Genomic DNA, 288,358 nt, shown 5'->3' with positions numbered 1-288,358 from the left:
GCTGGACGAAACTTTAAGACATGCTGAAGAATCTATTTGCAGTAATGTTATGTCATGATTAATACATTTTATAGAAAATAAATCTCCATGTTGGTAGATGAGACATGGGCCAAACTTAAAAAGTCAAAGAACACATCAATACATTGTTCTCAAAGATGGTTTCTGTCATTTTAGGAAGTTCTTATCCCACTGATGTTTGTTCAAGTGTTCATTTTTCACCCATGCCATCACGACTCCATCCCCTGATCTCTACTGTGGAGACTTTGGGTCCAAATTGGCAAGATGCCAGCGTTCACGGACATTTTAGCTTTGTTTCTGAATAGTGAGAGGAAGTGGAGATCATTTCAGAGCGTATCGTGTTTCTATTTAAGTGTAAATCTGTTACTGTGAGGGTAAAAACTTTGTATTCAAAAAGAAGAGAGCAACAACACATTGATGTACACACTAGAGAAGATGAGATCCGGGACAAGAAGTCAACACACATCTCAGTCTTCTCTCTCTTTCCTCTCTGAAGACTTTTCTACAACAGCCACATTCTTTGCAGTGAAGTTAAGACCTGAGTTGTGTTTCCCGGCTTCCTCACCGAGTCAAATTACACCGCTTACCACGAACAGATCCTTGAACCGAATGTTCCATATCATCTTTTCAAAAATCTAATGTAATTATTCAGTTCAATAGAGTAATCACTGGCTTGCTGTGTGCATTAGCCCCTCCATTGAGGCTTATGACAGCCCTGTCAGCTCATTCACTGGCGTCTAACAGCTCCCTATGGGCCAGCCGCAGGAAACCTTCAACAGCCTCACACAGAGCCACCTTTGAAAGCTAATGAAAGCTTTATTATGATGTTATTATTTTCACTCTGGCTCTTAAAAATGGTGGCAGCCCTCTCCCCCTGGTATGCATGCATGTGTGCGTGCTCTGACAACCTTAAACGTGTGCTAAACCTGACCTGTGTTTCTAATGTGCTGCATGTATGAAAGGATATATGACCTGCACACTCACACACTCACACACTTACTTCCCTGTGACCCTCTCGGCTTCTTTTTCCTGAACGGCATATTAAAGGCTGCGTTCACAGCAGAGCTTTCTGCTCTTTGAAGTGTTCAAGAGCTGCAACAGATCCTCAAATATTGACTTTTAAGCCTTGTGGAGGTAACGGAGAGAAACAGACTGAGAGAGAGAGGATGGAGAGTGAAACAGAGATGGAGAGATAGACGGGAAGAAGGGGATTTTCTTTTGTTTTAGTTCAGCAGGGTTTTTGTGAGATTTATAAGAGCAGGGCTGGATTTGCTCTGGATAAATATGTGTTTTTCAACCAATAATATATGTATATGCAGGGAGGGGTGTGTTTATTGATGTGAGGCAGGAAGTACACTGAGATAAAGGCTGATGGGAAACTGAACCCGACTCCAGGCAAAACAGATTAACATGACTCATGGTCTTAATGGGCCTTTCCTTTCCTTTCCTTTGTGCTTTCCTTCATCCTTTCCTCATTTACTCTGCTTTTTCTTTTCCTTCATCCATTCCTGTCCCTTCATTTCCTTCATCCTGTCCGCTATCTTTTTTCTTTTCCCTTAATTCCTTTTGTCTATCTCAAACCCTCTATTCATCTGCTTATCCTCTTCCTCTTCATCTTCCTCCTTATCTCCTATCGTCTGTACCACTTTGGAGCGAGCGACTGTTTTCACTTTTTAAAACAATGCCTCCTTTATTGAAACTGAAGACAGAGGGGAAAAAGAAAATATCCAAAGGGCTTTTACACTTTTTCATAGGAAACTTTTCTTCTCAGAGTTGTCAGTCACCTTTCCCTCAATCCAGTTTAGGTTTGAACTCGTGTGGAGAATCATTTTGAAATGGGACAGTTTAACATGGTCTTTCCCTCTTCATATGAATCTCTTCCTGTCCTCATGCGAACAGGCTCGGACACGTTTAACACACGCAAACACACACGCATAAAAAGGCCCGGTCTTGCTCAGTGGTTTGTTTGTAGATCAGAGCAGGTACACTGGGCTCACTCATCCACTCTGAATAACACTTTGTGCTTCACCTCAATCTCCGGCTAAATCTGGACAGTCTGTCGGACGGCGTGTGCGTTTGTGTGACGCCACTGTCTTGATGCAAAGTATGATTAATTTGCCTTATCTGTCTTTTCTCTGTCTGTTCTCGTGTTCATTGCTGTCTGAGCAGTGGGCTCATGTAGATGTGGGATTCCTGGGCTCAAACCTGGAAGGCTGCTTGTTTGTGTGAACTCAACAGAGCTGCCTGCTGTCCCTCACCAACTTAACACGCTTGTGTGGAAATTGGTCATGCCAGAAAAGCCCAAATAAGTTTTTTTTAAAAACTCTTATCAAAACCCAGACAGTCCTGCATCCGCTGGATTTAGGTGAATAAGTGCTCTGATGTTGTACATGTGTTCTGCAGCCTCTTGCTGAGATTAGAGGCAGGTTTATTTTTGCATTGTGTATCCAGCAACTTGAGAGTCAGTGAGTTTGTTAGAGTAGCTCAGAACCAGACCAGTTTGGAGCCTCTGTGGAAGGTCACAAATTAAAGACAGACCTGGTTTGTTTTCAGGTAAATCAGAAGCAAATGTGGACACATTTTTGGAAACAGTGCTGTATATAGAGGCAAAGTGAATGTTGATTCTTGACGTTGCACCGAATAAAATGAAATCAAAGACATTTTATGAGCTGTGTCTCAGTTCTGGGGCTTCATCCGTTTGAGGCTGCATTTGAAGACTGACTGTATCACAGTGGCCCGACCAGGCTTTCCATTTCGAAGGCTGACAAATGTGACCTTCCATCCATGAGCAATGACGGGTGGATCCCTCTCCGTGCCATCTCCTCCCAGGATTCATTGCCCTTCGGTGACTGTTTTTCAGAGATATTGGCGCAGCAAGGGACAAAATCTAAATGTCGGATGCTTACACTTCTTTTTAAAGATATATTTTGGGCATTTTGACTTAGCCCCTGATGGCCCACTGTCCTTTTGTTAGAACAGTGCAAGTGTGAAACTGAGAGAGAATTGGGTCACAACCAAACCAAACCTGTGGCTGCTGGAGGAGGACTCGAGTCTCTGTATGGATACAACTTTCTTGTTGTATCCATCTGCTGCTCTGTTGCTAGGTGACAGCGGGTAGGGGCGGGACAAGCTGGTGACACAAATTCTCCAGAGACCAGACTTTCTCATTTCAGTTCAGCCTCTGTCATGGTGCACATTCTCCTAAAAGTCATAATCCGGGAAAAGTGTATGTTGTCTGTAATTTCAGATTTGTTTCCTAACATATCCATTTTTTAAACTAGTGCACATTTTTAGGGAAAATAGAAACAGTGATCAATTCATACTACTTCATATTCATACACAGCAGATCTGTGAAAATGTGTCGACAGACCAGCGCAGAATTTTTTATATATGAAGGAAAAGAAAATACACAAATGAATGAATAATAAATGAACATTTCCCTCGGTTTGGAGGGAGTCGTACAAAAGTCTTTCCGAAGAAAATCTTGCAATCATTTAGAATTGTTGTTTAAAACTTTGCTCTGTCAGTAGGAATAAAATAAAATAATCCTTTATTCCTCTAATAGTTGGGAAATTTACAATTTGAAAGAATAGAATTGACAGATTCTTTACTCTCTTTGAAGTTTTAAGCCCATCAGTGTCAGACCTGTTTCTCTTTTTAACACAAACAATGTCATCAAAACCGAGTCCTGGAACAACAAAGTGTGCGGCAGTTTTTTTCATCCTCTAATATACCACAATTAAGACATAGTTTTCTGTTGACTCCTCTAACTGTGCCTCCCTGTAAGTCATTGACTTTCATTGTGTGTCCTCTGCTCTGGGATGAGGTGAACCCACAGAGCCACTGACTCATCCTCTCTCCATGGAGAACGGCCTTTTCTGCAGCCTATCAGATGTCACTGTGCTCCTGTGGTGTGGTCGCGGCCATTCAGAGAGGATGAATCACATTATGAAGAGACATCTTGGTGTTGTTCAGCAGCTCAGCTGAGGTCAGCCGGCGGCATTTGATCGCTCGAAACCTGGAAGTATGGGAATCTTCAAACAGACCCACTGCTGCGATCTGCTAACGTATAACAGTGCACAGCAACCACGTCTCTCTCTATTCTGTGAGAGTGCGTGTGTGTACTCATTTAGTTGTCTAGCATAAACACTGACCTTGTCTGGACCAGCAGAACTCACAGTGAGCTCCTGTTTAAGGTCACTTGTTAGATGTGAATAGAGATTAAGTTAAAGGGATGGTTCACCTAAAAATGAAAATTCACTCATACTCACCACTATGAATAGGTTGAGTCCAAAAACACTTGGAGTCTCAGGGTTAAACAGTGTTGCAGTCAAAGTGACCCCTTCTTCAGACGTAATTAGACAAGAGAAAAAAACACAACATGCCTCTATACTGCTTGTGTGGTGTCATCCAAGTGTCCGGAGGCCGCAATATTTATATTTCACTGGAAACAGCGTAATTTACATGTGTTTTAAGCCTAAAAGTCCAATATGGGAAGTAAAGATTCTAGTGGACGTAGCAAAGCTAATGCATACACATGGGTGAGAGTGTGTGCTGTTTTCCGGTGTGTCCCTGAGAGCTAGCGGCGTTTCAAGGAGGATATCGGACAACATTTAGGTTTAAAACATGATGTAAATTACGCCATTTCGTCATTTACATCTTAAGAAGGGATCCGGTTTACTTCAATTGTTTTGGATTTGGCTAAAAACACTGTTTACCCCTGAGACTCCAAAAGTGTTTGTGGACTCAAACACTTCACCCACCCTTCCATCGGCATAGTGGTGAGTGGATAATGGGTGAATTTTCATTTTTCGGTGAACTATCCCTTTAAGGTTTGTATTAGGTACAAATTGGTCATGGTTAAGGTTAGGCATACGGTTTCAGGATTTGTGTGTGTGTGTCTGGGTGGTTGCATTCCCAGGAGCTTTGATCTGTTGTCAGTTTAGCGCTTCGATTACAAATCATCTTCTTCGTCATCCAGCTGACACACACACACACGCGAAGATGTCTACTGCAGCACAGACAGACGTTTGATGACCATGTTTCATTGTTTAAACTCTCATGAAAAGTCTGAGTTAGCAAAATTATTCCCACATTCAGCCTTAATAAAACAATTTTTTTGTTACGATGCTCTGTGGTTTGAATTACATTTTGCTGTTTATAGGTAAGGCAAGGCAAGCTGAGACACCAGGCGATTAAAAGTGCTGTACAAAGGCATGGAAATGGACTAAAAATAAAATATTAAAGACATAAATACGATTAGTCAAACGAAGGGGACATTAAAAGTACATTTAAAAGACAAGAAAACAAAGCAATTAAAAGTGCTTTACAGGCATAGAATAATTGGAAACACAAGAAGAACACATTAGAATTGCAATTTAAGGCAACAAAAACAAAAAGAGACAAGTTAAAGATCAGAAGAGCTTGAACGAGCTGAAGCAAACAATAGTGTTTTAAGCCCTGAATTGAATGAAGTTACAGTTTTCCCTGCTCCGGGAGCTTGTTCCTCAGGTTGGAAAAGATGCTGCACTCTGCCTGGTTTTTGATTCACTGAGTATTCAATTCGCAGATGACCCGAGGGGTCGTTACGCACCTAGACACACAAGTAAATCAGAGGTGTTGAGCTGTGGTTGACACCTTTTAATAGAACAAGGTGACAAACAGAGACGGTATTTCTTTACTCTGCCAAGGAGCTTATAGTTTCATCGTTGTTGGTTTGACTGTCAGCAGGATTGTATAAAACCCACTGAACTGATTTTCTTGAAACGTGGTGGAAGGATGGGATGATATGAGCCAAGGAACAGCTTTGATTAAAGTGGCAGATCCAGGATTCCTTTTTACCTTCTTATACATTACGAAATCAGGTGTGTGCAGACTGCTAATATATATGAACAGGTGCAATTGTATCAGATCTCTTTACATGTACATGCAATATTGTGGTTGGAGGTATGTGCTCTCTAGTTGGTCTGCCAAACCATCTTATCTTTTAGGCTGAGGTTGCTTTGTGCAGGTTTACTGAAGGTGCCATAGAATGAATGAATGAATGAATGAATCCAACCACGTTTTTTCTTTTATTGTACTTTTGATATTGGTTAACCCTTTACAATTTATGTCCGGGCTTTAACAGACGTTCGGTCAGGGTCTCCTCATCCTGCAGCATCACACTGGTCACATTTTCTACATGTTACAATTCAAAAATGTCTCCCTCTGGTGGTGAAAGCATCATCCAGCATTGTCTTACCACCTCACATCTCCTACTTGTTTAACCTTGTTAGTTTCTCTGCTGAGTAACACTTGTATCTCTGTCCTGACATCACTGTTCCCTCCTGAAGCAGAGAGAGAGAGAGAGAGAGAGAGAGAGAGAGAGAGAGAGAGAGAGAGAGAGAGAGAGAGAGAGAGAGAGAGAGAGAGAGAGAGAGAGAGAGAGAGAGAGAGAGAGAGAGAGAGAGAGAGAGAGAGAGAGAGAGAGAGAGAGAGAGAGAGAGAGAGAGAGAGAGAGAGAGAGAGAGAGAGAGAGAGAGAGAGAGAGAGAGAGAGAGAGAGAGAGAGAGAGAGAAATGGAGTGAAATAAAAAATTCCCCTTTTCCTTCCCCTTTAGTGCGAATTGCCACAAGGCCTGACCTTAAGTGCAACTCATCACTCGGTTAGCTACCCTGTCACAGTTAACCAGATCATCCTACATTAAAGGAAATGAGAAATGCAGCAATTACGGGAGAAAGGAGGAAAATGGGATCAAATTTAAAAGCCTTTTAGACATGGAGAAAAGCTCAGCTGCTGAGGAATTTAACTGAAAGAGCTTTATATAATAGCCAATACATCTGGATAATAGCCAGCGATTCCCGAGCTTTCAAGCATTAATTGTTCATATATATGAGAATTTATTTACCGTGCCGGCAGACGAGGGAGCAGGCCGATGGGTGGTACGCTGTAATGGCGTCTTTACTCTAATGGATCGAAATTACACATTCAGATTTTAATATTAATCACCGATGAATTCATCAAAAATAATGAATCCTTTCATTTATACTTGTCCTCCTCCCCTAATGTTTGGAGAATGTCTTGTCATGTTTTATCTCGTGTTGATGTTATTTTATTGCTCTTTGCTCGTTCTCACTGTGAGAGCTGGAAAACAGCTTTAAAGCAGAGTCAGGCCCCACAGCTGGTAATGGTTTTCACTGCTCCAAAAAACAAATATGTAAACATAATTGCAAAACACATCACGCAGTCCTGTTCTGCGTACGTGTTAAATATAGAAACTTAAAAAAATAAAATATATATATATACTTTTCCAACAACAAAACAAGATGTATAATATTTTGTTTGCACAGGGGACCGTTTGTCGTGTACAAATCCCAAACTTACTCACTTTTTACGTTGCTAGAAAATCAAGACACACATCTGATCTGGGATTGTGTATCTACCATCAAACACACACACAAACAAACACACGTATACCCACCAAGTTCCTTTAATCTGACAGGACGGTGTTTCCCGTCATGCTGTCTCTGTTCTCCTCTTATCAGCCGGGTCATTGACACGCAGAACACACACTCAGGCAAAACAAGTACACTGAGGCATTTCTAACATAAGGAATGAGAAATATATGAAATCAAGAACCTGTAGTGAACATGAACATGGAAGGATGGTTCAATCGTGCTGTCTTTAGTTTTTCAGCTTTAAATCGGCATCAGCTGCTGTTTTGACAACTCGGGTGCAGAAGAAATCAGCTAAAAAGACATTTAGATATTGTGTTACAAAGTTAACATAACAAGCTTATTAGCAAACAGATTGTAATTTATACATTCAGCAGACCTAGAATAACATTATCATTTATTTTTCAAGTCCAATATTTTCTCCCCTATTTGCTCTGTTGTGGTCTCCACCGACTCCCGAGGGAAATACCAGTATCTGTTGCTGTGAAGTCTCCCCAGTCAGCTAGTTGCTAACTTTATCTGTCATTTGGTGCCGAGCAGGTAGAATGCAGAGGCTTTATTGGGGCCATCTGCTGCTCCGGTGAGAGCTGTGAGAATAAATCAAACCAAAAAAAAGGTTGTAAAACTAAATCAATACACTAAAAGACACTAAAACGCTCAGTTAAACAGTAAGGGCGACAGGAATCAGGTGGCCAATTGAGTTGCAGTACATCACACTCATGTGATCGGTTATAATATTGATTACAGCAGCTTTAAAACATGTATTCATGTATATATTTCAAAATGCTGAGTTAAAGGATAAATATTTCTGTCCTTAAAAACACAAGATCCACTTTCTTCTCATCCTCCTGCTTATAGCTCTGCTGCATCCCTCTTTTTCTTTTTCCTTTCTTCCTCTCCTGGTGTTATTTCTGTCTGTAGGCGCACCCTGAGGCCTGGCCACTGGTCTGAGTCTCCAAGTGAGAGACACACAGCTTCACACTCCTCTTTAGTGCAAAATAAAGTCATTAACGCAGCGGGGTCACGCTCCGTGTTGAGGTTCTTGTCATGCAGCAGATTTGTTGAGACGGAAGAAACACATACCAGATTGTTATTTACGTCTTTATTAAGTTTCTCACTTTTAAAAAACTGGTGAGGAACTTGAACTGCCTGAGAAGCAGAGACGGACAGAAAAACAGAGACAAATCTGTTTACTGCACAGGTTTTCGTTGTGGGATTCATTAACCCCACAATCTAATGCGGTGAACCTCCCCTGAAGCACGTGCTGTAATCCCTGTGGGACTCCTCATAACTCTGCCGTCTCTGCCTCATGCTCCCCAGGGCTGCAGTAATTGTTAACTGTACTCCACGAGCACAATTTCCTTTCTCCCTGCATCTCTACCCGTCTGAACACCTTCCTTCTTTCCCTCTTTCATTGACACTTGCAGCTTCTTCACTGCATTTTCACATCTGTCCCACCTGTCGTCTGCATTCTTTACAAGCTTCCCTCTGTTTTCCCGTGCTGCTCTTTGACCAGAGGAGCTTCACTCGAGCACACATCTTATAGGTCTCAGATCTTGTTAGACCCATCACACTCGTGCAAGATCTCAGAAAACCTGCGATCAGATTCAGTTTCTGAAGCCTCAGTGTTTAATGCTGCCTGTGGGCATGTCAGACCCCTCTCTGCCCCCCCCCCCCCTCCCTCGCAAACTCCCTCTCCGGGGGGCGTTCGGTCAGTCTTTCCGTGTCGGTGCATATTGTACGGCACTTGACAGTGTAAGCCCTCATCGCACTGGTTACCTACGCCCCCCCCTCTCCCACCCGTCACAAGCCCAGCTCCTCAGACTCTCAGCCCCCCCGGGCGGCTCCAGGCCCTCACCCTGACCACTGCCTCTCACACCTCATGACGAGCACATGATGTGAGAATGGCCATGGCTCAGGTATTAGCGGAGACAAAAACTGGAAAAAAAGAAGTGAGACAAAGGGATAAAGACAAGCTCTCTGCGCTGGTGGAACATGTTCTGTTGGGCTGAGGTTTTTCCTTCATATCTGGAAAAGAAGCTTGTAGATTTTACTTATCATTTACTGGTGTCGTGTTTCAGGGAGCATCGGATGTGTGGTGTTATGATATTGTGTTTCTACCCTGTTGTCAAAAATGCAAAACCTGGAGCTGACACACTAGTTATTTGACATATCTTTAAAATGGCATGTCTTTCTTCTTGATGTGTTTGATAATTCCATTATTATTATGAATCTTCCAGAATTGAGCCTGACAGATACAAATATTTGGGTCCCGATGCACAATATAGGCCAATATAAAAAATATAGGTAATGATGTTTCTATGGAATAGTCCACTTATGATACTACATTTAAATTCACCAAATGACAATGTAGAAAAATAACCTGTCTTGCAATGTTAAAGAAAGTTAAATACATGCAAAGATTTCCACCAACATGTAAAATGTTACTTCCTCACCCAAACCACATCCTTCCACCTAGTTTCATGGTAACTTGTCCAGAAGGTTTTGCGTAATCCTGTTAACTGAAGACAGACAAACAGATGCAGGCGAAAACATAATTTCCATGACAGAGGTAATAAAGTGTGGTTAGAAGGATTTTTCGACACTGTAATGTTGCACAATCCAAACACTTCCCCAAACACACACACACAGAATGAAATGCATGCAATTGAAGCTACTGCAGATATTTCCGACAGCACTGTGCTCACCGCTGTGATGACGATGGTAAAGACATGTTAAAATGGACTCTTTCATGTATGCATGATTTTATAATGTGTGCTGTATGCAAATGAATGGACATTATAATAATTGCTTATTCCCACAGGAATTCATTTTTGAAGTTCTCATTATGCATCCTTAAAAGCTCTATTAACCTTTCTCCTCCCTCATTTCATTCTCTCAACCTCTGCCTTTCTTCATATTTCTCCTCCACCCTCCTCTGTGTGTCATCCACTTCACTTGTTCTCACTCCTTAGAACTCCCAAGACACGTCTCCTCTTATTTTCTATTTGTTTTTTTGAAAAACAAATTGCTTGACAGGAAACCGTGGCTTCTACTAGGACCTTCTCTCTTCTATTCTCTTCTCTCTGACTCTCAACACGCAGCAAGGACAATTAAAGCCAAATAAAGATGATGTGTAGAATTGAGCTTAAGTCCCTCTGTAATCTTTTGTCTTTCTTTCTGTGTCTCTCGTTCTCCCGCTGTTTCCCACAGAGACCTTTGAGCTTCTGATGAGGCACGCCGAGAATCACACCAACGCCGTCCTTCAGGGGTTACACCACAGCATGGCCGATCAGGCTGCGGGCCCTGTGCGAGAACTCTTCACCGACATCAGTCTCTTCCTGCTGGGGTCCGAGCCCAGCGTTGATGAGTTGGTGCAGAGGTTCTTCGACGCTCTCTTCCCGGTTGTCTACAGTCACCTCATCAGCCCAGGTCCTGGTGAAATATCCCCAGGCTACGCTGAGTGCGTGAGGTCGTCGAGACGCGACGTGAGACCGTTCGGTGGGGCGCCCGGCGTCCTGGCAGATCAGATCGCTCGCTCCGGGGTCTCCGGGAAGCTCCTTCTTCAGGCGCTGCACCTCGGCATCGAGGTCATCAACACCACAGACCACTTGCAGCTGAGCCGCGAGTGCAGACGGGCCCTGCTGAAGATGCACTACTGTCCTCACTGCCAGGTACGGGTGCTCGTCTCTGAGATGAGTTTATCTGAGTTTTGTCTTCCCCAGAATCACTGATCCCAATGTGATAATGTTCCACAGGGCTTAACCCAGTCCAAGCCCTGCATGGGTTACTGCCTCAACGTGATGCGGGGCTGTCTGGCGAGCATGGCCGAGATCGACGCCCACTGGAGGGAGTTCGTCCGCTCGCTGGAGGGCCTGTCGGCGCGAATGCAAGGCCCTCAGGACTTGGAGCAAGTGCTTCTGGGAGTTCACGCGCTGCTTCGTGACGCTGTCGGGCATGCTCAGAGAAGTGGACCTCGCCTCTCGGCACAGGTCAGATCATCTTTAACTTGAAACTGAAGTGGGATCAACCTTACGGATAAATAGAAGAATGAACGAGGGATGGCATTTCATTTAAGTCCTGGAGTAAAATTTGTATTGAACTATGCTGCTATTGATGTTTCTAGCTCCACGTCAGATATGTGGTGAGGACAGCGAAGATAAATAGCTTGAAATGGCAAACAGCACACACATCAGAGCAAGCTTTAACTCTCCATTAAGACATGCGTGTGGGGAACTCTGAAGCGGTCAGGAACTTAGTATTTAAACCTCCAGACAGAGCAGGATAAATCAACAGCTTATTCATCAGGCTTAGATGTTTACCCAAACCAGGACATACATATCCATCATCATCACCCTCCTTATAAGCTGAACCACAAAGTCTTTATTAGTCCGTGCTGATCTCATATTTGGTGAAATGAATACCTCAGGATTTGCACCTGAACTGCTCCAGCTTCATTGTACCTTTTGAGACACCACAGCTCTATCTAGTGGTCGCCTGGTGTGGCTGCGGCCTGAGAGGTTGCACATTCAGAAACAAGGGATGATGGGCACGGCTGCACTAATGGCCCTTTCATAGACATCTGTCGCTCCCTCAGCTAAATTAAGGCCCATTTGTCCCGCACCAGCACGGTTTAACGAGATTTGCAAAGTTCAAAATGCCTGTTTCCTCCTCGCAGGGTTCCGAGCTAAGTTTGTGTCTCTCTGGGTAATAGGTGCACAAACTGTGTGGGACGCCGAGCAGGAAGCCAACACAGTTAGTCAGCATCCAGCTCAGCAGCAGCAGCAGCAAAGACTCCATCCCTCTTAAAGCTCCGGTTAGACCGCTTGGAGACTCACTCGCTGTCAGGAGAAGGTAAGAAGAAGTGGAGGAAGTACTCAAAACATTTTACAAAAGCACAAATGAATAAACAAAATCGACCTCAGTTAAAGTACCACATTAACTTTTCAAAGTAAGAAAGTCCTAGATTTTATATGTACTTAAAGTATTGTTTGCTAAGTTAAACCTTTCTTTAATGCAGTGGTCTACTCCGTCATTATGGTTAAGCCTGGCGTTGCAGTTACTTCACCAGTGATGCTGCCACTGCAGTAGGCGTGGTCTAATGTTACCTTCTCTGATTGGATGAGTGGAGCAGTTCCACTCTTAAAAATATAATATAAATATAAAAAACATAGAGGAGTAGAAAGTACAGACTTAAAGTACAGATAAATAAAAAAATCTACCTCTATTTTAGTACAGTTATGAAGTAAATATTAAATTGGGTGAAAGGTGCCAAATGCCATTTTATTATTTTAAACCTACAATTAACATTAAGTTAAACAATACAAAATGTAAAGCACACAATAGGAAACAGTTAAAAGCAATTTACACATTAGAGCACAAATCCAAAACTGTTAAAAGCAACCATAAAAAAATAGATACAGATAATAATGAATGATCCATGTGGCTTTGTTTTCAGGGACTTCCTGAGCAGCATGCGTCACTATCGCACGTACTATGGCGGCCTGGCAGATCAGCTGTGTGTGAGTGAGCTGGTGTTTGGAGACGGGCAGTCCTGCTGGAATGGAACTGACATCGTAAAAAGGTTTGTTTTAACAAGTCAATAATACAGATGATTGATCAAGTGGGAAGACACTGGAGGAGTGAACAGCATCATCTCCTCATCTACTGTGTTGATTCTGGTCCTGGAGCCGAACACTGGTTCAAAATCGTCCATAAGTCCCTCTGCTGGTGCGGATTGATGTGTACGTGAAGTGTTTGTTTTCACACTCATCTCCTGAAGTGGACGTTTTTTCTGTGCTCACCTTGAATCCCAGTTTAACACTTACAGCGGGTACCAGCAGGATACAGTGATGTCACAACCAGACTGGAGGCCAGCTTTGGTTTTTATACTCCGCTTTTCACAAGTGTGGTGTGAGAAACCTGAAGCTTTACATGCACGTAGAGTGAGACATAAATGAGTCAGAGAAATATTTGTATATTCTGACTTGGATTTAATTTGAGGAATTCTTAACCAAGGAGTCGTTCTAAGGAAAAAAAACAAGGCTCACCACCAGATAACCGAAGAGGTTCTTAAATTTCATACATCCATTGTCTATACCTCTTATCATTTTAAGAGTCGTGGGGTAGCTGGAGCCAGGTAAACAAACAGCGTAAATAGCTAATAGAGTTGGAAACACCACATTGGCTGAACTAATATCTAAATATATCAGCTATCTAATAATACCAGAAATCTGTCTGTCTTTGGCTCACATAGTCAAGAACCATTCATCTTATCGGCGTCACACTCTTGATGGTTACTGTGCAGTGTGGAATCTGGTGCATTTTCACACGAAGCATGTTCGATATCAATAAACTTTGCTGCCGCTCAGTTACCAGAGGTAACTTTTACAGTTTCAGGAAGAAAACTGCAACCAGCATCACCAGGTTTAGAACAGAGACTGCACTAGTAATACTTCTACTATTACTATTACTGATAATACTACTACTAATAAACAGGTCTACCTACATCTCTTCACATGTGCAGTCCTTCCTGTGACATATTATTTAGCTCGAGGTCAAAATGGTTTTCAGCCGCTGTACCAACGTGTGATCATAGCTTCAGGAGGCTGCTTGTCCACCATCTGACCTCGGTCTAAGACACACACACACAAAGACACACACACACACACACCCTTCATATATACTGCCCCCGTGGACAAAGTGACACCAATGTAGAATTAATCTATTAGCTGCCCACAGACATAGATCTCGGATATGAATGGTTGTGAACTGGAGCAGACAAACTGGCCTCTTTCATGGTATCAGTCAGCAGCCTTGTCTCCATTACATCACCGCTCTAGATCTTACCCGTGCTGTCATCACTCAAGGACCCCCTCATATATCCTGTGTTTGTGGTTGTTCCTCTTAACTGTCATCTGCTGTCAGCGCTGCAGAAAACGGCAGTTGAGCCCATATTTCAAACCGCCGGCGAGGTTGGAGTTGCCGGTTCAGGTTTGACAGTCCATTGTAAAGGATGACAGCCTCGTTGAGATTGTTTCACAGCTGCGGCGCGTAGGTGAGGAAGAAGGCGGGCCAAAAGGAGAGGAAGGTCCTTCACAACCACCGTAGCAACCGCACAGCTTCGCCAGCTCGTCAAGAATGTGTGGTTGCGTGTTGCTCATCAAAAGTGACATAACTATGGAGACACACCATCAAGGTTAAGTTTCACTCTGACATTAGCAACTTACTCTTTTCATCTTTTCTTGTTTTCCCAACACCACACCTTGATTTACTGTTACAAAAGAGGCAGTGATCCCCGAGAAAAGACGTGTTTCTGCTGCAGGCTGTCCGTCACCTCTCCCAGCAGCCTCAGCTCTTTAACCCCACAATCCTCTCCTCATTCACACAAACACTTATTGATGGAGTCTCGTTCCCTTGCTGGCAGATTTTCATTTTGATTCGGTCATAACCAAAAAAATGATAGAATCGAGAGACGCTTAGAAAGACGAGGCTTTAAGGACACAATTGAACCAAGTCCCCGCGACTTAGCAGATCTACAGCCCGGTGTTGCTTCCTATTTGCCCAGAACCATAGATGAGTGGCTGGGAGTCAACACAAGCTGAGACCAAAGCAATAAATAACCTCTCGCATATGGGTCATAACCCGACATCCACTGAGAGAGAGAGAGGAATAAAACTGGCTGCTGGACGGCGGCTGATTTACAGAAGCTTATTGAGGCCTCAGAAACCTTAAACGATTGGTTCAGTTGCTCCGAGAGTGTTTCCGTGCGCGTGAAACCGTAGATTTTAGTCTATGCAGATGCTTTTCATAACAGCTCTTTGCATCTGCTGGCACAGATGGTCATATGGTCTTAAAGAAGCGATGAGTTGCACCAGAGATTTGCTTAATTTAATATAAAGATAAAGGCACGAGGACAAAAGAGAAAACATGACATGGGAGCCTCAGATTTAAGGGAGATTTTATGCACGTCCTGGTCTGGGTCCCTGGTAAACAAAAAGATAAAGAACAATCAGATAAGATCATAGAGGAAGAACACAAGCTGCTTTCATCTCAATGTCTATGTGATTATACATGATGGAGTCTCGCTTCAGGGGGGAATTGTTAACCACATTCTTCCTTCCTGTTTGTTTATCTCCGTCTCCTGATGTGTCCTTCGCTTATACACTCATATTGTATAGAGGAAAAAAAGATTGAATGTGATGTTTTCTGATTTGTATTCTGGTTTATTAAAACAGCTTCCTTTTCATTGTGATGTATAATTTCTACCTGAAATAATCCCTCAATAAGGAGGCTATTAAGGTGCTCGCAGCAAGAATGTTAAATAATGCGGAGAGAAAAATGAAAATTGTACCAAAACTTGTCATTGAAGGCCTCGTAACATTTATAGTCTAGTTCAATATTTAATTAATTGATTCTACGGATTTAATTTAATACCAATTTTCGAGTTTGGGGATATTAGAATGGGACTTTATTTCAGCAGTGGCCTTGTGTTTCTGCTTGTCAGAGACAACATTTTAGATTTGATAAGTTTAGTGGTGCTTTCTTTGTTAACCCTAAAACCAATTTCCAACAAACTTTATAAGGGGTGAGGCCTGGGGCTGAAAAGAAGAGGTAGAGAGACTAGTCAGGAGAGTCAGAATTAAGATTTTACCCATTTAAGGAAAGTATCTATAATTATGTGGTCATCAGTGTTGATACTGTGGCGGTGGTCACCAAAACAAAGAAGAGGAAAAATATGTTTGAATTGTAGTGAGACCGCAGCAGGTCAGAGGACGTCAGCTGAGTAGGATGGTCCTTCATATGGGCTCCAGGATGCATTAGCGTTCACTGTTAAAAGAATGTGGACACATGATCAAACCACCTCCTTTTCTATATTCCTACAAAAAGTAGAAAGTTTATTTTACCTCTGTTAATTGTCTTCAAACCCATGAGGAAAATAGCCGTCTCTTTAGCAGCTAATTGCTCGACTGTGTTCCCCAGCCTGTCCTGCAGCTGCGTGAGGCTGAGCTGCTTGTGAAAATCAGATTCTTAGAGATTGTTGTGTTGAAAACAGCTGCCTGCTGCGACATGGATTAAACCAGGATCGCTTCGTGCCATAACTCAAAGGAGCCAAAGACGCATAAAAAGTCTCTGTAGAACTGAGAAGAGAGGTGGAGGTTGGTGCTATTTCTCTGTATTTCTCTGTTTTACATAACAGAAGTCACATGATCCTTGTTAATGTAAAACGTATTGATTATAGCTGCTTTAAATTCCAAAGGGCATTGTTAAAAAAGGTTTTATGGGTATGAACTCAGGAGTAGAAGTGTTCTAGAATTGAAGAATGATTATCCAAACCCTGCCCCAGTATAAAGGTGTTAGGGGTTGTTACGCTCTTTTGTTTGTCACAGGGCAAGACTGATGAAAGAGTTCATGTGATTTATGTCCCTGGACAACAAAGAGTGAAACATCCCTCAAACTGTGGAGGTGACGCTGGTGTTCTCTTCACCGTCCTCGTCTGGGCAGAAAAGGTCAAAACATTCCCACATGCTTCCTTCATCCGTCATGGATACATGCACACTGAGGGAATGGCAGGTTGCCATGAGCTGCCCCCCCTCTCTATAAACACACACACACACACACACAAGCGCACACACACACACACAGACTTGGATAAAGCTGGAAAATCGCACTGGTTCCTGCTCTCACTTTGTCTTGGTGTCTCTGTCGTAACTGACTGACGAAGACTAAATAACATGTGATGACACCACAGGGATCCTAATCCTCCCGTTCCCATGTATTGCTAAACCGGTTTGACACCTGTTCTGAACGTGTGCAGGTACCAAATCTATTTCGGATGCACATTATGATATCTTTTTACACTCTCTCTGCCAATGGGAGAAAACAAGCAGGAGTTATAGCCGTGCTAAAAGCTACAGCCTCAACAAGTGTGAGTGTGATGTTTTATTCATGATCACCTCCTCCAGTGCGGACTCGCTTTAATTCATCCCCCACCTGCGCTCTGTCTCACGCCTGCCAACACACACCAGGTGTTTGGCGGTGTGTTTATATTTTCAAAGTGCCTTTTTCTAATTGAGTACAACAATTTTTTTTTTTATCTTTACGATAATAAGGCAACTGACCTTGCGTGCCGGCGGACTTGAACTGAGAGGGATGAGCGCTGCAGGATCACGCCGCAGTGTGTATCGAAAAAGATGCTCGAAGACAGGCGGGCAGATTCCAGTGTGGCCTTTCATTTAATAGGCCGCCCTTTTCGCCGGAGTGGGTGTCTGAGCACTGACCTTTGACCTTTCCCCTGTCTTTTGCTGCCCGATTAATCCCGAAGAGGTTAATCACATGGTAATAAGAGTCTCGCAGTCGTAGAGCAGACCTCTTCACAGTGTGTGGCCGGTTTCACGGTGGAAGGCGTTGATTCTGTAATAGCAGGTTTATCTTTCTCTGTTCCGTTCTGCTCCGTTCCTCGCACGAGCGCGCCGTCATTTGCCTTTTTTAGTCACTTATCTAATTTTTACTCCCATCCCCCCCCCCCCCCCACTAGACGAGAAACTCAGCCTTGGCTTAACTGAAATGACAGCGTTTAAGCTCTGCTAATAGGAATCCACTGAAGCTGCATCAAGAGCTTAGGTTAACCCGGCCCGCACCGGGAACATGCTTCGTCATTTGAGGGTTGTCTGCGCCTCACTGTGAAATCCGCACGCTGCTCCCACCGGGGGAGAGCGTGTGTTGAATAATAAAATATATCGCTCTGCCTCCTGACCTTTTCGGCTCCTGGCCTCTCATCACAGGTTGCATGTGTCTCCCACAGTTGTCAGCGCTTCGCAATCCTGGATGGATTTATGTGGAGTTTAAATTATTCAGTGATAGATGGTCATACGCTGGCACGCACAAATAAGATTAAAGAAAAGTCTTATAAAACCGTATTCATGTCACAGAAATTAATTTCTCTGCTCACATTTTGCTTTTAATCATCTCGTGACCGCTGAGATAAACCTTGCAACTCTTTGCAGGGGTCTCCACCCCCTGGTTGGTAATCAGAGCATGTATGTTAACCCTAATGTTCTGCCCTGGGCACTGGAGGCCCTGCTCCTCTTTGACGGATACAATAATTTCATATTCAACTTTGTCTCACCAGCTTGGTTTCACGATTTTCCCTACTTGGATAACAATTGTCCTTACCAAGGACCTTATGTTTTTCTGTGCATTTGTTTTAGAGTTTAATTATAAATACAAACCATTATGAGCATGGTGACTGTGAAACTGTGAATTTAAACAGGGTTTCATAAGGAGACTGTTGAGGATTGTTGCATGCGCCATTTTAATGAGAGTGTGTTACAGACGTCTGCCACATAAACTGAATCTATTACTTCAGAAAGTCTGTGTGCTACACGGCCAATGTACAGAGACAAACAACTGTTTAAACTCACATTCACACCTACTGTCATCTTAGAGTCTCCAATGAATCTGCAAGTCCTTGGACTGTGTGCTCCACCGTGCAGACCCACACATCCGGTCCATAACAAGTTAATAAGAGTTGTTTTTAATATATCATTGTGTTCATATAAGTCAAAGTTGGGGTCTTATCAACATTTTGTGACTTTTGTCAAACACGCAAAACCCAAAGGAAAGGTTATTATTTGAAGGTCTCTGAAAAATATGGTTTGTTATAATTTTGTTTGGAATACAGCAAAGGAATGATCATTGTGGTCCTGAATCCAAGTAGTCCTGCTGTTGGCTCTATGACCAGCAGGTGGAGCTCTTATCTTTGGGTTTTAGAAACACAACCACACACACACACAGACACACTAACACCAGATTGCTCCTCTGCATCAGTTTTGATGATCTATGCTGTGAAGCGGTGCTTCCTGTCCATGTCGCTCCTGACAGTGACAGACAGAAAACAAAATTCAAATGATAAACAGACACACGGAGGAACATCTCACCACCTCCTCCTGCGGTCGTTTGCAGTGATGAACTGACCTAATTTCAAATGGGAAGGAATAACCTTTTAAACATGCACTGTCAAATATATTATGCATAGCTGTCCTCTTAGTCACTCTCATGCGAGAAAGTAAAAGAGTTGTTTCCTTCCATCACATGCGAAAAAAGCAACTTGAAATGAATGTGGTGTAGAACCCCCTGCGATCTCCGAGGCAACAGTTCATAAAGTTGAATTCAAATTTAGCTGAGGTTTTTCTCTCTTTTTTTTCCCCTGTCTGGGAAACGACTGGGTAATTTAGTGTCTTGCCTGGGCTCCCGCCACGTAGCATAAAAGTTTTTTGTTTTGACTCATTCTAGGTTTTAATCTTTGGGGAAAAAACGCTCAAATCTAAAACAATAATTCACACATGCGAAAATGAGACGGACGGGAGGAGGTGAGGGGGAGAGCTGATTGGACCGCTCTGATTGGGGAAAGCGAGAGAGGGCAGAAAGATGAGAGGGAAGAGGAGAGGGGACGTTCTTGAAGAGCTCCTCTGTATTGCGACAGCTGGCTACTGCAGATAACCACAAAACCACTGGAGCACTTGAGGTCTGGGCGCTGCATGGCTAGAGTTCCACTCCAACATGACCTTATATCCTGCCTGGGTTTAGACGCAGGGGCTCGGTCAGAGTACCACATCCTGACCATTATCCCAAGTGACAGAATCAAGAAGTCTGTCTGCCTGACTAAATTGAGTTCATAAATCCCTCTTGTACGAGCACGTGTGTGTGTGTGTGTGTGTGTGTGTGCGTGTGTGCCAGTGTGTGCCCATTTCTGCTTTTGCCCCATCCCTCCCTGGTTTTTGAATTATGCAAGATCGCTCTGAACAGATACATTTTCAATCCGGCTCTGTGGGGAAAAAACAGAGATGTCGTTCATTTGTCTTCAGCTATTATCCCTGATGTTGCTACAGTAACTGCCATGTGCAGAGAGAGCAGTAAATTCACTGGTAGCTAGTTGTATAGGTGGTGCATCTTTGTGTGTGTGTTGTGTGTGTTGTGTGTATCTCGTCCCGTTCATCTCTCAGCGAGTCCACTCCCTTCTGCTTCTCGAGCACCGATCCCTCCTCTCTCTCTCTTGCTCTCTTTCCACCAAGAGTTGGACGCCTGCCTCCAGCATCTGGAGCAGATTGTGACCCGCGGTGTGCCAGGTAGCAGGACATTAACAGCCAAGGCCTTATTGTCAACTGTTGAGCTGTTGGACCACACACCCCTCGCCCCCGTGTGTGATATCAGCCGGCCTCCATCTACCGTGGAGCACACACACTCGGTCCCCGCGGAGCACTCTTCCACTTCAGCTCAAACATAAATCAGAGGGCTGGCCGGGAAAAAAACAAAGAGTTTGTGGGGGAAAAGTGAGGTTTATGCCCATAGAGGGCGAGCAGTGGAAGCACGTCGTCGGTGTGAAAACCCTTCCGTGTGAATGAGATCTATTTGTTTTGTCATAAAATACAAAATGTCCTGTTTTGCGATTCTATCACAAGGACACAGTAATATTGTTTTGACAACAAAAGCTGCTCCTCACGGTTCTTAGCAGCAACACTTGTGCACGAACAGTGGAGACTAATAGAGCAGTTTCAGTCGTAGACATCCACAATAAAACCACTGATATTTCTTTTCTTTGTTTTGTTTTTTTGTGTGGAGAGCTGCTGGTGCCTTCCGGTAACTCTTTTTTTTCTCTCTCCGTTATCTTTTATTTGAGATAATGATGACATTGGGATGAATACAGAATAAAAGCTCGGCGCCTGATGTTGAATTCAACGCCGTTGCTGTAGCTCTAAGCATCGACGTCTCCACATGAATTAGAGTTGCGTGTCGTCTTATCAAGGGCGGCTTATTTCATATCGACTTTATGACTACATGTGGACCACATCCATGTGGAGTTCTGCTCCAGAAGGGACTTAATTTCTCTCTTGCAGGTGTGTGGCTGCAAACAAAGCCTCGCATATCTTTGTATCATTGTGTTGCTTTATCTCACAGCTGCAGGCTTTTGACAGTGTGTGGTGCCTTCTGTTCCTTTTGATTTTCCACTCATTTGTTAACTAAACATGCTTCCCATTTACCGACACAAAGTGAAAAATGTAGTAGTCATTAAGTATTCATTACCTGTGCAATTTGTTTCTTCTTCATGCACTTTTAGCCCGGAGAATACTCTGCGTGCGTAGGTCGCCTGCATTTGGAATATTGACAGATTTCGAAAGCCACCCCTGTGCTGTTCGGTGTTGCAATATTTATGATGTCACAGAAATAGTGTCACAGTCCATCCGCTCCTCATCTTTAAAATATTCCTCTTGCATTTCATTATGCAGGATCATTTCATTATCACAGGATGCACAGCGCTCATTGGTCCTTTCTGTCTTTTATCAGGGAGTCGGCAGCCGCAGGAGACTCAGCACCTCTTTATAAGTGGAGACCTACCTCTTAACTCCTGACCTGAGCTGAAAGCGAGGTGTGAATATGCTCTCATTAATCTCACCTCTCACAGTAAAAGGTTCCGAGTCCCGAGGCTCCATGAGAATTCATCCAAACAGCTCGTTCATTTCTTTGACGTTAACACAAATGTCTCCAATAACAATGTGGCAAGCGGATGCCCCGGGTCCAGGGTTTGCTCTCTCATCAATGTCTCTGATATGTTGTCCTGCTGTTTCTATGGCGACCAAGTCGGCCTTATTAAAAAAAAGAAAAAAAAGTTTCACCTTCTGAGTCTGCCCTTTACCTGACAGCCAAGATAAACGAGCAGGGTCCTGGGAGGAAGGCAACACAAACATGCATCTCTGCTCAGTGGCCCGTGCTCATTGGCTCTCTGCTGGAATCCCTTATTTACCTTAATGCTGGGAGGTGGTGAGACCAGGGGGGGGGGGGCTGTTGAGGAGGAGTAGCCTCTGAGACTGAGTGTGTGCGTGTGTGAGTGAGAAGGGAAATTGTGATTACTCACAATACCTCCCATCAACAACCTTGAACCGTGCCGCAATAAAAAAAGAAGGAAAAAAAAAGGAGCAAACAACTCTTTCTGGCCCCGGTAATGCACGCGGGCCAGATGATGTCATATGTCACCTTCAGCTAATGAAGGTGATGATGACATGCATGAGCGCCGCATACGTTCACCATCTGCTCGGTTCCACCACGCTGGAGCCGCTCCCCCCCCCCCCCCCCCACCCCACAATGCTGCCGGGAGGAGTCGAGGCACGTCCCAACCCCGGTACGAATGTCCCCCGACGCGCGTGAAAGAACCGCCGCCTGCATCCAGATGACTCACCGCGACTTTTAATCATACCTTCGGCTTCACGAGCTGCTAAAGTGACTGGAGTCTCTGAGGCCACTTTCTTTCTATCACCAGAGCTCCCAGTACACCTCGGCTGATGCGAGAGAAAGATCACCGACTCGTAACTCATCCCAACACGTGCTAATGTTGATTTTAATAAATGACGTGGATTTATTTACATGTAGTTGTTGCAAGGGGACAAAATGCTTTCCTGGGAAGATGGGAGCATATTTTAAAGGGGACATATTATGCCCATTTCACCACAGTTGATATGGTTCCTTGGGGTCTTAATGAAATGTCTGTAACATTTTTTGGTCAAAATACCACAAGGATCATTTAAAACAGCAGCCTTTTTACCCTGTCTACAACAGCCCTCCTCAGATTGTCCTGTTTTGAGTGCCCCCCCCCCCCCCCCCGTCACTGCCCCGCCCCCACCTGTCACAGCCCCGCCCCCCCTGTCACACCATACACACTCCACAAGATCGCCGCCTCAGGGTAGAGGAACCACAACAAATCGCAGGAGTTTTTTTTTTCAAGAGAGTTTTTGGGACCGTAGACATGCCAGATACCCAAATTAACGTGTAGAAGCACTACAAAAGTGGAATTTTCATAATATGTCCCCTCTAAATTGTAAAGAGTAAAAAGATGCAATGAAGAGAAACGGGATACTAACGGCTCACCGGAAATCCCCGAAATGACAGATTTATGTTCTGTAACTTATCTTTGTCAATCTCCACCGGGGAAGTTGCTGTCAGAACCGATTTAACAGGAAGTGATGATAGTGATGTGTTAACGTCAAGTTGGTGATTATAATCAGAAAATGATTCTCCATCATGTTAGTGAGGAAGTCAGAAAATGATTGGTCCCGTGTATGTTACACATTTCCCCTTATTCTCTTATTAGATGATCTTTGACACAGGAAGGTTGATGTCAGATCCAAACTCCTCCAGGTGACGTTTGTCCTTTATTCCTTCTGTCGTTTCATTGCGTGCTTGTGTTAAGGTGAGTGAGGACTGTTTTCTTTAGATTGATCTTGTTGTGAAGCCAGAGCCACTTTGCTGTAGCTGCAGGTTATGAAAGTAGAAATTGACAGGTGCTTGACTTCAGCTGTTGAGCAGAGTGTAGAAAAGTGATCGTGGTGACTGGAGATGATCTTAAGATAACAGTAGATGACCTTTGAGAGCAGCTGAAACTATCAGTCTCTGCAGGGGCCACTCTCCCCCTCTTGTCATGTCTTGACACTTTTATTTCTCTCTCTCTCTCTCTTTCTCACTCTCTCTCGTTCTCTCTCTCTCTCTCTCTCTCTCTCTCTCTCTCTCCGTCTCTCCGTCTCTCCGTCTTTTCCATCTCCTCTCTCATTCTCTCTCGCTGTGTGTCTGGTGAGTGGAGTTTCTGTGAGTTGGCAGCCTGTATCTGATCCTGAGGTAATTTACTGGGAGCGATAAGGAAGTGGTGCACACAGTCTTTCGTTATAGTCCTTTCTGACAGGGCAATCTGAAGCCTATAGAGACTAAATTGGAGGAAAATTTTGACTCCAGATAGAAGGGAACCGGGCGAGGTTATTATAATACAAATTCGACAAACTGAGATTGAGTGGGGAAACAATCACCGGTGACTGCCGGTTTAATTTTTCACCGACGCGCCTTTCCCTTTGACTTAAGCGGCCGGGACTAATTGTGTAAGTGAAGGGTAGCCTGGTCTGTTTTATGGTTTGGTAATGAGCAGGTGGAGACCTTGGCCGTAGTTAGGAATTAGTGCTCATTTGTGCAATTTTGATTGTCTGCTTAATTCTGATTTATAATTGTGTTGTTGACCATATGGCACATTTTGTGTTTCTGAGGAAGACTAACACTCTTTTGCCTTCGCCAATACAAGCTCAAATCAGCCTACATGTGCGTACAATATGCAGTTCATGTGTTTACACGTGTGTGTGTATGTGTGTGTGTGTGTGTGTGTGTGTGTGTGTGTGTGTGTGTGTGTGTGTGTCGTGTCCAGTTTCGCCCAGCAGAGCTCTTTTTCCCCCCCTCGCAGGCCAGGGTCATTGCCTCGGGGCTGTCGTAGAGAAATGCGTCTCTGCTGTGGGTGAGAAGAAAAATGAAAGAGACCCTAAATCAAGACGCAGAGCCCCATGAATCATGTCGGCAGCCGGGCTGAAGAAGAGGGATGGGACCATCTGCAGCAGCATATGAATGGCTAGCTGACTCACAGCGCTGTTGACACAAGCTGAAGAAGTGTGAAGAGGTTGTGAAGATTAGCGCTGCTGCTCACTGCATCGCCTGCAAACCCGCTCCAGTCAAAAATGGGCAAAACCCAAATACGATGCACGGTCCATTCGTCAGTCTGACATTTACAGAATTGCACGGAGGGGGGAAATGTTTTTTTTTTTAGTGTTATAAAACAAGACGAATTCTCATTACAACACATCTGTAACACTTGAATTCATGCTGCATGAATTCTTCTTGAAACTTCAAAAAATTGTCTGCAGTTAAAGGTTTTTTATTCAGAGAGAGAGAAGCTCCGGACACATGAGATGCTGCACAGGATGATTTAGAAGGTCTGCTGGCTCATGGCTGTAAAACCTTTCAGTGACATGTGGCACTCGCTTCTTTTGTGATCCGGTTTGCAGTTTGGACAAAGGCTGTGTCTGAAATAACTCACTACTCACTTTATCGTTCCACTATAGACTTGAGTTCGCCATTCTGCCGTGCTGTCCAAATGTTTAGTAAGAATTATTATATATCGTATATCAGGCCGAGACACAGAGGAGGGGTCCAGAAGAGATTTCCATAAATCCAACTTTATTCAAAACCAATTAAAATAGCATGTTTCAGCCCTAATTGATACAAAAGACAAAAAATAAAGGTTCAATTTAAGATAAAAGCATGCAACTGAAAATATTTCCTCACCCTTGTGTTTTCCTTTGTCCCCACATGAACCTCCAGGTGATTATGACGGATTAGTGATGGCATCATTTGTAACAGGTTAATTTATAGCACCACAGGATCCATTACTACATGTGCACAAAGGAGGTTTTTTTGCGAACTAGCTCAAATTCATATCCTCTGGGATAATGCCTCATAAACAGTATTGTTCCACTGACGGTCACTAACAGAGCAACATTCCATCATGTTGCGTGCTTGACAGACCATAAGAGAACATAGGATACTGTGTGGAACCTGGAACTTGGAACTTGGAACATGGAACTCCGTGTATAAGTAGAAGGAGTCATACAGGGAGCGATTTTAAACCTGATCATAATATTTAAGTTTTTGTTTGGAGCCGAACCAATTACTCGATTTATTGATTGGTCCAACAACGAGAATCAAATGAATCATATATTTTTTTCAAGCAAAAAACCCAATTTCAAATCTTATTTTGGACAGTAAACTGAAAATCCTTGGTTTTAGATGGTACCTTACCTCTTTTACTCAGTAAAATGTGGACAGCTGATAAATCAATAATGATAATAGTGAAATAGTTGAACAAGTATTGGGTTTCACGATTCTAATAAAATTCAGTTGTGGTAATGTTTATGCAGGATGAGGATTAATTGTCACGGTGAAGCCAATGATTTTTCCCTCTAATAGGAAATAACAGCGACGGCGTTGTTTTGACATTTAAATTTCACTCACACTACGCTGTCGTAAAAGAACCTTGTGGCAGCGGTAAATTAGTCTCTTTGAGGAAGCACTGAATCTTAATCGCTGCGCCCGGCGCCGAGGGCATGTTGTTAAAGCGCAGTAACGGGACAGATGATAATCACAAAACTTCACGGCCGGCCCAGAGGGCTGGCGGTCTGAAAATTTCTCCAAGTAGATTAACACGTCGCAACGCTCGCGTTCAATCCCTGCACGCCGAGTACACAAAGTGGTATTCATGAAGGGGGGGCAGTTGTTCTCAAGCAGGTATTTGTTCATGTGATGATGTTGTGAAGCAGTGTAATTGTGAGTCCTCAGATAAATTATCATGATCTCCAGAGAGTGCAGAGCTCTATGGCCGACAGTGGAAGGAGAATGAGTCAACAAGGAAGCATGTGACGCTTTGTGTGAATAAGGATCAGTCTGATTCGTGCTCTTCAGTTGTCATGCAACTTAAATCCTTTACTTTCTGAATCCAAATCCAAAACAGCTTGGGCTCTTTGTTGAATGTGCTCATGCCGAATTAGTCAATATATCAACTTTTCTTCTTCGCAACTGGTTTGTTTGCTTATAGAGCACCCGGCGTCTCATCGCTATTCAACTGATGCATGTTTGTTTGTTTCGAGAAAAGAGAGAATGAATGCACCGCAGCTGTGAGCACAGCATCCTAAAAAAAAGCTGCTCTTTGTTGAACGTTTCCTTAATTACGAAAAGGGAAGCTAAACTGAGTCCGCTGCCTGAGGGGGAATCATATTGACAGATTTATTGTCCAACAGAGAGAGATGGAGGTGGACCTCAGCAGGAGCATTAAGAGCTGCAGTGAGAGGTAGAAGAGGTGTGGCTGTGCAGCTGGATTATTCTTCTGCGATTGAGCGTGCGGAGATGAGCTCGGGGAGATACTGCGTGGAAACATAAACACAGACAGATAAGGCCATCAGAGAACGGAGGTGGGGATGCTCTGTGATCAGTCAACTATAAAATTGATTTAGACTGAGCAGTTTCTCTGTCTCTGGAGAAAGATTGGTTCCAAGACACGGGGGGGGGAAATGTTAAACAATCTGTGTTTTATCTCTTTCATTCTCAGCTCTTTCAGTGGAGCCATACAAACACTAAATCTATCAGGTTCTAGTTTATTAGCTTCAGTTTGAGTTAATCCTGCCTTCATGGCTGTTATAATCTGTTATAAGGGGAAAGCGTATCTCAACCAAAAGGGTTTTTATTTTCCTGTACATCTGAATCTACACAAACAATCTGTGATCAAACACAGTCCCTGTGTTTTTTATCAGAACAGAGCAGTTAACATGACAGATGTGGAAGTCACGTATTGACAATATAAACTGTAAATACAAATGGACGACCTGAATGCTCCTAAAAAGTGAAGCCAAAGCATCTCGATCGTACAAGTCATTAATCCTGCCTCCATGTTATCGGATGGGACTGGGATCCAGCTATAACCTCCAAGTACACGTCAAATAGATTTATCCCAAAGATGGTTTCTGTCATTTCAGGTCGTTCTTATCTCACTGATAAATATTCAAGTATTCATATTTCCTGTGCAAGGCTCCATCCCTCGCTCGCTACTGCACAGACTCTGGCTCCCTATGTGCACGATGGCTGGGTTCCTATCTGAGATTTTTAAGCTTAATTTATGGATAGTGGAAAGGACTCAGAGACGCTTCAGCCTTCAACTAAATCTTGGACTTGCCCTGCGCTCACTTTCTTTCTTTTCTGTTTTCATGCATATTTTTCTTCTTGAATTTCATTTTAACATCTTCTTATGCTTTTTAAAATCTGTTCACTGCAATACAATTAAAGTAATTATTATTATTATCCCTCTTTTAATACGGTCTAAGATTAAAAGTTAAAGCTGCATCAGAGAAATTAATCAAATTAAACATTTTAAGAGGCATAACCGAACAGTACCAGTTACTTAGTAGCATTAACAACCCGTTAACACCATGATAGAATGATAATTAAAGACATATTGTATTTTTTTAAAAAGATATGCAGTATGTCAGTCATTGCATAGCAGGTCTCAGTTTGGTCTTCTCAGCTTCCTCCATCCCAGTTTGTGCCCTGAGCAACATTCAAGGTATCTGGATTCTGCCTCTGTGGTTTTTCCATCTCCTTCTTTAAATTCACGCTTGTATCAGCATCACCAGACTCCTGGGCTGCTTCTGACTCCGTCTCCTGCATTTTCCCTTTTTTTTCCTTTCTACCGCCTTCAGCTGTTTCTTGAGGTTTGTTTTAATTCCAGCGTAGCGTGAGTGGGTGGAGGTTTGATGGTTGCTCTGTGTTAATAGGTACACAGTTGTCTGTGCCCACACGGAGTTGCAGCGTTCAAGCAGAGAACAAATCAAGCAATCCTGGAATTTGCTGAAGCGGTGGTGACAGGAAACCCCATGTTAAAGCACTAACAGATGTAACGAGATGTGAAGTACTGTGTTAATATGCTCAGGAGGAGCCACTCACATGATATGTCAGATTGAGAAGTAGTTTAATAGCAGTAACATTTAATTCTAATGTTCAGATTGGTTGATTTGTCTATTAAGCTGATATTCTATTCTATACTAGACACATCTCCTGCTATCTTATAATATTTGTCTCGTATTGAACAGCAGAATATTTCCTCTCACACTTTCCATCGACTCTTGCCTCTGTGCACTTGTTTACCTCCGGGTTATAACTGTCTTCTTTTTTTTGAACTTGGGGACACACAGACGTCTTAATCCGACGAAGCCTTCGCCTCAGATCCCTCTGACTGGTGTTTTGCAGCCGTCGTTCACCTCAGAACCTTCAAGGCTCTTCTGGAAGTTTATGAGCTGCTCTAACATTAGCAGCAGCTTTCTCCCCCTTTCAGAGGGGGAAGACAAATGAGGGGGAGAGCAAATATCCACAAACGCATTTCACAGCGGTGATTAGCCTGTTGGTTTTTGGGTCCCTTTTGTCAATGTGCTGTTTACTGCTGTGGATCTCCAGCGTTCCCTCTGAGGTGCGGTGGCAGAGCGGCAGATCTCCGGTCGGTGGCGGGAGGAGCAGCAGATGCAGCCGCTTGTTCCTGCCAGCTTTGGCAAAACAATTAGAGGACAAGAGACTGAGCACATAGTGTAAATTAGAGCTTTACACTGGCCTCAGTAGTGTTTGTACGGGACTTTGAATTAGCGTTTGGCATCTCACACTGTGTACAAAGGAGTATGTATTTAATATATCATTATTGTCATTCTAATATTCATCCATCCATCAAACGTACCACTTTTCCTGCGGCTCACCTGTGTATCACAAGACAAGGACACAGAGACAGACAATCATTTACATTCACACCTTTTAGAGTCTCCAGTGGACCTAACTCCAGTTTACATGTCTCTGGACTGTAGAGGAAGTCAGAGCACTCAGAGAAAACCCACACGGACATGAGATGAACATGAAAACTCAACACGGAACGATCTCAGCCGGGCTGGGATTTAAACAGGAAACAGCGCTAACCCATCAGTCTGATATTCTCGAGTTTTATTTATCTCAGGGATCTTCCTTTGACCATGCTGCATGCTAAGCACCTGTATGTCTTTAAAGGCTACATTTACATTATTCAGGTTTATAACAATAACATACTTTGTAAAAGTCAGTTACCGTACCCCCCCCCCCCTCCTCTTTGTGTTTCTTTGCTGGGCTGTGGTGAAGGGATACTCCTATTAGTCCTATATGTACTTACACGTGCCAGGATAATGTAACTGCTAATCAATAGCCTGGCTTATTGGGATACTAGCTGCTGTTAATTAAACTAGTAAAGGATCTTGTCAGTATGGAGAGGAGGAAAAGTTAAGCACTGAACTCTTGCAACTTAAATGTACATGTTCAAATGGTGTAAAATACAGATGAAAACATCTGAAGTAAAGTGCTGGAGGGGATCCTTCTGTTGTTATCCCTCTCATGGTTCCCACGTTTCATGATTTTCATGTTTTTTCTCTCCATTATCACTTTTTTCTCTTTGCTTGCCGGAGGGCATCTCTGACTAACTTGACTGTAGCCAGAGCGACTGTGACTTAGCATTTCAGATGCACTTATGCCTGAAGAGAGGGAGTAACTGGAGCTCCACTGTGTGACGAAGGCTCAGATTCATTTGTTTTTGGCAACATCACTTGATGGATTTATTGAACATGATCAGACAAACATCTCCTGGCATGACAGTGCATCCTCCACTGTTCTCATGTTCATATTCTTTAATCTACCTTTGCAACACAGAGAAACGATGCGTATCTCCTGACACAGTGAACCGCATGGTCGATTGTATTGAGCTGAAGGTTTAACGTGTGGACGACTTTGTTAGATGTGCGTTGATGAAAAGGAGAAAACTACCGGTGCTTCCTTCAGCTTCGGCGAAATGTTGTCTTACAACCTTCCAACAGTGTTTTGCACAGGGATCTGCAGAAGCAAACACAAGCTGATCGCACTTCACCACAAGTTGTTCCGATGTGTTAGGTACGTTTTGAGAGAGTACCACAAAAGCTCTGCTGAAGATATGTCCAAGTGCAATAGCTGTGAACCTGTAGTTTAAATCGGTGTTGGCAAGTAATGGTTTATTAACTCAAGAACACGTTTTGAAGTTCTTTTGCTTCATATTAGTAGTTTTCAAATACTCTACTGTATTTAAGAGGTAGATATAATTCATTTTAATATGCTACATTTATTTATCAGCTATAGTCATTATTCTAATATTTTCTCTCTTTCGTCACTTTCGTATAGATTAGGAAAAAAAGTAACAATATTTAGTTTTTAGTCATTTTTATGTCAGGAAAATGACATGCCACTGCTAGTTTTACTCTTTGTGCTAAATTCTTCTATCATCACTGCAGACAGCTACAAAATGCCTGTAACTGTTTTAAAAACTGTTTTAAAGCCAATTGTCAGCTGCATTGGATCAAATGAGTGCAGATCTGTCTCTGTTCACCTTGATGTGTTTTAGAATCTGAAATTCTTTGCCTCGTTCTGCTCATACACACACGAGGACTTTTGAAAGCAAAGGACTGATCATTTACAGACAGAGAGAGTCGCAGCACTGCTGAGCATAGCACTGACAGATGACGTGTTAATACCCTGGCTTAAATATTTCTGCAGAAAAGTGCTGAAGCAGGCTTCTTCAAATCTGATCATAATCTATCTGGGCTCTCTTTGGCTCCGCCGCCGTGCTGGATGGGAAACAGTGGTATTGTGAGAGGAAGTCCAATCATTGCTCAAGTGTTTACTTTAAACCTGACATCCTCCCTGCTTTGACTGTTTGATAGCTCGGGAATGAGAGTGTTGCTCGAGGCTTGTTGATTTGTTTATGCGTGTTTACGGAGCGCCTCATAAATTCATAACCATCCTCCTCGGCGCATCTTCAAGAAGCAGGTCTGGAGGTTTGGACGAGTTCGGTCAGGGGATGAACGTAGCAAAGATGACTAAGCCTCTTACGTTGTGTGCCAGAGAGAAAAATCATCAGTGATTATTTTTCATAATCTGCACTGGACTGAGACAGAAAGAAAAAAAAGAAAAACAGTATGGAAAAAACTATACCGGATAGTTATCTGCGTTGCAATCAAATCAAACTTGGAATGGAAAAGATGCAGTATTTATGCAGGGTACAGGAATTACAGCCGAACGTTATTTTAGATGGGAGCATGTTGATCACAGATAAAAGATAAAAGCTCTGATGTGTCTTTTATCGTCAGCCCTGCTCTCGCCACATCTGTTTAATCCTGAACATTACTGCCCTTGTGGGGCATTAGCATCTTTTAAAATTCCCTCTTTCGGTGACCATCTGCTTTTATGAGGCCATTGTGGCTCCTGGATAGCCAACTTTTCCATTTGTCCTTATTACCCTCCATAAAACTCCAATATTTAAGAGACGTTATAAAAGTTCCAGTGCAATTTGGGGACCTCTGATATCTATTTAACATTAAGAGCATGCATGATGCAGTTGCTCACACACAGCCACTTATCCTCACTGGGAAATTATCGCTCCGTTATAATACACTCTTAACAACCCCGAATAATGGATTTCTGTGGATGTGAGGTAAGTGTTGTTTGGGCGTCGGTGTCGAGAGAAGTGCCAGGCCATATGCTGGCCCTTTTTTTTTATGTAAATGTGTCTAAAGTATTGGAAGAATGTGTTTTATAAAGACTTATAAATAGCTTTGTTGTGGCTGTCAGGGTGGAGAATGGTTCAGCGGGAGGTTACAGCCGCAAAAGCAGTGTCAGAGCTCAATAAACCTTAACACGCAGCAGTCAGCGCTCATTCTTTAGCTTTGTTTTCGACATGCAGCCACTATTTGAAGCGCAGGTGCGTAATTGAAATTTCCTCATTGACTTTGATATCGCCACCTGTTAACACCCGAGTGCACTGGCACCGTTCCGTTGTTAGCGAGAAAACTGGTGAATAAATAGATGCATGTATTGATTTCCCCCCTGTAGATTTAGAGAAGTGTCTGTCCTACAAGCTCGCGCCTCGCTCCTCTTGTGCGGGGATTTCGGGAGTCGTAAATTTCCCCAAGTAACAGGCGTTGTAACAAAACATGAGTGAATGAATAAACAACCACCCCCCCTCCGCCCCGCCACCAGCCAAGCTGTTTTGTCATTGTTAACGAGAACAAGGGAAGAAGCATACATTTCTGCATAAGATTCACTGGCAGCGTTTATCCCAATCCAGGAAGTTTCAGGATTATTTTGTCCCCATGGGTAATGTTTTCACCTCGGGAGTTCCAAACCAATACTCAGATAAATTACACAGATGTGAAACACTATTAGAACCGTTGACTGTATATAAAGATGGATGACGTGTCTCCACTTCTTCCAACTATCCACAAATGAAGCCAAAATGACATCATTTGCATTTGCATACGGTAACAATCTGTGGACAAAGCTGCGGTATCAAAGCCCCACTGGTACATGCGATCGACCAATCACGAGCCAGTCTCCACTGTCATTCATGACATTTCACCTTGTTTTTCTAGAATCAAATAACTAATCAAAACCAAACTTTCATGAAAAATTGTAATGGTTTCTTCCTAAAATAACAGAAACCATCGTTTAAAAAAAATCGAGATTATTTTTTTTTGTTCGGTCCATGACCATCCCCTAACATGGAGGTGGCAGGGTTCATGACATATACTGCTACCAGCCACCAGGGGGCAATCAAGACACTTTGGCTTCAGTTTTTATAAGCTGTCGTGTCGTCCATCTCGTAAACAGTCAATGATAATAACACATTACATTTAACACTGTGGTTTTGGTTAATATTGAACCCATTTTTTTTCCTTAAGTTATTATTTAGACCACGATGTTGATTCCCTCGACCTTAATCCAGTTCAGCATGTTAACTTAATTAAGCCATTGAAAACATTAATCATGCTTTAGCTATCATTAAAGGATTTAATAAATAAAATAGCTTTGCAAATATATTCAGTCAAAACATTCACTTTTTTTTAATCTTGATTTTAAACCAAATCTCACCAAAGCAGGACATACAGAAATATTTCACTGAGAGAGTTTTCCAGCAGTGAGATGGATTATTATATATATTATTGTGTTCATGTTGAACCACATTCCTCCCAGTAGATTCTGGGCCTTTAAAGCTATGCTTTGTAGGTGTTCACACATTTGCTCGTATTCTGGCAATTTATGGAGACTTGAGCCGGGTACCAGGATCAATCTAAGAGGAAAAGCCTTATCTTAACATAAACACAAGTAAATGAAATGTAAACTTTAAAAAAAAGGGTAGTTGTTAGCCATCAGAGTTAACTTATTCCTATTCTTCTCCTGCAGAGTTGCACAGTCCGGCTGTACTTGAATCTGCAGCGACTGTGTCTCTTCATAACAGCAAACCCACAACATCTCACTATAACAGTTCAGACTCCTGACACAAAAGGCCCATTACCACCCGACCAACCGCCACACCATATTAATTACCGCTGCCACCTTGTTCAAACAGCTCTGTTTGGCTAATTCCACCGTCTCTCACTGACACAAGTCAATACGACTTCAAGGATCAGGGCTTCCTGGTAATTGGAACAAACATGGCAGTAGTGATGTTTGGACCTAAATCTTTGCCAGAGGCAACGTTGAGTGCTGTTGTATTATCCTCTTTGTCACAGCTCCCGGTGAAGGTCCACAGCTCTAGATACACATATCGGCAAACATTGTAATCCTGATTATCATAATCCTTTATGAAAATACCTAATTACAACCTGTCTGCGAAAGTTTTGTCAATCAATTTATCAGATTTTTCATTTGTGCATTAAGATAAATACGACATCCCTCTAGATATATCTGAAACGTCTGGCCTCACTGTACTGTGGAGAATCACATTCCCTGCAGGAGGTGTGGAAATCTTGATGCATTATTTGATTACGGTGATGTGTCACCTTGTATTGTTTTCTTTATTGCCATATTAACTCTAGGTTATAGCACCAAACAGATGTGAGTTTGAAGCATGGCCCTCTTGTTGATTCGACACAATAAACTGCATATGTTCTTTTGTCTCGCCTCAAGTATTTTCTGTCCCTTTGAGTTGAAGTGAACAGGCTGCTTTGAAGTGCCACACTCTCCCAGATCCTCTCAGCGCCCAGCGATGAGCCAGAAGGTGCGTTTCCTCTGTGACAACTCGGTATTGCCTTCTAGCCTCCGAGCCTCAGGCCCGCTCTGTTTCTAACCCAGCCAGCCATGCACACGTGTGCACGGTCAACCTGCCTTATCTCACGAGCCACTGAACTCCTCCTTCCATAACATTTTGATGAAGGTGCTCTCGGGGGAAAAAAATTCTGCATTCACACAACCAATTTAAATTTTCACGGATCTTTGTGGAACGAATGTATAGGAAAATAACATGTTTCGCTTTCTGTTCAAAATCGTATTTGTCATCCCCAGTAATTATTTATGTGAAGTCGTAATTGAAATACAATGGGTTTAACTACCAGTAATTAACAGGCATTCTCAGTCGCGGCTCATTATTGATACAGCAAAGGCTGCAGAAGCACAGTTATGGATCTGAAACATGAGCTGCCCGTGAATTATGACGTCCTTCAGTTAACTGCTTCATTGATTAAATCCCAGCAGCTTTAAATACTGCATCTTAGTTTGTGTTACAGTCTGTAGACCTACGAGCAAATTTAGAAAAATGTATATGTATGAATAATGTAATCAAAACCAGTTTCTACTTTAAATTCCGCCAGGTAGTGAATTTGACTTAATACGATTAATGCAGATGCAAATAAGAAATAAAACGACACCACCAATGTGTCAACACATATCACATATAAAAAATACAGCAAAAATATGAAAAAAAAGGAATTTAAGATGTTATACATGTAATCTCTATTAACTTCAAATTATGAATACATAAAAAATCTAAATGTAATGACAATATGACAGTGTTAAAAGGGTCACCTGAAGAATACAGATCACTCTGCAGCTCCCCTCAGCTTTACGCACCTTTATTTTTACCTGGGCCGTAACTTTTTGACACCCCACTCTCGGTTTCAACCACAGCTGAGCTGATATTATACAGAGTCATTTGGCTGCTGGTTTCATGACTCTAAAAACCATCTGTATAATATCTGCTCAGCCCTGAATCGCTGCAAGAGATATGCAGATATTTCCCTGAGGAGTTTGTAGAAAGCGGCAACGGAGCTAAAAGGAGAGTGGGTACTGAACATGGCTCCAAATGACTATATGTTACTGCAGAGTTTATTTTGGTTTCAACTTTGTGATATTATTGCAAGTATCTGCTTTACAGCGAGTGCACAAGTGTATATGTATACAGCATATTCTTTATTAGACTAGATAAAAGCACTCAGTCACAACTATCGCAGCAACGTCGTTGTCTTAAGAGTTATTTTTCTGCTGTCACCTGGAAACTTGATTTTGTGTTTTCTGTGCAGCTCACAGTGTTTCTATATTTAGTTGAACTTGCACTGCGTTTTGTTGTGCTGAACTTTGTTTTGTCAGGTTGTTAAGAAAATTCTTCTGTAGCTGCATTCACTGCTCTTCATTTGATTTGCCTGCGTTGTGTTACAGTCAAATTCATGCCCGACTCTCCATCTTTCCCTGTCCTTAGCATCAGAAGTACACAGATACGATAATGTACCTGAGACAAAAATATCACAAACAGAAAACTATCCGATTCTGCACGGTAGCTTGCATCTGTGTTTTTTCACACACAACCACAGACCGAACAGAGCCGTGCTGCTCCTCCTGTGCTCTGATCAGCACGAATCTCCTTAGGAAGCAATCCTACTCTGTCCTGAAGTCAAGGAATGAGGCAAGGCAAGCCTCTTGATTTCTTTGTTCTCGACGTGAGGGTTTTGCACTTACAGATAAACATGGCTGAAGGAGACGGGGATGAGAGCCAAGAATAAAATGAAATTTTTAATCTAAGGGCTGAAACAGCAGTGTGAGCAGAGATGAGATGCAAACCAAGCGTCCCTTTGGGGAGAAGGTTATGGATTCTAGGATCCCGCTGCTGGTCCACAGGGACACGAGCAATCACTCTGCTGTTTGATATCCTCTTGTAGGCTTGATGCTACTGTGCTTTTTGCTCATCTGAAGAATATATGATGACTCTGATCAATGATTTTTATCTGTTGCACCTTTTAAGCTGCAGACCCTCATTTTCTGGTGTCGCAACCCCCGGAGAGTTTTTGTGTTGCATTGCCAGCCCTGCACCAGATTGTATGTGTTGCAGGTTATGGATCCCAGTAGCATAATGAAATACATTCTTTACTGGATGCAAGAGGAGCTGCCTGTGTGTGTGTGTTTGTGTGTGTGTGTGTGTGTGTGTGTGTGTGTGTGTGTGTGTGTGTGTGTGTGTGTGTGTGTGTGTGTTTGTGTTTGTGTTTGTGTGTGTGTGTGTGTGTGTGTGTGTGTGTGTGTGTGTGTGTGTGTGTGTGTGTGTGTGTGTGTGTGTGTGTGTGTGTGTGTACCAGTACCAATGTTAATGTTTTATACATGCTTCACATTTAACTGCATCTTAATTCATGCAGCGGTTCTCACATTATAAACACTTTTAGGTAATAACTTTTTACAGATGCGGGGCTGTGCACAGTTTCATTGTGTGTAACTGGGCACAGATGGCTCTGATGTAATCTCCTCAATCTGCTTTTAACCACACGGTACAGAGAGGAGGAAAACGACTGCAGCAAAGGTCATGAAGAGGTGCACCTTTGTGCTATTTGTCACATAGAACAGCTTCTCATGATAACTCTCAACTACATATGAGATTATCGAGGGCTATAAGTGCAGCACTTGAGCCCAGGAGACTTCCTTTGCTACTGATTGTTTTTCTTCTTTCTTTTTTTTTTTTAACAGGGTGAACCCTTAACAATTTATAGAAGTGCGAGACTCAACGAGGACTATGGTCTTTCCGGTTGTTACACGTACAATCTCAATCTCAGCAGGTGTGTCCGGGGATTAAACAGAGCTGGAGGCGGCTGAATCATAGCTGCATTATACATGGATCAGGTGCAGCTTAGTCCCGACACGTCAGCATCCAGCCACAGGCGCCTGCTGCAACCAGCTAACATGGGCCTTCACTTTCACTCTCACATTCTGATCGATCAATAGGTTTAGCTTGCGCTCGAGAAGTCCAGTTATTCAAAGGAATCGTGTCATGGCAGAAAATCGGAGAACTTTCTGTCGACAGGCAACGCAACAGGCCGGTTCCTCCGACCTGCAGCTGGTGATCATGTTTCCTCTTGCATCTAAAATCTCTTCAATGTGAGCAAACATTTCCCCTCATTACTCAGCTTTGGGTGAAGAAAGGTCCACACACCAACATCTTTTTGGTCAAATTAATTATTATGATTTTTTAATTAATTTGAAAGGAAATTAAAAGACACGTGGCACACTCAGTGGAGCAAGTCTGATCCAAATAGTAAATCAACTCTGTTTGTATAGCTTGTGTTCATATTGTTTAGATAGCGATCACCCAAAGCGCTTTACAAGAAAAGTAGCATCCATCCATTCACAAACACATTTATACACCTCTATATAAATTCTGCTTTTTTCCCCATCGGACCCCATTCATACCCTGTCAGCGAAGCCATCAATGGTAATTTGGGGTCCAGTATCTAACGACAATTTCCACAACAGACTAGAGGATGGGGTCAAACCTCCGACTTTTTGGTTTGTGGGCGACCCACTACCACCTGGGCCGCAGCTGCCAACAGTAAACCTCAGAAATATCTATCTTTGAATCAATAACCTCACATGTTGTGTCATATTTTTTTGTTTCAATCCACCAAACAAACTCCTTTTTATAAATGTTATCTTTGGTGATTTAAAGACCAGATGCTCAAAGCGCCGCCACTGCAGACACATTCTAAATGTTCGTGTTAATATTTTATTTGACGGCAGCCACAGCAGAGCTGACGAGGACAGAGGCCACAGAAAGACGAGGAGGAGCTAATAAGGGAAACAAATTATAATATCAGACTATCCACTGATAACAACTTACAAGACTCTGGATGTTTTTTCTCTCAACTAATCCCACTCAGATTTGCAGGAAATTAACATCAACATTACATCTCAAGGACCCAGACAAACTGAGTGAGTTTGAGTTCTGCCACCCACCTTCTCTTTTAAATAAATTAGACACACAAGCTTCCTGAACGTTATTTATTCATACTTTTTCTTCTCCTCTGACCTGATATTGCTTGAGAACATCCAATTTGTGTTAGCTGCTGCGGAATCACCCACCAGTCATTTAAGGCACTGATTGATTTTTTTTTTAATGTTTTATTTTTAAATCTCCGATCGTGATATAGCAAACACACACACTCAGCTGAACTTTCCGCCACGTGCGACTCTACCTTGATCCAGTAGTTTGATGAAATGATGTGGTGGTGATGGAGATGTGAGCTGCGTTCACTCATCTGCTTCTGTGGTCGGCGATTAAAGCTGAACGCCACTAAAACTAAATAATGACGAGTCCTTGAGATGAACTGAAGCCTTTTACCAAGTTATAAAAACAACTCTGTGCTTTAAAGCCAGGATTAATGCTGCATATTGAAACGTCAGGGCACAAATCATAGATGAATTTTGTCGAAGGTATAGTGGACTCACACTGTGGATTAATAGTTGTATATGGGGTTGGATGTATAGTTTTGATAATCCATTGAAATAATATACAGCCTCAGCGCTGCAGCAGAGACACACATTCACGTGCAGGTGAATCATGTTTCCTCCAACAACAACAACAACAGTTTCCCACTTTAACCTCAGAAGATGACTTCAAATGAATCACACCATCGCTTTTCTAAGTTCACTTTATTGATCATATTTTAATGCTGCTGCTGGAGAGAAGGAGAGATAATGGATTTGATTCTGTTCACAGGGACAGGGTTGAGTTTGCTTTTCTGACACATCACTGGTGAATTCCTCTGTAATGGAAGAAGTACTCCACTTCAGTAAAGTACTATTACTGTACTACAATGTAGAGTCCTACTGATAGATCGGTTGGCCTATGCTATCCACAGATATTACCCTTAAATAGAAATATCGGTGACCGCCTGTATATGAACATTTTGCACAGAAAAATTTGCATTTATGTTTCTGTCAATACTAATGTTAAAAGTTCTCTATATTTAGTTGTTATTTGAGTTTTCTTTCATTTTTTAAGTTCTTATATCTAATAAATATGACATGAAATATGAAGCCTCAACTAAATGTTTTGTCATTAAGGTTTAATTAACAACATTTGGGGGGGGGGATGTTGCTTTTAGCATGTAGTTTTATTTTCTAAAACTAATTTATGCCGTTGATTCCATGTATGTTTCTGCATCTGTTCTGTGCTTAACTCTGCTTGCTGTGTTTAAGTATATTGTTTTGTGTTATCCGTCTCTGCTTGTACTTATATATGGAACTTTTTCCCATCTTGATCCAGACTCCCTGGAAGAAGAGATAAAGTATATGAATGGGACTTTTCCTCGGTTAGATAAAGAATAGAGGATCTTATCTATGATATCATGATATTGTGCGTACTGACTCAATTATGTGTAAGCAGCATTTTATTGCGGCTCCAGGTGGAGTAAGTTTTAACTACATTACGTATAGTTGCCCTCTAAAGGCTCTTAAGATAAATTTGAGCTCTTGTGAGATAATTCATGGAGCAAGAACTAAGGAAAAGCCAATTCAAGCCAAAGAAGTCTGTCTTCATTTCTTCTACTTTTATGTAATTGTGCATTTATGTGTGAAATATTGCAGAGTTTTACCTTCGTGGGCCTCATGCATTTAAATAAACCATGTTTGGAGGGGAAATGTCTCTCTTAGGTAGAACTGCTAACAACTAAGAGACTAATAAAGCATGGCCAGGAGCTCCAACTAGAGTCTGCAACTGTGATATATACATTTAAAAGCTTATGATGTTTTATGTGTGACATATACATGTTTGGTTGGGTTCTTTCTGTGTGGAGTTTGCATTTTCTTCTTAAGACTTAAAATTGACCATAGGTGTGATTGCAAGTGTGAATGTTTGTTTGTCTGTGTTTGTTGACCCTGGGTTATGCTGGTGACCTGTCCAGGGTTTATTCCCATATACTGACTTACCTTGGACCACTTGTATTTCTCTTGTTTTTCGTTGGTGTTTCTGATGACAGGTGTATTAAGATGCTCACAGACTCTCTGTCTCCTCTGCTTTGTTCACAGCTACACCCTCCGTGTGGTCGGCAATGGGATAAAAGCTCAGAGTGGAAACCCCGAAGTCAAGGTGAAGGATGCCGACCCTGTGATAAATCAAATCATCGACAAACTCAAACACATCAATCAGGTGAGTCACGTCTTCTCTGTACATATTTACTGTGTGTTTATTATATCTCCTCTTTTCATTCAATTTTATATTTCCATCCCTCAGAGTAAATGTCTCCTTCTGCTAATCTGCTAATTCTCCTTTCTTCTGTTTGTTTGTGGGACATAAAGCCTCCTGTCAGCTCTTTGGCTCATTCCGTAAAATACACAGAACCTGGTATCTTGTGAAGAGATTAAAGGTTTCACGAAAACCTGAAGCCCTTTACACTTTTGCATAAAAAAAAAATCCTTGATGAAATAATTCTTTCATATCAACTTTCATATCACCGGCAAATTCCAGCTAATAGAAAACTACTCTCAAATGCAAAATAATATCCAGGCATTGAAAAACTAAATCAATCACGACGCATTTAGAAACCTATTTGGTCTCGATTGTGCGTCTTCGTATTTACAAAATTCCTCCTCTGCTCTTTGTCAAAATCAATGTAGCTTTTTTATCACTCAGTCCATTTTGATGCACATTTGTGCGACTGTGGCTCCTCTCAGTGCTGTTTATCTTTCAAGGATGATGAGATTAGGGCAGTTTACGGGAGCACTTTCTCCTCTGTAGTTTCAGTAACAGCTGCTGGAGCCGTCTCTGGCTTGTTTCACTGCCGCCGCAGCAGCAGCAGCAGATTTGTGAATCTGTTGCTTTGGTTTCCCGAGTGGCGGACCGAAGGCCAGGTCATCTCTCTTGAACTCGTGCTGGCACCCCCCTCTGACTAATTCACACCATCTGTGGGATGTCAGAACACATAAATCTGTATCATAACCATTCGAGAGCTCCTGATTTGCCTGGTTGTCATTCACTGGGTACATGTGTCTCTCTGTGTGCGATGTTACATCTTGAATTTGTTTCTTTGGACGCCCTTGAGGTTTTGAGTAAATGTTGGACTATCTTTTCCAAAAATAACTCCCATCATCCTTCTCTTTTTACCTTCAGTTGCCTCTGACAAGGCGCTTATTTTTTTGTCGGTGTTTGTTTGTTTTGTTAGCAGGATCAATGCAAAACCTACTCAACCGATTTCCTGTCAATTTTGTGGAGGGGTGGGACATGACCCCATGACTGTTCATTTCTCAGAGAATAATTAATTGTGTTGATGAACAAAATCAGACTGTTCAGAATGTTTATGGGACTGATAGTTATAAGTAAATCAACTGGTCTTGTGAATTTAAATGTGGTTTCATAAGGGAACAATACTCTACTGAGTGTCATTCCAGTTAATAGTAAAGTTTATGTAAAAACTATAAAATATCAAACATCAGTTATACCGACATCTTGGGAATAATTGATTTATATTGGCCCACATATCGCTATCAGAATGTTTTTACTGCTTTATATTAGTATTATCCTAATAATGTGTCTGAGGCAGTAACACAGTCAGTCCCTGTGGGGATAGAAGCTTTGTAAGTCATCAACTAAAGTTAAAACACTTGGGGCAACTTTAAAGGTAAAATTACAAGTTTAAATATCTCAACCCAGCTACAAAGGACTTTCAGTTTTTTGTGTCATTACCTTTTTACCTAGGGAAGTTTACAGCTTACCTCCGTGCCCTTTAAATGTATTCACTGGACTCAAACTGCTTTAATTATAGGAAAAATTGAAATAAATAGTGGGTGTTCTGCAGCTTTTGTTCTGCATTGTAGTTTATTGAAACATGAACAAAAAGCACTGGTTTGGTTTGAATGAAATAAAAAAAACAAATTCCAATATTGACTTCCTGGCTGTCAATTTCCCCTAAAAATCAGCCGTCTGTGAATTCACTGTAATGTAAATGCAATTTACTCGGTGAAGGCAGCATGAAATGAAAGACACAGTTTCAACTACACATGTGCTTTTTCATCCTATTAAATTGTTTTTTTTTTCTGTTATGATCACGCATTTAACTAAAGGCTATTTTTATATTATAGATATTTGTCAGATTGTTCTGTGTTAAGATATATAGCGCTTTGGCTCAGTCAAAGTGGCTGTCACAATACATTTAAAAAAAGTATTATAACAACATAACCATCATAAATTGTGAAAGTATCTGTATAAAATAACAGAAATTATCCAACCTGTATGCTGTTGGTCTGAGGTTATTACAAAAAATGATGCTCCTGGTTCCACGCACGTCTGACACTCGTCAAAAGTATATTAACCACAGTTAGAAATACATTCATTCCCACAATAGTGACACCAAACAAAAGATGGTGCCAATTAGTCCTGCACAAAATATTCTATTGAGAGTTACCAGATAAAATCTCAAGTGTATGTAAATGATAAATTCAGTGTTGTTCCTCAAAAACAAATAATCTAATGAAGCAGCACATGTAAGTGTGAAAATATGAGTAAATATCATGACCAACAAATTCTAAAAGACATTAAATTACTTTCATTTAATAAAATCTTAAATGATGACTTATGTGAATGCAACCTAAACTAAAGTCACATGTGACATTGTGAATGCGTAAAGCACAAATAAGGAGACTAAACAAACAAATAAACACTTAGGATATTGATCTCATATTGTGAAAGCAGAATGTTTTACATCTCTTGGTCGAGGAAGCTCTTTGTGAAAAATCCTTCAGTCAGGTAAATAAATTGCATTTGCAGTCTAGATTCAAGGTTTCGCTGCCTCTCTTTTCCCTTTACTTTGCTTGTTGAGTCTGAATGCATCCAATTTAAAGTCTCGTCCTCGAGTGATTGGGTGAAGTGTGATCGTTCCCTTCACTCGAGTCCAAAAATCTGTTTCTTAACAGGAACCCTGATAAAGGGTCCAGTCGTATAAACACAAATGTCTCTGCTGCCTGATGGATTGACTGATGTAGTCACAACATTTGTCAGCAGACAGCAGTTCTTTAGTGATGAACTATCACAGGTTGGTTGGCTGACTGGTGGATTGTGGTCATTTGGCTCTTTCAAAACAAATTCGCTCGAACATTTTGAATAGACTATATTTACACAGTGGCCATTATCCTCTATCATGCTGCTCAGGGTGGGAAGCTTGAATACTGTTGTGAAGAGATGAATGTTACTGCTGTGATCCAGGTTTATATAAACACACAGAATCGGACAAACTGTTTTCATTTCGCTGTTTCTTAACGGATCAGAAAGCGAAAAGAAAGTTAAAATGTGGAGGTTTTAAAGATCAACAACCTATTTGATAGATCATAAGCTACAGTACCATCAGACAACATCTAACATTTGCTTTCAACCACCAGATGTGCATTTATATAAAATAAAAGTCCTTGTGGCTAGAAAAGTGGGTGAATGCTAACATTAGCTGTCATCTAATGCGCTCTCAAATATGTTGTTTAACCTTTAAAGCAACTTAGCATCTTTGTTTCCGACCTTAAGCGACCTTATTTTTTAAAACGCCTTAAAATCGTTTCCATCGAAGAGAGTGTTAGACACCTCTCTATGGACACAATGATCTTACGTCCATATACTTGGTCATGTCCTAGTCTTGTTGTGAAAAATAAAAGTTTGATTTTGTAGTTAAAGTCTACTTGTGCTGAAAGTCAACATTTGCCCTTCTGAACAAGTGTTGTTTGCCAAATCCTCCTGTTGTGTGCCAGCGCTGCCTCCGGGCGGAATAAAAATAAAGATGCTGTGCCTATGCAGTGGAGTAAATGGTGCAACTTGTCTGTTTTGTTTATAGTCATGATGGTAACCGTCCAGATCTCTTGTTCGGTAAGCTGTTCCTAGGTCTGAGTTATTTCAGGGAATTTTGGGAATTCAAGTTGCAAAAAAACAGAAATGAATGTTCATCTAAAGTACACTTAATAAGTGTTTTGTTTCATAGCACACTGATTTACAAAATCATTTAGATTACATTCAGGGTCTGTTTTATCGGAGTCCCTAGAGTGAATTGGACACATAAATTATTTGAAAGTATTATCAAATTTGGCCTAATAAAGTTAGACCTGCCAGGTGGCTGATACGGAGGGAGCTGGGAGCAGAACCGCTGCTCCCTCACGTCGACTGGGGCCAGTTGAGTTGGTTCGGATGCCTCCTGAGGACGCCTCCGATTGGGATTTTACTGGGCATGCCCAGCTGTGAGGAGACCCAGAGGTAGACCCAGATTTTGCTTGAGGGACTACATATCCCATCTGGCTTGGGAGCTGGAAAGCGTGGCTGGGGAAATCACGCCGCTTAGGTGGCGGCCTCTGCGATCCAGACCTGCATGGATAAGTGGAAGAAAATGGATTGGTGTCATTTTGATTGGTGGATGTGGAGATTACTCGATTATTCAAGTAGACTACGGCCAAGTTCATACCAAATTGAGCTATGGCAACCTGCAAGCACACATTACTGACAGATGCTTTGTCACAGGAATGCTGTATTTCTGTTGTTCCATTGTTTGGTGCAAAATAAAATCACGTTAACTTTCCATAGATGTCAAATCCTGTCTCTGAGAATCCAAACTGCTCTGCTGTGTTTTGCCGTCTAATAACCCTTTAATTATTAATCTGTTACTCAAGCTGGAACCTCCTTGATCATATTTCATTCCCTCACTGGTAATTTAACCAACACATCCCCACCAACACTAACTGTCACTGTTTTAATGCAGAGCTCAAGGGGTTGTGTCTCTTGATGGTTGTGTGGATTGATACATGATCAGATAGAGCTGGTATCTGTTCATAAGACTGATGAAGACGGACTGAAAGAGACATGAACACGCTCGGTGAAAGGTCCCATTTCTCAGAGTTGTGAAGTCGTTGTTCCGACTTTGGTGTGTTCAGGTGCTTTGGAGTCAGAATGTGTAAAAAACCTAGATGCTGAAAACAAAATGTTGTATTTATGTGTTTGGAAGCGTTTAAACAACACCATGACACCTCTCTCCAGTATTTGCATAATATCAAAGAGCAAAGAAAAAGGCTGAGCTGCGACAGGCATATAAATAATTCAAAATGTGCATGTTAGTCATAAAAATAAAAAGTCTGGTGTTGGCTGCGTGTGAGATGGACATCCAGTTTGCAAGTGACAAAAGTCCAACACTCGACACGTTCACATGAGAAGCTAATATTTAAAGTTGCTTGTAAAATTGTGTTTATTTGTTGATAAGTTATGATGTCAGCAACTTGTGCCCCAAAATTTTCGACAACTCATTTCAAAATGTTGTTCCAACTCAAGGTGGCGTTCATGTACATTTTTCCAGTCGGGAATTAATTTATTCGTTGCTCTGATGTCACATGATTTGATTTGATTCCACACTGTTGAGTCCAGACTCTCTGAAGCAGAAAATGTTTAAGAAAGCTAATTAATCAACATGGTATCTAAAATGTAAAAAAAAAATCTAAAGTCTAATGTAAATAATATTGTTACATCAGAGGAATTGCTTTTCACACGAGAAGTCATCATTGAGGAAGGTGAAATCTTACCAGGGACTTTCTGTATTAGACATCTGGTGACTTTCATTTAACACCTTGTGTGCTCACAGTCCTTGAGTCTAGTTTTGATTAGCAACCAGATGGGACCTGATTAACAAATGGTTCTGTTTGGCATCTCATTAGCTGCTGAAGTGTTTATTTGACCTGAATTGGTGTATTATCGTATATTTTATCCGTCTGCAGGTTTTAAGGTGTTGAAAACACATGTTATGAGGAACAGCATGTCTGGAAGTCTTTTACTGTGCAGAGAACAACAGGAAGTCCCATGTAATTCCCTGATACTGTGACTGTTTGTAGATGTAAACAGGGGCTTGGAGTGGAAATGTGGGTCAAGTTGAGTACACTGTGATTTAAAATGTAGGCATTGTTAAGTGGCGGGTCTTCGAAATTTAAATATATTTATTATGTTTGATTGATAAAGTGGATTCAAGTGTGTGCAGGAGTGTGTGTTTTTGTGTGTGTGTGTGGAGGGTTAATGGCAGCTCGGTTTACAACCAGCAAAAACATCAATTACATATACGAGTGCACACACTGACTATTGTACACATGAGTGACTGTGTGCACATCTGGGTGTCCCTTACGCAGTATATTACGTCCATAAATCACCATAGTATTGGAGCACCTTATTAATATGATGGAACTTACCGTAAAGCACATGTGCACCTGTGCATGAATAGCAGGTTTCCTGTTTGAATGGCTGTGCACTGTAATATGTCTGAAAGTGAAACGCTACCACCTTTTAAAGGCAATTTTTAAAGGATAAGGAAAATGTGTCAAAGCAAAAGCTGATTTTCATCTCTACCATTTCCATTTATTTGACCTTGACTTACTGTGCGGGGGGGGGGGGGGGGGGGGGGGGGATAACACTCCCAGTTTCCTCAGGACCAAATGTAAATGTATCATTACTATTCAACAGCAGAGACTGCAGGAAAACAAAACAGCAATGCAGCTATTGACAAATTCATCATGCGATCTGAGCGTACAAACTCTAGATTTCATCATCTTGCTCATCAGCGGCCCTTTCCTATGAATTATTTGTTGGCTCCCTTCCTCCTTGCCTGTCCTCTCCTCTTGATGTGGTAAAACCCATCAAGAATCTATAAGTAGGTCCTGTCCCTGTGTCTCTCAATCAAAATCAGGGGCAAGCAGCTCCTCATCCAGTCCACGGCCTGAATTATTTACCAGTCATTGATGTACTGGTTGACCAGCAGTTTTGCTTGTGAATTATTCATGCGCTCTCTCCTCTTAGACCAAAGGATTAACACTGGTAATGTATTCACATTTTGTTGTGCTCCTAAATGTGCATAGCACATCATAACATTAGACTGTAATAGAAATCCAGTTCAGAAGCATTGGCAACCCTGGTTATAACCATCATTCTGATTTCTCAATTTATTTCACTCACCACAGCTTTTTATAAATTGAGTTTATTCGTCTTGGCATCCGATGAGGAATCTGTGAAGACAGATCCATCAGGACTGTGCAAGTAAGTCTTAAAATCAAAACCTACGATGTAATAATCAATTTTGTCATCTTTATACCCATTGATTAGGTGCATTAATTTAGATTATTCCACCGACTGCTATTCTGGAGTTAACAACCTTGTCTTAAATTATTTCATGTTCATATCCATGAATAAAATCCACTTTAAGCAACAGAAGGATAATCCTGTTTGTGTCATTGGTAATAAATTGCTACATTCAAGCTTCAACGTATTAAATAATGTGAGAAAATCACATTTAAATATATATCTACTTTTTAAAATTCAAACAACCTTTACATATAACATTTAAATGTTGCTACTTTGTGCCCAAGGAAAATTGTTTCGGGGGAAATGTAATGCCAATACAATTTATATCAAAACAAGAAAGGCACTTGGAGAGGACACATACCTTTGCCAAGGTTGATGTACACAGACGTTTTCAGCAAACTGCTTCACATTAAACAGGCATCTGGTCCGGATCCAGTAGTCTTTGCATAATCCTGCGACAGACAAACAAACAATAGATGGAGACGTCACCTTCTTGGCAGAGAGAAATATGAGAAAATTACATCAAAATAATATCTACTTTTAAAAATCAACAACAATTAACATACATCAATTTATTTTTGCCAAAACAACTGTTTCAGGATCAACATGATCACATTGGCGTCATGTTGATGCTGGATCGTGATCTTGCTGGCTGCTGACCAGAGACTATGATTGCAGCAGGACATATTGACATATAGTATTGAAGTTATCCTTCAAAAATGTTCACCCTCATCAATGCTGCTAACATCTTTATCCTGATGATGTTTTCCTACACTTGACATCTATTGCACTTCTGTCCGTCCTGGGAGAGGGATCCTCACGTGTGGCTCTCTCTGAGGTTTTTACATATTTTTACCCTGTTAAAAGGGTTTTTAGTAGTTTTTCCTTACTCTTGCTGAGGGTTTAGGACAGAGGATTTCACACCATGTTAAAGCCCTATGAGACGAATTGTTATTTGTGAATGTGGGCTATACAAATACAATTTGATTTATTGATTGATTTGATGTTCACAACCAGTATTTTTTAATGTCCCCAAATTAAGTTTGTAAGTAAAAATACTGATACCCTTTTTTGTGCATTTAAATCTTCACTGTTGTTTTTCTTTTTTCCCACCACACCCATTCGTAACACCAACAGCATGATGAAAATATGTTTGATTGTCTCTCAATGACACATTTTAATAGTTTTGGAAAACAAAGCAGGTCTGTTGTATAGACAGGAGACCTTTATCAGGCTTTAGTAAATAACGTCATTGTCAGTTTTGTTCCACGTGATTTGCCGGCAATCCGAAAAATCAATATCCTTGAAATTCACCATTGTTCGAGCCGCAGTACAGAGGATTATTTTGCACAATAATATTATTGTGAAAAAAAAGGAAATACATGATATTCTAATTTCCACTCCAGCCTCTCAGTCACTGACCTGCTGCCTCTCTGCTGCTGCTGCACTATGGGGGGGATAAACACCCTGTCAGTGCTGCGGCTGCAGTGAGGGCGATGGAATATGACAGAGTGTGTCGTGGGACCATGCTCACATCCTGACACTTCTCTCCTCCGACTGGCAAATATGATCATTGTAAGATCTCTCCCCCTCCTTCTATTTACAGATAGTAGGACACGTTCAAAGAGAATACTAATGAGCTTAAAAATCCACGCAGCGTGATTCAACGCTCGGAAGGTGTGATTCATTTTGCCACATGACAACCTGCACCTCTTTAGGAAATGTGCTCTATACATAATGTGCAATTTTAATCAACGGTAAATGTACTGTATGTTATTACCTGTCACTGGCGATCACTTTGAATTCCTTGCAGTGCGTGCTGGGTAATATAGGCTAAATGGTGGTGTAGGCAGGATTCATGCAGTCGTAACACGGCCATCACCTTGTTCCATTACCGGAGCTGCACCTCAAATACATACATGAATGGATTGAGGTCACAAATTGGAGTTGACGGCTGAGTGAAAAATTCAGGCATTGGACGATGGAACAATGAGATTTTCTCGCCGATGTATGTCATTGTTGTAGAAATATTGAAACGATGAGGTCAAACAAATGCATTTCTTTTAGTCAGACTTGTAATACCTGCGATCGTCTCCTTGGAAAACATACGCCAGTCAACAAGTTAATGTGCGTTAACATAGAAATACCACAATGTGTCATTCTCAACCTTGGAGAAGAAATTTAAAGTGCAATAATACACTGCACTATACACATAACTATATAGCTTGAATGTATATATTTAATGGGGATGAGTGCCCGTACTTCTTTCTTTCAATGTGTGTGTGTGTGTGTTTGTTTGTGTGCAATTCATTATTCTGACTACCTGTGGGAAGAAACTGTCTCTGAAACGGGTGGTGCGTGATTTAATGCTCCAGTAGCATTTTTCCAGATGGCAGCAGTGAGAATAGTGTGTGGGCTGGATGACTGGTGTCCTTGCTGATGCTTTGGGCTTTCTTTGTACGGCGGGTAATGAAGATATCATAGAGGCACAGTCGGTCCCTGCCAGTAAATTTTTGATGCCGCCTTTATGGTGATTTGCCGCAGTTTCCGGTCCTATGCATCCACAACTGCCAAGCCATAATGTGTGAGGCAGCCTCGGTCCCTCGTGCCCGATCTTTTGAGACGCTTCACGAACGAAGGCCCTTGTTGTGATTTTCTCAGGAAGCAGCTGGTGTTAGTAAAGAGTTTCCCAGTGAGTTTAGAAACCTATAGGTGAGTCAAGTGGCAAAGATAATATCGAGGGTGGGAGGTCGCAGGTTATCGAGGGCAGGGATTTATATATCGCTTCTCCCCAGAGGTACGCAGGAGGGGGTGGAGCTTATATTATTGGGCGAGAGGGGGGGTGCAGGCCGCCAGTCCATCACAGCCCAGACACACAGGGACAAATAACCATCCACGCGACAACAAATGTGTCCCAATCACAAATATATAATACTCCCATGGAGCAATGGGTGATTTCACAAACCATAAATCAAAGCAGGAGATTTATCATCTTAGTTCAGCTTGTTAACGTTCACTAATGAGCGCTGGAGACAAAGCACAGCTGAAGGCTCTGTTCTCTATTTATTTTGAAATTGAGATAAATTTAATTGCAAATTAATCATTTCCAGATATTTTATCTTTCCGGACCGTCCAATTGATCAATATTGTCATCCTCAGTGCCATCCTTCTTAATAAACCCATAATCTAATGGGTGAAATTACATAAAGAACATGTATTAAACGAGTTGTTCAAAAGAAACGTATCCGTTGTTTGTGTTGTTCAACCATTTTCCTAATTTCCATTACACTCTCACCTCCTGTGGCCAGTGCTGTTTTATCTTAATTATTGCTAAAGGCAAACAGCAGACTCTCAGCACTTTCCTCCTGATTGCGTCTCCTGCCGTTGATCAAACGGTGACTCCGGAGTACTGCTGATAACATGTTAACTGACTGGGGTCGTTGTTTCCATAGTTACCAATGTGGTGCATTTACTTTACTAATTCTCTTATTACTAAGTCGAGAGGTGGATCCGCTCTGGGATCTTTTAACTAACTTTCCCTTGAAAAACATTTTTAAATTGCTGCAAGCTTTTGGTCTCACAATTCCGCGAACACAGTGTAACGAATGGTTTCAGACGAAAAACGCACAACAATCATTTCCTACCTCGCCTTCCTCGTCCTCCGTGATGGAGGAGGAGAGTCGACGCCGGGAGTTCACAGATGCACAAAACAAACTCTTTCGACCTTCCCCCGCTGTTAAATTGATGCCACCTTAACCCCTCCTCAAAGGAAGACTCACCGGAGGCACTTTGTTGAGATCAGTGTATCAGTTGGGTGGTGAATCAGTCCAGTTCTCAACAGTCTCACTATTGCTCATAGTTGTTTCTCTCTGCTCAATGTCAACCTTATGCTTCGGCTGTGAAAGTCCTTGAATTATAATAATTCTTCCAATCAGCCGGTTTCATGAAAGAAATATCAGCGGAGGCAAAATCAAAGGTGCGTGAGTGCCAGAGGGACGACCACCACTGAATATGGAAATCAAGACATTAAAGAAGCGTCACGATTTCAGCAGATAAGTGACTGATTGAAACATGGATTTAATCACAACAATTAGCTCCTGTTGTTTTTGTTAAAACTGACAGATATGGAAGGTGTTTGAATTTGAATTACAAGCAGCAGCTGCGGTAAATTAATATGGCCGGGGGGGTGTTAGAATAGAACTACTAATAAAGAACAGTAAACAGTCTGGGTCCCGAAAATGTCCTACAAAGTGCAGAGTCGAGCAGTGCAGTTTATGAGCACGCGGACAGTTGTGTTAGTGGGGAGAGTAATTGGTATTGTTTGGGCTGTGCTGACTCTCCACACGCTGCAGTAACAGCCACAGGCGTGCCCAGGGGTGCCCGCTCGGGGCGGCTTCTGATCTGGAGCTGCACTGAATGAATCAGAGCACCTGTCTCACAGCCGGCGTTACACAAAACCCCCATGTCATCCGAGGAAGTGAGGCTAATAACACAGTTAGGCCATTCGCCTCTTTCTGTCACTTCATTGTGTGTCAGAAAGAGCAGCAGTCGTCCCTCCCCCGGCCCTGAAGAGTAAAAGAGCTGAGCAGTCGGCTGACAGACCTGGTCAAACATGACAAATGTTTCCTCGGCTTTGCAGCAAATGAGTTTGCTGTGAAAAACCATTAGCTAGCAACACCCGATGAATTATTCACCACTGTTTGATGCAAATTGCGTCATCGTTCGGCAACCGCACAAACCCCAAACACATGCCCGGGTCTTCTTCTAAATTTCTAAAAGAGATTTTTATAAATTATGAATTGTTTGTACTCCACCATTCAAAGCTGAACTTGTCAGATATTTACATTTCTCTTTCACCCCCTTATTTCTGTTAACACATTTTGTAAGCTGCTTTCAATTTAGTACATTTACTTTTCAAAAATGTTGAGGGATAATGCTTGTGATCTGATTTTTATATAGCGGGGGCACCACACATACTTGAGTCCTCCTGCAGCTGCTGCAGCTATAGGTGCAGTTCTGAACTGATTTCATGCTTGAACCATCCTTTCAATAATGGCATAGAATTCACCAAAGTACACCAAAGCTGAACCCAATTCAAAATAATACTTCAAACTTTAATTTAAAAAAAGACAACATTATCATTGTAATTAATTTGTTTGTTACCATTCAGTTCTTTTTTGAACAACAAAAAACAACGACAGAGGTATACACCACAGCGAAATTAGCTTTATTATGCTTTTGCTTGTAAGTAGCATTTATTTATGCTTGGTTTTAATTTAAATCTTTCTTTAGGTTTTGTTGACAGTCAACAATTTCTAGTTGGTTCCTGTTCCTTCAATGTGTGTGCATGACCAATTGTATATGTTGAATGTGTAGGGTTGAAGTGGGAATATAAAATATGCATTCGGTCGAGTCAATCTATCACAGTTCGAAAATCACAGGATCTGAGGTCAGGTCAACTCCCCTATGATTCTCCTCGTATATTAAAGTTTCTAGAGAACAATGTCAGGAATTGTGGCCTGACCTAAGGTCATGTGATTCATCTCTGCATGTGTGATTAGAAGCTGCAATTCTTCCTCTATCACACATACATGTGTCTCATTTATATACATCTGAAGCTTTCGCTCTCTTATATAAGTGGACCTTAAAGCTCAGGCTGCACACTGTCTCCCATATGGAGATTAATTACTGGACGATATTGTTTCCTTTGAAAATGAGTTCAGCGTTGTCAGTTTCTGAACTCCACACGCTGAGGCCTCTGTAAGCAGGTTATTACAACTAACGATAAGATAATCCTTTATTAGTGGCACAGTGGGGAAATATTACAATGTGACAGCAGCAAGAGGGCAGTCGAAAATAGACGTCAGTAGTATGCAATAGTTAGGAATGCAAGGAGAAAGAGGAAAAATATTAAAACAATAAATGGAATAAAAACGAATATGTACAGTGTGAACATAGGTACAGTGAATTGAATTTCACTTAAGCAGTTAAATGTCTGACAGGAATGAATATTGCAAAGTTAAAACGTGAAACCTGAGTTAATAGTTATATATCGACCAGCTTTAGGAATTATGATCAGGGTAAAGAAGGAAATAAGATGAGAGCAACAAAGTAGGCGTCGGATTGATGGATGGACAAAACACTTTCTCACAGGAGACTGCTGTCTGTTTCCCAAGTGTCAGAATAACAGCGCTGTTGTTGTTGTTTTAAGCAATGACGTCCCCCGGAGCATTTCAGGGGACTTTTGGAAAAAGAACAACAACCAAAAAACATCCTTCCAAATGGCGCTTTTATTATCAACTTCATAAATATTTATGTGCATAACATAGATGAGTACATAAGTACAAACGCGCACCACCATCCCAGACACATCATACACACATTTAGACGTTCTACTCTTCAACCAAACTTCCAAAATTATGAAGCTTCTGGCAGAAAGTTAGTGGCTTGGGGTCTTGTTAGTGGGTTTCATACCAGGGTTGTTGTTACAGTCTCCTGTACATATCCAAACTTAGAATTTAAGGAAGTTCTCACAAAAATGACTTTTGCTGTAGACTGATGCAATCAGCTGTTCTCAGGGGCCCCGGGTAAATGCCTGTTTTGTCTACCCTGTTGCACTCCTAGATGGCTCTATAACTGGATGACAGAAGGTCTGAAACGTCTTGTACTGGTTCACTCTTATGGGTCGTATCCAAGGGGAGCAACTAGTCTAAGTTGAAGGACTTTCCCTGACCAGTCCTCCACCTCCTGGACTTCAGTGAATCAATTCAGTCAAGCTCCCAAACCAGGCTAATCGCATGCACCCCAGAAACTCATTATTCCACATAATGTGTTCAAATTTTGGTCTGATTTCTGATGTAATTGGAAAGAAAATCATGGCAATTACACACATGGAGGGAGCGCTGAGATTACCCAAATCCTTGACGTTCTCCGTCTTCCGACCTGTCACCACTGAGGAGCGCAGACTCCAGACAGGCTAATTACCAGCACAGATATGTCCCAGCTCAGCCATAGTCGCAGCCCTGACACCGCAGCTCCCCTGCAATGAACCACAACAGCAACTCATTAGCATAGACACTACCTTTATGATCAACACAGAGCATTCTCTCTTGTTTCCAGTGACGTACCGTGAATTTAAATGAGCCAATTAGCGTATGCATTTCCCCTGGTGTCGAGTTCACAAGTCCTTTGATTGAGATTCTCCTCCACAGCGGTACAGCAGAAACTTTGGTTGACCTGCAGGTCACCGGAGCTGACTGGGGTGAACGTCATGTTACTCGTGCTGTTGATTCATTCAAGTGGAGCTTGTAGGTGCTGGCAATGAGGATAATTGTAGATGCTCAGTTTTGAGAAACATTAATCAGCCAGCCAGACTGTTTTAAATGTTTTTCTATTTAAAAGTTGCAATAAAAGGTCTGGATGGTGAAAAAAAATCCACTACAACAACAGAATTCCATTTGCAGAACAATTAGTTTTCTATTGCCTTCCTGTTTTTATATTGTATATTGTCCTTTAGAGCCCATTAGAGGACTTTTTGCACTGTCTCCTGCTGTGAATATTGAAAGTGACTGATTCATAGCAGCAGTACATTTTAAGTGTGGGCCACTAACCTAAAGTATGACTACTTTTAACCAATTTGCATTTATAAAACAATAGCAAGTTAATTTGATCCTTTTTCCCCCTAACCAGCTGTTGCAAGGAAAGTCCATTCCTAAACTGGGCTCACTGGACCAGATTGAAACAGGCAGTGGGGACATGGAGGGACGTTACAGCGGCGACTGTGATGATGAGGACGGTTGTGGAGGTTCGGGTGGTGGCGACGTTAAGAGGAAAGTCTCCAAAAGTAAGTCTTATTGTTTTTGTATAGAAATCAAAACAATTAACCAATGACCCTTCGCCGAAGTGATTGACCAAACCACCCATATTCTGAACTATGGGAATGGACAATAGAGGGTATAATTTAACTTTTATTTGTATAAATTGTATTAGTTGAAGTTGTGCTTGTGAAAACCTGAAGCTGGAAAGTGGAGCAAAGCCTCTATTCTGTCGATATGAAATAAATGCAATAAATTAATAAATTACACTAAATACAGTTTTCAAGAATATATACTCATTTGAGAATACAAGGAAGGTCATTCTTTAAGCACATCAGTTCAAAATAATTAAATGATGATAAGAAGTTAAACATGAAAAATCTTCCTTTTAATTTTCAGCGCCTGTGTTAAATTCTGCATTTCACCCGTCGGTCTTTACAGAAATGACTGAATTTAAAAATCAAAAGTACAGTTATACACCATCGACAGCCTTCAAAGGTGCGGTTGCATAATACTTTATTTTAATAAGACTTGCGCCAGTCTCCATTTTATGACGGTCATAATAATAGTCATTAAAGATAATAGTTGCTATGGGGACATTATTGCAATCAAGGCCTCTTACTTTATAAATTATTGAAATGATTGCTCCCCAGAGGATCGGTAACCCTCAATGAATTACAGCGGCAGAGCTTCCCTCTTCCCTTTGTTACCTTTCACACCCTCCTCTCGTCTCAGGGCGTGCATTCCTCCTCTCGCCTCCCTCGTCTATTCTCCATCAAACATGCTAACAACCTGATTAATCACCTATCTCGTTTTGCCTATGGCGACAGCGGGGAAGGGGGGTGGGGGTGTCATCCAAACAAGCCATTCTATCCGTGTAAATGTTTCCTCTGCTGCTTGTCAGTCTGTCTCGAGGCTTCCGCGGGCTCGGGCTCGGGAAGCTGCTTAACAATCACTCATCTGAGGCTGTAGGGAGACGCTGACATTTATCACCCATTACAGTAGAGACGCCCTCTCCATTGTCGTAGGCCAGATCAGCCTGTCTCCCATATTTATGTCCCGCTGTCTGTCGTGACCTCTGTCGAGCGCCTGTCCCCTGACGCCTGACCCTCACACACTGAGGTGTCAACCACCTGAACCACACCTCTGTTCAGTGCCTGTACGATTCTGCAGGTTTTTGCTTTTAAGGTTGGTATTTTTGGTGCATCCTCAATGAAATTTGTTAACTTTGAAGATGCAGAAGCTCTAAAAACTTTCACAATATGAAGCAGCTTGAAATTGCAGCATATACTCGCTATAACTACTAATCAATCATATTTTAGAACAGAAATAAAGATACATCATCAAATCACAGTGAAGGAAGTGCTGCTGTTTGATAGGAATCTTAATTGAACATCAGAAAAAACAAAATCAACCATCTCGATGCTGCTGGCACAATTTAAACATAACTATTTGTACAGGAGGTTTAATCCAAAACACCACTTCAGCCTTTTCAGCCTGTAGGAGTGAATCAAGTCCACAGATGAACAATGATCATCTAACACATGAGACACATGAGGTAATAGGTGTGAATAAATGTTGTGTCCTCATTTGACCGATGATAATAGAATGTCATTGATCAATAAACACTCAGGCCCTGACATTAACATGTGACTTGGGTGATACGATCACATATTGACACCTATAAATATGTCAGATCCCAACCCGACATTAGAATGGGTCCTCAGAGTAAGTGAATCAATGAGCTGTGCTATATCTGAAATAGCAAACGTGCTCTGAAGCAACTCAACAGTAATCCTGTTGCTTGTCTCGAAAACGGTAATAATTCCTTCAATAGGTGTTCTCTCCCTTTCTTCTGTTTTGTCTTTTTTCGACCACATGTGGAGAAACAGAACAGTTTGCTGTTTGGTGCTGAGCAGACGCTATTTCTTCACTAACATCTTCCTGCTGCAGCCGAAAGTCACAATTCGAGAGTGAATCAAAACAGTGAAGTTGTTACCTGTCAGCTGAACGATGAGCTGAGACTCATTATGAAGCTCTGTAAAGCTGAGAGGAGCTGCAGCTTCAGCTGATAATGCTCCGTTGGTTCATCACAACAAGCAAATCCTTTCACACTGACACATTGTTTTTCTATAACAAGAGAAGACCAAGTCAAAATCCTTGGTACTTATGTGCTTATAGCCAATGTGCAAAATCGAGGAAGTAGTTGAAAACACAACACGCTAATTAATGTATTTATCAAGATGTCGTTGCATCACATAAACATTCTAGTCTGACTAGTTTCAACTGGTTTATCTGTTGCACATCGGCTCAAACAGACATTACACTGACTGTACCAGGGAGGGTGCAGGATCAAGTCCACTTAATGTCCGCTTCATCTGATCCTGACGGTCGGGTTCACACATACAGCTCCTCCAGGTGACGTCTGGAAAAGTTCAGGGTTGCAGTGCATGTCTGAAAGCAGCTGTTGTCTGTCACATTGTGCAAAGCCTCTGTCTGCCGTGCCCCTCCACCTTTCTACCACCGAACACAGAAGTCGTGCCTCTCGCTCTCAGCACTGATGATTTTATAGAAAGTGGAGAGAGTTTGTCCACACGTCAGTAGATTTCTCACAATGTGCGTGTTTCAGGAAAAAACAGCTGATGACGTCAGATAAACAGTTTGCACTGATTCATAAAGGACTTCATTATAGAAACAGGTATTTATTGGCTCTGGCAGTGATTGAATTATGAAGCTGCACCTTTTCCTGTGCAAGGTTATTCCGTGCAATGTCTTTCACATGCTGAGGTTTTCGAACACTTTTGTGACGTTGAATATGACTCACCGGTGGTATAGAAAGAAAGTTCTAAGAGGCAAACTACTTTACTGGCAATCGGAAAGGAGTCCCCTTCTCTCAGCAGGTGTAACCACGTTTTAAAACCCCCACATATACCTGTTAATTTGGTCTATCACTCACTCACTCACTGTTAATTAAAGCACATTGACGTTGCCTGATGACATGATTTCACAAATATCACTCAGGCTGATTGGCTGCGGTGCTCGACACTTGTTCAGATCAGACAGGCGAGTTGTGCAAATCAGCTTGAGCTGTATTGAGCCGTCACCGAAAGCTGGAGAGTCAACACTTATACATTGAAAATGTAGGTGATGAAAATGTGTTTCATTACGCTTTATTCGTTGCTAAAAATACAGTTGAAACCTCATTACATCTCACTGCAGCAGCTGATAACAGCAGCTACAATGAGGCTAAATCACTGTGGAGATGCAGTATTAATGCACATTGCTAGGTTTTATTCCAGTCTGCATGCAAAACTTCAAAACAGAAACCTGAAGAGACAGAGATACAATATTAAATACGACTACAGACCCAGAAACAATGAGAGAACAATACATGAAGGTGAAATAGAAACTAACATGCTATTAACATCTCACAAAACATGAGCTGAGCAGGACTTTAAATAGCATAACTATAATTGTGGAGTGATTCACAAGTGGATATAATCACAGGGGTAGAAGGAGAGATGAATGTTAATAATGCCAGGTGAGCTGCTCTCCAAGAGAGTCGGAGTCTAACCTATTTTCTCCGTGTGGTACACAGCTAAATAGACAGTGAAAATTATCTTTCACTGCCGATCTCTCAAATATGAGATATACAAATTTAATATACTTCCTGTACCCGTTTCAAAGTTTAAAGCCATGAGATCGCAAAGCCTCTTTTTGGCCGTAACTCAATGAATCTTTTATTAATTTAGTATCAAAAAGACACTTAATATTTTTCTTTCAGTCTTATCTCGTGAGTCTGGATAGATGTGGATTTAAACTGAAACTTGACTTTGGAGGTACAAGCTACAAGGGGTAAATCTATTTAAACCTCAGACTATAGATTGTACAGGACTCTGATATATTTCAAGCTGCCATTTAATGGCAAGCATTGTGAAAAGCAAACAAGAGTAGAGTGATAGTATCATTTCAATGCCATAGATAGAGCTTAGACACCATGTATAATTTAATGTGATTTCTTTCTCTGCAATTATCTATAATCCCTCTCCTTTGTGTCTTTGATGTTTATCAGCCGAACACTCTGATGATAGATCAGCTCGATAAGGAAATAAAATGCTATCAGCTCAATACTGACAATACAAGGCTGATTTAAGGGATTATCCTCATTAGGCAGAATTACTGTTTTGAGAGAATGGTACGTATGTGACAAGAAGCCACAATGTGAGCAGCTCATCCTTCAGTATTGTCCTGCAGATCTGTGCATGTGTAGAAATTGCACCAGGAGAGAATTTATTGCATCGCTCTCCAGATTTCTGAGCCACCTGACTGAGTCACTGTTCTGTTCTTTTTTTTCTAAACGCAGGGAAATATTGAGAGCAGAAAAGCATTGACTCACGGCTCATTAGGTAAAATTGACTGATGAAAACTCAGTAATCCAAGAAGAGCGCACATCCACGAGCACCTCCACCTACATCAGTATCTATACCGTTGTCACACAACTGCCAACAAACACACACATCCGACTTTTGTTCTTTAATGAAATTAAATTATGATTTAACTCTAATGACAACTCTCACCTCAATGTCAGATCTATTTTAAGATCACAGTGATTTGTATTGCTGGATCTTAATTGCTAATTATAAAAGACATAACTGGAATACCTAAGAAAAGTGGTAATGTATCTCATGTCTGTGAAACGTGCAGCCTCTGGTGTGTGTTTCTCTAAGTGTCAAATGGTTTATGTATTTATTGCACAAAGTCTGATCTCAGTTTAATTAGACACCGTTACACTCCAAAACAACAGCGGCGAGAGAAAATTCCGCTTTGATATTCAGAGCTTGATTTCGGTAAATAAGGCAAAACTCAAGGTTGCCGAGTGAGGTTGAGGCGGTTCACTGCCGCAGACCTACTTTATGATTGAGCCTGACGAGACAATTATACACCTGGTTTAATCGCATAAAAACCTTGTCGGGCTCAGGTTTGAATGTAATAAATCCAGTTTTGGCATTTTAGCTATGGTGGTTTATTAATCTGCTGTGAGATATTAACAAAAAGAAAATCTACAGCCTTGCCAGAGGCTCTGTGAGGCTGTCCCTAATAATGTTAACGTCAACGTAGAAACATCATCACACAGAAAAATCAATCATGTTGATGTTTCAGTAGCTTTAATGTTCAGTTTAATGTCTGAAGTCATCAGTTTTTCTTCTAATATTTGGTGAAACGTGCCCTAAAAACCACAGATGTGAACCTGCTTGAGGCACCAGAGGAAAAGTCAGGATTCATCCTCTGGGAAACATTGACTATAATGAATTGTGAATCAATCCATCCAACAGGTTTTTGATATTCCACTGGATGCCTAAAAATAACTAATTCACCTGCGGCACTACGAATCGTCCCCTGGAGACTATGAATTTCCAAAAAATGTCCTAATCATCCACTCTACAGTTTTAGAGATATTTCAGTCTGGACTAGTTTGAGAACGACTGTGCCACCGACTTAAAATATGACACAAACTGGTCAACCTGTCCTGCCTGATCGCAGAATGTAAATACCAGAGGAGAAAAAAATATTTTCCTCAACTTGCCTTTGCCCAAAACTAAATCTTAGCTTTCCGTGACCTGTCCGCAGTGCCAGCAGTGGAAAAGAGTTTCTTTCATGACTCCAGCCCCAACAGGCAGCTCCGGGCCTCTTATCTGGCCGGGCACGGTTCCCGGGGCAGACACTGTGATTGCTTGCACCGTGAGCATTTTGCTGTAGAAAGATATCTGTCAGACACAGTGGCAGCACGAGAGACAGAAATCGATTTCTAGCAGGTAAGCACAATGAGGGGGAAGGAGAGAGGCTCCTTTAGCATGAGTCTTATTAATTAATAGTGTCTCGGCGGGAGAGTATTGGATGTTATCTGAGCTTCTCCCTCACAGGCCAGAAAGCGAGTGGTGAATGTAGCCGGCGCATGTAGAACTCCTTCACTATCTAACGCCAAGTGATAATGGGCACAGCAGCGTTCAGGCGAGATACAGGGCGCAGGGATCAGCACCCATTTAGTCAAACTTGTTTTCTGTCATAGTTTGCCGGGGTTGTTTAAGTTCCAGCTCTAAATTAAAAACCTGGGGTAACATCCTCTGCGTTGGACACACACACACACACACACACAGTAATGGCTGTTAAGCTGGGAGCCGGTTGGACTTGTTTCTCTTTTTATACAACCTCCATACTACCTTGGCAGCGCCTATTAGAAAGATCTTTATCCTCATTACAGTGTGAGATCAGATTAGGTCACCTGTTGTGACTTCTGCCCTCTTCTGTGCCAGCGATAATGGGATCAAAACATTTACAGCTGTGCAACTCCTAAGCTTTTGACCCGTGGGCTTCACAGGGTGGATGATTATTACTCCATTAAAGTAACCTGCCGAACTAATTAATAACCAAGGAATTCATCTGAGACTTGCTTGTCTCAGCAACACTGCATTAATATCCCTTTAGGAGAAGTCAAGTTTATATAGTCACCTGAAATACGGTATGTCCGAAATGTGAGTTTGACAATGAAGTACAAAGCTTTGCTAAATAAATCACCAGAACAATTGTTTTTATGTACATCAGCACTACAATTTACTACACTGTGGATTGTAGATCATTATTTTCAGGTTTCGATTTGCAAAATGTCAGAATTTACTGTGTAGGTTCTGTTAAAGTCAGTCTCTGACAGATGAACCGCTATATTACGTAGTTGCAGCTGTTGTTGAAACACGACATCGGTTTGAGTAAAGGAATAATCAAGAAACATAAATGCTCTGAGGCTCATTGACCCAAAACTCAACCATCGCAGTCTTCTCGAGCAGGAACCGCTCTCCATTAGCAAATCAAATGGCTCCTGAAATAATCAACACCCACTGGTTGATGAAACTAATCATGTCAGGCATTAATGCCAGGCAGCACAAATGAGCCATTAACAGACAGCAGGCTCCCTTCTCCCAGTGCCTCAACACGAGGCAGAACAATGCTGATCATTAAAGATCCCAACAAGGACATAGCATCATCCAACTAGTGTCCAACTCCTGTCAGACATCCACGTCTTCAAGCTGAAGAGACAAGCGTGTGAATACCCGAGCAGAATAAACAGGGGATTGTAAACGAGAGCAGAGCTGTCACTGTACGACTGCAAGATGAAACAGCAAGACCACCGAGCACGTTCCAACACTGGGTGGAGCAAAATGAGTCCCGGGAGTTTCAATTATTGTTTTGCCAGTGTCAAGAGTTTCTGATCAGTCACACCATTATAACACATAACTGTTTTTTAACATTGTGGCCGATGTCTTTTTGCCTGGGTCAAATCGAGGCAAAAATGAAAATGAAGAATGTGGATATGGAGATTGGACCTGAGTTCTGGGCTAACTAGAACTCAATCAAGCTGCACCAAATTGCACACTATCATAGGATTTATCTGTGGAATCATTTTGGAGGCTGTGGTGCAGTTGACCTGTCTTGTGTTATACTCACCCAGTTCAGATCGGTGAGGTTAGGCTAAGTAACAGAAACCTCTCCCTCCTAAATACAAAATTACACTTCAACAGTGCCACAGATTCATTCTGCTCAAATCTTCTTATTATTATGTTATTGATTTCCACCATATTCCTCAGCTGTGGTCTGGATGAACAACTGTGGGCAGCACTCACGGAGCCTTGGGACATCAGGCAGTGTCCAAGGTCAACAACACACTTAGAGACCCGATGGAATTGTGGAGGAAAAACACTAAAAACTGCTCTCAAACTCGACAAGTGACCATCAATTGCTGCTCTGCGCAACCTAATCTGCAACCTTAGTGCTATTCTGCGTTCAGTGTGATCACTGCAAAGACTGGATACAGGTTTATGGCGGGGGGGGCAGCCAGTCCCCGCGTCTACATGCAGCCCATCAAGCTGAATGACAAGAGGATCTACAGACACTGTAGAGCCATTTGGAGTGGGAGGATGTGACTGGGTGGAAGAACATGGAGGGAGAATGATTGGACCTGAAGGGCCGGAACTATCAAATGGCCAAATTACAGACTCGAGACTGGACAGCTGCAGGAACCTGGAGCCAGGTGGATTAACCACGAGTATGCACAAAAAACCACGCGCACACCTTGTGTTCCTCAGACTGGGCCCACGGGAAGCATCATCCAAGGTATACACTAGTATCTGAATGCAAACAGTACGCCCCAAAGGTTGTTAGACGTTCAGCTGTGAGCATGAAATGCAATTATTTGGAAACAAAATCCTCATGCTGTACAGAGGAGTGCGTCCCCCTCTGCACCTCTGCAGCTGGAGACAGTCGAGGTGAGCGTCAAGGACACTGTATGAAACACGAAGCATTCATGAAAGCATTAGTAAAATGGCTCCTGTCATCGCAGACAGATGAGGTGGCTCTTGGAGATTACGAGAGAAAAGACACCATCTGCCATTAGAAGGGGCCAGAACTTACAGAGCAAATGATTGGATAACGAGTATATAGTCTTATTTCAGCAGTTTTGAAATATTACTGTCGCATAGACAGTATTTCAATTACTTCTTTTTTCAAGTACAGTTAAAAAGGTGACTTTCCATTTGAAAAGGACCAATTTGTCTTATTGGTGATGTGTATTAATTAGAGTTATTGCATTAATGTGAAGTACATTTTTCTACTAATTCGAGTTTTTTTGTAAATTTACCACTTAAGTCTGAGAAAATACCTGTTTATTTTCCTATAAATTTGCGACTTTTATGTCAACAAAGCTGATTTAAATTATTTTCATACTGATCAAACCTTTACAGTGATGCATAACATGATTGGATGTTAACTGCTTAATTTTACCGTGCAGTGCACTTGTGTGGAATCATCTGCATTTATTCTGTTTCTGTAATTTGTCACCCGTCTGTAAGAGTCCGTTTCATTTTATTTATTACAGCCAAACAGTCTGGATTCTCAAAACTCCGGCGGCAGAAATAAATCCACCATATCCGGTGGATTCAGCTCGAGCTGAAAATCCTGAGGGTAAACATTTCATTCCAGACGTCACAGTTCAGGAGTTATTGGCCAAACATATGCACTATTTCTCATAACACCACTGGCTGCTTAAGAAGTGGTGGAGAGCTTTGAAAACTCCAAACCAAGACTTATTTCTGTAAGATCTGTCCCCTCTGTGGTAGATGGAGCTGGAGGTCACTCGGTAAGAAAGGGTGAATCTGAACACACACAGTAAAGTTTCAGTCTTCCAGGCTTCGACTTTTAATATGTAACGAAAACAACTAGCCCTACATATTCAGTTTAATTGTGTACGAGATAATCCCCAAAAAACACAGAGAGAAGTAACAGGATGTTTCATTTTGGTTGCTTTTTAATTGCTTCATAATCCTTATGGCCCATGGCTTTGCTCGTCTCTGCTATAACTTCCAGGACAAACAAGATATGATGAAGGAAAAACAGACAGATGCAAGTTAATTAGTCGGCTGTTTTTCTTGGTGGAACAGTGGTGGTGAAGACAACAACTCCCATGATCCCACGCTGCTTCACAATGTCATCAAACTGGGTCTTTTTTGTTTTAAAGCGGTACCAATAGCGGCCAAAGTGACACTTTTAGTACATTAAATTAAGATAATCTGGAAACGCAAATAAACAAAAGTCAAGTATACTCTGAAATTAATTTCTCATTCAATTTTAGACCCAATCTGTTACTCATAGCGATGAATGTGCCGGGGTGGTATGTCTCCATGGTTACTGTAGAGGTGACGCATTATGTGTCCCATGTTTGTCGCTATCTCAGAACCAATTGACAAAAACCTTCGATTACTAAACTGCCCTAGATTACTAAACAACCTCAAACTACATATTAACCCTGACGCCTCCTCCTCAGACACAGATTGTTTGAGGTTTTAGCTTCACCGAGGGATTAGTTTATGTAATCAGTCTCTTGTGACTCATCGAGAATTTGCCTCCCCCTGTATGCTGTGGGCTTATCTAACTCGTATATGGATAATCGTGCACCTTTCTCCGGCTTGAGGCACTTTCTGCTACTGGAAACCACAGATGTGAGTGACATATCAAAACTGTTGTTTAGATCAAACTAAAATTAGGGAGGTAACGTCAACAAAACAGAGGCACTGTCTGTGAAGCTGTGCACTCTGTTATTGTTAAACATTTTAAAATGGGAGGGGGGGGGGTCACCTTGTTGTATGTCCTTGTTCAAGAATTGTTTTTACATACAGTTAGTAAGCCGTAAAAAGCAGGCAGATGAAAGCATACAGATTAATATCTGCTTTGTATTAACATATGGTCACAGCTCAGATTGGATTCATGGAGCAGATGAAATACGCACCAATTGTCTGTGAACGTCAGTGCCGGCTCCGACTCCAAGCGTGCGTGGAGGAAGATGAAATGCAATTGCCTTTTGATTTGCCACAGTAAACATAATGACACTTTTATTGTAAGATAATAGAAACCTTGCATTTTCTTTATCGTTTCCCTCCCAGGTGTTTGTGTTTTTTTAAGCTAAGCCTTTTTAACCACAGCACGTCGTCATTATCTCCAACGGCACATTCCTGTTTTTCAATCATTTCCTCGTACCTTGCATGATTTAATGGAAGGCTTAATGAGCTGCGACTTGCGTGTGGAAGGCCATCTTATTGTGTTAATGAACCATGAAAAGGGCAAGCACATATCATCGTGTGAACTGTTTTAATAATCAGCTCGATGTCAGACACAGCCCGTCCACCAAAAATCTGCTCCATCAATCAGCACAGATGCTGCACATTTCATTAAGGCTGGTTTACCGCCGGAGCTTTATAGTCCAGCCAAATGCGACCCAGTTGGTTTTGGCCCTCGTTGCAATTTGTTTGGACGTGAACATGGTAACTGGACTGCAGACGAAAAGCAACCACAACCAGACCCCTTTAGAGGAGGTGGTCTCGGTCTGGTCCTCTTGCATGGTTTGCTTGTGGTTGGATCGTATCCAATCTCGACAACCCCCTTACCCAACTGCCAGGTGCACTCTGCAGGTTTGAGATAAACAGCTCCTTTAGCAGGGTGTGCTTTAAATCCAACCTCCTCCATGTTAATGAATTGGACAAATATATATTTATTTCCAACATGGTGTCTGTCATTCTAAGTAGTACACTACACACTACTTAGGTTTCATTCCTGGATTATGGGAGGAAAAGAAGATGCATCGTCCATCCTGATAAACAGTTTGTGCCCCCAGACACATCTGACTGGTGAACCCTGTAATGTTGTGAGTTATTTTGGTTTGCTATAGGATTTTTCTCAATGTGAAAGAAACCGAACTAAGGATACATGACGAGTTTACAAACCAACCAACTCAGACAAGTGCAAACAAACCAAAGGTGTGAAAATGCCCTGAGACAACTTAATGTCTGATGGACCAGCAACCAATCTACTCTGACCTTCGTCCCTCTGCCTCCTCTTCCTCTCCTGCTCTGACACCGTCTGTGTGCTGCTGAGCTTTCAAGGCTTGACTGGCCAAAGCTCCTCTGCTACAATATTTTATCAAATGTTTGTTGATATAACTTCCTCAAGTTTTGGCTTTATTTTCCAACATAGTCATGTTGGACAGTGAATAATGAGGTTGGTGGATGGTGTAAACAATTGGTAAAATAATGGAAATGTATTGTTGTTTCCCACAACAAAGTCTGTGTTGTTTTTGCAGAGTAAACTAAGATTTTCTCATTACCCCTTACAGTAAAGCTGAGTCTTTCTTTTTGCAGCTAATTGACCCACAGCATTTGTGGCACCAGCTTAAATGTCAGGATATCATTGAAACGTCTGTGGGCTCAATGTGTTTATCTAATTACTTGGTGACCCATTCTAGTACTAGAGAAAACCAAAAATGTGGACGTCCAGGGATTGTCAACGTTAGCAGGATTGATCCTCAGGGGACCATAAATGTAATTGCAAAATTATAATAATAAACAATCCAGCAAACCGAATGGTCCAAAGGACTTTGCCCTCTACTGAGGTGAAGATTTAGTGTAGCTTTAATGCTGTAGCCTCAGTAACTATATTCAAGTCTGCTACCATTCAGCACCATTTTATGTTTGAGAGAAGTAAAACTACACATACTTCATTTTCCATTCTATCCCAAAAATGTATCACCTGTTTTCAGACATGAACTCCAAGAGATGTCCGGAAAACTGGACCTTCAGTTTAAAAAAATTGAGGGGACATACAGGCGAATGGAGGCCCCTTGGTACAGCAGCAGAAATCAACTTTTTGTTTAGAGCAAATCAAAACCGGGTGTTCTGTCCCACAATGTATGTTATGTTGAGCTAAGCAACAGCGCCCCCTTGGAGCAGTTCAGGTGTGTGATATTGCCGGGGGTCAGAGTGTGATTCCCCCGGAAGTGACTCAAATTAGTTGCTGTGTTGTTTATAGATGGCATCTCTTAAGTTGTATCGCCCTCCTGCGGCTAACGCATTTCCTTTTTACAAGATTCATTAAAGTTCATGAAAATACCCACCGTGGACTTCTTTGAGTGTGTTTAAGCTGACTGGATAACTAGCCCCCGCGCTAGCGAGACCAGGACAGTAAAAAAGGAAGCATCACAGCCGGTCCGGGAAGGACGACATGCAGCTTCGAGAGCTACGCCGGGAGCTAAGTGGCTAACACGCTACGCGAGCACGCCATTGAGTCTCGGGAGCCACGCCACGAGCTAAGCGGCTAACTCGGAGACCAGGCCATCCAGCTGCGGGAGCTACGCCGGAAGTTACGCCGGGAGCTACGCCGGGAGCTACGCCGGGAGCTAAGCGGCTAACCCGGAGACCAGGCCATCCAGCTGCGGGAGCTACGCCGGGAGCTAAGCGGCTAACACGGAGCCAAACGGCTAACACGGAGCCAGACTTTCACCGACATGGAAAACCCGGGTAAAGTGAGCTCAGCGGCCAGCTCCGTCTGCACGCACGCTTCACGTGCATCATCCAGCTCCAAGGCAAGTTTAGCGGTAGCCATGGCCAGAGCAAAAGCTGACGGTGCACAAGCCAGAACAGCACACTCCAAGAGGGAAATCGAGCTGAAAGTTGAGCAAGCACGCATTCAAGCTACTCTGGAAGCATTAAATGAAGAAAAGGAAAGAGATGCTGCCATAGCTGAAGCTAACACGTTACAAGCTGGTTTATTAGAACTTGATGTTAATGTGCCCAGCAGAGGTTCTGGTCCAGTGTCTCAGGAAATAAAATACCAACGCACTGTTGATTATGTTGAATGGCAAGCTGGCACAAGCACAGGTGAATTACCTATGAAAATAAATGACATTGTTGCCCCTCATCAAAGCAAACCACAATTAAACAATGAAGATGATGATGTTAAGCCAACACTGCATTCCCCATACAAAGGTTTTTCCAGATCACAACCTGCTGCTCCTGCCTACACCACGCCTCATCAAACATCTCAGGCCCCTCAGGATCATGGATCACGACCACAACAGAACATCAATGATCATTCCCCACTTCCTGAGCAGAGAACCTCTTGCGGATCCAGTTATAATCAGCCCCAAACAACTATGGACCTGGCAAAATATCTTGCACGCAGCAACCTAGTAACCTCAGGCCTCACCACATTTGATGACCAACCAATGAACTATTGGGCGTGGAAAGCATCTTTTCTGACGGCTATTGCTGGTTTAGACCTATCTGCTGGTGAAGAACTCGACCTGCTATCCAAGTATCTGGGTAAAGAGTCAGCAGAACAGGTGAGAAGACTCAAAGCAGTTAACGTCAGAAACCCAAATGCTGGACTGTTAATGGCGTGGTAGAGACTTGAGGAAATCTACGGATCACCAGAAGCTATTGAACAAGCCCTCTTCAACAAGCTGGAAAGCTTTCCCAGGTTTACCACAAGAGAACCACAGAGACTCAGAGAACTGGCAGACCTGCTGTTAGAGCTGGAAGCAGCAAAGAGAGACGGCTCCCTCCCAGGCCTGCTGTACTTGGACACCTCCAGGGGGGTAAATCCAATCATTGAAAAACTCCCACACAACATTCAGGAAAAGTGGATGTCTTTTGGTTCAAAGTACAAACGAGATCATCACGTCAGTTTCCCACCTTCCGCTGTATTGGTAGACTTTGTTCGCACAGAAGCAAAAACTCGCACTGATCCCAGCTTTAATCTATTCACGCCAGTCTCCATGGAGAGAAAGAATAAATGGGACAGACCTGTGAAAATGCCTGTATATGTGCACAAGACACAAGTTTCACAATCAGATCTGAACAAATCAGAACAAGATCTGAATTCAGAAATGATAAGAAATCAGCAGACCCAAACAAATATTGTCCTCTGCATAAAAAACCACATCCTTTAAAGAAATGCAGAAGCTTTAGAGAGAAGAGTCTAGAGGAACGCAAACAGCTTTTAAAGGAAAAGTACGTATGCTTCCGCTGCTGCTCATCTACAGATCATCTCGCCAGAAACTGCTCAGCTGAAGTCCAATGTATGGAGTGTGGCAGCACAGGTCATGTGACAGCGCTCCACCCAGGACCACCTGCCTGGAAATCCAAGACGTCTCCTCCCTCTTCAGAGCATGGCGGGGAGGAAGACAAAGCGGACATCCAGCAGGTCACATCGAGGTGCACACAAGTGTGTGGTGAAGGAGTAAGCTCCAGAGCATGCTCCAAGATATGCCTCGTAAGCGTGTATCCAGCCGGACACAGAGGAGAGGCCAAGAAAATGTATGCAATGCTGGATGAGCAAAGCAACCGCTCCTTGGCACGCTCCAAGTTCTTTGACATTTTCAACATCTCAGGGTCCTCCTACCCGTACACATTGAAAACATGTGCTGGACAAAAAGAGACAACGGGCAGGAGAGCCTGTGGGTTCACCGTGGAGTCAGCAGATGAGAAACTTAGTTTTTCTCTACCCACACTTCTAGAGTGCAACCAAATTCCTAACAACCGCTCTGAGATACCTACCCCGACCGCAGCACGCCACCATACTCACCTCAAGCACATCGCCGACGTGATACCACCCCTCGATCCGGACGCCGACATTCTCCTCCTGCTGGGAAGAGACATTCTCAGGGTCCACAAGGTCCGTGAACAGATCAGTGGTCCAGGAAACGCTCCGTTCGCTCAAAGGCTGGACCTGGGATGGGTTGTCGTCGGTGACGTGTGCCTTGCAGGAGCCCACAGACCATCAGAGGTGAGCAGCTACAAGACGTCCATTTTGGATAATGGTCGGGCCAGCCATCTGCAGCCATGCAGCAGCCAAATCAGGGTAAAAGAGATCTTCAGTCAAGCACCTAAACATTCACATCATGCTGCACTGACCCCCTCGTTCTGCTCAACGACGCAGCGTGATGACAGCTTAGGACAAACGATCTTCACTCGAACTGCTGATGACCATAAACTCGCGCCATCAGTGGAAGACATGATGTTTCTCCAGATCATGGAAGCTGAGTTTCATCAAGACAGCACGAACAGCTGGGTTGGACCACTACCCTTCAGGTCACCAAGAAAGAGACTGCCTAATAATAAAACACAAGCGCACAACCGCCTTGTGTCACTGCGCCGCACACTTGAAAAACGGCCGCAGATGAAGGCACATTTCATCGAGTTCATGGGAAACATGCTCAGCAAAGGACACATAGAAGTTGCTCCACCTCTGAAACAAGGACAAGAGTGCTGGTATCTTCCCCTGTTCAGCGTATATCATCCCAAGAAACCAGACAAGATCAGAGTGGTTTTCGATTCAAGTGCAACATATGACGGAGTCTCACTCAACGAGGTCCTGCTCACAGGCCCTGACCTCAATAATAGCCTGCTAGGTGTACTAATGAGATTCAGGAGGGAGCAGGTGGCCATTACTGCTGACATAGAACACATGTTTCACTGCTTTGTCGTGAAGGAGGATCATAGAGACTTTCTCCGATTCCTGTGGTATAGAAACAATGATCTCACCTGCGACATAGTGGATTACAGGATGCGTGTCCACCTCTTTGGCAACAGCCCCTCTCCTGCTGTGGCCATCTATGGTCTAAGAAGAGCAGCCAAAGAAGCAGAGGCAGACTATGGCAGTGACGCAAGACGCCTTGTTGACCGTGAGTTTTACGTTGATGATGCTCTTAAGTCATTCGATACTGAGGAAAAGGCCATCAGTGTTCTCGGACGAGCACAGAAAATGCTCGCAGCTTCTAACCTCAGGTTGCACAAGATTGCATCAAATCGCCCCAGGGTCATCGATGCATTCCCACCTGAGGATCGTTCCAAAGATGTAGAGGGCCTAGACCTCTTTGCTGATGAGCTGCCCACTCAACGTAGCCTTGGGTTGTCTTGGAACATGCGCACAGATGCTTTCACATTCCAGATCGCAGATGATCAGAAGCCATTCACTCGCAGAGGAGTATTGTCTATGGTAAACAGTCTTTATGACCCCCTTGGATTCCTCGCACCAGTTTCAGTGCGTGGAAAGCTGATACTCAGAGACCTAACCATGCAAGCAGAAGACTGGGACACGCCCCTACCAAGAGATATGGAAATGGACTGGATCAAGTGGAGAGAGTCACTCCAAGATCTACAGGAGCTCCAGATACCACGCCCTTATGCATCTTTTTCTACTGCAGGTGCAAAATCAAAAGAACTTTGTGTCTTCGCAGATGCTTCAGTGAAAGCAATCGCAGCTGTGGCCTACATTAAGGTGACTAGCCATGCAGGACAAACTGAAGTTGGCTTCGTCTTTGGGAAAACAAAGTTGGCTCCCCAGCCTGGACTTACAATCCCAAGACTGGAACTATGTGCAGCTGTACTCGCAGTGGAGGTCCCCGAGCTGATAGTCGCTGAAATGGATGTAGCATTCGACAACATCACATACTACACGGATAGCAAGGTCGTGCTAGGATACATCCACAATCAGTCAAGAAGGTTTTATGTGTTTGTGCACAATAGGACCCAACGCATCCGAGAGTCACCATGTCCTGGTCAATGGAAGTACATCCATACGGAACTAAATCCAGCGGACGTCGGATCAAGATCCGTGACACCAGCCCTCTTAAAGAGTACGTCATGGCTCACAGGACCAGCCTTTCTTAAGAACGAGTCCTCATACCCATCTGAGTCTGAAGGGACCTACGACCTCATCGACCCTGCCTTCGACTCAGAGATACGACCCGAAGTGACAACAAGCCTCACACGTGTGACCAAGCACGTGGTGCACCCTCAACGTTTCATACGTTTCTCAAAGTATAACTTTCTCGTAACAGCAATGGCACACTTGATCCACATAGCTCGCTCCTTCTCCCACTCTGTCAACAACAAGTGTCATGGGTGGCACACCTGTCCCCCAACAGAGGAAGAACTGACAAAGGCCAAAGTGTGCATCGTGAGAAGCGTCCAAAACGAGTGTTATGAAGAGGAGCTGAAATGCATAACCTTAGGATCCAACATCCCAGCCTCAAGCAGTCTGTGGAAGCTGCACCCTGTCATGGGTAACGACGGACTTCTGAGAGTAGGAGGTCGCCTAAGTCTCTCAAATCTGGGCATAGACGAAACTCATCCCATCATCATCCCTGCCCGGCACCATCTGGCAACCCTGTTGGTCTATCACCATCACGAGGAAGTGAAACATCAGGGAAGGCATCTCACGGAAGGTGCTATAAGAGCTGCAGGATTCTGGTTAGTAGGAGCAAGACGCCGCATCAGCAGTCTACTCTTCAAATGCGTCACCTGCAGGAAGTTACGGGGAAAGACAGAGCATCAACAGATGTCAGACCTGCCAGCAGAACGATTGCAGGTAGCACCTCCCTTCACATACGTCGGTGTCGATGTCTTCGGACCATGGGAGGTCGTCTCACGACGCACAAGAGGCGGACATTCCAATTCTAAAAGATGGGCAGTAATGTTCTCATGCATGTGTTCAAGGGCAGTGCATATCGAAGTTATTGAGGCAATGAGTGCCAGCAGCTTCATCAATGCCTTAAGGAGATTCTTCGCAGTCAGGGGTCCAGCGAAACAAATACGGTCAGACTGTGGCACAAACTTTGTAGGCGCCTCTCGAGAGTTAGAGATGAACACTACAAATATGAGCTTCAAGAATGTGGAGAAGTACTTGAGTACACAGAGCTGCACCTGGGTGTTCAACCCGCCACATGCGTCCCACATGGGTGGCGTATGGGAAATGATGATTGGAATCGCCCGTCGCATTTTGGACTGCATGCTGCTGGAACACAAAAAGTCACGTCTGACTAGTGAAGTCCTGGTAACACTCATGGCCGAGGTGGCAGCAATCATGAACGCAAGACCACTCATTCCAGTATCATCGGATCCAGAATCACCTCTCATCCTCACCCCAGCAATGCTTCTGACCCTCAAACCAGTCTCTACACCACCCCCTCCAGGCGACTTTGAAGGAGCAGACCTCTTCAAAGAGCAGTGGAAGCAAGTTCAAAACCTGGCCGACACCTTCTGGAGTAGGTGGAGACGTGAATACCTGAAGACCCTGCAGTTTCGTCATAAGTGGCAGACGGAAAGGTCAAATCTTCAAGACGGGGACGTTGTTCTCTTGAAAGACAATCAGGCTCGGCGAAACGAATGGCCCCTGGCGATCATCACAAAGACCTTTCCAGGCACGGATGGACTAGTTCGGAGAGTCGAAGTCGAGGTCTTCAAGGACGGCACAAAAAAGACTTTTTCTCATCCCGTTACAGAAGTGGTCCTGCTTCTGTCTCCAAAAACGGACTCTAGCTAAATGATATGGGATCTTTAAAGACCCCAGACGGGGAGTGTTCTGTCCCACAATGTATGTTATGTTGAGCTAAGCAACAGCGCCCCCTTGGGGCAGTTCAGGTGTGTGATGTTGCCGGGGGTCAGAGTGTGATTCCCCCGGAAGTGACGCAAATTAGTTGCTGTGTTGTTTATAGATGGCATCTCTTAAGTTGTATCGCCCTCCTGCGGCTAACGCATTTCCTTTTTACAAGATTCATTAAAGTTCATGAAAATACCCATCGTGGACTTCTTTGAGTGTGTTTAAGCTGACTGGATAACTAGCCCCCGCGCTAGCGAGACCAGGACACCGGGTGTTTGCCCTCATGGTCTGTGCCTTCTGTCTGTTTGGCTCCTCTTTTTTACTCTTGAGATATTTGTATTCTTTTTGGGGGGTTTTCAGTTTTGTGTCTGTCGCCTGTGAGAAACAACATGTCCACTGGCTCACTGTGACATTTCCTCTTCTGTATTCTCACAAGGGCTTAAGTGCACATTTTCAGATATGAAAGTCTGGCAGGACAAGTTTCAGAAACTGTCAAGAGCAACTGACTTGGACATTTGCATTCTCACATACAGCCACTCAGGGCAAATTCAGGAAAATGTCTGGACTTCAGTACATTAGATTAGAAGATAAGACAACATAGTATTTCTCCGAAAAATGGATTTTGCAATAGTTAAGCAATGTAATCCACTGTAACGTTCCAACTCAGCCATATTTCCCTACCGAGTTTCATATTTCAGCCTGTGGCAAAATAGAAGTATAGACTTTGTCGGACCCACACCACTTGTCAGCATGGTGACATGCGACAAACAGGTTTCGTCTCCTTCTTCTCCACGTCCTCTGAAAAATTCACTCAGCTTTCATCCTCAGACCTCCAAGGTCATCCTTAGATGTGCATCAGCAGCCCTGGCAGACCCACGCGCTGCTCTCCCATCATCCCTCCTCTCTGTCTGCCTGACCTCCCAGGCAGACAAAAAACAACCTATCTACTGTATGTCTGCTGCAAAACCCCTTAGCTCACACTCTCTCAATAGTATGCACACCCACACATTTATACAGAAGAAGTGACACACACACACGCACACACACACTCATCTACACTCGCTGGCACAAACACATCAGGTGAACCGATGACAATACGAGTCGCCCAACAGGAACAAGGTGTCTGGTTCTACTCAGGCTGATGTTTTGTGTTGACCTTCAGTGAAAATGGATGAGAAATGATGGAAAAATGTGATTTCCTGACAGGAAACATTGTTTGATGTTTGTCACGGCCACGTATGAAGAGGACCGGTTTGATGCCTTCATGTGCTCTGACACTTGCCACTCACATGAGGACACACTGAGTTGTGCTGTCTCTGCGAGGGCATGTTTTAGCAGCCTGCATACCTTTGCATTATCACATAATCTCATATTGGGGTTAGATTCTAAATATGAACGTAGGTACACGTAGTATGTTCTCAGAGTCTCTGTGTGCTTGCAATATTGCCAAATGGATGGATGAAGAGGCTCCAGATATTTTAATGTGGTATGGAAAAACTTGTGTGAAAACGTCCCTTAAGCAGTTTGTAAGGTGTGGGTCCCTTATAGCAGCATACCTGAACATTCCACTTGTATAATATTACTGATGTCAAGACTCATTTATTAGTACGAACCCCATTTTGCGACAACGTTTAGCCAATGTGCCAACCTAACTTTAACTTTAGCCCCTGTGGGTGGTAGCATTTTATGTTAACAGAATATTATCAAGGCTAAATGTGAAATAGCCACAACACAGCAATTAATCACCATGGATTTGATTTAGACCGTTAGACTAATTCATGAGACAACAGTGAAGACATTTATCTAAAATAGTCGTTAAATAACTTATGATGCAGTTAAACAGAATGGTTGTTATAATCAGCTGATTATTTCACCATGTGATGGCTGTGTCATATCACAGCCTTGTCTTTTAAATGACCAATCAGTACTTTACCACATTATTATTTAATGGAACCTCCCTTCTCTCACCTCTGATGGGTTTTTACCTCTTTTGATTTGATATTTTCATGTTTAATTTAGCTTGGGATTGATTCAACAGTGGTTATGCTATCATTAAAACGTGGCATCTCTTACTTGATAGTGAATAAATGCACATGAATTCAATCATCTTAAAAAATCGGCTTTTGATTGCTACGCCTCAGGTGCAATTATATAAAATGCCTTTTTGTTTGGGATGAATTCTGAAACTACTCAAAAATACAAATCTGCTAATTAATCAACATTGAAACAAATATTTAAATCAGTTGCAGCATGTCCTGCATCTGTGAAGAAGCCATCATACAAAGGAGACTAGTGATGGATAGAAATGTGGTTTGTTTCATTCAAAGTAGATTGAATCTGAGATTGGAAGTACATGACAATCAGGCAAACTGAGCATCACAACAAGCATCACTGTCGGATAATGTTCTTAGTCTGTGGCTTTATGGGAAAGTAAGTGCACTTTCCAGCCCTGACATTTGCAAGCTGTGTTCACGTCGCAACCCCCCCACAGCCAGTCTCAAAGGTGCTCTGTTTAGTTGAGCTCTGGTGACTGTGAAGGCCGTTGGAGTAGCCTTACGTCTTTGTCGCTTTCCTGGAGGCTTCAAGAGATAATTAGTACTTTGTATTATGGTCCATTATCCTGCTGGAAAGTGTCCTTTTGAAAAAAGGGGCAGAGTGTGGCCATGGAGGGATGATCCTGGGGAACAGAAAGAATGGCATCGCATTTAAATGATGCTTGGTTGGCATTGAGGGGCCGACATGTGCGCCAAGAACACTCACAGAATTACACCAACGTCTCTACTTTGTTCCTCCAGCAAAGACATCAGAGCCTGACCCACATATGGTTTGGCAGATAATACTGGCCAGAAAAGATGTGGATTTATTTTCATATTTGACATAAACATTGGTTTTTCTTCTTCAAATGCTATGCACTAGTATTTTATTTTTATAAGTAGTGATTCATAATAAGGTTTTTGGTTATATCAAACATTATCGCACTTATTTGTCATACGGATTTATATAACAGCTTATATATCAGAACCGGAATTGTTTTGCTCTCTTATATCAGCATCAGCCACAAATATCCACAAATGGATGCAGGACACGAGCAATTCACGTCACATTCCCACTCAACCATCAGCACGTGGCAGCGGAAATCAAAGGCTAAATGGAAAATGTCAACAATTTTCCACCCATGTGGTTATTAAGTGCGGTGAACATGTGCCCTGTATACCCTCATTTCCTTCTTATTAGCGCCCGGCGGTTGAACCTTGTAGGTGCAACAACCCACACATTTCCAAGGTTCAAGACGTGGCGCAGAACCGCTCTCCTTCACCTCGCTGTTGTGCTTGACTTTTATTCATGGACTTTACCCCTTTCTTTAGCCTCAATAACTCCTGCCAGTTTCCTTTGGCCTCTCCTCGGAGATGTTTTCATCGAAGAAATTGCTCCTGACTGCATATTGCTCTCGAAGATTTCAATTGCTTTAAGCTCTATAATTGCTCTGCTGCACAAGCATCTCAGGAAGGAGGCAGCAGCTACATTTGGCACCAAATTGCTTTCTTTTTCTTCTGATAAATCAAACACTTCTGACCTCTTGCTCCATAATTTCCTTGTGCCAAATTTCTTGAAAAATATAAACCTCAGACACCAGAGAATCATTTCACCTATAGCCAAATGCAGCTTCTCGGGCTTCAGAGGCCGAGAAGACGACCGAACATTTGACAGCGATAACCATCTTCAAGAAAAAAATGTACGTGTCAACAGTACTGCAACCACACGATCGTATCGGTTGGATATCAGACAGCTGATATGTGTCAGTGATCTGTGATTCCCCTGTGGGAGTCACATTCTCCTCCCGGTTCGCCTCCTCAAGTCCCTAAATGACTCATCCTCCACATCAGAGTGACTGAATGTCACAACACTGTGTGCAGCTCGCAAACACTAAACACTCCCATCTCTCTGATCTCTGTCAATTAAGGGGCAATACAATAATCAACAAAGACACAAGCTCAACAGCACAACTTCTAGTTTCACCTATTATATTTAGAAGGGTATAAATGAGATATATACGGGTAAATATGTAACAATTAGACAAACTGTAATTATCAAGAGGTAGGATTCAGCTCACATCCAAATTAAATTAAACAGACAGTTAACATGATTTTTACGTCTGTGTAATTATTCATGTTTAATCGCACATTTTCACAAACTACTGTGAGAGGAGGATAGAAAATAAGTCCCCTGTGGTAAACAAGAGCAGGTAATATAAACTGAAGATCACATACATGACATCAGTATCATATTATATTGTTGAACTATTCATGATTTATTTTCTACACATTCATCATACGTGCAACTTTCAACCCTGTTGTCACACAACAAGGTGTTGGAAAACACATTGATTTATCCTGTTTCAAATATAATCATTTCATATCCACCCAGTACGATGGTATTCCAGACTGTAGCAAGAGTGAAATAAACAATAGAAAACTATGGGATATCAGGAAGTGTGAATAAATTTAATTCCTAGAGTCTCTTGCATGCTGTGTCTTGGTGGAAAGCAATCATGATCAGAAATGATTGGAAATATTTCAGTTAAATAGATGAAGAATGAGTTAAGGTAATATCTGTGTACATATATATATATATATATGTATGGGACAGCTTATTTATAAATTGTTTAAACTAAACCAATGGCACAGTAAAACGTATCTCGTAAATTAATGTTCCTTTCAACCAAAAAAGAAATCTATATTTGTTGAAGTTGCTATTTATTCAGAATATGCCCAAGCCACAGCTTCTCCAGTGAAACTTTAGCTGCAGGGACTGGTTTGCCTGTTATTCTCATAATCTCCTCCTGTATAACTAAACCGAGGCTGGTTCAGTAGCCGGCACTGCAAACTGCTCTTAAAATATGTGGTTTAAAATTAGAGCTCTCTAACTGATTGCGTGCTTGTTGTATAAAAAGTGATATTAAATATTTTAAAAGACAATAGTCCTCACGCTGCGAGATGTTTTGGAAAGCGAACCAGGCAACACTCATTTGCTTGCATGTCTCGGGGATAATTAAAATTCACGGTGTTGTTATGTGCATGTTTTCATGATGGGAAGCAACAGGACTGTGAAATCAGAAAGGGTTGGACATATTTTATCAGTTTAGGCCGTGATGAAGAATAATTGTAGGTTTCAGCCTTAATAGTGCCCCATTTGTCAACTTAGTACAGTGGATCTGAGCGGGGCTGGGCAGAGCCTCCTTTAAGGGTTTTGTGCTTCTTCTTGGAGCAGGAGAACATGTTTTGCATCTCGGGCCACATTTTCATTTGAATGTTTCCAATGAATGATTTTTTGCCTGGTGAAAGTCCCATGCACATGCCACTTCTGAATCATTGTGTGGCACACATGGGATTTTTTCTCTGCAATCGGTTTTCTTTATTCCTTTTCAATTATATTTGAGGCAGAGAGAGAGACAAATCATTTCAGAATAGCAGGTGTTTTTTTCTTCTTCTTGAATAACAGGCTGCTGTATAAGTCTACATGTGCTCACCTCTGCCAAAGGCATTAAGGGAGAGGGATAAAGCAAACGCTGTGGACGACTCCAGTGTAGCCTGACCCAATAGTCTCCACATCACGTGTGCATGGCATTCTTAAGTAACAGTCACACCAAGCGATGCACTAAAGCAGTGTAATGGTTTATGGGATCAGTTTAAAACCTGATCAGCATTTCAGCATTTGAACGATCAGTCGCTGTGTGGTGCTGTTTTGAGTTATACTCACTTCTAGCTCTCACCACCTTTCGACATTAGAGGTGCTAGAAGATGAGGAGACTATACAAACACATATAACTAATGCTCTTCCCGCCGAGTGCCATAGACAACAAAAAACACCAATACCAATTTGACAATGAGCGATTAATTTGCTGTTGCCACCTGATTCCACCACCTGGGAGAAATAACCCGATTCAGTGATCCTCGGTCCGTCCACCAGCACTTTTATATGCAGTGAAAACCTGTTAATAGGATCAGCTTTTTCCAGCCGGTTCACAGTTTCATCTTGTTTACTGGAATGATGAACGTTTGCATTGTTCCATCAAACACAAAAGGCTAATTCTCTGATTCAAGCACACATTTAAGTTGAGTTAAATAAGAAATATTCATCCGTGCTGTATTTTTATTGTTGAAATGTGCTTGCTTTGGGAAACAAAGTGCAACGGAGCTGAATGCATTATTTTCCATCACTTAAGTCCAAAATGCCTGTAGAGTAATCAAAGTAATGCCTCACTGACCTCAACGTTTGCCCCGAAATGTATTTCATTGCTGCTCACAAACACATTCTTGCATTGTGAGAGTGAAATAAAGGCAAAGTTAATGCTGTGGGTGGATTCGGAGCAATTATATTCTCCATTAAGCCTCCTGTTGAAAGTGTCGATTATCTGTCCAATTGCTTTTTGAATGTTTTTGAAAGCAACCTTGACATTGCCTTTATTGTCTGCTTGATATAGTAGCAGAGGTTTGTTACATTTCACATTTCTGCTAATAATTTAATGAAATATACCTCTGAAATCTGTGAGTAGTTCCTCCTGTAGGTTTAGAAAGCAACATTCAAATTCAGTTTGAAGCAGTATCTTAAATCTGAGATGTTATTCTCGCCCTCACCATGTGATAGAAGAAGTCTGTTTTATTTTACTCTTTTAAATAATTTAATAGAAAATAAATACAAAGATTACTTCAAGTTATATTGCTGGCTTTATTTTAATATTGTATTTTTATGACTTTTTCCTTATGCTGCATTATATTTTAGCTGGCTATAGTTGATTTTCAAATCCTTAAAGAAAGACATTCAATCTAAATCTATCAAAAAATGATGTTGTCAGGACTGAGTTGGTTATTGTCCATCAAAGTGCTTCCTGTCCCAGAGTCACAGAGATCCTTATCACATCCTGCATCTTATCCAATTATTACATTTCATTAGAGAGTAAACAACCTGGAGTTGATGAAATCACTAAAATGTCCATATAAATGGTAATTAGCCTCATGATTGTAATGGGCCTCCTCAGGCTCAGTTATATTCCAGGTGGAGACGACTTTCCTGTTGTTTCTCAACATGTCAAAGATCAGACAACTTCAGAACAGTCACTGTGCTCTAGATGCACACGTGAGACATGTGGTTCATGGTGTGTAAAAAATGTAGCACCTTGGTAGTGTGTAGTTACAGGAAGTCAGATCTACCTGAGGGCTACAGACATTATAATTTATAATTGCCTCAAGTATCATGTGGGAATAAGATTTTTGTGTGTGTGTGTGTGTGTGTGTGTGTGTGTGTGTGTGTGTGTGTGTGTGTGTGTGTGTGTGTGTGTGTGTGTGTGTGTGTGTGTGTGTGTGTGTGTGTGTGTGTGTGTGTGTGTGTGTGTGTGTGTGTGTGTGTGTGTGTGTGTGTGTGTGTGTTCATCAAGCTTTAACATTATTGACGTTATCAGCAGGGAACAAGTTGTATTCTCCGGGATAGAGATCGAGATGTCTCTGATAATCCGTTCTGACCTTCTGTCCCAAAGAAGCCAAAGAGGCTGATTTATGAAATCATTTCTGCTTCTGTTATTGAAGAATTACCGGACGAAGGATGGCAACAACACCAGCTATCGATCTGTAAGATTCAGCAATAGGAGAAATGTTTGACAAACTTAAATGTGTAACATTGGCAACAAATGCAGTAGTTGTAAAGTGGTAATTTTCCCATTGGAGCCGTGAATCCCTGTTAGAGCAGAATCTGAGAGGATGGACATCCATTATCTTTAGTGCCGTAGAGGTAGAGAAGATTATCTGACTCCTGCAGGTTGAGCCGGCATCCCACAGTTTGCAGACATCAAGATCCATCTCCCGAGTGTCGATCAGAGTCTGGCGCAGTCTCCATTAGCAACTCGTGGCAGATGTTTCCAAATCCGCCGTCCATTGCTTTGTGTCACACATCCTTAATTGGGCATGGTAATTATCCAATCACACAATATTAAGTGTCCCATTTGTGGAAATGTGGCTGCTGAAAATGAATAGTTATTGATCAGCAACACTGACATTCAACTTACTCCTTTTCGCACATTAGCCTAGCATTGATTGCTGGCAGCACTTCCTGAGAATCGACCCGATTCCTAATGTGCGGTCCAGGCTTGACCATTAGAACCATCCATTATCACGCTTGCCATCCATAGGCCTGTCACTGAGGTCTGGTGGGAAATTGGCAAGCAGACATGATTGTGACTGGGAGGCAAAAGCAGATTTAGGTTCTCTAGTTTCTGTCAGCAACCCATTGCATAATTAATCGATTATAGCTTATATACTGTGTGGGTCTGTTGCTTCTTAGAATATGTATGAACGATGCTTAATGTGTGTGAGTCCGTCTGTTGTTTTCCCATCAGCCACAATGTGTGAATTTTAAATTTTGCATGCAGCTCCCAGATTAAGCCTTTTAAGTCTTGTGTTTTTTGTTGTGCAAGACTATGTAATGTTGCCCACTTACAACTTCTCTCTTTTCCATCCCTGGGAAATGAACTGAAAAATGTGTCTCTAACCTACATAGAATATTTATACATCTCATGCTGGGACTTCATATGGATTTGCAGTGGTCACGGCCGGATTAACCTTTCACACAGCCCAAGGGCGAAAATCTGTTGTCGAGGGCCTATTGAACCCTCACCCACCCTGTGTGCACACGACAGACAGTGTGTGACAGCTTCCTTATTATATGTATGCCCTCGCTGGAATACACCACCTGGCCTCCGATTTTCTTTGTATAAATTAGCTTTTAGAAATTTGAATAAAGTTGTATTCCTGTCATCGGGAACAGCAAGTGTCATTCAAAACACAAAAGACTGAGGATCGGATCCCAAATACAACAGAAACAGTTTAACCTAAGAATCCTTAATGTTATTTCTGCCAATTAAGGAGGTAACATTTTTTATTTTGTGTTTTTTTATTTATTTGCTAGTAAGATTACACAAAAATTATTTGATTTCATGAAATGTGTGGAGTGGTGGAGCATGACCTGAGGAGGAACCCATTCCATTTTGGTTGACGTGAGATTAGACATTTTTCAACAGTCTGAGAAAACAAGAAAACGAAAATAAATAATGTTTTCTGGGACTCATATTTATGAATGTGTGCAATTTGGTGCAGATCCAAATAAAAATCTAGATCTATTGAATTCAAATGTGTTTTCATAAGGAGGCTGTTGGTGTTTGGCGGAGGTACGAGCTCTACTGTGCCATTCTTGTTTTAATTTAGAGGTCAGTCGATTATTAGTCTTTTCCCATCTCGATAAAAGTATCATCCTTAAACATTGATCCACTGTCAAAAATGATTCTGACATTTTGCTGCAATTGCACCGCAGAAACACTAGTGGCGGTAGAGTTTCTCTGAAAGTGTTGAGTTTCTTCTGGTTTCTGGTCCGCTCATTAACAACTTCTCTGGCGTCTCTGTTTACTTCAGAACAATGGCGACTGTTACTAAGCGGATCGTGTTGGTTGGAGCTGATAGATGTTGAAGAGCAATTACTTTTCTTAAGGAACAGCAACGAAGAAAAGAATGATTGCTCGGTGGACGTTTTCAAGGAAGAGTTCTTTGCATTACCTGCGTTACGAGTGTAGGAGGGTAAACAGTGAGGCTGATAACACCGAGCTCAAATTAAAAACGGCAACACTGAATTAGAGGCTGCATTGTTTCCTGTTAATCCTTTAATCCAGGTGGGAAATGGTGGACTGACAATGAAAAGCACTTTAACGAAAGTTAATTACAGAATGTAAATACATTAAATGGATCTACTGCTTAAAAAAATGCCAAACATAAATAGTATCAAGAGCAAAGATGAATTTAATTGGAAGGTTAATAAACACAACTTTATTTAACATGCAGTGAATCTTGGGCCTTTCAGACCCCTGGAGCTCCGGGGCCCTTAATAATCCACTCTTCATTGAGGTTGGAATCTCAATAACTTCAGCCACTATGAACAACCATAATCATGATTCATTATAGTGAAATAATAGATTCTGGTATTTCCCCCCCTTTACCGTTCTTTTACACTGGAGACTATATCTTTTTTTTCTCTAAAAGTTAAAGACACCTTCACCAACATATTACTATCATTAGGATTTATGATTCTTTTCTCTTCCCTGACATCTTACCATCCAAGTTCTTGCCCTGCTGGCTGATTTTCATTCTCTCCCCTCCGGTAGCTTTCTGTCCAAACAGAGAGCCAGTCAGCTGAGAGCCTCCTGATTTCATTGCTCATACTGATTGTCCGCACAAGTGATCTCTTTATGTTCTGCATTTATGGCTCACCTGTTGCTGGGGGTCCAACGTTAAGCAGAGATCTATCATTGTAGCAGAGCCAGGCAGTTTTAATAACGCTGCTGTGGATTCCTGAGAAAAGCCAGGCATTTATTTAATGTAACATGGGCAATGTTGGGGGGCTGACAGATGGCCCAGGCAGGTAGAAATTATGTCCCGCTTCCTCTGCCTGCTGAATTCATATGGAACAGCAGCCTGGGAAGGAATGCACTCTCCTAAATACATACCCTAGCATGTATATTTACGATTTAAATAAAGACTTTAATCCCCTTATTTCTTTATTTATATATATTTTTTTGAATAGATAAACACTGCAGGATTTTAAATGATCTAAATTCCACTGATCACAACCTCCTCTACTGTACGGAGCATTCATTCTTAGATAAATTCAGTTTCCTCATTATTTTTGGATAAAAGTAGTCAAATCTTTCAGCCATAAACACACGATTTTCTGCTTATGATCATGTATTTAACTCCATGTAATATTGAGTACGTGGTTTCTAGTGGTGTTGAGCTGCTCTGCCACATATTGAGAGGCGTTTCTGCTTTGCTAACTTCAATTACAAACACTTCAATACAACTCGGTACAACATCACTGCTAACCACAACCTCAGAAATGAACATATTTGAATTAACACCTCTATAACAAAACAACAGAAACTGGCCATAATAAGGTTCATGGAGGTTTATTGTGTTTAGGCCAATTTCTTCCTCCAGTTATTCATAATTGTTCTGTTGCAGCTGACGAGGCTAAAACTTTATTGTTCCCAAGGGGGAGTTTTTGTTACAGCTGTATGAAACACATTATACACCCACACAGACTTTAACATAAAACATAAACAGTATACATTAAAACACATAAAAATATGTCAAGCACCCAAAACACTAAAGAGTGTAACACAACACCAAATCTGATGTACACGGCTGTAGGCATAATGAAGGTTGTCCAATAATCAGAAGGTCGAATGGTTCGATACCTGGTCTGCATTCAAAATTGTCCTCGGGTACGATACTGTACTCCAAAGTGAGGACGCATGATGTGTGATAGAAAATGTGTAGAAAAGTTTTGAATAATGCATTGTAGGGGCTTGTAGTGTAAAGATTGGTCGACAAGATCAGAAAAAGCATTTAGTAAATACAGTCCTTTTATCATTATTATCCTCTTCACATCATATTATTAACAGTTAAAGCAAGATTGCCATCATCAAACAATAATACTACAAGAAACACTGATTATTTCCTCACCATTTGCCATAAGATGAAATTCATGTCAGTGTCAACCCAGGATCCAAATAATGCTTCCGTATGGAGACATACACAGTTAAAGAACATTATATTCTGTTATTCTATTAGAAGCTTGAGTTTTAAATGATCAGGACCATCTGTCCTGGCAACAAATCAGCTGTTCTTTTGTATTAATATTAATAAACACATCAGTTTCCTTAATCACAAAACACTAAACCCTTTATGTTGCTCCATAATTTCCAGTTCTGTTTGACATTATTTTTTGAAACTCTGTAGAATGTCTGCTGTGTTTGCCAGGACTTGTCTGCACAGTCTGCACAGTCCATAATAATAACAGAAGTAGAGTTACTATGAGTGTCAAGCAGTTTGAGCATTGTGGAAACAGGAAACATGTAAAATTTCACTTTAGAGCAAGCGGCACCAGATTTATCTGTTTAGAGCAAATTCATTAATAAAACAGGAAGGTTTAAAAAAAGAAAAGGTGTCTACTGCAACTCTGCGGTCTACAGCAAAGGTGTTTGTGCTTTGCTCTGCTTATAAATATTTCAAAAGTAATTACAAAGGCCTTTCAACACAAATCTTCATCCTGATGTACGAAGATCGAGCAACGTTTAAACACTTCCAGTTCCTTTGACATTTCATTGGGTTTAGTGTTCTCCGATATTTGGTGATCAGTTCAGATCTTATGCATAAAATATTCTGCGTGTTAGCATAGTCCACAGGGCATTTGTCAAGATTTACAGAGTGTTGCTCCAGAGTACCTCCTTCCTCTGTGTACTGGAGGTGTACACCACTCCACATTGATGCTCCTTATTGCGTTGAAAGTTTGCTGTGGCAAGAAGCCCGCTTGTAAATCATGCATATTGGATGAGACATGCAGCAGATGAGCCTGGGCCCTCCAGTCATGCCTAGCATTAATTAAATATCAATTGGCCCTGCTTCCGTACCTCATTTCATGCCACATTCACACCTTGTCTAGGCTTGTTGAGGAAGAGTTAGAATGAAAGTTGTGGCCTTGCAGCATCATACAATCCTCAGCACTGTTGTGCTCCAGCATCGAGGTCGATATCGATATCAATTCTGCCTTGATTTCAATGGGGAATGCACAAGAAAAAGAAAAGAGTTGGAATGAAATCCAAACCGAATAATGGTTTCTACAGGAAGGGAGAAGATATGGCAAACGATTGCAGCTGGATGATTGTTTTGAACCTCAATCTAAAATATCAGGAGTCTGTCTCAACTGTCAATCATGTTTACCCTGTTATTAAAGCATTTAATCACTATTAAAAAACAAAAAGCTTAACGAAAGAAATGAACACTTAAACATACATTACTGTGAACGAACAATACCTAAGATGACAGAAAGCTTCTTTGGGAAAAATATGCTTAACTTGTACATTGTACAACATGGAAAAGCATGGTTTCATGACCTTTACTCTAGGCTTCCACTAAGGGGCGATCAAGATAAATTGGCTTCACTGATGGGGGACAGTCATGTCGTCCATCTTTATGGAATATACCCTAAGGTTGCAGAAGTAAAATATGTCTGGGGAGTGTCACCTGCATACAAAAAAATGATGTTGGAAAGCTTTCAAAGATTTAAAACTCTGACCTTAATATATCCTAATTATTATAATTTTAAATCAATTAAATACATTTGATTGGCAGTGAAGTGTGTTAAAAATACAATACTACTTTGCTTCAGGGGGTTTTAATAAAACTCCTCATTAACTCGTGTAGCATGTGGACTTGTATGACATGTATTTTATGTTTTAACATGTCAGAAAATGGCCTCTGCTTTTAATGTGGTTGTGTTCACCTCAGTGCTGCAGAGCAGACGTATGGATTATATTTGAACATCCTTGGATTAGAGCATATCAGCAGGAGCAGAGTTTCTGCTCAGTTCACTGACACTTAATGGAAAGTCAGCAGCACTCTTCACCTTTGATGATGTGTCAGGGATTCCCCTAATCCTCAGAGGGTTGGGGCGGAGGGCACTCGCTCCCTGCTGAGGGGCTGAGGCCACTAAATGGGTCACGAAGTTAATCAACCACAGGGGGAGTCTGACGGACCTGGTGGGATCGGCTCAGTTGGAAAGAAACGGACCACATGTAATGGAGCATATATTTTAATACTACGTATGAGAAAATTCATATTTAGTTATGGGAGTTTAAATCTATTAATTACTTAAAGGGATTTAACTATTCAAATTGAAATGTAAAGTAATTGTAGTTAAATTGAACTCTATTAAGCTATCCATGTAGCTAAATTATTGTCCCCACAGTAACAAGCTTGTTAAGCAGCATCATATATGACACCCACATTTATATTTGACTAATTACATCCATCCAGTTATGTACAATATGTACCTACAGAACCTAAATGTCTGGCAAATCTGAGACAGCCGACTCTAAACGACCTTTTCCGGTGCTATTTTTCTTTATTTTAAGAGGCTTAGTTGCAAGGCAACAAGGTGAAAGCACAATATTCCCTGGAACTTTAAATCCACATCGTTGTTTTTCTTGTTTACTGTTTTTCACTCTAACTTAATGATGTGGAAAATAAAAGGTCAAATAAAAATTGGGCCTTTATCCTTTTAGCCAGACTAAACATCACCAGCAGAGTGACTGGTTCTGTCTATTTTATAATGCCACATTCATTCACAGAGTTACATGTAAGAAAATGTTAATTACAATACATAACTCACATGAAGTCAGCTAATTGAATACTGAATACTGTTTTTTCTTCTCTGTGGTGAATTACATTTGAACTCACCTTCCCACACACCACTCTCCTGATGTCAAATCCAGTTAAACTGCCAGTTTATGAAGTAAAAGCACAGTAGCCTCGAACATGTACTTATATAATTCAAATATTTCTTTGCTTCAGTGCGGGTATAGTTATAAAAGTACCGTGCAATCAACCCCATCCTCTTCAATGACCTTACAGTTGAATAAAAATCTCTCAAAAACACTAACTGAACATTGTAACCTTCATGAACTTATAACTTATTGCAGGACTACATTAGTTTGGTACATCTAATAAAGTAGTCTTATAAACTGCCTTCTGAAAAAAAATATTGGTCTAAAATATAAGAATAAAAGAGTGAGAGGGACACATACAACACATACGCAGGCATTGTGACTGTTAATGAAACTTTCTTTTGAAATTTGTACATTAGTCCTACAAGGTTACTGCAATTTATACAATATAAAGTTCTGTAACCAGTGATTTCAGTACTTAATTTTTTTTTTTACGTTTGTGGTATCAAAGAAGACACACTTTTCTGTTTTATAAAGGTTCGGTTCTATTGAAGACTCTGACTTTTATAATGGACCTTGGGCCGCTGCACTTCATTCTCTGCAGCTTCAGAGTTTCTCATACTTAAAGACAATAACCCTGTAGGCTCTTCATGCAAGTTATATATGCACTTAGTGATCAAGGGTTTTCCAGCTTATGGTGTTGCCAGAATAGTCACTCGTGTGATAGGACAAGAAATGTAATTCACGTAAATACTTATTTGCATTCAAAGCTGTTGGATTTGCATATAATTGCCATAATAGTAGCTTAAAATCTGTTCAAGCATGAAATTTGTTCCTCCACAAAAGTAACACTATATACACTCGTGGTACCAACATTCCCTCTTCTTCCTTATTTTTTTAAATTCTCTTATTTAAACATTCTTTAGTGTCAAAGTCCTTCGCTGTCTTTGTCTTGAATGCGATTCGCTCATTTGGACTGTTCACACTGGAAAAGTTCCAGCATTTTCTGTTTGACAAATCACGTTTACATTTACTCAAACATAACCTCTAGTGTCACGTGAATTATGATTTGAATTATTGCTCCTTTAGTCTGTCGGCAGCAAAATTGAAGGTGGTGAGATGTCGTCATATCACTGCCAAATCTCACAGGAAGCAGCAGCCTTGTTTAGGACCGTCTCATCCACCTTGTAGGAGATTGGCCTGAATGGTTCCTATTAAACAAGATGAGCTAAAAACCTAATGTAGGCCCTGGTGGTTGATGGTCAATGTGTTTCTTGAGTTGCCAAAGTGTTGTGGAAGGACAAAATTAACATTTTTATGATGTCATCGCATGATAGTTGCATTCTGCCGGGAGTCCGCCCTTTTCGGCCCTTTATCTGTTTTCACATCGGCTCAATAGGACATTACACTGATTTTGTAGTAGAGAGGTAGAAGGCTGACATCTGTTTAATGTCCAGTTCAACTCATTCACACATACAGCTGGCTCATGTAATTACTAGGGAAAGTTTGGGGTTGCATTACTGTCTGTTAAACGCTTCTACAGAAAGTAATATAGGGTCTGTCATTGTCCTCATCTATATGTGTAACTAACATCTCCAGGATTGAAAGACCCTAGGTATCATATTATCATATTGGGGAAAATAATTTTGTCAGGTTTCCTTTCCTCTAGTGTATTAAATAGACTTTTGTGTATGTACAAGTTCTAAAAGTTAAAAGGACCATAGTAAAGCGACTTCTCTCCCTTAGAGAAAACCCTGCTCCTGAAACACCTCGTCAGTATTCAGGCCGATACTTCTGCATCATTGTGATATCACAATTCCCCATAGTTGTATAAAGCACACTTACCAGCTAGTCTGGCACTTCCTCTTACAAAGTGGCCAATAAGAGCAGACTGGGCTTTATCAGGAGGGGGCATTATAGAAACGTATAATAAATAATTCATTCATCCACCCATATGCAATTATCAGTTTTTGCAGATAAACCATGTTAAAGATCTGAACATTTTCTTTTGACGAGATGAAGGAAATTATGGTGATTCTGTTGTTTCTTGTGGAAAACCTGTTTTTGCATCTTTTCTGCGGTCACTTCCACCTCTGATGAGTCACAGTTAATAATGGCTGTGGTTTGTTTTTCGACACATGAACACAATAAACTGAAATTTGTAGAGATAATTATATCCTTCTCCTCCAAAAACACCCTCAACGGTGTAGCCAGCCCCTGAAGTTCTGAGATTTTGTTTACAGTTTTTTTTCTTTCAGTTCTGAAACACTGTCAGTATTTTTGTGAATTCTTTAATTAAATGCTGCAGAGGGACGTCCCAACCAAATACACAGATCCTTTTACATTTTCTCTTAATATTTACTCCTGTTCTCACTGAAGATAATCATGAATTAAATTCATCTCTCAGATTTTCCTACTGTGCGTAAATAACCAACCAGTTAACCAACAGTTGGATAACTTCTTTCTCCTGTTTTCCTTCCGTCCGTCTGTCTTTCTTTCTTGCTTGCTTGCTTTTTTCGTATTGAACCACCTCTTAATTTCTATAACATGACTGGCGATGCAAAGCAAATCTAATTAAGATATGCAACCTACAAACTGAAATTCATTTTTCACATCAAATATCATCGTGGCTTGAGTTTACAAACACAGAGTTCAAAATATTCACAGTCAGTGTTTTCTCTCGTATTGATTAACCAATAGATGGCTCTGCTGACCTGTGTGAGGGGAGGACACGCAGACTCGAACAAAGCTCCAGCTGTTGTGTAACCTCCTCACTGCAGCTTCTACGAGATCTTCATCTTCAGTGAGGCGCCTCGCCATCACTGGCCTAATCACCCATAAGCTATTCCACAGCTGGTCCCATGAAGTTTTTTTTGGTGTGTGATCCCAGGGAATAATACTCCGAGCTACCTCTGTTTATCGAAAGGTTAATGGAAGGTTAATAGGAAGAGAGGGAACAGTGTAAATTCAAAAACCTTATTATGCAAACTGTGCTTTCCTGAAAAGAGTAATATCTGGTTGTGTTGCGGTCGTGCTAATTAGCAATGGAAGAACACATTTTGCTGTGTATGAGGCTGACATGAGCTGATTGCTCCCACTGTGAAATTATTCTGGATGGAGGTGTTCCATTAAAACCCGTCGAGCTAATAGTGTTGAACCTGGCATAGCACTATCCTGCTTTATTTTAATCAGCTATTTTCTGACTGTGGGTGCATACTTTATTGTTTACATAATATAAACTGGGACCAGCACGTTCCAATTGGTTGCTGATGCAGCTCACATCATGCTGAGCTCAGCATCCAACCCGCACATAAAGCTGTGAGGCTGGAACAAAGTGCACAACGTCCCTCTGATTCTCACTCACAGACAACAGTCCCCACAAACAGAGCCAGATGGGAAACGATGCACCGGCATTTCACACATCATCATCATATGAAACAGTTCTGGAGCATTTGATTGATTCTCGCAAACATTTCGAATCACACAGGAAATGGCTTTTAAGCATTTGACTAATCCTGATTTTATTCAACCACTGATGAAATGATCATCCCTTGAGGTTATTGAAATCTCAGTTGCCTTCAAATATTCAGTATTTCTCTGCAGCATGAAATATTTATAACTAAATAAACAAAAAATCGTAGCCAAGACTCAGAAATTATCAGCCAGAGATGTTATTTACTGAAGACGATTTCACACCTGAAAGTCCTGATCAAGGTCCGAACAACGGTTCATATCTTTGTTGTATTATTGGTTGGTTGGTTTCACATGTAATTTAGGGAGCAGACTAAAGGCTTTAATGTGACGTACATCCTTTAGTCATCACCTACGTAGGCTACATCTACCTGGAATTAACATCTATTGGTTTGTAGATGGCGTGCATCTGATGTCGGCGCGTTGTCAATAATTAATTTTATCGGCTCACCTTTTTGAATAAAGTGCAAAGAAAATCAACCAGCAGAAAGAACTTTCCTCAAAGTTTGAGCATTATATTGGCGGAGGTGGAGATTACAAGCAATGCTGTGAGCTGCTTCTGCTTCTTTTTCTGCTATTGATTAATGCTGCCTCTTCCTTCTGTCCACTTCTTACTGTCAACTTCCTGCAGTTGGTCTGAAAGTCAAAAATATCCCAAAAAGATGCAAACCAACCAAACCGTGGTTTTGTTTGATTCAGACAGACACCACCTCTTTGGCTCGGACAAAAGTTTGGTCAATTGATCCAGATACCTGCAATTTAATTTGGACTGAACTGAAAAGTTTGAAAGTCTGGACTAAACAAAGTCGATTTGAGAACTTCTGAGAGTAACAATCAAAATCTCAGCTAATCTGCTTCATACTTTGGTTTGACCAAATCTGATTCACAACGTAAGGAGACAACTGCACAACTGTCATCATGTTCAATTCAAAAGTTGTTATATGTGTTAACTCGTTCATATACACAATTACACAACATCACCCTTTTCAAACCAGTGAAAAATAAGGTCTGTCAGACAATATTTTCCTTTAAAAGTTTTGTAGGTTTCCATCATTTAGAATTCGAAGGTGACAGAGGAAATGGGTTCTCAGGGCCGTTAACACCTCCATTAATAGTCATATATATATTTCTCCACACGTGAAATAGCTGAATGACCTTGTCCTGTTTATGTGGCGCCAGAGGTGTTTAGTTTGCTGTTGCATGAAGTCGACTGCATGAGCCTGAACTCCGAGGATGTGAGGGAGCGGGAGATGGGGAGAGGCAGCTTCACAGAGACCTTTACCAGTGCATGTCAATTTGATCAGCCCTGTATGTTTTGTTTTTCTCAGTGAGAAAAGGAAACAGTGCATGAAAAATTTAACACATCCCCCCTTTTGTTAACACACTCTGACTCTGTGTGATACAATATTAAAAGGTTTTTTTTTAGCTTGTTTTCTATCACTTGGCAGGATTTTGGGGTTTGGTTTTTATTTTTTCCCAGTTTAATCATCATTATCACAGATAGAGCTGGGCAATAATACAATCTGATATTGTTAAGGATTGTAGGGGAATTAATAAAGCATTCAATCTTTCAGGTTGTGTCGAGTTCCTTCACATAATAGAGACAAGTGGTTATTGAAATTTTGCCACAGCTCAAAGAGATGTGTTCAAATCCAGAGAAAAACAGTACGCTCTAAATGGCACAAAATTATATTTTCTGATTTAAATAGATTTTCTGATGAGCAAATAACTGATTGTTATAACTGTGCCACCTTTATACTTTCCACATCCGTGCATATGCGAGGGAGTGCGTGATATAAGTGACGTCATCTGTGGCTGAGGTTCTGTGAGGACATTCGTATACCATCCACTTTGTTGAGTGAGAGCCAGCCGGTGTTACAAGGGCAGTAATGCTCCTCCAAGAAGAAGAAGAATAAGTCTGAGGCTGTGATAATAATTGATGCCTAATAAGTAGGCGTATGTGGAGCCATATTTCTTATGCATTAATTGACTTTCATTGCAGCTTTTGTATATGACCCCAGACCAAAGAACAGACATTTACAGCTCATTTCTCGATTTTCATGCAGTATTTTTAATTCTTGTTTAATTCTGCGACTCTAACCTTTTGTGACGTACCGGATTTGCCAGGGAAACGTCTCTGTCCAAACAGCAGCCTGCAAAGAAAAGGTGTGTACACAGAGCGGATGCAGAGCTTTGACTTTTCCGGGCTGATTTGTATTCTGCCCATGTGTGCAACCTGAGAGTGACTGACTGGCGGTCAGAGCCGAGTATTGACTGCTCTGAGGATGTAATAGAGGCTGGGGTGATGGGATCCAGGACATGAACACTCTCACTGTGGCATGTGCAGCAGAGCCATACAGGATATAACCAAGGCACTTAATCATTCTGCTGGCTCCATGCAGAGATGCACCAGGCCTCTTTGCTTTAGAATAATGCTTCTGCCTTAAATTAGATTCCATTGATCCAGGTTTTCTCTATAATTGCACAAACAGGATGGATGCTGGTTTGATTGGGGGTCAGAGCAGGCATTTGGAAAACTTTCGCTGTAAGTACAGGGGGTAAATTAAATCAGACAAAAGGCAGGTTGACCTGATTCAAGGTGATTGGACTATTAAGAGATTGTCAGCGGATGTTTATATTGGGAGAGCAAAATACGGTCTCAGTTTAACTTCTTTAAAACTTTAAAACCTCTAATGAATTATTATCTCTAATGGTATTACTCAAATGATTTAATCTAATGTAGACATTTATGTATTACGGCAGCTGAAAATATCTTGATTGTGGCCACATTAGAAGAGAAAGGAGCACTCGTGTTGGATCAGCCTTCATAAACCGGCTCCTGGCTAAACACTGGAATTGTACGGCTGACGTGAAATGAATGAGACTGTGCGAAATGATGTGATTTCTGTTGGATAAAGAGTTGATTTATTCCGTGTTCTCTGGGCGTCTGGGTCTAATTGGGAGGGGATGCCGTCTCCAGCGCGCAGTCAATTGTTCTGTTTGAGAATGGAAGCGCTCATCCTTCTCTCCGAGAGGTCTCAGGTGGTTTCTCTTCATTTAGCGTCTCTCCTCAGTTGCTCTGGTTTATGTGTAAACAAAACAATTCTGGGGGAGAAAACAACACAACTGGCTCAGAAATACTCATGTGTCGACACTTCCTCTGCTTGCTGTGCTTTGTATGTCATACTTAGATTGGGTTATACGCTGATTATTAAAATTCGTTTTAAGAGGCTTAGCTTTACACAGCACCAGCATGTGTGTGTACACAAGAGAGATTGTTTACCATATGTTGATGCGTGTGTTGGAAAGTGTGACAGGGATAATTTCACCCATTTTGTTTCCCTAAGGTGTTTTGGGGTTATAAAGTGAAAGTTTATGAAGTGAACAGTTCTAGTTGAGTCGTTGGGCGATTTTTTTTTAACTTTTTTAGGGAGTATCAGCTTAAACAAGGCATAAACTTAATCAATGGAGACATGTTTTTCTGATTTGATGGACAGGACTTAGGACTGAAGCATCTGTTTGGGTAGAAGTTTCAGAAATATACAACTTTTTATTATGAACCCTTACCGACAAGTTGAATGTGTTCCATAGAAGAGTGTTAGTGTTTGTGTCAGGAAAACTCAACATGCTCCACAATGAGGACCAGTCTAAATGTAGGGGAAATACAAAGAAGTGCTGCCTCTGCATCTGCTGTCACGTCCTCCATTGAAAGCCTTTGTAACAGTTTGTGAGACATGACAAGATGAATCAAAATGTAGATTTGAATGTTAGAAATGAGTGACAACCCAGTGTGGAGGTTTTATTCACAGCACACAAGAGGTTTCCTGGATTTTGCAGATTGTGTAAAACTGATGAATGAGATCTGGAACCGTAGACGGCAAAGAAATCCTATGAGCCACAACATATTTTAGAAGACAAAAATGTAAACATTAAACTTTATGTTCATCAGTTTTTTTGCAAAATCCAAGTTGCTAGATTTTGAATAATTAAAAAAAAAATATATATTTTAGAAAAATGGTTGCACAATCCCATAATGAGATGATTACTGTACACAATTAAACATCTGTGTAATCACACATTTAATTGTCTGTGATGATGCTAATGAGGCACAGGCAAGGATGCTGGTGTTATTCTTATTTAGGAGAAAAATGGGCAAAAACACAATATTCTTAGCTGCTCAGTCTGCATACTTGACAATTATTTACTCACTAAACTTTATAAAGACATTTTCTTAAAAAAAAAAAAAAAACACACAATAGTAATCTATAACAATCTCTCTACCTTCATTTATTCACAGCCGACTCACTGAAAAGACACGTCTCCTCTCAGGTTCAGCTCTCGGGTTTATTTCTGGTAGCCGGCGGTCTAATAACACTGTCAAATAACACAGAAATCAATGTGGTTAAACGGTTGCGAAGCTCCCCCCCTGCAGGCTGCAGTCAACAGCTGAAGAGCTCTGTCACATTGTTTGATTCTGCACAACAAAAATAACCTCAAATGTGGATCTATTTATTCAAATTTACATTGTCTGATATGTGCAATTAATATTTGTGCACCATAAACTGTCTTGAATCCATTTAATTTCACAGACTGACATGACGACAAATGACAGAATCTGAATTTATGTAAAGGAGGGAGGTGGGAATAAGTGAAGGACATTTCTGCAAACACAATACAAATACTTGAGTTTACTGCACTAAAGCCTCTCTACCAGGCTATTGAGTCTATCTGTGTCCACTTTATAATTCATCCTGAGTATTATTGGTTCATTCATGCATCACATGACTATAGCATCCAATCACATTCAAGCTTTTGTCATATTCAATAATGAAGCATCACTTCAAACTCTGCATTGCTGCTTGAATTCTTTGATTCTTCTTTAAATTCCATCATATTTAACTGTGAAGGTAGTTGCAAAGTCACTGGGTTTAGATTTGCTGCTCCCTGTTGCTCACACAGTCAATGTGAAGATCATGGACTCAAGCTCTTATGGCCGACCCTCCTGTAACCACACACAAGGCTCTCTTCCATCACCGCAGCTGGCACAGTTAGTGTGCTATTGATCATTGTGGGTCCAAGTCCTCAGGAATCAGCTTATATTGATTTAGCTTCGGTTGTAAGCCTCTCTCTCTGACCTGTGTCTCTCTTCAGACCAAACGCCTTTTCAAACATCCTAACCTCTCTGCTGAGGGTTTACTAAAACATGTCATTACGCCAGCACTTTCCGAGCAGATGTCCAGAGTCAGTTGTGTGGATCCTAAAAACAGACGGAGCGTAATAGCTCTTTTCAACCATTTGCCGTTTGGAGACTGTTTCTTCGCTGTGGCCACAGAAGAAAGATATTTTCTCTTTTGGGTCGTTATTGTGAGGATGCAGTTGTGCTTTTTGAGGGATAATATGTGGCTTCGTGTGGACGTTCAATACCATTGTGATAACCAGAAGAATCTGCAGTGATCATGGGAAGTAGTAGCTACACTGTAGTCAATGCAGTGTGTATGTGAGACCTTTAATAATGTGAATTTGTAAGTAAGCAATATTTTTTAAATACTTTGAAAAAATGTTAAATTCATTGCAACATGTTTTATAACAACAAAGAAAAGCACAGTTAAAATTTTGTCAGACCTCAGTGTTTTAGTACAAACAGTAAAATTGTGTTGTGACATAATGAGCCACAGATCAATTTTATTTAGACATTTTTCCTTTAAGCAAATTACATACTTTTACATTTTAATAGATTATTTTGGTCAGAGCTCATGTTCGTGAGTCTGAAGTTTTTACTTTTGTAGCAAGAGTCTATTTTGTGTTTCCACTGCAGTGAAAATAAAACAAACACTTTCACGGTTGCAAAATTGATTAATGAGTAAAATGCATCCAGCCATTCTGTCTGCAGCCTGTTGCTGCGTTTGAAGCGTCGGTACGAGGAGTTGATTGAGTTGAAGTTCACTCCTCTTGATTACAACATACTTACAAATAAAATATATCAGATGTCATGCAATGACATCTGATATATAAAAACTGTTGTGATTCTCATTGGAAAATCCAGTCATTACAGCAACAAGTAATTCCTGTGGATTCTGCGATGGTGAAATAATTTACGGGCTATTTCTGCTTCACCATAAAAAGTGGAATTGAAGTCCACCGAGTACGAATGGCCTCTGCAGCAGGTCTTATTTTTCCACTAGTAAGATAAAGTTTGATAACAGAGCCTTTATATAGTGTGAAAGAGTCTGGGTTAGAGTAATCCCACCTGCGACAGCCTTATGACCCTGAGGCCTACAAGTGAGAGGCTGAAAACTCCGGGAGCAGCTGGTCTGTCGGGGTCCTGCCGCCCTCCTTCCCTGCGGGGATGAGGCAGGATGGAGTCTGAGGTGTCCTGAGGTAACATCAGTGGGGCTAAAGAGGACACTGCATTTGTCTCAGGAAGGGACAGTGAGTTTCCCGTCTCGACACTCGAGGCCTCCAAAGAGATGTAAACAGCAAGATGGATGTTGGCAGCTGGTGCGGTGCAGTTGTCTGAATTGATATCCGTTGCTGTTAAGTGTAATCTCAAAGGTGGAGAGAAACGGGCTTTGGAGTTCAAGTCCAGGTGGTGTGTGATATATAATATGAAGGTTAGAGGGAGGGAAAAAGGGAGCAGACTTTTTTTTGGGCTTTATTTTATAAAGTAATCTTCTCATATACTGTATGTTCAGATTTGTTCTAGATTTAACTGTTGTCACTTATACTTACACTCCCCACTGCAAGTTCTGTTGAAGGCAAAAACAAAAAAGTTTGCTCCCTGAAGAATCCAGGCAACGGACAAGGTCCTTATCCAAACCTTGTCTGCAGTGTGCAACAAAGTGTGCAGCTGTGATGGATTCACATGAAGGACGTTATTAAATGAAGGACTCTGTGTTATTCAGAGGTTTAATGATGCACCTTTCAGAAACTGTTAAAAGCACAGCGAGGAACCGTCAACCTGCTTCTTTTGGACCTTGGCACATTAACGGCAACGCTGATCAATGCCACAAAATAGAGTGATTAGATTTAGTGAATTATTTCGCTCAAGGAAAAGATGGAATCAATATCAGGCTATGATGATCCGGTGCTTTTATTCAATAAAAAGAGAAAAAAAGACTAAATACCAGGGTTCACCCAATATCACATGGTCCAGGAGCTGAAACTGTATGACAGTAGCTTCGGGACCTTTTTCACAACGTCGGTTGGACAGTTTCAAAAAGCGCTGCTACAGCTTGAACCAACATCTTAGCATTTATTTGGCTACTGTCCAATTTGGTTAATTGTGGGGCCGGGGTAGTGTCATTGGGCAAGTCATTAACCCCGAATTGCCCCTCATAGTAAAAGTGGTGCACATATAAGCACTGTATGAATGTGTGTGTGAATTGCACTTTGAGTGGTCATCAAGACTAGAAAAGTACTATGTACACACAGACCATTACAGACCATTTACCATACATGACTAAATGGAAAAAAACACTTTGTATTATATAGATGAGGAAGTAGTTAATCTGACCAACATTCTGATTGGTCAGATGTCTGAAGCAAAGCTACAATACGGCTTCTACAAATTTATGTTGTCTGAATTTGGGGGAATCTGGAATTTTTTTTTGCAAATTTAACCTCTGCTAATTATTCCAATATCTTTTCATTTAACACACTTTAGATCAACATATTGTACCTCACCGTTATCTTTAAGATATCTTCTAACCCCTTCAGAAGAAAGAATGGCGATATCATACTCAGAGGAGACATGACACATGCTTTGGGTGTTCTTTGTGCCAAAATAGAAAATTCTGCCTGAATTTGATTGTCTGAGACACGTCACCTATTAATCTGGGACACTTGTATTAGGCCTGAAAATTAAAAAGTCTAAATCTTCATGCATTCCAAGCTGAATACTAGCAGTTTTTTCAAATTCAATCAACAGCAAGAAACAGTAACAACAGATTATTCAATTGCTAATTTCTTTTCTGTTCTAGCAAGCTAATTGTTTACGTGCTAGTTATCTAACTACACAATCAGTTTAAACAGACAGCGACAGACTGTATTTACCGTTAAGTCCCGTCTGTTCATCTCTTTAGTTTATCTTTAGTCTCTAAACACACACGATTACCCCAATTCACCCTCGCATGTTAAATTATCACATGATAAAAACATGTCTAGTCTTTAAAGACCTTTAATCTTAGAAATGACCCATGTGGAGCACAGTGTGTAACATGATGGAGAAAAAGAGCCGTCACCATGTGGTGTCCGGGCGGCTTAAGATCCTCATCTTAAACTCCTCACTTTCTTTTTCATCATCTTTTTTATGTGTGTGTGTCTGTTGCTCTAAAAATAAACAATATGGCACCATAGAGTACACACTGATCAGCCACTATACAACATTGAACTCACCGGAATTTACGACCACACGACTGAGAGCAGAAACTGAGAATATACAATCAATTTACAGCTGCCACGATGCAGTGTTAAATGTCACGCTTTCATGAATATAAATTACCTAAGAGGAAATTGATATGAGAAGTGTCCGCTCAGAGGCTCCACAAATTGGAATCCATGTCGAAATTCAAAGAAACATGTATGTAAATCTACATGTTGATTGATTCTGTTTTAACTAGCATGCCTTCAGCTTTTAAACCTCGGCACAAACACTCAGCTGTTGACTCACAGGAGCGCCAAGATGCTCTCTGCTGCACCTGGGGGAAGAGAGGGAGGCTGCAGGTGCTCTATAGCTCCATCGGCCCCACCATAAATAGGGTGGTGGAAAATGAACAAACTCCCTTAATGGTTTAGTGGGTGCTGTGAACGATGTGTGAAGCCTTATGGCTGCGGTTAGAACAGCAAACCCCAAAACGTGAGTGTGGCAGTGGTGCTTGCCTTGGGGCTCTCACAGACACAGCCAGAGACGGAATTAACGTTCTTCAACATATTTATTAATCACCACACACGTGATCGAACATATGAACTTGAACACGCACAAAGTAACTACCTTTACGGCTCCGTTCGGCTCCTCTCAGGGCTCAAGTCTCTTGAGTCGCTGAGTCGCCATGAGGCAGCGAAGTGGCTTCCTTTTAAAGTGTGAGTGAGGACCAATCAGCTAACAGCTCTCACCCTGCACTGATTGATCCTCTGTGGTGCAGGTGTGGGCTCTCTCCCAGCCCCCTCACCTCCACAGTGAGATTTTGTAGAATGCTGTAAATCTTTAATGCTGCTGAAATGTATCGAATCGTTTATTCTCCGCTTCCAATTAGTTTGGTATCATGGCTTGTGTTTTCATTCAAATTATTATCCTGCAAACAAAATTCCTGGATGACTTTAAGGAGCGTAAAAGGTACATTTACATAAAAGTGTGTGTGTTAAGCACAACTTTGAACATCTCATGGTGTTTCGGATTAGAGATGAAAACAATGTCCTGGCAAGAGATTATTTTTGTTTTTTCTTATATTTTTTTTTTTAGATTGTGAACCAACTCCTTTAGAAGACAAATAGCTACTTTAATGTTCAACCTGAGCAGCCTTATTCCTCTGTGTTATAGACCTTTACTGTTGCCTGAAACCCATTAAAACTCAGAAATGAGCCACAAAGTGTGACATTTCCCTTCATTACAACGACCAGGGGCCCTATAGCTTAATAAAGTGATCCAATATACTGGTGCACATACTCACTAGTGTAGGCCTATTAATCAACTTCTAATAATACACTCTCACTCCTTTAAGTAAGTTCTCATAAAGCCAGCATGCCCAGCTGTGGAAGTGAATTCCATTACGTGTTCTGTGTGTCTGTCCGTCCCTCCGTCCGTCCTATAGGGCAAAGTGATAGGGCCAAAAATGATATCAAGATAGAAATGTTCATATAGGTCAATACCGATAATTATAAGTGAAAGCTGTGATTTTAAGCTTTTCTCTATGACAATTGATCAACGGTCCCTGATTAAATGTCTGTTTTATCTTTATTATGAGGAGCTCTCTTAGCTTTGACACATTTCAGGATTCACAGGTTAAAACTTGTTCTGCTGTTGATTCTTCTTGCCAGGTCAAATTCTAATGAACACAACGTGAAACAGAACATTTTATGAATCTGAGGTAAACCTCCCTAATGTGCTTATAATGCATGAGCATAAAATCGATATATAATCTGTGCCCCAGGCAGCAGAGTGAAACCCCAATGTTTTGAGAGATGGGTGGAGTCTTTGTTTTGTTCATTGTGTTTTGTTGACAATAAGAAAACGTGCACAATGAACCAGCCTTGTCCCTCCAAGCTATTATGTCAATACATCTTTCATAATGTGATATTGATGAGGAGCATCCTGCTGACTGCCATGTTGCTCTCTGCTCTCTCCTCAGTGAGCCCAGATGTGACCGGCGATCACAGACATCATCATCATTATCATCATCCACCTGTGGAGGACACGGAGATGGAGGGCAGATCCAGGGCCCTCGGACTGACAGCAGCCGTCTGGGTCTTGATATTGCCTTGTCTACATATGCTCCCGGCCTTGTAACAGCTGCATTTTTGCAGCGTGAAACTTTCAAGACTTGATTTCAAGCTTATTTATCCAGAAATGAAAAAGGGCCAGTGGACGTAATGTGCCCCAGTGTGTAATGCAGCAGCACTTCGACACAGTGCAGAACACGGCGGGGGTGAATTCATCGAGCGGAAAAAAGACGCGACACTGGGGCTCCTGTCAGAGAGCAAACGCTTCAGCTTTGCAAATATTAACTGTCCTGTTGTTTTTTTTATCAGTTACCTGCTGTTTTTTTAGCACTAATAATGAATTATAACAACCAATTTCACCAATGTAAGTACTGCACACATTGTAAAAATGTCTTAGTAATTTAATGATCTGTAGATGCATTTTAATGTTGGATTTGAAATTTAAAATATTTTTACAAGCCCAATTTAAAAAAGCCTGTTATTCTTATACCGAAAGAGGAAACACGAACAGTTTATTTTCAGGTAAACTGCTTCAGATCATTGTGGTCAACCTACAGTGAAGTGTCGAATGTATGCTGTATGTTCTTGGGCATTTTCCAACACTGCCGGAGCAAACAAGGATTCAAGACATCTGCTTCTGTCCTCTCGGAGCAGCTCTCGTGCTGTTCTGGGTCCATTTAATTGGCATATTTCGATTGCAAAATTGACCTATAACGCTGCTGCTGAGAGACACGGTGAAAGGAGAGCGTAGGCTGGAGGAAGTGGGGAGGGGGGGAAAGTAAGAGAATTCATACTCCTTTCTTCTTTAGAAATAGATTAGTTTCCTCAGGAGTCTATTATCATCTTTCAAACTCAATCCTGCTCTGACTTCATGGGCCTGGATAGCTGCTGATAGCTCCTGGAGCCACTGGCGAGGAAGAATCCATTCGCTTCTACCTGCTGCAGGACCTGAGTGCGTGCTGCTGGTGTGTGGCTGCCAGGGTGTGTGTGCAGAGAGAAAGGAAAAGGGATATGTTTCACGTGTGCCAAGCATGTCAGGTCAGTGCTTCTTTGGCTCACGCATGTAGGAGCTAAAAAAAAGGTTAAGTTGAAGTGAAAATTGTTCTCTTTACTGCCAAGTTTCACTCTTCATATACAGTATAATGTACAGTCTAATGTTCATATATATATATATATATATATATATATATATATATACATGCAGTTTATTCCACAGAAATAAACAAGGGAAACATTAAAGATCCTCCTGCTAAGACATTTGAGACATTAGCTTCAGTCTTCACTCTGTTATTTCTATATGAGTGGACAGACAGATCTGTACCTTCTCATATTATCAGCACAGTCAAAATTATGTTAACATTATTACGAAGATAGAGTGACCCTAATTTAAATAATAAATAAAGTTATTTAGAAATTAAATTATTCTTATAAACATGCTATTCCACTTATTTAGACGTATAACTGAACGAATGCAAATTGGATTTGATCTGCAGCTTTTTGTTTTCAGCCAAAGGCTTAATCTGCTCAGGTACTCATGAAAAAGTTCTGTATTAATTTTAAGTTTTTTAACGATGACCTTCCTCGTGCTGCACTCGTCCTCAAACTTGGGCGGTAATTGTGTCCATTAGTCATTTTCACCGTTGACACTCCAGGTCAGACTTTTATCATAAGGCACTGATAGTTGAGCCACTCAAGGAGCTCAGAGCACCAATACAAGGATCTGTGTGTGAGACGTCTGGACTTGACTCGTTTGAACTGCATATGAATGATCGCTCTTCTTTCTTCAGCCTGTCTCTTGCAAGTTTCCCAAATGTAAAACTTTGTAATACTTAATTGGTCATCAAGTTTTTCAAAAACAAATTGAGTATTAATTCAGTATCTCTAATCGAAAAGGTGTAGAGGTGTGTGATATTCCATCAATCATATTTATTTACAACATGCATATTATTTACATATTCACAAAGAGTTCTACGGGTAAGGAATAAAGGGAAAGATGTGGGAGGGGAGAGGAAAAAGTGCTCCGGCTTTTCAGAGCGTCCTCCACCACTCCAGTACTCGTCACTTCTTCTGCTCCTGAGGTTTCATCTCGTTCACCTCTGGCTCGTCCTTCTCCTTCACAGTTTCCATCTCAAACTGGGGCTCACTGTCTTTCTGCGTGAGCTCAGGCTGTTCTTCTTTCAGCAGATCGACCTCGTCCTCAACTTCAGCTCTGACTTCCTCCACCTCTCTGCTACGGGTGTCCTTGGCCTGGACAGGCTCCTGGTCGAAGCTGACCCGGTGTGAAGCTGTTTAGGTCAGCTTCACACCGGGTCAGCTTCACACCAGGTCAACTTCGACACTGCTCCTCTGCAACTCACCACGAGTTGCAGAGGAGCATGATGACGGAGCAGATGAAGACTCTGCTGCAAGCTTGTCTTTTCTTCGTTTCTTTGATGACGAGCTGGGATACTGGGGAACTTTAGGACAATTGAAGTCCGAATGATGAGACAATTACTGCCAAGTCAAAAGCTTAGTATGCCATGGACATTTAAGTATGGTGCAGAGTTTCCCAGTATCTTTAGGAGGACAAATGGTTGGGACTTTGTCACGTGATGTCACAGCTGATGTGCTCTATGTGTTTTGGTGTCAGCAGAAAGACTTCTCTTAGAAAACTGTACAGTGGTGCCCCTGTCTCCATTCCTACAGATTATCTTGGATGAGCTGACACACATGTAAAGTTGACAATGTATCATCAGATGAACCCTGAAAACTAGCACTGCCAAACTTCTCAGGCTAGAAAATCGACCAGAAAGTGGAACCCCATGTCAACTCCCAGCGAACAGCAGGTTGAACAGTCGTCAACCTGCTCTGCAAATGAAAGTGCTGTTTCCTGAAAATCCCACTTTTCATGCAGTGGAGCTTTATTTTGACTCCATCTCAAGGTTTGAAAATGATAATGACATGAATCACACTCAATCTACTGTACTTTCATCATCACGTCTCGTCCATGAGGATTTTTCGCCGAGTCACAACTGTTGCGCAAAACTAATTATATTACGATTTTAGTGCCGTCAAAGTTGCAGCCGTTGTAGAACCACTGTGTTAATGACACTGTTTAAGAGTGGAGTTCAGTCTCTAAGTAGATAATATGGCATCATAGCAGCAGGTGCAGAGACAGAGGAGCCTCGAGGCTGAACGCAGATGTCGGGTTACACAGGTTCACCGGCATTAAAAGGAAAAGGTTCAGTTTGATGTCTCCTGTGATTATTTTTATGGCTTCATATTGAGACGGATGAGGGAGCAGAGGGGACAACTGCTGATGAAACTGCACCCACATCCACAGGCGTCATCCTGAAGGTGTTTCACTGTGTCACAGACTCTTAAATAACACGCTCACTCTCAAGTGTTCAGTTTGGAGACTAGATGTCTCGACTGAAGAGAAATTTCTGTATTTTCTTCTTTTGCAATGGTTTTCAAAGGAAAACTGGCCTTAACAGCTTGCTTTGACTGTTGAATGTTTTATAATAAAAAGATCACAGCTGCTGAGATCTTGTAACACAGTGAATTTGTTGGAAATAGGTCAGACAGGCACAAGCAGTCCAACGCTCAGACAGGTTTTAAACACATCGCCAGAAATAAATGCAAACAGGAGAATGATGATACTAATTGTCAAAGATGTCGAGTTAACAGACTAAGCTCCTGGTTTAACTTTGAGCGGCCTACTTTACTTTTCCTTTCCGATGATATTACCTCCGCCAAGAGGTAATAAGGTTGTGTTTGTTTGTTTGTTGGTTGATTTTTTTTTTTAAATTAAAAATAATAAACTTAACCTCACAAATATTTTTTGCCTAAAACTGTGACTTTATGTATTTCAAATACATATGTAAGTTCCATGTAAAGTAAATTTTAAGTTAATTTCTTCGGTGAAAAAAATCCAGCATGTTAAGGGGACTTATATTTATGAATGTGTGAGATTTGGTGCAGATTCAATCAAAACTCTAGGTTGCATCATTACAAACTTTTGGTTTTACCCATGTTCTGATTGTTTGAGTGTGTTCATTTTGTTTAAGAGATAATGCACAAAACATAAGAGTAATTAACGTTAACAGCAACATATCAGTTTGTATTAGTTTATTCTTGAGACTGTTTGTTGTATTTATATCAGTCTATGGAGTAACTCTTCTCTTGCAGTGTCCTGAGGCTTGTCATCCATCCTTTTTTTTTTTTTTACTCCTGCCTGCTCCTGGTTAAGCTCATAGCAGCTTGGAGGGCCGAGCAGAGCAGCCTAACCGTCCTTTTGTCAGATAATACCCTTTGGCTGACCTGCTGGGACTTGTAATCCAGGGTTTCATGTTTTCCCGTGGCTTCAAAATGATTTCTTCCACAGCATAAATCACAGATTCTTTTTTTTGGAAAGTGTGAGTTCAAAACACAAAACTTCGGCGAATACATCAGAAGTCGTTGTATATTTCTTTGCTGCCAAATCCTAAACATATATGAGATGACTTTTTGTAATAAAATAATACAAATAAAGACGAATCAGTTCCTGTTGCGTTCGGCCATGTTGTGCGTTGAGGCAGTGAACTGAATGTGACACGAGTCTGCTCATGATTATGTCCCCGTTGCTCTGATGGTTTGAGCCGGTTCGACCGCTCTCTCTCCTCTAAGCTGTTACTTCATCTCATCGCCACGATTTCACCATTTTTCAGTCGTCCCCTCAGGTGAGAGTGGGAACAAGGACCGAGCATTAAATCGAGATCTTTGATTTACAGCTCAGCTCTCTCCTCACAGTTGTATTTTAGCCGGTGACTGAATCTTGAATTCTGGAGTGGGTCGTGCTTTATACAGTCACCTCTATATGACTTTGAGAATAGGACTGCCACACACCCGTATTGGGGTGCAGCTGCCCTGAGTGTCATCTTCATCTACCCCCCACAAGGAGTGAGATCATGGTAACCTTATAGTCACAGGCTCATATACTGCAGAGATTTTGCACCAAACAATTGTGCATTGAAATACAACTGTTTTTTACAACTGCTCTGTAAAATCATCTAAATTAAACAGTTTTTAGGGAAAAGCTAAATGAAATTTGTTCCTCTCGTCATTGTGGCTCAGATCTTTTCTTCTTTCTGGATCTGAAGTCGCGCCTGGAATGACTTCATCCGGTCTTTTAAAAATGAATAATAATTCATATTTTACTGTCACACTTTTATTTATACGCGTGGCTGTGATTTAGATGTTTTATTCTGGCAGAGTCCAAGTGGCCTTTCTGTTTTCAGCTAATCAAAGTGCTCCATAAAAGAGGTAGAAGAAGAAGAGCAGATTATTTTTGTATATTTTAAGAAACCTTGATGAATTTGTTCCACATTAAATAAATAGCCTTATCTGCATGTGTGGAAACAGCCCACAAGCAACTAAATAAGACCATCACACACTGAATGTAGTCAGTGGTTTCTCATGCATGATAAAAGCCAATTTTGACTGTGGCTAGCAAAGGTTTTTTTCTATTTCAGGACATAATGGAAAAATCTAATGATTCTTGAACAAACTATTTAGAGATTTAGGAGACCAACCAAATTTTGGTGCACTATTTAATTTTCCCAAAAGCCTTCTAAAGCTCCTTTATGGAACTCTGAATAATTAAACTCTGAATAATAAGATGTGAAATGTTGAAAGGCTTTTTATTGGATTAAAGTCAAATTACATCAACAAATCAAGTTGATGAAATGTTTAATTTTCTTTTAACAGGTGTTCAAAGTGCAGTTATTCTTTGTAGGAAACTCTGCCTTTGGCATTTTTCATTACAGGTAATTGGTGGTGGAGAAAGCTGGGTGGTAATAGGACAGTGTTCACCTCCCACACAGACACCAAGAAAGGGGGATGTTAATGACCCCTGCATTTTAAAGGAGGTGAAGACGGGTATTTTGAATAACTCTCATTGCAGTATTTTCTCTGCTGGAGTGAGTCCAATTACAATACACTTTGGTGTCTTCAGAATTACTCTGAGGTAAAGTCTCAGATGGTATGAACCAAAGTCTTTGGAGTCTTTTATCTGCGTACACTGAAGAGCGGCTCCTGGGACCTTCTGAGGAGAATAATGCTGAGCGCTGCTTAAACGTATCCGGAGATTAGTTTCATATTCCCATCAAGGTTTCTGTTTCACTCAGAATTATAACTGTGACCTTGACGTGAGCTAACGTTTAGCCTCATCTTAGACGGGAGCTTTAATCAGCGCAGTGCAGATGCAGGCAAGGCTTTTGTTCCTGGTGAAACCAGTGTTTTCAAAAGCTTAACTCTGAACACACGACGTGTCTTTGACTGAGTCAAGGAGACAAACAGCTGAAAAAGATGAGTGAGGTCATTTTTAACTAAAGGAGGCTTATCAATGGTATTAACAGCAAATCTAAATCCACTTTAGTTTTTATTTCAATTCAGCCAAAATTTCTGTTTCACCACTAAAATATCTTAACAACTATTTGGAGAATTGCCATGCAATTTTAAAACAGATGTTTGATATCCTCAGATGATATAGAACACGGACTTTTTTGATCTCCTGCCTTTTCCTTTAGCCCTGGTTCACACTAGGATTTTCAACTCTTAACTGATTTTAAAAAACGTGGCAAACCTCAGTCGGTTTTGCAGAATAAAAATAGAATGAGAAATACAATATGGTCCTGGCTGAGAAGGAGGAATAAGCTTTTGCAGACTGAGCCAGGTGGAGGTGAGTTGGAAATGTGTTGTTGTTGTTAATAGTTGTTGCTAAACAACCACGAAACATCCATTTGGTGACACTTCGTGCTCAGCTCGCTCTCATTGGCTGATGAGGGTTTGCTCAGTATTCTGTCGGAACAGATTCCAGATTAGGGACACCCAGACACAATTGGTAGCATTAATATTATTTTGTAAACACGTCACACTTCAGGATTATTTGTGCAGATAATCGGCTCTGACTGGCCTCTAATCGGAAATGACGCGATTATTCTTCAGTGCGACCCAGCCCTTAGGGTCAGGGGTCACGTAACTTGCACCTTGCACAATAATAACGTATATTAAAATTGTCTATTTATTTATGACTAACTACAGTCATAACATTCCCCTCATCATCAGCGTGGACTTCTTTTATCATTTCTAAATAGCATTAACAGCAAATACATTTACATGAATTTAACGTTTTACAAATTAGTGTTTGGTGTATTTCTCCACATTTCTAAGGAAGATGTTCAACACAACAGTGCACATTCGATTCCTGTTTGAGGAAAAGTCCGTCTGTGTGCGACGTCTCTGCACCGTTAATCAAATCCTGCCCACCCACATGTCTGTCCACTGTGCACAGGAGAGCCCATGTACAAATCTACTATCAATGTTACAGACTGAAACTGGTCGGGGCCAAGTGCTGCTGTCGGCCTGTGCTGAGTAAAAAAAGATATAATGGATAATCACAGGTATATTGTAGCCTCCTGCACGTGCACAGCTTGTATCGTGCAGGGGGGTTAAGAAGTTGCATTTATTCATGACCGAGCTTTATCATTTCTACTATTCGTTTATTTCCATTTTTCATTTTCAGACAGAAAAGCACCGTCAACAGTCGGCGTCAACCAGCACCAAGCCTCCCTGCTGTCCCATTCTTCTGCATCTCTTTATGTGAGTGCTCAGACATTAATTATGCACACACACAAACAGACACACACGCACACACACACACACACACACACACACACACACCTCCCACGTCCTGGAGACAGCCGTCTGCACCTTCTCACCCTCTTGTTTTCTATGTTCGAGCCTTTTCTTTCTCCGAGAGAGGGGGTAAACAGTCCCATCAATAAAGTGTTTTCCCGCTGTCTACCCACCCACTGCTTCCAGATTATTAGACAGGACTACAGCATAGGTTTCACAATAAATCCTCTCATCTCTTCCCTCCCTGGCTTTCCTCTTCATTCGTCTTCTTTTTTCTCATCACTGACACTCCTCCTCACTCTTTTCGCAACTTACTCTCCCGCCGAGGTAAGGTTTACTTTCAGAACACAGTATTTTACTCCTCACAAACATGCTAATGCAGCCCATGTAGATATTACGTTTATATGGAAACCTTGTTTAAATTTTAAATTACATACGTATGTTCATGTGCCTCTTTTTACTCATCAGTTAAATTAGTTTCGACTGACACAGTATCAGTCACAGGTGTCGACCAATTTCACCTGAAATCTAAATTTGCTGGGATGCGAGCTGAGGACTGGGAGCAGGTGTGAAGATAAGTGACCATAAATAAGCTTGAAATATGTGAGCAGGAGTCTAACGTTTATGAAAATGTTAGTTGATGCACTGCTGTGCTGTCAAGTGAACCTGCTGTGTGTTAGATATATATATATATATATATATTTTAAAAAACTAGGGCAGTTAAAGTGGAGCCAAGAAAAAGCAGCAGATTATATAAAAAAGACAAGTTAGAGAGGATGTAAAACACACAAATATAAATGGATTCAAATTAATATCAAAATGTGATGTGACTGGAAACACTGAAACAGGCCTTAAGGAGTAAATAACGTACAAATGTAACAAAACTATTTTCACCTAAAATTGTAAGAAATCAGTGGATTTGTTCCTGAGGCGCCTGCATTTAGCGTGTTGTCATCTTCGTCCTCCTCATCCTCATGTCTGCTCCACAAGGTCAGGTGGTGCTTGGCAGGATTGTGCACCACACAGCAGAGAGCTAATTTGGCACACAGGGAGACGATAAGACATACTGTCACTAATCCTTAAGAGGTGCATTAATGCTTTCTGCACACAGGGAGGAACAAAAATAATTAATCTTCCCCCTCCCCTTTGTTTGCACCTTACTGACATGTCAGTTATAGCATGTTATTGCCGATATGGTGAAAAGACTCTTCGGCTTTGTAAATAGGAATCATTTTCCTCCATGCAGCAGCTTCAGCCTTATAACTCAGCGTTTCGGGAGAAGAGTTCTATTTTATTTACTGACCTATTTTTTTTTCACAGCTTCACACGAGCAGAGGCGCGACTGTTTGGACCATCCCATCGGCCACGGAGCCGTTTGCCAGACGAGCACAACCTTCCAAAATTTCTAATTTCCAGATCACATAAGTCACGCTCAAATCTGGTTCCCTAATATTTCCCCCCCTCTTCATGGTTCCCTTGCACGCCGCTCTCCTATATTTCTCTGGTGCAAGGTTTGTGTCCTGCTTCACATCAGCTCCTGACTGAGGTCTGACACATCATCTCGCCGCATCCAGGGCGGACGCGCTGCCAGTTCCATTTACGACACAAGCTGCTGCATTATTCATGCCTCTTAATTAGGCAGTGAAGCAGCAGCTTATACGAATGAGACATTTAGTGGATCAGGCTTTTGGATGTTACTTTCAACATGACTCTGCCACAGCACACAAAAGCAAACATGATAAGACGTGGCACAGTGACGGGGCCCGGAAAGGAGGCAGTATTTTTAGCAACAAGTAATGAAACTATTACGATCATTTCAGTACACGGGGGTAAAGAGTGCTCACGGAACGTCAGTGCACACAGTGGGAGTCACACAGGAGATTAGGATTATTAAAGTGACTGACTGTTTGCTCTCCCTGCTGCCAAGTCAGGAAACTATTTGACATGGTTTAAAAATGTAGAACGGATCATTTTGTAATTGTAAAAACCGGAAGTAAGTTGAAATCGGGGTTAGGCTTAGAAATAGTGTTGCTTTATCATGGGCCGGTGCCTGGAAAAAATAAGAGTTTAAATCAGCAGCAAATACCACAGCTATCTTTTTCACATCATTAACTTTACATTGTACCGATCTGGAGAGAACTTGGATGGAAATAGAAATACAATTAGAACTATTTTAAGATTCATATTCGTTGTATGTCATTTATTGTTTGACAGATAAAACTTGGCTACTCAGAGAATTTAAATTAAATGCAAACTAAATAATCAGACATTTTATGAACCATCTATTATATAGAATGTCATAAAGTTTGAGAAACAGTTCAAAACGAAAGAAAATACACTGACAGGAGTATTTCTATTTTTGGAGTAAAATTTGTAAAATCACTGCAAAACCTACATCTGTACAAATAAAATATAAAATATTGTAGTATAATGATACATCTAAGTTTAGAGAGCATTTTCATTTTCATATGTTAGGTGATCTACATAATATAATATAGCATAACATAATACTATATTCCTGTTTAGTTTGTGCATAATCTGAAACTACGAAATAAATATAGTGCATGTAAAAACTACAATATTTACCAGTGTGTCCTGCAGTAGAAGTATAAAAAACAAGAGTATTTTAAAGTATCTTAAAATACTTTTTAAGTCCAGTACTTCTGTAAATGTCATTTTCCACCAGGACACATTTAGTCAGAAACAACTTAAGACTGAAAGAAGCTAATTTTCAAGCTTATTGTGATTCGAGATCTGACGATTGATCTGTGATTGAAATCAGTGAAATGACAAAAAAGCGAATTAACTATTATTGGAGGGGAACGGATGTTTTCTGTATGATATATAGCAACACTTTTTAGTTACGGACAATTATCAACAATTTAAAATGTGTTTATAAACAGGTGGAAGTCTACTGTAACAATATTTCGAAATAAAAGGTCAAACATAAGCTTGTTTTGAGAGCCGAACAGATCCAAGCTGCTTTAGGAGCTAAACCTTTTTCTGTGTCTCTTGACAGTTGAGAAAAAGCACCTCATGCTGTACCTGTTGGCTCCGGAGCCATATGCCTCTGACACGGCAGTATGCATGAGCACGGATCAGCTGCATGGGCTCAGCAGACTCCCTCTCTCTCTCTCGAGTCAAGTGGTGGGTCAAAAAGGATAAAACCATTATTTTTCTGTTCTCTGATGCATGCTAATATGCAGCCTGTCAGTACTGAGGTGGCAAGGCCCTCAGGGAGGATTTTGCACTGAACCCTTTCTTGTCTGTAGAAAGATCAGGGAGGGTAATCTCTGTCTCTGCTATCCAGGACTGTTCTGCTGTGTAATTCAGTCTTTATCCTAAATCCGGAGAGGGAGAGAGAGAGAGACACAGCAGAAGAAGACAGAGGGAGAATTTATTTCAAAAGCTCTAATGTGTGAAACTAGAAAAAGTGTATTTGCACAAGTGATTGCGAAGGGCTTAGGGTACTGAGGAGAGGAACATGTTTTGGATGGAAATACATATTCAGAATCTTCTTTTTATAATTAGTCGTACAAAGCTGCGCACAACCAGCACAATATTTCCACACTTTAATCATTCAGGGACTGCAGGCGTTGAATCGGCCCTTCAGAGAAACCATCCACTGTAAAGACTAAACAATCTATATAAAGATAGACAACGTGGCAGCTTCCCAAAAGAGAAGCCTAATCACCTTGATCGCCCCCTGATGGCTGGTTACAATATAGGACATTCATTCACTCAATATCTCCTCCATGTTAGTGGATGGGACATGGATGAAACAAAATAGGCAAAGTAGTCTCAATAATGTTTTCTGTCATTTTAGGAAGTTCTTGTCACATGGATATATGCTTAAGTGCAGATTTTTTAGATACATTTCTTTGAAGTAGTTGTTTGATGCTATAAAAAAAGGTTGAAACATCATGACTGACAGCTGAGACGACTCCTGATTGGTCTCTACCTCAGCTACTCTCCACGATCACTGCTGTGCCGACTCCGGCTCCAATATCTGTATCCAGGATATTTTAGCTTCGTCTTCGCCCAATGGGAGGAGGTAGAGATGTTGCCTCCATCTTTAGGAACAATGTGTTCTGCCGACCAAGGTCACATGAATATCACAGTCACCAGTTGAGAGTGCTTGTGTATTCAACCTGCTGTGTTGGTAATTAGGAAAAGCACAGATACACGAACCAGCATCTGGTCTTGTTTGTTCAAGCAAACCTTTTTTATATTTTCCTTTCTTTGGAATAAAACTCTCCTTTTTAACAAAGCCTCTCAGAAACCATGACACTTTGAGATTTATTTATGTCTTATTACACCGCGGTTGGGTTAAATCAATTTAATTGCTCAACTCTTGTGGGAGACCAAATTGAAAACCGAGGTTTAATTTCATAGGTCTCTATTTTCAAGGGACTCTTCACTGTCTCCAAAGCCCTCACACTATTACTTGTCATGTAAAAAGCAATTACAATCAGTGCGCGGGTGAAATGTGTCATCAGAGAATCCATTAACAATGTCCTCAGACCTTAATATTTACAGTCACCACCCTACTTTCAGGCGCAACACTGACTTTTATGAGTTGTGAAGGGCGATTAAAAGGCACTAGTCTCCCTGTCAGATCTGTTGTGTAAGGCAGTCTATTTGAGGCTATTATGATTTCACAAAGGTATTAATCGCAGTGCTGTTGTGTTACCAGTGTTCCTGCTGTGTCCGAGCCTCACATTTGACAAAATGCTTATTAGAAAAACTAATTTGCTCATATATTACTTCCCTAATTAAACTAGTGCTACTATAGCTCTGTTGGTGCAATAAATAAGGGCCTTTAAAATTTGGTTGACAGGAAAACAACATTAGATTGTATTTGTAAGTGTTTTCTCTACCTAAGGAGAAGATAAGCAATGAAAATAAAATCAATGTGCTCAGCCTAATTAAGTAAACTCTCTGTTGAAAGAATAGATTGTCCTTTTGGAAATTACACTTAGGCTTTGTTTAGACTGCAGGCAAATCTGATTTGTTTCTCATGTCAGATGTTTCAGACAGACTGGCTGCGCTGCGATCAGATTGAATTTGTGTGCAGACCACACCCATCGAGCAGCGCGGGTCGCTGCATTGAAGATCGAGTCCGATGAATTAGATGTCATCGCTGTGCGTCACGTTGCAAAGCACACAAACAGACATAATCTGATTGTTTGGAATGAGAAACATCTGCAGAAAGGTTTTTCCAATCTGATTAAATTCCATGTGTTCTTCTGCTGTCCAGTCGATATACCAAAAAAAACAAAACAAACTGATTTGGGTTGGCAGCTCCACTCTCACGTCTCTACGCTCTGACGGCCAATTTGCTTAGCTTAGCTTAAATAATGTAAACAGCTAGCTAGATAAATCTGCCTTCCAGCTCACCAATTAACATGTTGTGTTGTCTGGCAACTTCCCAGTGACGACAAGACTCAAGGAATGGTTCTGTAAGCCAAGTTCTGTAAAACCTATTTTGTCTACATTTCAACATATTGGCTCCGTTTAAAGTACGAAAAATTAGGGATTAGAGGCTTCTGTTTGCATAGCATCCATGAATTTATAAACAAGTTAACTTTACAGGACAGTTTTTGGATACAAGTGACGTCTTTTATCTGTGATTTCTCAGTGGGATGGATAATTTCCTTGGAAGTGTTTGTCTCACTGACTTTAGATAACATGTTCTCCTGTTTCTGTGTTCACATTTGACCGGGTTATTATGTTTTGAAGAAGAAGGAGATGTGTCATCGATGCAAATTACAGCAGTTACAATCAGTTGTCATTGCTGTTGGCAATTAAAGCAACCATTTACTTGAACACCATTATCGCAATCCACAGTGTCACATACGTTGATGAGTCACAGCCACCACTGCTAACAAGTGCTGGTCCGCTGTTGAATTATATTTGTATTAATATTGAACGTATCTTGTTTGCAAATTGATGCTGCACTTCCTTGGGCCCCTAAAAACACACACATGCCAAAGGTGAGGCCGACAAGATGGACAGTTCTCGAGATACTGTATGTGCTCCACACACACACACAAACACAGACAGACAGACAAACAGATACACACAGACACAAACAGACACACACACAAAGAGACATACATTTACAGACAGACACACATAGACAGAAAGACAGACTTTATGAGACTTGAGAAATTATTAGACGAAGAAGAGAAATAGATTACACCTTATATTCAGCAGCTGTCCAGTTGTTGTTCAAATATTCTGAATGTAAAAGAGCAGAACACATTTTTTTAACCAAATAAGTAAAAGAATAATACAGATGTGTATCTCTGTCTCTTCACCAGGAGATCACGTGGTACAGCTGCAGTCACAGCACTCGTACTGTACAGTATTCCTCTGGGTTTACAGTGAAGCAGACTTAATTCCTTTCACAGTCACAGAGGCTTAGCCAAAAGCAATCTGAAATTATCAAGTGGATCCCATAGAAAAGCTCAGCTGTCTTTGAAATCCGTAAACTTTTTTTTTTTGTATTTCATCTGGAGTTTGGCCCTCTCACACTGGCTTATCCATAATTGAAGCACATAAATAATTGTACAGACAGAAAAAGAGATTATAATGAATAATTCAGGTTCAGATGTGAGGCCGTTTCGTGTTGTCCCCATTGATGTTGTCATGTGAAAATGAATAAATGGATGTTTTGGGGAGCTGCTGAGATCTTCTGAATGAGGACATGCGGTGTGCTTTTTGTACATCTCTTCTGTCTGCCAGACGTTCTATTGTCTCCCCTGACAAAACGTGATGCTGAGCCCAATGTAACAACTAATAGATTACAGGTAGCAGTGAAAACATTTTCACACACAATTTGAAGCGTGCTCAACAGAGCTTTACACTCAGTTTCCTGCCGGTTCACTTTCATTTAATCCCTTGGTGGGCGATGATGACATCAACACTTTTTTTGTGCACTTAGCAATTTGGATTTCATTAAATTTGTAGAATCCAGGTCCAGTAATCTTCAACAAATATTCTGACATACTGCATGCTTAAAGGAAAATGTATTGACGGGCAAATAGATGCTGAAAATGTAGCAAGATAAATCAAATTTGTAAAAATACTTTTTTTTATAATCTACAGTTGAATATATAACCTAGTTCTAAAATTGTAGGGATCAAAGTAAAATGTAGAAGAACAGTGGATACATATAATACAGTAAAATGAGATTTTAGTGTTAAATCCCCAGTGCCGCATTAAGTCTCCCACGTTTTTTGTCACATATTTAAAGTTCAAAGTAATTTGTGAAAGCAGAGAATAGGTGAGAAAGCGTAAAAAGAGGAGACATGAAATCCTAAAAGAGGCTGTTTGTTAAATTAGGGTCCATTAGAGTTCATTCGTTTCAGAGAGTAATATTGTGTTTTTAAAGAAAGGGATTTATTTCATTAGCAGTCGTCTGGGATTCAGCCTGAAGCTGTTTGAGCTCATTCTCTCGTCACACTTTCTGAAACTCACTTTCCTGTAGAACAAGAGCTCCTCCATCATCCTGTGTTCATGGAGAAAAAGGGACTAGAAATTGGTGTCTTAACATAGTCTCACCTCACATAGTCTGTATGCTGGGTAAATATTTAGGTTTCTATAAAGGTTGTACAGTAAGTAAAAATAAAGTTATTCTGCACATTACTGATTCTCCAAAACTTTAAACTAAAATTACTTTTGACTGAATATTTAAATATAACTGAGAAATCACACTCTCCAGAGGTTTGGATAAAATACCAAGAGAGTCTCCTTTACAAAACACGGCCCTCAGACCAAGCCGACCAGTGAATCTCACTGAGGGGTAATTGTACCCCGAGGGGCCCTTCAGAAGCTGCCCGGGGGGGCACATGATAGGAGCTAGTGTAAACCCCCCCCTTGATGCAAAACTACAGCCCTGCCTCTGTAGCATTCTGCAGTTCCAGCTCTGCTCATCAATCCTCTGCGTGTTCCCCGTACAGTGCAAAAGTTGTTTCCCACAATGCATCGTGAAAAGTAATGTTGCATCGATGGTCACTAACCGAACAATATATACCATCATGCATTGCGGTTGTGAAGGAAAGAACAGGACAGAGGGCAGCGTGAACAGCCCGACCTGTTGTACAAATGTAAAGAAGAGAGCAGCATTATCTGAGGCAATTTCTACATTTAAAGATTGTCTTTTAACATGTTTTTTACTTAAACATATTAATACTAAGTGTAAAATAAACATTTTAAATTGTACTGTTGGATTTTCCACAGGCCTATATTGAAGTAGGAGTAAGTGAATGAGTGGGTTTATTTCGTACAGAACCACGGTACAGCCAGCTCTGACTAGGCTAATTTAGCTACGCGTATCTAAGTTAGCTAAAAACTAATTTTGTGACACAACTGCAATAAAGAACTTAGCTAACTTAGCTTGAAATATGGATAATTAAGTAAGTGACATTCACACAGAGGCTGAAATTAAATGTGGCAGTTTTCTCTTTCAGAGAATTGCGTCACTAACTTGTCCCATTCCATTCCGCTGTTGTCCAGCCACAAATCTGCAGTTAGACTCAATGAGAACATTTTAATGTCCCTGTTTTGTTTTTTGTGTACCGTCAACTGTTTGGTTAAAATGAAGCCTCATACTCACATTAAAAAAACTAAGCATCATATATTTTTCATTGTCGCAACCCTCCGCCTCTAGGTCTTTGAAAACATTTGTTGGCCGCATTATTTGGAGCAGCCTTCGAAATGCAACAGCCAAGTCGATCTATATCATGCTTACGTGATTTGTTCCTTAGGTCTCAGATGTATATTTGAGCTGGTGTACATTTCATGAAAGTGATCCGCTTCTCTTATTATTGTAATATTCTTCGAAGACTATTTCTCAGGATAGAAATCAGAGTGGAGAGACAATAGAAGAAACTTTAGGAAAGCAGTTATTTTTGTAATAAAATGTTTATTTTTTACTTTGTATTATTTTCTGTATACAAGAATGTGTAACAAAAGCCAAATAAGCAATCCATTTTAGTCTTTTAAAAAATGGTAAGGCATGTCTGCTTGTATAACCATCAACTTCAGTCCCCCCCAAACACTTTAAACAGCGTGCACTGACGGCTCCAAAAATCTTAATGTGCTCCTTAGTTATCTGATTTTGCAAATCACAACAGTATCACACTCACAGCAAACAGTATGTTTTAGCAAAAGTGCAACAAATGATTTACATCAAAATGGAAAAGACCTTGCATAACACATTTTGTTTTAAACATTCGGTATAAAACCTCAGCCGACCACAATTTTACATTATTTTTTCAACTTTTTAAATGCCAGAGAATTAATGAGACGAGAAAAGGAACAGAAAAAAAAAGACAAATTAAGTTGAAGAAATCTGACCAAGGTAACATGAGGCATGAGAGGAATACACAGGCAGAGGGAAAAGACTAACGTTCCTCTCGGTGTAATTGGAGAAGACTGTACTGTCGTCTGTAACAGTTCTTTTCTTGATTCATTTCCGATGCGTTATTTCAGGAACACTAATCAGGATGTGCGTCTTCCTCACTCTGTCTAATCTCCCGTTTCCTCACCCACAGAACACCTGGAGGCTCTCCAGGTGCATTCCACCTTTGTGCGGCTGAAGATGCAAAGTTTTTAAAAATTTGACAAACGTAGTCATGAAGCTTCACTGAGGAGGCAGCACATGAAGCCACGAGTCAGACTTCCTGCCTTGCTACCGAAAACACTCTGTACCGATTTCTCTGTCTGTTCCCCCCTCCCCTGCCCCCTGACTCCGAAATATCCACCCCCAAAAATCTTTTGCGAACTGAATTCATGTCAGTGAAAAATAACCCACTTACTCGCTCTTACAATTGACACTTTCCTCCTCCTAATTTCTTATGCTGTGCATTTATTTCATTTACCAATTAAAGATTCACCAAAGCACAAATATCATCTGAAAGCAACTCTCTTACTGCACAACTGAGTCTAGATGGAAATTAAATCATAAAAGACAGAAAATTCGGTATCGAGAGAGAAATGTAAACATCTGAAGCTAAAATTTTAATATCAGTCCGAGTTTCATGAGCTCCAACGGCCCCATTTCACACACCATCATTTTTACATGAAACCTCCTCCACTGCTCCGCGGGACCCGTGGGTGGCTAAAACCTAACAGACTGGGAGAACTGCTGCTGCACATCCGGCCTGACAGCTAATTACTTTAATAATTATTTATTCAAAATTCAGTACATTATGAATGGTTACTGCTGGATGTCCACTCATTCTAACTACCACCCGTCTGACTCATCTGTCTGACCCACTGAGACGCTGGATCCGATGGTTTGCACCAGATTACACAGGAGCGATCTATGATATCCAAGAGGAAAAGTGAGCTGAGAGTGGGAACCACCTACCATCTGCACGAACCTTTGAAATAACTGCATTTTAGATATTCAGAGTTGGGTAAACTATGATCATGTGTGTTTGGTTTGCATTGCCCCCCCCCTCCTGGTTCTGTCTCATGCAGGCTTTGACCTAGAAAAGGCTCAACAGGCTTGCTTGCACAGTCACCCCTGCAGTATGCACTGAACATTTGCATGTGCTTTTTTGGACCAATCAGAATGCATTCACTGACCCACATCTTCAAAATGCTCATTGCTTTCTAACCTACAAATTTCCAGTTGTGACTAAAACAGCAACACGACCAATGAGATACATAAGATTATAAAAAACGGCATCGTCTTTGGTTGGATCTCAGCTTCATCTACACTCTTAGCTCCTTCCTGCCCTCAACTAATGATGTTGACCCAGAGGTGGAAAGTGTCCCATTACTCCACTGGTGACCATTTCTCTGTGGCTTTGCTGATGAATATCTCTATTCCCAGGCTAGGATCCACTTGGCTCGCTCCAATCTACCTGGACTATTTCTTTATTATGTAATTACTGCTGACCCGGTGACCTCCTTGCCAGTGACTGATATTTTGATGTTAGATGTCAGGTTGTGTTTTGACTTGTCCTTCTCTAGTCAATCTAATGAGACACAGCTTTTAAATGAATTCCCTCGAAATCAGCAAAAGAAAACGCAAGACTTTCCTTCTGCTAATGTTATGTAAAAATAAACAGTTAGACACTAGATCTCCACTTCTGTCTCATCAACCTGTTGCAGAAGAGCTGAACTAATTAAAGAAGCTGCAGTCAAGCTTCAAATGGGGGAAAACGGTCAAGAATAAGTGATGGAAATATGGTTTTTATATTTGCACTAATAAGAGGGAAGTGAAAATCACGTATCGGTCCAAGATGTTCAAGTTTGCTGCCCTTTTTGTGTCTTTAATGGATGTGGTAGTCACATGCTTTACATATTTGATTGTGATTGGTCTGTTTCCAATACAATTTACATAATGTTTTTATCTTGACATAATATTTTTTGCAAATTGAAAATGTAAACAAAATCAGGGGGATGGATCCATTGTGTTTTACTAAATTGGACAGTTTGATGTTGGACGACCTTTTCGTCTATCTGTTCAGCTTTTACACGGTGCTGTCGTGGTACACAATTAGGGTGTACGCATCAGTGGTTTCATTTAATCATGCTGGGATTGGTGGGTGGCTGCGGTTTCTGCTGGGAGTGAGGTGACGCAGGTCAACTGTTCTGCAGAGGGATTCCTGTGGTGATAGCTTTCTCTCTTGGGGTCCCTCTTCTGAGCCATATGAGCCCACTGAGAAGAGACTTCCCTTACGGTGCCAAAGACTTTAGCAATCTGTCAAAGCTAGTTGTCTGAGAGACCACTGAGGGACGACAGGTCATCTGCACCTTTTAGTTGTGCCTTAGAACTTCAGAAAGCTTTTTCAGGTCTTAGAGGGAAGGTGCCACTGTGTGTTACTCTTCTCTCTTCCCTCATGCTTGCATCAGAGAGGGAAAACGACTGTCACTTTGCAACGTGAAATGCCTGATCTCTTCAAAGGTGCTCAAATCAGCTGGTAATCAGTCAGGGCCGTGGGGTGTGTGTGAGGGTCCCTGTTGAGACAAGACACTTAGTTGTTGGCCATCTGAAACTATTTCAGGAGCATTTCAGGTGCTTATGAGCTGATGGCTTTATCGTCTCCACACACACATTTGCCCTTAGTTTGTTGGTGGGATGCCTGCAACTTTTTTGGATCCTGCCTTTTATGAGTGACCAGGGGTCAATGCCAGTGGGTTGTGTTGCTGCAGTGCAGAGCTGTGGGCTTATGCACACGGAGCCTCCAGAGCCTGTTAGAGGTCAAAGCCAGTAAGAGATAAAATGGAGGTTATGAATAGTAACACTAATTCCTAGAGCACAGTCAGAGCCCTGTAACCTTGGCACCCTGCTTCTTTTCCAGTTGGTGACTTTGTAAATGACCACTTCTACAACCTGTTGCCTGTCGGGGGGATGGGTCTGCTCTCATTAACCAGAACATGGACATGAGCAGGAACATGCAAATTTCCATGTGCTGCTTCACAAGACGTGGGGGGCCAAACCAGCAGGGACTGTCAGAGAACTGAATGTGAAAAACATGGGAAATAAATCATAAATAATTACCATAAAGCCAAGTATTTCATTTGCAAATACCGAACATTATTAATATACTCTGGGAATTAAAAAATTACTTTTTATGTGAATGTTAAACACCCAAACCGAGGAGCTTAAATCAGGTAACTTAATGTTTGCAGGCAAGTTTAACATTACGACTTGCTGTTGCCGCGAAAACCTTCATTTTACGTTGATCAAATAACTTCTAAAAACAAATGATACATTTATAAAAACGTTGCCATTAACTAAAACAGTAAGATTACATTACAGTACCTTCCTGTAAAATACATACTGCAACTGTTAAAGTACAATACAATCAGTAAAATGACCTGAAAATATAGATCTTCTTTCTCTATGGGGTGAATGTTTCCTGGAGCTATATAAACTTATGAAGCCAACAAAAATAATCTGTGCAAAGTAGTTCTCTCGGTGCAGTACATTAGCACTTTCTTAGAGATAATTAAATGTGCAACTATAAAGTGGCTTTAAGAACTGCTGCTTCCTGACGCTGCACTGATACGACCAAACAGGAAACCAGGTGAACTGCCAGCTCTGAACCAACCAATCCAGAAACTGTGTAGCCCGCATCAAAGAAAATCAAAAAAAAAAGTTGTCAGTTAACATCGTTTCCATGCATGCACACAGTAAGACTTTATCCTTTCGTCTGAGGGGGAGAAGACTAACAGGATAACGTGGGTGACTTGTTTTCACGACTTCATCATACAAAGAAAAATAGATTCCCCTTTATCTGAAAAATCGTTGACGAGCCGTCTCGAGATGGTGTGACCTTCTAAAAGAGATGCGTGTTTTTCAAAATCCACTTCGGATTAATGAGAAAAACAGCACATTTTCTTAGCAGGTTTTTTTTTAAGAGATGAGAAAGCTGGTTCAGTGATCAGCATTCTTTGGGAGACGAGCAGGATGCAGCACTGCACTCACTTCCAGTCCTACCACACAGTCAGCCATTCTCCACAGGGTTCCAGGAGGTTCTACACGTCCAGTGAGGGAACAGCAGTACAACTTGCTGTTAAACATACTGTATGTATACAGTAGAGGAGTCAGTGATCAGGCCGCGCCCGAGTATTATCTCCATTGAGTCTGCAGCGCCCAAAGTGTGAGGGCGGCCATCATCAGGAGCACGGAGGGTCCGCAGCAGAGCGACTTGGCCGCGGCTGCTGCTGCCGCCCGCTCGTCGCTCCTGTCGGCGCCGATCACAGGAGCCTCTGTTCCGACAAATACAAACTCTGTTGTGCAGCCGTCGGAGCAGCCGCTGCCGCTGCCGGAGCTGCTGCCCTCGTCACCTGCAGCAGGAGAATCACAGGAATCAGACTTTACATTCAAATAATGACGTCACCGGCAGCTTTTATGGCAAAGTGACATTAATGAATCAAGCTGTGGTTTCTATTGAAAGTTCTTTTTGTAAAATTTGGTGACTCATTTTGTGAATTTGAATCGTTTCCAAATAAACTTCAGTGCACGCACCAGTAAGTGATCCCATCCCCTTCATAACACAGTCATGTTCAGTGCTGGTTTTTAATGTCTTCAGTTCAGTAGCTTTTGATTCAGCCTGCTCCATTTAGTTTAGAATAAAACTAGGCCACACGCTATTTGCAAGGTTAATAGCTCATCAGCAAACACGTACTTTGTTTTCAGTTTATCTACACACTGAGCAGAGCGCAGGCAGAACAATCCTACACACGGTTGTCTAGTTCTTCAGGAGGGGATATAACAAAAGGAAGGGGTGTGATGACCTAAACCCACATACACACACAGGGGAAACCATAACCTTGATCCCTGGTGGAGGGAGTAATGGAGCTGCCGTCCTTTAAACCTTTATTAAACTACCTCAATGTACACTGGGTAAGCACATTTCACCTTCATTCTGCAAATGCACAAAATCCCAGTGAAATCTTATTTGGATGAAATGCAGTGACACATTCATATTCCCTCAGTGTCCAGAGGAACAGCTCAGTAACATTGTTTTTCATCTCGGTCCAGAGTATAATGCAGACCTGTAAACCTGAAGCAAACCTATGCAACAATTCAAGTTTCTTCAGGACACAATGTCTGAGGTGTAACCACGACTAAAAGAAAAGAAAAGAAAAAAGTGACACTAAAATGGAGTTATGTCACAGAATGAGACGGCAGCCACACGTTTTATTTGCGGTGCGGAGATTCTCTGGGCTTGTCAGCTCGGGAGGATCCGCGGAGTCATGACAGAACGAATGGTTTCTGTCATCGCAGCATTTGAGATGTACATCACTGTCGGTGTCACCGTGGCTACAGCTATTTATTCTCCTAATAGTGGCAGCCTTGCCTCACTGCAGCTCTGATGCTGCCTGTGAAGTTGTATGATGAGTTGCTACATGAATGACACCTGAGATTTTATTTTGGTAATAACAGTTTATAGCCGACTGTATATCAGCAGGAGTGTGTGTGTATACGTCTTCCTATTGTTGTGAGGACAAATTTAGTTTTTTGTGTTGACATTTTGGCTGAACTCACGACTTCAAGGTTTTTTTGGGATCAAGACCAGACTTAGGTTTCAGGTGAGAATTAGGTTGGAGTAAGCATCAGGTCAGTGAAGGGTCTGGACATTTCCCACAGGTTGCCTTTCAAATATGAAGATCTTAGCAGGAGATTGTCTGAGTCAGATGTGTTCACAAAAAGTCTGGAAACATTCAGACTGAGTAGAACATGCAGGAGGCAAGACATGAGGAAGGAATTCTGCAGCGAACATCACATGTTTTTGTTTACAGCAAATCGACTGTCATCACCAAAAAGCTCTAGAACCTTGTTGTCTATCCAAGTTTACAAATTCTTCAACATATTCTACACATTTAAAACCTCTTTGACATCCTGAGATAACTGTATTTTTCATTATTATGTTATAATATTTCTCTTTCTACTTGACTTCAAGTTATCACCATCACCTGGTCTCTGCCTGAACTTGTAAATACCAGAGAGATGGGAGAACTTACTGGAGTCCTGGAAGAAGATGTCATTTCCATTATATGCGTTCTTTAGCTTGTTGGTCATGACCCGCAGAGCCATGATCTGCTGTCGAATGAGTGTGTCGGGCCTGGTGATATCCACGTCCACCTCGGGGTTGTTCACTTGGTTGGTTAGACCCTCCTTCACCACCTCAGGGAAATATCTGGACAGATCACACAGCAAAAAAACTTTTACTCAGCATCTAATATTTCCAGTTTTACAAGTAAAATTACCTGGTATTGTAAAATACAAATTATCTGGTCGACATATTAAAGGCTTATGCAGCTTGGATTAAAAGAAAGTTTCAAATGATTTCCATCCTCTCTTGATACAGGACTCACATACCAATATGTAGATTGAAAAACTTGCTGTATTTTTCTTCTTCTTCTGGATACTGACCTCAAAGAAATTCACAGGTCTCCATCTTTGCAAAAATTAATACAAAGTTCAGCCAAAGTTAATATGCTGAAGCTTAAATGAGGCTTCAACAGTCTGCACCAGCCAAGCGAACGGGCTCTTTCAGATAATATAATTATATCAGAGCTTAATTGAGAACAAGATTTTTTTTTTAACATTATGCAGGATAAAAGTCTTTCTTTGTGTAGTGTACCATTTAAAATATGTGATGTAAAAACAGTCTTCTGTGCTAGACAACATTAACCTATTTATAAATTAATTATCAATTAGTAAAATTAGATGCATAGTAATATTCTGAGCATGACAATATGGTCTGTTGGGGTTTTTTTACGCTGCAATTTTGCGACACGTGGCCTCCTGCCTGTTTAAGGCTGCGAGACAACAGATTGCTACGCTGAGGAAGAGATGCATGTCCAAAACAAACGCCCACATTTCTAGATGGAAGAAAAGTACATATCTTTTTAAATATTATACAAAAGACTATTAACAGGATGTGAAAATGCCTTCAAATAATGTATGATGTTATGATCTGGCTCTATACGATTAAAATTGAATAGAACTGATTTGAAGTTAGAACGGGCTCAGCTGTATATGAAGCACGTGGGTACATTACTCATAGAATGCATGGCTGCATGAAACATATTGTAAAATATTAATGCTCATATTCAATATTCATATAGAATACAGTTTTTAATAAGGGCATAAAAGTGGAACATTGTGTGCATGTGAATGTTCTGACACTGAATCGGAGGCGATCTGCTGTTCGGAGGCTGACAGAGCTGATCAGAGTCTATGTTGTCAAAGTGGTGAAGAAGTTTCTATTATTTACTTTTACGATGTTTTCTTAGTTGATCTCTCTCTGCCAAACCAATGCAATTGTAAGGGAAATATAACAGTTGACCATAACATAAACATGTTTATTTCCCCTTTGATTGATCATGATTGAATCTCTGACAATGTAACCTTGATCATGCTGTTTCCTGCACTACTGAATGTACATTGGCCTGATTGCTCTAGACAATGTAACCTAATTATCTCTAGGCAAAGTTACCTTGATCCTGCTGTTTACTGTACTACTGAATGTATTTGTCCTGATTGCTTTAACTAGGCATCGTTGTATTCATGTGATCAGAAGATCTCAACGTTTGACAAACCCCAACCAGAGTGGGAGGGGTTGGCCAAATGTATAAAGACAGAGAACTGTTTCCTATCTGGGTGCATATTACAAACTAAACTTTGTGGTATGCACCATGCTCTGAGCATTAAAGTGTGACAATACTGTAAGAGAATTGTGTCTTGTTTCCTCGTTGCTAAGGTGGGATTGTAAAAGTTGCCGCGACACAATCCAACCAAGTTACGGACACAGAGCTGTTCCCGTGTCAGACTCTTGTGCTGCCATCACGTCTTACATTTAACTTCCCTGGTTCCACCACAGAAACACACACTGCAGATAACCTCTTGAAAATGGAGCCGTGTGTGTGTATCTCATCATCTCGCGTGACAAGCAGATATAGATCAACCGAAACTAGAGGCTTAAATCTGACACAACATAAGTGTGTAATCAGGCTTAATGGACTATTCCATGTTGGGATTATTCAATTGCTGCAGTAATTTCAGTCATGTTTATGTTCATATACATGTGCATGCGTGTAATGTCAAAATATATCCATTAGTTTTGTAGCTCTTGAAATTATTTTAATCAAAATGAAGTGTGCATAGTTTTTAGGCGACAGGAGAATGTGGAAATGTATTTTCTCACACATTTGTAACACAGTCTGACTGTTAATGACATTTTATTTTCTCTGGGCAATCAATTTACCTCCCAGATTCAGAGAGATGCTTACAATTGGTCCTGGCACCAACCAGAGAACATGTCTTTTATTGCACCATCTGGTATATTTGTTGCTCGGACAGGGCCAAAGTGACGGGCTGACACATTTCCTCTGCCAGCGTCTCTGGTTCACTGTCAGAGAAAACAACTCGGTGTCCAATCTACTGTACCGACTCGGCGATACTCTTCACGCTGCAGTGGTGATAAGAGGTGTTGGAAACTGCATGGTCCTCCGAGTATTAGAGCCTCGGAGCTTATAGAGGTTCTCCATATAAGCACTAACCATTGTACTTACAGGGAGAGTGTTAATCTGGGAACACAGTGTGGTTATTTTAATCCCTGGCAGGCAAAATGTGATAACCGTAGTGGAGCGGGGGGTGACTTTGCGGTGGTTATAGAGAGCTGCAGAAGTCCTCACCTGCCCTTCGTGTGGCTGTTCCAGCACTGCTCGTCGTCCGATTCCGTGAGTTTGCCCTTGGCGCAGATGTCATCAGGCAGGTTGGACCAGAACCTCCTGGACTCCTTCAGCCTCTCTTTGATGTCAGTCACCTGCCACGGGCCAAAACACAAAGCAGAACAAGATGAAATTGATCGTTTTTGCATTTTAATGGCTGAGAAGTGAGGGTGAGAGGTGCACTGACTGTCAAGTTGTTACACAGACCGACGTAGTTCTCAGGACGATAAATATTATTTGTAAACGTTAAAAAACTGAAAAATCTCAGAGACTCCTGCCTACAAAAATAAAATAAAAAGATAAAACAATCATGAATATCACAGATTCCAGTAATTCCAACTCTGCAAATGGTGAATTCAAACATTCACGTGGCAACAGAAGTTCGAGTAGTTGCACAGTCCCTTCTGTTCATGTTTTCCATTCTATAAGTCCTGTCGGGTTGACTTGTTTTCTTCTTCTTTCCATTTTGCTTCATTTCTCAACCATATTGTGCTCATCTCTGATTCATACAAGACAGATTTGGAGTTTTGAATCTGATATTCGGCCCAAGTGTTCACCCCCGACTGACTCCATCTGGACTCAGCAAGAAGTTTGACCGGATGACCAGCAAACAGGCGAGAATAAAAAAACATGAGGGAAGGAGATTTGAACGAGATATACTTCCCTCCCTCTGCCAGTCTCTTGTTTTCTTGTTACGAAAACAAATTTGGATGTAATGTTATGTATGTTTTAAGGCAAAGTCTGTCAAATAAATAAATTATACAATAAAAAAGGGAATTAGCATAAGACTGGTAACAGAGGCAGGTTAAAAGAAACAAAATCCACCTGCCAACATGTGGCTTTTAAAAAAAATGTTTAATCATTGACTTATTCTTAATCCTTTTCTTTACTGTTCTTTGAAACAATTTCTTATTTTTAGATAAACATAAGTTCAAAAGTACACAAAACGTAAAAGTGCTTGGTTATATTAATTTTTTAATTTCTCTTTGGTCAATGAATTTAGCCCGGAAGCTCAAGCTCCACCAAACAAGTTCACAGTGAGTCAGAATACGTTTACAGTGATTCATAATAAGTTTACAGTGAGTGATAACAAGTTTACAGGCCATCTCAAAACAAACAGGTCTCGATATTACTTCAGAATAAAGCCACAAACTGAGCCCAGTGTTAGACAGGTGATGTTGTGTGAGTCTATGTGTGTGTTTGTGTGAGTGTTGTAATATATCTTGGTGAGAGAGAACATTGTTGACGGGGTCACGACCTTCTCTTTGAGATTCTATTGCTTTCAAACCGCTTCGCAATTTTTTCTTTAAATTGTTTTGGACTTGAGGCAATTTCAGCTGCTGAATTCTTCAAGGGCTCAAAAAAGCATAGGCTGCAACATATGTGTCTCATACAATTTATACCCATATGTTTCCAAAACCTATAATCTTAATCCTAGTATGATGTCAGCTGAGTTGCAAAATACACAAATATGTACCTATCTGAAGGCCTCTGATATTTAAAATGATCTCTGTCAGGAACTTCCCAGAGATGTAAACATTCCCTCAAATGTATTTTAAGTACACATTTAGTTGTTCTAATAAGTTTGATTGATGATTGATCATTCATCAGTTAACTGTATTTAAGAGAGCTAACACAGCAAAGAAATGGTGAATGGCATATAGCAGTTAGCTAAAATGCAAATTTCCATCATCACCAACTTGTTTGTCCTTGTTGATGGATTTACTTAACAATTCTAAAAAATAAGCACCAGCATTTCTCTGTTTTTTCCAGATCCTTAATTCTACAGTGAAATAAATAAAAATATCAACAGGCCTTCATTATTTTTGTGTTTGTAGCATAATTATGTTTGGATGCTTATTAAGGGACAAAAGAATTGGACGAGCAACACATCAGGGTTGAGATTTTAGTTTTTTCGTTTGTATTTGGAATCGTGTTTTAAATGCACAATATGGTGGACATGGTGGTGCAGTGGTTGTCACGGTTGCCTCACTGCAGACACCCAGGTTTGGCTTATTGGTGGCTCTGAAATGCCTGAATGTGTGAATGGTTGATTCTTTACATCAGTCCTGTGATAACCCGCTTCTCGTCCAGGTCGAGCTACTGGTTTGAGACTGAGGACTAAACGCTGGGAAAGACATTCATTTAGCTCCCAAAAAGAAAGACAGAGTTACTAACGATAAGTTATAAACTCTAATGTATTTTTCAGTTTTAGAAAAGTTAGTTGTCAGTCACAGTGCAGTCAGAACGCTTTGTGGTTGGCACTTGTTTGAGGCTGGAGGAGAGACGGAGGACTATCAAATTAGCTCCAACAAACCCAATGAGCAGCAACATTTCTTTATCTCATCATTGGCTTCAAACCACAGTAGCCGGTAATTCATTCAACAAAGTCATAGCTGAGTACACCTCATACAGTATAAATTAACTCTGCTATTCTTGAGGGGGCTGTGACAGCTTATATAACTACTCCTCAATATGCTAAATATTTAACAGGGTTACACTTCTGCATGTGTCAGCTGTTGTTCTGAAAGTTATCCCTCAATGAGATTCAAAATTGAATTTAAAAAGAAAAATGGAGAGGTCCACCTCAAGGTTATAAACTCTCGCTCCTCTGTGAAGGACCACTTGCTCGGTTCTGCGTTCACTGATGCAACACATTGCATAGCCAGACGGATTGTAAACACCAGACTCAATGGGCTGTTCTTCATGTTGAGTCTCAAGTTGATAAACCAAAAACTCAAAAAAAGAATACACAAAATGTTACAAAAGTTACAATACAACGAGAGGAACAACACCTCATATTATTAAACACATATGTGCTGATGATAGCGTCTGGACGTAAACCTCAGATGCTCATCTAATGAAAGGCTCGTTAGTTCTAGGTAACAGTTTGCAACTATTTCATCATACTTAAATCATTTAGCCTGACATGTTCATGTTAGCAAAGGTCTTGTTGGATTGGGTGTTATTTTTGTTTTTGTTTTGAACCAATTATTAGTGAATGGCAAAACTGGCCCAGAAACCCTGGAGGCTCATTTTCATTTAAAGCTGCTGTGGATGTTTCTTTTATTGTTGAAGAAATAAGTAAATGAAAGAACTGTTGTTGTGTTTTCAGGAAATTGATGCACATCGGCTTGTGCAGCTCATCCAAGCTGGTCAGTATTTTTTTGTTTGCCTGTGGCTTTGGATATTGGTGTCAGGGAGATACCACCATCATTCATAATCCTGGCCTCTAAACAGGGATTGATTAATAATCTCTTTCAGCAAAGAAAATGGTCGTTATTGGGTCAAACACTATATCTAAACAATTTAGTTTGGTTATATTTAAGGAATCGTGACAAATACTGTTCCGTACAACATGCCATTTATTTATTCTTGACCCTCCAGTTAACGTTGAAGCCATCATTACTCATTATAAGTCCACATGGACACCAGTAATGGCCCCAAAAAATAGTCCACACATTTATCAGAGGACAATTGACCACACACGTACACACATACCCCCCCCATCATGTCCTAGTTACACTAGGGATTTGGGAAAGTGCATACAGTGAAGCCTCTGGTGTTAACAGGACATGAAAGGGCCTGTACCAACAGGATGCCACAGCAGGAGACTGCCCTCACATTTGATGTGGCAATCCTGTCATGGAGACACCAAAGCTGGTTAGGTTTAACGCACGCTGGAGTGGCTCTGATTCACGACGGCCCACAGCCCCCTGCTGCTCACAACAACAATTTGGGTCAGATTTGAGTGCGGTGGGTTATTTTACTTAAACTCCAGTATATCGATATGGTCCAAGCCTGACAACTGAGTGTCCACAACATTTCATATTTCCACTGAACTGGAGCCTGGGAGGAAGGAAACCTTATACTTAAACATATAACTAAATAAATCTCTATATATTATTCATTTGGGAATTGATACCCATGAAAGTATAATGTGGCGTCTTCCATCTGTATAATGTTCTTTCCACATAAACAGTGTCAAGAGTCCAGTGTGAGCACAACGTATTCTACTACACACCCACAGCAGTAAACAAACACTTGTTCATAAATAAATGCAAACACGCTCTGTGCTTGGGGTGAATCGTGAAGACCAAAATCTAACCACGAGTCTTTACATGAGCACCCAGGGCACTGAGTCTCACAACAGACTCAAATAGTTGTTGCTCTAAGCACATCTCTGCTGCTGCTGCTGCTGCCAGAGTCTCTCCTGGTCTCAGTCCGGAGTTCACGGCTGACAACCTCTAAATTACTGATAATATCAAGTGCAGCTTCGTTCCCAGATACTGTGATGGTTTCTCTCTCGGTTGGGCTCTTTATAACCGAGAGAGAAACCATCACAGTATCTGGGAACGAAGCTGCACTTGATATTATCTTCAGATTTTAAAATATATATTTATATAAGATGCATTTTTATATTTGTTAGAATTCATTCATAAAAACTAGTGTCGTAATTTAATAAAAGATGTTTGAGCTACAACAAATATGGCAGAGAATCCAATGACATAATGCAAAAGTGTAGTTGATTCAAAAAGCTACCGTTTTTATGGGTTACGTCTTTGGATCAGAACTGCAATTTGTGTTTAGTAAAGTGACACAGTGTTTTCTTTTATCATATCAGAACAAGTGGCCCAGCGGGACCCGCACCAAAAACTAAAGTACTCCCACACATGAAAAACAAGTCTATTGCAAAACAAGATGATCAGCCACATGGCAATGGTTCCTATTCCTGCATTCACCTTTCAAGTGAAGAGAGTTTAGAGAGCTGTTGACGTCTGTGATTTCTGTAAAGTCTACAGCGGCAGCACAGAGATGAGAAATTACAAAACTGACCCCGAACTCTTTCAGCATATAATGGCTTCAAAAAAGAGACTTTGAGAGGGAGCTCCGACCATTGAAACCAACTTTATAGACGTGGATGTATCCAAAGTTTATTCAGATACTATTGAAAAGCAGATCCTTGTACAGTTTTCATTGGGAACCGTTTTTTCTATTTAAGATACAAACTAAAAAAGATGAGTCACTCAGGGGGATCTGTGCTAAAACAACTGTCACTCATCCTAACTCCTGCCTCCTCCAGGGTCTGTGGAGTCCTGGAGCTGCTGTCATGGGGGTTGCTTATTTGTCAAAGCATGTGGCGCGGCCACCAGCAGTGCATGTTAATGTAGGTCCAGTCATTTTAATTAGGACTTTCACAGGTCGTATCCACCTGCTTCACTTCTCAGACATACAGTCGACTCTACATAACATTGCTCTCACCTTATTAAACATGCAGACAGTTGGAAAAGGACCAGCTGAGTTCCAGGTTCTCATTTTTGTTTTTCATTTTTTGATGGTTAAGCTTGTCTTGGTATATCACAAGCTTTTACGTGTTAATCTACACCAAAACTATACTCTAATTATCTAATCTAACTAATCCATTCTATCTTTAATGGAGAGTTTACCCCACAATTAAAATTCTTTCAGCACTATGCCGATGAAGAGGTGGGTGAAGTGTTTGAGTCCTCAAAACACTTCACCCACCTGTTTCAGGTGTAAACAGTGTTGCAGCCAAATCCAAACCAATTGAAGTAACTGGTGACCACTTCTTCAAAGAGAAAACAAAACAACAGACATAAACATTAAATGCCTCCAAACTGCTCCTGTGGTTTCATCCAAGTGTCCGCAAGCCTCGACATTCAAATTGGATTTGAAATTGTCTCATTTACACTGTGTTTTTTAACGATTGAAGAAGTGAACACCATTTACTTCAATTGTTTTAGATTTGGCTGCAACACTGTTTACGCCTGAAACTCCAAAAGTGTTTTTGTGCACTTCACCCACCCCTCCATCAGCCAAGTGGTGAGTAGATTATCAGTGAATTCCTTTGTGGTGGTTGTCACAATGAATAGTGTGAAGCTATAACTCACTGCAGAAGGATTCAATATTATGATTGTAAACAACAGTAACACACATGGAGCATTAACTCAGCCCAACCCGATTTCACAAGAATAGTTTGATCTGCTATGACTCAGTGTTTGAGAAGAAAGCATTAATCGGAACCATGGAACACATCACTAGCTTGTCCGTCCTTCAAATGACTCATACAACAGTTGCTGTTTGAAATCATAAAGTATAACAATAAATTTAAAAGTAAAAGAAGAATGTTAAACAAGCACAAGTGAAAACAACAGATGGCTAAGCTGGGAAATAGAGCAACATTAATTTTCTTGGTAAAAAAAATTGATGGAATTTTAGGAGAGTTGGCCAGACCTTAACCCCCCCCCCCCCACCCCCCACCCTTAGGCCAGAACAGCAGTGGAACAGCCAAAAGGGCTTTGCATGACAATCTACAGGTTTGTTCAAACTCAGGATGATTTAAACGACGCAAATCGTTTAAATACTAACAATAGAATTAAAATCGATATGGCTTTTCAGAGGAAGCCAGCGCCGGAAGGACAAAATGAAGATAATGTGTCTTCTCATTCTACACTGAGTGATAAGTGAAGAATGAGATGTGTGAAGCACGTCTACGGCTTTTTGAGCTTTAACAGCAAGTTATTATGCTCCACAGCCTTAAATATGCCAAGAAAGTAAGAAGGAAACGAAGCCTCACATTAAGGTTAAAATATTCTCACACAGTTTCTTCTCAACCAGCTTGTTAAAACAGCATCAGAGTTCAGGTTGTAGTCAGGACATGCACATGATGGGTTTCTGTAGTTTTCTGCTTTGAGTTGATCCGGGCACAGTTTGAACAAGACAAGGTCAAATCCTATAGAGCTGCATTGTGTGTGGTCATGGTCAATGTTCAAAACTGCAGTGTTTCAATTATCATATTCATTATTTCACCACATCACATTTTGCCCACGTTAGATTTGGCCACTCAGGTCAGGTTGGTATAGAAATATGTGCTAGGTATTGAACACACAAAGACAAAGGAAATCTAATCATCACAATCATTTTAAAACTAACAAAAAACAACACCTACAATGCTTACTTTACTGTTCTCAAATGTATGCAATTGTATTAACTTACAAGTGACAATTTAGACTATTTCCCAAACCTAGGACAGGATCTAGTTTATTCCAAACCAGTGATAGGCCTGTGTCTGATCCAGGATTTCACAGGTCATGAATAGATTAGATACATTAACTAACATGTGAGCTGAAGGAAAGAAGAAGAGAGCATAAAGAAAAGAACTCACTTATAAGAGCCTGAGCACCTGCCTGTCAGACCACTTGAAGGGAAAAAAGCCCATCAGTCAATAGAGACTTTCAAACCAAATATTAGCAGCAGCAGCAGATAACCTGCTCCTCACCAATATCCATGAACAAACACAGCACCTATAAGCTACTGATATTTGAAATGGTTCTTCTCTTTTTCCAATCGCATGAATAAAATAAAACAATAAATTAAAAAACAAAGCAGTGAGACATCAAATATAATACAACTGTCGTCAAACTGTAGGCGGAGAACATGTAACTTTTTCAGTGAAGTAAAGAACTAAATATAAAACCAATTAAATATGAAAGATAAAAGTCTCAAAGGTGACACAGTCATAACCTTTACATAAAGTAAAAATAATAAAAATAAAGTATCCGGCTAAGAGAATATATTGTCTCGGATTCCAGTGCAGTTTTATGTGTCTGGGTGAGTTTTTATGCAAATTAACTGTGAAAGACCACTCACACAACACAACACCACACAAACCCAACGCAACACATCACAACAAAAAGACGAAGATTCTAAAAATCTCCTCAAAGGGTGACTTTATATTTCCCTATACTTCAAACAATTGAAATTGTTGAATACATTATTTGTGAATTGTCAATTCAATTTTTTTTGTTTTCCCAAGAAAAGCACATGCACCTTGAAGCACGCATTCTCTTAGAAGTTTCTACACAGACTGCAAGGAAGGAGCTGCTATGAGGGAGTCATAATCTGTACATGAGTTATTATTCAGGTTGATAAAATCAAAGACAGATAACAGAAGGGTCAGCGCAGTGATAACGACTTGATTAGGTGATGAACGACACACAAACAAAATACACAGCCTCATTTCTGGCAGTTCATTACAAACCCTCATGTTTTGATGAATTACACACACACACACACACCCACACTCAAAGAAAGTGACCCTACAGTCAATATCTATAACAGTTTTATGAGGTCGCTCCACAGACTGTAAAACTGGGCTTGGAGGACATTTCAGGTATATTTTCTCTGTTCCAATTGACAACAACAGCTATAATTTACACACAGAGCAACAACGTATAAATATCACAGCGAGAAAACTGAGCTTGAGAAGCCAAACCTTGAGAAAATACTGCTTGGGTGTATGTATGGCTGAACTGCAACTGTCTCAGACTGAATCCAAGTGAGGTACTGTACATCCTGGGAGGCAACTGCAAATCTTACCACAACACATAAACCCTAAATCCTCCATAAAAGATGCCAGCTAAACCAAATACCGCTCTATCCTTGAATATCCCCCCTTTTCATGTTGGACAGAATTGAATTTATGTTTCTACAAAGCAATTCAAATTGGACCTTAAATGATAGGGATGGCGAGCAGTTCTAATAAAGCGCAGCCATATTTAACAAACCGTGACTTGACTAATGTAAGCACAGATGGAAGTTTCATACACAGCTGGTTTTGTATCCCATCCCAAGGGTAAACACACCATTTGGGGACAAAAGCCTCTGTAAGCAGATGCTTCTCTGCAAGGTAAAGTTACTATGGCAACTTTATAAATCTGGACTCATGAGGGAAAAATTGTAAAAACATTGGAATCTAGCCAAAAGTTACACACAAATATTGAATCATTAAGTTTTACATGATCTACACATCTATTATTCATGGAATAAATGAGTTTCGTTGAAGCAAATTGATTGACTCCTAGATTTGGATTTCAGCCTCGACCACGTGCGGATTTCCTCCAGTCTTTTTTTGTTGCTTTTCCCTTGATCTCATTGATACTTTGAGTCAGCAAATATCAATATTTTTTATATCTGCATGATAGGCCATAAAACGAAAGGTGAAATGTCCGTAGTATAGAAGAACAAACTCTAATCCTGTATCAGGACATGGGTATGGAATTAAATTTTATGAATCTGTTATCGTGAGGATGGTTTTAGTATTGATTGACCTCAAAATCTGCATCAAAGCAGCAGAACTGAGAGGAATTTGTTATTCTAGACTTCTTCTTTCATCTAGTATCCACCCCGATCATTACAGTGTGATGCTACAAATCCTCTGTATCTTCTGCCATTCTTGATCACCATCATCCAAATGCACACCAATGGGCTGGAATAGACCAATGCAATACAATACCAATGACTGTATTCTAACGTCAGTATTGAGGCACAGTTGGCACAAGGTAGCATCAGTTGTCTTGGTCCAAACAGATGCAGAAATATAAGATAAATGGAGCAGATTGGCAGTGCTGGGGAGAAAGACTGCACAGACTTATTGTGTGTAACCAAATATTTTTATACATATTTATTTAACCTTGATACATTTTTAAGCCTAGAGTGCTGGATCGCTGAAACTCCTCCATTTTCTAGGTCATATGGATACCAACAGGAACTTCATGATATCGTGGATTGAAACACTCTACCTCTTTGCATTTTGGGATTTAAATTAACTGCGATGAGGACATAGTGAAAAAAAAAAGCAAGAAAACCCTCCAAAGGGAAGCAGCACTAAATGGCCGGTTCCTTGTTATGCTCAAAGCAACTGGGTTAGTTTACCTCAGACACAATGGTCCAGCTTTTAGTGATTCGGGGCTTTGAATAATGCACTGAATAGGATTTCCATGGACATACTGTGGTTTATTTCAGCTTGCCAGCCAACCCACATGGAGGCTGTGCTGTGTTAAAGCAGGGTAAACAGATTCTACCTTTAGGCAGATGCGCTAACCACACTGTGTCATGGGAAACAGTAGCGGCCTCAGCAGCCTGGTGATGAGCAGGGAGGCTGATTCCACTACATGTTGTGGCTTTCATGCAGAAAATACTAAAAAATCTGCTCGGAGGGTGAAGGGAGGTTTGTTCGACCAGTTTGGGCTTTAAATGGGAAAGGACAAATTCCTAAAAACTAAAGATACTGGTAACGAACGGTGAGAGTCACCACGTCTAGGATAGGTCTCACACTTTTCCTTGAGGTCATTGACTATGAATAATGGCAACAGAGGTGATTATATTCTGTCTGTTGGTATTCTAGTGATTGGATAATTAATCAGACTGCCACTGGGTCACCTGACAGAAAACACCACAGAGTAGCTCAGTGTGAACAGCATCACAATGCACACTGCCCACACGGCTTCTATTTCCATGAAGCACAATGCAACCTGCATGGGCTATACAATTATTTTAGACGCAGGGACAAGATGTGGGATGGAATTTATTGATGTTCGCAAAACTGTACCAGCCCCAAAACAAACTCCTTAATGGCATGTTTGGCAGTGTTATTGTTCATCGTTAAAATTTACGTGGTCACACAAAATCAGAGCTGTCCTCTACTATTCATGCCAGGCACAAAGAACCTGCTAACAACCAACAAATGAAACGGCATCTATTGTTGTATCGCTTTTATGTAAGATTGTAATAATAAACGATGTGGCACAGGGAGATGCAATCTTCACGACTTCAGTCTCTGTCGTATTTTTTTTAGATCTGATCCAAAGTCCTAATGTTTGAGATGTTTAGGTGTGAAAGGCTGTCACTGACTCTCATTACTCTTCAGCGAGTGAAATTGGAAATCTGACAGGCAGTGTCTGTGCCATCTCAGTCAGGAGTTTTCAAACGCTGTCGATTTAGTCCGTGTAAAGTCTTGCTGCACTTTCCTATTGTGATTTTATCACAATGGAATATGCAGCAAAAGCCAGAGGACCTAGCAAAGAAACCCCAGAGAGAAACGTGAAACTACCAAACAACACAACATCACCACGTTTTTATAATTAACAGGAATATTTCCCTACTTTATGATCCATATTGTGTTTATAATTCCTGGCAGCTGTGCATCACAATAGCTGTGTAACAACAACAGACCTTTTGCCTTTCCTGCCAAAACAGGGACACTGACACAGACCAGTTTTGGTTCAATAACATGTTTTTCTGAGAAACTAGAAAATGAAAATCCCCAACAACCACATCCACGAAGAATATTTTCTTGCCTAATACTTTTTCAATGTTGCAACAGTGTGTGTGTGCTGCTAATTTCACAAGGAATGAAAATATTGGAGGAAATAACTGGAGAAAGCAAAGAGAACAGACATCTTTAGGCAATCATGTAGATTAGGCAGAGAAGAAAGAATAGACTGTGAAGCTAAAGAGGCACCACATAAAAGTCGAGCTTCAAAAGATGTAAAAGAGCAGACTAAATCATATTAGCTGGGAGGAAGTAAAGCAATTGGGTGAAGGCATGAATGTGACAATGAGATAAATTATATGCAACATCAGCCCCATCAGGTTTCTCAATCAGAACAATAACCAAAGACCTAGTTGGATGACATCGTGAAGCAGCGTGGGATCATGGGAGTTGTTGTCTTCACCACTGTGAAAATAAACATTTTATTCACGTTATGGCATAAACACCAATGAATACCGCCAGATATAGCCGAGACGGACAAAGCCATGGGTAAAGCGGAAATGAGGCATTTCAAAGGCGACCAAAATGAAACGTCCCATTGCCATGAATAAAATTGAGGATTTCTCTGGATGTTAACATTATTGGAACCATTTTGGATATTGTCGGGACATAGATGTGGTTTTCAGACATTTTAATGAACAATGTCAAAATTTTAGGTGAAGTTGAGGAGCTGCAAGGTGCCCACATTGAGCCGTTGTGTCCATCCACGTACATTAATCCTCATTCATTTCCAGAGACAAGTCTCTGTTGAGTGAGCAAGGCTGATTAGGCATCAGTCTCTGTCAGATTTCCATCTCTTCTGATAGACAGAATAACCTCAGGGCAGACAGACTCATCGCCCTCTATTAAGTCACAGAGGTGAAAATTGAGAAAAAACAGTTAACACCATCACATTATTTTAAATTCATCAATAATGCAGGTATCACATTAATATTTAAAGTGGACCAGTAAAATGTTGGAAAGATCACAGGTTCCTACGATTGACTTTTAATTGAAACTACACTTTAAACATTGACTGAACAGAGCCATGAGAACAGGCTTCCTCCGTCGCAGAACAACTCACTGACAGAACATATCTGCTCAATTTGTGACAGTGCGGTTGTGTGGTTGCTCATGTCATCCACACAATGCTGTTGCAATGGAGCTGAATTGGGTCACAACATCAATCTCGAGTTGTCACTTCTCTCAGTCCAAAGCCTGAAACTTCACACCTCTACCTGAAGCAGCTGGGTCTATAATAAGTACGCCCACAGCAGTCACTGTGCAGACACAAGTGGCATAGAGAGCAGAAAAAAGAGGATTCATGAAGTTGGAACTGATTGATATAGACAGTACTGCATTGCAAACATAATCTCTCTTCATAACAGGTGGTGTAAGTATGAATTGTTGGCAGGTGGTAGAGCTTGTTCTCTTCCACTGTCCACCGGCTAAGGTCATTTCATCGCCTCAACCAAGGAGGTTATGTTTTCACCCCTGCACATTTGTTTGTTTGTCAGCAGGATAACATAAAAAACAACTTAAAAGATTTTCACCAAAGCTGGGACATGGCCCAAGAAAGAAGCCGATACATTTTGTCACCTTTCGAAAATATATCCTTTTTGACATTTACACAGATTTACACAGGAAATAACGCATTGATAGAGAAAAAACATATGTGGCCCCTGAATATGGCATAATCAGGGGCCTGGTATCTATGAGTGTGGGCAATTTTGGTGCAGCTTGATTGGATTTAAGGAGATTGTTGGGCCTTCTGTTGGTTGTTTGTTGGTCAGCAGAATTGTACAAAAACTACTGAATGGATTTCGATGAAACTTGGATGGGACATGGGCCAAGAAAGAAGAATTAATCTGGACAAAGGGGCAGAGTTGATCCCTTCTTTAAAATTGTGAAAACGGACGTTTTATTTTACATTTCCACAGATTTCCCAGTGAATAATGCCCTGATCCTGATGAAAAAAGACCATTCGCCCATAATGATGATGGCGATTACATGATCTGGATTGCTTTGTTTGCTAAGCCGTAATGGCATTTATTTTTTCCCCCAGATCTTAGTCAGCACAATGTAACATAGAGTTTAGACATCCAACCAGCGCTCACACACTGGGCTTGTTACTGCTGCTTCATTAGCATGCCAGTGCGATTAACTGGTCTTAACATTTGTTCTTTTCGCCTGCAGAAATTGTGGCTATTAAAGACAAAAACTGTAGAGAGTAGATTTGCAGTGCATGCCAGAATTTCATTAAAGCTGTAACTGGATCTATCTTGTGGCGTCACTCATGGATTTAACCATTTAGGCTATGTTACTATTTTTCATAATTGGCAGTGATGTCTCCAAGTGCAATGGGTGGAGTGAATTCTTAATGACTCTGGCAGAGACGACAGTTTCATAAGGGAAGAGTTTCTGCTAATATCTGCCCCCACTCTGAAACAAAAAGATGTTCAGGGGTTTTCTTGTCAAGCATTCAAACTCAGTGTTTCTTTAAATCTCCAGATAATCTTTCAGTCCTTTCAGTAAAGTGTGTTTACCATAACAAACGCACACTCAAGTGTACTTGTTGCTTATAACCATTGGTTTACTGTGATTGATTGTAGGAACACAACACTGATCCTTTACTCTTCACTTTTCCTTCCTTAGAAAAATGTCTGTTGCCAGATCGTTTCCTCGTGCAGGCACCGCGTAAAACAACGTGAAATGGAGCATGGAGAAAGGCCCGGCCACTGCTAATGACGGATGTACTCTGCTTCCAGCTGCATGCTCATTTCAACAGTGCTCAACAACAAACAGCCCATTAACGAGGCTCAAAATATTTAGAAATTGGTCAGATGAGTCGATGATGGGATCCTCTGTGGACATCCATCACATCTTTCCGGCGAGCATTTGTGTAATGGAGAAATTGACAGTAACATTCTGTCAGCATTGTTAGTTCAAGCTGACAGAGAACAAAGTCATTTCTGTCAGAATTGTGCCATCGGACATCTGCTCATCAATGGGGAAACAAGTGAAGAATATAAATGTTGTTATAAAACCAAGTTATGGACTTCTCAACTCTCTCCGAATATAAATGTGAATATGAAACAAAGTGGAGATATTTTACTGTTTGTTTCTAGTTTCAAACTGTCATTCAATATTGACCACAAATCCTCATTGTAACCATGACAACAAAGGCCCCGCACAGTACTGCTGTTAATCCAGCTTCTAGGGATTCATTTACTTTTTTACTGTGTGGCACTTTTTCAAGAGACAGCCCTGAGGGGTTGCATAACGGGATAGGGACAAACAACCTTAAGACCCTTTTCCCGACAGAATTAAAAAGTTACAGTAGCACAGCAGCACCAGTATTACTTATAACATTAATAACTGTGTTCAGCTCAGAAAGCCTGATGGTGTGACCAGCATGCAAATACCAAGACCCTGAAACTGAGGCAGCTACATGGAATTCACTCATCATTTGTTGTTTTATTACCCTGTTTTGCCAAGGGCAGGGTATTGTTTTCTGTTTTTCCTCTCCCGTGTGTGTGTGCAAATCAACTAAAAACACACAGACATATTTTTACCAAACTTGGTGGGATTCTTATTTGTGAAGGTATTTCTATGATTAAACTTTTGGAGCTAGGCAGTCAGTGGTGTGGAGACACACAGGACAACACAATACTAACAGAGCAGGGCTTGTGTTGAGCTGAGGTCCGCCTGCTGCTGTGAGCTGTCAAACTCGGCCTGCCTTCTCACGATGGTAAAATGCAAGGATGTTTTAACAGTTGAATGTTTCTCAACTTATTTTGAATTGTGTCAACATTTGTCAACTGGCACTAAACACAAAACGGAATGACGGTGCTAAGTTCATCCCACCACCACCTTCATTTTATTGAGCAATCATCGGAAAGTTTTTGAAATGGATCAAACAACCAACAATGTTATTCATAGAGCTATGCCACTTTCAAAGCTAAGTTTGTAACCAGTTCCTTACAAAGTAATTTAACATTTTCAAGTTTAGCAGTGGGTTTATAGGTGACATTGAAAATGCCATCATTCTTATTTTACCACCAGAGAAAGGGAGATTCCATTGAAACACTTTAGGGCCTTACACTTAATATACATTATATGCCATCAATCATTGATCCAGTTGTTTTAGTGAACAGTCCAGTAGTCTCAATTAAAAGAAAAGAAAAGTAAAGAAATAAAAAGAAAAATACTCCAAGACAATCATAAATCAAAGCACAAGTCATTTGAATCATCGCCTCATGGCTGTTTGCCTCTGCCAAACGTTTTTCAGGCATAAGGTGTTCACAGGAATGGGACAGACGTGATGCCACAGTGACCTTGGACAGCAAAAATCGAATCAGTACATCCATGAAACCATGTGAGTGTTTGTGCCACATGTGAAGATTTCCGTCCACACGAAGCGGTTTTTCAAGCCCACAAATGTGTCTTAATTCATCCTTTTTGTATTTACAGAAATTCTTTGTTCTAATGAATCAAAGGAAGCTTTGACAAAAACTTGTGGTAATAAACCCTCTGACACGGACCTCTCTCAGATTTTAATTCTTTAAATGATCAGGTCTGATCTGAGATGAGTTGTTTGAAAACATCCACAGAAATCCTCCTAAACCCTGGATGATGTGAGTAATGATGACTGGGAGCTTCACAGTCATTCATAAGCCTCAGTATTCAATAGCGATCAAACTCATATATTTACCAAACCTTGCTCCTTGTTTTTTTGCCCTGAAGCAATTCAATGTTTTTTTTAATCAAAGTAGCTTATCTCAGAAAAATGCATCTACTACTTCCTCTGACCTTTTCTTCTCTCGCTGAATGTGTGTGGATGTTGGTCCCAGTGACTGATTACCCGATTAGCTGCTGCTGCCCTGGTGAATCAGATTGTTCACATGAGTGTAAAGAGACAAGTTGTGGCCTCTGTTTTTTTATACATACATCTGACCTTCTGAGGTCAAGGCTTGAGGAGGTGTATAAATGTAACTGCTATCTGCACTAGCGGACCTTGTGGTGTACCAAGCCTTTCACAACACGTGTGTAATTGTGGATCCATGTAATAAATACAACGTTGACCTCGGCAGTGACAAGCAACACTTTTACTTACCCTGATAAACAGTGTTCAGCATGTTGTGTTATTATGCATGCATACATTTTATGTTGCACATATGCAAAAAAGTGGAAAAAATAAACTAAGTACTGCACAAGGCCCTCAAAATGCATCTCCAGACACATTTAAGATGTCATTAAAACATTCAAAAGATATGATTCCTTTTGACAGAAATAAAATCCTCTATCTGCTCCTTCTAATGATAAATAGCTGTTAAGATGAGAGAATCAACAACCATGTGTGGAATCCAAAACATTCATGCAAATCCAGGATATTAATTTGGCAACTGCAGGTTAACAGGATTATTTGAGCAGGCATTTGAAAGAAGGTAAGGAAACAACTTGGATACTTAGGTCATCACCTGCAAACATTTTACAGTCGTGACTATGGGAACAATGTTAAAAGTCTTCAATCAACCAGAGCTCTTTGAATGATGGAAACAACTGAAGGAAAGAGAGAATATGCAAAAACTCAAACACAGGGAAAAAATAACAGGGATTAAAACCCACAACCTAATCGTGGAAAAACCATGGGAACCAATGTTTGTTATTTCAGAAAAAAAGAAAAATATCGATATCGGCCTCAGCAGCTTAACGTCGAGTCGCACGCAAGAGAGAGAAACCCCAATAATTCACCCAACGCAAATAAAGAGCCGGTGTCACAACAAGCAATCAATATCAACTTTGAATAATGTAAAGAAGTGGAGCACTTTGGGCAGGATGATTAAAACGCCACAAGACAGATGACTTGGTGAAAGTAAGAGGAGGAGTTGAAGGCTTACATTGTGTTGCATTCTCTTCCAGACAACCCTCTGGGAGCAGCAGGGAAATGAAGAAGACAGAGATTTAATTGGACATCGGACAAATAGAGCGACTGAGAGAGAGAGAGAGACAGAATAGGAGCAAAAAGAATGTCGTTAGTCGTTAGTGAGGGAAGAAGTTTAAATGATAAATAATTTCCCATCCACCGGCTTCATTTCACAATGAGCTTTAAAACCTCATGCCAATAACTCCCTATGAAAAACATGAAATCAGTATAAAACCTCTCACATGTTATCAATGCAAACAGCAGCACGATGGGGAGAATTAGTCTGAAGTGGTGTTTTATTTAGTGCACTCAACACTGCTCAGCGGAAAATACATGATCGCTTTATCCTGTCTGGCGCAGATATATTTCAGAATGGACATCACCTCCTTCATAAATGTACACAAGGAACTGAGATATGGAGAAACACGAGTGAGATGCGATCAAGCAAGTAAGTCCTACCCCGAGCACTTTTTTCTCATCTTTTCCTAGAAGTTGGCCCGAGAGCATGTAAACATGAATTATTAAAGATTCGGAAACCTGTTGAGTTCCTAAAAATGTGCTTTTGCCTTTCAGTAGTTTATTTTTTCCTTTTGCCCTGCCCCTTTAGTGTAAGTGTTACGAAGCAAAGAGGAAGGTTGGGTTCCATTTTTCTAATAAGGCGGGTATTTGAAGATATCCAGAATTCAAGAATAGCATTTCACAGGGTCTGGCTTTTGTATTACACTTAATGTGTCTATTTCTAACAATTGCAGCTTTTGGAAGTGCCCACTTCTTGTAAAGACAGAACACAGTATACAGCATTTAATCTACTTCTCTGCTGCCGCACACTTTCCATTTTAATCCTGTCACACAATTTATACAGCAGAGGATTATCCACTGTACCTTTTATTTAAAAGGACCAGATTTTATTTATTAAATGGATTTGCCAAATGTGGAAGGATTACACGAAGGAGCATTTGTTAAATGCATTGGCCGGACAATAAATTGACGACATTAAGAGAAATGTCCTGACATACATATACTGTCTCAAATGTCTTTCAGTGATAATAATAATAATATCAGGTTGCTGGTTACTGGAGCTCGACATATAAAGACTCTTACACAGTGTGTTTCAGTGGTATGGTCCAGTGGAATCACTCATTTTAAAGTTACCATTAATGTCTGATGACTTTTGAACATCCAGAAGTTTTATGGGCTAATCCTGAATTAGTTTCAACGTCTTCAAGTTTGTTGATTTAGATCAGGGGGGTGTTTTGAGAAAAATTCAATAATGTTGATTAAAAAATAGGCTTATTTATGGGACTAATATTTATGAGTGTGTGTAATTTAGGTTAAGCAAACAACTTATTTCAATGTGGTGTCACATGAGGACTGTGCTGGAGGTAGGTGCTCTCTCTAGTTTTGAATAGTATCATTTTGGGAGAAAACACGGTGTGGTATTGTATGGTATCTCAGAGGTAAAACCCATAAGTTCTAACATTAAATGTTGGAGTGTTGTTTTCTTACTCTGAGTACTGTAGTGGAGGATGTCACATAGCAACTGAGCTCTATGGGGAACATTTCAGCATGGATTTATGATGACATTTCAGCTGGAATCTTTGAGGTCCCCAATTCTTTTCTGCCCTTTGGACTTGAGCCCGGGTAAGTCTACCTTAAACTCAGCATGCCGCCACCAGGTCTGCCTCCGCCAGTAATATAAAAAAAAAATCTCAACATGCTCAGATTCGCACACGCTGAGTTGTTGGAAGATGGACCGAGAAATGAAGAAGGCTCAGTACCGTGTGCTGGCTAGAATTCAGACTCTAACAAAACTATCATGCATTGGCTTGAAAGTCAAACAATTAGAGAGTTATTTTAGGAATCCACTTGTGGCCTTATACAAACTATTTCAAGATTTATTTTCTGTCCAATCATCCATGTGTACGTACCAGTCTATCCAGGCTTGTTCCAGCTGCTGTGGTCGGCCTCTCTTCGGGGGTGTAGGGTCTGAAACGAGCGTTGAACACATCTGAGATGCCGCGTGCAGACCGGCCCATTCCCGATAGCTTTGGTTGGCCACACCCTTGAAAAACCTAAAATGAACAGAGGACGATACAATCAGCAAAGGGGCGAAAACACAACAAAAAGTGAAAAAGAAAAAGGACTTGTTTGCAGCATGAAACAATGCCCAAAGCTGCAGGAACTCGTCTTTGTAGAATATCCAATCTTTTTGATCCTGTAAAAGTTTTAGTTTGCCTACACCACTGAAAGCTTCCTTGGAGCAGCCTTTGTCAATTTGCTCACAACACCATTTCTGGTTGGTGATCTGAAATAGAAAATGATATAGAGCCAGCCTCCTCCAACCACTCTATCCGTGCCCAGGTCTCTTTTTACAGGAAGTGTCATATTGGTGGCAAAAAGGAATTTGCTTGAAAATGAAAATCAAGCTTCAAAAAGAAATGCGTTTTGCCAGAGTTTCTAGGTCAAAGACGCACGATGGACCAAAGATAAACCAGTTCTTTACAAAATGTTATATAATGAAGCTTTGATTATGTATATACAACTAATTAACGTATGGAATAAAGGAAAGGGATTTTTTCATGGGGCCGATGCCATTTTCAACTGAACTGTGACAAGTCTGGATAAGAAAAATATAAATAGATATACACTGCTTAGTGGTTACTTATTAATAATCAGAAAATAATTGCAAGTTATATCAGGAAACACAATCCTTGAAAAAAAACCCCACTGTTATTAACTTTTGAAATAACAAACTTTTGTTGTTTTGTGGTTAAAATGAGCCAAGAAAAAGAAATGCAGTTCTGTTATTATTCGAACCGTACATTAATTCCTGTGTCGTTCACAGAACTTCATTCTGAGAATAGATTGTTTTCAGATGGCTCCGTCTCTATAGGCTCTTAGGGCCCAAACAAGAGACCTGCAAACAGCCTAGCTCATTAGGATTCCTGTCTGGCCTGTCTGCTGGCCCCTGGCACAGGATGTGATGGAGCACTCTAATGCGCTACATGGCCGTCATGACAAGAGGCTGTCTTCTCTCTAATATTTATCACTTCTTCAACATGATTACAATTCCACTATCCTGTACATCTCACACGAAAACCGATTTTCAACATGCTCACGCTGAAAGACTTGAAGGCACAATGCAGATTGGCCCGACACATTCCGCAAAGCGCGGTGACCGAGGAAGGGCCACGTACGGTGGAGATGTGACTGCGGGAGAAAAGATTGTAATCTGAGAGCAATCTTTCAGCAAGCGCAACCTTCAAGTGTCAGGTACTTAGACAATGGGTCCAGCTGTGAATTGCAGCTCCCCAGATATAGAAAAGAAAGCAACATCTAATCCACTGACCTTTGCAACTCGGGAGTGAAGATGGGCAAGAATATATCAAAGCATCAGAATTAAAAGTAGTAGTGAGAAGGCTGCTTTTTGACAAGAAAAAAAATTTCTGTACACGATAATATTCTGAGGTGTTGCTTCATATTTAGAACTATTCCACTGAGTGATTCGATATTTGAACTGTAAAGATGCTAAAGAGGAAATGAATGTAGTTACTTCCCTTGCATGTTAACTATCTTCTAAAAGCACACGCATTAAATGTTTGATCTCAGGTTCTAATCTTTGACCACAGGTTTGATCCTAAATATTTAGATTGAGGTTGTAGACGGATTATTGAATTGGTTAAATAATGAAAAGTGGACACATCTTGTTTCAGGTTTTAAGACAATGACACAATAAGTGGAAAAAGCAGGGAATCAAATGAAATATACATGCATATATATGTTCTGTATGACAAGTTTGTGACTGATAATTTCTTGCAAAAGATAAATGTAATGTGTCATATCAAGTTTCTTTTAAAATCTTTGCTTAGGTAAAGAAGTACCATATGAACATTGTCCTTTGAATCCTATCACTGTGTATAACAAGGTTTCTGATGCTTCAGAACATAAACTGTATTCACATTTAAACATACAGTTTGATTGTATTTTCACCCGTACAAAAAAATGCTCGAAAAAAATACTGCAATAATTAATTACCCAATAATGTTTTCAATACAAAGATTGATTCTTATTCAAGCATGGCAAACCAAGCTGACTGAGGGCACAGTACCTTGGCGGACACCTGCATGCTGTTGTCTTGCATGTTCATGATAGCGTCAGAGATCTTGATGTCGATTGGCTCAATGGCTCCTTCGATGTTGAAGGGTCCGTCCAGTCTGTCTGCCACCAGTAACATAGCATCTGTTACAACACAGAGGACACATGTCAATTCAGAGATGTCACTACTTCTGTGGGCACATACGGTTCATGCAAACAAACAAGTTTATATCATCTAAGATGATTATAAATACTTGTTGAAAACCCCAGAGGGTACAATCCCTGACATGGGTTTTTAGGTTTGAGCTCAAACAGAGAGTTCTACTCAAAAGTGCTTTCTTTTAGATAGAGTTTGTGATTGTTAGAGTTTGTGCAACAAGTCAAAACAAAATTTCAATGTGCTTAGTTTACAAATTACTTATACATAAAACAAATCATTGATTTGCATATGCTAATCTTTCCAGACAGAGAATGACAAGACTTCTGATTTATTCATCGGTTTGAATTAGTATTTCTAAATTGTGAAAATGTTTCAATAAATTCATAAAATCCATGTCTTCGTCTCATGCCAGTAATTACTTTTTAATAACATCTCAGACACTTGTTTATTTCTGTCAAGCATGACTTACATAAGACACCAAATCCTGCATGTATCGCCTAAAAACCTGTTATATAAATTTTTGACCTCAACAAGAGGCACGACAAGTTCCAAAGTGTGGGTAGAGGCTGCAGCTGTAACCAAAGTCACAAAGTGTTACTCGGGCTCGGGCCCTGATGTCAGTTCCATCAGGGAGTGAGTGAGTGATAGAGAAGTGCATATGAACGTGTGTGATTTAAAGTGTGTCCTTTTCACTTCTTGATTATTTCATACACAGATATTATTTTGTACTGTGTCCTTGAAAACACATTAATCATGTATAATTATACAACCGATTGTTGCAAGTTTTGGGAAGCTCATGCCCCAACAAACAAATATTTCATACTGCTACTCCTGAAGCGTATCATGAAAATGCCCAAAACAATTACTACACATTCTATAAACACATACAAGCTTCTATGAGGCTGCAGTTGTACCGTAATTACTTTTTCTTAGAAGTCTCATTCCAAGATGTACAACAATGTGCTTGTTACTTGAAAGGCTTCTCATGACCCTCCTACACAGACAATAACAATAACTACACCGGCCTTTCTCACCAGACGACCCCACAGTCTTGGCTCAAATCTCGACTTCTCCTTCTAAGAAATATCCACATAGACGCATGAACGCCTTCTTTCCAAGAATTAATTCTTAGTCATTCCATTCAACCATAACATTAATATCCTGATTGCCTCTCAGTCTCTCTCAGAAGGAACTTGGGGGTCTTTTGGCTCAACCAGAACAATGTCCCTCTGGCTGGCCGGCCAAACCCTTACAGATGGTCCAGAATACAGAAGTGTGTCTAGTCTTTGATCAGCCTTAAAGGGTCACCTGAATACAATTTAAGTCACTTATACTTGTCTACAGACCAACATCTGGTTGGGCACCAACGCCGCGAAACGTCATTATATAGTCTTCTGCTGGCTTAAGGCCTCATAGAACCTCTGGAAGACCGATTTTCTTCCAAGAAACCCCCCCTAACACCGTGACCTGCCTAACGAGAACTCTCCTAATGTTCTCCTACACTAACACGTAGTTCTTACTTCAAGGTCTCCTTCTGTGAGCACCTGTCAAATTAGTACATGTTATGTTTAAATTAAAAATAGAACAAGCGCAGGGAGCATGACATTATTACTTCAGAATCAATAGCTAAAACGAATTACCCATCAAATTGCCACTTTATCATACTAAAATAATGTGATGTTATCGTTTTCATACAGACGGATGATACTATTGATCATGTCGGACTGGGAGAAGTCAGCGGTGAAAATAATGTGTTTGACATTTTCATTATACTCCTTCCTGTCTCTCCCCCAAAAAAGTAATTAAAAGACCAGTAAGTCGTGTTTGAAGGGTTAGCGCTGGTTAAGTGGGAGGGCAGCGATATCAAGAAGCCTTATATCTCTGTGCAGTGGCATTTAAAGGGAAGTGGACCAATCAGGAGAAGCCTATTTGCCTCTCTGTGGGGTGTGCACCTTACAAAAGAGAAGCAGAAACACTATTAGTCATCTGCTGCGTCTTTAGCTGGGAGGAGAGGCAGTGTAAATCATTAGTTCATAGGTTATCATGACTAGAATCGTGATGTGGAGTGATCATTAGTCTCTACTACGGCTCTTTAGGCTTCAGCAGCACAGCCTGATGATTTTACATCCTGCTGTGACACTGGTAAACAGCAAAACTCCCACGGTCTCTGCTTGAGACAGGGCTTTAATCACAGGAAGAAAGCAAATATTTCTGCTTACATTAGATAAATATAGTTAGATAACAGGATCCATCATCAGACTAACCAATAGCACGTCAGGGACTCAATACCGCACTTTCCCTGGTTTATTTATTATTTGTTCAGACTTGCTGTCTGTATCCGTGACCTTGCTGTTGTAATCCAAGGATTCTAAGATCTTAAGGTCTGATCATGTTATTTTAAACAGAATAAAAAATGTTATTCACAGGTTGTGTCTTTTTATGCAGAAAAAGAAATATATCACAAAATATATTCCAGCCTTGCTTTCGTCCGTCTTAATACTTAATATCCAGGGGCCCTGTCTCGGCCCAACAGAATTAAGCAACAGCTGCAACCCAACCTCCAAGCTGGTGAAATGATCCTTGGCGAATGATCAGTGGGTGGAATTCTGGTTGTGATTTGAATCTGGATTAGAGCAGATCAAAAGATTATTGTGTTAAAGTCAAGACTCATGCTCATACGTCTTAACTCAGCTTTTTAACACCCAGAAGACTGATAATGACAATCAAATCCCCACTGGGAGATAGTTTGTAAGTTCAGGCTTTAACTCACAAGAACTGTCCAGAAGGCTTGTGACATTGATTCAAGCAGAACTAGACCATTTGTAAAAAAGAGCACAAATGTCAGTGCTCATATATTTTCCATACTGCAGACTTCTAAAATAAATAGTTTGACCTTTAGGAAAATGCAAGTCGGACGAAAAGATCGATACCACTCTCATGTTAAACGCAAAGTTTGCTTTTTGCCATTCAAGATTTCTTAAACCAATACCTGCTGAGTGTGTTTCCTTTCTCATGAAACTTTAATTTTCATCATTTCCATCTATATTTGCTTGCTGCGGTGTCTCCTTCCTTATCTTTGCAGAAGCATTGAGGTGTTTTTTTGTGTTACTGCTGCCACCCATAAATAAGTGGAACAGGGAATCTAAAGGGAGAATGTAAATCGTTCCTCTGATCTGCTCAAACACATTCAGAACACAAAGGAGATACATTTGCTCCATAGCAAAAGTCAAAAGCTTTTTTGGCACAAAAATTTGTTAAAACATTGGAAAAAATGTATGAATAGGGAATTGAACTGTGAAGTTTCCATATGCAGGTGCCGGGTCATGTAGTGTATCTCTGACACGACTGGTCTGAATTTTACCAAACTTTAATTAACTGAAGTTTAGTAAACTGGGGTTTGGTTAACTGGTCTTATTAAAAAACTAATAATCCTGGATACAAGGTCACTTTTCAGGGTAACAACTGCAACATCAATGTAGTTTTAACTACAGGGAGAGACAATTTAACTTTTGAAAAATATTTTTTATTTAATTTACTTGATGGTTTCAAGAAATACATCTTAACATTGTGTAGCTCTTCCCTGAATCTGTCAACTCATAGTTAAAACCTGTTAAAACCAGCCTGACAATAATAACTTCAGGCTATCAAATTGTTTTTTCTTGTTCCAAATGTCCATGTGTCAGGTTATATATGTTGTGAGCCTGGTCTGTGCTGCTACAGTGTAACGTATGAATAGAAATATATACAGACCATAGCCTCCTCTGCTGTGTGAAAAGAAGCCTTTCTGTATGTTTACTTCGGAGCCTCAAATTGGGCGTGATGCTCGGTTAGATTTCATCAGGATGTGGCCGGAGGTCACTGTGGAGTCTTCACTTGACTATGTTTAGTAGATCACTGCTCTGATGCCAATGCTAAAAACAGCCTCAGTGGACTTTAGTGAGAGTAGAGGGAAAACTGCCAGCAATTCTCTACTCATTCAGAAAAAGAGACTCAAAGACCTAAATGGCCGTTTCGGATTAGCTTCGACAACCTATTTTTCATACAACTTAATGAATATTTGATGGACTGTGACTATGAGTCAGCCATATGAACATCTATGAGGAGCAGGTTACTTCCACGCGCTTAAATAACTTCAGAAATGATGTCACATATGGGAACGCTTCTTTGAAATGCTTTGTTGATGAAAGACATCTTCACGTTGAATCAGTTCTAACCGTAACTCTCTTAGGGGGGGCTCGCAGAGGATGATATTTTGTGTGCAGACTAAGCTGTTTCAATTATGCACAATGTTTGGCTCATGCCATCTGTACCAGCATCCTTCGGTCACCACTGTGCAGTCACAAGTGTATTATCCTGGATACTTGTCCTGGTGGGAGGGGGCTTGTTATCTTATTTATCCGTCCTTCTTCTTACAGATTGCAAAAACATTTCTACAGAGTTTTAAAAATATGTCACTCAAAACATGGTTTGATACCTACAGCACTGCTAACTGGTTAAACATCTTTTGAAGAGACATAATCATAATATTATTATTATTTTGCTCAAATTCAGGCTCTGGGTTATTACTTCACAACATCACAACACGTCTTTTTGTCTATAGATTTTGTAATGGTATGCGAACAGAGAGAGGATAGCAGTTTAAAGTTCTCCCTTTCTCTTTTGCATTGTTTTGGGTAAATGTTGAGAAATGTTTAAAATTACACAAAGATGTTTTCTACATTGCTCTTCTTTTTTCAAATCTAAGATCACTACCCATACATGTTCTGTGTTTACCTCTTCAGCTAGCATTTATCTAGACTGGTGTTTTTGTTTGGGAATTCATGTTAAGATGAAATAATTAATAACCTAATGGTAAATTGACAAATAGAATATTGATTTGTTCAGCGTCCATCCATCTACCCATTGACTGACACAGTGGGTTGTATTGGCATGATTGTTTGCTTCTAGATACATAGCACCAGCTTTTCTTCTAGTTTGGCTTCAGGCTTCACTGCATGCTCTCTTATTTTCTATTTTCTAATGGAAAACTTTTTTTCCCCTCTCTCACCCAGAAGGAATTGGAGAGAGTCCAATACCTGCGGAGTCCCTCAGGGGACACAACAATCACTCATACGTGACTCTATGACAAATCAACAACTTTAAAGTAAACTCGCTAAAAGACGGATACGTGGTATTCCTGCCTCTCAGGAGCATTGTTTTATTTAACGAGTATTTCTGCTTCTTGAGTTTCTGATCTCAGGGTTATGTTGAATTAACCGCTTCAACAGTTTGTCATTTTTGATGAAGTGAGCGTTGCTGAAGTGTTCAATAAATACATCAACTGTAAGATCAATTTCTGTCACATAATACTAGATTCATCCCGAGCAGGTGCCTGTAAATCAGTTTCAATACACAAAATGTGCTCTGGTTTCATAGCCATTGCAGAAGGATACCTATAGATTAAAATGCTGACATGAATAACACTGACAAAATGTTGGTCTGGGCCCGCTTTCACTTAATTGATCGTTTTACTGACAGGCTCTGATCCAGCTACAGTGCAGATATCAAGTGATACATGATTTTGTAAACAACATCCTATAGGTAGGCAAGCCTCTGACTCTCTCATGAGATTTTCAAAAGTTAACGCAAAGACCAAAAAATCGATACGAGTGCGAGTTAATCATTCTCTTCCTGCCCAGTGGCGAAGGATCACTCTCAGACGTCAGAGGTGGAAAATCTTGAACTATTTCACACCACTTAAGACAGACTGGCCCAACTGAAATGAAACACATAAGAAAAGGGAAAGAAATCACACTGGGCTCTGTGTGGGCACTCTGGAGTCAATCAGAGGAACAGAGTGTCAAGTTGTGTGCAAATTCGTGAGAAGAGAAATCCTCCAGTCAGGCTCAAAATCCTCATGTGTGACCTCGTCTTTAGGATTTAAAGGCAGATCACTCTTCTAGTTATGTGAACTGGAAGCGGTCATGCCACTTGGATTATTCTCTACAGTGACAAAGGAGGGGGACAGAGGCATTGAACAGTTTTTGATATATATGAAAGCAGGAACTCTCCTCTTATCAGTTATATTCTCAAATGACTTAAACTCAGTCAATTAGATAAACTTGCCTCGGTTTTATTTTTCCACTTAGCTTCACAGCAAAACTTTGTTGGTGCAGCAATTGCACTTCCAGTGTTGATATGAATTAATGGTGGGGGGACAATTCTGTTGGATTGGAAATGATGAACATAATGCACGAGGGATTGCCACCCAACTGCCCACAAATACTGTCCCCAGTCTGCCCAATGATTCAGAGCTGGAGAGAGGAAAATGGAGAGAATAACTCTCACCATCTGCCACTGCAGACTGGAGGGAATGTCTGCTTATAAACACCAAATGTAACCAGCAGCAGACGTTGTTGACACCCTGCACAAACTGCTGGTGACAAGTGATTTACTCCACAGCCAGAGGTGGTGCTTTTACACAAGGGAATTGTAATTGAAGTCTTTGTGACAAATGTTTTATAGAATCAAAGTATGAATTTCTCTGGGTTTGAAAAACTCTGGAATCTAAAAAAACAATTAATTGGAATTCAAATTAAAAATCATCCGTTACTTCATTAGCTCAACAAGGAAGGTTATTTCCTTTGTCTTGTATCTGTCTGTTAGCAGGATTAAGCTAAAACCTCTCCACCGATTTCCTTGAAACTAGGTGTAAGTGTGAGTTACAAAGGGATTTAATTCACCTTCTTTTACACTGCAAGATAAAGTATTTTTGGCAACAAATAAAAAATGAAGCACATAGAGTACTGATATCTATAAACAGGAGCAACAGTGGAAATGTCTGTGTACTTGGTATACTGTACAATGTGTGTATCTGATCCCCAAAAAAACCTCTGCAAGTGCCCCTCTGGTTTGTTGCTTGTAATAATGGAGGTAAAACAAACAATAAAGAAGAATCCAACTTTTAATCTTTCATTTGATTAATCTATGAAATCCCTCAGAATGTAAATGTTTTCCTTGTGAACAGGTGTTTTTACTCTTTGCTAACCATGCCATTGTTTCGGCCTGACAATAAATCAAATCCACTCTGCACCTGCACCGTATCTCCGTGTCAGAGAGACATCACTGCATCGCTGCACATGCATTGGGGACCCGGGTCCTTGTTTACATGCTTGCTGAGAGGAACTACAGCGACTCTGCTCAGTGAGTAAATGTGTCACCTCTTTGAAGTGCTGTTCGTCGCCTCCGCCGAGGCTTTTTCCATTTATTTATTTTGTGTCCATCACAGCATATAGTCGCTAATCGTAGAAAGCCTTTTGGATGCTAGCTCTGAATAAAGCATGGGCGCTGAATCTGGAAACTAGATCTAGATGATTATAGCAAAAACAGAAAGAAAAACAAAACGTGTTGAATATAAAAAACAATATCTATAAAAGAACAAACTGTCCATCCTTTTTCTTACAAAGTGCAATGTCAAATTGGTGGAATACTTCTTTAACAACAGCGAGAACAAGAATGTGCAGATGTTTTTCAAAACAATCCATGTCCTAAAAGTACCCGACGGAGAGGAACGGGGGTAAAGCCAAGGATTAATTTTTGCCACAGCAGACCTCTGAGCTCTCTGACCTTTCTTTGAAGGGCAAAAACATGCAATGAGAGATTACAAACACATTATGTCTCTGCAGATGCGCTCCCACACTACATTGATGCAATCGTGTTTGACTTTAAGTGCTGCAGTGCACAACGACTTGCAGATGTTTCATATTGTTTATCTGTTCAATCGGCAGAAAGGAAATTAAGTGAAGAGACTCCAAATCGGCTTGTTCCCATCAATCACTGTCCTTAGTTAAACCGAGTTTTTAAACACAAGAAACAAACTGTGTGAGTATCAAGCGAAAAACAAACCTCACCCTTCCAGTCTTACTTTAACACTGCCAAAACATTCTGCTCAAAGACGCCAGAGACAGATTCCTGTAACACTCTAGTTTTTTTCAGATTGCAGCTGCAAGAGGTGAATCAATTGCAAAAGACTCAGTGATTTGCCAACATATCTGTGTCTTTGGGGAGTCTCCACAGGCATGCTCTCACGCAGCTGGATGGTAACAGCACTAACAAATACTTCTTAATAAGACTTTTTTCAGTTTTATTGGCTTTAGGCTCTGTCTGGATGACTCAGCTCATTGTAAGTCTCAAATACCGTGTCTGTTATTGCTCACATGTGAACCCTCGTGTCATTTCGCATTAACACTTCTCTCTACTGCTGCAGCTGCTGCTTCTTTCCTGGGCTGCTTCTCAGCTCTCTCTGTCTCTGCTTCTATTTCTACTTTGGAATCCAGTGAGGTTAAGGGAACTGTGCATTTTCTTTAACATTTGGAGAAACACACCTATTAGATAGATAACAAGTCTGTTAAAGGAGGTGTAAGGGTGTGATCATTTAGCATTTCTTTCTTTCAGTTGAGCGCAGTGCAGTGTTCATCACTAAACTTCTCAGAAAGGTTGGTTTCACCACCACAGCTACTTTTCAGTCAGATAACAGTCCTGTATACTTTAAAGAGAGTAATAGATGGAGCAACATTGTTTATAACGAATTCTTAAAAAACAACATGGCAGGGATATATCGCTCAGGGTTTATTTTGATTATCTTCTTGCTGTGATGTTATTCCACAGTAAAAGCACATTGGCGGGACAAGTAATATCTAACAGGCGAAGACGTGTAATTTCAAGGGACATAATGTAGACTCTGCAGAAGCAGGTGAACATCTTTTACCAAGTTGAGCATGTAATGTATGCAATATTATTTACCTTTCATAACTATCCTAGTGTGCTCGGCTCCTCATGGGAAAGGTTGTGGAGGAGAAGTGCAACTCATTCCAACAGCCTGCCCTGCACACGAGGATGAGCTGTTGATAAGTTGACACCCTTCCTCCTGCTTCTAGTCTTAATGCTAAGCTAAGCTAAATGACTGGTCCCTACATGACTCAATCTTTTCATTTCTCTGCAAGGAAATTATTGAGTTTTTCCCAGAATTCCACTCATCTAAACAGGCTACCACATGCAATACAATTAAACTTCATATTTGAGTAAAAAGATGATAATGTATTTTTGTTGATAATAATATGCTCTCAAGGATAAAGTAATGACATTCAGTTTGCATTCTACGTGGAGGCTGTGAGATTAATAAAGAAAACATTGCTGGCCATCTGCTGTGGTAACTTAGAGCTGCTCTCGTTTACAGTGAAGCTGCATAAGCATTCCGGCCAATATACAGAAAAGCAGCTTTTTGCAGATTCTGCACAGCCAGTAGCAATTAGATAGAAAAGATACTGGTTCTTGATGATGCTGAGAATATGGAGATCACTTCCACGAGGCTAAGTGACTCATCCAGCCTTCAACACGGTGACAGGCAGAAACCGACTTGCTGGCTTGTTTGTTCCTGTCGTGTCTGCTACTGAGACCATCAAGCTTCATTCTCACTCAGTTTGAGTATGTAAGCTAAAATGTTTTTGAACTACAAGATGCAGTATTTTTATGTCATACTTAAGGAATCTTAAAGTATAATGAATACTCCTCAAGCATGTGGATGTTGAGCGAGCACACAGCTCGAAGGCTAAACCACACGGCAAAGCAGGCGTAGATTCTGCCAAGCAATCCATATCATTTAAAGACAAAGCACTGGCAGGATGTTCATCTTCACAATCTCACAGGCATCACAGAAAGTCCTTCCTGGAGGACAGCAAATATATTGGCTTGAATTATCTGGGACTGGTGGGTTGTGGGGTTGTGGTGAGGTCCAATTACACTGGGACACAATCCACACAATTAAAAAGAAATGAGCAAATAAAATCAATGAGGATTGCTTACATTGTGGTGTCAAAGGACTCAACAGAGGACAAGTGAAGCCTATATCTCAATTAGTGGAGAAATAATGTGTTCGCAGGCACAGCCGAGTGTATGCGGCGAATACAATGGTTTGCAAACCACCTCTTATTTAAGGCCAGGAGTTCAATACAGCCACTATAAATCCATTAAAATAGAAGTGACCGTTCTCTAAGCCATGCTGCTCTTTACCTACTTACTCTTGTCTGTCTTTCCATTATTACATACACTGATAATCATATAGGATTTAACCCTTTACCACCATTTTATCAGCTGAAATGAAAAGTCTAACTTCTTATACTCAATCATTGAGTCATTACTCGCTATAAATTGACTTTGCACATATTTTTCATTACGCGTGATCAGTGAGGGATGTTAATATGCAAAACCGTAAATGCAAAGAACAGAATCAATGACTTTTTAGTGGTGTCAGAGATGTTAACAGAGAGATAGACAAACCACTTACAGAATCCTGAATAGAAATGTCTGTAACACCAAAGATGGCAATAGTACAGCACACATCCAGTGCCTCTCCCTAAGAAGTAAATAGTCTGCTTTATAACACCATAGAGATAAACAAGTCAATGGTGTTGTTTCATTGACGCGAGTACACACATGAAGTTCATGACATTTTGACAGACGTGCATGTCAGACAGTCAGTCATGTGCACCCTGAATGACAGGCACACAGAAAGAGACTGTCAGGGCCAGTAAAAACTTTGTGGATGTTTTGACAGTCCATTGACAAAAATAATTATGCATGAAACTAACAAAAATATGTTTTTCCTCTTTAATCTAATGATGTATTTACACAATCTAACACCGATCTGGATCATTCTGGCCCACTTTGACACCTGGTCTTACAGCACTTTGTTTTTAAATGTGGAGTTATCCAAAGTTTAAAAGCTCTGCCCTGTCGAGCCGTTGAGAAGCTGTGGACAATAGCTTTTTTTGGAAGGATTTTATGATCTGTCCATCCATCTATCCATCCATCAATTATCTTATATCACTTCTCCTTTTGAGGGTCACAGGGGAGCTGGACGGAAGAAGTGAAGCTAACATTGGGAGGGAGGAAGGGAACAGCCAGCACAGGTTAGTAGTCCATCACAGGGCTGACGGCTGACATATAGAGAGGAACAATCATTCATTCTCACACATACACCTACGGGTAATTTACTGTTGCCAATTAATCTAACCTGAATGTCTTTGGACCGTGGGAGGAAGCCGCAGCATCTTGAGGAAACCCACACAGACACAGGGAGAACAAGGAAACTCCAAACAGAACGACCCCCTCACTGTGAGGCGGCAGCACTAACCCCCCTTACCACTGTGCCTCCTGTTTATCAAACAGTCAATTAAAATCTGCTATTAATTTCGGCCATTTGCAGCTCTATTCATTATGTCACTTGCCAGTCCAAAACACCATTGATCCTGGTGTAAGCCTGAAAAACAGTGGTTCGTAAATAACAGCGCGAGTCCTCCCCTCTCTACCGCTCTCTCTCTCTCTTTCTCTCTGAGAGTATTTTAACAAGGTGCTGACAAGAAAAATGATAATGATGTGTCTGTCATGATGCAGAGCTGGGTAAATTTGTCACGATGGCAGGTGACTGATGGTCTGGTATCATCCATTGGCCAAACCATGAATTCCTTTCCTGTACATTTGAACACACACACACGCACGCACGCACGCACACACACACACACACACACACACACACACACACACACACACACACACACACACACACACACACACACACACACACACACACACACACACACACACACACACACACACACACACACTTTAAAGAACATCACTCAGCGCAGGTAAGAGCAGGTAAATTACATCCTCTCTCAGGTTTATAGTCATTGTTCACTGACAGTCTGTCTACCATCTGCAGGCTGAAAGGCATCACAGTAACCTTTACAAACTGTAAACTACTGTACTCAGACAGTGGATTGGAAACACATCGCATGGATGCTGAGATTATTATTGTTTTCCGTCTGGATGGTTGTATATAGGCTACATCAGAGTATTCACCAAGGTCACTGCTGTTTCAATGATGAACAGGAATGAACACAGCACTGGCACATCTCTTCTTTTCTCCTCTTCAATGCTTGAAGAAGCTGCAATGTGATACCGACGATTAAATATAAAACTGCTTGTTTATTTGTATATGTTAAAATCAGAAGTGTCTCTTCATTTGTTGGATTATCCTGAATTTGGTGTCTTACTAGTGGTTCTCCGTTGTCAATGCTTAAGCTTTAGTGCTGTTTCAATTAAATAATTACACCATTTAAAGAATTGTTTGGAATTCCTCTTTATTTCAATTTGTGTAATTTGGTGAATATGTTTAATTTACAATGATTAAATGCAACAATTTGATCATGTCAACCTTCTACCTTCCGATTTGTGTTACTCACTTGTCTTATTTTCAAAGTTTGATATCCAGAAAACAAACGTTGGAATATCCTTTTCAATCTTAATTTGTTACACTTGTGTTAATGATGTTAGCTCAATTTTATGAAGGGAGGAACTCATTATCTAGTTTTGTTTTTCACTTTCAATTGAACGGAGCCGACTTGGAAATACTTGTTCTTTCTGTTTTCATTTGTGTTTACTGCATCAATGTCCCTGATTTATCTGGATTCACACGGATAATAGGCATCATCTCAGTTTTCTCTCTCGCTGTGGAAGTTTTAAATTAAATAAAAAATCCTTGTGTCTCCTTTGTCCTGTGGTCCTACCACTCAATGCTGTCAATAGTGACATTTAAGCATGAACAGAGTTCACAGGCAAATGCCATTGAGGGTTCTTAAAAAATTGAAGGTCGTGTCTCTAATGTAACCTTCTCTAATAAGTGATGATTTGAAGGGATGACAGTGACAGACCGTGCAAGGGCTCAATCCATAAATTTCTATAATGCAAAGATGTGCTCCACTGGTGAGAACTGACCTGTGATACATTTAGAAGTTGTCTCTGAAAGGCGAATCAATATTTCTCGCGGGCTGCATGGTAAGCAAATCGAAGTTCTTTAGCAACAGATAATGAATACAAAATGTCAGTAGACATCAAAGATTTGTCTTTCATGGTGAAAATAAACATCCCCTGGGTTCTACATTTCTAATTATACCCTTAACAACACTGTCTTTACAAAGCCGGAGCAAAAATGAACATCTGCACAAAAACTGGTTCAAAATTAAAAAATCCACTTTTTCAACACCTCAAGGGTGTTTTTGTCTAACCAGATTCATCAGTATGCTACAACAACAGCTTTTCCCATTACTGTCAAGCACGGCATCCCTCCGCGACAATAGATTTGCCTCTTCACAACCGAACAAGACACTAACTTTTTAACACATGCCATAAAGCTGTGAGACATTTCATTCAGCGCATGGGGGCCTGTGTTGATCTGAGACTTCAGAAATGTCATGGGAGAGAACGAGCGCTACGTCATCTGATGGTTTCTCGAACGACGGGCCTGTCACGAGAGCTAAGAAGTGTAGTTCACTTGACACACGGTCTTCAGGGATGTCTCTTCAAAAAAAAAAAATCTGTCGCCCTATTTATAAAAAAAAAAAACTGTTAGCATGGGTGGGAGGATGGGATTGGGGTACATAAGAAATAAAGCATTGGCCTACAAAAGATCCAGAGGGAACACTCTATGTGCCTCCTCTGTATCCATTTAACAGGAGGGCTTACAGCAGCCAGCTACTTACAGCCTAACTGAAGTGCTATATTACTCACTGAGCTCAGCTGGAAACACTATAGAAAATGTGTTTGCCTAGGATCTGCTCTCCTTTATCAATCCCGAACAGCAGGGACCAAAGCTTTAAGCGCTATGCCAGGGCGCCAGCAAGAGCAAACAACGTTTCAGTCGGAATAAAAAAGAGGGAACGGTTGCACAAATAAGATTTCAGTTTTGTCTCTGTAAATCCTCTAAAGCTGAATCTAACACAGCACATCCTGAATTCCCACAGAGACTATTCAAAGACACTCGGAAAAGTAACATGCAGACTTCGAAGTGCAAGTGTGCTCAAAGGCATACAGAGAGACCTCGAAAGATTTCAAAAGGTAAATGAGAAATGGGAGCAATAGAACTCGATTTGAATCAGAATCTATGTGTTTTTTCTTACCGATAAAGACGTTCCATTCAGGATCGAGGTCGGCCTGGTTGGCCAGACAGCCCCTCATAACGTTGTGACAGTAGTTGTGACAGGGTTTCAGCCCGGGCAAGCCGCGGCAGTAGGGACAGTACAGCATCTTGGTCAAGGCTTTGACACATGCAGCAGCGACATTCACCTAAGAAACAAAGAGATGATTGGAGAGAGGAGGTTGGATGAAACAAAATGATGTTGCAACACACAAGCAATACTGTCAGAGTTTTATTCAACATCAGCTTAACATGAGGTTTCTAAAACAACCACTGTTTAAGGAGTGTACCTCCCATTACACACTTCAGGGGGGTAAAAGTCAACATCTGACAAACATCTCCACATTGCATATTCCGGAGCTTGAAATCTGAAAACCAACCGGATGAAACCGTTTGACAAGTTGAGTTTTACAACTCTGTCCACATTGATTTCCTGTGAAAGCTGGGCCTATTGTTGTCATTGTACCAGCTTGAATGAAAGCAACAGGACTCTGGCGTCTGGATGCAGAGCGAAGTTACATCTGATAATTGGCCTGTCAGCCTCTTTGTTCATGCTTGACTTTCGAGTTTGTCCGACCTGCACTCTTGAGACAGCCCGAGTGTCTGCCTGTTCAAGGTTGGCAGATTGGTTAGTGGTATGTTGGAAGGAGCAGCCAACTGAAGGACGCCTTTCACAAAGCTACATGTCTTGAAAAAAAAAGAAAAATCCATTTTTTGGGGAGAAATGGCAATGAAATATTCTTTCGTGCAACAGATTGGACTGTTATCAACACAGAGGACCCAAACATACTGGGTAGTACTGGCCTACCAGACGAGTAGGTTTAGGAGTCACCATCCATTTAATTCAAAGATTTTTAAGACCCCAGTAGATGCAGAAGTTCTGTTATCAGGTGCTTTAAAGCTCATTATCAGCATTTATCATTATAATTGTAGACTTTTAAAGGAGGGATCTCTCTTTCAGGGCAGACATGAGATGAAATGCATTATTATCATTCATATTAATTTTGTAATTTTGTCTTAAAGCTGCTGGAGACAAAAAGCCCAAAGCCCAGTGATATACCTGCTGCTGAAGCTAAAGTGGGAGGATACTGAGAAAAAAAGGAAAAAGACAATTAAAGAAAACGCCGGCGCACGTTTGTAGCTCCATGGCAACATCAGAGGCTGTGCTAGGTCACCACATACAGCATGAATACAATGAAGGTTGTCTTTGATTTTTTTTAGTACAATGACCACACCATCTGTGTGTGTGTCAGTGACAGGGAGAGCAAGCGAGTGAGAGAGAGAGAGGGAAAGGGATGAAACGGCAAATAAGGGCGAGGAAGCGAGAGGAAAGACGTAGATGCACGATATCAGTGTATTTGCCCACACTGCCTCTTGGCAGCCGGCAACAAGGATCAAATAAACAATCGTTGACATTAGCAATCTGCCACTGACATCACGCAATGTCGTGTAAGAACACCATTAAAGTAGGTTGCTAGCTGTCAATTCCGTCGCTGCATGTCGTCTGCTGGTGCGTGTTCTACTAAATTGTTTACATCCGTCTGCAAGTGGAGTTATCATACATTCTGGTTCATTTGATTGGACACATTTCACAGTCAGGATGCTGTGACATCATGTTGGAAATGGGTAGAGCAAGAACAGGAACTGATTTATTAATGCACAATATCCATCAGTAAATATGACTTATCTTATGAAGTATGCATTTTATATGATTAAATATATATTATACTGTCATTCCTTACACCAGCTGAGTGTACTATAACAAACACATCTGCTCACAGTTACTTTACATTGTGTTGCAAACCCTTTAGTAAATACTTATGCTCCGCTAATGATTGCTTAAGAGCTTTACTTAAAGTGTTGCTGTGCATTAACTGACATTTCATTCCTACATTGTCCCGTACGACTGCCGGAGCTGGATCGAGTACAAAAAGAGAAAACCAAGAGCAAACAGAGATGCAGCAGGCGAAGGGGGGGAAGCCAAAGACGCTGCCAGGCGCAGGGAAACAAACACCAAGGAGGAAGAGAGATGGATACAGATGAAACAGACGGAGAGAAAGCCGGACAAGACACTCGCGGACAAACAGAAGGAACGGGCAGGTGCGATAACCGCATTTGGACAAAGAAGCGAGTATACGCCAATCACAGTGTTTGCTTTGGAGAGAGAGAAGATATTTCACTTGCAATTACACATTCAAAGATTTTTATAATGATATATATTTGTAGGTACATTAGAAACAACCCAACTTCAAATCCGACCTTCTTTTCATTAATATATTGAACCGGCTTGTGTTGTAGATATATCTCACATGTGGCTTTAACCTTTAGATCTCAGTCGAGTCAACCTTTCTCTCTGCACAGACATAATCGACATCACACGTGTAAATCCATGAGTTAAATGCGACTGCTGTATGCAATTCATCCATCCACTGTAACTGAGACAGGGAGGAGACAGGTTTTAGATGAGACTTGGAGTTCCACTCTCATTCCGCATGCATCTCCAGCAATCTCCCTTCCTCCCTCTTCCTCGTCTCATACCCCACAGATTAAATACAACATTTTTTCTATCACGCTATTTGAATCATTTTATTTCACCAGCTGATTTGCATATAAATATATTGCTGTGGTGACAGACAAAAGAGTTTGTGTCTTTTGTTTTTCTGGGTTGGCTCGACCCCGGCCCGGTCGCTATGGACACTGAATCCAGCTTAAACTGCAATCATAAAAAAAAAACCAGTCTGACTATGGAATACACTCGTTAGATAAATTTACTGTTGCACAGCTTTGGTATGATTAACGCCAGCATCACATGAAAATGTTGTATAAGGTATCATCTACTTCACATCAGCAAAACACAGTTAATCTTCTCTACAGTTTAATACCCATCATACTTCTACTCCCAACTCTTCCAATAAAGAGCAGCATTTATTCATGAGAATATTAAATAATTTAAAAAAGTTCCCGGATTAATCTGTTTCTGTCAATTCAATTAAACTTGGCCCAGTTTCTAGACAGCCAATTTAACGGACAAGAAAGAAAACACGGGGAGATTTTTCTTGACTATAGACCTGAACCAACCACACTCTTCCTATCCAATGTGGCTTTTTAGTGGCAATTAAAGTAATATACATTTCCACTGCAAGAAGCAAAAGTGTTTCCCGCTGCCCTTGAGGTTTGCAAGCCTTTGGAGAATGTGTAATAAAATGGTGCCAACTAATTATCTTACAGAGATCTTTACATTATTGCAGTGACTGTGCCCAGCAGTTGCAGAGTGGCCCTGGGTGAAGGATAATCTGATAATCTTGTTAGAAGTTATTTACAGCTGAGTGGATGGGATATCTCACAGCAGGGCGAGCGCTGGAGTGGTGAGAGAGACGTCTCAGAGACAGAGTGAAAATAAAACACTAACTTCCTCGTCTGAGGTCTAAGTGCTGCATGGAGAGCGTGTTGATTGTGTCTGAATATATGTAAGAGTAACTCTGGTCGTTTTAACACCAAAGTCTGACCCAAAAAAATAAACAAGGTTCATGTCATTGCTGCATTAGTTACATCTGATCTGGTTAGATTTGGTTTCACAGTAATTTAGAGAGTGGACAAAAGACTTTTGTATGAAATATTTTAATTGGATTGGTTTGTGAACAGGCATGATTCTGACGTCAGAGTGTTGTCAATGTGGCAGGTCGAAATATGTCTGTTTGAACAGGAGAAATGAATGAACCTATTTATTTGGTTAATTATGTTGCCACGATAATATCATGATTGAATAGGCATCGCTATTTTCAGGCGAAGTACTAGACACCAGATTAAAAGCACCAAATGAACATCCTGGTCGATGAAACATTAAATCTTAAAAGGCTCTATTGAGGTGAAGCCGGCGAGCGGCCATTCTATTGGTAAGTACTGTCTCAAGAACTGAATGATCCAAATGTGTGAAGTATTGATCGCAGAAAGTACTAAAAGTACTAAAAGTACTAGAAGTATTAAAAGTAAGTACTCATAATGTACAAATAAATATGAAAGCATATTAAACTGTTTGGTTATAACTACCAATCTTGTTATGCTTAAGCATTTTTTTACTAGTTTGTTTTGGTGAAGCTACTGATGTGAATGTTAAAATGTCTGGAATGTAAATTCCTAATCTGCAGAGTTACGTCTTAAATAATTGTAGCCCAGTCACAAGTAAAACATCTCCCTCTGTAGTGTAGCCATACTTTAAACACAGTTGAGAATATAGAACGAGATGTTTCCCAAACTGAAAAGTTTTAAATGTCAAACTGATGTTTGTGATATATTTTCAAATTGTCGAATAAGCAATTTTACTTAAATACAGTCCCTGAGTGGATGTACCTTGAGGAACAAGATCAGGGTGAGACATAAGCAGCGGCCCACTCATTATCCTGCTGCTTTGAAAGAGCAGCTTGAAGGTGTCAGCCAGACTCCTGATGTGAGCATTAACTTTATTGAGGATTAATAAGCCTGAGCAATAATAAAGCGAGCCATTTCTAAATTTATCCCGTAAAGGCCACAGTCTGGAGCCGTTATCCTCACCTGAATCCAACAGCAGCAATCCAACAGATCCAAGATAACGGATTCATAACAATAAAATGATAAGGCTCACTTTTATAATGAGCGATATGTCTGAGAGCTCCTCTGAGGAGGCATCACCTTGTCTCTCCAACAGGGTGTTGTCATGCACATATGGCGTGAACTCCCTTTAGGGGTAACAGAGTGGGAAGAGCAGAGACGCTGGAAATTGCTTCATGTCACCAAGTAATGAAGTTGTGAAAAATGACAATGACTTTGCAAGTTGCCAAGGCCAATCAAGGGGAACACTTTTGGGACAGTGAGGCTGTCGCCCAACAAATCCATCTCAATGGTCCTGTCATAATTATTGTGACAGGTTTCATTGCTTCGTACTGATTGGACATGGATGTAAGATCGCATTGCTGTCCCAGTGTCCCTACTCAATTCCACAGCCGTTAGTGTCAATGGCAATAGGAGTTATCTGTCGCCATGTAAATCAGATTACAATCTGTTTAAAAGCAACATGTGCCTGGTTACATCAAATATCTGGTTTTACCAAAGGGCTAAGGTGAGTTTATTCTTATCCATCCGTACTTATTTATAAACTTGGACAATATGTAAAAATCTCCCTTTGTGTTTCTGAACCAAGATGTTGGAATAATGCTCAGAAAAGTGTTTTTTATAAAACATTATCATGTCACTGAGAATTTGACCCTTGAGCTTTTGGATCAGGTGGGAATTCTTGAGTTATGACCAACAAATGAGTTTCATGCGGTCACAGTGACATTGACCAACAAAATCTACTTAGCCATTAAGACCGAGGCCGCGCCAAATCTAAAAAGCTCCCTGGAGGTTACTGGTATAACACGCTCATGAGATCGGGACGGACGGATGGACAACCTGAAAACACGATGCTTGGGTGTGGATGTGTTAAAACAAGATCTAACAGGAGTCGAGTCAAGAATCGTATCCTGCAAGACAGATGATCTTCTGTTGAGCTTAAAGATCTGTCTGCATCATGTTCTGTCGGCATTTGGTTTATGCAGTAGTTTATGTATTCATGCAAAGCTCATAAAGCACAGCTGCTGCTTATTATATACATTGCCATGAAAAACACAGCTCTGTGTGGTTTTTGTTACGTATCATATTTACTGTAACGTTTCTCGTGACGCCTACAGTAAAATTAGTTTTCAGAGATATTTATTTTATTTGTACTGCATTACGTTTTAACTGTCCTTATTTGCACAATTGATGAGCTCATAAAATTTGATGCTTCGTTAAAGTTTAAACTCACGAGCGGAGTAGTTGGATCTGATGCTTCTCGCAGGTTAAGACGTTTGTGTGACTGCGTAACAATATTTCACAAGATTTTTAATAAAAAATTTCACTGGAGGAAGAGGTCATACTGAAGATACTGTATTTAATATTCCTGAGGCAAAATGTTTAATTAAATTATAAGTTGAGTTCTAGTACTAATTCAAACAGAGATGTCTGAATATGTATCGAAGCTTAAAACATGAGCAAACATCAAATTCGTATGAGCCCTTTCTAAATGGTCAGTCTCTTACTGCAGCATCAAAGTCATGCCGACTTTCATAAGTGAATGAAAGCAAACAAATACAAACATTACCTGAAATAAACCCATTAATGTAGCAGCTTGTGCACATTGAGTCCTTGTAAAAAACGAGCTGGTCAAAGAGGAAACAAAACATGGACATTTTTTTTGTTGTTGTGATGAACGAGCTCTATTGTAATGCCTTGCAAAAAAAACAAACATGTCCTCCAGAAAGTATTGCTTTCCTTTTAACCATGAAGGTGATCCGACCTTAACCATGTTGCCTAAACATAGTCCCATCTTAATCACAGGGTTGCCAGAGCAGAAAATGCTCACACAGCGATGGTCCTTGTGGAAGGTGCTGACAACTGCCCTATTTTGTTGCTAAAGTGTGTAGATCCGCTGGACTCTGACACCACTCTTCAATTCCAAATGTTAACATATGTAACTTCAAAACACTGTCAGAAATGCAGCTAGAAATGTAGAGGATGTATTTGTGTATACTAGAATCTGTTTAAAAATGGGCATGGCAGTTGTTCAGATATTTGAAAAACAAACAGTACGCTGAATTATATTTGTGTACTTCTTGGCGAGGCACTTTGCAAGAACAGCGTCACATAGACACAAAGATAGACGGAGATTCACAAACATATTTGTCTTTGTAACGCAGAGAGATGCCAGTTGGCAAACACAGTTGGAGACTGAGGCGGTATAAAAGAACTAAACTGGTAAACCTGAGATAAATATTAATCCTTCTGTACATACAATCACAGACCGAGCCCAGTATGATGGTGGATGCACTCAAGTTGTCATTGATAATAAAACATGGTCTGCAGCACTTTGTAATAATCACGTCCTCTTCCTGCACCTCTCGCTGAACTTTACTCTCTCTCCACTCAGCATGTTAAATGCAAGAGGGAGCCGAAGACAACTCCACAGAAGCTGCACTAAAAATCTGTTGCTGTCAAATCAATGAACGTCTCGGGCTGACAGAATAATCCACATGTGAGCAGCTGTGCCTCGGTGCAGCGACACAGTGGTACTCGGAGAGCCCACCCGCGACACACGGCAGTCAGCTCAAGTGTCTGTCTTTGGTGATGCATGGGATCGGCCGTTGATTCACCCTGACATCCACCATGTTATGTGGCATGTCTGGAGCAGCAGTTGGGACTGTTTCTTTAATTTATCAAGACAAGTGCAAACACATTAAAAGCCAAGCGCATGCCGCTCAATGACTTGAGACAGCGCAGCCACGAGCTAACGGCAGCAAAAAAACCTGCAGAGGCGACATTGTTATCCATCTGCCGCGCTGCCTTCCGGAGGAGAACTCAGCCCTCACCCTGTGTCCATCTGACTCCAGAGGTCTGCGACCCAGCCGGAATGTCAGGGGCACACAGGTCTCTGGTGGCTGCCAAGAAACCTCGGGACAAATGTAACTACATTGGTGCTGACAAGCTTCTCTAAGTGCTTGTTAAATAAAGATGTGGTGCCATACACTTCAAATAAAGGTGCAAAGAAGTCGTCACAGGATATGATCCGGGCTGGAACAGTCAGACGATGTGACATATTGTCACTAGTGGTTGGAGAAGACGGATGACTAACGCTTTTTTTATTTCCTTTTTAAATTTTTTTCATTTTTTTGTCAACTTTCCCTCCTTTGAATTTTGTTCTTAACCTTCTCCCTCTCGCTGTCAGGCTGACTGAGTCCCTATCTTTTAGACTTCTCAGTATAAGATGAAGGGGGGGGGGGGAGCGTACACTGTAGTATACAGTATATTTCTTTATTGTACTTTCATATCATGTCCCTGCATTTCAGACCACATGCTGTCTCTCATTTTTTTTTTCTCAAACATTCTGCAGTTCACCGCAGATCAAAATCTTTTAATTAAAAGGGACATCTTTGGTGCAGCACATTTCCCGATTACGTGCCAACCTTTTTTGAGCCAGTTGCCATCTGCTGTCACAGCACTGTAGCTGAGGCCTTATCCTCAGCAAGCTGTGTGAGCGGTGCGCCAGCAGAAGGAGACAGACAGAGAGAGAGAGGCAGAGAGAGAGAGAGAGAGAGAGAGAGAGAGAGAGAGAGAGAGAGAGAGAGAGAGAGAGAGAGAGAGAGAGAGAGAGAGAGAATAAATAAGAGAGAAGTTTGTAGAATCTGTAGAAGTGGACCTAGGCAGAGAAACATAGACGGACCAGGATCCATTACTCTGCCCTGAGTAAAACCTGTGAAACATCTCAATCACAAATCCAGATACTGAACTGTGACTCCCCTTATTATAAAACATATCTTATATGTACCTAATTTGTTGTTTTTTAGTAAATGTTTCTTTATTTCATTTCGCTCAATTTGCTAATTTTGGACTCCATCAGCTTCATTGGCCAATTATTTCTTCATGCTCACCTGCTGCCTTCAAATGGCTTATTAAATAACCTGAAGGAGTCCCACAGTCTAAAGCAGCTGTTGACAACAGATACTGTCAGAATCAATCATTTTATGCTATAAATCGATGCAAACTACTTTACTGCGTCAACCACATTTTAACATTTTATATTTTTCGAGCTATAAACGTCCAAACACTGTGATAAGAATTCATCTTGTCTCTTTATATATCTCTCACCGGAAGGTCCAGGTCACCTGATGCCCTGTCTGTCCATGATCGGCATTACCGAACTACAAAGTACCGACATCTGTCTCACATCTCTCTGCACACAGACTATCATTTATGAAGCATCGGACCAGGCTAAAAAAGACAGACACATGTTGGCTGTTATCTTGTTAAAGGTCACCGCTAAGATCTAAAGGATTCACCCTGCGTGTGTGTAAGCATGAGTGTGTGTGTGTGTGTGTGCATGTGTGTGTGTGTGTGAGGAAGGGGAGAGAGAGAGAGAGAGAGAGAGAGAGGCTGTGGTTTGCGGGTCTGTTGGTTTAATAAACGCACACTTTTGTGGATCTGCAGTCTGACTCTCTGCAACCACTGCATCACTGCAGCCTGTTAGCGTTTGCATCCTAATAACATTCACCAAACAAGAAGCTTCAGCATAATATTTACATGATCATTTGAGGAAGCTTAGCCACTGCTAGCCGCTTATTAGTGCCGCATGTGCATATCACTGTCAATAGTATGTGTGTGTGTGTGTGTGTGTGTGTGTGTGTGTGTACTTGTTTTATTTAACAATTTAGGAATTTTTGTTTTGCGTAAACACTGAACTTGTCAGAACTGGTGAACCGCATGGGGACTAGAGTCTGGTCCTAATGAGGCAAAACATCATTTCCGAGGTCCTGGTTTGGGGGGAGGGGGTAAGGTTTTGGTTAGGCTGTCCTCAAACTGTATATTAATACACATATTACTGCATACTTATTCAAGTTTGCCTGAGAATCTACAAACAACCACTAACTAGTAATGTATGTGAAGTTCACCAGGGAAACACAGTTCGGTAAATACACATTAAATGTTAGTTAATTTAGAAATGCACTTATAACACTTGTTGGTATCTATGGTTTTTTTTCTGTAGGGATCACGTTACTCTATAGGACCCATTGTGTTTGCTGGGAGAAAAATACACATGTGATATGAGGATATGAAGGAAATAGAGTGCAGCTCAGGCTATGCTGGGTGTTTCCATTCCTCTTTTCTTTGGTAAAATAGAATGGCACATTTGTCTGAGCTTGACTGTTGAATGCCCTTTACTGCTTCGCCTTGACAGTGAGCAGGCTACGCTGATGTATGGCAGCGACTACATAAAGTAGATGAGAAAAAAAATACACCCAAGACAAACTGAGGAAACCACGTTGAAGCGATGCTGGTATTGCTCACATGTCAGCAAAAGGGCTCAGTAATCTGGCAGAACATTAATCTAAGGTAAATGTTGTGTAAAGATTAGAAACTGCCTCGGAGCTTCATGTTAAATGATCTGACAGTTCGTGGTAGGAAATGAGTGTATAATGAGATCAACATGACAGTATAAGCCATCAGGAAAAACAAATCCCTCAGTGCAAAATACCCCAGTTCCTTCCATCATCAGGGCTAAATATGCACCGCGGACTAGGCCGGCTCCCCATGAGTATACACAGAGTGAGTGATAAGTACTCTAAACGCCTAAACTTTAAAACGTTCAAAAGGTCCAAATCCCTGCAATCTTCTCTGAGCAGGTCTTAATGTGGCTGGACTGTGTTTTAAGTACCCTGAGGATAAAACTCTTAATGGTCATCATAAACTGTAATCCAGAGAGATTCTGCTCTTAATCCGGGATAGACGTCCAGGAAACTGTTCAGTGTAGATCCAGTCCAATCCCATGTTATGGGGCGATATCTCTCCTGTTCTGACTTCAGTGCAAACATAACTGTCTGTTAGCAGTAATAATGTATGTAGGCTCATGATCATCAGCGCTGCTCTGAACAGACAGATGGTTGAAAGCAGCACATTTTCATTGGAAAACCGCAGGTTTCGCGAATTTCACATCTAATTTCATTATTTGAGTTAGATCAACTCACCGGGGGGCATATGCAACACTTCACATACTAATTAGACTAAAGACCCATGGCTGAAACAAGACAACATTCTATAATAATACTGCTCATCAACCAGTAGGAATCTTCCCAGTTTAAATCCCTCAACTCAAAAGTGTTTACTTCATCAGCATATTCTGTCATGGAGAAAGCTTTTGATGGATGTAGCTTTGTGTAAATCAGCTTTACTCCTGTAATGTAAGAAGTTATGAGATTGTCAGGCAATTACATTCATAATTCATTTAAACATAATGCAAAGACAAATGTTTCACTCTTCATATACTATATTTATAATCTACATGTACTTAAACTCAAAACATATATGGACAGTAATGTTTGTTTCATCTTAACGTTTAAGTCAATGTGGAGTGGAACTATTTCTGATGTAAAACAGATTTAAACTTTTCATTACAACTTAATTCATCACTTTAGTAAGATTGTGTGATGAAATAAATAAATAAATTCATTTTAGTATCAATTAAGCTATATTATCTTTCTGATAAATTTAGAAATATCCGACTGTCTTTTGATTTTCCCAACAACCGTTCAATCCATTGACTTCAAACTGAGCTTTTTCACTGTACATATTGTGAAAACATGTTTAATTCAGGTTGGACTTGCAGTGGCATCCCTTTGCTAATGGCTGACATGAAATCACTGAATGTTGATATATGCTTGTGAATGGAACCATGGAACACATACTAGTGATTTATAACAGAAAAGGAGCAAATAACTTCTATGTGGAGTTTAAATTTAAAAACTCTACTATGACAACATGCATTCTACATTATGCATGCTTTCATTGTTAAGACATAGGTCGACTTTGCTGTTAATACTGTGTAGTTTAGTTTTTATTACAGCACACAGTGAGGTGTGATTACAGTCCAGCTGTGATGTGTGTTTGACCAACATTTGCTCCAGAGATCTACTAAAACAACAGAAACTGCAGGACAAGCTTACAAAGCCTAACACAGATTTCTGGAGATATTGTAATGTAGCTTGGCACTCCACCAAAACACACATAAATGCACTTATGGATATGAAATAGAACAGAAAGCACCTTGTATAGAGTCCTGTGCTCACACCTGAGAAGTAACAGATTGGCATGTACTCTGAGACTGTGTGGTGGGGAGAGGAAGTGGATTTGTGTCGCTGAAAGCAGCAAATACCAGGGTGATCCCTGGGTCAAGGTGATTTGTCATGTCAAGCAACTTTTCACCTCCAGTTCTGCGGTTGTTCACCAGCCTGACAACCTTCAGCTATGCCACACTGTTTCCTGGCTCCTCTTCATTATTGATGAGGAAGCAGGGAATATGGGATTTGATCCAAAGTGACAGAGCCTTATAAGCCTGGGACAGACGCATAGAGGTGCTGATTTTAACCCTTCATCTAAAATGTTTATGCCACGGAGGACTGGTGGAGAGCAAGCAAGGCAAAAATGAAATAATAATTCATGACTGACTCTTCAGAGATGATATATGGCAGCACGGTAGCGTGGAGAGGATACAGCCCTCTCATATCGACATGCTTATCATGATGCAAATTCCCACAATCCCCCTTTATTATGTGCATACAGTGAGCAGACGAGGAGCATGACAATAAGGCACGCTGGTGGTTCAGTTTCAGACCCAGTGGTAATAAAGTGGGCAGTGGTTTAGTGTTTGGTTTACTGAAGAGAAACCATAAGGAGGATTATGAATCTGAACGCAGCCTTTTCATGTGTGTGAAGATAAATCGTCTTTGACAAGATAATCTATATTATAGATGTTAAAAAATATCTTATAAACAACCTAAACAACCACCTTTATAGAAAGTGTTTCACATATGTGACTATATGGTATAACAATATATTAAATATCACTAATGTGTAGGTTACATGGTGCTTAAAGTGTTTAATTCTGCACCAAAGTACATTAAGATCTATTCAGAGTCAGTTTCAGATTAATGAATTTCTTTGGTCTGATTATCTCTCACCAATACTGAATACTTTGATTTAAATATAAATAATGCACATTAAAACACTCAGAAAAGTACTACTACAATAGTAATGATCAATGTTTTTGATATCATTTGACATAAGTGTTAAATAATTTCTCTATTTGTGGTTATAGTCACTTTCCTATATTACACATTAAGTAAAGTGTGGAATCTACCCAGCTCTGTGATCTGCCTGAGTGAGGCCACTGCTTATCAGATGGTAGCAGTTAAGGCTCCAACATAGGCATGATTAAAGTTATTTCTCAAACTGAGAACATCTCATTTACTTTTTGCTCCCTCGCTCTTTCGCCTACTTTATCTTTCCCTATTGAACTTAAAGGGACAAAGAGTTTCCGGCTTAAAAAATTTGATGAAAAGAATCAGATCGCTGCTGAACTGAAGACTTTTTTAAACTCACGTCTGAACTTGTGAATAATCCGTTTTATATCATTTGTATCTCATAGAGGGTGAAGAATATTGATTTTGATAGGGTCAACAACTTGCAAGATGGAATCAGTCATAATGATTTGTCATCAATTGAATAAAACTAGAAGATGAATAAGTATCAAAAATAGATAATTACCATTTCTATTTTTAAAGCACAAATCCATAACGAGTCAAGATGTTTTTTTAAAACAGGGTAAGTGTGCAGGGAGGAGTTTTTTTAATCTTCCAACAAGGCTCATTTATTCTCTGTTCATAAGTGTTTTTTATAGGTTTTAAATTGTGTTGATATAAACTGTTATTATACAAGATCATGTGTGATACATTTTGATAAAAGATATATTTCAGGAAACCGACTATTAATCCAACGTGTTAAACTTAAATGAAAATAAAATTCTAAACACTTTAAAGCGAAAACTGTCACAAACAGTAAACAGTTATATAATGTTTTACAGTTTAAACATCAGTGAGGGCTCTTGCATAACTTTCTGTGTTTAACATGGATTTAGAAAACATATCAGCTAAGCCTTTAAAGACATTTTAATCTCCCATGTTTGATAATGCTCTGAAAAACATATTTATTTTTTACGGAAACTAATCAACTAAACTCTCGATCCAAAAAACCATCAGCAACAACAGCAGCAACAATAAACGGCAACATAAAGAAGTGAGAATGGAAACATTTGTTTAAAATTAAGAAAAACATAGTTAAAGTTTAGTATAAGAGGGACACTGAAATAAAACTAAATCAGAAAATCTCAGGGGAAATATGCTTTCATCTTCCCTGTTTTACAAAGCTTTGGACTCTGCGGGTGATTCCACGGAAATGAGGATCGCACAGTGAACTGAGTTCAGCACAAGTACGATGAAACACTGGACCCCGCACCAGGAGATCAAGTTCAAGCATTAAAGAAAGTCCTCTACGTCGATATGCACATGTTTGTTCTCGATTTCAGAACTTTTAATAAGGAATTCTCCTGCAATTTAATTCTAAATGATGATGGTAAATCCACAGAGGAGGTTTTTAAGTACACAGAACACACTAAAGTATGAACAGTAAGGCAAATCAAAAACAGAGTAGATTTAATAAATATTTACCAAGTTCCCATCCATGAGAATAATAAAATAATATAAAACCACAGTTATATAAGAGACACAAGGACTCAATTTGAGCAACAAAAAAAACAAAACAATTGTTAAAACTGCCATTAAAACAATGCTCACCTTGGCGACCCTGTTGGCGACTTCCCGGCCGACCATGAGGCCCTGCACGAACGTCCGTGCAGCGATGAAGGCCCTGGTGACCTGGGCCTTGAGCTTCCTGGGCACATCCCCAAAGGGCTTCAGCTGATCTGTGTACTTGCTGACGCACTCCAGGTAGTCGTCTGTGAAGTGGTACTGGGAGTTGAGCAGCTGGAACATGCGCTCCAGCAGCCGGGCCCAGAAGTCGTTCAGCATCTCCTCCAGGTTGACGTTACCTCCCGTGTAGTAGCGCTTCAGCTCGGTGAACAGGTCCTGGAACACGTCGGAGTTCTGCATGTACAGCTTCCCGTACGTCCGCTTGAACATACTGTGGAGGGACTTCTCCGAGTTGTCCAGTAGCTCTAAGAAAAACTCTAGAAGGATGGATGGTTTTGGGGGAGGGATGGAAAGGAAACACAGTCTGGGTCATTATTCAGATATTTACTGTATCTCATGTCTTTTCCGACAATGTGAACTGAACAAAAGGCTTCAAAGCACAAGAGGGAAGGAACAATATACCGCTGTTGTATATCTTAACTCTAACGACACTTAATGCTTCTGTCTATACAGAGCAACTTATAGCAGCCAACAATAGGTACTTGATTATGTAAAGAAAGTCAGTCCAAAAGCATTAATAATTGAATAGCAGAAAATAATGGGCCACAAGGACCATGAATGATTAATGCAAAGGTTCTGATTGCATACTGTAACAAAATATTCATAAGTTTCAGACACTAGTGTACATTATCATCCCGAGCACCCCCACCATTATTCCCACATGCATTCGATTCTCACTGAAGCCATTTGTTTGTCCGCTGGGGCATCTGGCCCGTGAGCCTATAATTGAATATTGCGTTACAGTTTATTGAAAGAAGCTTCATTCGCATTGAATTATCCGAACAGGGCCCAAATCGCGAGGTACGGAATTTAAACGTGACACCAGGACATCTGCTCCTTCGATATTGCTGTGTTTGCCATTCATTCAGTACACACTCTTTACAATGCACAGCACTGCCATTCAAAGATACAAGGATAATAACAGTTTTTTATGATCCCTTGGAACATATTCAAAGATACATTAAAATAAAACTAAATGATTTTGCAGTTATTAGAATTTGGGATTATTCAAAAGAAGATAAAACCCTTTAAAAAAAATTGAGAGAACTTAGCGTTGGATAAATATCGTTAGTATTTCGAAAAACCTTTTAAACTCTTTATACTCGTTATATAATAAGTTTCAATATCTAGGAAACTACGTTAATGCCTTTATACCCATTAAACCTATAGCTGAGCATAGTTTGCTATTCTCTTCTTTCTATTGTATATTACATTCAATACATGTTCACAGATAAAATAAATGATGTTTTTACATTATTCTATAATATACAAAACGGTGTCTGTCGTGTAAAAACCTATTTATCAACATCCTGGATAAAATGAAGTGATATCTACAGTCGTAGCGGCAAATGTGACCTTGTTCATAGACACGTCAACAAGAAACAGATGTTGCTGTTATGTGTTCAACACTGTGTGAGATTGTGCCATTGTGGTGTATAGACATTATACAAAGGTCCAGGGATCCATCTCGCTTGCATCTAAATGTGGCACCTGCAAATAAGTAAACTGTGAAGACGCAGCAGTGAAGGGTTATTTTGAACTCAAATCTCCATACATTACAGAATTCACACTTCCTGGAGAACACTAACGTTTTGTTATTTGATCGAATAACAAAACAAGTTAAAAAACTCTAACTTTAGTTATTTAATTAAGTGCTTTCTTTTGCATTGTAAATTACTTCTAAATCATCAAAATTCATCAATTTACATCAACAGAAATTATTGTTTCTCCGTCATCCGCAGCATATGCCTCTCTTCCATGTGAGCACCTGATCTCTGGAGCATTACCTCAGCTAACAAAGAGGAAAATCAGAGGAGAGAAAAAGCAGCATTAGCTGGGGAGTCTCGCTGAAGCCTTGCTAATAGGATCCCCTGTTCCTGAGTGCACAGGCATAATTTCAGGGAAGCTCATAACACAACTCTCCATGCACAAATGTCAAATATTCCTCCATCCTCCTTTGTAAACAAATACGCTGCAGACAGTTTTACGTGTCATGGTTTCTAAAAAAGCATTCAGGGGCTTTTCTGCTGCTTGGATATTCTGGGTGGCTGACATTTCTTTGCGTTCGTGATAGCAGGCACACCCATACTTGGCCATATCTCGTTCTAATAATACAATTCCCTTCTGTGATATGACTAAACCATAAAGCAGGATGACTCACATGTAGCTGACATGTTTACAGTGAAGCTGAGCTGCACAGGTTTCAATCAAGGAAAACAAATATCGAAGAAACGTCTGACAAATACAAAACACAAAACAAGACGCAAACATTGGTATATTAGCAAGCAAGAATTTAAAGATCAGTATTTCATGACAATTTAACTTTATTTCAAGGTTTTGAGTCAGTTGGATTTGAGATTGAGGTGAAGAAAAGGGAAATTGAAATTCTTTTGAGACACAGTACAAAATGCCACTTGAATCATGATTGAAAATAAAGCATTGACTTAATTTTAATTAGTTCAAATTGCTCATAAATCCATTTTACATTTAATTATTTTCTTTTAGAATATATCCATACTCTCGTACTACTACTCTTATACATATCCTCTGGTTCTAAAAGCTAAATGTTAAGGTTTGCTTGCCCCCCGGTTCAGATGACTAGCTTTATATTCCTCATCTTTTTGTCAACAAATGATCTTTTCTTCGTGTTTGGATAGTGAAAGCTTCCTTTGGAGCACCTATAGATTTTTTTTGTTCAATTGTGGACACATAAGCCCCTTTGTATTATGCATTCAATATTGTATCTATAGTATTTTGAGATGGGCAACAGATCTGGCAATAGAGAAGCGTATATATTTTATGTGTAAAATTACTGATATTTTAATTTCTTAATTATTTCCAAATATCAAGGTTGAGGCAGTTAATTATCTTCTGTACTTGGCTTCACAAGTTTCATTTAAGAATACAATTCATGTTCTTGTTATTGTTGGTTATTTCTGCCACTTGACATTGAAGGATCCTAAGAAGACTGCTTCCACACAGCAGCACTGTAGTCGATGAGGTAAACCAGTTCAAACTGACTCAGAAATCCATCTTAATTTTCACTGAAAGGAATGAACTTGCAGACCTTTTTTGAGGGCGCTGGAAATAAACGCAACATATTGTTGCTAAGATACATAATCACCTGCAATTTGTCCCTTAGAATTACTCTTTACTTTAAGTACTCCATGTCTGCATAGGACATTAAACATTATCTTGTCAATTGCAATTATGCTCATGAAAGAAAGAGACAAAACCCGGCTTGTGCTAAAAAGGACAATCTGAACTCAAAAGATAAATTCTGTTCAGCACAGGCTAAATGTACACGGCCTTTATTAATGTTTGAAGATAGGGTAAATAAAAGGCTGCTGAAAGACAATAACATGGACGTTGTAACGTGATTAAATAACCTTTCCATCAGGCCGACATGAATGGCTTTGATGCTGTTTTACCTCCAGGCAGGTGTAAGCCACTGCTGACTGACATGATAATACAGTATGCAGCTGCTGCTGGATTGTGGTTATTGATTTCCCAATCAAAAGGAGGTTAAATGACTGACTTCGGTGGTCTTCTCCCTTTCAGGCCTTTGTGGATGCAAACCCTGTCTGATACGGAGCAGCAGCACTTCACAACCATACAGGATTTTACAATGAAGAGAAATTAAGATACAAATCAAGCAAACCAGCTGACTGAAAATTTAAAGTTATACAATCAGAAACCACGAGTTCTAGAAGAAATAAGAGAACACTTTGTTAAAACCATCTTCTTTCTATCTTGTGTAACTGTGTTTTTATGTGATTTCAAGGCCAGGTACTTGGAGAGCAGACGGCACTGAGGACTTCAGAGTTTCAGAGAGCAGCTACAGCTTGCCAACTCACGAGGGGAGAATTGCTCTCCGCTGGCCAAAACACCTATTTAGCGAGGGAATCATCATTGAGAGTCATTGACCTTGGATAACATTCAGCCTCTTGGCCCTTAGTGTCTTAATACTTGGAAACAGGGCAACACATGGGTGTATTCTTACTGACACAATCCTTCAGGAATCATCCCACATTCAGATTCCCTGAGTAATGAAGGTTATAAAAATCTAAGTCAGTTGGAGAAATACTTTATGTGAGATGTAGCAAGAAAATGGAAAAATCAAGCCAACAGAAGTTGAGTCCACTTCAATGCCACATCTGAACTTATTCTGTAAAACGTTTTGTCTTCTTATTGAACTACATTAAAGTTTATTAGAATACAACACAAGGGAAGCACGAGAGGTAAAGACTGCACTTGTGAGTCAACTGACAAGCTTTAAGCTTATTTTTCTTAGCCGAAATGATGAATAGACAATGAATTGCACGCTTAATAATGAATATAACAACTGTGGTAAAGTGAGCCACCACATTAGCATGAGCACTAATTTAGGTTGGAGTTTGTAATTTTCAGTGCATACAAAATATGGTTCATACCCTTGAAGTAATTCTGAGTGTGAAGAATCAATTTTCTCTGAGAGCAGCACAAAGTGCTCCTTTGATATCTGGCCTAATTACTGCAAATAATTATGATTAATAAAGGTGACCTTTCTGTTGCTCTGATAATAACACTTTATCCACAGAAAGGGAAAACTGCAGTGAACCATTAATTTTACTTTTGCTATCACGAAACAATGGGATCTCTAAAGCTTATTATGATGCATTAAGACCAATTTTCAATTAATGGCACACGAGTGTTGAATTACCAGAGGGTAGCACTATGAGACACAGCAGTTATTTATGAACCAGATTCAGCATCATGTGGGAACAATACATAAGGAGTTTCATTCATTTGAATGTTTATCTAATCTCAACTTCATCCTTTGTATATAGAAATATCCATCATTGTCTAATACAATTTAGATTTAACATAGATTGCATTAATCAAAGATGACACCAGACAGATTGTTTCGGGATGTTTCAGCGATAAATATGTTTCAACACAAGCCAAACTATTACACACTATTACACAGTTACACCCTATGACCCAACTTGCAGAACTTCTAAAATATAGAAGTGGAGATAAACCTGATGTGGTATTAATCACCCTCAGAGTATCAGCGAGGCCGGGCAGACTGCAGATGCCTCAACAACAGTTCTCTTACGATGGTCTCCTCACTGCCAAGAAGCTCATCCTTCTTTATTGGAAGAAGAAATAAGTACCCTCTATAAAACTATGGCTAAATTAAATGAAAGACACTTTGCCTTTATAGGGAATTTAATATGTTCTCAAAAACAAACCCTTGGAAATTTGAGAAGACTTGGAACCCTTTTCTCTCGGCTAAAAACCTGCACGCAACCCACACGGCATACATGAATGTAGCTAACTCATGGGGATGGGATATGGAATATTCTGTTTATGCTCTGTTGCTTTTTTGTATTCAGGGGGCGGCATGGTTAGTCCATTTGATAACTCTCGAAAAAAGTCCATTGTATGGATTGTCTCATATTGTGTCATCTTAGTTTCTTCTGTATGTTCGCTTGATTTGTGAGGGAGGAAAAAAATGAGGAGAAGGGTAGCTATCCGGAAGCCATCTGTGCCGCGAATTCAACTCAAACATATTGAAATATAGAAATGTCCATCATAGACCAACTCCACCCTCAAAGAGAAACCATAAATCTACTTATACATATAGAGATTTTCATTAGAAATCAGTTTTATCTTTATTATCGACATTAGACCCCATGTGATGCTGCGTGTTGACAGCAGCACTGGTTTCTTATCCGAGGTGTTTGAAAAGAATCAATGGAACCAGTTCAACGGGAAGTTAGCACTGGTGAGTGTCTGTGGAAACTGCTGCTGGTTCTTGTGTGGATTTTCTCAAGTGCAGTCCACATGAGTGATATCGCAAAGAAGGAAAAATGCTAAAGGGAAACTTGGCAGTGAAAAATGACCATGTTTGTCAGTTGGTTTGCAGAAATAACACAACAACTAAATTGTGCACATAAATTCGTATTGGTCCCTTTAGATTGGGGTCCGTCAGTCATCAATATTACCTAAGGCAGCAAAATACATTACTCCAGAATGTGTACTATTAAAACTGTACCTCAATCTGTCTGTCTTTCTTCCTTTTTTCCTTTAAAATAGGGGCAATGAGTAATACCCATATGAAACATACAACACAATTCAGAAATAACTTAATGATGACACGAATGTCCGTTTCTCTCAGCCATTTCTTTTTCACACCATTCTAAATCTCTTTTTACTGGTCACCTTCAAGGTTGACCAGTAAATTGTGCTGGACTGGCACCAGACCACCTTCTGACCTTGTGATCCAGATCCTATTACAGACAGTAAGTGTGCCATATTCCAGGCTGGAAGACAAAAAGGTGTCACATTTCACCCGCTGCTATATTCGATCTATAATTGTATCCGAGGCAAACTTGGAACAGCTGTAATATATGTGAACGTTGGTTAAATTACATATCTTTAAAACACTGAAAGCGCTGATCCAGAAAATGTAAACAGGATTGAATCTGGTTTGTTTCTGTGTAGGTGAGCGAGCAGTGGAGAGGCAGAGGCACCTGTCAGGGAGATGACACCACATGTGACAGCCGGGGCGACTACACCACTATTGAGGCCACTGTTGCTGGTGGAGAAATTGACCGTCTATAAAAAGCACTTTCCCTGGATTGTGAGGAAGTGGCACCGACACCTGATGTATATCTTTGATGTTTGAGATTGTTGACAACTTTACAAACACCAGACACACGAGTAGCATGAGTGCAACACAGGAATTTTACAGTATGACTTAGATGTTCAGATGGAAATTCGTCTGTATCTCCTTCACTCTGTTGAACCCATCAGTCATCCCTTTCCCTTTTCTCTCTTTTCGCTTGAGATGAAATGTCGCAGTGGAACTTCAAATAGAAAGATATACTTGAAATTATGATTTCTTTTTATAATGTGGATTATCAAACCATTTCAAACAGCTAGTTCAGGAACACATGTTACCTAATCGAGCTTCTGAATAATACGTTAAAAGTTGAGATGTTTAATTCCAATGTGACATATTTAAAACCTTGTGCACTGTGCACATAGGTGAGCAGGCAAAACAAGCCACAGTAACTTCCATCACATTGTTAATCACATAGAGTTCTTTTATTCTACAACATATACATGAAATTACAGATTTTTGTTTTCTAGATCTCTCTATAGGTCATTATAACAAAAGGTACAACAAAATATGTGTGTGTGTGTGGTGTGTGTGTGTGTGTTTGTGTGTGTGTGAGAGTACATTGTTTGTTACCCTGAACAGACTGTGAGAATTGGCCAACATTCCTTAAACATGTTTTGGTGGTTTGCCCTCTTTTGTGTATAATTAATTTGTTATTAGAAGCAAACCGTACAATAATAAACTCAAGATCAGAACTAAACGTTTTTAAAAAACAAAACATAAATGCATGAAAACAGTTTGTTCTGAAATTGTCTTTCTCCTTGGACGGAGGGTTTTCCTCTATGTTAACTCCCTCAACAAATATTTTGTGAACCAGTCTATGATGACTTGCATTGAAAAATCTGTCTTCAGGGTCACATGCAGGACAAGTTTGTGGAACTGGACACAAACACGACAGTAACTTCTCTCCCAAAACTGAAATCACACATTTCTTCAGGGTCACATTGTCTGCTTTCTTTCAGGGATTGAAATTGTAAAACACATATGAAAACAGCAGCAGTGTTGCTGAAGGGAGCACGGCCTAATAATTTGAAATTAGTTTTGAAAGTGCAGAATTGCTGCAAGACGTTTTACAAAGTTATAACTAGATCCTACTCCACGACATACATTTTATTCCTAACTGCACATTGGATTGCTTCTAATTTCCTTCACATGAGGACCCTGACTAAATATTTGTCCACGATTCATTAAACATTCAGAAACATCTGTTTTCAATCACATCCATGTTGATGAATACCAATCATGCAATAATGGGAAGCACCATAACAAGCCCTTAATTATCCTGAATTAACATATCCTTATGACACTGGATGAGAGATGTCCCATTAGGCCGTAGAGAATCCCCCAGGCAATAATGAAACTTAAAAATCCAACTATCTTGAGCAGAGGCACAAAGAGCCGAAGGGACACTGGATCTCCCAGGTTGTGTTCCCGAAATGAATAAAACCAGAGATGTTATAAGAGAGAGATAAACAGCCACAATACCCAAACACATCAAGATGATGCATGCAAAACCTTGAAGTATAACCTGTGGAAAAACGGGTTTTAAACCTTATTCCAGGGAGAAATCGCTCGATTTATATTCTTTATTCAGATTTGATCCTTTAATTTATGTAAGTGAATTTGCGGATTTCTCCTCATTCATTTAAGCAGGACTTGCTTTCTGGGAAGTAATGGCCCGTGGATTTTGGCAAGTAGAGCCCTGGTGGTAGTTAGTGTCACCTATGTAACACAGTGTTCAGGCACAGACTGATCACATTAAATTCCCACCGTTCCAACAACTTAACTTTGTATAGATGAGATCCACTTTCAAAAAAAGGTCTCTTTAAAAAAATACAAATACTCATTACTTGTTTTGCACCTCTATGAGTAGGTACATTGATTTTTAAGGCTAACCCTGGTAAAAGACTCCTATCTGTCTATTTGTAATATCAACAGTTTCTTAATTTAACTTATAGAGAATGTACTGTATCTCTCTGACCAGCATTATATTTGTGTGATGTTATATTTCATCACAGCTTTTTACTAAATCAACGTCTGCATCACTGTCAGCCTCTGCCTACAGACGACTCCTGATGAATTATGCAATTATTAGATTGATCTCAGGCAATAAATGTTTTGTGCATTTTGTCTGTCCAATAAACATTAACATAACAATAAGAGAATAATAGGACATCAAAGTACATACATCATCTCATAATATCCGTACACCCTCATTTCTCTTATCCCGCTAAATCTTTTCTCACATTGTGGAGTATAAAGCTCGACTGGATCTCACTGTTACTCTGCTCGTATGTCAGGCAGCGGTGCATGACACTTCCGGATTTTCCTAAGGGATCTTTTAAATCAACATCAACGCAATATCCCAATACTCAAATGTGATTCATGTTTTTTTCATCCCAAAAATAGTGATAAAAATTCACAATTGAGAACTGAGAGGCAGAGCATGAATAGATTTACAGCTATGTGCACTTGAGTTATATATCTCAACGCCACTTTTACTGTATTTCAGACGTCTCTTTATTGGCATTTAAAAACTGCAGAGGGATAAAAAGCCGCCGAGCTTCGACATTTGAAGTCGACCTGAATTTTCTCTCTGCTCCTGCTCCTATGAATTCGTTCCAGCCGTGAACAGGGACCTCGAAATTAATTGTTTACATGAAACATACACAGAGCAGATATTGATTTAACGGTGGGTCAGTTCATCACCCATTGTTCATCAATCATAATCAAATTCACTTTAAACCATGAGTGAGAGAAAATAGATGGGTGAATACATGAATACCAAAGCCCTCAATCCCCAGGCAATAACACTCCGTGCACTTTGATGACAATGCATTTTACACTGATGACATTCTCTGCAATGATGCTGCACAGTGCCGGCGACCAGGTGTTAAAAATCCATTCTCCGCACACACTTGATGCATATCAAACTGGAGCTGACAGCATCGATACCAGGGACTTGTAATTAAAGCCCAGTGTTGCAACATAAAGAGGAATGGGAGGCAGGTTTCTCGCTGCCCATCAATCACACAGTGGCAGCTCATTTGAACACATCTTTAAAATTAAAGTTGCAGCACCCACTGCCTTTTACAAAGAGCAATTGTTTTCTGACAGCTAAGTGAATCTCTGCTGGAATCGCAGGGAAAAGGGCTTGAGTGTGGAGGACTTTCATGCAGAGAGCTGACACACAGAATTGAGAAGGAGCCTGTTCTCTGTTCTCAAAGAAATAACGTTGGCTGTACTTGATGCTCTCTGATAGCAGCAGGGAGGGGGTACACATATTCGCCTCGGATAATGGGCTTTTAGACATAATGGCACAAAGCCAGCGCGCCAAAACAGACACATTTCACGATTCGGCATCTGTTGCATTAAAAGATGTTCGGTGGAGTCCAAATGTACCATCTGGCTGCAGGATGAGTGGGAACCCATGCAGGTTGCATCCGCTGATTTGTAAGTTGGTTGGGAGACAATTTGTATCCAATAATTTGCACAAATGCATCAGTGAAATAAACAAAGAAAAAAATGATCATCCTCATTACGTGCTATTCTGTCTAAATGTGAATTTAGTTGCAGGAGCTAACTGCTGCCGTCAGGTAGAAAAAAACAAAAGGGCTGAATCCAAAGCAAAGGAGATCCCGCAGTTTTTCATCAACTCAAGTTTCTTAGGACTGAATTTAAAACAAAACAACTGAAAAATCAGGAATGATGATTTATTATTTTTATGGTCATTTTGCTTTTTAACCATTAAATAAGACTCATATATCCCCAAGAGCAGCACAACACGTAAAAAGTAACTCTCTGATCCAAGATCATACATCATCTTACAGAGCCACTTCAATTATTTTGCATTCCTTGTATGGCAAACTGCTGTCAGTGGTATTCTTTTTATTTTATTATAATTTTTTCCAGTGACGTTAACAGACCTGCACCTTTGTCAAAACATCACCTTCAATAAAAAATTTAACCAAATCAGTTGGACCTGATTTAAATTGTGTGTCACTTTTTTGTGCCAACACCTGCAGTGTGGTGCCGGCTGCAGCGTTAGAAGCAGCAGGCGGCGTGATAGAAGAAAAACTAAATCATTTAAATAGAGCAGTGATTTGTGAATGCCTCCAGTGTGAATACGACAGGACAATGGTAGTTTTAAACTTGCTGAGTGATGGTGTGAACCAGGAAGGAGTTGCCTTTTAAATAAAGCATGGTGGTAAAGCATATGAGAGGGCCGACGCCAAGGGCCATGACTTTGGTATAATGAAATAAGAGCGAGAGAGGAGAGGAAAGCACGTGGTCTTTGCTGACTGATGGTTCAATAAGCTCCAATGAATGGTGACAATCGTTTCTACACGACCATTGCATGTGCAGTACACAGTTATCCAGAGATACCAAATGTGGCCAATACAATATCTCTTATTTATTGTGTGTGAGGTAATGTGACACTTTCACGCACTGAAGTCTGTACAATTTCATGAAATTGTCCAAAGTGGCTGTATGTGAGAACGCAAATGTCCAAGTCAGTTGCTCTGGACTTTTCCTGGACTTAGCCCCCCCCCTAACATGTGACGGATGCAAAACCGGCAGAATCCAAATATCTCAGGATGAAAAAAAGAGATGCCATTCACACAGAAGACGCCGACCAAGACGTCAATAATGTGCTGCGAACAAAAAGCACACTGATTTGACTCCTGCAGGCTCCACTTATGCACCGACCCCTCCTGAATGTTTCGAACATTTTCCTGCTGTTGTGAACACGTCTCACCCGCGGCGTCCCCTGCTGCGTTCTCCTTACGTGAAATGCAATCTTCTAATGCTTTCATCTTGTTTTGATGGTTCGTGTTTCCCTCTTTGTCCTAAAACTCTGCTAATAAATTGTCGATTCCAATCCCTGAAACACAACGTTGCCATTTCCTGACATGCTTATCAAAGAGAGGACACTGAGAACAAACCAAGAAGTGAAACTATAAGCCAGAAAATGAGTATTATGGTTTGGAAAGTTGTAATGATGTTGTGTAGCTCGCAGAGTTTGTCAGTTCAGATCTTTTTCCCTGATCTGTGTCGAAACAAGAAACCTCAGCTCTTCTAGCCCCATTCATCAGCCCTGCCACCCACCGGCAGCAGGTGACAGGGGTGGGAGCAGACGAGTGCAGGCTACATGGGGCTTTCACAGTAAACCACAGGAGCGGGGGGGTCTGTGCACTGCAGAACACACAGGCCAAGAAACAGTGTCACACGTTTCGCTCCTCCCCTTCACTCAGAACGGGACATTATATTTAAAATAGAGCTGCCAGTTTCACAAGTTATTAACGGCGTTAACGCAAACCCATTTTAACGCCGTCAATTTTTTTAACGCGAGTTAAAGCAGAGCTGCAGCTGCAGCTTCAGTATCTGTGTTCGGATCCAGTCTGACCTGCTCTCGCTTTTTGTTTTAATATTTCGCCAACTAAAATATATATTTTTAAGCTATTGTAGCGTCCCACAAGACACAGAACTTCTTCGTAGTTTAGTAGCTTTTATAATCCTCTACACGGACATATACAATTCTCACTCGCACAAATCAGTAACACTTCACTTCCTCATTGAGCCCCGATCCCTAAACACCACCCTATTGGTCCAAACAGTCACATGTTCCACCCCGACCCCTTCACTGACCCTCAGACATCAGAACGCTCCTTCAACACAGTGTTTTACTGAACATACGTCAAAACCAAACATACACATAAACCCAGTCCGTTACACTATTACGCTGCAGCTATATGGTTTTATTTATTTAAAAATAGGGTACTTCTTATTTCATACATTTTCCACAAATATGGGGAGGACTCAAATAGCCCTACAGAGTTGTGTTTAATTTATTTCAAAGTAGGCCGACACTTGCCTGTGTATTTTGTTTGTTTGTTATTTGTTGCTTGTCTGTTTGAGTAGCTAGCTGAAAGCAAAGAAGTAGTACGCTTACCTTTTATTGGTAACCTAACTGTTATGGTTCATTGTTTCTGAAATAAGAGGCCTGACTGCTATGTTCACAGCAAACTTGACATTTTTTTAATATTAAGCCATGGTTTAACTGCACAATAGGCTGAGTCCTTGTTTACCTGAAATGTGCACTTTATAATTTCATTTTGTACCGCCCTGTTTGGCAATGTTGTTTTTCAATAAAATAAAACATTTGCATAAAGCAAGCCAATCCACTTTTCCATGTTTATAAGAGCATTAAAACGAAAAAAAAATAATGGAAAAAAAATAAATGAAGGGACATTTAGAATAGATAAAAATTTGTGATAAATTGCGATTAATCGCGAGTTAACTATGACATAAATGTGATTAATCGCGATTAAATATTTTATTCGATTGACAGCACTAATTCAAAAGTTTTATTTTCCGATTTAAATTCAGGTTCTTAAATGTTGTGCAGTATATAAATTAAACAGTCAAATATGAACATTAAAAATAGTATATGTTGAAAGGTTGTTATGGTTGGTTGAGTTTGGCCAACAAAGGCAGAAAAAGGTTGGATTGATGGGAAGAAGAAACCAACCTGCGATTGGTTATTTGGTTATTTCATTCCAGCCATTTCAAGGCTGGTGGACATGTTCACAGATGGAAAGCACGAAGGCAGGGATTTCAGTTACTTCAGAAAAAGTAAAATGGGGCCATTGTTTGTCCTTGGAGGCGAATTTGAGCTGCCATGTATTTGCATCTTGCAACTCACAAGGACATCTGTCTTCTCTTGGGAGAGCCTCAACTCTGCGTTGCTAAACTGACGGCACCCTGTGGGGGAGACCTCTGCTTTGTAACGGGAGAGAAAGGATGTGATGTGATGGAGCGATGCTCGACCCCAACACACCCCACTGATAACGTATTCCTTCCTAATCTCAACCGACCCACTGTGAGCCTTTGTTCTCAACAACAACACAACAACAGCAACAAGGGCAATCTCTCCGCCTTGTGTGAGTGTGTCATTCGTCATTATTCACGTTTCGTGCATTCGCTTTATCAACAACAAAAAGGCCCAGCTGGTTGTTTTGGAATTTACTAAAATAGAATTCATTAGATAAAAATGGACTACAAATGGAAAAAGTAACAAAGATGTGCTATAATTAAAACCTATATGATGTGCTAAATTTCAATTTTCACACTTTTGACATATATATAAATATATAATCTGTATATAAAAGTGAATCCGCCACATGCTCTTGCAACATTGGCAGTGAAATGCAGGGTGGTATCAACCTGGCTGTGATAACAAGGCTAATGTGCAATAAAGAATACATTATTATAATAACACCAAAATTAATGATAATTGCCATATTCAATTATCAAAGAGCTGTTACATGACAGAGGATATTTTGGCTTGTGTTATTGAAATGTAATGTTATTTAACAATGCTCAATGATGAAAGATACGAATACTAATAAACTATTCAGCACATTCCTTACAAAAGTAGGTCTACTGTCCCCATGCAGTGGGTTCATTAACTAAGTATGTCATTATATTGTAGCTACACCAATCAGCTCCAGCATTAAAACAGCTTTTAATGTTGCTACCCAGTAAATGTAACCTGCTTTCCTTGGGTTATTTGATACAGAGAGTGTTAAATAGATATAAAGTACAAGCTGACTTAACCTTGTTGCTTGAGACGGTGCAGTAGTGACTCTGAATACTACCTTTGGGGATAATTTCCCTTCGCAACCACCCACAGTATCAACCAAGATTAAGCTTTGAGGAGTTCCTGTCACTGTCTCAAAGCACTAAAATAATTGTCCTTGAGGAAATTAATTACCTTTGTGCACTGTTGCACTGTGTGTGGGAAGTGATTTAGAGTTAATGAAAGCCGAAGCACTGTCATCTCTCCCACTGTCCTTCATTTTTCAGGCTAATAAAGTCAGGCGAACGGGGCGGGTCCCTCCACGTTGCTCTGAACCCAGTGTGTTTGTGCACAGGAGGATTTTTGTCTCTTCCCTTAAAGAAGATAATTCTGTTCCAGTAAAATTGACAGTAAAATCATCTCGGTCATGCAGATGTTTTTTTTTTTTTACATATATCTTTGCAAAACAAGCAGCACTTTCCATCACAATGAACATTAGTAATTTGTGAAATTAATGAGTGAGGGCAAATTGCATTACACTTTAAAGATTAAGATAAGATTGTGAAGGATGTGACAATTCAAAGTGTTATCAGAGGAAACTGTCGGAGCAATTAAATAAAAAAAAGAAATTATAAAATCCCAGAGCGTTTGCTAACCTCACAGACTGCCAGCGTTCAAACAGTCTGGAGAAAGTTGCAGATCTGAAATTAGAAGGGGATGTTTATCGGCTTCCCCTCTGAATTGCAACATAACTGCACCAGCCTCCATTAACACAATAAAGAATGCACGCTCGCATAATCACCACCAAACAATCGAGCACATCAGGACACTTCAGACAGAAAAACAGGTGGAGAGAATAGGCTGCTATTTTTAAACAGCGCTCTAAATCGTCCAACCAAATTGAACTGTTTCAAGGAATCGTACCCAACTTGAGAGAAAACCGGCTCATAGACAATGTCCTTATTCCCCTCTAATGTGTTGAGTGACTGCGCCGCACCCGTTCCCATTGCAGCGTGATCCTCTTATTTGTTGTGAGCAGGGCCCATCAGCCCCAGGCTCAAGGATAGAGGGTGAAATCCTCCACTTTCCCCGACTGCTGTGTCTCGCATCTGAGGGGATGTGAAGGTGAGGCGGAGCCGAGGTGGCTGCAGGCGAGTGACTACTGCCAGGCACAAACTTATTAGCATTGACTGTGTTGAATGGGGGGGACATTAGCGGAGCTGCAGTTAATAACAGCTACAGCAGCAACATAGTAGTTGGTGGGGCCGGAGCTTATAGAACAGTTGTGTTTGGTAGTGAATGTGGCCACTGTTTGTCTTGAAGCAGACATTATTTCAATTATGTGACCCCAGTTTTTTAAATGCCATGTTTGTCCGCCCCCCACATTTCTGTTTGATTTACTAACTGAAATTGCACTTGACAGATTTTTCTGTCCAGCTGCCATATCCAGGTGACAGATATGAGACAATGTTGAAAGGCTCATTTGACTTAACTTAAGTTATTACCAGGCTGTGGCATGAATAAGCTTTATGGGCACCAGCAAGTTGTTTTTCAAGTTTTTCACCCTGGGTTTTGCCTCATGGGCAACATAGAGGATGAACAATGTTATTTCTAAAGTTGTTGTGGTCAGATACATAGACTATGTATGAAGACGGACAGAGACGAAATAACCCGGATATGAACCCTGGCATCTTGTGCATTTGGAGCAGGCGTCTACACAATAGAAATCGGAAAATGAAGCTGTGGTGGTGAGGCACCGTTGATACATCTGCTCCACCAATAGTCAGCTAGCCTCTGCTCACAATAATGATGTTTCACCCTGTTTTTACAGCATCGAATACCAAGCTTACTGGAACATTTTTTACTTGAGCAAACATCAGTGTTGTAAGAACTAACAAAAGTTATAGAAACTATCTTGGACAAAAACTATTTGATGTTTACTTTTACTTTTTTTCTATTGGTCTACGTCACCCACAAGGTGGCGATTATGATGCTTTGGCATCACTTTCCGGAAGCCGTGGTGTCGTCCATCTTTATATACAGTCCATGTCTACATAACGTAGACGCATTCAATGAGCTGGATACAGCCATTGACCCTTAATGATCCAGTTTATCCCAGTGGCAATCCAAGGTATTTCAAAAAAAGAAAATCCTCTGTGGCCAAAAAAGCATTTTCTCCACAGCCTGTCTTCAGAGATATATGCAAAAGACAGGATTTCTAAAACTGCAAACAAGGCCGATTATTACTCTGTATTCTGACTTTTTTAAGCTTATAGATTAATATTTGCTACATTTTCAAACACTAATCAACATGTGCGTACAGCTGTTTTATTTATCTCTTATATTTATAAGTGAAATTATCATAAAAATCACAAGAACTGCACATAAACCAAAGATGAGGCAGTAAAGCACGGTGCTATTTGCCGTAAAGATGTAAATACAACATTATCTATCATCAGGTCGTAGGAGGAATCATGATCTTAAGCCGGGTTAGTGTATTACTAATGGAGCAATTATCATAAAACTTTTTTTTTGTCACACACCCATTAAATACAGAAATAGCATCGTTTAATGGCTTTCATTTTTCTGCCATCCTGACCTCCTCCCCCTTTCCCCCGTCCTCCCTCAGGCCAACATCATTTTGTTTTGCACATCACTGCCGGGAGCAGGTCGTGAAACGAAGCAGATGCCCATTTGCTGAGCGACAGTGGGCAGCTTAATCCCATGTATGAGCATTTAATTGAGCAGTCATTTCTGCGTCGCTCAGCCTGTTGCCTAGCTGCCAGGGCCCTGCTTCCCTCTGATGCAGTGTATTGGCTAATTATTAAAAGATTGACAATAAGACATTACACATAACCTCTTGGAGTGTTCAGGAATGAAAGGACTTGCATCCTAGCTCGTGTTGTGTAGTTTTATGTGGGTTTTCAATTTATTTGTGTTTTCTTCCATCCACCAACTGCCTTCTTCTGTAATTTATCTTAAAAGTCCAGGTTTTCTTTCAAAGCAGATCTTGATCGACCTTTTCACGAGCCCGTGCTACGTTTTCACACACATTGAAGCAACAGCGCCGGCACAAAGTTTGATGCGATGAAAGAATCCAAAAGGCCAAATCATGTTTAAGTGGCATTTTGATGACATTTCTTTGGCCTGTTTAACCTTTGGCGAGCTTCATTTTTCTCGTGTATTACATCTTATCCATGCAGACCACTTTCTCATTCCGTTCAAGACCAAATACTTTTTCTGCGACTTCTCACCCGGCTCTCTACAGTAGCCCCAGGGTGACTGCACCAGGAATCACAAATGCATCAATACAGCTCGAAGCAGAGGAAAGTAGAATGTGAATTCACTTGCACTGCAGATACAATGCATGGGAGTGCAGTCTTTTGAATTTGTCTGCATGTGAGCATGACACACAATGGAAGTAAGCAAAGGATCTTGGTATTCTCTGCTTATACGAGGGTAAACAGGCTGTGAACATGGTGTGAGCCTGCTAACTCCACGGAGGGAAAGAGAGGGATAAGTATTCTGGCAGAGGATCTCTGTTTGCTTGGCTCGGACCAAGAATTGTTACTCTGCTCTCTAAGGCTCATCGTTGTCTGTTCTGAACATTCAAGTCCAAGTTAATTCTTGCTTTGGGCTAAAGGGAAATGTTTTTACAGCTACCTAAAGGACTAATGTTCCTGACATCTGCTCAGTAAGGGTTTATCGGCGTGATGTGCGTGTAGGAGATTACCTGAGAGCACTGGTTGTTTATCAAGAAGTTGAGTGATTGTCAACACACAAGGAAGAAGCGCTGAATTCATGAGAAAAGATAGGTGACAACTGCATTGTGCACAATGTGAGAGTAGCTGTTTTTTTTCCTTCATCTGTGCAAATGGCAAATTAATCTAATCGAAATCCAAATCTAAAAACGCTGGTGTTTCTCTGACTTTTCGTTGGGTGCCATCGTGGTTTGGTTTTGAGCACGATGTTGCAACAGCTATCGGAAATGGATTCAAATGGAATTTGGTCCACACATTCCAGTCCCCCTTAGGATGACTTGTAATAACGTTGGTGTTCCCTTAACTTTTAATTAAAGCAACTTTTTTAAATGCAGCTTCAAATGTATTTTGAAGGGCACACTGACTTGGAGGAGGAACATTCCAACTATGCCTGTTCTTGGTCTCTTTCACTTATTTTGGTGAGCGGCTGTGATCTCCTGTGAGAAGTATTTAACTGATTGGCAGCTTAAATACCCAGAATAAGGCTCCAGCTTTTTCAATGCCTCTCTTATGGCAAAATAAGCAGGTATATGTAGATTATACATGCAGGTAAACCTGCTGAAATAGGGGATTGACACCTTTTCTATTTCCAGTTTGCCTTTCTGTTCCTTTCCCCAAGGGATAGATGTCTCAAGTTTGAAGGAAGCTGAGAGGCTCCCTACCCTTGCTGTCTTGCCAGTGGCAAGATATGAAGAGAAATCTCTGTTGCACATTTGTTCCAATGATGTAAAATAAAATGAATACACAAATGTTTATTGCTATATACCGATAACCTGCGACTGGTTCAATGTCTTTCATCCCTGGAGTGAATGCTGATTGTATCCATCCCATTGCAGACAAAAGCTGGACGTTAGTGGGTTTGGATGAGCAGAAAAGGGCTCAAGAGTAATGTGAAACTGATCCGTTAAAAAGACACATGTCATTAAAAACCAGCGTTTATCTCTAATAGTCAGTTTTGTGTATTTTTTAAAGCGGCAGCACTTCGGGATCTGTTCAGTTGTGTTTCAGTTCGGTGGGGGGGACAGTAAGAGTTCCAGTCAACTTGTTAATTTACTTACACTCATGAAAACTGTATCATTGCTCGGACACGGAGCCAAAAAACAAATTAATTGTCATGTGCCTGAAGAGGGCGCCGCTGCTCATTAGAAGTTTTATAGTGATGCTTTAAGGTCCATCATCTTGTAAACATTTAAATTTGGTTAATGCTGTCAAATATTTACAAAACCACCGACATCCCCATGCCTTAGCTGCACTTTATATTTGAGCAAATGTTAGCAAGCTTGGTATATGTACCATGTCAATTTTACCAATATATATAGTAAATGTTCTGCTAAACCTTGTACAACCAGAGCTGTTGTGTGGCTGTGGACTCCTGTTTTGGTAGAATCAAGATTAAAATGGCCTAAACCAATTTGAATTGTTATTTAAATGGCTGATATAAACCAACACTAACACACACATACACACTCACACAAACCCACCCTGCAGTTTCAGGGCCTGCACTGTAGTGATCTATAAAACTTACCACTCAGCACCGAATAAAACATGAAACTTTTCCCATTATCCTCTGCCTCAGTGATTGCCTGCTCCAGCAGGGACTCCGTCTCCCTCCGTGAGGTACAGAGCCTGTTCTTGGCTCAAGCAAATGCTACAAACCATTCACAGGAGCTAGTTGGCTTGTTTTTGTAGTTAATGAAGCTTGAAGAGTTTTAGGAATGAGAAAAATAGAGCACTTTCTCACACCTCACTTTTGCAGAGAGAAATGGACACTATTCTGCGTCCTGCACAAGGCCACACTTTGTCTCAGATGGAATGAGACACTGCACATGTGGGTTCAGAAATAAATGCTGTTCGGTAGACGCATGAATCTCAGAGAAATGTTAGATCTATATTTAATATTCATAAAGAGTGGATCTCACGTCTCACCCGACATATAATGAGATAGTTTCTAGTCTGCAGAATAGGATAAGCAGACACAGAAAACTGAATGAGATGGATGGAAAAGTAAAATATGCAGAAACAGAATGACAGTGACAAAGCTCCACTTTCTACAACTGATTTTGTGAATTTGATTTGTTCTTAAAACTGAAATAAAGCTATCAGTATTAACTGAGTGTTTCAGTTGATGCTGTCGTCTGTACAAACAGAACTTACTGTATAATATAATAAAACTGCGTTAAACAGGTGCTGATTCAATTTGTCTGTTTTCATTGAACTGCATCACATAGCGCGCTTGTTCTTGTTTTTCTCTTGTTGGCTGTGGAACCAAACAGGAGCCGTAACAGTGCACAGTGACCTCCAGGAACCGATCACAGCCGGCTCCTTTCTCCAGGTCATTATTATTCAACCCTTCACTCCGCTCTGTTTCTTCTTCTCCTACTCGGTCAGAACAGTCGACAGATTCTCTCTCCACGTCTCTTTCAGCTGGACCTCGCCTCCTGACCTCTACCCAGTCTCCAACAAGAAGCACAGCTCGTACCGAGTCGCTGCTTGTTGCTCGTATGTAACTTGTCTTGTTTGTTGTGCGATGAGTCAGACGCTTCCCTTGTCAATGTTTGAATAATGCCCCTCTCATTGCAGTTATGCTAAATTCCAAAACAACACAAAAGAAACAGAAGACAACAGTGTGTGACAAAGCTCAGGTACTGAGAGATACAATAGACGGGATTGAGAGACGTTTGTAAAGCCTGTAGAGCGGTAACAGTGACCACCTGCTTTTAGAACGGCTTTGGTTTGGGAAATACTTTTACTATTCATTTCCTCCAAGGAAATATCAGGAAAGTGTTGAAGCGCGGAACTAGGTCGACAAGCTACAAGATGAATAATGACCATAAAACTTTGGATTTGCATTCCATGAACCATAGTGAATGATCTCTTTCCATTGACTTCCAGCTCTTCTTTAATGAAATATTGTTGTTAATATAGTGTTGCAATGTAACGTAGTTTGTGCTTTGTATGTATACAGCGTAGAAAGGGTAATCCTGGTTGTTCTGTGGCAATGTTACACTTAATATATAAAATTGTAAACGTGTGTTTAAAAGACATGTGTGGATTACTTGTTGAACCCTCTGCATACAACGTCCACGAGAACCCATGAAATATTGAGGATGTTACAAAACTTCCAACTACCGAGACAGCAAAGCTCTGCCAGTGTCCTCCACCCAGTATCTGGAGAATACTTAATGTCAGTGTTTGAGGAGTAACTTTATACAGCTCTGTAATATGGCAAAGACCCATTGGCTCCATGTTGTGGAGAATTCCTGCTATCACTAAATAAATTCTACCAGGACAGATTCATGTCCAGTGATCATAGAGATATGATAGATAGATAGATAGATAGATAGATAGATAGATAGATAGATAGATAGATAGATAGATAGATAGATAGATAGATAGATAGATAGATAGATAGATAGATAGATAGATAGATAGATAGATAGATAGATAGATAGATAGATAGATAGATAGATAGATAGATAGATAGATAGATAGATAGATAGATAGATAGATAGATAGATAGATAGATAGATAGATAGATAGATAGATAGATAGATAGATAGATAGATATAGATATGGATGGATAGGCATCACATGATCATTTGATTATACTGATGATGCTTTGACAAATTGAACATTTAATTGTAATTGTTAAATGAGAGATTTCCTCATCTCAAAGTGTTTTACCCTCCTGAGATGATGGCACGTCCCCAAGCACTTTCTCTTGTGTTGATTTCTAAGACGGAACATACTGTAACATTTAGTTTCATCAGATAAAACACCACACATCAATTATTAATACTCACTAATCGCAACAGCACATGATACAACTCTTAAGACATGGCAATATGCTTTACTGTCCTCAGTAATAATCAGCAACGAGGAATGACCTTTCTATTAGATACATTAGTACTAGACTGAATTATTGTCAAACTAATTTGTGGGATTCCTACTACACACACGGTTCAGCGGTAGAAGTGGATATGTGAAATATTATATGAAGTAACTCTTAGTACCAGACGGAGCAGTGCAAATCTAGGTTGATGTCACTTTTCATTATAGGTTTGGGCCTGAGTGCTAACAGATTTGAAATCAGAATAACCTGGTGTGTGTATGAGTCCGGGTTCAGTTCTGTGGCAACCCTTCCCTGCAGGTCTTTCCTGCTCCCTCTCCTCTTTCATGCTCAGATTCCATCCTATCAATTAATGCCATACCATCCGGAAACATCTTTAAAGACGAATTCTAAAAGATCTGATCAATAATCTGGAGCTGTGAGATTGGAAAGCTCCTTATCGTTGCTTGAGGATGGAATAAATTCTACTTGCATGAACACATCCGGACAAACTGTCGGTGCTCGGATTGATTTGCAGCAAATGTAGAGCATCCGATTCTGAGCAGGTGGAAGAGAACCTGAACATTCTGCATGAATTGTCCATCATGAGTCCGTCATTATTAATCGAGACCAATGCTAAATCAGTGGAGTACTCTTTTAACCTTAATACATATTAAAGGACCAGTGTGTAGAATTTAGTGACATCTAGTGGTGAAGTGTCATGTTGCAGCTGAATACCCCTCACCTCACCCTCCCCCCCAACATGAGAAAGAACCTGTGGGAGCTTTCAGTTGTCATAACAACTCTGCTTCTGGCTAAAGATTCCTTTCACCTAAATCTCACAAACATTTAATAAGCAATCTTCACCTTCACTGTAAATACTGCACGGAACCCCTGTACTTTGCTCTTCATAAAATATTGCAGGATTTTATCTAATTACTGTAAAATAATTAAATATTATACCACAATCCTTCTCCTGCATATAGTTGCCTAGGGGCAGAACGCATTGGCCTTCCAATGACACTAAACCATTCTGCCAGGAAAGCAGAGATGTAATTAATTCTGAGCAGAACATTATAAAGCAGTTACCAACTTTACTACACCGAGACTTGGCTCCGCACCGACACTCGGAGGCAGCGCTGCACTTCCTCTCCCGCGCTCAGTTAATTATATTGACACAAGCCACCTTTTGCTGAGGGCATCTCGGTGTCTTTTTAAGATCTGACACAGTTCAGTGTTGAGAGCCACTGGAGAAGTCAATTAGCAAGGCTCAGAAAATCAAAGTGATTTCCTCCCATGGATGATACTCGCACCTGTTGAATAGCGAGGAGCAAATTGGCTGCACACACCATTACATTGCTGTGACCCTGTGGATAAGCAGCTTTGTGTCAACCTGGCTGCTGGAGAGCCTCTCCCCATGCAGGCGTCCATGCAGAGCCTTGGCAGACTAATCCATCCTGCAGTGTTTCTTCAGTTCGAATGCTGAGATTCTCAAAGTGAAAAACAACAACACAAGTTTGTTCTTTTTTTGTCCTTGTTATTGAGCCTTTACTAAATGAAGTGTATTTGTTCCCAGTGCTACTGGCAGTGCTACAAGCCACCGTCGGACACGACACGGTCGCGGTCATTTATTCACTCTCACTCTAGATATGTGGATGTTTTATCCTGTAACATTGCAGCTATCAAAGTAAAGGCTGTCAAAGTAAACATGTGGAGCAGTTTTTGAGCGTTTCATGTTCTGAATGGAACAACATTGCACAATCAATACAGACATATCAGAATATGTGTAAAGCAGCGGGATCGCATGGGATTCGTGTTCTGGTGCTTTGAAAAGTTGCTTTTAAGTTAATTTAACAATTGGTCAAGAATTCTTTTGCTGTGGAGTTTGATACAATGCTGTGAAGCCAATCAGCCAGAAAGCCATTATGTGACATTTTTGTGAAATCATTTCTTTTTTGACTAATGTGATGGAATTTATTCATGGTTCAGACCAAGTTATTAGTTTGATTTAAAGAAAAAGACAGAAATATGTTTTAAGGTATTTTCTCAACTGCACCATTTAGCTGCACTAGCCAGGAGAGGAGCCATGAGTTTAACGTGCATCTACACACACAGACACACACACACACAGACACACACACACACACACACACACAGACACAGACACAGACACACACACACACACTTTGTCCACATTATTGTAGCCCGCTGGAAAATTAATTGTCGTATAACTACATATTTTCCAACACTAACGTTGCATACATGTTTTCTTCAGTTAAAAACAATATGGCTGCATTAAAAAGAGTTTCCAGTAAAATGCTTTTTCACTGAACTGGTAATACAAATATTTACTAAATAATCCAGGTCACTTTATGCTGACTGCTACATCCTGTAACAACCTTAAAAACTGATGCAACATTTAATTTTCGACAATTTCCCAAATGTACTTTTATCTATTTTCTTTTCACGTCAATTTTAAGACATATCCTTCAATATTTTCACAATTTTATTTACACACATGTGAGGAAGCAATATCCTGTCTGACACTGCCCACTAATGATTTGTAAATCCTTCACCTATAGATACACAAAATACCATGAACCAATTCAAACGTGGTCATTTAGGATGTGTGTGTATTTTTGAAATAACAACACTTTGCAGCTCTGCTTCCATTAAGGTCACGCATACAACAAACATGCTGGAGCACACAAACAAATCACCTTCCTGTTGTTTTCATACAAACTTGAATCTGCTGAACTGATTCCATGACCAATCTCATTATCTGGTTTTAAAACACATCACACTTCATCAGTACAAAAGTAATAGAATGAAGATACACCTGCAGGTTCTCACCTTGCAGGGAAACAAGCAGGAAAAAAAGGGGTTTAATCAGCAATGCAAGAACAATCACTGCCTCTCCATTTGTCCCTCCTGATGGCAAATCTTCCCTGCCGCAATTTATATGTAAGGCACGACATGCCAATTACTCAGTGTCACATCTGAAGTGAACGCTAAACTAAAAATTATGCCAACCTCACGGTCACCACATTCAGTCATTTTAAATGATGCATGGAAATCAGGAGGAGATGGAACAGTGGGGATCTGAGACTGAATCATATCAGCACCTTTGCAGGAGGCGAGGTAGCGTTTCTCATCCGTCTCGATAGGCGGCTCGATCTCAGCTGCAGCCCGAGCAAACTCAATATCCCCGGGACAGGATTTTTTCTTTTGTAAGTGAGTTTTCACAGAGTACGTGTTTTAATATCTGACACAAAGTTTAAATTTAATAAATGTATAGAAGAGAAGAATCACACTGTATCAGCACCGTATATTTCCTCCATGTTTTTTCTTTTTGCCACAGTGGGCGTGTGGAAAGTTGTGCCTCTTATAGCTTCTCCTTGAAGCTCACCGGTGGGACGGAGTTAACAGTGTCCAGACCGCACAGTGCCATCCATCCTGAAGTACAAAAGTGACACCGGGCTGCGGCGGGTGCCAGATGATGGAGGCTGCCACCGGCTCTCAGCTGAAGCCCTGCTGGACAGACCCCATTCTCTCAGTCCGCTGAGAATTACCGTCTTCCTGACATTCACTTAGGATAACGCAGGGACACCAAAACAGAGGTTATTTATTTATGAACACTTCCAGGAACTGCGTGTCCACATGGTTTTAGGTTTCATTAGAAATGGACGTGCGACTGTCACAGAGGTTTCATCCTCATCACTGGACTGGAGGAGTTAAATCAATGCATGGCCTGTCCTCACCAGGGTCCTGTCCTCACCAGGGTCCTGTCCTCACCAGGGTCCTGTCCTCACCAGGGTCCTGTCCTCACCAGGGTCCTGTCCTCACCAGGGTCCTGTCCTCACCAGGGTCCTGCCCTGAGTGTAATTTACTGTCATCTCCTGTGTATTAAAGGTCTCATGAATTCCTGAGTGTCTTGTCTGTCCTAAATTTGTGTTTCTAGGCCTAATGTGTTATTTTCCAGGAAGTGGTTCAGCATTATGTTTTTTTCCATATTTTTTATTTTTTCCCCCCTCAATCACGGGTCTAAGTTTAGCGGCTGCACTGGGCTGTTTAAGTGAAGCCCCTTGAGAAAAGCTGTCCTGTATGAATCAAACTGAATTGACTGTTGTTTTTTCAGGGTTAAAGTTCTCATTTGATTTGGCTCAAATTATTTACACATTTTACCCAGTGATATAACGCTTTAGGGTAAAGTCATATTTTTGATCTGACGTGACAAAAGTCTCCCGAATGGCCAATTTGAAACTGAGCAGAGAGTAGTTTTTGATTTCTAGTGGGATCAGATTTTCTGAGAGGGCCTCCATTTTGTTTGTGTGACACAACAGACATTTCTACAAATCGTGTCACTCTATTTCTCAGATCCACAGGCAATGGGAACAAACGGTGATAAGCAGGGATGCACCAGGAAAGACAGGAGAGAAGACAGATCCCTAGTAAACCAAAGATCCTTTAAGAACCATCAGGCACATTTAATACCAACTTGATTTATATTACTTTGCTGTATAGCATCCTGATGGAAAGGGAAATCCACTTTGCCCATAACAAACATATCACATTGCAAGACGATCACAGGTGAATCAAACTCTATTGCAAACTTGCAAAATCACTTTTTCAAGACAGAAAAAACATGTCACATATCTCACTGTTGTTCTGATGCATGCATGTCACACATTATGTGCATTGATCAGCACTTTGAACACTGATTACCCAGGATCTGTAAAGTGACAGAAGAAAAGTAGATTGTTGCTTTACATCTACAATAACACTAGTTGGTTCAAAATAACTTGTGCACAAGACACATAGAAATACTTTAACAAGGGGAAATTTGGTTTTGTGACGGTCATTCCAACCAAGACTAAAAATATATACAAACCACATATTATAATAAATAGATTGCAGATGCATTTTGTGTTTTGTACTATAATACAATAATACACAATACTTTTGGGCAGCCTGCCGTGAAATGTTCAGACCACATCCTCAGGTGATAAACATTTTTTTTACTGTGGACTCTTAATGAACTTGTCATGAACGTGTCTTGAGGCTCTACACAGGATAAACCCTTTTGATTTCAATGATGCTTTGGCTTTAACAGTGGAAATATTATAATCCTCTCATTTCTGTTACTGCAGTTTATTAACTGGAGTAATGAATATGGTGACCACTGAGAGCAGCAACTTCACACCTAATGTAATTTACACCTAAGAAGATTGATCTTATCTTGTCTTTTCTTATCAAGATAACAATGTTTTTTTGGTAAACACCAGGCCAATGAGTCCTCACAAATAACTTCCTGTAATTTGGCAAGTTTCTCCCAGATAGCAGCCAAACATTACCCAGTGTCTAATGTGGAAATAGGGCCAAAACTCATCAGAATCCTGCACTGTGCATCCAGTGTAACCTCCTTATTCAATTTATTCATAGCATAAATTATTAATGTCGACTATTTTATTATGCACAAAGGATAATGGGAATTACAAATCAGTCCACAAACTCAAGTACTCCAGTTGTGCATGGTGTAATTAAACGTGTAAAAGCTATCATTCAAGTTTGTAGAAGCCAAACAGACATAATTTGTTGCGCTGAGGATATTAAGGACGATCTAACCAACATTACGAGCGAACAAATCATTTACTTTCCCTAAAAGGATTACAAGGCTCGTCACGACAGAACGGGACTAAATCACTGTAGTTTGTAACTTCAGAGCTGAACTGGCGTGAGTACAGTATAATGAGGACCGTCGAGATCCTGTTTTGATGTAACCATTTGATGTCAGCTATGAATTGTGGGCAATTTTCTAAATTTGACTTGGTAAGTTCTTCAGTGAATGTCAAACATTAATAATAAATGTAAAGATTCTGCTTTTGTGATGTCTGGGAAAGCTAAGAGAAAACCAGAGGTTCTTTATATATCTATACACAAGAAGGGAACCGGCTTTGGATGCACCGACTTTTAATTAAATATATTTTAAGACAGAATATTTTACTATGTTGTCTTGATGCTATAGGCGTGAGTTTGATGGACCTCAAGAAGAAATAAAACATATCTCTGTTAACATCTTGTATTATATATGTAGATCATTAAGCCTTCAAACCCCAACACACTGAGGAACTGAGAAAATAACAGTATAGTCTCCTCTTGTGAAGCAGAAAGGTTGGAGACACAGAGAGATGACGTTCAGAGGAAAAAGAACAATCATCATTGTGTAGTTTCACTCGATCTGTTGAAACCAGCAGCTTTTGGTCAAATATTTGGTTTAAAGGCTATGAAAGTTTATCATATTTATTTTCCAGGCAACTGATTATTATGGCTGTTTAAACAACATCTGCTGCAGTTATGAGCCCAAAGGTCGGCAGAGACAGCGAATTATCATGATCCATAGTCATGTTTAGTTGTAAAGCGATCTCTAGCAGCCGTAGTCATTACGATGGGAGCAAAGGAGGATGTCAGGTTACGTCGTGAATTGGATGTTAGCAAAACGTGGTACCACAGGAGGTTGCTGTTCATTTCCCTTTTAAATCAGTCGCCATTTTATTATTCTAACCATCTGAGGGTACAGGGACAAACAACCTCTAGGGCAGCTCATGGTTGGACTTGTTGCCGTTTGAGATTATATGTATATTTACTATAAGCACCTTTTGTCGCTAAAGTTCTCTCAATCAAAACAACAACAGAAGACATATCGATAACATTGTGAAGCAGCACAGAATCACGGCAGACATGGCTCTTCAACACTATACAATGAAAATCAACCTTATGTGATAGCAAACAATGAGTAATGGTGAATCATTACAAGTGACCAATATAAACAGGGAAGGAAGAAACAGCCAACTGGCAAACTGGCAGTTTTTCTTTCCTTCGTCATGCATTGTTTGCGCTGGAATTTGTAGAGACGGGCAAAGCCAGGGGTGAAGTGGATCAGACACAGATCAAAGGCGATCATTGCCTTGAACAAAATGTCTTTAATTTAAAAAAACATTGTTTGTAAGTATAAAAGTCAAGAAAATATGTAGTAATTTCTAAACATTTTAATGAAGAATTGTTACTTATAAGATCTTTAAAGAATTTCAAATACAGTGGATTTTCATTTGATGAATGGAGACTTTTAATCTGTTGCAGATTCCCCAATTAAAACTATAAGCCTCAAAACTGGAAACTTTACTCCATTTTTTGTCTATGATTTTGTAGCAATGTGCATTCATATTTATTTAAAAGGCTCTAAGCACAAAGTAAACATGGTTATTTTTGAAATCGATGCAGCAGTGCTCACAAAGCTGAAGCCGCAACACTTGGTTGATTGGATACGAAAGATCAAAAGCATTCGATGTTCCACAGACTACATAGAAGATAAAAAAGAAAGAGACACAATTATACCACTCTTCTGCCTTATGAGGTGAAAATGTGTTAAAATTGAAGAAAAATTACCATCCATTAGTCCATCAGACATTACGTGTGATGTAATGAGTCTCTCCCCCTGCTATTTCTAATGGGGTCCACAGTGAAGTGCACTGTTGACTGTGACTCATTACACCCTGGTTGTGCAGTTTTTTACTCTCTGTTGTTTAAAAGAGGGCAGAGTATCATGCACACGACCATATTTTAGGTCCCATTTCAGACATTCAAAAACGTGCTTGTTTTCAAAATTCGTCCCCTCGTGATCTGTGGTGAACAAACAACTGTAATGCACCAAACAATGTAAAAACTATTACAATATAATTCTGCTTATCTCTGCCTGACAGATGAGAAGGCTCTTCTTTTATTTTATTTATTTTTGCTAGAAATAGAAAATGTCCTCTTTCTACGATGTTTCACCTTCAGAAGAAAACAAAGTGACAGATGGAGAATGAATTTGTGAGACTCTCGAATTCGAGCAGTGTTTTTTTTGCCCCCAGCTTACACTGAGTCCACCACGGGCTTGTGAATTTGCAGAGACCACAGATTAGAGACAATGGGGTGTTGTGTAGGAGTCGGTCTTGGTTTAAGTCGGGTGTGAATAAGGGATTGTTGAAGTGAATGAGGGGAGCTGCAGCTCTCGGCGTCGAGCAGAGAAGCTCTGTGGGGCAGGATCAAAGAAGTCAGTCAACCACGGCTGCTGCTCAATCCAGACTTTAGTCAACCAACCATACACACTAATCTCTCGCTGAGTTCTCATGAGAGGACGAGGAGAGCAACAACCGAAAAGAGCGTCTTCGGTGCAACAATAACAAATGACAAACAGAGAAGGAGGAAAAATTGAGAAACAAATGAGTTGGACTCCTCTTGAATTAAACGAGCAAACACTTAATATACCGATGAGTTACATGGGTGTACAAAATGATATTTCAATAAATGTCCTGGTGCAGCCGTAAAATAGTCTAATATTTTACTCAATGTCTGTGAAATATTGAGTTCTCGAGCTAAGCACAGAAAGAAAAGAAAAAATCCATTTATAGATTCAAATGTCAGGAAGTGGAAGAACTTTTCTTTCTTGCTGAAAGTTTTATTTCAGAGGGTTAAGATAAGAGGTGGAATGTTTCTCTAAATCCATGATACTGACTGACAATAAAAATGAGCGATGTGTAATAATTTAAAAAATGAGAATCGTTACATCCCTTGGCAAATTTTAGATTATTAAATAATTTGTGAAGGAAAGTAAGCTGAAACTTTATTTATCTGATTTCTATTGAATGGATGACAATTATGATTTAGTTGATAAGCACAAGCAGGTAAAGACGTAGGTGAGGCAGTGACCTCCTTATCATTTAAAACTGAATTATTCAATGTTTGTGCCATCATTTCTAGATTCAATAGTATGTGTCAGGCAAAACGTGTGCGAATCTTCAACATGGCTGAAATCAGATTCTTCACCATCCTCTTTTATACAGCCCAACTTTCCTCTGGAGGAAAAACTGCTCTAGTAAAAAGTTGAATTCAGTGTCTGATAAGTGATCGGCCTCACACGCCACTTATCTTGTGGAGCTCTTGAGTGTTGGTGCGTTGTGCTTCATCTTGTTGTCCATTAGTTTTTCAGCTGCAGCACTTTCCTAACTTCACCTTTGAGTCGTTCTCGCATCAACAATTTCACAAGCTTTTTTGTTCCACGTTTTATTTGGACAGGACAGCTGTAATATATATTTTTCTCTTAATTAAGCATTGACGAATGAAAAATCAATCAATATACTTTTTCCTGCATCTTTAAACCATTATTTAGTTTAAATCAACATTTCTAACTAAGCAAATAATTAGATCAATAGGTCAATTCCCAATAAGATGGGTTTTCCTTCTTCCTGCCACAGTACGTTTGCCCAGTGATACGCTGGCGACCTGTTTAGTGTGTACCCCCCCCCCCCTTTTCCCCATTATCTGCTGGGATTCGCTCCAGCTCCCCCCTGTGACCTTTACATGATAAGCTGCAGAGATGATGGATTGATAATTGAAAAATAATTGGATTCCTAAGGGTAACTCATTGAAGGTTCGACACATGGACACCAGTGATGGGATTGACTTATTCATCTTTTTAGCAAATCAGGTCTAAAATGTCAATTCCACGGTGATATGTTAAATATGTGACAGAAAAAAATCGAAGAGATTAAAAAATAGGTATCAAGATGGTCTCAGTGGCCACGAACCAGAATGTACGCAGGTTCTATTCTCAAATCCCTTGACTGAACATGAGGCCCCAATTTATCATGGTTCATCCACTGCAATTAATCTTTAACAGGTGGGATGCAACCTCCCTCGTCCCCTCTCTCTACTGGAGGAAACCAATGCTTTCAAGGACTTATAGAAAAACTGTTGGAAGTGTGTGTGACTGTGTGTGTGTGTGTGTGTTACCATACTGAGCCAAAGAGATGCAGGAGTGGAAAGTTGGTTGTGAGCTTTCTTTCCTCCACACTTCTGCATGAACAGGGCTGGAATATGACAAGGCTCCGAGTCTCTCTAGGAGAACGGGGGGGGGGGGGGGGGGGGGGGTGGAGTCGAAAGGATTCCGCAGACACACGATTGGACATTCAGAATCCCCAAACCTTAATTCCAGTATGCAACAGTCATTTATGGCTTCAGGATTGCTCAATAATGCATCAAAACCCACAGGCCTCAGAGGGAAGCACTCAGTAATCAAAAAGTAAGTTAAGGTTTTCATAATAGGGCCCTATAAATAACTGGAGACAGAAATGAGGGCATGTAAAATTGATGAGGGATGATTCAAACCTCAGGAGGTGGAGGGAACCTGATGTTGGAGAGGGAATGAGATGCTGAGTGGCCTGGCGTTATGGGAATGTGTGGAAGATGGCGGTGCATGATTTGTGTCACTGGTATAACTATATAACTGGACAGATATATGGGCATCGCTCCACAGGCTTCTTTGTCTGTGAAATAGTACTACTGATTTAGGAATACACTCCAGCATTGAAAGTATTTTAATTTAAATTTCAAACAATTGGAATAGGAATGAGAAGTCAGTCAATTGAACGTTATACAGATGTCAAAGTAGTAAGTACACACTTATTGATATATTTGTTTAATCAAGAATAATTTTTCAAAATGTCAAAACAAATGCCCAATATTTAAAATGTTAAATAAGAAAATGTTTTTTTTTTATACCTGGATTCCCCCCTCCAGAGCCACACCAACATGTAATAGGTTCTCTCCTCACTGATATCACATCCTTCTACCAAGTGTCATGGAAATCCATTAAGTAGATTATGTTTAATGGTGCTAACTAATAGAAGAACAAACACGCCTGTGAAAACATAACCTCCTTGGCAGAGGTAAAAAGGGCTGAACTCTTTAATGTTGTAATCAAGGATTATATCAACCCCTGTGTGTCACATCTGTTTCCTCAGAAAAGACTTCACATCTTTATCAGGTAGAATTAATACCACGACCTGAGGTTCAAACATTCCATGCGTTTTTTCAGAAATTCTCTAGAACTAAAAACAACAGCTTGAAAGTGATAGGTCAAACAACAGTAAAGATATACTTTTACTATAGTCATACATAAGTACTGTTTCAACATTTAGATACTGATTCTTATGGTGACCTAAATGTTGATTTAATATATCTGACACCCTGAATGAACAGCTGTGGACTATATTACATTTAATCTAAATACTACAAATTCTGGTTACGCAATAACTATATTTAGAAGCTCAATTAATGATTTGACAGAAGAGCAAGTTTAAGTTGTAAAATGAGGCACCTGAAACTGACGCCATGTGCTAGACGGATGATGCATCACACACGTTGGGGTTGTGGGAACTAAAAAAAACCTGAGGGTTGTGCAGCATGTTACAGAATGAAGCTTTTCCACCTCACTAACTCTGGTGCAGTACAAACGCAGACGGCAGAAATCAAACCGACGACAGATTGGACTCGTTAACCCGAAGGAGAAATCATACAGAACAGATTTTTTGACATTCAAGTTAAAGAAAGAATCAGTGCACTTTGCCATCCTCAGTGTGTAACAACAGAAACAGTGAAAAGGATTTGATTGTGTTTTTTTTCAGCCCCCCCCCCACAGATCTTAACAACTGGATTTCTACTGATCTTGCATCTGTAACAGTGCTATCAGAGAACACACACGTTGACCTACATGTGACTAACAATGTGTCTGTCTCTTTTTGGGGGAAGTTTAGAATGTGAGTCTCTATAGTTGAAGTCGGTCACAGACAGACAGACAGAAAAAGAGAGTTAGCTGGATTTTATTAGTTGGATGCCTTGCAAAGATAATTCATATTTCTAACATGTCACAGATTTATAGACTTTATAGATGGAGAATATTTCCAATGGAGCCCACTCAACATTTGACCCACTTAATATTAATAAAACAAACTAGTCGCACTAGCAAATTGAAAAATCTCTCTCAGTCTGTTTGTCCTTCGATTTCAACAATGTCTCATTCGATCCACTTCAAACTTGTATTTCCGAGGACCTTGGGAAAAGTTATGCTTTTAGAATTCCAGTAATGACTATCTTTTAACAAAAGGGACATTTCACATATCCACATATATCCACGTGCTCATACATATACATATACACACAAACACAATTTTGGTCCAGTCACACCAGCAGACAATTTTCAGGTTGTATGTAAAAAAATATTCTCAAGATTCATCAGTGTCTCTTTCACACAGAAAGACTGCAGTCCTTCTCCCGCCTGCTCGCAGATATCTCTCGTGCAGAAGCAGCGACGTCTGAGTGAAAAGCTTTGTAGATTTAGACCTTTAAGGTCTCAGCTGCAATTCAGTCATCTTTGTTTGCTTTCTAAAGGGGCACATACCACAAATTTAGAATTTACTGTCAAAGATTGATAAACACCAGACACTTGTTATTTACAAAAGTTGAACCTTGACATGTAAAATAGAATTTTGAATTGGGCAACTGAGTCAATACGAGGAAACAGCCACAGGCCCGACACTGACAGTGTAAGAGGCTGAAACCGCTGTAGCACCTTGATATCATACTGTGCTCTGTGTGAGATTTCCTTACAGCGGTGCCGTGCACTGACTGTGGTTTCACAGACTGTCAGGTCGGCATTCTAGCCCACAGAAGGCCAAGAACATTTTTCAGCGCAGAGCTACAACGGTGCAGTTTTGTTCTGTCAGTATCTGAGTCAACTCACAGAAGCTGCTTTAGGACGAGATACACAAAGCGCCAACACACCAAGGGCTGCACTGTCCATAAGTCAACCAGAAAAAGAATACATAATAATAATAGATAGTGAGACCAAATTGTGGGTAAAGAAAACAACGGATGCATTTAAAGGGAAGTAGACATCCATTCATCCGTTATCAATGCTGCTTATCCTTTCTCTGGAGGACACCCCTGTCCGGTCGCCAATGAATCCAAATAGAGACGAACAACCAATAACACACATTCACACAAATTTGAGTCTCCAATAAACCTAATCCCACATCTTTGGACTGTTGGAGGAAGCTTGACTACTCGGAGAAACCCCACCAAGACACAGCAAAACCAATCCAGCCATATATAAGTAATGACAGTCATAGTAATCCTTAATCACGGCATCAGTACCCTGCTGCTTCTTTAAAGTACATTCACTTTGACCCATCAACAACAGATACTGGACTGTAGCTTACCGTCAAACTTTTTATGCCTGGAGACAAACATCGTCCTTATTTTGTGGCTGCTCTCTTCCACCAAGTTCTCGAACTCCTTTTTGCTCTGCTGGTTGAGTTTGTCCTCCATCTCGGTCGTGCAGCAGGTGTATCCCTGAGTACAGACACGCAGGTGCTCACCTGAGGGAAACAGAGACAGAGAGTTTTACACACATCACTGCCACAGGATTCAGGTTTTCTTTCTTTTTCTGTTTTTTCAAAAGGCTTTAGGGAGGTTTGGACCAATTCTTTGATCCAAACCTCCCTCCTGTGATTGTGGGGACTTTCATCACAGAAGTTATCAAAGAGGGACAGACCGTACCAAATGCAGGAGGGTAATATTTGTCAGAAGTCTGAGAAGTCGTGTGAGACAGAGACGCTTTGATACGGCAGCACAAACACCTGATGCTGGATTTTTTTATACCACACTCCAAAGAACGGCAACAACAGCAACTATAAACTGTACATTATCACATTCATAAAATGAAATGCAGTTTATAGTCTATTGTTTGTCATGTGCCATTATATTTAATGGGATGTGAGTTCAGAGAACCTCTGTGAAGTTAAACTTTAAACTTTAAAGTTAAAGTTACACTTCAGCAGCTTGGGTTTAAACATCAGAAACATCAGCAACGACATAATGATAAGTGTCTTACTGTGATAATAATAATTCACAGAGCCTTGGACTCTTGACTCTTTATGAACAAAGTGGCGTTGAAGCCTCTATTCAAAGATTAAAGTGTAAAGAAATGTGAGAGATGTTTCAGGTAAATACATGTGTTTTGAAGCATTATCCATCCAAGGTGAGTGGAGTGTTTCAAAATCCCTTTGTGAGAGTCTTCTATAGAACACCTCACTTTAACACTTAATTTAATCCTTCAATCCAACTCTTATATAATGTCAATCTAAAGGTTAGGTACGGCCTTATTGAAGCACTTTGAATCAACTTGCTGTTTGAATGTGGTATGAACAAATAAATCTGTCTTGCCTTGTAAGTTGAGTGGTAATAACATCTGCTAGACTATAAGAACAAGCTGTGTTATACATGGATCTGGGAAAGGTAGGAAAATAATTTGTCAAATTGTAGGAGTTAGCTTCACAGCACCATACCACTTATTTGAAATGATCACAATTTGTGAAATTATAGTTGTTTTGCTGGGGGAGCAGTCGCTCTCACATCTGTGGATTATTCCGTGTGTGTGTAAAAAGTGTAAACCAGGTGTGAATTATCTAAAGGAATGAGGGGAAAAAAGTTCACATTAAATAAAATAAAATTGAACTCTAGACGCACAAAGCACGGCACTATCTGACAGAAACCAGGCTTCACCCATCATGCATTTAATACAGCCTCTATCTCGGAGCACGATGGCTGCACCGGCCGGCAGGTGTACCGCAGCTGAGAGACATGAGATTAGAGGGAGCCCTGATTTGAGCCAGATACATATAGATTCCTGCAGCAAACCGTGAGAGTTGCTGGAGACCTTTGGTTGAGAGAACTCCGTCCATATACCGGGACAGCTTCAGGACGTGAGTGAAAAAATCCACGAGTGACCGAGTCTACACAAAGATTCAAATCTAACAAAGAAACCGATTTGAGCCATAACTTACAGGCCTGGGTGATAAAACGATATCAATAATTCAACGGCATCAATAGCAATATAACTAAAGTTCAATATGCACTGAGAGGATGATTCTCCATTGTGTCAGCACAGTGAAAACAGTTGATCCAGCTCAGATTTGTTTAATGTTTTGTTGTTCGGCTTTAAACCAAACAGAAATAAAAATGTGACAAATAATCGTGAAGAAAAAATGTTATCCACTTATGGATATTTGTTATCTTGATATAATTTTTTATAATTTTTTATATTTGAGAAATAAATCAAATTTATTCAGTTTTCTGAAGGATCTTGTATTTTTTTCAAATGTGTTTGATGGCTAGTACAATAATAACAAAAATACTAAATGCACCAATATATCAAATATCAGATTATAAATCATGACAAAGCAAAATTCGAACCCGGCAGTCAGTCTGGTGTATTGTTGGGTTTTGTTGAGGACTTTTACTGAAAAATAGTTTATTCCAACTTTGACTGAATTCACCAACAATGGGACATTTCAAGCTCATAAAGTTCCTGCTGTGTCACGAAATATACATCAGAAATTGCACAGTCTTATGACTATTAACACCTCTCAGAGATACAAGAGAAAAATAAAGTAAATAAGCTTACAAAATGAATCAAAGGCAGAAAAATCTGTTGCCAACATGCACCCATTGACAAACTAATATGACGTGTTTTCCTTCCTGTGATGATTTGAAATTACTTTCCATTACAGAGCGCCTCTTTCGTTGTTATCCCTGATGAAAAGCACTTCATTGCAAAACTGTATACGAGCTCGGCAGCAGGGGCTTAATAGGAGGTCTTGAGGACTTTGTCATGGATTTGCAGTCAGTGGAAAAATGAAATCCATAAACAAAAACAAACAAACAAACACTGAGACTGCTGTAAAAACATTGGAAGTGCACTGCACACAAGTGTTAATCTTCATGCGTGGCAACACCTGAGGAGCCAACATCATTGTTGCCCTTATAGCAGTTATAAAAAAATATTCAAGAAATAACTACCAGTCTGCAACACATTACAAATACAAATATAGCAATTTGTAGAGGTGCCACGTCTTTGCTGTTTTATGTCTCATCTCCTGGTCTCTATCTGAGGACATCAACACCATTATCAGACATGTTAAAGTCTGGCCAGCAGTTGCATGAAAGATTTGACTTTCTTTCATTTCTTTTTCTTAGCTCTACCTATTAACATTTAAGAAAGGGGAAGATAAAATGACTGCCGCTGCACCAATGGATGAAAAAGAACACAACGGACTCAGACTGTGGGCTTTTTTCTCTTTTGCGTTTGATGGCTCCGGCTGAGAAAGTGCAGGACCTGGTGTTGCGCATGCATATACAGTAAAGCTATAGATGAAGGAGCAGCGCATGGGTAATGAAACAAAGAGGATGCAGTATGTACGTGCTGGCACTCTCAAATGTGCTTAATCCTTAATCAGTCCTCGGAGAGGCACCAAGCTACAGTAATGAGGTGCACCATCAACAGTTCAACATAAGCCCATTGTCTCCAGAGGAAGGCACAAGCCTCCTGGCCACAGAGACCCAACTCTCTCCAACAACAAAATACGCTGAAATTCAGCATCTGCTTTCTGTTTAGTGATTCTTTGAGGCTCCTTTGTTTCTCCATTTAACAACAACGTTCTATTCTCCGAGCAACGCAGCGGCATTCCTCAACTGTCACACATTATTTCTGGTGCGTGCAGAACTGCAACACTGTGTGAAAACCAAACACAGTCCAGCAGAGAGAATAATATTGTGCAGGGTGTGAGGGTGAGTGCAGCATGCTGATACAGTTCCATTAGCTTATTTCTTCATAATTAAATTGCAGGTTTCTTTTTACAGGAATCTCTCCTCTTCATTTGTTTATTACGGCAAATGTTCCAGTCGCTGTTTGGGTTGTATCAGTTTTGCTTACGTGTGAGCTCCCATCCACTGAAGCACGGCATCATTATCCATCACAGGAGGATGTTTACATTGATTATTAAGGGTGACTTGAGGTAAGTTTCCACAGGCCTGCATGAAAACACCTCATTTCCCCAGGATTTTCATATTGCGGTGTTTGAAACTGTGGCAAAATAGAGAAATGATTTATTGACAATTTGATGGATACCTTAAGAAAAATGACACTTTCTCGCTGCGTTGGAGAGTCCTGCAACTCTGGAGTACGTCAGATTGAGTTTGAAGTTCCTGTTGATGCAATAAATTGCCTGAACTTGCGGGTGAAATACTTCTGCTGGTCACCAAAGGTTGGCATAAACAAAATCAATAAACAAAAGAAGTGTCCTTAAGTGTGAGTGACAGCTGAAAGGACAAGTCTGGTGCTTTAAGCTTCCGCAGACCGTGCACCGCTCTATTTATCTGTCAGCCTTGTTTTCGTATAGAAACATAATTTGACATTTCCAGCTAAGTTCACCATTTTGAAAAAACTGACACTGCTGGTACATACACCGACATAAAAAAGGACTTTGCAAGCAGCAGGCGACTGTGTGAGCTGCATGTTTATGATGTTGTGACATTGAGTTTCTTTCTCCTTTTTTCCTTTTCACACATCTCTCTTTCCACCCTGCTTTCCATGATTCAGATGCCGAGCTGTACGGCAGAATATTAATGGTAGTAAAGGCAAAATAAAACAAAACATTTCTCCACAAAACTTTCCTGCACGTTTCCCTGCTGTGTTAATAAGAAGATGAGATTCAAAAGAATAAATGCATCCTTATAGTGAACTTGGGGACTAATCGTCACCAAATCTAGATGGGACTTGAGTTTACCCGACCATATCTGTTCTGTTCCACTTGGTTGCTTTGCACCCAAGATGGAATTTGAAACCAAGCTGTCAATACACTGCACGCTTACGCGATCACAGTTGTGCTCAGACTCTCTCAAGCTGATATCAACGTGTAAGACTCAACACAAGCGGTGCCAACACAAATGGAGACATAGGGGTGTTCGCAGTAAAACGCCAGAGACAACAGGACTCAATCCACGCCTTTCTCTGAGCAGTTTGATACGTGATGTTGAAAAGATCCATTTAATCGTTGCTTTTATGGTTAATTCAGGATTAAAATAGATATGTGATGGATTTACAGTAAAATGCCCTCCCTCAAATAGTAACTATAATGTAATAAGACCATTATGTTCATTCAAAACAATTCAATTAGGAATCAGTCAACTCCAAATGAGCAAATCTGTGTTAATTAATAAAGCCGTGCTGTTACTGTGTGCTCCCATGACCAGGGGCTTTGTTAGGAGTTGTTAGCAGGTGAATCGCTGCTGAAGAAGGAAAAATGAATAAAAAAACAGAGCACTGCTTTTGTCTCCAGCGTTATCGATGGCTGCAGGTGAAGAGAGGCGAGTGGGAAGTTGGGACCGATCCCAGAACACGTCCATGGCATCTGTTAAAACGGCTTGCCAAATCAGCACCGCAACCTAATCTTTCACTGCTGATGAAACTTTTGCACATTTATTAGAACCCAAAAGTGGAGCTATACACTTTTGAGTTATTCTTGTTTTGGTAATCGCTTCCGTCTGTCAGCCCTGTATATTTGACAAAACAACAGAGGGAGAGGCTGAAGATGGTGTGAAGTGTGATCCTGCAGAGTGAGGAGCAGAGAGACGCGCTCTGAATGTAAGCCTGGGGTGACAGAGGAGCTGATGTTCTAAAGAAGATAAACTTAAAGAGTTGCATGCCACGATCCCTTGCTTTACTATACTCCATTTTGTTTGTACCTGTACTTTAAGAAAAACAGTGGGCGACTAACACTCCCTTTCCTCATTTGCAAGCTGCACCGTACATGCTGTATAAACTCCTGTGAGAGTCCACAGTTCACAATTCAGACGTAAGGATGTGAAATATGGCTTTTTCTTTTACATGGTTGGCAGTCAGGGCAGGTCCTAAGGAACCACAAAGCTCACCCATTCCGTGGCATTTGTGCACACGCATGAGGGTCATTCTCACACGCAAAAAAGTCCAAATGTGACAGGGACACAGACTCAAGAGTTAAAAATGTGTTCTTGTGTGAGAGCGGCTACAACGGAGGTGTTTCTGTCCGTGTGGCGTAAGCACACACTAGTTTGACAGCGAGCGTGCAAGCATGCAGCAGATCTCTTATGTTATTAATAGAAGTGCAAAACATATTTTTGTCCATTATGAAACTGTGGCAGTAACAACTGGAATGTGGCGGGCTGCCACAGTCTCGATAATTAATGAGAAACACTGTATAGGACAAGTGAACACGTCCAACTTGGCGAAAACACGTCCAACTTGGCAAAACATCTCACTGACAGAGACGGGTCAACAAATGTGATAAACAACATAATTACATCATGGCGATACCCTAGAATTGTCCATGTAATGTTATACATCACATAAATCTCATAAACTCGAATAAAGGGGCTTCTGATCATTGCATATCATGTCAAGGCTTTAAAAACACCATAACCTTAATCCAATTAATTATAATAATTAAATCACTAAAGATATGAGTTGACTAATTAATTGTAAACACACCTATTCAAAAGGGACAATTCAAAAGTGATAGGTAATGAGAACTGGGTGTCCTGCAGAAGATGTTGAGGCAGTGATGTTTCAAAGTCACCATTTTAGTATCGTGAGCACACGTGCTTGATCAGGTTCTTCACACAGAGAGGAGCTCGCCTCCATTAGCATGTAAAACAACACGGCTGCATCGTAAGCGTCACATCCACCCACATTCATGTTTCACTACATCTTAACCTGATCACAAATTCAAGGATCAGCAAAGAGAGACGAGCAAACACACATACATAATATATTATTTACTCAGAGGGTAGTCTCCGACTTGTGAGCAAATAGTTATGTAATCACTGTTTATAAAAGAGGAGGATAAAGGCCTTCACTCGTATGTTTGACCCAGTCCAGCTTGTTAATGTTCTCCGCCGTCCTCGAGCGCAGATGTCAAAAGGCGCTGCTGCACATCGCTCGGAACAGGCTGATCAGAGATTTAAATGTATGTATTTACAGAAGGAGAGATAATTAAGGACAAATGCTAATCTTCTTTGGAGGATTTTACAGTTGAATGTCCTGGCACCAGCTCAAATGTTTCCCAATCAAAGAGAAGAGAGGCATAAGAAATGTTGTTCGGCTCACAAATGCAATCGCACATTAGCTGTTTTGTTCAGCTTCTTTGATGCGCAGATGTGTTTGGCTGCTCCGGATCAGTATCTCCACGAGCCGCGAATAACACGATTGAAGCGTAGCATTGTAATTAGGTGAAATTGCTGACTACGGTTGCAGAGAATGCTCACATGCGCCGGGTCGACGCTGATAAACGGCTGGAGAAAATTTGGTGAGACAATGGCTGTTCGACACATGCAATCAAACCACACACAGCTCCTTTCATAGAGCTCATAGTTCCCCAGATCCATTATAAATGTTAATCTAAGATTTGAATGTGCGATACGCATGTTTGACCATTCAGACGTTCTGTTCCTTCCAGTTTCTGAGTCAGGAATATGTAGGTCCCATGGAGGAAGTGGATGAACCCGGAAGATATGATCACGCAGAGATTAAAGAAGAACTAACATGCTCCGTTTTGCTGTATTCCACGGATGCCTCGTATTTGGCCTCAGTTCCCTTTGGCTTCATACCCCCTTGATGTTTAAGAAGTATGAAGAGAACGTGGGTTTGAGGCATACGCTGCAATCACATCTAACAGGCAGACGCAAAGGTTGGCCCCTTTCTAGTCCGTCCTTTCTAATTGAGGCTCATTAAAATTGGCAGCAGAGGCTAAAATTTGTTAGGCAGCGATGTGATGCTAAAGCTCAACAATTGAAGCAGATGCCCTGATGATATGCAACAGATTTACAGTTTAGAAGAGCCTCAGGTGCACTAAAGTGGAGGACTGTTACTGCTACTTTCTGCCTTTAGTTTTTCCCACCTGTATTTCCTTTTGCTTTCCCGATTCTTAATGAGCAAGACAGGGAAACCATTTCACAGAGCAAATCGATTTTTCTTCAATAGAATACCAACAACTTTTTTTCCCCCCATTGGAGAATGCTACACAGAAACAAGTAGCTCCTTCACAAACATCATTGCTGCTTCCATGAGAACATTGTTTTTGTTAAACTTAATTTTTGTAAACTTTGACAAAGTTTTAATTGGTGTGATACCAATTAAATCTCTACAACAATGGCTTTTACCCAAACCATATATAACCTCAACTTTAAGAAAAGCTCTGCATTCGTGGAGCCTCAGGGCTTCAGGCACCATAACTGCAGTCAGGGACCATTTCGGGTTCAAAATTGCCTCATCACATTGGCCTTGCAGGTCTTCACCCCGGAATGTTTTTCTGACTAGTTCAGAATGTTCCCGACACAGAAAAACATCTATAATCATCACATCATGTAAATAATTCATTTCAGGACCACCCCCAGTCCTTCCTGCCCCCCGAATGTGGATGTAAAGGCACTGAGCGAGTGGCAGGGCTGGGTTGTCCTTAGCAACCTTTTTTTGACATGGATGATGAATGTGCTGATGGAGCAGTGTGCAATCAGTGCACAACAGGCAAGGTATTAACAAAGGTCTCACTCATAGCAGTGTCCATGGATCTGAGAACAAATGCTGCCTTAACTACTGCAATATATGACGATACAAAAAAATCAGAACACTGCCATCACGCGCTGAAGCTGTAGCCATAGTGACCAGGGGATGGAGATGTAGTGTTGATTGACATTACACATGCTTCACCAATCACAAGTCAGTGTCAGCTGTCAATCATGACGTTTCACGGCAGATTATAAAATGAGCACTTCCACATACATCAGTGAGATGAGAAGTAGTTAAAATGATAGAAAATCATCTTTGAGAAAAAACATATTTGAAGTGTTGTTTGGGTTTTCGGTTTAGTACATGTCCAATCCACTGAAATTGAAATGCAAGGGTTATGCCCTATACTGCAGCCAGCCACCAGGGGGGAAATCAAGATACTTTGGCTTCATTTTTGGGGAGCTGTCATGTCGTCCATCGAGAATTCTGATCTTTCTACACGGTCAAACTTAACTAACGTTATTAAAACATGTCAACAATATAATTAGAAAAGGTAACAATGTTGTACATGATAATTAGCCAGCTGGCTTATAGTAACTTCTGCATCATTAAGCATTAGTTATTTTTTAGCTGTTGATACAATTTATTTTTTGGCAAACAAAAATTAAAGCAGTGAAAATAATTGTGTTTGAACAGAATAAATTTGTAAAGTAGCAATTAAACACTGTTGCCACAGGTTTGAGCAAAATGTTATAATTTCTACCAATTCTCAACAAATATCAATGCAGATGCTCTGGGCTTGGCCCCAAACCATATCAAGTCCAGGACATGCTCCTGCTTACCACCCCAGGCACTCCCATGTATTTGTATTAAAAAAAAAATCATAAAAAAGGCCCAGATGGAATGTGTGTGTTACCGCGATGCATACACACATGAGAAAGTTGGTTTGGTTTGAAAAAGCTAAAGAAGAAGGGTTGTAGTGATATAATAACTTCTGGTTGCTGTCTTCTAAAATTCTAAAAACACTCTTTGGTTCAAGTTACTAAATAATAAATATGTGAAGTTGAGACTATCCTACCTCTATGAAATGAACCTATATCCATAAAACTAAATATTATTGTCTGTTGGGTTATAGCATAGTGTTGCTATATCCTGTGTTTACCCAACAACCATTCTGCCACTCACATATTCTGTTGTTGCTCTTCGAGGTGTGGGACCTCAACAGTCACAGAACTGGGATTGGTCTCAGTCACTTTGCCGACTCACGATAAGGCTTCAAAGGCAACGCTGTGTATAGGGCTTCAAAGCGGAGGGGCAGGAGGTCCTGAGGCTTTCATTTCAACATGCTGGATAGAGTCATGTGAAGGTGTATGCAGTAATCAAAACAAAACATAAAGGGTGTAAGCCCATCTTCCTCACCACACTTCCTCATTGTCACAGTGTTCTTTGAAAAGTTGCCAAAATATAGCACCGGGTCATTTCAATTCTGGTTTATGCTTTATACATATTTATACATGTTGCCTGAACAAAACAAACAATAACTAACATGAATCAATGAAGGTAATGTTAATGAAATGCAGGCCCTCATTAAAGTGCAAAAGCCCAATAATCCATTTCTCTTTAATATTGCTTTTGGCAAGAGAAATCCCCAAGAGATCAACTGGGTGTATGGTGAAAGCTTAGTTTCATTTTCATGAAATAAAAGTTATATTGTTCAAAATTTTAGCTAAAAACCTGAAACTTAAACTAAACTGATGCTTTGCAAATAAAAATAACCAAAACGTTTTTTTGTGAAAGTGATTTATATCCTTTCATGAATCTCCATTAAATCATCATTGATTTCAATGAAATCAATCAACACAGAATTCTGAGTGGCATAGTGACAAAGGACCAACCATTATAAACTGAGTGATTGGACCTACACAGCTAATATTGAGACACACAACACAAATATCTTTGGTCACTGGCATATTTCTAGGATGGAAATTCACTTTTACAGTATCTTTTGATCAAATTACACATTTCTTCTGATTAAAGAGCATTCAATTATGCAGATTTAATAATAATAATAATTTCAGAATTCCACTATTATAACTCATTGATCAATTCCTGATGTGTTTACTGAGCTACATCAACACTGTAACATCCAAACTACGGGTCTTGGAGAGAAGTGGTACATTAATGTTATGTGGTAGATTAAAGTCTCTGTCCCTAAACGTCTCTGCCTCCACTGTCGGTATAAATCAGTTCAGCTCCAGTTTGCCGCTACAGTAATGGCTTTGGTGCTTGAGAGCTCAACACATTCACCAACCAAAGGATTGTGAACATACAAGATTCACAGCTTGAGATTTAAGGAAACAGAATTCTGTATATCTTAGAATATCCAATAGCAGGACTTGGGCTTATATCAAGAATTGAGTCAAAAGGGTTCATCATGCAGAAATATTACTTCTAATTTTCTACTTGGGTGATTGAAACTAGTAGAAAGGGAAACACTTTTTACTTTTTACTCTCTACATTCTCCACATTGGACCATATGTTTGAACCAACCCAGTTTTTCAAGCGAGAAAAATGATTGGAGCACGTGACCAACATGTGTTAACTGTTGCCTTGAAGCTGCCTTTCAGATTGACTGATAAAATGCTTAGATGATTAGTCTTAGCCTCTGGTTTCACCTGTGAAGGCTGAATTTATTCATTCAAAGGATTCTACCGGAGACACCACTTCTCAACCTGAGTAATATTATTGTGAATTTTCATGAGAAAAACAAAAACAATTACCTTTCAAGTTCTGGAAATAAATGATTCCAGACGGACACACGTACAGACGGACATGCTGATTTCTACATCCCCCCGCAAATGTGCCTCAGGGGATGAGAGGAAAGACGATTGTTCAAAGATATTGCAAAAAACATTGAGAGTAGAGTACAAGAGTTTGGAGGGTCCTAACAAATAAAAAGACTGTCAGACTGAGCAGAAGACCTCGAACACGCCTGCCAAGAATAACAACAGCAAGAGAATCCCAGAAACAATCCCAGAAACAGAGGTCATATCACAACATGCAAACTGTTCATCAGCTGTAAGAATCACAGGTGAAGTCGAAAAAAAGTTCTGGTACAAAGTTTTATGGACCAAGATCAACCTCAACCAAAGTGTTGGAGATGAAAAAGATTTGCTCATATCCTTCAATGTAAAAGCGCATCTGTGATCCACGGAGGAGCTGGTGTCAGGACATGTGTTCCGAGGGCCCGTCCCTGAACGAGCTCGCTAATCGTTTATTGATGATGTCAGTCATGATGGCAGCAGGAGGACGATCTCTGAGGTCTACAGAACCATCTTGTCTGCTGATTTAGAGAAAAATGCGTCCAATCTAATCTGGAGCAAAATTCGTCATGCAGCAAGACAAAGACCCAAAACACAATTCCAATGCAACAAAGGACTTCATCAGGGGGGTGGGGGGGGCGCAGGGTCTTAGAACGGCCTAGTCAATCACTGGACCTTAACCCGGTAGAGCAGCGTTTCACGCCCTGAAGAAGAGACTGAAGGGAGAAACTGCCAGAAATGAAAGAGGCTGTGGTAAGAGGCTGGAAGAATTACACAATTAAAGACTGCAGCAGAGGCAAAAGGTCATTCGACTGATTAAGACCATTTGTTCCTTGACTCACTGAAATCCGACCATCTGATTAAAAAAGGTGTTATGTCCTATTTCTGTATTTTACACAACAAGATGTTATTATGACGGGGAAAAAGCAAAAAATGTCAACTCTTGTCTTATATTCTTAATCCTATTTTGATATTTTAGTCCAAATATCTCCAGTGTTCAACAAAAACAAAGATATTGTCCGTGTCACATCAATGGTTTGAGGGGACTGTTTTTAGCAGGTAAATGTGAGAGCTAATTATTTGAGGCACTGGGAAAAGAGTGGGTTCTATTCCCATTGAGGCGCTGATGCCAAACACTGTGATTAACTCCCAAAAGGATTCATTAGTCTACCTGGCCAAAGGGCAGACTGCATACGGGCCGTGCCATCTGGTACATCCCTTGACCACTGTTGCCAGCATTTATAAAGTGAGGACATTCTCGCCAGAGCTTCATGCCAAACAAGCCAACAGATCATGAAGTCAAGAGAGAGAAATGTATTATTCAGCCATGCTGAAAATTCATAAAAAGGTTTAGTGATGCAGGAAATTAAGTGAATTTCTGCAGAATGTGGCAGCATCTCTCAGCCAAGCTCGTTCCTCTGAAAACAGTTTACTAAAATGAGCTTAAAAGACGTTAGTAGAGTGTAGACATTATGTAAGTAACCTACATTTACATTGAAATCCAGATTTGTTTTTATCTGGCCCCAGGATTTCTGAGACTGCTGCCTGTTGGTGGGGTTTCCACCATATCAGGGACATGAGCTCGATAAAAGGGAAACACCATCTTGAATGAATCACATTTATTATCACTGATCTACCAGCAGATTTCAGCTCCAGTCTCACTGAGAGCTGCCTCTCCAATATTGCCTCCTCTCTGCTCATATAGTCCGGCAGCCGCAGAGCACCAGTGTGCACAGAGACTCATTACCTTCAAATGAGGCTAGAGGCCTGAAGGAACAGGTCTGGGCTCTTGATATTTCAATTCAACAGCTGAGTTTTACTGGAGCCGGGTCTCCAATGAAATCCACAATTCAATCGATTTTAAACTTAGTTTCTGAGTTTAAAGCCGTCGTACTGTTCAAAATCCATCACGTCTTTCACTGAACAGATTTACACATGTGGAGGCAAACTACTTTAAACAAACTTCTGGATCATTATAATTAGTGTGACTGCAATTTTTTTGATTTGACCAGTACATTGTAAATTACTTTCATTAATAAATATATTGCACCACAAATTACATGTGAATACCTTGAATTTGTGTAAACCTTTAAATAATAAATATATAATATACATATAGGGGAGGAATAAATATGTTTTGTGTGTGTGTGTGTATGTGTTTAGGAGTTGTGTGGATTTGAATGGAGTTGATTATTGAAGAGCAGCACTTTCCGTGAGGTAAAGGTCATTTGAAACCATTACAAAAATTCAGAGAACATTAAGTTACCCTTACAGCTAATTATGGGATAAAGCCCAAAACACAAGACACTCCTTGACGGAGCAGTTTCTCTCTCTTTAGACTCAGGATCAGCACAGAGGACGGGACGAGCTAAAAGGCTGAGCCTACCTCTGGAAGGTCAACCCCTCTATCTGTGAGATCTATTGACTCAGGCACAGCTTACTCTCCTCACACATCTGGGCCGTGACTGTCCTCTCTTTATTTGGGCTGTGGCATATTTAAAGGTTCTTTATTCAGCTGACACCACCGAGATTAGAGGGCAAACGGGAGCTCGTTCTCACTCACACACAGAATTAAAGCTTGTTGAATGATGAAGAGTGTGTGACTACTCCGTTATGTTATATGCAAAGAAAAAAATACCTCTGAGCTAAATAAGGTCAAATCAGCAGAGACTGTCGTCGGTTAAATATTTCAGATGGTAGGTTGTGTTTAAAGGTCAACTATGAAAATCAGCATAATGAAGGATCCAGGCAATCAAAGGCATTCTGAATGTAATGGGACACCTTCTATATAGTTGTATTCAAAAAGCAAAAGTAGGTTACCAACTGTCAGAGGATTCTCTGGGTACTTCTCCCTGCTTGTTATAAACCAAATCATATCTTAAATCACCTCCTGCAATCTATTGTGCTTAGAAAAGAAAAAAAAAAACTGAGATCTTCTGACCATTACAAAGTGACGCTTCACCTCACATAGCAAGTGACTGCATATTTAACAGTTCTTGTTTAGAGAAGACTCGAGGTAATTAAAGTTGTGTGGGAGATCAGAGACAGATTTCATCTTTTTTAGCGATGAAGCTCAACATTTCTTTTGAAAACCTTTAGTTTAAAGGGTCATACGAGGACACTTTGAGCTGAATGACCTTCTTTAATTAGAGTTTTATTCATAATTTCCAATCCAAAAAATGACTGCCAGTTAATTTGATAATCAATGGAGTAAAATGTGAATATCATACTGCCTTTTTGGACATGTCTAATCTGTTTGAAGATTTTACCTTGGGCCCTTGGAAATTATAAAGAGCTTTTCGCTCTACTTTGTTTGGTTGAGAATCAAGAAAAAGAATCAAGGCTTTACTGATAATCACACTGTTAACTACGAATGAAAATGATTGGTAGCTGCAGACCTGATGTTCGTCACTTTAATCTTGACATAATTAACCATTCTAAAAGGACCTTGGTTATATCCTGAATGAAACCGCAATCAACGCCCGCTATTTAACCTGAGGACATGATTAATGATAATGGGTTATTATGATGACATAAGACATTAAATAATGAACGCTTGAGCATTTTTACAAGCGAGTTTGCAAAAGCCGTTTGAGGTGTTATTACATGTCAAGATAAATCCAGGAACTAGAAGTAAACCCAATTACTGTGTTAAACCACATCTGTCTCCATGTTGAAGTGGGAAAAATGCATCAAGCTCGATTGATCTTACTGCTGCTCTGCCATCTGGATCTACTCTCCATCACCCAAATCACCCACTTTCAACTATTTCCACTGGGGCTTGAGACCCAAATTGAATATGTCCAAACAAGATGACACAGATAATTCCCACCATCACTTCGACCATATGCTGCCACACTCGGAGGCTGCAGAAAGATTTTCAACTTTCAAATAACTTCCAGAGTTGGAAAACTGCGTGACAGTAATGGATAGATAAATATATGGTTCACAGTTTGGTGCGTGTGTGCGTGTGTGTGTATGTGTGTGGGTGTGTGTGCGAGGCACCGAGGTGAGGCTTAACGTGCCGAATCAAATCAGACATTTCTTCAAGTTCATAATTTGATGGTGCACTCGTCAAAGTGATATGACATCTGCCCTACTTTGAGCCTGCACACTTGAGACATGACAGAGGTGTAGGTGTTAATAAACACCTTATATATATACGACAATATGCTGACTGTGAAGTTTTAAATGATCAACGCTTTTATCAAAACTCCCAGCACGGCTGACACAGAATGGAATTAAAGTGTCAAGTTTTTTAAATGTTAATCACATTTACATTTTGTTCAGTGTGTCTTTAATCAAAGAGGTATATATGTTGTGTGATTACATCCAGTACTGTGGCCGAGGGGACACAATGCCAGTGTTCGAAATCCAAAATGGGAAAGAAAATGGTTGTTTTTGCACCTTTCTTCTCTGTTTTCCTCCAAACATCTATAGCTAAATGTTCACAAAGATGATAAGTGCTGGAGGCATTCCATTTCGCACAATGACAGAATTGCACCAGCCAGGTGCTGTGGTCAACAACCAGTCGGGATAAATGAGAAGCTATTACTGAGCTGGAAATATGGAAAGGCAATATCTCAAATTGTAGGAAATGGGCCTGAACTTAGACCATGACTCAGCAGATGTGTAAAAAGAGATTCTCGTTTGCATCACGGGAACAGCACACTATCAACATGCAGGATGAATGAACAGATTTTTGTTCCAGTTGCTAAAGCTTCCTTAAAAAGATAAACAGTGTTTTCTAACTTAAAAGTAAATTCTGTAGAGTATAGCGCATGAAAATCACCATTACACTACAGGGCATTCAGAAGAGATGGGAAAACAGATGTGTATGTGTATATACAGATGATATATAGCTGCCTAGAAGTGAAGGCAAAGCTTGATCGCCCCCTGTTGGCTGGCTACAGTGTAGCTAATATGTCCTTCGTCCTTCATGTTAGTGGATGCGACAAGAACTAAACAAAAAAGTCAAATTTCATGTCAAGTACACATTTCTTGAAGATGGTTGTCTGTCATTTTAGATATTTCACGGTGATATATGTCGATTTTTCCAGTAAGTTTGGTTTTACTTAGCTATGTGATGAAATGCAAACATGGTGAAACATGATGATTGACAGCTGAGAATGACTTGTAATTGGATTTCCCATTTGTGGCTCCATCCCCCGATGATCGCTACTGTGCAAGATAGCATCGTTTGTATTCCAGAACATTTTAGCTTTATTTTTTGGATAGAGTGAGGAAGTGGAGATAAGTTGTCCATCTCTATATACTGTCTGAGACGTGTGACTAGGTTGTAAGTCAAGGCCAGTCTTAAATAAATCTATTTCAATTATTTTAATTCACTGCCTTTTTAACGCAGACAAAATCTATAATTTATTACAGAAAGCACTTACAATACAATCAATTTTTACCTTATGGTCCCAAACAGTGAATATCAAGTTTTCCATCTATTGTCGTCAGGCAGCCGCAAATATGCTTTGAGATCTGATCAGCATACGACCTGCTGCACTCGCTCCCCCGACGTACAGGTTGAAGCACTCATGTTGCGCTTTTTATAAACCAGTCTTTTTCCCACCTGACGCCTCACTTCTGCACCTTGTAGAATTCTAACCTTCTTTCTTATGCATTAACGCTTTAATGAGCACTTCTGCTCTTTCTCGACTTTACACCCAGCATCTGAAACCAATGTGCACAATCCCAGGTTGCAGGCTCTCCTGGTAAATGTCAAAGGTAAGATGTTGTACCAGTCGAGCACTTGAGAGGAGCTTATGGCCGCTACAGCTTTAATCATGCATGCGGTATATTAAAGCATACCCCATAATATATTGAATGGGGTCTTGCCTCTGTTATGGATGATGCCTGGGACAGATTTCACTAACAGAAATCGCACTAGTATTGTGCATTTTATGGAGATTAGAAAATGATAGCATGTGATTTTCCAGATCACCCTTTGGAAAGAGATCTTACACAGAGGCTCATAAGGTGTTTATGAATAATAAGAATTGCTGTTTACAGATTCTGTTTGCCTCTTTTTACCCTTATATTAAAAACGATAAAGATAAAGGACATCACACTCATATCTCAGCTGGATCATATCTCAAAAGTTCAATACATCACTATAATATTGAATTAACAGTTGAAAGAATGTACAACTTTGAATAATATTACAGTAAATTGAACATTTAGCATTAAGCTACTAATAAATATCCCGAACACATTTGGAGTTTTTCATTTTGCACAATCAAGTTATAAAAGCAGGAAAAGTGAAATGATTTAAGGATTTTATCAGTTTAATTTTAATATTTTTGTAAACTTCTTACTTCTTACTTACTCACTCAATCAATAAGTGATTTGTTAATTTTATACAGGGTCCAGATGATTGAAACCAAATCTGCATCACAGGTTCCGATCATACAAATGCTCAGCAGCTGAAAAGATCCACACCAAAACAACCAATGCCCTTACATTCAATTGCTGTCACTTTATCTGTGCATATGTTTTTGATCAGTTGATTTCTAGATGGTGATTAAACCACACACATTCGTAAACTGAGCAATTCAATGTTTTGGGTGAGAGTAGGAGGGAACATACGGTGAGGTCAAAGCCTTGCACCGGTGCTCTGGATCCAGCCTCCTGACTGGTGCATGACTCCATTCCTAAACATAACAGCTGGTGGTCTGGAGAGCCCGAGGTAGAGCCCCGGGGTGTGAGATGACCAGCCCACTCATTTACCGGCAGCTTGCACAGGGGACAGGAAACAGTGGGGTTCTGGGAGCGGGAGATGAGGTTGGCTTCCTTTCAGATTCAAGCCCCCTCCAGGAGCCAAAGAACAAGGATGTGCCAAGACGCCTCACAATGGCAGATGTTCCTCATGCAACACGTGAAGAAATGTTCGACACATGTAAACACTGGACATTAGGCACCGTGACTCATAAATCTCAATCAGCCTTTCCATAATCCCCCCACCTCCTTTCAGACAGGCCTTGAGTTAATGTGAGCGGAACTGGGGAGACTGCAGATTCTCCATCAGGCCTCATCAACATTCTCGGTGCAACGAGACTTCAAACCCGTCCTCTCCTGACATTAAGGTTATGAGAGCCTGTCACATTTGTCATGATTGCAAGACTCCCTGGAGATGCACTATGTGGCCCCATTCAAATCAGTGGTGTGAGCCTAGTGAGCCTGGATATCTCTCACTGCAAGGCTGCCCTACGCTCCCATCAGCTACAAGGAGAGGTTATTTAAACGAACTGTGAGCTCACCCCTGCTGTACTTCTTTAGTTCCAGATGAATCCCGACGCCGTTCCGCGGCACTTTGCGAGTCACACGTTCGATCAAGCTTCGTTAGCAGCCAATTTGATCAAATAATACAGACTCCGGTTACGCAGGAAGAAAGAAAGACTGGCGCACATGTTTTTCCAAGCAATCTGAACTTTGAGTAGTAGGTGTAGAAGCATTTTTAGCACTTTTTAATAACTCAACTGCAGAAGCTCCTCTGCCTTTCGCAGGAATCATCCATCACAGCATCCATTAACATCAGTATAATTTTGTCTCTCACAGATCAGTGAAAGGAGAACTGTGTGGGTATACCGGAGTAAAAAAAGGAAATGAGGGGTGAAGGAACATAGGGTAGACCTCTGACACGCACAGGAGTGTCATTATACTCCCAGATGCCTTTCACTGCAGAGACTTTTATTTAATGTTAGAATTTAGCCCAGAAAAGTGACCCGGGGTTAAGATCAGCCCTCTACATTTTAGCATTAACACAAAAATTATAACAATCTACAATTAGTCTTTCAACCTCAAAGCTGCAAACGAGATCGCACTAAAATGGGTCATGAGCTTGTGTAATTTCCTAATTTACAACAGGAACAATCCACTTCCTTTTGCATTTCCTGTCCTTGGTAACTACTCCTCTTCAAAAACACAATTTCCTTTTCTCTTGTTACTAGGTGAGCCATCATCATCTTTTCACTTAAGAGGCTCAGTCGTGCAGTCGGGACTCTGCTGACACGAGCTACTGTTACTTACTGTTCTCCGCAATTTGGGTAAACAATTTACTGCCAAAGAATATTTGAGTGAAACATTTTTCCTGCTGTCGTATAAATGTAATGGTGAACATGTGCATATGACTTATAGCTCAATCACATGAAAATAACCCAAACAAAAAATGAACTGATGGTCCTGACAAATGGCGTCTGTGCAGCCTAAGCCTTATTACTCTGCACTGTTATTGTCCAAGGAGATTTAAAAAGGCATCAGGGTGGGACAGAAATGAGCTGGACTGCTTGGACACCAAATCCGCCCCACAAAAGACAGTTTCAGAAATTACAAAACCCAGCTGTTTAAGGGAAATGGCTTATTAAAAAGAGAGTGTCTCATTTTTAAAAGGTTTTCGATAGGATGAATTCTTCTGCTGTCTGAGAGCCACGGACACGTCGATAAACACAGAGTTGGTCCTGGGATTTGTTGACAGCAGTAAAATTACAGAGTCTCCAGCCGCTTTCTTCACTACTTTTTGAAAACACTCTTACATGACCTTACATAAAAGTTTGCCTCGTTTTTTCTGCCCTTGCCTTTTTTTACTCTAACTGCTTCACTGGTTCGGTGACAAAAGCATCACTATATTTAGCGTCTCGAATGATGTTCACAGGCCTTAAAGTTAGACATTGGTGTATGGCTGTGGTTCTGTTTGTTCTAAAAGATGTCTGCATGTTGGAGGACCTGCACTATTGATTTTGTTCCGTCAAAAACCCCCCTGTGGTTTCGCTACAGTGAAACCATCACCGGGGCCTTTCGGGGGTAGGAGCTGTCTATGTTTCTCAAAAAACACGACAACAGTGTCACCGTCAAGTTGGTAACGTCGTTTTTTTCGCCATCGTCGTCTGCATCCGTTGACAGCGTTTGATGTTTCCATGACAATTCTGGCACATCGTGTTTATCTGTGCTTAATGCTTGTTTACTTCCAAGTCTCTGAGGGGCGGCTTATTTAGCAAATCACATCAGCCGTGTGTGCTCGTCTGAGTCTGAAAAACAAAAATAAAAGGTCCCCGGGGTGAAATGTATTTGCATCCTTGACACTTCGATATGATATACCCATGTGCCCTCCCCCCCGCTCTGGGTGGCTTTCTCTCTAAGCCTTATCATTGGTGTCAAGCATGGGACTTCTATTCAGAGACTACCCTCCAGAGGCAGGAAGGCACTGTGGGCAAAACAGGAGCACCGTGAACACAACAGAACGCCCTGGTTCTCTAACATATATAATGAATCCCGGTAACACCAACGACAAAACACCCACCTGGCTGGAGGGTGAACACGGGAGTGATTAGTGTTGCCTGTGTAGTAAACAGTATGTTTTACATGGCTGCAGGTTTATCCTAGGGGTCTCCCTTAAATAGACCTTAGCAGGAAGGCAGCTCTGTGATCATGAAGGCCCCCCCACTATTCCCCGATGTCAACAGTTATGTGACAATGTGACCCCGACATCCCTCAACAACATTATTGCATCACCCTCATCTGCTGGGGGGGGGGAGGGAGCCATTTTCCCAGGGGAGCAGTAGCACACATGCTTTTTCTTGTTACATCCTTTGGCAGTTTTTCTTTTTACTCATGTGTGAAGGAGAGAAGCAAAGTTGAAGGGATTTTTCATTTTTCTAGTAACAATGGAGCACAGCATGTAGCAACTCCTGCAACAATAACCACACCACATCCAATTCAAGGACTTTGCAGTCTTAATAGGCCCAGACTCAAAATGTTACAACACAAATATTTGATGATAAGATCTAGCAGGGTTTAGAGAAGCTCAGGGACAACCAGACACAGGAACACACTCATTAGTATGTTAGTGGTTGATATTCTCAGTGCACCAGCAGCTAGTTTAAATTTAACGATGAATCAGAAGCAAATCACTTTAACCTAAATTGTCTGAAATCAATGAATGGTTTAATTCCCTACTCAATCTTGAACCATTTCATTTGGTATCATCATATTTTTCCAGTTGAATATGACAAAGTTGCTGTCACACATATTTATTGATAACAGTGCGGAGGTAATTCATCTTCTGTCACATTTGCAGGTGAAGTAAACTATAATCCTAATAAATACCACCAATGCATGATGACCAACTATTTCTAACAAACGTCTCTTGCACGGCACGAGCAGAGGGAGACGAGCAGCTCACACACTCTGAGCAGCAGGCATTGAAATAATTTACAATAGAACTGATTTGTGGATATTCCTCACTTCACCCCCCTGATGATCTGAATAACTCGCCGCTGCACGGGGCCGCTGTTGTTCTGCGCCGCACTTATCAGTTATGAATGTTTTTCACTGTGTGAGAAAATGGACCTTTGAACGTCCCGTCTCCCCGGCCGGATCCCGGCAGCTAACACGAGGCGGGCAGCCACAGTTGGCTGGCGTTGAATCGTAAATCGGTTTGGAATTCAATGTTTTATTTAAAGGCTGGGTTTAGTCGGCAGGCCCAGGTGGTTCAGTCAATATGCTAACTTATACACGTTTAATTCTTCAGTCAATGATCGTAGAAATTGGCGACTTTGTCACCTTTGTAAACAGACTCCAGGATGACTGCACAGCAGGTTGAGGTCAGCAACCGGTTGGACTAACACATTAATCAATGGTTGGTCCAGATTAAATATTTACCTGTTTGTTATATGATCAGAGGAACTGTATCATAAGATAATTTTTATACAGTAAAAAAGTGAAATAGCAAAACCTTTCTTAATGAATAATAGAGACGCCTTTGCTCCACTTCAATTTGTATTTTTTACAGTCCGTTTATATTTATTCTTCACATTCAATGCGTTTTCGGGGGGAATCTACAAACCTTTAAGGATTTCAAGGACCCGTGGGAACCCTGGGTCGATAATCCCTCATGTTCAGATGGATTACATCCTACCCGACTACCTCCTCATATCCCTCGAGCGCCTCTCTCGCCTCACAGTTATGATTTCAACACATGGTCAGTCAAGGATGCTGTCCGTGCTGATATGCTCTTTTTGACTGAGTTTGTTTATATTCCTGCTTATTTTTCTATGATCTCACATTACTCTCCATACTAATCCCTGAACATATAATCACATCCGCCCTTTAACTTCTGGTGGCTATTTTCTAGTTCCTCTCGAGGCTTGAGAGGGTAGAGATCCTTAATCCCCCTTCCATTACTGATTTAGTCCCTGAGTTGATTGAAAACTGGAAAAAGTGCAATAGCAGTCTCCTACGCTGGCCCGGGGCTTTTCACACTTCCCAGACATCACCATACATGGGGGCTGAGGCAGGCTTTCAGGAAGCTGCCGACCTTATGCATTTCAGGCATGAACGCCTGCTGGAGTTGACACATTCTTCAGGTCAGTACAACTGACAAACATCCTTATCGACCAAATCTGACAAAAGGTTGAAAATTATCGCTGGAAGATCATCAATCAAATTGATTTGGATGCTCCAAGCCATATGAAAAACTAAAACACTTTTTGTCATTTTCTACCGCAATAGAAATGCTTAAAGAAAAGGAAGACCCAAAATAACTTTGGGGGGAGGCTTTCTTTTTTTGTGCATCTCTAAACTGCAGCAAACACTCACACACACACACACACACACACACACACACACACACACACACACACACACACACACACACACACATACACACAGCCTAATCTCCCTCACATCTCATTAACTCTTCTCTCTGAAGATGTATACAGGCTGGCAAGAGACTTATTTCCAATTTGGTGGAGCCCAGAGCATCTTAATGGGCTTTGGAAAAGATGCCCCACAGAATTTGTATATGGATATTTCCTGGGTTGGGCGTTTCCGAGTGGTATTCCCCCACTTTCACTCAAAGTCTCGAGCCATTGCATTATGTAGTAATTAGGCATCTGGCTGTGAGCACATTGAAAATGATTTGGCAAAGGTGCCTAACATGATTACTAAATTGAAAACACAAATGTAGAGCAGTTTAACAGTTGATTTAGTTTTGTGCCGTTTTGCACAACCCGAACAGACATCACTCAAAAAATGACGCCTAAAACATTGACTTTATGTTTTTCAATTACATATTAAATTTCAGGGCCGAATTTCATAAACAATTTGGTTTCATGCTGAGTGAATAAATCAAATAACTTGAGGGTGATTTAATTAAATTAAATTAAACCTGCATATAAATACATAAATTAAACAAATTATGAAATAAAATCACTCTTGCAAGTAACAAAAGAATACACCAATAAACTGACTGTCACCCTAATCTGTGAGTAAATTGTACAATTCATTTTCCTTCATTTCTAATGTAGAGAAACACACACACACACACACACATGCACACGCACACAGGCAAACAAACACACGCACACGCACACACACACACTTATATATGAGAATAGGAATTAAATCCCCATCTGATGAAGCACATCTTTGACAGCCTCATGAGAATCCTACATTTAGGTGTTAATAAGTGGTGTGTGGTTCAGTTTAACACCCACAGAGATATATGCATTGAATAATCTTGAATGCTGACAACAATAATTGTGCAGTGAGCTGAGGGTTCACCGGGGTGCTCACATTCATTAAAGTACAAACAGTGACGATCTGTGATATCTGGGCTGTGTTTAAGGGAAGTGGGGAAACTGCACACAACCTGCAAACAGCCAAGCACAGATCACAGTGATCAACAGAGAGAGCCGTGGCATCAGTAATTCACATGAGGAAAAGGAGAATGTAATGTAAAACAGCTAATAGCTGTTCTGTTAAGTTGATACGGATGAACCCCAAAGGTAATTGTTATGCTTGAAAGGCAATGTAAGTCTCAGGCAGTGCATAAATAGGAACTGCAGCACATCAAGTGATTTTGTTTCAAAGCCATAGCAAAGAGCTGAGTCCACCCATGAGAATCCCGACTGCTCTGTGTTAGTAGATGTTGATATTAGCAGCAAAGCCTCAGAGCAAGAGCTCCATGGCAGGGCTGACTGAAACATTCAGGAGCCGTTGTGTTTATGAACAAAGGGCTGACAATCAAGCGCCATTGTGTGTGTGTGACACTATAACTAACGTCTGACACACGCACACAGGGGTGATCCTTGCAGGCAAACTGAGTCGTTGGCTGACTGCATAAACCCGCCAGGCAGGCGATGGTAAATTGACAACGCAGACACGGAAGCGGAGGAATCACAAGCTTAACCTGGTGTGGTGTAATGAAGCTGTCTGACACCCACTTGTAGACATTGTTCTGATTCACCTCACATACATACAGGTATGTGGTTCAGTGTGACTACTCTACACAACCCACATGCTCTTTGCTTTGAATCCCGGCTGTCTTCCAAGAGTTTTCTTACTGTACCAGTCGGATTTTTCTTACTAGCCTCCACCTCCTTTGTGCAAGCTGAGGCACAAAGGAGTCTTTAAGCAAAAAAGGGATAGTAGCACCCAGTGAAGTGGTAGTGGGTAGTCTGGTTGACCTCCATCCAAGCCCTCTAACTCTGCCAATTACCCTATCTGCGTCAGAGTCAAAAAGTTATTTCAATCCCAGACAGAGAGCATTGGTGATGACAGTTTGCCGGGCACAGCAGGGAGTATCGCTGAGCACGTATTGCATCTCCTCATGGTGACACGTTATGTGACTCAGACGTGGTGGGAGACCGTGTGCCAAATGTCACTGAGAAAAACATATTGAGTAGTTAAACCTCGGATGGTAAGCACAGGAAAAAAGCTATCCTCCCACAACAACTTCTGAACTTAACACTGATTTTAGATGAAAAAGAAAGCGAAAGGCACAGAGGAGTGATCCGGCCTCCTGGTGTCATCCTTGAAACATTAATTTTAGGTTTCTGCTCCGTTGGCTTGCCGGGTTCTTTGAGTTCTGGATATGTTTTATGACTTTGGAGCCCATGAGACCCATTCAAACGCCGCTCTGACACTTAAATAATGGATGGTCTACAAATTTTAGAAAGTCTTTTTTTTCCCATCAGCCTGGATGCTCACGTAGCTGAGACTTATGGTGCTCAATGTGGTATTCCTCATGGGAGCATTCTCTGCTAAGTTTTGTTTTTGTTATGAATGCTTCCACTGGGAAACATTATTAACCATCACCATGTCAAATACGGTTTTATGCTGATGATACACAATTGTTCACATCTGTTTTGCCAAATGGTCTTGTTACCTGTCTCTCACGTACATGAATGTATGGATGGGTAAAAACTTTTAGAGACTAAAGGAGGAGAAAACTCAAATTATTTTAATTGGACCCAAAGCACCAAGAGAAAATCTGCGCTGGAGGATTGTTGGTCTCAGAAAACAGATTAAAACACACACACAGACCAGAGCGATTCTTGACTCAGCTTAAAATTTTAATAGGCAGTCCAAAAACGTTGTTAAAACATCTGATTTCTTATCTCAGGAATATCTCCCATGTCATCTTTAATTCAGAAGGATGCTGAAATGCTTATTCACACTTTTATTAATGGCCATCTAGAGGACTGTAATTTCCTTCTTTACTGGATAACCCAACATGTGTATGAGAAAACTGTAGCTTTGCAGACTCCTATCTAAAACTAGTAATTGTAGCACATAAGCCCACTGACAAAGACACTGCACTGCCACCCGTATCTTTAAGAATTGCTTTAAAAGTTCTTCTATTTGTTATGAAGCTTTGAAACGATCTTAACATTCCCTGAATCCAAGATGTTTTGTTCCAGCCAGATGACTAAAGTGCTGCACAGCTTATCTTTCAAAACGTTCTGCCTGGGACTCGTTGCAGTACCTTTGGTTGTTATGCCCCTAAACTATGGAGCACACCGCCTCTGGATACTAGAAGGTGACCTCAATATTTTTATAATAATATTCTGCTTTTATATTTAAGTAATGATAGAGTCTTCAAGTTTCAACCATTGATTTTCCTTTCATATTTTTGTATATGTGGTTATTTTATTGTATTTTTTTTTCAGTTTTCCTATTCATTTACTTCTTATTCTTTGCTTTCATTAATTTTCTTGTCTTTTAGCTAATTTGTATTTAACAGTTTAATGTTTTATACTGCTATGTAAATCACTTGAAACTGTGTGTTCCCATGAAAGCTGCGACATAAATAAAGTTGAGTCGCTGAGCAAATGTGCCTCATCAAACGCGTCTGAAAAACATGCACGAGAATTCAGAAAACAAATGAATCGGTCATAAATAGTTCAAGTCGACACAAATTACTGGCAATAACTTTTCCATTTCATTTGTTATTGCCGTTCCCTTCATCTCTATCAGACATTTTGTTATGTACAAATGCTTTAAACATTGACACACTTTTCTATTACGTTAAAAACTGTTTCTTCGAATCAATGCTGTAAATACTATTGTTTTTTATTTTTGTGTTGAGATACACGCAGCATCTATTGCACTTCTGTCAGTCCTGGGAGAGGAATCCTCACATGCGTCTCTCTGAGGCTTCTATGTTCTTTTCCCCTGTTAATGTTTTTTTTCTGTAGTTTTTCCTCACTGTTGTTGAGGTTTAAGAACAGAGGATTTCGCACCTTTTAAAGCCCTACAAGACAAAATGTGATTTTTGAACAAGAGCAATACAAATAAAATTTCATTAATTGAAAGACTACATGAGCCTAATATTTAAATACAGCTAGAAAGTGGACTGGATGATTAGACGACTGTTTTTCAATATTGAAAAAACTAGCATCGGTAGAAACATATCTGTTTTGTCAGCACTTAAATAATGTAGCTCAGCCTGCCAGTAGCAGAGAGCTGTGGAAATAATTTCCTTATGCAAATAGAAGCTTACAACCTGAAGAAGCATCTTCTGCAAATGTATTAAACCTGTGTTTTGTATCTACAGGGAAACCAAGAGCCTGACACAGCAACTGATGGAGGGATGAGCGGCAGCGGTGCTTGTGCAGCTTAGCACACGTTTTTATTAGCATAGCTAATTAGGCATAATTGGACGCTTTCTACTATCACATCTCCTGAGGCCTATATATAACCTCTGTTGTATTTATGCAGAGGTTATTTGCAAACAACAAAATCCAATTACACTCAGTGTATGTGCTGTACAAGAATTGTAATTAGCATTTGATCACAGCCCCAAAAACATGTTGATAAATAAGGTGACTAACAGATTAGACATTGGCTTTAACTTGCCGAAGAGAAAAGTTGCGTGACATCAAATCATAAGTGCTAAAAACTCCACATTATTCAAATAAAAATGTGTCCAAGTATTTCTTAATCATTTAGAATTGTTTTATCCAACACAATCTGAATCCTTGATGTGGTAAATGGAGCCTGTCCAGGGCTCCGGGAGGTGGAAGCCAACAAAAAGTCTGTGGTCACATACTGGACCCCTGCTTGATTTTCATTTCGAGCTGAACTGTCAAACTAAATAAAAAAACAACTGCAAGTCCAAGATTCTGTCTCTGAAACTTGGACTAAAAACAAGCAGCTTAAAACAATCTAAAATTCACTGAATAAATAATCCAAATATAAACCAGATGTCAAAAATTGTGAAATGAGCCATGCTCATAATCCAGTACTAAATATGTTGTGCAAATGTCGAGCTCAATCAGTCGACTCCATATCACAATTACTTCCAGACATGAATTCTAACAAGTTGAACTAATGTTTAAGGAATCTTTGGATCCGCTCTACAAAGCTGCTTCACGGCCGACTAAAAAAAGAGAAATAAGGCGAGACCAGACGCCACCGTGTCAGTCTAACTCTGTCATATCACACACATAATAACAATGAAATTATCACGATAAAGCAGCAGCGATGGATTCCTTCCTTTAAACTTGTCACATGTATGAGTTTGAGAATAAATTTAAAGAATTATTCTCCAAAAACAGTTTCTGGTCTTTTTGGACGTTGTTTTTAAAATTATGTGTCGTCACTGGAGCAGAATCAGTGCAAACACAAATCTGTCTTTTCCTTTTTATTTAAAATCAGATTTTACGTACTTTGCCCCCTTTCTCCTGATGCTGACTTCACACAATCAAGGTAAGTTTGCTTGATTTGAATTGTCTGACCGGTCACCAGGGACCCTATCAATGACACTTTTCATTATTTTTTCATATAGTTCACTCCCCAACTAGATGACATTGCATAGACAGGATCCCTCACACACACACACACAAACACACAGACACTGACACAGACTCACACATGCACATGTTCAATCAGTAAGAAAACGATCAAATTCCCATCGAACCCAAATCGTGTTGGAACCGAATAAGGCGGCTCTATGATCATTACAGCCTGACACTGCCAATTACAAATACAATTTCTCTATTTTGTCTGTAAGAGGCAATAGAGGGATTAACTTCGGGGCCTTTCTGCTTCCCCTCTTCCCTCTCGTGATGCAGACTTTGTTTACTGACTAATCTCCTTCTCCTGCTTTGACCACAATATGATTACCAGACACATAAGAGATAATAAAACCATATCTCAGCCGTACCAAAGAGCATGAATTAAAACCTAAGCTGTAGCCTTGAGGAATATCGAAAAGCGGAAAGGAGAAAAAAAAAAGAAAAAAGGAAGAAGAATCACCACAGCAAGAGGAGTATCTGGTGCTGAGTGCATACAGCCCCCTACTGGTAAACACTGTTCACCATTTAGACAAATACAACACTATACAAAGCTCCATGATCTTCTGTTGAATATGAGCAACAGGTTTCGCAGCCGGTTTCCAAAACCCATCCTGGTGCCACGTTTGCAAAATTCCATCCCTATTTGAGAAGCTCTATTTATAAATGATCTGAAAGGCTGGACGTCTGCCATTAAATTATAAACCGAGGTGTCAGATATGATTGTCAGGTTGTTATTTCTGCTGTTAAATGTTTTCCCCGAGCCCATTTAACATTTTACAACCTGGGGGTGAGGGCAGGTCTTCGAGAAGAGGGAAAAACTCACATATGATGAAAAACCGGTGAAAGGGAACAGGTGGGTTTTGCTGGTTTTGGTGGGAATAAGGTTTAAGTGCTGCCCTTACAAATGTTAAGCCTAAAACATGTGAAACAAATACTTGGATGAATTTACTGATGATTAAAGATTACCAATGTTTTTGCACAAGTGTATGCTGACTATTGAGGTTTTTTATTTTGATCTACATTGTTTGTCAAGCACTTTGAGCTGGATTTCTTAAACACAGTCACCGTTCCACTGAATGTTGATGCTTCCAAACTCTCTCAGTTCTCACAGGTCAAGTTCTCCTCACACAGAACATGTCCCAACAAGTTACCGACAGAAATTCACATCAGCCCCTCCCTTACAGAAAAGCAATATGTTAAGCTACCTCCGCTTAACATGGTCATTAACACTGGATGTTGCAGCTGAATAGCACAAACAACTCATTTGTTTTAGTAATGACAAAACAAGATGGAATAAGTAATGACCACTAAAGAAGTTTATTTCAAATAAAATCCGGGTTTAGAGTAAAGCCAGTGTTTGGTTTATATCTAAGTGAAGGTGGGTTGTAAAGAACAGGCTGGATCCCACTGACATTTAAATAGGAAAAAGTCATATTGCCCATAAATTAACTTCCCTGCATTGATCAGCAAGTCTCTGACTCATCACAGAGACTCGGATCAAAGCTCAACACACATATACGTGCAGATTAAATCCAGACCAAGTCTCTCCCATGAAAATGTGACATGCTGCAAAAACCACACTCGTGGTTTAGATGATGCGCAGGTTCGGATCCCAGCGAGAAGAGGCTGTGGGGGTGAACGAGATGCTCAGAGGTTGCAGGGTAAAAGGAAGCTCTATAGTTCAGACAGTGTGATAGTTGAATTGGGAAACGAGACACGACACGTGGGGGGGGGGGGGGAGAGGGCGACGATCAAACCCACCTGATATCTCCTGATGAGGCACATTGACGAGGCTGAAGCCTTTGGCGTTGTAAGCTTGTCTCACCTCGCTACAGCTCCGCGCTTTGCTCTCGCCGGCACACGACAGGGACAGCAGCAGCATCGGAACAGTACATAAGGCGACTTGCAGTTTCCACATCGCACACATCGGTGGAATCCTCGATGGTGTGCGGCTCCGTTAGAATGAGATCAAATTAAGAAGAAGAAGAAGAAGAAATCCAGATGTGAGACGGGGAAGACGTCTCCACCAGGTTGCGATGTCAGATGTTCATTTAGAAAAAAAACAAACAAATGAAAGATAAACACTCCTCACTTTGCGTCCTGGTAGGTCCGCCTCATCGTCAAGAGGTTCGTATGTTCCCCTTAGAAATAAAAAAGAAAAAGAAAAACACACTGAGAGAGAGAGAGAGAGCGCACGCAGGGAGTCCGCCTGCCCTCAGTCCGCCTGGAGAGGAATCCGCTACCTGGAGCTGCCTGTGCCAGCAACTTCTCCCGCACACACACACACACACACACACACACGCACAGACAGAGAGAGAGAGAGAGAGGAGGGGAGAGAGATGTGTGTGAGGGGAGAGAGACGCAGCGGAGACACGATGCTCGGAGACGGAGGGTGGGGGGGGGCAGAGCAAAACACGGAGCGGAGCTGCTGCGACTTCACATCCAGGGGCGCGCGCTGTCCTCCGCCTTTATGCATCCCCGCTAATGCGCACGGCCGCGCACGTGCTGGGGGCGCGCGGGGAGGGTGTGCACACACACACCATTCAGTGTCCTCCTATGGAATCATGTAATGTTGATCATCGAATTATTGATCCATCTTTTTTCATGTCTTTGATTTTATTGTAAAGCACTTTCAGCTGCAATACAAGGTGCTGTATGAAATTAACATATCGTTATTAAAACTTCCGTTTACGCTGCCTCACACTCGCTCCTCCAGCAATACACTGAAAAAAGATAATGGTTGGACCAATTTAGTAAAAATAACTTCAATTAGTATTGCACAAATAAAATTGTTCGTTTTTTTCCAATTTAGGTTAGCGGTTTGGTAGATAGAATTTATTAACTTTAAATTGAACAAAACGTAATTCATTCAACTAGTGTCGACTTTGATTTCTTAGGCGTTTGGATAAGCCAGGCCCGACAGACATAAACAGGACAATCTTTACTTGACCGACTGATTTTTGCTCCTGAGAGAAAGTTGTGGTTTTAAATTCTTCCTTATGAGCAGAGAATGACAAACATCGAATCTTTTTACAAATCTGAGGTAGATCAGTAATATCTGACAGATCAATGATGCGTCTCCTTCCTCCCACAATCCAGAAGTGAAGCCGAAGTATCACAGACATACGAAGGCTGCCATCTTGCAGCAGGACTACTTGACATATAGTATTGAAGTTATCCTTCAAAAATGTTTACCCTCATCGATGCTGCTAAAAAACTTTAATCCCAAAATGTTTTCCTACACATGACATCTATTGCACTTCTGTCCGTCCTGGGAGAGGGATCCCTCACATGTGTCGCTCTGAGGTTTTTACATATTTTTACCTAAAAAGGGTTAAAAGGGTTTTTAGTAGTTTTTCCTTACTCTTGTTGAGGGTTAAGGACAGAGGATGTCACACCATGTTAAAGCCCTATGAGACGAATTGTTATTTGTGAATGTGGGCTATACAAATAAAATTTGATTGATTGTTTGATAGATCTTGTGCATTTGGAGCCAGAGTCTGTGTGTTAGTGATTGGAAGATGCAGCCCCCCAGGCCCCCCCCTATATAAAATTATATTGCGATATTTGATATTGCTGAATCGCACAGTCCCAGTATTAAGTAATCCAATTAAGTCAAAAATATGCCTTTTTGCCTAATGTTAAATTACAGCCTTTTATAGTATTTCCCTAGAGCAAAGGGTTTTATATATTTATAGTCCTATATTAATGGAGACGATTGTACCTCATTTTGCCTCACCAGCCACAAATAGGCAAATGCATCACCATCAGTATTTCAACGCACAACAGTCTCATCACACTGAAAAATCTTGAGTTTCATTTACAGCAAGAAAAGAGAGAAAACTCTGTTTGAAGAAGAAGGAAAAGTTGTCTTGTTATAATGAAGAAAATCTCTCAGAAAAAGTATCTCGTTATAACATGAAAGATTTTCTCAGGAGAGAATAAAAGTAGACTACATCGCACATGATCCGGTACAAACACTCCCACAGGTTGTTGCTGTGGTTTGGGGGAGCTGCAGCTGGCTTGTTAAAATCAACTTTAAAAAGGCACTGTAAAAGTGCAATTAAGCCAGTAATTCAGGGTTAGGAAATTTTGAGGGAAAAGTCAAAAAAGCAGTGCTGGCGGAGCTGGGCAATAGAAAAGGATAAGCATGGAAATTGTTGTGGAAATAACACTTAAATACATTAAGGGTAAATAAATAATGAATATTCATCCAGCTAAGAAAAGTGGGATTCTCATTAATTCAGTTGTGGACACTTGGGGAATGATGCTGTCTGCAGCTGTGAAAGAATGTGACAATGTGACAGTACATCATGATGTTTCATTAGACCTCCAGCAAAACACTTGAGATGAACACTTGAACATACAACAGTGAGCTAAGAACAACCTCAAGGGACAGGAACCATCTTTGAGAAAAATGGATTTGACGTGTACTTTGAATGTAGTTCTTGTCTCATCCATTAACATGGAGGAGGCTGGTTTTATAACCTTTGCTGCAGCCAGCCACCAGTGGGGATCAAGATGCTTTGGCTTCACTTTATAGGAGCTATCATATCGTCCATTCTTAAATTAAGTCAATGTGCAGGACTGAGCAATGATCAATGGCTTTAACTATCAGAATAAGGCCTGCACATTTCTAGAACTGTAGATCAGTTCAACAGACTTGAGAAGTTGTTAAAAATTCTATTTGTTGTAGAAATATTGGATATATCGAGGACCTTTTTCAGAGTTTGGCGTGTTTGCTACAGTGACAGCACTTCTGCTAACTACCTCCAACACTTCTGCCTACAATGTGTTATTGTTGCCTAAATCCAACCACAGAAAGTGCTGTGTGTTAGATGTGACACTTGTGCACTTCCTGTGACCTCCATCCACCCCCAGCTACAGTACGTCGCAGAGACTTTGGCGCGGTTCAAAAATAGTCCACGGCCCATAAACAGTGTTCTTGAAATCATTAATTAAATATAATAACAGAAATAATAAGCAACCCAATCAGTGACCAAATAATCTTGAGGACTTTTACTGAGACTTTTAGGGGACAGGATTGGCGACTCTACACAAGGACATAGAGGTTTAAATGAAAACAAACCAAACCTCTGACCTACATGACCACAACAAAGTCATTATACTGAGAGGAACTATCACACACTGACACACAGGTTTGCGTTAAGTAACTTAATCATTTAATTTAGCTGCAGTTAGAATCTGAGGGTATAAACACAGCATAATGTAGGTGTGTTATTCTACCAACCAAACAAGGAACCTACATTTTACTCATTTCACACCAGTCTTAAAAAAACAATAAGATAAAACATGTAACTATAGACAGATCTCAGTCGTTTTTCTCAAGTGAGAGTAATTATCTGAGTCAGTGTGGAGAATTTACTGAGGTGAATCTAGATTTGTCAAATTTGCAGATTCTCCTAATATACTGCAATATTTCTGTCACTGTCATTACCAGCTTTTTAAACGTGACATTTCAGGAAATATTTCTGAAAAATACGAGGCGCTGTCTTTTCTCTGTCTGTGTTTCTGTGGCTGCTCTGCTTCTCTTCGCGCTTCGCTCCCACTTTCTTGTGTCTGGTTGTTTTACATCTTTCTGTTGCCGCATCTCTCGATTGGGGCTGTGCTTGAGAATTCTTGTGATGCTGTTGGTGCTGTTGACACCACTCTGGGTGGGGGGTTCAGGTAAAGCAGAGCAACAGAACCTGTTTTTTAGAAGGTGAAATATTTATGTTGGATTATTAAATAAAAAATTAAGTTTAAAAGAAAGAAGATTTAGAAGTTGATAATGTTGATAATAATCTAAGAGTTTATTAATCAGTTATGCTGAGTTGTCCATACTCATACTATATAAAGACCATCATTTGTGACTGCAGTGTCTTTTGTGAAGATATATGGAGTTTAGAGATATCAAATATGTACTCAACCGTCTATATAAATGAATTAAATACAAATTTTAACTCAATCTAGTTATATTTGCTATACAATAAAGGCTATACAATAGAATGTATATAATGTATTGCAGAATTTAACCAAATCAACAGATATATGTGACATGTGGAATAAAGTGTTTGGACATCACATGTAAAAATGACCTGTTTGAAAACTATTTGAGATATAAACCAATAACAAAAGCCGTATGTGGGCCTGAAACAGATGAAGAAAATTAATAAATCTATGTGAGATCCTGACGTTATATCTTAGTCCTGCGGAAGGAGACAGACGGGGCCATTTATGGGATCTTAATGAACAAGAAAATGAAATTAATTTAGCTGAATATTATTCTTTTCCTACAAAGTCTTTGTTTAATGAGATTAAGAAGGAAATCAGTTTTTGTACAGGAAGGATTGTGAGGAGCAGCAGTGACTGAATATGAAACATGTGGTGACTACTTAAAGGGATGAGGAACTTATTTTCTTCTCTTTTGAACAAATGTGATTGAAGTAATTTCTCAATTTTCTCAGTTTGGGAAGTTATACTGTTCACACTCTTTAACTTTGCCCTTCATTTTTATTTTATGTAACTAATATTGACTAATTAACAACTTTAATTAAATATATGTTTCAAGTGATCATCTCTATCTGTATGTGCACATCATGTGGGTTTAACTTGAAAACTTGTCACGGTCGATATGAGTTTTCATTATTTGAGAGTTTTATGCATAAAATAAATAAAACTTATATTTCGGCAAACTTACATCATTAAAACATATATGACACATAACTATTAGAAATTGACTTGCAATGTATACATTAATTTACAGACATCCACACTGGGACACAGTGATTCTGAAGAAAACGTAAAAATGGTAGGATCATATTAATTTGTGATGTCTTTGTAGAATTCAAAATGGACCCAGGAGATAATGATGTCCTCAGGAAGTCTAAATTACATTGAAAATAAACATGTGCATTATGTAATTCTTTTCTATTTAGGAAGGCGATGCCAATCAGACATTGCAGTCTGAGATATAATGTAGTTTTCCCCATACACCGCTGGTTCCATCTGCACAGCATTGTAATAGCCCAACTCGGCTAATAAGCCCCTGCTAATAAGGCAGAGAGATGATGAGAAGGTGATCCTGGTAGTGGATCGATAGCTCACCACAAGGAGTCAGCACAGGGTCCAGCGTGACTCATACTCAGTGCACCACAGGGGAAACTTAGCTTTCACTTCCCAGGCCCGATGCTTAAAAAAAAACATGTTTATCGTCAGGAACCTGACTTTGCCTTGTTTCATTGAGAAAAAAATATTCCAAAGTTTTATTTTGACTTTGAATCCGCAGCAAGAGAGAAAGATTGACCTAAAGATAGATCCACCAATCAATCAGAATCAATAGATGGAGGATCTGCACACAAGGCAACAAGGATACAAGCGGCTGACTGACGCCATCACCGTACACTGTAGATGGATGGATGAATGGATGAATAAAGACATCTCATTGAAGGATATCACAGGAAAATAACCCATATTATTATTTCCCTTTAAAATAATAAAGGCCAAATAATAAAGGGGTAGACACCCACCCACCACTGTTGTTATTGTCCCTCTTCAATATAATCTGTAGACAATTATTACTAAAGTGCTGATTTGCATGTAGAAAACCAAACAGGTTGCATTAAAGTAAAAAGCACAGCTCAGCAACTGTATTGTTTTTGAGGAAACAAGCAACATTCTTGTGTACCAGTATTTGTTGTATCAGGAGATAAGCAGATATGGTGCTAATTAAGTTTTACTTACAGTTTAAATCACTGCAGGGTTTAAAAAGTGTGGTGCTCAATGTCATGTTTGTACGTGAGATACTCTGTAAGCAGACGAGGAATAAGGTCACTTTGTTCACATTAGCACAGCAAGCAAGGGCATGAATTATTAATCCCATATTTATAATTCATGGATGTTTAAGACAAATATGTGCAATTACTGTAAAGAGGTAAAAGTCTCTTCTCAGATAGAAGACCTTGAATTTTTGATTCCTGTACTAAAAAGCAAGAAATATCCACGCAAACAACGGGAGGGAGAGCAGAGAATACACAAAGGGCGTTTTCTTTTCTTACATTAGGCAAAAAACTTTACTGTCAAACATGTTGCAAACACATTTGTAACCGTTTTAAAAGTAGCACCACACCACTTAAAAAGGGGGTAGCAATTTCCTGGTTTCACTCATAATGTTCATGTGAGCGCATATTTGCATGTTTCCAGCTCGAGAGAAAATCCAGTGTTATAACAACGAAATATCTCGTGCTTTTAGAATATAAATCACCATATAACCACTTATTTTAGGTCACTTCTACGAGAACATGTTTGGTAGAAGCAGAATGAACAGCAGAGCCTCAGTGTCTGTTTCCCCAGCCATGTCCTCCAGCTTCTCGTAGGTGATATCACCATTCCCAGACCCTGCAATCCCAGATATAAAATACCTCTGGTGTGTCCCAGGGCCTCCTCCCTGTTCAATATTCCTGGAATATCTCCACATGGAGGAGACACTGAGAGCATCCTCTAATCATACGCCCAAATCATCTTAACAGAATCTTCTGAAGCTGATGGAGCAACAGTTCAGGCTCCTCATCTAATCAGCTGAACCCAAACTAGATGCCCAGAGGATCTTATCAGTTTCAGCCATTACCCAACGTTGAAAAGCCACTCTGACAGAAAGCCAGAGAAAATTTAAAAAGGAAATAGGCACAAAATAGTTCTTCATTCATTGAAGAAGCCATTCAGTTCTTTGGACGGGTATTCACATCATGGTGTCTCGCAGTAAAATGAAAAGTATTCTAATGATGTCGGGATCTCAGTTGGGGGTCAATAGGGTCCAACAATCTTACAATGCAAATTGTACATTGAATTGAATATTGACCTGTAGTGCTACAAAGAGGAGAGGTCATACCACTAATTTACCATCTGAAGCAGAAATTACAGAAATAGTGTTTTATTTATGTGGTGAAATATATGGATATCAACTGATATGATTTCTTTCCATATCGCCCAGCACAAACTATAATACAGTTTTTCTATGGTCAACAGGTTTTGAATGAAATAAAAGTTGTTTTCATTTCATTCAAAAAAACTGCATTTACAATGTTGTGCATCCAATGCATTACACACACATGTATCTTATATTGCAGGTGGTTTCATATTGAAAACATTTGGTCTAACATCTTAGCAGTAGCCATTTACCCACGCGGTGTATACTGAGGAATGAAAAGTGATCCAAAGAGAATCAAATGCATTCCAAGAAGTCTCCACTGGATAATGATTTCAGATGCGCAGACACACAATCAATAAACTGCATGCTGGCTCAAATGTTAAATCACAGTATGCCCAGTCCTTAATCATTTTCACACATCATGGAAAAGGTCATGTCAGAGCGGCATCAATCTGTTGTTGACAGGCATTATTTAGATTAACAAGCAGACCTGCATCACCTATCATTTCAACAGATTTCCTCTGGATTATGCTTCATGTTTGAAAGCGCCAGACATATGAAGTGAACCACAATCAATAATGTCAGCACCCGCAGCAGAAATATTAAGTATTCACAAGGAAGTAGCTTATAAGAAGGTTCTCCAATGCAAAGTGATTTTTCCCCCGCATAAACGTTGTATTTGCATTTGTGTTCAAATCAAACGTGCCAGGTTAACATGCCGGGATGTTAGTGCAAGTTTGTTTCCTCTGATCCTTAACAGTACACTCCGTTTTCTCTGATATCCATTTAAGCCTCGGTAATTTATTCAAATTATTGCAGTGTGATCCATTTTTATGTTTCATACATAATTCAAAATAGTTTCAGGTGGTTGTTTTCCTGGGATGAAAACTGTTTGGAGCTAATTAATGATGTCCTGAGGCTTGGTAATTAGGGATCTGAATCTTATTGCAAATAGGGTGTGACAAGTTAGAGGGATTGTGGCTCAGGATGAAGAGTTATGATCATTACATCAAAGTTCATTCAATATTTCAACTCATGATCTCAGATTTCAGATATTTCACAAGATTTGATAATCACGACTGGAGCAAACTTCACTCTGCACATTATGGTGTTATTTTTTTTAAATATAATGATAGGAGGCCTTGCAGGATCTCAGCCTGGTCGGGAGTATAAGATGCCGGGAGATGCTTCTCGGCTTATTTTTACTAGTCATGACTTTCTCCAAGTTGCCTACTTGGGTATTAACAAAGCCGGCTAACTAGTCAGCACATGTTTGGGAGGAGGACAATGAACCCTAAATTGTTCCTGATGGCTGAGATGGCAGTTTTAGAAATATGTGTGATAGAAAAGTGCAGTCTATAGATGTTCTGTATGGATGTGACTTGTATGTTAAATTGCTTTGAGTGGTCAAAAAGAGTAGAAAAGAGCTGTATATACAATACAACAAATGGATGTAAAGAAACTTTGTACTGAAGTAAAAAATGAGGCTACAAAAAAACCATATTGCTACACAACTCAAATTAATCTTTTACGCTGGTCTTTATATTTTTGTACCATTTACACAGACATACTCTCAGTCTATAGATCTTTATTTTTTTTAAACTAATATGAAAAACAAAAGATCACTATTCTGTTTATCGGGCAGTAACGCATCACACAGGCTGTGCTACATACAGAGCTGAACAAGATCCTTATGGCAGATGAACAGTAAGGTTAATCACGTTAAGTGGCTGTCTCACGAGATGTCAGCAGTGATGTGATTTGATTAATAATGGCATATCAAAGGTCAGTTTCCATAATACATTATTGATGTGGTCGGTGTATGACTGTCTTCCCGTAAAACAAAACAAGCCAACATAGGTCATGCGTGCAAGTAGGTTTTTGTAGCTGTGTCTTATCTTCAGTGGCCAAACTAATTAGGACAGGACCAAGGTAGGAGGTGAGGTGACGTAGCACAAAAGGCGAAATGTTACTAGAGGGTTGGAGCAGGTGAAGAAGTCCACACAACTCAGGACTAACACAAAGGAGGCCGCCGTTAGTTTCCTTTATGAGACAGGCAGTCCATATTGTTTCTTTTATTCATGACGCCTCCACAAACTTAACCACAGGTTTATTATTGTTACCATGACCACGAAGGACCAGTGCACCTTCAGCTGGTGGGCTCCTGTGACCTGGGAAAAGTGGATGTTGTTGATGTAAGAAATTATGTTGAAATTGAATTCGATTTAGCAGTTTTGATAATTATTCAAACCACACCCTTACTGTTAAAACTACATTCACAACCTATTTGATCTGTATAAGTATGGCATGCTGTCAAATATGCAGCCAACAGGCAGTTTATGACCTTATACATACTAATGTTTATCCCCGAGAGATCTTCACTACAAAGCTTCTGTCGAGCTACCATTACCATGGTAACCACTTAGAAGATAAAAACAGACCATCAGAGACACTTATCTGACATTCAAGGTGCAAATGTAGCTTGGAAATGTTTAACAAAGAAAAAAGTGGCTAAAATACATATTGATCGCAATAGATTTAGTTTCTCTGGTTGAATTTAGTCTCAATACTTTGATGCTAATATGAGATAAGATGGATCATTTTACTCCTTAAAAGTCCAGTGTTAGATTTAGGTGAAAGTGATCCATTGGCGGAGTTAGAATCCGAGAATGTTTTCACTAGTGTGTTTCTTCTAAATTGTACGCACTGTTTTCTTTACCCTAGAATGGGCACTTAATATTAGACAAACTAAACACCTTTGAGGTTTAATGACAATTGAAGGCGACCACAGGTTCTCCTTCATGCTTGGAAGGGGAGGCTGAGGTGATTGGTATTCAGCTGCAACATGAAACCTCACCACTAGATGTCACTAAATCCTACACACTGAACCTTTAAAGGACAGGCTAGGATTATTTAATTCATATTGCATATCTATAATGAACGAGCTGCTGGTTGCTGTAATCATCCTCCCGACCATGCTGGCTCTGAAGCCTTAACTGCATTAGATTGACTATGCTGTAAGAAATTTAAAAAAGGGGGTCAAATCCACGGTCCCTATTTCATGCGAAGATGCACTCAACAGGTCAGCCAAGGCTTTTTAGAAACTTCGGCAGCCAGTTAATGCATCGAAAGGGGTTATTTTTATCGTGAGAGATGCGTTGGTGTCTTGTTTGTGTTTTTTTCCTGGTATCACACCTACATGCAGCTACCAGAAATTATCCCTCTGGCTCAGCTTAGCAAAGAAACACTGTCCGGAGAAACATAAAAGGAGAATTTCCAACAGCAAACTATCCTGAACCAATGTGTTATCACCATAAAAGGCTAAGCCATAGGGTAAGGCTTCTGCACTGCAGTTTGGTGGATAAGATCTTCAGCGAGAAGCAGGGCACATGTTCTCATTACCACTAGTGCCATAAGATAATCAAATAACTGGATTATAATAAGAAATCAATTCTGCTCTTGTGCTGCTTCAGTCTGTTGGTTCTGATCTTGTATGAAGCAACAATTTAATAACTTGATGCATCTCTTTGTACCTCAAGGGCTACAAGTGGCTGCCAAGGCCATTTTAATGTATATATTTGACCTGAACAATTGATTAATATAAGGTAGTATGTGTTTAAAGAGATGAGTCTCTATAGCTTAGACCTACATCTTGAACTGTGAATAGAGAGTGGTGACCAGAGATCATATCCATAAAGGTTCCTTATACAAAGACATTCTTGTTGAGTTGAAATTTCAAGGACTTTCTTAGAAATATGACATTTTCTAAGAATGTCTAAGAAGCTTGTGGTAAAGATAAAAGCTTCTCATAATGCACCTTAGCACTTAAGAGAGGAGAAGAACTGTTAGACGTTGGGAGGAGGACTTTTGTCCTAATTGACAGAAAATCTCCTCTTGACAAGGCTCAACAGCACATATTTGAAAACATGAGAACGTAAACTACTCAGGTGAGCCTATATTTTATGTTGTAATAATGTTTAATTACACTATTCCGACATAGAGACTGAATTGTATGTATGACAATAATCAATTTATGACCATTCTTTGCCCATTAGCACCAAGACATTTCTTTTTTTGAATCAACTTATCTCACTTTTTAGATTAATACTTCATCCGTCAGTGTCAACCACATTTCCTTGTCAAAAAATCTGGTCCGTAAATTTTTCTTAATCACCTTCCGGGCTTTTTGAGACTGTTCTAAGATTATTTATGAATATGGTCCCAAATCTTTGTCAGAGTCATCTTCCATTCAGTCAAAGCAATAACAACTACATGGTCAACATGTGGTAAAACCAACAGTGAACAAGACAACGGTTTCTCTTTTGCAGACTTTCCAGTGTAGACGTCAGGTCAGACAATTTCTTAGCTTCTCAACTGAGGTGGAGATAATTAGGTCTAACAGCACAACTCCTGCCTCAAGGTGAAAAGTACTGTTTTATAGATTTCAATCAGAGATAGCTGTGTTGTATCTTGATCGGGAGGTTTGGGTTTGTAATTTAAAAAAAATATAAATAAAAACAAGATTATATTCAGGTGAGACAGTTTTCTCATTTTCACAAAACCAGTCAAGTCAACAGAATAGATTTATCACATACATACACATACACACGTTTTTTACTTTTATCTTAGTGAGGAGACTCATTGGCATAATTCATTCCCAAGCCCCTTACCAAACCTAAACCTAATTCTAACCCTAACCTGTGGACAGGCCAAAATGTCCTCACTCTTTGTGAGGACATTGTAGTATCAAACTGGTCCTCACAAATATAACTGTACAAGAGCACACACACACACACTCTCACACTCTCACACACTCTCTCACACACTCTCTCTCTCACACACACACACACACAATCATAGACACTTCAATCATTGAGTGCAGTCACTAGCCCCTTACCTAAAATATCACAACTTAATGCTTAGCTCTAACTTTAAAACCCTAAAACCAAGTCTTAACCCTTATCAAACCACATTCAAACTGGTCTCCATAAAGAAAGGTGACACACACACACACACACACACACACACACACACACACACACACACACACACACACACACACACACAGACACAGTAGAACTCAATAGGACCGTTATCTAAGCCCGTGACCTTTACCTCTAAAGTACATCATTAAAATTCATAGGCCATGTAACAGAGGCTCTAATGTCTCGTAATTTACACACAGCTTTCCACAAAACAAATTGTATACCGTGCATAAATCCTAGGTGGCTATAATCAATATATATTTTTAAAAATGAATAAATCATGATAAACACATAAATCTGCAGAGAATCATCCAGCTCTGCTCCCCTCAGCCCTAAAGACCCTCATAACCACTTTCAGCTCATCCGTTTGGTTTTGTGGTTGCACACTTCAGAGCTCTGTATGTTTCACACGTCTTTCGCCAACCACATTGGAATAAACAGCTGTTTCCAGCAGCAAAAAACGTATCTGAACAAAGATTGCTCGTTTCCTTTCGAGCACCAAATGGCAGAAAGACAAGGTTACCAGAGAACCCAGAGAAAACCCATGCAGACACAGGTAGAACATGCAAACTCCACACAGAAACACCAGAGCCGATCGCTCCTGTGAGGTTAACCACTGCCACACTGTGAGGCAGCTAATGAGAAAGATGTTTCTCATATATTTGTTGGAGACCAACAACAGAGCTAAAATATAATGACTATTGAATCTATATTCACAGGGGGGCTTAAAGGTTATTATAATTTCATTCAGTGTCTGTTTTTGAGATACAGATAAGCAACTGTTATAAATGGCATAAAATTCACTAAATAAATTCAATAAATTGATAATATGTCAATCTGGTGTTTAAATCTGCTTTCTGCTGCCCAAAGTGGCAAAATAATCCAATAACTTTATATATGTCAAAGGCAAAATCCCCATAAAAGTATGTCGATCAAGACGTAATAATGTTTGACCTTTAAAATTTAAATGTGTCTATTTTGTGGTTTTAAAAAATCCACTCCATCTATTTTTTGTCATTTACTGTGATCAGTACTGCAGTTGCGCCAATTTATGTTATTAGCCATTGTTATCCAGCTGTGTATAAACACTATATACAAACATACATGAATAAAGATGAAGATTAATTTATTGGCACAAAAACGGCAGCGTTTATGGACTCACCTCGGGCGTATTCTGATGTAGTGTAAACGCACGTTAATGCTTCGGAGCATAACTGCAGTTATTCATCACACAATGATTTTCTGTCTCTACATTTATTTGTGTCTTTTAATAATGGATGAAGGCAAATGTGTCAAGTTGAGATACGGTCCTGGGTGCCGATGCTTTACTGAGATCCTGAGTTAAGTCATTGAAGGCTGCTAAATCTACTTTTTGTGCCCAACCCACTTTGTCCTGGAGTTGCAGAACCAGATGCACGGCCCCGCTGAAAGAGGCATTTCATATTTATCATGTCAACACAGGTGATGGATTTGATGTCCCTGCTCATTAATGACACGCTTGAGGGGGACTGATCAAAATTGCAAAGTCAGAATTGAGTGATAACTTGGTAAATTGCAAGATCTCCATGGAAATTAATGGATTAAGTGTTGAAGGGTCTTTTGTGACACTGCACCACCAGGTTGGAAGGTGTCTGATGGAGGCGAAATGTCTTCAAAGAGAGTTCTCATGTTGGGGAAACAGTTTGGAACAGTGTGAGGCAACGTCTGATAACCGCTTGCCTCGGAAACAAGTCCTTTTTATACATCACCCTCTGTTGATTGGTCAGGGTCTTTTTTTATTTAATAAGAGATTGTGCCAGGTTCAGTTGATCCTTTGGCTTTTTATTTGTTTCCCAGAATGCCTCAACTCTCTCTCCACTCAGGTCAACTCTCCTGGGGACTTCAGACTGAACCAACTCCAGACCTTCATATACACATCGCTGCCTCAGTTCCCCAGCTCTCCTGCCATGTCTGTCTGTTGTCTTTCTTCTCTGGGTTGCTCCCAGTTTCACCTAGCTGAGAATACAATGTCACATTTATGTCTACATTTGTGTAAATGGATATGATTTTGTGGACAATATGAGCCCAGATGTTAAACATTGAGTGTTTACCTGTTGGTGAGTGAGATATAGTCTCCTGAGGATCAATCGTCATTGCCTTGCATTTTCCAATGTGAGTGTAAATGATTGTTTGTCTCTGGCAGCTCTGTAACACGCAGGTTGTATCCTATCTGGCCTCTTGTCCAATGTTGGCTGGCTCCAGCAGTACAGACAATGAATGGACTAATGGATGGATGGATGGTTTGATGGATGGATGGATGGATGGAGGATATGTTGGTTTATGACCAGATAACTGCCCTAGTCTCGTTTGTAGATACCGAAAAACCCAAAGTTTTTACAACTGCTTCCTCGTGAGGTGATTTAATGATTTGCAGATCAACAGTAATTTAGACGTCTAGTTTGAAAACGTATTTAGGGAGATGTAAATGTTTTAGAAAAAGTATGGATTGACGGATTTGATTATTAAATCTGCTGCTGTATCCAAAGGCATCAGCATCAGATTCTCTGCCTTCATTCCTCAGTCATCGCCAACATATTTAAGGAATTTACAGCTTATCAGACAATCTTGGGCTAGAGTTGAATGTTTTGACATTATTTCAGATTGCTTTAACTTGATATCACTGATATATGAAGTTCTGTACAGTACCTGGGTGTATTTCCCTTTAAAAAAATGTGAACTGCATATTCTGCTGAAATTCGTTTTGCCTTGCATGTTTTATTCTTTGACTAATGCTGTAGCCTCCACTTTACAGTAAATGAAATAGTGATGACGGCTGTGGTGAAATGTTACAACTGTCATTATTGTGACAAGTGGAGCTTTTTCACTTCACCTTATTATTTATTCTTCCTGTCTCTTCCTTTCAGTCACGTAGGCACTGTCACTCGGTCCCCCACCCTAGAATTTTCATCTTCTCTGTCAGGTTTGTCTCCCTTTCCTCTCAGCCGCTTCTGTCTCTCAGGCTCAACTTCAACTCCGGCACATTAATATGTAAAACATCACAGTTTTATTGCTGAGCATGCGTGAAAATTCTTCTTTCACAGGTGTGTTGCCTCTGGTCCAACCTCCTCCATGAGGTTTTGTAGCATTTTTATTTTTTGGAATATACTATGTGTGCCTTGGGCTCAGAGAACTGTATTTGCAGGATCACAGGAGTTTGCTCAATTATAAGCACAAGGAAGCTACTATTATTTTCATCACTGATTAAATTGTGGATTATTCCCTTTTTTATTCATAAAATTATTAGTCGATAAAATACTGAATAATAAGAATAAAATAAAATACTCTAGGTAGCCCAAATATGCCACCAATTAGTCTCAATAATCAAATTTGTGGTTATAAATCCAAAGATATTCACTGTAATAAAATAAGTATAGAGTATATCACTTGTTTACTACATAAGTTCGCTATATAAAAAAAAAACTGTGTTATGAATGTTATGAAACTTTTAATGGTGAGTTACTATCAGTTTACTGGGCTCAAAAAACAAGATGAGGAGGATGATGATATAACCATGACAGAAAAGTCATGAAAAGAAACATGAATCCATTATTTAGATGAAAAAAACATGAAAAAACAACCTCAAAGCCAAGACTCTGTCATCTTCAGTACTCGGGGATCAAGTTTCAGTCCTTGGCCATTCTCCAGTTCTTTATTTGGTCTCACCTGAAAGGCTTCATTCCTGTATCTCCTTTGCAATGACAAGGTTGGCCTTTCCTTTTCTGTGGAGCAGAGAATGAAATACAAAATATTGCATCAGATCAGCTTTGGAACACCGGAGATTTCACTGACCTTTACATCTGCAACAGGGGAGGCCTTGAACTTCAAATGCATCATTTTGAGCTCTTACAGATACCAGGGCAGTTAAAAAGTGGTTGTCCGAACAAGTGGTTTACTGAAACGCAATTGGAATTTATTGTCACCTTAGCAGCCAGTATATATGAAAAGAATGTTGAGATTACTTATATTTTGTAAATCAGATAATTTCTTGATTATAAAACTAAATGGTGACCTGTTTGTTAAAGGAAAAATGAGCTTCCTCTGTGCTTTAGTTACAAAACAATGAATTTACTGAAGCACCAAGATCACATTTGTGTCAAAACACTTCCCTATTAGACATATAAGAACAAGTAAACTCCACAAACAGCCTCACGGCCTGCTTTGCAATGCTGTTTGAATTCCCTGACCTTTTGCAGAGAGGCACACAAGTGAGGTAATTGAGTTATCCTTGTTTGCAGCTACATAAGAGAGGGCGTGATTGCCTACTTTGGAGGTGTAATAGCAAAAGTGTAACAAGGAGCATAATAAATTGGCTGCTCTGAGGGAATTCTGGCTAAATCCAGTATTATTACGGGTCAACGGTGAAGTTTAGCTTTCAGGGAATCTGCATCGGGTAATGAAAAGGCAACTTCTGCTGAAGAAGCTCAGCTTAAGGACAAGATTATGCCATGGCTGCTAATGCTGAAGTTGCTGCTGTAAGCAATTAAAATAACCTAAGAAAAATGAGATTAAAGTTTTACAGCATTTGCAGGAAGAAAAAAATCCATAAAAGGTGTTATAAGTATGAGAAAATTCCAAAATGCTGATCTACTTAATATCACTTCAGAGATTTAAAAAACACCTACTGAGTGTGTTTCCATTTCTAAGCAAAAAATGGTGCAGAAAATGACAGGAACTAAATCAAACTTCTCGGCTGTTGCAAAAACATCAGTGCGGTCCAATAACGAAAATAAAAGAAACAGTGGTACAGTGTGGAGGAGGATTAAATGTGTCTGGGCTCTGCCAAGACAATTATTGCTATATCACCAGTAAACACATCACAAGACTACTTCCCAAAAAGGCCTAATGGTACAAAATATGACAAAGCCTGTTCCCAGGTGCATTTGTATCACTCAGGATTGTGTTACAGGACCATAACAGAGGACGTCAGACTCATGAATCTACAGAACCATCCACAGGAAACATTTACTGGCCAGCTAATCCAATTTCTTTGATGCTTAATGTTTTGTGCGTCACCACAGTGGATCTCGTCTACATTGGGTGAAGACACACTGGGCCACAAACAGACACAATTTAATGGTTTTATAAAAGGCAATCGGCAAACACTGCTGACATAAAAAGATCACATGTCATGACAGCCTTATGTTTGAAGATGTCTATGGCCTGAAAACTAAAGATACATTTTCAGGTCATAGATGCAATATGCCCATGTAAGGGTCACATGTAATCAAATTTAAATTTCAGTTATCTAACCGAAAGTTTGGTCCAAACAGCTGGAATGAAAAGCAAGCACAGAATATCTTCTAAGGCTATGACTAAAAAACCTGTGCAGCACCTTGTTTAATATCTGAACTGGATATAAAGTTGATCTGATATTTTAGTTGACCAGAAGACAGAGAGGAAACCAAATATTTTAAGAACCAATTTCCATTTACTCCAAACAGACAACCTGACAAAGACTTGATAAAAATACACAACAGTGATAATTCCATTGTCATCTTTAGGCCAGATTACATTGAAACACACTGATGGTAAGATGCTCACATTGTGTTATGACTGTGGATCAGATAAGAGCACTCAAGCCTCTCTGGTGAATCCAACTGGAAATCAGATGGCACAAGCTGAAAACTGTGAAGGAGATATAATAATTGCTCTGCCCTTTCACCATGTGATGAGTGGATAATATTACATTTATTCAAAACATACAATTAGAACCACCAGCAGATACCAGCTCCTGTACAGTTCCGCAGATCTTACTAACCAAATCTTTGAGGCACTGGATTTGTACCATGCACATTGATTTGGAACATTCTACGTGACTCAATGCTGTTATGTTGGTGATTCATTTTTCATGTTATAAATATTAAAAATCTCATCAAGCGAAAGTCTTGCCTTCCAGATAAATGGGTACATTTGTGGACTCTATTCGTTAGTTTAAATATGCATGTTCACACAGATTAGTATGCATATAAACTAAACTGGGATTGCTTCACATATAGCTGGAACTAATGCAGCCTAATACAAGAGTCCTGCAAGAAATCCTGACTTAATGCAAGTTATAATGTTTTGTTTTAGCTGAAGCTGTATTTGAGAGGTGTTGAATCCACTGTCTGATCATTTTGAAGAATGTAGTGTGTGTTGTTGTTGGGGGTTAAGAGGGTTACTTTTTAAATGTATTTCACTAGGTCTACCGCCCTGAAATGTTAGTTGAGAGATATTCAGTTTCATAACTTAAAGTGTCCTATGTTATTATGATAAATACTTTGGATTACTCTAACATAGTGTTTCATTAGCAGGCAACACTGTGGCATTCATGCAACACTGTTTCCTAAAGTAGACCGAACCCAGCTGTCACTCTGACGGTGAGGTTTAGTCTGGCAAAAAGGATGAAGACACAATTTTCCCATGACCTTTTATTTTCCCTGGCATTAAGTTTGATTGAAAACCAGTAAACAAGACAATAATTAAACTGTGTGGATTTACAGTTCCACAAGCCATTTTCAACATTTCCACCGTGTTGCCTTGCAATTCATTCTCTAAAAGCTGAAATCGAAGCAGAAATCGCAGATTTGACCTCGTCTGTTTTCCACAGCATCAAATGGGAAAAAAGGTAATAAATAACAAAACAGTAAATCTTGCTGCGGAGCGAGGAAGTCACATACCAAAATGTTCGAGTTCTCAAATGGATGTTTAGAAGTTCCTCGACATTTGGATATGTATAGGCTAATCATTAGTGTTGTGGCTAAATTAATCTTACATTGGGTTTATCCTTTATCTTAACTTTCTTGCTTTGCTCTTCTTCCGATAAACCACTTCACGAGCAACGACAAGAGATTGTTTTACCGTTGACGACTTAACTCGTAAAAAGCCTCTTGTCAACGGTTGTTACTCAATAAGTAAAACAACCATATGGCTCCTGGAAGTAACTTGTATAAGTTTACAGAGCCTTTTCACAATAAAAGTTCACTTCAACAGATTGACATATTGAGCAAGCAGGTACTTATGCTGTGTGCAGTAGCAGGGCCGGCCGGCCCTGGCAGTGTTCGAGCCCTCGGCGAGATTTCCGATTGTAGTTGTTGGTGACAACTGAACATTCAAGTGTACAGTAAAAACACACATGTCCCAAATTAATCTTTGGCTTCTCTATAAAGAATTCATCTCTCTCATTATTAATTTAATTTAATAATTTAATTTGATTTACATTTTGCTATCATTGAACACTATTTCTACTGTATTGTAATTATTTACATTATAACAGTTGGTGGTCTAACAAGTTGAGTAAATATTTGACTAAACGTTAAAGTGGGAACTGCATTGAATATTTGCGACCAGCTCACATCTGTGTGGTGACGCACACAGTCACGTCCTCGGACAATGAGCCTGACGTCACCACAACATCAGAGGCATGTCGATAAATACAGTACTGGACATGAGAAGTGCAATTAGTGGAGTTGGCTCCAACCACCTAAATTCCCCGAACCCTTTGCCTTCAGTTAATCCTGCTGTTGTCTCCCGAGGTCTCTTCTCCACTGATGATGAGCGAATGATTCCCGCTGTTGCCATAAATAACACTCAGCTCTCCCCTGGACGACATCCAAGCCAACTTCATATCAGCTATAGTTCCAGAAACCTCCTTCCTTGGCAAACAGCTGGGCCACATTCATCATTTTCTATTGCTCTTTTCCCCCTTCCTGCTTTTATCCTGCTTCACCCCATTAGCCTCTGTCGCACCATGCAATTGGTTCAAAGATTATCAATCAAAAATATATATATTTCCACGATAGAAAATCATTCTCATTCTACAGTTTATGGAAAGCCACGAATACTGAATAATGTCTAACATCCGCAGACATCGATCTATCATAAAGACATTCCAAAAATATTGTAGCCATCCGTTTTGCAGTTCATAATACAAAATCAAGCAAAAAAATATGTTTTAATTGTAACATGAACTACAATAAAAATGTAACCATACATTCAACATTATTTTTGATTATGCTGCTGTGGTTTTTAATGCATTTCATCTTCTTTTGAAAATGTTTGGTTTAATTTTTAAATTCACCCCAAAAGTATTTTTTGTCAACATTCATATTTTAGTTTTAACTTCATAACTCTATTGAGTTAACACAAGAAACATTTCAAATAACTTCTTTGAACAAATTGTCTGGGAATTTTGAAAAACCTGTGCTTTTATTTAGAAATGTAAAGATATTCTTTAATTGATCCCGACTGGAGCCTCACAACACAATCAATACATAATTTTCAAAAATCAGTAGGAGAGAAATTTAGCCTCAAGGAAAGAATGAATATATTGTGGTTTGCAGACTTGAAACTGCTTTGTCTAAATGAAAGACAGAAAAAAGTGGGATAAAATTAAAAAGGTAAAAATAAACCACTTCAGAAGATTACATGTTTTTGATTTCAACAACAAGACATCTCAGTTTGTATGGCCAAGTTTGCCCTTCAGGAGAAATAAACACATTAAAGACCCTGAGAGGCACCTTTGTTCCTGAGGCTTATGAGAGGCAGTAATCACGTTATCTTTGTTAATCATGCAGTGCAGACAGCAATATTGGCTTTTACTGATTAATTAAGCTGAAAGAAGCTTAATTGCTTGAGTGCTTCCTTTTAGAGAACTGTTGTGAAAGACGTCAGGATCTTTTCACTGCAAATGGTCTGGTAAAAAGATTCACATACAGATTGAAACTATGACAGGTGTTACATGTACACATTTTGTTTCTATGATGTAAGGGATTCAAATTTGATGTTAGTCAGTGCGGTTACAGTATTTACAGACGATATAGAGGCAAAAGACATGCCAAGGAACATGCTCTACATTGTAATCATTCCAATGTTACAAAACTCAATTGTTCAGCAAAGACATGGCTAATAATAGAAAAGAAGACTCAGGCCTGTTCATTGTTGTACAAAGCATCATCAGGTTGGTGCAGCGTCTCAATGTGTTCACAGAGCCTGAGCAGGTGTTCTGCTCATTGAGCTTTCCTCCAGAGAGAAGGCCGGTATGTATGAGCCACTGCTGAAGGATCAGAGTGTGGCCCGAAATTAACTGGATATTGATTCAGTGCAGAGCAGTCCCCAAGACAGCTATTCGAAGTTACGGCACACAGATAGTCTGGCATGCCTCCCCCTGCTCTGAATTCAGACCAGCCAGTGACTCTGACTGTCTTCAATAGGAAACAGAGGCTGCGAGTTATGTCCAGTTAAATTGCGCCTACAACACAATGGATAGAGAACTAAGATTGCTCTCTGTCTGTTTCACGACAACAAATACGTTTGGAAAGAAACGTAAAAAGAAAATCTGATTTTTATCAACAACAACTATTCTTCAGTGTATCCACACAGGGGGCTTTCACACCTACCTTGTTCAGTGCGGATCTTGGTACTCTCAATGCAGTTCCAATCAAAATAACAGATGTTAAAGTTTTATCTGACTATGAGTCAGACCAACGGGCGCAAATTCTATCCGACCAAAAGAGAGGGGGTCTCAGTTTGTATCAAACAAACCATGTTTCAGTTTTTTTGGAGTGGGAAAACAAACAGATCCCAAAAATAATTCAGACTTACAGACTAATAGCAGGAAGTTGAGGCTGGCTTGTAGTCTTCGCCTCCGACAATATAATGTTTGAGCGATTTTGCTGTAAGTTATACCATCATGACATTATAGTGGCAACGAAAACAACTTAGTGAACTGGGTCATTTATTTTCCCCATACAAATAGAAATACAACTGTTTTTCCATACAATTTATTCATAAAGTTCAAAGACGAATTGGCAAAAAATTGATCCATCAGACCCATACAAACCAATCAGTGTCAAGTATAGGTAGCAGCAGTTCATGAAGGTGAGGTGACGGGACATAAGTATATTATACAAAAGTCTTTCGTCTGATTTTGAAAACAAAACTAACCAGATCGAATCTTAATGATCTAACAAAAACATGGTCCCGACTTTCAGGAGTGAAAATGGCCTAAAAGCATTTTGCTCTAACATCCACTCACAATGTTTTAATGTTGAAGTCAAAGCAGCCAAAGCTCTTGATCATAGGTGCTGTGAATGTTTTTAAAAAATTGTGTTTACATTTGTTGTCTCTCAACAAACACATTGTAGATATCTTTGAAAATGCTGGTTTTTTTTTGTAATCTTTCCTCTTTCCTGCCTTCCTCTGCACATTGCTTCATTTCTTAGCGGATTACCACCACAGCAGTGTGTCAGTGGAATAGAGTGAAGCTGACAGCAGGAATATATGTTGCGATGCATTTGCAGCCTTGTACATATATATATATTTATATATATATACAAGATATTAAATAAACAGGGACCCACTCCTCAATACATTGCTCCAATGTGCTTCTGGTGATGGGAAACTCAAAACTCACATTCTTTCCCTAGCCCTAACAAAACACAGGGTTCAGGATGCAAACAGTGAACAGTGGTCAAACTCTAACTATATGCAGTGTTGGGGAGTAACGGAATACATGTAACGGCGTTACGTATTTAGAATACAAATTATGAGTAACTGTATTCCGTTACAGTTACAAATTAAATAGATGGTATTCAGAATACAGTTACATTGTTGAAATCAGTGGATTACATGACGGTACTTCTCTGTTTCTCGTAAATCCACCGGCGGCAAAGCCCCCAGGAAGCAGCTGGAGACCAGGGCTGCCGTAAGAGCGCCCGGGCCCCCGGCGGCGTGAAGAAGCCTCACCGTTACAGGCCCGGGACCGAGGCTCTGAGAGAGTTCCGTCGCTACCAGAAATCTACGGAGCTGCTGATCCGCAAGCTGCCCTTCCAGCACCTGGTGAGAGAAGACCGACCTGCGCTCCAGAGCTCCGCTGTCATGGCTCTGGAGGAGGCCAGCGAGGCAGCGCTAATAATATCACCCGTTGACCCAGTAGTATAAAAGCATATAGTCACTTGTTGCTCCAACATTAACTGCAACAGCGTCCCAATTTAATTTCATCCATCTTCAAGAACTTCTCCGCTGTTTGCTCCGTTCAATGTCGGGTGTCCCCCCCCCCCCCCCTCTCTTTTTATCTTTATGACTACTTGTGTGTCTGTATGGAGGGGGGCATTTAATAATGTGATCGGTCAAATTGGTAAATTTAAAACTCCAGGACAACAGAAGGGGAATACAAACTATGGGATGCATGCTTTATCATTTATATCATATAAAATATGTCATCAATATCGTTTCAAATCATTTTTCAGTGTGTTTCCTGGATATGCTCGCGTCAAGCGCAAAAAAAAATAGACCCGACGCCGAAACGATCGCTGCACGGCGCGAGGTAGCCTTGGCGCAGGGGGGGGGTTCAGCCTCCGGTGGGACCGGCACAGAGGTGGGAGAGGATGGGAGCCGGACATCCAGCTGGCCCGCCGCATCAGCGGAGAGAGAGTTTCAACTGCTGCTGCTCCACTGACTATAACAACACCGCAATCATACACTTAAAAAATGCAATACAAACCGGAAGTATTCCAAGTATTCAGAATACGTTACTCAGATTAGTTAATGTAATGGAATACGTAACAGATTACATTTTTGGGCATGTATTCTGTATTCTGTAACGGAATACGTTTTGAAAGTATCCTTCCCAACACTGACTATATGATATTGTGACTTGCATGTACAGTAGCTGTATGGCATACATGCATTATTGTAGGTAGTGTGTTTATTTTAATCTTTGATTTAAGCCTTTCCCCTGCCACTGCTTACAATTAGACTATGAGAAAGTATAATCACAGCTTTATCTGCATCAGGAACACACTCAGCTCTACCTTCTCTTTGCCTCCAGTGAACCTTATCCAGGCAGTTACTATATTTCTCTTGAAACACATTTTGGAAAACAAATGAGTTAGAATACACAGTTGATAAAGCTTATGATGAGTTATCTACGTAAGGAGCTACTATGCATATGAACTATTTTTGAAATAGTAACATTCATTGTGCGATACAACTAAAAATGAAACGTGTATATCATAACTGTCTCCAAAAAAGGGGTAATTGGGCTGCTGCTGAGCGGGCTATCATGGATGAGTTGTGCAGTGACAGCAACCATTAAGTTGTGTACAGAGAGCACCAGGCTTGGCTGTAGGCCTCCGGGGAGATATGTCAGAGCCTTTTAGTGGAAGAGGAGAGGAGTGATGGAGCACCCCACCGTCATGTATCCCCCACTCGATGAGCAGCCGGACCACTTAAAGAAGGCCAATGATTGGCAGCAACAAAATCTACAATCTGCTTATGTGCTGCTAAAATGCATGAATAATACATTGCCAGCGAAGGATGTGTGGCAGAGTCTTAAAATGAACCCGTGTATCTATAGCCACAGTATTCACCTTTGAGGTTAATAAATATTCTGTTGGTGCTGCTTTTATGGTGATTTCTTATGGATCTGTGGTTTGCCACTTTTGTTTCTGGCTGTAACAATAAAGTGGCAGTTAGAGGCGAGCTGCTCATGTGCCGAGGTGATGGTGCAAAATGCTGAGAAAAGAAAGAAAATGTATGTGGTAAGAATAAGAAGAGCATCTGGTGATATGTTTGTGTGAAGACTGAGTTTGGTACAAATGAAAAGCCAGCCCAGCCAAGGCCAAAGCATCCCCTGGGCAGGATATTGGATATTAAAGGAATCATATGGTGCTTTTTTCAGTTTTTGTCCTTCCTCTTGTGTGTTATTGTTTTTTTGTGTTATGTAAACGGTCTGCAAAATTAATAAACCCAAGTAATCAATAAAGAGAGCTCCTCTGCCCCACACAAAACCTGAAGCTCCTACAACTCCAAATCAGCAGTCTGGCCAACGTGATGTCACGTGACATCACAATTCCCTACGTTTGCATTATTCATGCCTAGCTGCTAGTCGGACACGCTCCTTAAAGCGATAGTTCCAATCAAATTGAAGTAAATGGTGACCACTTCTTTAAATGTATAAAATGAGTAAAAAATGCCTCCATACTGCTCCTGTGGTGTCATCCAAGCCCAGATATTCAAATTAGACTTGAACCGACATCATTTAAGCCATGTTATTAACCTAATTGTTCCCCTGTGTGCGGCTCTGAATGTGAATGTTTCAAGTCATATTTGAATATCTGGGCTTATGGACACTTTGATGACACTTCTTCAAACACCCAGCCCCCCATCAGCATAGTGGTGAGTAGATAATAAGTGTATTAAGAGTTTTAGGTGAACCATCCCTTTAACAAAGCCAGGTGAAGTGAAAGCGGAGGCCGACATTTCTTCCAAACGATGAAGGCAGTTGACTTATCAGAGCAGAGTGGACCAGCTGGCCAATCAGAGCACACTGGGCTTCATCAGAAGGTGGGGCTTAAAGAGACGGGAGCTTAATCCAAGAGTTCAGACAGATGCTGAAAAGAGGAACTGCAGCAATGGACAGTTTGAGGAAAGTGACTTTAATGAACATTAGAGGATGCAAATATTTCTTAGGTAATAACCCAAATCACACTTATGAACTTGAATATAATCTGCCTACTTCAGAACACTAAATTTCCTAACCTAATTTCGAATGAGGAATACATTTTATGAGACATAATAAGGAGAATAAGGAGAGAATCTGGTGATATGTTGATAAAATTGATAAAAGGTAATAAAATTGTGGAAATGTGAAAAAGCAGGGTGAAAAAAGTGCTTGTCTAAATCCCCCGACAGCCGATGTTTGTCAGCCTGAATACACACGGCAAGTGGCAGCAACCCAGTCGGGAAGTTTCTCAATTGTCTTACACTCTGCATGACTCATATTTGTGCCACCCACAAGATGTGACTGCATCGTACGCAAATGACATTTTCATCGCTGTATATCAACCTAATTGTGCTGTGATGACAGGAGGTTCAGCTCAATGGATATCTTTATTGCCTCGTTCATTGTGGCATTTGCTTGCACAATTTGCACGCGCCGTATTATATTTCATTTAAGCGAGAAAAAAAGGCGGAATTGAGAATATATATTCACATAAATGGAATTGCCTCCATGTATGTTGTATCTGACAAGCCTTTTCGAATGCAAAACAGCGGCACAGCACACACGGGTGATTAGTATGCGAGCAATATCCATACTCTTAAGGTCATTAGAACAGATAAACACATGCAGCACATTTGGAGAATCCCTAATGCCGAGTCTTCTGCGTTCTCTGAGGGCAGATACAGCTGTGAAAGAAATAATATTCCCATTTAAATGCCAGGACAACGACGAGCAAACTGCAGTGTTATTCAGAGAGGAGCAGGCTTTGGGATGACAAGATTAGCTTCTTTATCCTCTGCCTCCTACTTCACTCTCTGTGTCATGGTGCCTAAATAAGCCTTTCCTCAAGCTTTTTTTCAAGACAGGCTAAACTGTGGATTCAGCTTGGCACCCTGAGGCGACAACCGAGCCAATCTCCCACCAATGGAGCGACATCAAACGAGTCTGAACCATTGTGAACCATCACTGCTGCGTGCAAATGATCTGAGTGTGATCTCCTACTTAACAGGTTACTACCTAATGAGGGCTTGAATACTCTGGGTTGTGTATTTCTCAAATTGCTTGTGTTCGTTGAACCAATATGTCGGTGTTACATCATGATGGAGGTGCAAGTGGAACTGGAATAGGTTAGTGCTAATGATGCTCAGCATAAATATGAATGCAATTACCCCTTTAAGACGCTGCATGAATATAAATATGACATCTACAGTAATCTGCCCCAACATGGAAAATATGACTAGATCACAAAGAAATGTATAATGTATACATGTTTGCCTCTTCAAGTTGCATAAATGAAAAAACCCTGTCTATCCATCCTCCTGCCATATCACATGTGTTGGTTTTATTTCCACGTACAGTAAATTTTAAATGATCTGTGTAGATGTTTTTTTGGGATGCCAAAAGCTGCCATTAACCTGTACATGTATTGTTTCAGATTTTGTTCAGCAGTGGGTTAGACTTTGGTGGGCTTAAATAATAATTAACTCATAAACCAATGAGTTACTTTGATTATAAAAGTAAAAGACTAAACAAACAAGAATCAAAATCAAAGCTTCTTCGGTGAATGAAAATGACATCCAATGTGTCACCTGTTTGTTTGGGTTAACTAAAGCCCCGGTAAAACAAAATACACCAATTCAGAAAACAGAAATTGACTCTGAATAATAAAGTGATAACTAAAAGGCAGTTGAGGTTAATAATCACTCCTTTGGTTCTCCTTTGTATGCTAGTATATAATCTCATTAAGCAACACATGACTAGGATGTAGAACAATTACCACGGTGAACAACCCTTCAAGTCTGCAGAGAAATGGCTGTTTGCCCATTCACAAACCCATCCTCAGTGTCCAAGTAAAAGACACACTGCTTCTAGAATGTTGGGCATATTTTTTTCCAAACAATGTCCAGTCGTCAGTTCCCTCTGTGTAGAATTAGAATGTCTCTAATATGTGATACCGTTGCCGCTTAATTCCCACAATACAAATACAGCTCGGGTGACTGGGAGACAAATGCATTGTTCATCAATGTGAAAATTAGTGTGTAATCAGAAATACTCAAATTCATGAATCTGAGTATTTCTGTGTGTGTTTGTGTGTACCTCTCTTACTGAAGACCGAACAGTTTGAGTTCAGATGACGTTTTCTGCTATTTCTGCTTTTACAGACAGCCAACTCAACCTGACCTGAGAATATCACTCAAATTTTTCATGTCCAAAAATAGGTCCAGATGGTTTGGGTGTGTATCCACTCTCTAGTAAGAACATGTTGTCCATTGTGCATTATGTCAATGAGTGTCTCACATGGAGATAAGTATGAGGGTTTGTGTGTGTGCGTGTTGAGCTGACCTGGGACATCTTCTTTGCCTTTCACTCAGTGCACGCTGAGATAATCTTTAGCAGGGTCAACTCAGGGATACTCAGCGATGGAGCTCAAATTATCCACCTTTTGGCGGGTGAGGACAGTTGTGCAGGGAACAGCTGAAAAGCCTAGATTACATCAGATTTAAATACCGCTCAATTAAAAATCCTTTAAAAATGCTTGGGATGCTATATATAAATGTTAACTCTAGTTCCCCTTTACAGGTCATCCTGGTTTCTGTTTCTCATAGAATACCCTATTCATTATTAATTGTTGTCATTGATTAGAAGTCATGCATGTTAAGGGGTGACTGGGTTATGGTTTTTTGACAGAATTGTTCAATTTCGTGTCCACATCAACAAAAAGCCTTGGGGCCTTAAGCAAGGTGGTGTGTTTCCTGGTGGCATGTCTTGTCACCTGGTTCATCACAGTAATAGCTTCTCCCATCAAAGTCCAATAACAACAACACACATTAGAAATTGCTCTATCGAGAACATCCACCCTTCTAAATCCTGCCTTCACAGGGGACTGAACTGAACATCAGCTCGACTGACCTACCTATAAAATGTGCTGACCTCTATCTCGGCTGCCAGCCATGCCAAATATCTGGCCTTGAAAAAATTACCCAAACTTTTTTTGTTTCTCCCCACAGTTTTCAGTTTACTGCAGTTCAAGAGTGGGAGGAAGTCTCTGTGAGAATTTACTTCCTTAAACCAATCCCTGTTTCCACTGTTACATCATAACACCAGTTAGTAATGCGTTCTGACCTGCAGTCGCTCTCAAGCACAAACAAAACATTGCAGTCTAATACAAGAAACTGTAGTTTGTTTCTCGTAGTGAACCAACGGACAATATTATTCTTTTAAGCAAAACTGCAATCGTCAGATAACCTCGTAGTTACCCTAAGCTTAACTTTACCCAAGTATCTTTATCTTAACCTTAATCGATTTGTCTTGGTCACTAAACCTAGCCATGCCTTGACCGTTGGATTGTCACTTCATAAAGTCAACGATTTTTGGACAGTTTTTGGAGGCACCATAGACTTTATATGAGGATGGACGCGATGACTGCTCCCTAAAAGTAAAGCCGAAGCGTCCTGGTAGCCCCCTCCTGGCTGGCCGCAGATTAGGTCATAAATCCTGCCTTATCCATGTTAACGGACGGGACATCGACCAAATTAAAAAGTAAAATCCTAAGGTACACGTCAAAAAGGGATTTTCAAAGATGGCTTCTGTCATTTAAGTTAGTTCTCATCAAACAGATGTTTCATCAAGTTTGGAATTTTTCTGGTAAGTTTGGTTTGAATTAGTTATTTGATGACTTTGATGACTGACAGCTGAGACTGACTCACGATTGGTTGAGCATGTGTATCCATCGGACCTCACTTCCACAGCTCTGTCCCTCTGACTGCAAATGATGGCAGCGTTTATATCTGTATACTGTATTTTTTGCTGAATTTTTTCTACAGTTGGAGGAAGTGCAGATTCGATGTCCTTCTTTATATACGGTCGAAGGGAGGCACAGACAAAGTACATATCATCCAGCCAATAGCATCATTAGAAAAGATCATCCGAGTCTCTGAGTCTTTCTGTTGGTGATGGACAAACAATGATTTTTTTCAGTTTAATTAAGAGGAGACTTCATAGAGTGAAGTCTTTAATGGTTTCCCGACCGCTTCCTTCCTTCTATATAAAGACTGAAGTTATTACTTTGTTGAATTATCTTCTGAATAAATATATGCTCCGTGGTGATGACTGGCTGACATTTTATAATTGACTTACTGTGCTACAGTGATTAGTTGGTAATGCCGTATTTGACTCAGCGGGTGATGTATATGCATGACAGTGTTTGAAAAGTGTTTGGTCCTTTAGCCCTTTTAGCTTTCTAAAGTACAATCAGTCAACACACATTGTCCCAGCAGCTCTTACTCACATTCTGATTCTCTGCCTCGACAGACATTATCACAAACTGCTCTCTGGTCTCCCACAAACTCCACAAAGCTGTCTGTGAAAGATAATTATTCAGCACCTGTAATGTCTGGGTCAATAAGTAAAGGTTATTACAGAAGGGAAAATCTGCAAATGACTAATAATAAAAGATTGTGATGGTATTGTGTTATGCAGCAGACCTCAGCCGAGATGACATTTAGTTCATTTTAAGATAGATGCTAATTTTAATATCAAAGCATTTTTATTAAAAAAAATGATCTCCCCTTTGGATTGTTTTAAAGGATTATTTTACATTTGTAATGAAAATTGCAAAAAAAAAACCACAATAGTCAAAACTAAAATCGTGTGTATTTTACAAGAAAGTCAAAAGATGTTTTGGGTTTTACGATTTAACTCAGCGTCATTACTTCTAATTAAGCCTTCATTGATATTTAGTCTATTGTTATAGACAATTGCAACCAAGTGTAAAATCAATTCCTTTAAACGTTGTAAAAAACAAAGACCTTCACCCAAACTTTTGTCAAAGTAAACCAAACATTTCCTATAAACACTACATATTTTTTCAACATATTTCAAGGGCTATTTAGATGTGAACTACTGTAAACTACAAAGAAAGCAGAGATGATGTTCTAAACTTTAACACTTAATGCTGCCCGGAAGGTTTAAACCGTTAAAAGCATCGTCTGAGATCATATAGGAACCGACGTGTTGTGTAGGTGTAAATTTCACAAGTAATTTCCCACCCTGAATAAATAATTCACAGTGTACTGTCTATAAGGGGTGAGCCGTTTATGAGCGATAAATATTCACTGACGCTGTAATACCTCCTGCTGTCTACACATCTGTATCTGCTGCAGAAATTTAAAGTGGAGAAACAAAAGATATTTAAATGAGCACAACTTAAGAAGATGAAATCAAATATTGATTCCTCTCCACAGGATTCTGGAAAGGATAGACCACAGGCATCGGCCCTTAATCAAGTGTCGGGAGAGATGCAAAGATGCCATCTGGTGGTCCAATTTCAGCCAAGCTGTTAAGAGAAGTGTGTTCTCTCTGCAAGCAGCACAGACCCTGTGAGCACTCTGAGCCTCTCATCCCAGCACCATAGGCTACGCTCCCTCGGTGAAAGCTGGCAAGCTGCTTTTGACACTGAAAGTGTTCCAGTTTGTTTGCCATGCAAATGATGTGGCGGCTCGTAGGCGAGGAGACAGCCTCCCCCTGAGTGGGAAATCAGCAAGTAATTGTTTTAGTGTTTTTTCATGGGTTTGGGGTCAATGAGAAATGTTTTCTACTTCTAGATTATGTGCATGTACTGGTGTGTCTCTCTTGCGGTGTCCTTAATTTCATAAGCCTCTGAGCCTCGAAGCAAAAAAAAAAACTACTGTTCCTTCTGAAGCCGACACGACCCATTGGGATGTTGTGTGCATCCCACCATCGGCTCAGTTTCTAGCAAAAGAGAATTTGAAACAACAAAGGGTGGTATAATCACTTTCTGTCAGGCTACAACAGGCTACAACAGGGTAGCCATTACCCAGAAATGTTCTCATTTGGAACAGTAAAAGGAAAAAACTGTACCAAAGAATTATAGAAGAAAGGTAACACCCCCAGAAAAAGAAGCGCTATCCTGGTATTGAAAATGACACAATGCGCTGCATCTGAAATCAAACAAGTACAGTCCATCGACATGCTGGGGACAATCAGAAAGGTTTGTAAATTTCCAGTTACCGATGCTAAAAATGCTGCTGCTTCACTGTGTCTTTAAATAAAGTTTGAATTGTGCAACTAGAGCTACCACCTTGCAGTTGTACTGTATGCCACCTCCAACCAGTGAAGTTCCAGTCAACGCTTATATTTTTCCAGATTCATATTAAGCCAACGTGACCTTTGACAGTCAATTAATTCATCCTTGAGTCCATGTGCCAAAGGGTCCAAATTTGAAGAAATTCCCTAAATGAAAATCATGTTCAAGAGGCGAAACAGTTTTTTTTGGGGTTCTTAATGACCTTGACCATTTAAAACCCAAATCTAAACATTTAATTCATGATTCTGTGTGAACATCTGTGCAAATTTTGAAAGGATTCTCTCAAGGCGTTGTGAAGACAACACATTCAAGAGGCAATAAAGGGTTTTGGGGAGGTCACAGTGAACTTTGACCACAAAACTCCAATCACTTCATCTTTCAAGTCCAACTTGTACAAAATTTGCAGATTTCCCTCATGTTCCCTCAAGTTGTTCTCAAGAACATCATGTTCACAAGAATGGGGCACACAGCATACAACATCTATACAATGCAGAATAAACAGAGTACAAACTACATGGTGATTGTGTTCACGTGTAAAATTCAACACAGTTTCCGGCAGTAATCACTGAATGTGTTGTGATTGTATAGCATTTTGGAATTGTTGGTGTTCCTAAAGTAATTTGGAATAAGCAACGGTTCACTATTCTCTGACACTAAGGCCTCCCAAGGGCAGATTCCGATTGTTCTCAGGGATGCTCAAGTTGATGAACAGAATTATGCTCCACAGATTCCTCCCAAATTGCACACTCCTCCGTTGTAATTTGCTTGAAAAGCGTGACCTGAGCACACCAGGTTGCCGTCATGGGGTGGCTGGCTGCTGTTTTGCTGATGAGCTACTTTGCAGCGTTCACACTGAGCAATTGCCCTCAGTTTACCTCTGTGGTGGGAGTTCTCTGCTCGGCTCACACACATTGAGCATCTGTGAATGAGAGGCTCAGGCTCACGTCCAGGAAGTGCTCTGTTGCAGAAGAGGAAGAAGCTCAACATTCAGACTCCATGTGTTATCTCATAAAAATGAAGAGTAAATGGTTTTGAAGCTTTATTGCCCCATTGAGTGTTCAGTGAGCTTGCATGCTGTTTCTGAATATCCCCCACACACCTACACACATAACTACTTGTTTGGTTGGTTTTACAATGCTCCTAAAAGTGTGTTTTGATCATTTGCTGACATTTTTGTTCAATGTTGTCTGAGACATAAACAGGGAAAAACGAAAAAAAGAGTTACCCTGAGAAGTGTGTGTTTAGCTTATCTTTAAATGACATGACAAATTCTGCACATCATGATTATGCTGCCAAACCGTCAAAGAACACTGAAAAAGTCCTGGTGCTTAAATTAAGACCTGTGCTATACTTAAGGTAGATTTTCCTTTAACTAACTAAGAAAAGCAATTACCCTGACGAGGTAATGTGTGTGAACTGGAATGAATGGAGACGAACCGACAGCAAGATACAGAGTGAGATAGAGAGTGAGAAAAAGAGAAAGAGAGAGAGAGAGAGAGAGAGAGAGAGAGAGAGAGAGAGAGAGAGAGAGAGAGAGAGAGAGAGAGAGAGAGAAAGAGAGAGAGAGAGAGAGAGAGCCAGCAGCAGGAAATACAACTGAGCACAATGCAAGGTAATGAAAGATTAAGTAAGTGAGGAGGATTTTCTATTCAGGATTTAAAAGAGTACCAATGATCCAAAGCTGATAAATGTAATTTCCTTAGTGTGTATCACGACTCGCTCATACTTTTGTCAAAGTTATTGAGAGTTCCTGATTGGAAGAAATTGCCATTCTCCAGCCTCGAAGTAACGACTGAATGGACTTGATTTACTCCATCTTTTTGTGACAGGGATGTACTTGATTGTTACAATGTCGTGTAGTTACATTTTTACGTGTATTTCAATATCATAAACACAAGTTCTGGTTTAAGCTTCTCCGTGGATGAGCATTTGTTGACGAGCAGACGGAGAAGGAACCGGCCGCCAATAACCTTGACTGACAGGAAGAGTAATGTTACAATATTTAAAACTAATAAGATGCATGGTTTTATTTGTTGTGAAATGGGAGATGAAACCCAACGTAACAAAAACAATCATAAGCATTTGACAGGGATGCATACCCTGCACACATGTTGTGTAAAGGATGCCATATACTACATTTTGTCCCACCAGAGATTTATGATGAAACTGAAATGTATTACTCAACATAAAATGAGGCTGTCTCACACACAAACGTTGATTATTGGCAGCACCATGATATAGGACACCGGCTCATTCAATATTTTTGTAAATATTTTACTGTCCTCTGCAGACCGGCAGGATTCTGGATGAGTTATTCATTTCGAGAACCTCTCTAGATGATTAACCAGGTCGGCATCTGTCCTTCCTTTTGTCTTCTTAAGTTCTCACCCATGTCTAAAAGCCAGTCTCTTCAAGTTCTACCATTCCTCTGATGACGTAGTTTCCGTTTTCTTCGCTGTCTCTGCCACAATCTACAAACTAAGAACACCGAGCTAACTTTTCCTTACAGCTATTTGCTGATTGCAGCTTATATCTCCAGCTCTGGTTGTTGCAGCGCTCCTAGAATGCCAGTAAAGGTATTGATACCATTCATGTACCATGAAAATTATTGTTATGCCATTATTTTTACTATTTTTATTTTTAGGTTTCAAGGTGTTGTTTGAAGGCGTGCTGTGTCATGGGGTGACCCAGAATCAGTGTTTGTTGTCATCCATTATCACACAGTACACAAGATAAACACTGTCATGATATTTATATGTAGAAAATGGTTGGTGTCTGTCACCTCTTGAGAATAAGTTTCCCTATTTCCCGATTAGCCAAACACTTTAAACTTTTCTTTTAGATAAATACATATATTATATTGTATGATGGAGTATCAACAAAATATTGGAGAACTAATTTGTGACTGCTCCCTTGAGACCTCCCAGTGTTTTAACACACTGACGTTGTGTTAATTAAAATTTCCATCTGCTTAGGAGACGCTCTGACTTCTCTGTGATGGAAAACAGCCTTTCTGTAATATCCTCAGTGTAATCTCACTTTGGAAATAGAGCCCAATCAATTTAACTCTTTCAGTGCCGTTAGAATGTGTGATGAGCTATAACAATTACATGTGTTCATTTTCTTCCATAAAATGACTGGGGGTATTTTTCTGTGCAAGGGATCAATCTACTACATCTAAAAAAACTCAATTTGCAAACTGTGGCTCTATCCAACGTGCCGGGGAACGGGTCAAGGGAGTAAAACTAAGACTGTTATTGAGCCCATAAAAACTCAACTTTAATCCAGTGACAACTTCTACTGCTACTTGCAGGCTCTAACAGCCTACATATGTCACAGTGAGATGGCTGGGGCAGCGTTTCCTCTCCAGGAGTGCAGTTAAACTAACAACGAAGAATAATACAAGGGATCCTGATCACCCGTCTGTAGTTGATGGCTAAAATAATCTTGGATCCCTCTCCTGGTTCTTAGTCTGGATGCAGTTTGTTTTAGACACAGTTCTAAACAGACATGTTCCTTGAAATTAAAATGATTTAAAGTTGCATTGGCTGAATTTTAGTTGGGTCATTTGGGGTTGGCAAAATCTATGACAAACTGAAAGGACAAACTTGATATATATTATTATCAGTTTAAGATGTAAGGGCTCATTTGGTTAGTATTATGATTATACTGCAGCCAGCCACCAGGGGACGATAAATATACTTTGGCTTCACTTTTGGGAAGCAGAAAAACGTTTGCTTCTTGTTAGCTGACGATATCGCTAACGAGTTGCTAACTTTGTCAGCCCAGTGGTATTGGACAGGCATCATACAGAGGGTTTTATTTTGAAAAAACTTTGGTTCACTCTCAATAGAGTTTTTTTGAGAAAATTAATTCAGGGGTTATAACAAAGTAAAAAGGTGAAGGTTTTGTTTTAACACCATCATAAAGTCTGCACCTCCTCAGTGGGCAGAGGGGTTCTTGTCTCTCTGTCTCACACTGAACCTGTGATCCTGAAGTCTGAGCGTGTGTGCTTGTTGTTAAATTGTGTATCTGTGCACTTTATCTGCCTCTGCTAGCTTGTCTTCCAGACAAATGTGGTTCACCTTTCACAGGCGCATAAAGCCTCAATATGAGTTGCAATCCAAAAAAAATCTGTGTGGTAACTTTCAGCTGTCACAGAAGTCGGTGCAATATGCAGATACATATTCATGAGGATCTACTTTAATGTATGTACATTTCTCCCATGTTGGAAAAGGTGAGAGTGTGAAAACTATTGTTTTAGCTTCAGCCTCAGGAAAAGCAGATTTAGTGACACATAGAAGGAGTGATGCAATAAATGTTAATGTTAACTTCACCTTTGTCAGGAGGAAATATTAAAGCCAATGTCTCATTGTCAAACCTCTGGACAGACAGACAACCAGAAGGATGAACAGACTGATGGATGGAGACAGGACGATATCAACACACAATCACTGACTCTTTGCTAACACACAATCACCAGTCTGTCAAAAACAAAACACCCTGCTGAGTGTTGGGCTGCAACTGGAGCTTTACACGTACTGCTCATGTATTAAACAAAGAATAAGGACTCATAGCACGCTGGACACTTTATTCCATTAGAGCTACTCCCTCAGTGCAAATACAGACACATCATCCACCATGTGTGACCATAAAACTGGAGCACTCTCCTGCTTGTTTAATCACTTTTTATCTGGTGTGAGGACCAACAATTTGACACCATGCACAAAGTCACAGAGTCACAGAGAGTATAGATTTCCCTCAGAGGGACTCACATTAACAATCCATATTACTTCAAGTACAAAAGTTCAGATAACCGCCCTAACTAATATGGCACATCGAGACTAAGCCCAGAGGGCATGAAGGGACTTTTTTCGTAACGAGACTCCATTCAGCACCATCTGCGTTCAATTGTTTCTTCACTGTAATTCACATTTACTATATTCAGGAGAGTGCAGTCCCCTAAATTCCAATCAAGCTGCATGAAATTACAAACACTTATACATATTAGTCACCTTAATATTTGAGATTTTTCCACCCAGTAATTATCCATGAATTATTCCCTGGGAAATCAGTGTAGCTGTCAAATAAAACAACCCAAAAAACCCAACTTGTCTGACAATGCTACAGTGAAACAGAACTTCCTGGATCTGTTCCCTGATCTATTTTCACACCAGGTTCCTCCCTGATCCACATCCTTCCACCAAATTTCGCGGAAATCTGTCCAGATGTTCTGCTTCTGACTTACACACAATCACACTTACAAAAGCAGATGAAAACATCAGCTCCTCGGCGTGGGTAGCAACACATCATATAAATATTGACTAAGTGTTTTCAGAGCTGTTACTCTCTATTGAAAATAGCGCAGAACATCTCTTTCAACAGGAACCAATCATTGGTCAATGTAAGACATATCTGTGTTTTAATGCGGAAAGCAAGTTGTGTATGGAAATGATTGTCTTCGAGCTTCAGGCCTTACTGTTTGTTTTCATATATATATGCAACAAGGGGATTATTGCAGAACCATATATTGTACACAATTGTATGAAATATGTTGTCAATTCCTATATTAAGGATCAATATTTTACAATTGCAAAACCAGCAATTAAAAACTTTCCTTAACTTGAAACAAAATAGTAATCCAGGTCTGGCTGGTTTCTGTTTACAGTAAATGTGTTTTCTCAGGCTGGTTGGCAGGCTAGTTGAAAAATCGAATTTATTTGAGGTGTCCTTCTCATCTGTGCTCGTTGGCAATTTCTGTCACAATTCATCCGGCCCGATAGCAAGTAGAGCCAACGCCTTCACTCCGTATTCCATCTGCAAGGCTGGGATTGATTGTTTTCCAAAAGAAGCAGTGTAGAAAAACTCTGAGTGTATGTTTGTAGGAATTCAGAGGTATATGAATAGAACAACTAAATTATACACTGCTCATTTTCGGAAATATATTTAAAAGGAAATCACAGGCATTCAGTCTTGATCAACAGTTTTATTTCAGTATCGAACACCTCATATATTAACATTGATATGAGGTGACATGCACCAGATCTCAGGGGCCAACTATGTAACAAGTGAAACTATATTTAAATATAGATCAACATAATAAAACACAAATGCATATGTTCAAAGCAGACAACACATGCGTGCAGATTTCCTCTCCTGTATGAACACACTGCAGGTGGCACTCTGATGAATGAGGAGGTCCAGAGAAAACCTTGGCTGAGGCCAAACCTTCTGACCGGGTCGATTGGTTCACCACGGGCGTGAAATTGCCGTCACGGATCGATGGCTCACTAATGTGGAGAAGGGACGGATTCAAATCACAGGGTCTCTAATCAATCAATGATGATTCATTTTCAGCAACACTCACGATGCTTGATCGTGTGCAACTGGATGATTATCCTCAATGTTTCCATTTGGGACGATGAGCAGGTGGATGAAAGGCTTTACATGTCCCTGGAGTCGCTAATGAAGACGTCCTCAACACGATTTATTAGTGGACACACACATAACATACAGGTGAGGGACATCACACGATCAATAACTGTTCATTGGACTTTGTACGGGAGGAACGTGAAGAACTAATTGATCAGACACAGCTTTGGAATGAATGGATTGATACGGTAAACTAGAGTTCACCTGGAGGATGCGTAATGAAAAATGGAAATGGACAACCACACAGGACATATCGAGCCGGTTGTGACTGCTGCTCTCAATCTTCAATCCTGACTATTGACAAGTGAGGTGTGTTCAGTGGGTGAACTGGGATTCTCTGTGGATTCCAGTCTTTTCATAATTTATTGAATCACCCCTTGGGCTTGCCGCTCCATTTGAAATAATATGAACATTGCACGTGGCAATAAATTGATCTGGTGTCTGTTGTTCTTCATCCAAAAATCTTCCAAGATTTATGAATGAGCTTACTGTCTCAGGTTAGTGAGAAGGGCAGTGGACACGTCTGGCAGCTGCCTCACCTCACTGAATCTCATCTATATCTCAGAACATGATGACTGACAGCAGGGGACATAATGATGAGCCCCTCAAGCTTGAGCTGGGATTTTATTCATATCCACGGGGTTCTGAGGTGAGGTCCAGCGTCAGAGACGGCATCGGTTCATTATTTCACACACACTCCGGGTGTGAATCAAATATGAATCAAAGCTGAAGGAATCACTAAGACTAATGTAAACTGAGACTGGTTATGAACCCATTAACATAATTTTTTTTTGGGCCACTTGGAAGCTGAATATTACGATAAATATATCTGTTACCGATATATCAGCCAATATTTTCTTTTTTTTAAATAGCAGTAATTCCTGGGACGTTGTTATCAAACCATTATGACAAAGAAATGTAATTGAGACTTGATATTTTACAGTTCAACCTTAAACTTCAATATGTTTATCTATAAAGAAAAAGAAAAATTTAAATACAAACTATAATAAAACTTGAAAACTATTTAGAAGTAAACCTATTTTTAATGTAAATGTAAACATAAATGGATATATATATTCTTTATTGTTAAATCTAAAGGATGGGTTTTCATATCAGCTCATATCAGCAAACAGAAATGCTTGTAGCAGACTCACATTGGTCAATTTCTATGATCAAACTCTATTGGAATCCTAATAACCTTCAATAGTCGTATCAAACCCCTTCCGATGCTTGTCTACAAATCCCGCAGTAACAGAACACACAGTTTTGAATTTGTGTTTCTGTCCCCCAAACTCTACTGACTCCTGAAAATAAATATCTCCCTCTTCATCTACTAAATGCTTGAGTCATTTTCATCCGTGCGAAATGTACAAATATTGATTGCAGCAACAGGTTGACATTCCAAAGATCCACAAACACAACAACACAGAACCGGTGCACTACAATGTCATCGCTGTTTGAAATTCAGTGCATCACATTTTGCAGTTCAGTGGCAACAATGCCGAACACAAAGGAACAGATATTAAGCCGAGCCGATCAGGCAGAACATGTGGCACTGTGTGTTGTGGGACAGAATACGTATTCAAGTTGCTGAACATCTTATATAAAAACCCCAGTAGAGGAAACCACTGAAGTAATGAAGTGCTCTCCTCTGTTTGAGAGGCCTCTTCAGCTAAGTGCTTGTTCTTATCTGTGCTTATAATGATATTTTTCAACCTGCCAAATCTGATAAACATCTTCACTCCATCCCTTCTTTCACCTCGCATCCACGAAGGAGTGAATCTGTTGTTGCCTTTGAGGTTCACATTCCGGGTCTGTGGTCTGACTGACACCAGTACACAAGTGTGTGTGTGTCAACTCTACACCCTGATGTGTTTTTCGGGCTGCTGACACTGTCGCGACATCACATCATCCTGTCCTGCCTGCTAAGCTTTCCGGGAGGTTAGGGGAGTCAGGGTGTGGTGTGGCATAGTGAGGACACGTCTGACTCCCAGCGGTGGGAGATCAGATTACCAACACATGTCATCCCTCTTTTATTGCATTTCGGACCCCATTATCTGAGATTCATATTTCATCCGCACATGGATTTTAGGAGCTTATACTTGTGTAAACTTTACAAACAAACCACAACCACTTCCATTTTGTCTTCTGACACGAGAAAGGCTGCAAATGTTTGTTAGGGATATTTGCGATGAAATTCTGGCAGCTGATCAAAGGTGTTTTTCAAAGTTTAGCTGCTTTACTTTTCTACTAATCTGTGAACATACGAAAAAACGATTCTGTATTTTTTTCATCAGTGCTACTTAGTCAGTAGAAATGATGTTTAATGTTCGGTGTGGGTGCTCTCTGTGATCTCATCCCTCCATTATCAATCCCCAAGACACCAAAGTAGGAAAGTGAGCAAATAGAACAAATGGTTTCAGTGTAACATCATGTTTGTAGTAAACAACACCTGAAAGAGCTCCACATAAAGGGAAGACAGATAAAAAGTGAAGCGCAGAGAGGTCAGTAAATCTACACTCATATTCATCAGGTCTCCAGAAACAAAACTTTAAATTAATGCTACTGTTGTAGGTTTAAATTTGGGTGATCTTTCTTGTTCCTCTTCCACCAGTCACCCAAAAAATGATTTAAGCTTGAAATCACATATTTAAATTTGCATATATAGTTGGTTTGTTATAATATTGCTTTTAGTCTTGAAAGATAACTAATGTATGTAAAATAGGCAGATCATATGGAGAGTTCCATTTGTGTTCAATATCCAACAGCTTTTTTTTCCTGCTGTTAGGGTTAGTATCACTGCATAAAATATGCACTAGAATAAAATACAATACAATGAATTACCTTTATATTACAATGGAAGTCAGTAGAGCACAAACCCCCACAAGGCCCAACATTCTCCTGTTGAAACCACATTGATATTCACTACTTGGAATTAAATCTCATTAAATATCAGTCCACTAAAAATGCCTGATTTCTTCTTATTAAGCGCCATGAATTAGTCTCTAATAAATCAACATTAACAGCTTTTCTCACAATAATGATAATAACAGTGTTAGGGTGAGTAAAATTCCTGGATCTGCACCAAAATGAAATGGGTTCAATTCACATGATTAACACAACATGATTAAATTGTAACTTCAGGACAGCCAGTGGAAGTCAGTGTTTTCATTAATGGGCTCTACAAACCAGTTGAATTAGTAAGTTTTTAAAATGTTTACAGTTGAACTCTAAAGGCCCTGTATAGTTGTATTCCACTTTGTAGCCTAATGAAACTCCCTCTCAGGACCAGTGGATGTGCACAGATTCACTAGCAGCTCCCTGACCCTCCTTTTTGTTTTGCTGCACCTGTTCAGCGTCCCTGTTTGTTCGATGACATAATGTAATTCTAACTGCGCTCCACCCAACTTCAACCTGAGCCTGAACAAATCTAATCAGGCAGAATAAGTGGAATAAGCAGATTTACGGGCTCTGTAAAGTGACTGAGTCAGGCAGCTGATGACGACGTGATTTCACGGATGCACTCGTTAATCTTGAAGCTTTCAACTGAGCTGCTAGAATTTCACCTCTAATGAAGAACTAAAGATGTTTGCATAATTTAAATGTGAGGTTCAACTCTAACTGGTTATCAGCATCTGTTAGTTTTGAGACAGACGTTACGATGATGACGGGAATAAAAGGTGCTGGGCTAATGATGTAATGCTTTTCAGGGTAGGGGGGATTTAAGTGTATCTGACACAAGGGTGATTATAAATGGTCACAACAATTCACCGGATGACGTGTAATTGACCTTTTCATGGTTTATTAATGCTGATGTGTGCTGCTTTGCGCAGGCCACAGCTCATTTAGCCTGTTGGTAAAATATGGACTGAGTATGTAAGCAGGGGAAATAAAAAACAGAAAATTCATCATGACAACACAAGCATGTGTGAAATGAGGAAAGAGGCAACACATCCTTCATTTAAATACAACGTCACTGACAAAAAGTAAATTTAAGAGATTAGTCATAACCTGCCTATCATGGTCTTTTTATCTTGAGAATAAGAGATTTCTATGTAGATCTTAGTCACAGGAGAAATGTTTTCATGATGGCTGCATTGTTATTTCCCCAGTTTCTGGCCCTTGGTATATTGCATGTGGCCGATTGATATGGCTGCAGGGATACTTGACGCTTTTAATTACACATATGCTTTTATTGTGATGATATGTAAAAATGTTATCCATGCTGATGTTGTAACGAGGTCCAGAAAAATATGTTTCTCAAACAAGAGTCCTAAGCTGGGCTGAACCGGGCAACGCAGTGGGTTCCAAGTCCAACAAAGACACAAACCCTGACAACAACAAAAAAAATATATGATTTTTTGGTGCCACAATGGGGAAATTTGCAATATTGAAGTAGCAAGACTCAAACATAGGAGATGGTGTGGTTTGCATGAAGCTATATCCAAAAAGTTAAATGTAATGTATTGTAAGTGGAATCTTATTTCAGATTTTTCTGATCTGGTGAGTTTTGAGTGTTTGTATGACTTTGGGGGCCCCAGGCAAAAGGGACCTGGGGGGTTAAACTTCTAAGATTATGACGGTTTCTGACCGCGGGGTCATTGCAGTCTCCTGAACAAACTGGATCATAGAATTTAAAAGGGTTCTCAAAATACTGTCTTGCAGATTTGTGTTGCAACTCCCTAGTCCAGGTTAAGAGGAAAGAGAACATGAATTACCCAAATGCATATTGGCTCCTCGTCACTGGCTGGACCAATGGGTTTATAAAGAGGAATTATATCTTTATACAACACAAACTTACAGTGTTTGTGCACCAGACATCTGGCCCATTAGTGAGAGACTGTGCTGGTGACAAACCAGTGATGTTATATTGACTGCAAAGCTATAGCTCACTGCAATATTCAGTGTCTCCCCAGTATGAATAGAAACCCATGACAGAGTGCCCATCATATGATACTCATGATAAGGCAGAGAGGATGCTCTACTAGTGTTGCCTCCTCCACTGTAATGATATAGATACAATGCTGGGTGGAGGTGTGCTGTGCAGGAGCGCTCCCTCAGATATCATTAGCTACTGTGCAGTGATGAAGAAGCAGGAATCAGATCATGTTATCCCCTCATGAGACACTATTAATTAATAAGAGCTTTGCTAAAGAGGCCCTCCTCCACTTAGGCCCTCTGTGCTTTCTCGCAGGAAATCAATTTGTGTCTCTCCTGCTGCCAATGTGTCTGGCGGACATCTTTTACAGTACAAGCCTCACGCCATGAGCAGTCTGTGTGTCTGCTGCCGAGCCACGCAGCGCCAGATGACACCTTCAGAGCCCGGGATCACATTTCCTGCACGGCCTCTGCTTCCTGCTGGACTTGCAAAGCATGCAATGGGTTGCCGGTTGGAGTAATGGCTTCTTGTCTTTCCACCGAGGTTACATCGTGTGCAGTCTATAAAGTATCACGTGTTCCAGATGTCCATTTCGCTAAGAGTGAAAGAGTGTCACGGTGAGGACGGATGATCAAGACGTCACCTAAGCGGTGTTGCGCCCGACACCTCCGGGCAGGCAGAAGGTTATGTGTTGCCAAGGTAACCTGCTGGATGAAATGTTTCTCAACACCCTGATGAATCAAACTTCTGTCAGGAAAGCCAGTTTTGAATCCTTGCATAGTGACACCTGCATTATGAACAGGGGTGTGCATAACCTTTTTTGATCTGGTCGTCAAAGGAGCAGCTGTTGCCCTCTGCTCACAGTAACTGCGGCGTGGATATCCAACAAGCTGTCATCATTAATGCTCTCCTGGCTGCTTGTCCTCTCTCTCCAACCTGGTAGATAATGACGTCTCTTTCCCCAGTCGAGTCTGTGATTAGCTGGATTTTCGGTCTGAAGTGCATGTTGTCATTTTGGACAAGCGGATGTGCATCTGGGATGAGTCTGACCATCAGAATCTGTATTTTTTTTATCACAATTTTGAAGTGCTGTAGTCCCATTTCACATGTGGCACTGCTGAAGGGGAGGAAGGAACCACACAAGGGACCTGCCGGCTGTTTGAGTAAATCTGGATTGCTTGTCCTAGTTGTCTGTTACACACGGAGGAGGCTGCCTGTCTGCTTTGAGCGCAGCCATTCTCTGGCAGTGGATTCTCAGACAAGTATATAGGCCTAATATTTCTAACAGATCTTACTGAGTGCTGTTTCTTCAAAACTGTGGAGGTCTTGGATTTCTTGAGGCTGAGTTGAAGGATCAATAATTATATATTGATCACACTATTTGAAGGTTTCATATCTGCTTTCAAACTCATGTGTCTTCTCAATGCACGACCTCCTCCCTGCTCGGCATCAGGGTTTGAAACGCTCCCTCTCCTGTCCTTGCCTTGACTTACAAAGAGAGGTGTCAGATTATATCCCTGGAACCTGTCACAGGTAAACTGTGAAATGTTTCAAGTGTCAAGCATGTTGGCTGAGAAACACAAAAGCACTCATTACTTGCACTCACTTTGAATTTGAAAGGCTGTTAATAGCCTTCATATTTGAGTCTTGAGTCTCTTTGTTAGTTGTTCTGTTCATTTTTAGAAATTAAATGTCTCACAGTATAGAACCGTGCAATAAACCGTCGGGGTGCAGTGCTCAAAGGTCTTGGCTGTACTGAGAATATTTACAAGGGAAACCCAGATTACCTCCAACTGATGACTGATTGTAAAAAACTCCACTGTTCACTGCAGCTCTGACTGTGCAGACCTGCTTCGTCCTCCACTAATCCCCTACACCCCAAACCCTTTCACTATATCCTGTGCCGTTCAATTCACAGTGGAATTGATTCAAGGAAATCTGAGGTAAACACATTCCTGCTCCTCTTTTGTTATGTCCTCTGATCCATTGAAGAGCAAACCCCTAAATTCAGCTGCCTTCAGGTTTTCACTCATTTTGATTGCCTGTGCAATGCTCTGAATGATGCCCCCCCCACCTCTCATGAATGATACGCACTCCTGACATTAGCTTCCAGCCTCT

General features: G+C 40.4%; 1 protein-coding gene across 1 annotated transcript; it reads right to left on the bottom strand.

Annotated features, from left to right (window-relative positions):
* Positions 1–124,096: 124,096 nt before the first annotated feature.
* LOC132998924 (glypican-6-like) lies at positions 124,097–243,317 on the bottom strand. Its single transcript, XM_061068671.1, has 10 exons — positions 243,152–243,317; positions 213,320–213,478; positions 178,243–178,634; positions 163,998–164,163; positions 149,857–149,987; positions 147,677–147,820; positions 145,723–145,752; positions 128,674–128,804; positions 125,995–126,170; positions 124,097–124,314 (listed from the first exon to the last, which is right to left on the bottom strand). The coding sequence occupies exons 1-10, from the start codon at positions 243,315–243,317 to the stop codon at positions 124,097–124,099; spliced, it is 1,713 nt and encodes a 570-aa protein (XP_060924654.1).
* Between the last annotated feature and the right edge of the window lie 45,041 nt (positions 243,318–288,358).

Source organism: Limanda limanda, chromosome 3 (genome assembly GCF_963576545.1).
Source record: "Limanda limanda chromosome 3, fLimLim1.1, whole genome shotgun sequence".
Taxonomy (NCBI): domain Eukaryota; kingdom Metazoa; phylum Chordata; class Actinopteri; order Pleuronectiformes; family Pleuronectidae; genus Limanda; species Limanda limanda.
This window is presented reverse-complemented; position numbering and strand designations above follow the sequence as displayed.

What these genes read in the sequence shown, in the direction of transcription:
- LOC132998924 (XM_061068671.1), bottom strand. Translation starts at nt 243,317, where the DNA reads ATGTGTGCGATGTGGAAACTGCAAGTCGCCTTATGTACTGTTCCGATG. An exon ending in TCGCCAACAGGGTCGCCAAG is followed by an intron (nt 164,164 to 178,242) that starts GTGAGCATTGTT and finishes TTTGTTTCTTAG; the next exon opens with GTGAATGTCGCTGCTGCATG. An exon ending in AACAGCCACACGAAGGGCAG is followed by an intron (nt 126,171 to 128,673) that starts GTGAGGACTTCT and finishes TGATCTGTCCAG; the next exon opens with ATATTTCCCTGAGGTGGTGA.